Source organism: Phalacrocorax aristotelis, chromosome 4 (genome assembly GCF_949628215.1).
Source record: "Phalacrocorax aristotelis chromosome 4, bGulAri2.1, whole genome shotgun sequence".
NCBI classification, from domain to species: Eukaryota; Metazoa; Chordata; class Aves; order Suliformes; family Phalacrocoracidae; genus Phalacrocorax; species Phalacrocorax aristotelis.
Genome location: NC_134279.1, coordinates 772299 through 1058739, shown reverse-complemented (window position 1 = coordinate 1058739; position 286441 = coordinate 772299). Strand labels below are relative to the sequence as shown.

The 286441-nt window shown below is 44.3% G+C and overlaps 4 protein-coding genes and 4 long non-coding RNA genes across 25 annotated transcripts; 5 read left to right on the top strand and 3 right to left on the bottom strand.

Annotated features, from left to right (window-relative positions):
• Positions 1 to 23058: 23058 nt before the first annotated feature.
• Positions 23059 to 24844, top strand: LOC142055911 (uncharacterized). The gene is made up of 2 exons (XR_012660124.1): positions 23059 to 23159; positions 23264 to 24844. It is a non-coding gene; the product is annotated as an uncharacterized LOC142055911 (long non-coding RNA).
• A 325-nt stretch (positions 24845 to 25169) lies between these two features.
• On the bottom strand, positions 25170 to 61427 carry USO1 (USO1 vesicle transport factor). 14 transcript variants are annotated; one of them, XM_075089935.1, is made up of 26 exons: positions 61239 to 61427; positions 60606 to 60692; positions 60418 to 60482; positions 54152 to 54231; positions 51967 to 51978; positions 48465 to 48565; positions 46437 to 46539; positions 46227 to 46282; positions 45487 to 45607; positions 43935 to 44113; positions 43045 to 43185; positions 42140 to 42228; positions 41267 to 41421; positions 40810 to 41021; positions 39968 to 39988; positions 35892 to 36002; positions 35122 to 35240; positions 34564 to 34745; positions 33511 to 33632; positions 32437 to 32575; positions 31024 to 31187; positions 30402 to 30488; positions 29553 to 29642; positions 28062 to 28160; positions 27387 to 27602; positions 25170 to 26195 (listed from the first exon to the last, which is right to left on the bottom strand). In XM_075089935.1, exons 1-26 carry the CDS (start codon positions 61302 to 61304, stop codon positions 26118 to 26120), a joined length of 2895 nt encoding a protein of 964 aa, XP_074946036.1. In that variant the 5' UTR covers positions 61305 to 61427; the 3' UTR covers positions 25170 to 26117. The 14 variants fall into 14 exon arrangements, with proteins under 14 accessions (XP_074946036.1, XP_074946022.1, XP_074946023.1 ...); XM_075089921.1 differs by having other exon boundaries at positions 29553 to 29639; positions 61239 to 61417; XM_075089922.1 differs by having other exon boundaries at positions 40810 to 41015; positions 61239 to 61417.
• A 2389-nt stretch (positions 61428 to 63816) lies between these two features.
• G3BP2 (G3BP stress granule assembly factor 2) lies at positions 63817 to 92118 on the top strand. Of its 3 annotated transcripts, none has more exons than XM_075089917.1 (12): positions 63817 to 64012; positions 72550 to 72668; positions 77460 to 77541; positions 78583 to 78756; positions 79639 to 79729; positions 80669 to 80771; positions 82282 to 82462; positions 83434 to 83532; positions 87960 to 88062; positions 90134 to 90262; positions 90456 to 90574; positions 91349 to 92118. In XM_075089917.1, the coding sequence occupies exons 2-12, from the start codon at positions 72574 to 72576 to the stop codon at positions 91619 to 91621; spliced, it is 1449 nt and encodes a 482-aa protein (XP_074946018.1). In that variant the 5' UTR covers positions 63817 to 64012; positions 72550 to 72573; the 3' UTR covers positions 91622 to 92118. The 3 variants fall into 3 exon arrangements, with proteins under 3 accessions (XP_074946018.1, XP_074946019.1, XP_074946017.1); XM_075089916.1 differs by lacking the exon at positions 63817 to 64012 and adding an exon at positions 64512 to 64652; XM_075089918.1 differs by lacking the exons at positions 63817 to 64012; positions 83434 to 83532 and adding an exon at positions 64494 to 64652.
• Positions 92119 to 98761: 6643 nt separating this feature from the next.
• On the top strand, positions 98762 to 101932 carry LOC142055906 (uncharacterized). Its single transcript, XR_012660121.1, has 4 exons — positions 98762 to 98986; positions 99079 to 99313; positions 99838 to 100007; positions 101254 to 101932. It is a non-coding gene; the product is annotated as an uncharacterized LOC142055906 (long non-coding RNA).
• Positions 101933 to 131481: 29549 nt separating this feature from the next.
• On the bottom strand, positions 131482 to 165454 carry LOC142056891 (uncharacterized). Its single transcript, XR_012660455.1, has 3 exons — positions 164757 to 165454; positions 138369 to 138483; positions 131482 to 131688 (listed from the first exon to the last, which is right to left on the bottom strand). It is a non-coding gene; the product is annotated as an uncharacterized LOC142056891 (long non-coding RNA).
• Positions 165455 to 165681: 227 nt separating this feature from the next.
• Positions 165682 to 229347, top strand: BMP2K (BMP2 inducible kinase). Its single transcript, XM_075089910.1, has 16 exons — positions 165682 to 166027; positions 189364 to 189482; positions 190753 to 190858; positions 192540 to 192682; positions 192970 to 193091; positions 194103 to 194184; positions 194838 to 194970; positions 197533 to 197636; positions 199530 to 199609; positions 201258 to 201418; positions 202736 to 202914; positions 203916 to 204011; positions 204764 to 204951; positions 206972 to 207129; positions 213142 to 213255; positions 224185 to 229347. Exons 1-16 carry the CDS (start codon positions 165862 to 165864, stop codon positions 225627 to 225629), a joined length of 3396 nt encoding a protein of 1131 aa, XP_074946011.1. The 5' UTR covers positions 165682 to 165861; the 3' UTR covers positions 225630 to 229347.
• A 1542-nt stretch (positions 229348 to 230889) lies between these two features.
• On the bottom strand, positions 230890 to 238789 carry PAQR3 (progestin and adipoQ receptor family member 3). 3 transcript variants are annotated; one of them, XM_075089913.1, is made up of 7 exons: positions 238732 to 238789; positions 238132 to 238294; positions 236788 to 236943; positions 235838 to 236035; positions 234262 to 234352; positions 233790 to 233938; positions 230890 to 233392 (listed from the first exon to the last, which is right to left on the bottom strand). In XM_075089913.1, the coding sequence occupies exons 3-6, from the start codon at positions 236935 to 236937 to the stop codon at positions 233796 to 233798; spliced, it is 582 nt and encodes a 193-aa protein (XP_074946014.1). In that variant the 5' UTR covers positions 236938 to 236943; positions 238132 to 238294; positions 238732 to 238789; the 3' UTR covers positions 230890 to 233392; positions 233790 to 233795. The 3 variants fall into 3 exon arrangements, with proteins under 3 accessions (XP_074946014.1, XP_074946012.1, XP_074946013.1); XM_075089911.1 differs by lacking the exon at positions 238732 to 238789 and adding an exon at positions 238379 to 238654; XM_075089912.1 differs by lacking the exons at positions 233790 to 233938; positions 234262 to 234352; positions 238732 to 238789 and adding an exon at positions 238379 to 238657.
• A 38198-nt stretch (positions 238790 to 276987) lies between these two features.
• On the top strand, positions 276988 to 285568 carry LOC142055907 (uncharacterized). Its single transcript, XR_012660122.1, has 5 exons — positions 276988 to 277106; positions 277197 to 277296; positions 279737 to 279839; positions 283846 to 284030; positions 285113 to 285568. It is a non-coding gene; the product is annotated as an uncharacterized LOC142055907 (long non-coding RNA).
• The last annotated feature ends 873 nt before the right edge of the window (positions 285569 to 286441 follow it).

Sequence of the window (286441 nt, the reverse complement as noted above, 5' to 3'; positions counted from 1 at the left end):
CAAAACAATTACTGGCTGTTCCAGTTCTTTCCATATGGCAGTGCTATAAACAGCATTTAGTCTGCATGAAAGCAGACACCAACAAGAAACTCAGAGGTAACAATATCAATTAATTTCAAATAAGCTTTTCATTGTCCCCTCGAATAGTATGTCTCAAAGCTTAGTAAATGTGGTACTGATTTAGAGTTTTATGTACAAGGTAATGATCCATTTTTAATGGTGCAGTTCTCCTCTCTGGGCTTGATTTTCTAGCTATTTTACGTCTGTCTTCTGTGATGGACCCTAGCCCCTTTTGTTGGCAGATCACGAGCAATTTGTCTGTAAGCTGCTTGGTCCATGAAAAAAAAAAGGGACGTGAAATGCACTTTTTTATTATTATTTGGGAAGGTTTCTTTTTTTTTCCTTCTCTTTATGTACCACAACAAATGTTGTGGTTTGTCATTGTAGGATCTTGCTCTTTCTAACTACTCAAAGAAATGGTGATAACATCAGTGGACTGCTAGGGAACAACCTCATTTGATGTCTGCCACTGGGCTGGTTAGGGTGTAAGGGTACAGTCTAGCTCTCCTGAAGTCAGTACAGAAATTCCCACACACCTCTGGGAGGATCAGACCAGTATTGCTAAAGACAGGTTTTTGTGGTTTGGTTTTTTTAAAAGGCCAGGACCCAGGAGCATTTAATGTGAAGCACAATCAGTGCATGGGCAAGTCATTTGTTTGTGCACACAACTGCAAATGAGACATGTGATGGTTGTGGTAATTATGGGTTCAAATCCAGTTGCCATTAAAGTGGGCATTTTCCACTGAGCTTAAGGCTTCCCATGTGATCCAGTGTGAGTCCAGCAGACAGACTCCCATCCACAAGCCCATTTCATTCACCTCTCTGCCTTTTCTCATGTGTCACGAAGAAGCCAGGAGTAAACTACTGGGGCGATGCGTGTCTACCAAACAGCTGATTAACTTCTCTGGCACCTATGAACAGTAACACTTACTGCCAAAAGCTGTTAGCGCTGCCCCTGTGGGAAAAAGGACGTGCGCCTAGAAGGGCAATTCACCCGGTTGCTGGTACGGCGAGGAGCAAGGCAGAGACCCACGTGCCACCACTGAGAAAAGGGAGACCAGGAGGACTGAGGAGCATACTGTCACCCCGGCTGTGAGCTGGCACATCTCTCAGGGAGCTGACCTTAGCTGCCAAGGGCTCGAACTTGCCACAGGCCGCCATTGCCCGTGCCCTGAGACGAGAGGGGAAGAAGTAGAAGAGGAGAGGGAGAGGGAGAGTGAGAGGGAGAGGGAGAGGAGAAGGGGGGAGGCCTCTGCTTGTGCCAGGAGTGTGTCCCAAAACCTGCAGCTGACCCCAGTAACTTGTGGCTTCACTGGGTGTCAGACAGGCCCCGCTCTGATGAGGTTGGTGGGCACGCATCAGCCCTGCAGGGGTGGACGTAAAGCAAAAATCAGTGTGCAAGCCTGAGGATCAGGGCCATTTCCAGAGAAAAAAAAAAAAAGAATTCCTCTCCCAGTGCTACACCCTTCCTTTCCAACCTCTCCCCTAAATCCAGGTTACCCAATTCCAACATGATTTAGCTCACAGCTGCCACTTTGAATGGTTTCCTCCTGTCACCCTTGTCTGCCCTTCACTATTTCTTAACCACTCTGTCACATGCCTTGCACTGCATGACTTAATCGTTTGAGACTTTGGACTTGATTTACATATATAAACAAATATAACTTTGGCCAGCTGGCAACTGCCTGAGCAGTAGCTGCATTCCTGGATCATGACATTTAGCAGGGCAACAGATGAGACTTACACAAAGTGCTCCTCTTTGATAGCCATTGGCAGCAACCAGTGCCTTTGATCCCCTTGGTCATTCTCCCATGAAGATGAGGTACAGCGAGAGGAAAGCACCAAATCCAGCCATCTCTGCTCCTCTTTGTGCAAGCACCTTACATCTGCTCCAGCACATGGCCCAGGAAATTCAGCCAGTACTGCGGGAGCGGTTGGGATTCACCATGCAGGAATTGAGATGCAGCTGTATCCCAGTGGTACACACAGGAGCAAAGGCAGGGCATGTTACTGAAACCTCACTGTCTCCGTCTGATAGCTTGCAATGGGAAAGGGGAATTGGAAGGGTGGGATGAGAGAACTGACACACTGATGTCAAACTTTGACTTCCTTTAAACAATTAGCAAACCTCCCTTTGCCTTCCGTATATGGGCAAAAACCTCAGCTATGCTGTCTTTATAACCTGAGCCGAATAGGAGCTGTGGCCCAGGATACCCCCTTTGTCCCTACCTCATAAGCTGTTTGAGCATTTCATCTCAGCTGTAAGCTTATATACAGCTTGACAAATGCATGTTACCATCAAGGGTCACTCTCAAAGAGTTCTGATATTTAAGTTCAGCGTGCAAATGTCAAAGCTCAGCTCCTGTCTTGAAAATCTTGACAAAAATGGTTCCAGATATTACAGACGCCAACTGAATGTGGCTCAGAGGCAAACAAAAATCTGTGGATAGCTATTGCACTGACAAAATCCAGACATTTCTTCCAGCAAGACGTAAAAGAAAAGAAAGGTGTGGTTAAAGCCCAGCTTAGTTTCAAGGGCACATTAAGTGCTGAGCAATTTCTGATGAGGGATTTTGAGTATGACATGTGAGGCACTGGGCTTAATAAATGATCAAACATGTTTTTAACGGTTAACATTTCTTGGCATTGCGTGAAAAGCATTGGTATCTTCTGTGGCAGGAATGAGAGTGCCCACATGTTTTAAGTCAGGCATGTGCTTGAACACTTGAGTCAATTAAAACTCCAGGGCAGCGCAAGTTTCATTAATAATAATGCAGTGTTTCACCACAGGATACTCTTAATTGTTCCTCATCAGGAAGATGTGATCCCAGGGACAGGAAGATTAAGCTTTTAAGAAGCTCAAATGGTAACATTCAAAGCGCTACCCTAAGTGATAATGGATTACCTGTTTGTCTTGTAGACTTTGATGGTAGCAACCAGAACACATGCATGTTGGACAGCTGGTTTTGGGGACAGACTTCCCCTGGATTACAGCAAATCACCGGACAGCAACCTATCACGGTTTAAGGAGTCCAGTATGTCATGATACTTTGCTCTTCCAGTTCAATTTTCATAAGACCCTTGGGAGCTTTGCGACCTGGTAATTAAGCCTCTCTGTTGAGAAATAAGGATGTAGGAGCAACACGGCATCTCAGCTTAAGCAATGAAAAATCTAGACGATTGATGTGATTTGGGAAATCCCGTGTATAGATGGCATTGGTCCCTAGTCCCAGGTGGCAAGTCTAAACTTTACCCAACATGGTCATCGTTGCCACGTGGTAACTGTGCAGAAGGTACTGGCTTTGGAGATGCCTTTGGAATTAAAACAGCAAATGAAAGCAACAGAGATCACCAAGAGAGATCAAAACTGTCTCAGGGACATCTGGGGATGCTTTCTAACTCAGGATTCGTTCTCTCCACCTAACCCCTAGCCACCCTGGCCTTCTCTCCACACTCTGCTCCTTGTGACTCAAATACCTTTAGCCGGGAACTGTGCAGGAAAGATGTCTGGAGCCAGCATGCAACCAACCACACGTGAGACCAGTGTGTGGAGTGACTTCTCCCTCTTTGTTTCTCACACTTAGAAAACCTCTCCCTGCCTCATTTCCTCTAACCTCTGTTGGAGAACCAGCCATCCACTACAAGCTGCAGCATGAGGTGAGGCGAGTGAATATCCATGACACAAGCAACAAAGCAAATTGAACAATTGATCATCACGGTCTCTTCTCACCGTGGGCCTAGAAGGCATTTACTCCTGTTCCCTGCAGGGTAGATCAGACAAGTGGCATTTGGGACCCAGCCCCAGGTGGTCTGCCTCTGAGGGGACACGGGCAAGGACAGCTAAGCCTCTCATTAGCACTCTCAGCCAGCAAGTTACTCCTCTGGCAGGATTTTATCCTGTGTTGCGTTTTAAGCTAACACCAAGAATTCTGCTCCTCGTGTGCAGAGGGCTGTAGGCAAAAGCTGTGTTATAAAAAGAAAAGCATCATTCTGTTGCAATAGTGCAAGTGAAAGGAAACTGAAAGCAAGGCTGTGAAACTGCTGGGAACTAGACTGATGAACAGGAGAGCTGCCATAGATTCAAGGGCTTGGAAAGATCTCCCCAGGCATGTGTGGTGCTGTCCAGAATAGGTTGTGCAGAGAAGAGACGTACCGACGGAGCACTTACAGGTGGACGGTACAAAGAGAACACCTGGTGTGGGTAATGATCGGAGCTTAGCAAAGTAATTAGCTAACTAGAAAATAAAGGATAAACACATGATAGAAGCTGATAGGAGGATACGTGACAGAAAGAAGATGAAACAGTTTCAACCTAGATGAAGGGCGATCATGGGATATATTCAGAGGGCTGGGCTAATGGTACCCTCTCCACGTGCTGATCAGCCACCGGCTGTCACCTGCGTCACCCTGAATCAAGGAGCCTTCCTGTCAAACCCTCTTTGGAGTCCAGCCTTATGGCTGGGAAGGCCGGGAGAAGTTGGATCAGAAACTGTCTCTGGAGCACCTGGGCTATGGCCAGTGGAGGAGCAGCTGCCAGCTGGGGTGCTGATAATGGGAGGGGCAGACCCTGGAAGCAGCAACCACCAGCAGCACCGCGGCATGTCAGCACAAAGCACCCAGGCACCTGGCTCTGTTGACTCACTGTGACAGCAAACATGCCCTTCTGCACTGAGAAAAACTCTGGGGATCCGGTCCCAAAGACAAGGGCTGCTGTCCCCACGGCTGACACGCAGTCCAGCAGCAGCTGTACTGTGCACGGAGCAAGGAGGTGAGCGTGGAGGGAGCCAGGCAGCTCTTGGGGGTCTGTCCAGACCAGCGCTCCAGCAGTGGGAGCTGAGATGTTTTCCCAGGGCAGGTTAAAGCCGGACAGAAGTCATCATTAAAGACAGATCCAGAGATAAAAAAGCTCAGATTTACATAGATTTACTTTGCCACATCATTCACAAACACACTTTGATCTTGAGTCGTCTGTTGCTATAATTACTGAAAGATGGTGATGCAAGCACACTTCCCACTGTGGCTGGGTCACTGCAGCGGGGACTTGCTTGCTCTAGCACTGACCCAAGTCTGCGTTACCATTCCTTTCTCTGTTCAAAGGGCTTCATGCTGAGAGTTATCCGACAAGTAACTATCCTTTGGGTACCAAACCTTCCTGACTGGCAGTGGGTTAGCCCTTTACCATGTATGTGAAGCAATTGCTGTGGAAAGAGGCTCTGGTATAAGGGAGAGCTGTAGAGAGAGCTCATCATGGGCAGACAAACTACTGAGCCATGCCTGGGGGTAGCTCAGGATCAGACAGTTCGGGTGCTTATCTGCGGATGATCGCTGCACCTTTTGATGTTCCCCTGATGCTGTTAGGACAAGCCCATTCAGGAGCTGCTCCAGAAAAGCCACTCCGCTTTACGGTTTTAGCAGAGTAAGACAGGATCTGATCCTCAGTGTAAACACGCCTTCAATAAAACAGGTGCATTTTATCTTCTGCAGCTCCCTACCTCGCAGCCTCCCTCCGCTAGCGAGGTCAGTCCTCCATGCCTCCCGCTGCTGCCTCTGCCTGCGGACGCCATTCCTACGGGACAGGCCACAACTTGCCGTCATTTTCTTTGATGCTGCCTGCAGGCTGCAGAGGATATGCCAATGTGGGGAGGATATTGCTGCTTCGTGAAAAAGCGAGAAGGGAACTCATTGGGAATAAGGATGACAACAGAAGAAGCCTCTAACCTTTTGGGGACAAGAGAGAAAGGAGGTACTTTAGAAATGCTGTCTCCCTTGAGCTGCCATGCAACCGTTACTCCAGGGGCTGGAGTTTAGTCTTAATTAAAAACAATTTTGGACTCCAGAGCATCTTCATAGAGAAGCCAGCATGGTCAGGTTTTGTCTTGAAATATGGCTGGTGCAAAATGGGTACCAACACAGCCCTTGGAAACAGCCAGCGCTAGGAGAAATCATCTGCACAAGCACAGCAGCATGGTGTGCTGAGGGGCAGGCTCACACCTGTGGAGGGTCTGCAGGGCTGGTATTGAGACACAGGCCCATGTGTCCCTAAAGGCTGCCTGAAATAAGGATAGTGTTGCTCATTCCACAGGCGGGACCAGAACGACATGCAAATGTGTCTGGGCCCAGCAGGGAAGAGACAAAAGCCTGCGGACGCACCACTCACACATAGGGCCTTCCTTTAGTAACCACCTGAATGTTAAAATACTTCCAGCAAAATATTCTTCTCCGTCTCGGGCTGGACACCTCCCCATCTCGGTGCAAAGGTCTTTCACCTTCTACTAAGCACGAATAAGCCTCGCAGAGAGACTGCAGAGCACGGCAGCCACTTGTAGCCAGGATGGAAGAGGGGATTTGACTCCCATTATTTTCTGTGGGGAGGGAGGAGGAGTTTTAATGAGGAGGTGGTCAGGGAGACCGGAGGCCGCTGCCTTCCTAGAGTTTGTTTGGTGTGCGACATCCCACCCATTTAAAGTTAGAAATTGCCTTGGTCCTCTCCGAACTCACTGCTCTTTCTCTCTTTTTGTGCAAACAGCAGGAATGACGTCAGGGGCTCTGAGTCATGAGCAGATGTGCCCTAGACTCTGCCACGTTAGCCCAAACGCTGTGCCCTCTGGTCTTTTAAAAAAACACCTTCCTAAAGCATGTCTCCGTCACCCATATTAAAGGCAGGTGTACCAATGTAGTCCGCTGCCAATCAGGAAAGAAGAGGGTTTTTTATTGGTTTTATCAGTTTGCACTTTGCCGTATCAGTGGTTTCCGTTTCCACTTACTTGCCCATCTCGTCCATGCCGTTTCACTTGCTCCTAGGGCAGTTACAGTCAGATTATGTATGTTAGCTGTTGCCACATGGTGATTTGACTTAAACAAATAACGTTACAAGTAGCACACAGGAAATGAGACAGGAAAATATTTATGGGAAGTGCAATTTTGGAGAAACAGGCCACTTGGTGAAGTTTGTTTCAGATGCTCTGTTTGGAGGCTCTTCTGCTTATATGTCACATAATTTCTTAGAGGGGGGAAGGGGGAATTCCTCTGTATATGTAACCGTAAGTTTTTAATAACGAAACTACAGAAGAGGCTCAAATGGGAATACAAACTTTGAAAGGCCAGAATTTCACAAGCAGATGATCCATGCTGAAAGTTCCAGGTTAATCCTACTGTTGCAGTGGTGATACAGTCTCTAAGAAGAGGAGCCTTTTCTGGTTTTCCTTTGCCTTGGATCAAAATCTGACTAGCTTGTTTCAGTAAATCATGGTCCAGAAAGCCTGCAGCTTGTCCCAGGCCTCAATACATCTTTGACATCCTTGAACCTGGGCAGCAAAGCCTGGTGTACCCGTGATCTAGAGCTGGATGCGAGTTCCTCCCCTTCCACCCATGGCTTGAGGGTAAGGGCTCCCTAAATAGTTCTGGAGTTGCAGTCCAGCCAGGCCAGTGAGGAGGCCAAGGGAACTAAGGGTGGTTGTTCGCAGTCATCCCAAGTAAATCCACAGGGATATCAACTGAGCAACACCATTCACTGTTCCAGCTGCGAGAAACCTGGGTCGCACTTCGCTCCCACACCACCCAAGGCAGCTCTGCCTACTAGAAATCAAACCTGTTCCTGTAGAAAATGTCAGGAGTGAGGTCCTGAGGGAAGGACTCGACATAGCGCTGGCCCTTCATTGCTTCCTGCTCCTCTCCCGCTTCCTTCTGTAGATCTTCAGCTTCCTTAGGGCACCCTGAATCCCCTTCTGCCTGTTCTCCTGCTCCCGTTGTAACAAGACAAGAGGGATCTCTTACAGGCCCAACCTGCTCCTTCCCGAGACAGCCCTCCCAGGAGAGCAGTTCTCTAGTCCCGCCATTCCCTTGTCTCTCACCAGTTCTGTTGCCATGCACAGGAGTCAAGCCCATGCTCCCGGGCAGCCAGCTCTAGCTCTAGGCATTTTCTATTTCGGTCTTTGCCCCTTGAGATGCACAAACACTTCCTCAAGGCAAACTGCTTTCTTGGGGCAGGAAGTTGAGATGTAGGCTGCAGTCTGGGATCACGACTCGGTACGGGAGCATGCTCATCTTTCACGTCAAGGTGAATACATGCACCAGTGGTGACCAGGACAGATGCATCTGCTCATCATCCAGCTTCTGCGCTTCCCAACCACTCTCTTGTGCGGGGTATTCCTCCTCTTTCTTCTCTTCAGGTTTCCTTTTCATAGGGACTGCGCCCCATCCCTCATTCTACCTCCCAAGGCTGTAATTTTCATGGATTTGTTTGTGTTACACTTTGTTTTTCACAGTTATATCTAACACTGTCTCAGATCTTAAATGCACTATATCATTCCAACCTTTTGACAGACACATTTTTTCACCCCTGTCAAAACAGAGAGTTTATGTTCTTTAGGATTCTTGTTCTGTGGGAAATTGCCAGGTCTGGAATTTTGGTACTGTCTGACCATGGTGAATGCTACAAAGTCACTGCTGAATGAAGAGAGGCTCCACAGACTTAAACCCTCACATTTTTCAGACATCTTCAGTGCCTATTAACACAAATCATTGAATATGTATTACCTAGGTCCGTTCCAATTCAGCTGCAGGTTCTTTCTGGAAGGAAGGAACATCTGAGATCTCTCATAACTGAAAATAACTCACTTTGCATTAGCATCACCTAGCTGTTGAAGTATTCCAGGCCAAATCTGACCTGTGGCTTCGCAAAGATCGGCCTCACTAGAGCTCATATATGTTGTAACAGCCTGGTTACCAGCTCCCTGGTAGGAAAGCAAGTGGAAAAGTACTGCTGAGACGGACTTCCCTCACCTGCTCATCAAGGGCCGATGACACAACATAGCATGCTTGGCATCCTCCATTTCTCAAGCATCCTCTGTGCTAGGGAGGGACCTCTTCGAAGTCTGCAATAGATGGAGCTGATAAGGCGTGCCCACAGAAACTACGAGGAGCTGGTAGGTCACGTGAGGCATAGCTCGAGATGGCAGCATCAAGAATTATGTCACATTTGGTTGATCCACGTATCACCGCCTCGATTGCAGAAAGGATCAAAGCATCTATAAATAGTTTAAGTAACCTGTACCCTTGTGAAGGACTGTAAGGAATACTATGTTTTAGGTCACAAAACAGGCAATTATGTGCCAAGAGGAAATTGCCCAAATATTTGCAATGCGTTGTTGCTTTTCTTAATGTCACCTTCATGGTGTGTCAGTTCCAAAGGGTCAATTACGCTTCCAAAAGATACATGTTTCTGTAATTATACCAGGTCTAAGCTTAAACCGAGATGTGGCCTGCAATTTGACACCTGACTTTGGGAAATACTGTGGGTATGGGTAAGGCAGGCCAGGTAGCCCACGAGCATCCTCACGTAATGACTACCTGTCATTTCATCTAATCGCCGGTCTGCCTTGAGAAGCACAACGGCTTTCTCAGGCTGACAAAGAGCCAAGGTTTCTGCCTCTGCTCTGTGCCTTGATCGTTTCCCAAAGCCCATCAGGGACCCAGGTTTCTGGGGGTGTTGACAGGGGGTAGTAGAGAAACATCGTGGTGTTCTGAGCCAGGAGTGAATTTCACTGGGAGAAGAAGGGAGCACTTTAAATAACCGTGGTCCCAGAAAGATGGCAAATGGGATCTTATAACTGACACAAGGCATCTCACCTAAAGGTATAAAATTCCTTTATGTTTGATACTCAATTTTTAATTCACTGGATTTGAAATAGCTTGGGAAAATAAAGGCATGTGACGCAAAAGAAGGCTTGGCCCAAGATTCACACTGAAGGTTTTCCTGGCTCACCCTGCCAGCATTCGCAGAAAATAGCTGTCACATGGGAAACCGCAGGCCATGTTTTCCATCTTGTGTGTAGAAAGGGATGAGTGAAGGGTGGCATCTCCCTCCAATGTCAGCATCTGAGCAGCGAGGCGGTACTGAGCTACTGAGCTAGTGTCCAGGCAGCGGTGTGGGGCTGGCAGTACACGCCTCTCCCAGAGGCCAGAAAGGCAGTGGGGTGGTCGAGCAACCCACCCCACTTGTTTCCCTTTCCCACTTGTTTCTGCTCTGCCTATTTAGCCCGTATCCGGCCAGATGTGCATGTGATGCGCTGGCCTCATTGGATGTGAGTAGTCCTGCTTCAGAAACAAGTAATGCTAAGCGAGAGAGAGCTGATAAACAGCAGCCCACTCCGTGAAACTGTGTTTACTCATGGCACCGCTCTTGGGAATTGTGTAACTCTTCCAGCCTCTGCTTTGAGACCTGCTGCTCCAGCCTCTTCTTTCAATATTGGAGGGTTTTTTCTAGAGCTTTCTCGTGGCTCATGAGGCTATTCTACTAGGACACAAAGGCAGGAGAAGCCCACCCATGGGGAGAGCCTTGACGGCAGGAAGCAAGTGATTAGCAGGTGGCATTCAGATCTCCCACTGCTAGCCAGCCCTTCCCTACCGAACGGAAGCGCTCCTGCTTTGACGTTTATTTGGAAAGCTTTAAAAATACTTACTAATTGCGTTGCACAGACCCAGTGATATAGGAGGAACACTTTGCAGTGTAAATATGCTCCCTTGGTACACTCAGAATTAGATAACAAGACCAAGCTCGTACCTCTTGTAGGAACATAGCTCGTCACCACCGTAGCCTCTGTCTCCAGAGGCCTTGAGTTGTTCTTCCCTTTATTCTTAGCAAGTGGTTTCTGTGCCGAAAGTGTGACGTGTGAAAATGTGTACGCTTGGTGCCTCTCTGATCAGTTTTATGTCCCACTAGCCAGACATGTAGCACTAGCCAGAGAACTCAGAAATTCACCCAGCCCAGTCCATCTTTGTCAGCAGACAGTTAAAATGAGGTCCCATTTCCCAACAAAAGCATACCCAGAACACAAAAGGAGTAACTGGCCATTGTAGAGACACAGTCCTTCCCTGTTCCGTTGCAGGGCCTAACCTGTGGCTGTTGGTGCTGGTGCATGGAGCAGAAAGCCGTAGGAGAGTCTCCAGGAGGACGGGGGGGTCACGTAATACAACGAACTGTAATGGAGCCAGGTGCCAGATGGGAGAAGGTCCATAAACCAGAAAACATAAGTGATTGATTGTTTCTGCAAGATAAATACAGATAGTTAGCTGGAGCCAGTCTGAACTAACAAGGGCATGCCAGGGCAGGGGAGGTGTGTGAACAGGTAAATGAAAAATCGACTGCTAGTGAGAGTGGGTGGATTTCAGAAAAGATGTGTTACTCTAACGAAGATTCAGGCCAGGTGAAATGGGATGCCAGAGAGAAAAGAATGGGACTGGTGTTCCAGCCAGCTTCCGCCTTGTGAGCATTGGCCACGTTTATGACTGTTTTGCCTTATCCGTAAAATACACACCTCTGTCTGTTGCCCTGTAATCTTTGTCAGCTTTTGGATCTCTGTGAAGGAATAATAAAGATGGGAGCAAACCCATTTTATGCAAGCAGCAGTCCTTGAAATGTCGCAGCCTAGTTCTACCAAGAAATGTAGCCTTCCTTGCAGCTCATGGACATAATTCCCTTTCCTCATCCCTTAGCCAGCCCTGAATGCCCTGAGACTGTGAGCCAGCTGGAAAGAGATATACTGGCTGCAAAAGTGGTCCTTTGACACCTGCATCATGATGAAGTGCCATTGGCTCAAGGAGATCAGGGTCAGGTCTTGAGAGAGGAGAGAACCTACCAGTTAGAGGAAGCTGGTCAAGGTAGATAGCAAGGACTGATTCTTCACTCATTTGATAACATTACTGTAGAACTAAGGGAATGAACGTCACTCACATTCAGTCATTTGCAAATAATCAACCTAAAGTAAACCATCCTCAGTTACTTCTCCTTCAGATGTTGACAACTTCCAGGTCCCGGCTGGGTGGGGGATTTCCTGTCTGCGTTTAGTTTGTACCTCTTCCAAGGCTTGTGGTTTGCCGGGTGGTTCGTGCCTTCCTTTAACACCTGCTGGATGTTTAACTAATTTTTAATTTTACGACTGGGGGAATAAGTCCTGACTTCTGTAGCTGGCAGAATTCATCCCGGCAGCTGAGTCTGTGCCGCCTTCCTCTGCTGTGAGCCAGAGGGTTTGCGCGGTTTTGTTTCACGGAAAATTACCTGGATAGTATAGAAACGGAAACCAAATAGACTGAAAGAAAAGGAGCAATGCAGGAGCATAGCTTCCAGGTTATCTTTGTTCATTTGCCAACGGGCTATGCAAAGCCCTGCATTCTTTCTGTGGAGTCTAAAAAGCACCCTCCATCCTCCCAAATAGAAAGTAAAACTCATTAAATCTTCCCAGTCTACACATGAAGCTGCTTCAAATGAGGCCGGATCGTAGCACACTGGGAAAGCTTTTCCTGAGCACAGTGAAGGAACCAAAATCTTCCCTTTTCCTAAACCCCTGTGCGCTGCTAGGATTTATGACTTCACGTACTCAGTGTGTATTCTGAGCTAATAGGGAGCCAGCTTAACCCTCTTTTTACCCAACTCAAAGTCATACAAGATCAGCAAGATCGGCTACAGCTGCCTTCTCTTTGGAGCAAGCACGGCACAGAAACTCGCTGGCTTGCGGATGCGATCTGAGTGCTTCGTCTCAGTCCACTTTCGGTCAACCAGCATTTGCACCTCATAGTCTGGTGGAGCTGCAGCAGCTTGGAAGTGCTCCTTTTGTTTTCCAGTTTCTGCTTCACAACCTCACAGGCTGTGAATAGATATAGTTAAAATATGTCTGCTGTGAGTAGCTGTATTTAAACTGCTAGGTATTCTTGTTATGGTGGAACCAAAAAAAAAAAACATCCAAGAAAATACTGGCTTTCTCATCAGCCTGAAAGCACGTTTTCAACAGAGTGAAAGGAAGACTCATAACAACTTGTTTTGGTTTTGACCAAAACATTTTCTTTTTTCAGCATCTAATCCTAGCTATTTTCACCACAAACATATTTAAAAAGGAAACAATCCAAATGGTTTCCTTAAAAAGAGATTATATGGAAACAAAGTGAAATCAAAATGAAAAATGTCACCCCCTCCTAGTCCTTGGCTCAGCCAAACGTATTTGCCAAATCCAAGCTGTAGTCATTGTTTCCCGAAAAGGTATTTCTTTGAGTGTATAAACAATCCCCCAGATTAAAATAATATTATTGCATCCAGTGGTAGTATTTAAATATTTTCTTGCCATAGTGTCTTTTCAAGTTTCATGCCACAATAAAGATCTTTACGGTTTTGACAAATATTAAGCCACAGACTTCTCAGGTCCATGGAACTCTTCAACAGAAGCTGTGGGTTTAGCTGTGGCCCAGACATACTGATCCCCTGGGGATGTCCTGGGTACAGTTAACCCCAGCACGGCAGTATCTCTCTTTCCAGATAGATGCTGAAGAGCAGCCCGCTATCAGTACAGAGTTTCTGAAATAACAGGGAGGTGCCCCCCACCCTGCTGACGCTAGCTAAGATCTTAGCCTGGACAGGTCTGTGAGGCACTTGGAGGAATTTCATCTGACCTGCAGCCATGGCAATCAATTCTAGAGTCCTGGGTGGTTTAAAGGTACACTCACGGATGTATGTATCCATGGTCATGCAAAATCCATCTCTGAGGTGCAGCGTTTCCATCACATGCCATAAATCCATCTCCAGGGTGCATTTCAGTCCTGTATCATAAATATGGAGCTAAATCCAGAGCAGTCTCACTTTGACTAACGTGCGTCTTTTTAGCAGGATAAGCAAGTATGTGTGTATATATATCTATACACACACACACATATATATGTATTATAATATAATATATATGTAATTGGTTTTGTTGGTTTTTGGAAAACTGTGAAGTCAGGTTTGCGAAAATATATGCTCGTTCAAGCTTCCTCGCTGATACCAGGTATGACTCTCAAGTTCTGGCCTGTCAGTGTTAACAGCCCTCCCCGGAGCAGAGCACGGCCCAGGTACAACAAAACTACTTGGCATGAAGCCAGAAATCCCCGCAGACCGGAAGCACACCAGAGGTGCAGTTGCTCTGTATGCCTTTGTGGTCCCTAGAGCTGTCAGGTCTGCAACTCCCGGGAGTCTTAGTGCTTTGAGGAATACAAAAGCCATGATATAGGAAGGCAGAAGTGCTTCTTGTACTCTTGCTGTCTATTCTTTTGTCAGTGTGGGCTGTGCGAGATGTCAGTATGAAGCCATATTACATGTAAGTATCTATTCTGCAGTGGGTGGAAGTTTCTAAAGAAATCCTCCACCCTTTAGGGCTGGGGCAGTGGGAGCACAGTTGAGTCAAAGAGCAGCTCTCGGTGCTGGGGTGTGTGCGGCGTGTGAAGGATGTCTGGGTGGCTGTATGTGCTCAGCTCATGAAAAGGCAGTGGGAGGGCTGGGATCTGTCCGAGCAGCCCAGGGTTACCAAGTGCCTTTGTTCACACAAACCAAGCAGCTCCCCTCTGCTGATGGCGATGGGACAAAACCCAGCTCCAAACGGAACAAACACCACAGCGGAAGCTGTGATTTTACAGGATACCTCCCGCTGCCAAGATCTCACAGGAGATTGCTCACCATTTACTCAGTAGACAGAACTTGTCCTTGCCCGCTTGGTCTTCTGCCAGGCACTGGCTGCTGCCCCTTGCTCTGACATGCTGACTGTTCTCCAAGGTGTTATGGGAACCCAGCTTGCATGGGGCCAGCTCCTTGCTCCCTAATTTGCCTTCTGGTTTTATCCAGAAAACACTGAGCAGGACCTCTCCTGTTCACCTCTTTTCTGGCTGAGGTATTGGAGGAGCTGGGCAGCAGAGGGCTGTGCACAGCCCATGTGAATGACATTGTCTTTAGGCCAGAATTGCAAGGTGGTCCCTATTTCTCTCCCCACTAAGGTGGCTTTTCCATCACACCAGCAGCTCTCTCTCTCTCTCGCTATCTCTTGTTCTTTGGACAAAGAACGGAAACATGAGGGGTTGAAACTGTTTTGCTCTGCGCTTACCTGTGTCCGAGGGAACTAAACCTAAGGGGCTGCTGTGGAAAGCTTACATGTAGCACATGCATGGTTTGAGACCTTTTAAGAGAGAGGCCTTTTAAAGTGGCGCTCTTCCCAGTTCCCCCTCTGGTTCTTTCCTGAGGAGTCTAGGACTCGGGTGTTTCTTTGGGGCCTAGAAATCTGCCTGGAAAACCACAGACAGAGATGAAGGGAGAAACTGAGCGTGGGCTTGACACTGCAAGAGCACCCTTCCCTCCGAGCTTCCTCTTTCCTTCCAGGCAGCGTGACGGCCTCTCGCAGGTATGGGTTACGGGCACCATATGTGGGCAGACAGTTGAGGAAGACCCCCAGAGCTTCAGTCAGCTCATGCTCATTGCTGAATGCTGGGCGCAACAGGCGCTTAGAAGCACATCTTCGCCAGCATCCTCCAAGGGAAGCGGTACAGCTTTCCACTGCTGGCAGAGAGACTAGATGCAAGGAGTGGCTTTGGCAGAAAGCAGGGATCCTTTGTGCGGTTCCCAGTCTCATGCTGACTTATAGCTTCTGTCAGTCCTGTCATCTTCTCAGAGATGTAAGGATGTGCTACATCATCAGTCCTGTTGTCCTGACACTTCTTTTAGGAGCTTCTCCAGGGAAATACAGCAGCAAATCTGCAAGTAATAGATATTTGTAGATAGGTCATTCTGAAACAGTAGGTCCCTGGAAGCAACTGTTTTGACTAATGTCCTGTTGCATACCATGAAGCAACAGGGAAGGAAGAATAACAGTCATGTTATCTGCTCAATCAGAAGTGGACAGAAACCTCTGATGAGGGGCTGGGAGCGCCACCAGGAACATTCAAACAGGAGTTGAAGGCTGAAGAAAAATACTGTATAGCCAGCCCCATTGTAAAAGCTGCATTTCAAGGGTAAAAGCAGAAATGGGGGAGGAATTTCTCACTTGGTCTTTTCTGCTGTCTGCTGAGGTCAAAGCAGGAGGTTTCCAGAGCAAAGGGCAGACACGGCTGAAGCGTAAATGAAACTTCACCAGGAAATTGTCTCAGGTCCCACAGTAATCGTATCAGAACACTTCACCCGCAGCACTGGGCCCGGCTCAGACACTCGCACACTCTCTGTGTGCACAGGAGGAGAACACCTCTTCAGACGGCCAAGTCAGTGATTTGTACGGATGATGCAACCAGCCTAAGATTGCACATCTAGAGCATAGCTTTGGATAAAGGGCATCTTTTTGAAATTGTCAGGTGTCTGACATAGCTGCTGTAAGTCCAGATGCTTCTGTGGACTTGCAAAGCACAAAATAAACTTCAGTGCAAGTTGTGACACTTCTTTAGACGTGCACTCACATGTGGGAAATAGGCAGCCACACAGGCTGGAAATCCCAGAGATGCCTCTAGATCTGGTCTTGGATTAAGAATAATGTGTTGAAAATATCATGGGGAATGGAGGCATAATCCCCCTGCTGAAAGCTTCTACCCTCCAGATGGTTCTTGTAGCTTCTCGTACAACAGAGCAGAAAATGGGGGACAGAAGCAGCAGTTGCTCTAGGTCCATAGAGGTTGCAGGAGCAAGGCAGACCTGCTCAGCCTGCTGAGAAGGTGGCAAAACTCCCAGCAATTCAAGCGCCTCAGACCCCAGTCTGAGCCCCATTTTTCTGGCACGGCAGCCAGTCCTGTGGCCTGCAGGTACACATGTGTTTAGAAATACTTCGAAAAGCAGGCAGACTGGGCCGTGCCAGGAAGAGGAGTGAGTAATCGGCTACCTGCAGCTGAGGTTGCTCAGAGTGGAAGCCTTGTATCAGTTGCCCAACCATCACCCCCTTCCTTCCCATTGAAGTGCATAGCGTGCAAGATAAAATCAGCTCCAGACGGCTTATGACAAAAAGTTGAGTGTTGGTGTCTGAGAGATTTAAAAAAAAATAATAGAGAAAGTGTGTTCTTATCCAAGCGGATTTCCTGGAGTGATGAGTGAGCCTGGCATGTTTCTGCTCTACCTTTGGCACGTGCCTGTACATCTGGGCGGGCTGGCACAACCTCGGCCAGTTCTAACTGAGGAAAGAGCAGTTACCCTTACAAGTACTCTGTTAGAGCCTGCTCTGTCCTCGCCTCTGCTGCACCAGCTGCAGCACCAGCCCTTATGCACGTTCGCTGTGCACCCTCTGAGAGCAGGGGCGAACTAACCTGCATGAAAAGCATCTTGCTGCTGTCGCCCTGGGGTGCCATACCTGCTGTCTTTGCTTGCCCAGAGCAGGGCCAAAACCGATTGCTTTCCACCACAGACAGCTCCAGTAAACCAAACCCTCGGCAGCCTCCCATATTTCTGCACTCACTCGTGGTCATGACAGGCCAGAGAAGGCCTTTGCTCATTCACCAGGCATCGTCACAGATGCTTTCTTCTCTAGCCACCTGGGAAAACATTTTCCCACCAACTGAAGTTTAGGAAAACAGCTCCCCCGAAAAGAAACCTAAAAACAACCCTCCCAACAAGTAAATGACTTTCTGCATTTAGATCTTTCAGGCAGTCCATTCCAGTTCCTGGTGTTTGCGTGAGCAGAGAGAGACTTTGACACATTTTGCGTTGAAAAACGTGGGGCAGTTAGGATTCGTTTTATTTCCAGATCTTTTTTTTTCCATTTTGTGCTTTAAAACAGCTTAGAAACCTTTACGAGATGTCTCAATCACTTTCGCCTGCCACTCACGCCCTGGTGATCTCAAGCATGCCGTTATTTCCGGTCAGATAAAGCTTTTCATTCCACCTGGGTGATTTTTTACTAACTCCTTGATTTACTGAGACATAAGTAAACAAGCAGCCCTCCAGTCACCTTGCAGTGAACTCGGGAACACCAATTTAACAAAAAGGAGCCAGCAAGAGGGAAGAGGAGAGGATGGGAGCGCAGCACAATGCCTGAGCTTGTCCTTAGCCTGGTAACTAGCTGCTCCTGCCTTCTCGCCTGCATTTCCCCGGAGCCCCACAGCCACTGATGTTGGCTCCATGTCCACATACAGAGCCGCATACATCACTGAAGTTTGCAAAAGCCCAGGAGAGAAGGTTGTGTGGAGGTTGAGGCGAATCAAGCCACTCATCTGTGGAGGTCACACAGTGGATCATTGGCAAAACGGGTCTTCTAACTTGGTCCAGCACTCTCCTTAGACTCAGTTGCTTCTCCATCAAAGAGTGGAAAGATGGGCCTTCAGGTTTCCACGGGTGTCACCACAATGCTGAACAGGAGCTCGGAAGCTTTGAACCCGACTCAACACAGCACTGGCTTCAGCCTGATGCCTGGAGCATAAACAGGTTTTTTTCTGTTCCACCTAAGGCATAGGGACAAGGGGACTGACCACCTTGCAGCTGCCAGGCACATCTGCCTTTACTAGGGAATTCAGCAGAAGAGCCTTGTTTTCTGCTTAACAAGTACAGAACAGAAGCCCCAGGATTTCAGAGGTTACTGGCCGGGAGCACACTAACGGGGAAGTACTGTGGGCACACAAAGAGGATGCACTGGAGCATGGAGCCCGTGCTGGCCATTCTGTTCTGGGGGGTGCAGGCTCACCGTGTGCATCCCGGCAACCAGCACAGCTCTTCCCACGGAGCCCGGCCCTTGCTGCGGGAAGCCCAGCCTACAGCACTGTGTGTGCGGGCACAGGACGGCCCAGCTGGCTGCTCTGCAGCTGAAGTCCAAACCCAAGTTCCATTAGGAGTTCTTGTTTCAGATAAACTTAAGTCTGCAAACTGTGCTGGCTGCTAAAACTATTTCAGCTTGAGAATTATGAGACTTAGGTAGCAGGAGAGTAAGTTATATTATACCTGTTTGCCCTACAGCTCTGTTTAAAACCAAAAGCAACAGTCTAGTTAGCTTGGCAGTCCTTCCACTCACGTAACCTCTGTAGCTGCAACGCTTGGGTTCCCAGCCTGTAGCTCAGTGCTGCTCTGGCTGGGTTTCCATGCCGTGCGTGTGAACACCATGACCTCTGGTGGCCACGCTGGAGCTCGGCAAGCGTGAGGGCGTCTGGTAGCAAAGCGTTCCCCAGGATCGTTGTGGTAGGCCCAGATGGCTACAGAGACATGCCTAAGGATAAACAAGGTCTAGCTAATTACCTCGGCAGCTTTCTCCCTCCCAGCCACACGCATGCCCTCCCGAGCCACCGGGAGAAGGATGCAGCCTGCAGCAAACCCGCTGTCCCTTGCGTCATCATTTTGGGAGCTGAAAGCATGCAGATGAGAGTCTGGGGTCCACCGGGAGGGCAGGTGGAGACACAGCTTGTGACTTTGTGCTGTCATTACCCAACTTGCTTGTGTCGTGGGAGATGACATGAAGACTGTACTTTGGTCTCAGTTTAGACTGAATCTCATTGTCAGTGTTCAGCAGTGAGAATCTGTCACCAAATGAAGTGCAGAGAGACTGGAGCCAACAGCTTAAACCAATACATGTTCCTTCATTAGTGGGGAGTCCCCATTTCTCCTTTGCCTTTGGACCGTGTGTGTATCCAGGAGCTAAGCTTTTTACCCAGTGAAATTTCCAAATCTGTGATGGATTTACTGGTGTAAGTACACACCACAGAGGGAGCCTGTAGAGTTAGAGATGTGAGCGTGCACCAGCCTGGCCTTTCCTCCACTGAGGCAGCAGACAGCCTACCATTTTGCACCTGTTTCGTCGCTGAAGCTGCAAAGAGCAGCTATGCAGACCCTTTGTTCTGAAAGAGGAGGTTTGAATAGATAGGACAGGCTAAAACTTGGGGTAAGTCAGATACAGAATGAGTAAGAAAGGTCTTTCAGGTAACATCCCTGGAAAAACGTTATGTTACAGGCAACAAATCTGTCTGCAGGGGAGGATCAGGAAATGGGGCGTTCAAGAAGCAAATTTAGAGTCATTCAAGTACCGGCAAACCTCCTTAGACTCGCACGCTTCCGCAGGTTGGCTGGGGCCAGCATGATTGTGAAGCGCGTGAGCACCAGCTGTGTCTTTGGCCCCGGTATGGCCCAAACGGAGAGCCAGGAAGCTGAAGAGCAAGCTGTTTTCCTGTTGTGGAGGCAGAACTTGCCATCCTCGAGCTCACCATGTGGCTCCTTGGTGTAAGACAGGGTGTTTAGAAACCCCTGTGCTGCCAAGAGCCCTGGCTGCACCAGACAGCTCAGCAGCCATCAGGGAAGCTCTGGGAACCCCTCATTGGTGGTGAAACTTAGATGAGAGCCCTCTCGCTCTCTGGATGTGGGGTGTAATCCTCCCACACTGACTGTCTTAGATGAGGGAAGAGACTGCAGAGCCGGGCACATCTTCCACTGGTTTTATTGGCGATGCCTCCAAACACAGCCAGGGACTTGCAGAAAAGTCAGGCTGTTCTTCCCTCGCCTAAATGGAGGCGCTGCAGCAGAAGAGTCAGAAATGGTTCATTCCTGTAGCGTGGGCCTGATTTTGTGACCTGTGTGCTTGGTGTCAGCCCTGTGAGCTGGGAAGCACCTCTCTCACCCAGACTGTCACGTAGCCTCAACACCCTGGGTCAGTAAGGAGATACTGATCTGGCTGCAACGGCTGTGTCTGCTGACATGGCTGGGGGGTCTCAGCTGCCCTGCTCCTCAGCTCTCACTTGCGAGCAGGGTGAATTCATTTTTCTTGGTGCTGAGCTCATCTGTCGCTTGCTCTCACAGGGGTTGGTCTGAGGCCCCTCTGTAACACTAACCCCAGAGCACGTGCTTTCTCAAGGACCTTCCTGTGTGTAAATGCACCAACCTGCATGAGCAACGGCTCTTCTTGACTGGCACTAGTATCTCCCTCCAATCAAGCAGGCTGTCTGCCCTGTGATTTATTATACTGCTTCTAGTGAAACACGTGCTGCCCGCGAGCAACCGTTAATGACCGCTGACTCCCCTTTTTGCCCAGCAGTGAAATTTTCAGCTTCAAGGCACAACACTATGCACCAGTGGTATTTCCAGCCTTGGCCTGACCTTCACATAAGCCTCAGGATCCGAGTCCATTGCAGCACACTTGTCCTTCATCAAGAACAGTCCTGTAAGGTTAGGTAAGTGGTAGGAAGTCATCACAGGCTTATCCAGACCCATTTCTTGTTTCAAAAATCTCATTTCAAATAAATGTCTCATTTTCCACCTGCTTCATGGTGCAAAGGAGGCAGACATATACAGAAAAGCCTACAGCCTTCATGACAGGGCTATAAAATTAGCAAAGGACAGTTTGTCAGTACCACAACTACCTGTCTAGTGACATAGATTCACCACTTGCCTCCACAGAGAGGGCCTGTGGTTTTTTCAAAAATCAATTTAGTTGGATTGGCGTGCCAGGTGAGCTACACCACCTCGCATGGTGGGGACTCGAGCTGTAGATGTCAGTTCCCAACCCCCATTTCTGCAAAAGGGTCACCGATGAGGCTGTTTCATACAGACCGTATGCGACGCACAAAACAGTGTCATGCAGGTAGGAGGTATGATTTAGAAACGTGCCAAATGGTGTGACAGAGAGAAATAAGTAGCATGACAGAGTCCCACCTTAAATAGCAATTGAGAGGGATAGTGAGCAAATCAAAGATGTGTTTCACTTCTCTTTTCACAAGGGAGTTGTGCTACCGAAGAAAAGCACACAACTCGGCTAACAGGGCCGGCTGTCCTTTTGCTCATGAATGCACGAGGCCAGGGTAACCCAGTCAGCTATGTATTTAAAGCAGAGATGCTGTTTGGTAAACACTTGGGCACTCAGGAGGAAAAAGAGAAAAGGTTCTGGTTCTCCTCCAGTGTCTCTTGGGGGCTGAGGGAGGAATTACTTTGTGGAACAATAGCAAACCTTGCTCATGGGATGGGTTGGTTCAGTGAGCAAAGTGGCCCGGGGGGTGCAGAGTGGTTAAAAATCCTCTTGATGGAAAGGAGAACGATGCTGCAGGTGGTACGGGGGCACCCAACCCATCCCAAGAGGTGCCAGGTTTACCAGCATTAAGTCCTGCTCACACCACCGAACACCGACAGCTAGCTGAAGGACTTTAGCGAGCAGATGTGTTTCAGGGACACCCACACCCGCCTTACCTGAGCACCACACAAGCTGGGGATTCGATTGCTCAGCAACCAATTTCCCCCCTCAATCAGTCTCTACTCTTTCCTCCCTCAAACTTTCCCTTATTCCTACAATTAAAAGACAGGGAGGCATTCTTTCCACTAAAGCATTTACCAAAAAAAAAAAAAAAGTCCCTTTAGCCTGTATGTACTGCTGAACTCTTAGTTTCAATTTTATTTTCTAGGAAGAACCTCACACAAACTAAGAAGGTTTGGCAATTTTTGAACTTGCAGAAGACCAGCAGCAGGCAGAGGCTGCATAACACAGGCAAGGCCACCTTTGTTTTCCTGAAGTCCGTACTTTGCAAGCAACTGATCCAGAAAGTGGTGTAGCAGCCATCTTAATGAAATTACAGAGACTTCCCATGTTCATACCAGGCAGCATGGGACCCTTCCTGAAAACCCTTGCATGAAGGCTATGTTTGAAGGGACCAACACTTCCTGGTCTGGACATGGGGCGTAAGCGCCAGCTCTGGACTCCAAGCAGGTTATGGTGTTCTACTGTTAGCATACAGTAATCAGATGACTTGCTTCTGCTCTTCACTGCTGGCACTCTCTGCACCTCAGCACCTCTTGGCCTGTGTATCTGTATCAATGTCAGTATGTGCAACAAGCAAGCTGGAAATCCGTCATGTATTTACCTCCTCACTGTCATCAGTTGCTTGCTTTGAGAAAGAGACTATATGTGAAGGATCCAAATGCTGTGCAGAGCGAGGAAAAACACCCTGCATTCATGATGTCCCAGTCACAATGAGACGAGAAAAGATTCTAAATAATTAAGAATAAATCTAATTTTCATGACACAGCCAAGAATGCAGAGTCAAGTGAGTACCTTCAGGGCAAAGGCCACCCATTTGACAGTAATACAGTTATAATCCAGACACATCTACTACCAGCAGAAAGACAGACCACTAGGATGGTGCAATAAAATAATCAACAAAACAGGTTTTCAAATTGGGCTTCTTTAAAACCTGTTTGTAACCAGTTTGTCTGTCTCCTGCACTTCCTACCCCACCTAGTTATATCTTCCTTCACTTTTTGCATGTTTTTCAAACAATCTGAAGTTGCATCCAGAAGGAAGAACTTCCCAAGCATAGCACTGCAGAGAGTGGTAACAAAAGAATGTTGCGGCATACTGTCTTTCGTGAGTGGCACTGATGTCCAGGTAAGGTTGTCAGACTGACAGCTCCTGATCAAGTTTAGGCCAGACCATCAAGCACAAGCCTTGTGCTTTCACACACCGAGTCTGTGTTCATCCTTATTTTTCAGGTGATTCCATCTCATCAGTGGAAGGACAAGGTTTATTTTTTTCCCCTTCCCTCTAGAGATGCATGCTTGTCTCCTAGAGCGTGATCGTGTACTGAAGAACAAAATCCTCAAATATCCGTTTATTTCTGCCTACAGCATTTTTAGAGACCTCACAGAAAGGCACCCAGAAGACAGTAAAGACATGTAGGGCAATCTACAAGGTGCGTAGAATAGACAAAGAGCCTGCAAAGTCACAGATCACCTAGTGGGACATGGGGAGGGAAGAGCAGACTGCGCTGCTGGTCCAGCTCTACAGGCCACATCAGGTTGCCAGGCTCTCCATAGATGACAAAGCCAGGAGCCATCCCGACACCTGTCCTTCTCCATTGCCACCTCACTCTCTAATGAAGGATCCAACACTCCCAAAGAAAAGCACTGCTTCACAGGACAGCTGACAGTGATGAGGGAAAGGGTTCAAGCAGATTAGTAAGTAGGCCTGTCTTGTCTAAGTAGGATAGGACAAACTGTCACAATGGGGGGGCAGTACTGCTGACAGCAGCAAATGGCACTGCTAACACTCACAGGACACCTGGCTACTGAAGCTGTCCCCTCTACCAGGGTTCATAAAAAATGTGCTTTTAAAACTGACAGCCCAAGACATGCAGAAAGGAGCTCCCGCTCCTTCACGTGATAACACCGGTGACTGAATTACTCAGTGCAAATCTGAACTTCCTAAAAAGCAAGCATGCCCTTCCTTTCCACTTTTCTATTAAAGCGCCATTTGTAATGGTACATGGGTAGTTAGTTGCCTAGCAAGCCAAGTTGTAGCCCAGGTTACATCAAAGCACCTCTCACTGACCTACAGGAGCACACAAGATAGCAGTGAGTTTTATTCCAACCCAGAGCCTATTTGTTTCAGCACCATTTATGTAAAAAAAACCATTGAAACTAGCAGGACAGCTCCATCCCCAGCATGACTACCAGCTCATCTCATTGTATGGTTCAGCTACACTGGAATAAAGTCCAGCGGAAACAGTTAATAAGCCTTCTATCTGGTCAGGAGAGTCAGCACATGGTAGCAAGCAAATACAGCTGGAAATGAGACTAGAGCTATCTAATGCTTAAATACACAAGACAGCATGCCTGGTTTCCACTACACAGTAGTAGTTTAGTTTAAAGCTTGCTGAAGACATTGTGATGACAAAATTGAATTTAGGCAAACCCAACCTAACCTGAGTGTTAGAGGACCTGACAACAAATATGATCTACAGCGTTACATAAAACCTGTAGCATCAAGTCCACATTTAAATTCTTTTTCTTTAACAGACTATAGGCACCACGCTTAGACTCCCATTGCATTGTGCCTGAAACACCCTAGTCAAATAAAATTTAAGGGACAAGAAATAGGAGCTTGTATCCCTTCACACAGTGGGAGCTGCATACTAAAATTCTTCAGCTATTTGTAATAATCCCATCTTGTGACTGTAACACCTGTGAGTAAGGACACTATCATGACTTGTAATAAGTCCCAACCCAGGAAGCTTGGGCTAACTTTAAAACCCGCGTAGCATCGCCTCTTGTCCTTGCTCTTTCCTGCCCAAATCCAAAAAAAAAACCTGGCCAAGGACAGAATGCACTAGCAGAACACCATCCATTTCAATTTCCAACCATTTCACATTAAAACACACACTGTGTGTATGAGGTGGTCTTGAATTAGTCTTTTGGCCCTGCTCATCTTCCAATTACCAGTTAAGGTATGATTATATTTTTAGAAGAAACTCTGCATAAGTGAAGCAACTCGTGAAGTGTATGTTGTTGATAAATGCAAAACCTAAAGCAGCACACCTGTTTACCTATGTGATGAGAGCCCAACTATGTGGTACACTTACCTTCCTCTGCACCCTACACTGGTTTTAGACAGTTTGACTTGTGTGTACTAGTGTATTTTATTGAAAGAGGAAAAGAGAATTAAATGACTGGAATAAGGACATACCTGTTTTTATAACAAAAAAATTGAATTGATGCATTTACTGTTTTCAGTTTGTTCTTTTAAAATTTTATCTTTTATTCACTTGTCAAGAGCCAATAAGTTATACAAATCATAGTACTTTTCATTTCCTTACTGAAGTAGTCAACAGATTTTTAACTTGTTATGCTGACTCAGTAGCACATTAGATCTTCTGAAAGAGTGTATTGGTCTTTGTTTTTTTCCAGAGATTCTTCTTAAAAACACTACCTTTCGTGCACAGGTTTCCGTGAAACCTCTTCCACATTACTAGCATAGCGTTGCAGCTCCCCTGGGAGGTTCTGAATGCAGCCACATCAGGTGTCAAGGCACTCGACGCTGTGCAGGTCCATTTGTCCCTAGAGAACGAGCCCACAAGGCCAGCGGAGTGGGCACCACACACCGCAGCCATCCCAACCCATCCACCTTGCCACTGCTCTTTGAAGGAAGCCACAAATTACACTGAAGCTCCATGCTGAAGGCAGGGGCAGTGATTCCATTGACAGATACTTTTTGTATTTCATTATGTTAAGAGCTCCAGAAAGTTAAAAACTAGAGACAAATGCACAGAACTTCTGTCAATGACAACTAACTGAGGCAGCGTTGTCATCCCCATGCTTTAAACGATGTCTAAAGCAAATTTCTAAACAAGTACAATTTGGGATACTCATGTAGAACTTCAACAGTGATTTTTGTTTGCTTTACTTAGTATGCAGGGGTTTCAAACACTTCAGTAACTTACAACTAGTCCCACGGTCGCCATTCTCCAGTCTGCTTTTCGTAAGCAAATATTTTGCTTGGTATACCAATAATACCTTCCCCCCCCAATAACGACACAATCTAGTTGTCATGATAACACACAAAAGGATTCTAGTCTTGCTCCTCTTCATCCCCATCCTCATCTTCATCCGCTTGATCTCCAGATTCAATATCATCTTCATCTTCAACCTGCAATTAAGGAAGATACGCTGTGAGCACTAACATCCCTTACTCAGATCCAACCTTGTGAAAGCAAGACAAATGCTGAGGGAGTAAAAACAAGCTTAAAGCTAATGTAAAAACATCATGTTGTATCAATTAGCACTTAAAGGCAACTGTCATCTTCTAAGGTCACAGGGTTTCTACTTCTCTGCTAAGGATGGCCAACTACTGGGAACAAGAGCCTCTGTTCAGCACCATCAGTTCTGCTCTGTACATTCAAGGAAGCAACTTCACAGGCACTTCAGTTTCCCATGCAGTTGGGTGAACTAAAACCCACATATTCTTCACCGAATAGGCTGGAGGAGGAACACACGTCTGTCCAGTGCTTTGCAATACCACAAGTGAAGTTGCTCCTGTCTTCTAGGGTACCTTCTCCCTATTTAAGTAATTTAAACGTTAGACTCAACTACACTTACAGTATCAGCACTTGCTACAAATACTTTTCAATATGAATAATGCCTCCAGCCATCACAGACTCTTTAAAATCCTTCTCCTGCAGCTGAAGCTAAACCAGATGACTATTAACTACCAAAATATAATCCTTCCTTTAAGGATTGCATCAGTGACAGAATGCTTGCCTCCCAGTAGGAAACTCAGGCACTAGCCTGGTGTTCAAGCACATTAAGTGCAGCACAAGAGCTAGTTATGTCCACCTTAGTGTCACATATCCAGCTGCGAGCCACAGGGATTCTTGAAACAACTGCCCAAAGACAAGGCTCCCAGAAACTGCCCTGACACCTGCCACACTGCTGAAAGCAGCAGACTAAAGCTTCTGAGTTATTACCTTGTTTTATCTGTGGAACAATCCCTTAGTATTATAACACCACCATCACCTTCTATCTAGTAGGCAGCCAGGATAAGCTGCAGCAAGGCCAGGCACGTGGTCATCTACCATTCCAGACACATACATAAGTGCTTTTCCTCGCAGCAGTTTGGCAGGTACCGCTCAGCATACCTAGGCTGAATACTTCTTTCAAGAGGCAGCAGTCATCTTTTATTGGTGGCTGCCAATTTAGGTTCAAAAAGCAGCTTGGTAGATTCAACAGCCCTCTACTTATAGGAAGTCACCTCAGACTTACTGAATCAAGTATTGCCATAGTCAGACTGCTCAGACCTGCATTAGGCCTGAGAACTAACTTGACCCATTGTTTTGCTTACCGGTACACCAAGATCCTTCAATTTGATCTTGAGTGCAGATAGCTTCTGATCCTGGTCAGCCAGAAGCACCAGAAGATCATCCTGTTCTTTCTTGGATTCTGCAACTTCTTGTTGAAGTTTACTTTTCTCATCCTGCAAGATGGCAACTGTACTACTGGATGAATCCAGGTGCTGTTTTAGTGATTCTTTTTCTTCAGAAAGGGCTTTGACTTCACTCTGGCAACAGGAAAAATCCCACACGAAGTTACATCATAAGCGTAGGAACAGCTGAAGCCTTGTTTCCTACAAACACATTCCACGGACTACCTCTAACAGCTCCAACCCCACCAAGTGCCCTGTGGCCTTGCTTTCTTACCCAAACTCCCCTTACTACCAACCAGGAGTAAGGTACATTCAAGTTCTAACAGTGGCTACCTTCCTCCCAGACTGGATTGTCCATGTCAGAGTAAAGCTTACTTCCTAGACCGTCCATACCAACTCCTGAAAGGCAGACAGGGCCTACATTTCCCAACTGAAAAATGAAGGAGACACATCCAGCTTCCCCTACGTAGCCTGGAACACTGAAGACACTGAGGAAACAAGCCACTTCCACCCAAAGCTTTTCCTGTCATAGAAGTCCTCCAAACTGAAGGCTGGGTATTAAGTGACTTGGGTTGGTGTTCACCCACCACCAACCTTCAATTCTCTTATTTCTTGCTGAAGTCGTCCCTCCAATTCCGAGCTGTTTACTGCTGTTGCACCACTGCCTCCAGACACGGGATCTGCAGCTGTATTCTGTGAACAAGCAATTCAGCATCAGAGCACTGAATGCCTCACGTACAAAGGCAGCAAGCTAAGACATTATACAGTCAGTTGTAGAGTTGAAAAATGTATTTTCTTCCTACAGCATAGCCAAGATGTGGTAGTTATACACATCTGCTGCAAGGCATCATGAAACAGGTCTGTCCTTCCTGCGGTCTCAATGAACACACACAAGGAAGATAACACAAGGTACAGCCCTTATTTCACAGTCTTTGAAGTCTAAAGCATCTGTTAGGTTTTTTCCTAGGCACTGTCTACTACAGGCCACCAGCCTTCACTCAGATGCTTAAGTGCCTAGTATTTTACTTCAGCAAAAGAGCCACCTTTACTCAAAATAGCAATGGTTTCATCTCAGCCAGCCCTATACAAGGTTATTTCCAAAACGCAGCTGCTGTCTTTTAGTTAAAACTGCAATATGGCATGATATGAAGAGAATTGCTTTTCCAGTTATAGCACGTTTAAGCTGAATCTGTAAGGTAGGCAGTCTGCAGGAGAGCAATGAGGTGTCTACTGACAACTGGTGGCAGCACAGAGCACTTCAACGTGCCTCTGCCTCCTGACCACACATGGCCAAACATGCAACAGCATCTTCTATCAGAGCAGCTGAAACTTGACAATGCAAGCATTAAAAGCCTTCCTCAGATTATGTGTACAGTAAACACTTCACATGTTCCCTGCACAGGTCCTTTTTCTTGCAATACCCAATTTAGAACTCAGTGCACAAGTCAGAACAAACCAGGCAGAAGCAAAAGTTCATTCAAGTCCAGCTACTGCAGACCAGCTACCCTCTTCTTTATAGCCAAGTTGTCAAGCAGGGCACACAGGAGCTATGCTCATTCTGCTTGAGCACCAAGCATCACACATTGTCATTGTTTCAATTGTTTATGCGGCCCATGCTCCTGCAGCTTTAGCTGTTAGTGCTGCCGTTGAAACATCTATATTATTTTCATGAAACACTCCTCAGGTTCTCTAGCTCAACATGCACTTTTTAATGTCATTAGCTAGTTTTGAGGACACAATCGTGTTTATTAAGACTTTTTTAGGTAACATTTTCAATATACACCTAATATTAGCTCTGAAGCATTTGGAGGTCTGCACAGGCAGAGGCACCTACCATTTGGCCTTCAACTGTATGTGAAATTAGTATCCTCAACTGTTTAGAAGAACAATGAACCTGTAAGTCCCCTCATTCCCATGAAGGATTTGTCTAGGTACCATGGTAATTTAAAACACTGTTGGAATTACTTGCTGATACGTATCCTTAGAACAAACTTGGTTTAGGATGATAGCTACAGACAGCATAAGCAGTAAAGCAAAGACTTGAGGATTTAATCCCCAGAAAAAGTAAGCAACTTTCACTGATACCATTACTTGTAGCTTTTGATTCTCCATCTGAAGCTTAGAGATTTCTGCAGACTGTAGTTGTATCTGACTCCTGAGCATTTCCAGTTCCTTTGGGAAACAACGAGAAAAACATACCTTTAAGTTAATTTGATGAAGCAAAGTCGTTATTCACATTAAATTTTTCTCAAATTAAATGCCAACAGACTCATAGCAGCATACGAGAGGAAAGCTACATTTCTCAATGAGAACATAGCAACCATTTCTCTAAGACAAAACTAGTCCGCAACAACGCACCGTTTTTCTGCCCTACTTTTCCGAACACTTTCCTATGGAATGCCCAAGGCACCTGTCCGAGCCTCAGTTTTGTTTTAATAGGTGCTTCACACCACTAGCACTCCCTTTAGCATCCTCTACATGTTACTGTTCTTGGTGCCAAAACCCATTATGACTTACCAATCCAGACATTAGGTTTTTCTTCAGAGAAACCCTGCTAGTATTTTCTGAGCAACAGCTGCCTTAAATTACTCAATCTGCAGGTATTTTAGCATTTAATATATGTTGTATATCTAACACCTGAAAGCTTTCCTATCAACATTTCAATCTATGTTTGGCAACAGACAACCAGATAGGTGCACAGCTGAAGAGCTGAAGTGTCTTCTGGTGGCTCACACCTGCTTAGCAAAAACAACGGATGCATATTTAGGTGCATAATCTTGATGCTCCAACATTCAGACCATCCCTACATAGCAGTACACCATCGAACACAACATGCTCAGGAATCAATTCTCCTCCCTGAAATTTAAGAAAGCTCCCATCCCATCCCAAGCTACCACTGTTCACTGCAGCTTTGCTGAAATACCACAAGCTCACCTGTAGTTCACTATTGTGCTCCAAGCCACCAGATTTGCTGGTCTGTGAAGACTGCTCCGTCGTTCCCATTTCCAACTGTGAAGACTTCTGTAACAGCAATAGGAAAATCAGCCATAAAACTAGACAGACTAGATGTAGTCACTCTGTCAGAACACAAAGCTAAGCTGTGTGTTTGCATGATCAATGTTCCCAGCAGGGAAGGTGCAAACAGGCTATGAAATGCACAAAGCTCTTCAATTATTCCAGAGCAGCTGGATGGTCTCCTCTAAGGTAGATGCAAAAGCCTCTTTCACCAATTCAAGTGCTTAAGTCATGCACAAAATCAAAGCAGCAAGCGTCATCCTGCATTTTGACAAGCCGGCCACCAGAAGTCTGAGACATTATCCACACTAAGATCCTGGGGGACACCTACCATTTTTTCCCCCACCCAAAACACACTGAAACACTGATTCTACAGTTCAACAAGTCAGCTGCAGAAATTACTCTTGGGAATAGCGTGAAGCAGAAAGGCTCCTGTTCAAGCCATCTCCCACCATATTTCGTTTTACATCTTAAGGCAAATTACATTTAAGAACAGGAGTTAGAAGCTGCATCAAGTTCTGCTGAGACAGGTAGCGCTTACCAATTTCTCAATCATAGAATCCTTTTCCCTTAACTGCACTTGCAGCAATTCATGCTTGTTTTTCCATTCTTCCAACTCCTCTTTCAATTTGCTCACTTCTTCCACTTGAATGCCATTCATCTGAAATGTATCACTGTGTGAATTATGGTGCTGAGTGTCCTTTCCTAAAAGGAGTTTATAACAAAGGTCAAACATGAACATTATTTTCAAGTTACCTTCAAACACACCAGTTGAAGTATTTATCGTCTGCCCTCTTCCCACCCTGCAGGCCAATACAAGCCATTCTAACTCAAGAAGCAAAGCCGAATATGTAAGAATTCTCTATCAAAAGCTGAATCAAGAGCTCTACTTTGCCATTTCTCCAAGTACATATCTGTGGCTGTACCTGAATGCTGCTTCAGTCATTCAGTTCATCTAAAGTTCATAGATAAACCATTCTATAGAGTAACAATTGTTTCCTTATTTTTAGTCAATCATCCTGACAGCAGAATTACTTCTTTGCATTCATGTCATTCGGCTTGTCAGCCATCTTGATCTTGGAGTAATTTGAATATACTGTCCTGATTTAAGCATTTAGTTGACAGTCTCTCTAGTGACAGATGTAGGCCTCATCTTGCACATCTGCCATACCACAATTTTTCCCCAATTCATACTTCCATTCACAGACCCTATCTTCAGCACATACCATGGACCATCTTTGCATGTTTTAAGTCTGAACAGACAATGACTGCTTCGGACTAACTGAAGAAACAAAGGTGTAGCAAGGCTCAACCAGCAGCTCCCTGGTAGCCAACAGCTCCTCCAGCAAGCTTCCACACCCCTGCAGTGAAGTGGCTAGGGTAGCAAGGGAGGGATTTGCTTTTCACCATGGGCAAAGCGATACCAGGATCGGGTCAGAAGCTATCAATAATCCCAGTATTTCTGTGTGTCCAAGGGAACTGTGATCTACAGCCATCATCTTCAGGTGCTTCTTTTCCCCATGAGTAGGTTTACATGGCAGACAGGCCCTAGCTCAAGTGCTCAAATGCCTCTTGCTGAAAACAGCACTAGGACTTCAAGAGATCCAACACTTCAGCACAAAGCAAGAACAAATTATACCTCTTAGACATTTTCAAGCTGTCCTGAGTTACCACTATGCTTTATTCTGTAAGTTTGAAGGCACTTAAAGCAAAACCTAGTATTTAGATAATGAAGCAAACCTGATGCTTAAGGAAGACGGTTTGCAATGCTCAACATCAACTTGCAAGAAGTGTGTTTTATCCCCATGGGAACTTTTCATATGCTGCAGAACATACAACACCATGCCTGAAGTTATAGAAGGTTGTCTGCTGGAGCTGTTCCATAGCTTGCAAGAAATCACACAAGATCTTTGCACTACTGAGATTATTTTTCACTACTCTTTCTGAAGCCTACCTAGCTGTACTTTAAGAAGATTATATTGGTCCTTATGCTGTTGGATCTGTGACACTTGCTGTGTAACTGTTGCTTGGAGCTGTTCATTTTGAGATGTTAAGGTGTTAATTCGTTGTTTTAATTCTTCAAGCTCCTGGTCCTGTGAAAGGGAAAAAAGGCACTCAGTACTAACACTTTTACGTACAATACCATCAGGAAGGCAAACATGGGAAAACCTGAAGTCCGCCATCACACGCTACTAGTTAGTGACACTGTCAGAGCTACCTGTGACAGATGAGCAGAAAAGGGTCCTGGGAACCTAGGTAGCTGTTCTTAGGAAAAAAGCCTGGGAAAGACAGAAGCAGCCTGTCACAGCAGACCAATGCATTCCGCATCTTTTGGAGGAGACCTCCAGTATCCCTACATCAGGGACAGCATGTTAAAGAAAAAGTAGACAAAATATGACCAATTTTTCACCATCACACTGAAGTGTGTACCCATTTGGTCTATCTCACAAGTCTTTAAAGAAGCCATGGTAATTGCAGTCATCACACTTTTCATCAAGCCTCACTGGCAGTTGAGAAGTGCCTCTTAATTCCAGATGCCTGAACTAAATCCACCTGCTTCAGTTCCCCATTAGCTATATAAGGTCATTAACTCTGATCCTCTACTTCACAATCTAGGCTGCAGCAACAAGTGAACTACCATCGGACAATAATTTTTTCCAAGTCCAACTGCAGCAGGTATACCCAACTTCACTGACAAACTTCCTTTCTTCCTTCACCTGCATTTCAAAGGTGAGAGCACAGAACTAAGCCCTCTTTGCAAGGGGGTGCAAGTTCTCCAGTTAGTCATTTGCAAAGAAACACTTAAACACAGGGAAGACTAGACATACCCCAGGAAAAGCATTAAGCTTAACCAGGATTCTAAGCACTAACATCAGTTCAACCAGAACTTGGCTTACGTATTTCTAGAAGTGTTTCTGCATTGCTATATTCCTTGTTAGTTGTTTTGGAACATCTGGCTGTCGCAGTGCAGTTTGATACCCAAACAAACAACTTTGGGAGGCACACACACAGTGTAACTCCCTCTTACCTGCTCTCTGATAACTTTCTTGTAGTGAGTCACAATGTTGTCATGCTGTTCCAATGTCTTCTTGACCTCCTCCTCCTTTTTATCTTCCTCACTGGACTTGTAAATAGCTTTACTTATGACACCTGTCAGAAACGGTTTCTGTCAACTAAAGCCAGTTCGCATACCTTTTGTCCTCAAAACATTCTCACAACCTCACCCAGTTTAAGTGAGTTCATAGCATTAGGAAGGCAACCTGTGCTTCAAAAAAGCTATTGCCACAAACTGGTTTAAAGAAAATATGGATCAGCAACTGCTTTATAGCAAGGTTTCCATACTTCCTGCTTCAAGGTTTCAGGAAAGCAAATGGCTGTTTTGAGTCTTTCCTATCAGGAAAGGTGTGTATTACTTGGGTTACAGCTCCACTACAGCCATTGCTCAAGCAGTTGTGCAAATAAGTGAAAGACTTAGGACTGCAAGGGCAACATGGAGATGAAGCGTGACTGGGTAGAACTGTCTATGCAGTTGCTGCTTCAAGGTTTTTTCCTTCTATAGACTGATTTAACTTGGACAATATTTATCAACAGGATGTTAGATGTTAGGCACGATCACAACCTGTCTCTTGTGAAAGACAAAAATAGACATCCCTATCATTTTCTAACAAGCCAGGAAATTCAGCATTTATTTTTCTTACTGAATCATAGATACAGCTAATGTCTAGATTGCATAATTCCACAAACTGAGATTCTACAAGCATCACATGTGCTCAATACTGAAGTCTTTGCATGAGTACAGGTGAATACACCTCTTGGCCACACCATGGTAACTCTCAGCCCATATTAATAATAATTTCACATGAAAATATCCAGGGTTTTTTTTATTTACCTAAACTTTCACCTAAAGTTATCCAGTTAGGACAGGCCCCAATCACAGGCTTGTGCTGGGAGTATTTTTACCCAATACTTAAACTGTGAGCTTTATTATCACACTGCTTTTAAAGAGGATTACATTAAGCACATTAGATAGTTCAGTCATCGATTAATCACAGAACATATAGAAATGAGCATAACATCTCACCTTCCAATTCCTTCACAAGTTTGGTAAATTCATGATCAAACATCATGTGGTCTGGGCTAGAAAAACTAGGCTGTGGTTTCTGAGCAGCTCTGGAATACAGTTCATGTTTGCTAATGAAGCCAAGCTTCTCAATGAAGTTCTCCCTGCCAATCCTCTTCTCGATCAGCTGTTTCAGCTTCTCTCTGAAAGGAAGAGAAAAATCATACTGCAACACTTGAAAAAAGCAAACCCATCCTTCACTGAAGGTGGTTTTTGCAGTTACAACGCTATTTATCTGTCTCAACTCTTCACCACACTAGATGTTTTGCATTCAAGATGCCATTTTTCAGTTGCCACCAACATATGTGCTCAGCCCAAGAATACCCAGGTTAGGAGAATCTACGCAGAACAACTGTCTCTGCCTCACCAGAGGTGGGTCAGTTATTTTGCATCCCATAAGGAACATGCATAGAAAACAATCAAATATTCTCAACTGCAGCACCTCAGGTAAAGGGTTCCTAAGTGACTGCCTGCCATTCACAGAACCTTTCCCTGCCATTCTTTCTACATCATACTTACTTCCTATAATTTTCAAGGGAATTGTCATTGTAGTAGATGGAGATGCCAAGCAGAAGTGCACACAGGCCTTGGACGAGCTGCTCCTCTTCTCCAAGGTTTTCAGCTATCTGCCCTGTGAGCTAGAGCTCTTGTTAAGGATATCAGAGATAGTTTCTAAGCATAATACACATAACATACTTCTCCATGTATAAATTCCCCGTTTAAATTATCTTCAAACATAAAACCAAGCTTGATTAGGAAGCAAGCAAAAAAGCTAGTGAAACCTTCACAAAGCTAGGTCCTGTTTTGAAGAACTTGCATCATTACTGGCTTCCCTGAAATTTCTTTTCTCACTATCTGCTTAACAAAAGAGATTTAGTTGATCCAAACTAGACTTTCAGTTTAGATAAGCTGACAGTTGAGCCTTCAGGCAGATTTTTTCCTGAAAAGCAAGCAGAGAAATAAGCTTCACCAGAAGGAGAAAGGATTCTTCCTACCTCTTGGGTAGAAGTATAAGTCACTAAAAATATCAATGGGCTTGTCGTAACAAAAAATACACTTTGCTGGCAGAATGACATAGCTTTCTGCTGTACTTCAATTTGCATGCACGTCTTAGGTCAGCAGACAGAGCACTGTCAACAAAAGGCTGGTTACGTCTCTTGCCCCAGTGCATTTGCTTTGATGTCATGCAGCATCCCTGCAAAGTGATCTAAGTAGCCCTTTACCTCAAACATGAATAATCCAAGTAACTTCTAGGCAAGCGGTTCTACTTGGAAGCGTGTCAAGGATACAAAAGGTACATTGGCTGGATTGTGAAGGAAGTGGGTGACAGCAATCGAGCAGTTGCTTAGCCAAGTGCAAAGCAACATCAGTAGTCCAACCCTGGTCTGTACTTTGCTGCCCTGTAAAGAATAACGCCCCCATCATTATCTTTCCACAGTGGAGGAATAAAATACCAAAACATACCGATTTCGAACTCACCTGCTTTCACCTCATAATTTTAAAACAAGTAATGTCTTGCAAAATACCCATTCATTAGTTATGCTGAACACTGCTTTAGTGCTTCGGTGATAAGTATTAAACCATTCATATTTAATTGTTTTCAGAGCAAAATGACAAGCAACATCAATGTGTAATATGACAATGCAAATTAGCCCCAACAAAATCCTAACAAGTTAGTTCTGCATTGATGACTATCACTAGGGTGATACGAAAGAACATACACACAACCCCTGTAAAGGAGGAACAAGGTGTAAATTCAGTCAGGTAAGGATTCCCTGTAAGAGATGCGCCTTTAAGACTTGCCCTGCTGACTAAACGACGCCTTAATTTCCTAGTATTATTTTCCAAGTAAGGGAAGGTAACACCAGAGTGGCTTTTGGTTCAGTTAAAGTGCACATTAATCCAGCAAGAGGAATGCTAAGAGCAGCATTTGTTTTTGTTAACTAGGGAAAATTAGTTTTTATCTGCAAACTGACTGTCTTCTCAATTCTGTCCCCCTTGTCTTTGCTGCAGGTATTGTGGGCACAACAGTGTTAAGACAGGATACATCTCCTCCAGTAGTCAACATTCAGAAGGCAACCAAGATAACCGTTTCCTGCACGGAAAACTAAGCTTCACACAAGCACCTAATAAATTGGGAAGCTCAAGTCAAGTCTCAAAGTCAAGATGACAATATAGTCAAAAAGGGGCAAGAAAATGGGCTGGAACAAGTGGTCACAGCGATCAAGACAGTAGCAAGAGAGAACTATTTATCAAAAAGAGTCTGCACCTGAGTTACCTGTGCTTGAGTCACTGACCTTCCATTACATCCTTGCCTCAATAACCCCTATGCCTTAGAGCTGAAGGCAGTGGTTTTTTTAACTTCAGCTAAACATACTAAAAAAGCATATCTTTGAATGAAGAAGTTTACCCATAGAAACAGCCAGTAAGCAGCAGTCTGGCAAGCAGCTCTTCTGAGCAGGCTCCCCGCTACCAAACTGCCACTGTAGACCAGACGACAGAAATTGAGTCTAGCAACTCTGGGAGAAGAAAGACCACCTTGGAAGAGACTGCCTTGCAGGACTTAATTCTGAGGTGCTGCAATTTGCTGCAGGATATCACCTTCACTAAGACAAAATGATCTCCTCAAAGGAGAAGAACACAGATCATAGAGGCTCTGGCATCCATCCTTAACACTGGACACACAGGAGGGAGCGCCTGGCCCTTTTTCATCATCTGCCATTACTTCCAGAGACCCAAGTGAACAATGTCAGAACAGCAGGGAAGACAGCCGTCACCGCCAACTGCACAGCACCTGCCTGTTGTGTTTTATGGTGAGTACTACATGTCCTGCTCACAATCTTTGTTTGGCCTTTGCTATAGATTTGTTTGTAGCTTTGTCGTAACCCTGTCATGCTACTGTATTAATACACAGGTTATCTTCCTTGCTGCTGCTCTTTCAGCTGAATGTCAGAAGTGGTTTCCACTGACCTAGACCTCACTGCGAGTTGCCTAGTCCCCACCAAATACTGTTTTCCTTCTGCCTTTTCCTTTCCTCTGGACCTGTTAGTTCAGCTTTCCCCATCATCACTGTGCATTTCCCCTACCCACCTTGCACTTGGTACTAGCTAGCGACTTGCATGCAGCACAACACTGACAAATCCCTGCTCATGAGGTGACCTTTATTTCCAAGACAGTCTAATGACAAGACATGTTTAAGAGCTATTCAATACATCTAGCACACTTACCCACAAAAGCAAGACAGGATGCCCCAAGAACCATCTGACCACGTTTTATTACCCACTAGGTAATGCTAAGTGCTGTGTTCACACTCCAGTCTTCAGGTGATGCATGAATTAAGACACAAGGTGACTAATTTTGTGTCTTTCAAGGTCATACAGAAAATCATCTGCCACGCCACATTGCTATGGTGAACTGCAATACAATTGTCTTGCGAAGCAGCTTGGCTGAAGAACCTGCTGACCACACGAGTCCTTTTTAACTGAAGCATCTAGACAGGCTATTTGCTTCCTCATTGCCATCTCACAGAACTACAGGGCCACTTAGGTTAAAAAGGACCCTGAAAAATCACGTAGACTGTACGCTGCTTTAGCACAAGAGGGCAGCAAAAGCACCAGTTGTGCCAGAATTACTTCTGGATTAGATACAGTAACAGACTCATGACACTACCAACTGTGCAGCTTAACCTGTACCAGAAACCCCTTCGGTGAAACATGATCATAGCACAGCAGCCCTGAAGGACCCAGTGTCCTTGCATCCACCAGACAGATGAGGCATCTGGCCCTCCACACTTGCAAATTGTCCCCACCTGCAAGAACCATTATGCAACAGACCAGGAACTGCCCTTTTTCCCCCCCACTCATTGCTCCTCACACCTCAGGCTGCCTCAAAACTACCAGGAATACCATTTCCCCAGCCCTTCCACACTAGAGCAAGAGCTATGCCCCTCCTTGTGCTCACCCTTAAGGTCTCCAGCCAACCTGAGAACCAACCACTTCACTTGACCAGCTCCACCAAGCTCCTACTTCCACAAATGCTGAGTTTAACTGCACTTAACCAGTTTTATTGCTTACAATCGGCATTTACTCCTCCAATAACCACCCATACAACTCTGCTTTCACCCTCATGGGACAGACAAAGGTGACTTGGAGCAACCAGAATCAGTCCAAGGAAGCTGTGACACCCATCATACACCCTAAGGCGTCCATCATGCCAACTTACTGTTTGTCAAAGGATTGACCAAAAACCAAGCAGAACAAGCAACACTAGAAGCACTTTCCCCCACACTTATGTTTACAAGCACAGGCTCGTACTGTCCCAACACAATTAGCCTGTTGGTACGCACTGGGAATAATCACTAACTGGCAGTCCTGCCCTACAGCACAGTGGCACACCTCATGCTTCTTCTAACACTTATAGAACCATCGCTTATCTTGTCGGAAAGAAAGTTTTGCTTATGCGACCTGGCATTTACAGCATGCACCATGTGCTGGAAGCAGTCGCAAACCACATCAGTTCTCAAGCAGTACATGCTATTCTGTGGTCAAATTCACATGTTCTGTATAACAACTGCCACAGTCCATAACATCCTCTCCTAAAAAAGGGAAACCCCACACAGCTATTTTCTAGTCATACCATGGTAACACCTGCTGTGATACTGATCTCTATGGCTGCTGTTCCACAGTTCAGGGCTGGTAACACCACCCCCCCCCAGGAGAACTGTGATCAACGTGGTAAATAGAGCAGACAATTCCACAGCAGCCGTACTTCAGAACTGTTTTTTCCTGCTGCTGATACTTAAAGCACTGCTAAGTTACTTAACAGTCAAAAAACTCACTTCAGGAGTCATTTTATAGTAATGAGACCCCTGCTGTTCACAAGTGGTAGCTCCAAGGTTAAAACTTTTGCTGTTAATTAGGACACAAAGTAGCCAGAAGGCAGGTTAAACAGTTTTTCTTTCAGCATCCAGGAAATCATCAGCATGTTCCCACTTCAGATTGCACCAGCTGTTTTCTGCAGGCCAGTCGGAGTACACAGCATTTCTAATGGTTTTTATTTTTCTTACAAGAAAGCACATCTGTTAAGTGAACAGATGGTGAATGAGTCCGTCCCACCACAAAGAAAGCACCCCTGCTACCCAAGATCTTCACCCCATAGCTTTGTGGAGGACCCCCAGAGAATCCCCTGGAGACACAGAAAGAGCTGGTTATGCTAGGAGAACACCCCAAACCAACTGCAAAACAAAGCTGTAAGTGTAAACACATCAAAAAGCAGTTAGAGAAAACCTCCCCAGCAAAACCCAAGACAAGAGGAAAAGGCCTGCTTTTGGCAAGAAAATGCCAAAGCTGTGCCAAAAAATACATACCCGTCTGTCGATCTTATCACCCTGCAAGTTACACACACATTACTTGAGAACCTTGAAGTGGAACACATTTCAGAAACAACCCCCCAAAGTTTGAGTCCCTTGCCCCATTTAAGGCTGAAGAGCCACAAGCAGTTGTACTGACTCTGATTTACCTTAGACAAAAGCCCCAGGAAAAGGCTAAAAAGGAATACTGTCCATTTTCAGGTAAAGCAGATAAAGTCACATGAACCAATTGAAAACTCCAGCTTTCTGCTATTAGTCTGAATTGAAGGAAAGTCTTAATTGCTGCCCATTCACTAGCTAATTACAACCATTGGGAAGGGGAAGTATGCATAACAAGGAAGTGCGGGCTAGGAGGTAAAGTTAACTTGTCCTTTGCGAAGCCAGTGTTTATGTTAAAGTTCGAAAAAGCTTTTAGCTTTGAATAGCAAAACTAAGAACAAAACATGAGGCCCTGGTATTTTCAAGATGTTTCAAGTTAGCAGTTACAGGTTAAATACTAACCAGGCACGTTTCTGGGAACAAAACATGATTTGGGATCCTGCCAGTTGGCCTTGTCTTTTAAAGAAAGTCTAAGCTTTAGATGCTTTAGGACTCCCCCGCCTACTGAGAGTAGGCAACATCAAGCAGCAATCCCTGATGAAAAGGCAAGATTTGCTGCTTTTCTCCTCTCCCTGAAGCACAGAGTGCTTTAAGCAAAGCTCAAAAACAGCCTGCAGAAGGGAATCCTCCCCCTCATTAAGGAACACTCAACATCTTCCTGCAATGCACCTCCACAAGAGCAGCATCCTTCCTGGACACCCAGAGTTTTAACCCAAAGCAGGAGGCAGGCGTTGCCATACCTGCGAGAGGATGTTGGTGCACTGCTGCAGCAGTGACACTGGTGGGTTGCCGATGCTTGTCGCTAGCTGAACTCTCAGGAGCTGTTCTTTCAGAGTGGCATTTTCCTGTAACGCGTGGGCCAGGGCCACAGCAGCACACCAGTTTGAGAGAGAGTCCGTGGAAAAGAGGCCCCCGCACAGCAGCTGACCGGCTGAGACAGAGCTACCTGTAGCTACCAGAATGGCCGAGAGGTACAAGTGAGATTAAAACCAGTCACAAAATGAGCAAGATATTTAAGATATCAACATATAGTTAAAACCCAGAGAAATGAAACAAGTTTGAGAAATTACAACCCAAGCCATCTTGCTTGGATCAGACACTTAATGGCAAGTAAATATAATTTTACAAGACATCAGTCAATGCATTAAACATTTGTACTAGTTCACAACACACTGCAGAGACGTCAGCTTTGCGTACCGTCAATAGTAGATGGCAGAAGCGTTGAAACGATTTCTCCTTGTCCTTTTTGGTTTTTATATAAAAAGCACTGGAAACAATAGAGAACAGCACAACGTAGCACAAAAGGCTGCCTTTCGTTTACCATAGACATCAGAAGTACTACAATTGCAGGCCTGTTTGGAAAGGAAAGATAAACCTTTAGGACCAAGTTGTGAATCGAGACAACCACAGGTACCTGAAGGATACACTCCTAATTGTGTAAGGAGTGACACATTTGCCTACTCTGTCTATTACCATTTCAAACACTGGAGATAATCCTTTGATTTTACTGAAGTTTTTCAGCTAGTTAAAACACAAAACTGTAGATTTGTTATACATGACTGCAATGCGCTAGTGTTCTTCTGCAATACTTTCCCACGGAGTCCCCTGCTGCTCCCTGCTAGCTTCAGTAATGCTGTACAGGATGCCTCGTAAGGCCACTAGCGATTTTGTAACACAGAACACTACCTACCCTCACCCTCATATTCAAATGTTGAGATTCAGATCTCATTAAGCTAATGCTTGCTGTTCCCCAGTCTGAGTAAATATCAATTACCCATTTTCATAGCCTCTAAATCCTTTTGTAGACTGTCCTGTGGCTGACAGTGGCAGCCTGTCCCAATCTAAGAGTTTCTCAACTATTGCTTATTCCCTCTTCAGGTAACAAACAAAATCAGTTCTAGGCCTCACACCTGAAACCTTCATGCTGGATCTAATACACCCAATGTAAACTTGAAGCTGTAGCTCTTATTCATAATCCCAAACTCTAAATTCAAACAATCTTTTGGATTAGACTCCCATTGCCCATGCCAAAACATCATTGCCCAAAACAGTTAAACACTTCTCCCCTACCTTGGTGGATTAGAAGGTGCATTTACAGAGGCGAAGTAGTCTTGATTCATCTGGCATCCTCGAATGACCTCTGATACAGTATTAATGGTCTACAGAAAGGGTAGAAGTAGTTACATGGATAGTTAAATGTGAGCCATCATGTACTACCTAGATAACTCAAAGCTACAACATTACCCCTACACCTCAATATTGAAAAACACATACCATGTCTCATCATAGAGAGTTAATCAATAAAACCATTTCAAATGAACTGCTGACAGCTGTGAAGCATGCTGAGCAAAGGTTAAGGGGCAGAAAGCTCAGACAGCTCTGTCATCCCCAGTTACCTCCAACTTCATATTCTATGTCAGATCAGTTTTGCTATGACAGCCAGTTAAACTGGACATTTATAGGACGATGAAATGTGAAACCTTTTAAGAGATCAAATAATTGCAATGGAGGCTGCGCCAAAGGAACCAGCCTAACCTCAACCAAAGTACATCATTTTATCAAGGGAAAGAACACATCATCCTATACTGCTTACAGGGGTTTCCAGAATCAAGAAATCCCTCATCATTGGATATCTGCTGAGTCAGAACACTTCTACAATCTCTCAAAGATCAAAACCACCACCAAAAAACCCACCCTCAAAACAGAAAACATGTATCAATTCAGCCAAAGATATGCTGAAATACCACAGAAAAATAAGAGCAAATCCAAGTACCTTCTGGTTGTAGACTATCATTTAAAAGACTATCTTACATTTACATTGCCCACACAGGAAGCTGTCACCTCTGGCATCTGAAATACTTCCTTTGCAAATACTGTAGTTTCAGTTGGTCTCTGCAGCAACCAGTTACTCCTGTGGACTCCTGCTTTCACCCATTTAGTTGCCCCCAGCCCTACATCTATTTACTCCCTCTTACTTCTGTCAGTATGTCAGCAGGAACTCCAGTTGCCATCAGGATTGTGCAGAGCTGCTGTAACAACCCACAGTGAAACATTGCCTTCTGACAACTGCTGGTAGCACCAGGAGGATTTGTGGGAGACACGAGTACCCGCACAAGCTAGAGAACAAGAAACATTTCTATGTAACGATAGCCCGAGACCTTCTGAAATGTCAAAAGAAAATGAATTTACCCATTTCAAGTTTAGCCATGAAACAGAACTGCTCTTAAAAATGTAAGAATTAAACATGATTTTTATCTCTACACTATATATTCTGAGCTCAGTGAAGCCCTCTAAAATATTCAAATATCTGACTCCATCGCAACCATTGCAACTAAGTCATGAGATCAAGCTGTAACTGTTCTGTTATTTGGCTCACCATTTGTCAGAACTGCATTTCAGAGAGCAAGAATCTACATTCATCATTAACGTTCAGCTTCCACAAAGTGCCATGGAACAGGAAAACCTTATTTCATTTTTCCTGGTGGGGGGGAGCCAAGGGGAAGATGCCCAACAGTCAACACTGATCAACCCATAGTCAAGGCAGCTACCGGAACTTGGTTAATACACCACAGCCATACATTAATTCATACAGGATTCTTCATATAGAACATGCCTCATACTGCATTTAACTGAAACTGCTCTTACATCTTAAGTTACAGGAAATAGTGATATGCCAGCCATTACCAGTCATAATTTGGGAACAGTATTTGTGCTGAAAGCAGTAGATCGCATGAACATTAGTAGCTAATTCTGAGCTCAAAACAACACATGGATTTCACAGTTAACTGTTACATTACGCTCATTCTTTGCAAGAAAGCTAGAAACTGTTGACATCATTACTGAGGAGTTAGATGAAGTGTTTCACCTGCAGCATTAGGTGAAGGTTAGTTACTTTCTGTGCAGACCACCCACAGTTGTCATCTCCAACTTCAAACCAAGGCTTCATACGCTGAATGTATGAACCTTCTTTGAAGAAATTCTGATTGGAATTATTATTCTTCAACAGGTTTTGTAATAGGAGGAGACAGTCTTCCACTACTATTCCTGGTGAGACAAAAAACCGAAAGATTTGTCAAAAGATGACAGCTGGAAAAATAAGTAGCTTCTCCACACACTAAGTATGTTGTAGATGGAACAGAGCACACTACTGAATTCTTCCTTAATAAACATTAGATTTGGACCTAGAATTGTGAACCTTGCGCATGAAAAAAACAAAGGTCGCTGTAAATTGAATATATCTGTGTTGATCCAGTGTATTTCCAAGGAAACCATCATTACCTTTGTTCCCCATGTCTGAAGCAAAAACATTATTTCCAGAAAATATACAGTTAGAGATAACTGGGTAGGAATGGGAAGAACTTCAAACGAAGCCTCACAGCCACTGTGTCTGGAAGTACAGAAGCAGCCTGCTTCTGTACTACTCATATGCCTCCAAAACTGGAGTTGACAGTAAGGATCGAGTTTTTCCTTGCACTTCTGAAAACACACAGGCAGTGCCAGGCTTGGGAGTGGGAGAACAAAGAGCAGCTGCCACATTCCCTCCTTCCCACTCCTGCTGCAGAGCCACAGCTGGTCATCCAGCCCTCAGCAGGGCCACACACAGGAGGAATGGGCACGTAGGAGGGGAGAAGCAGCAAAGTCTTAGCACTTAGGAATTTACATACCAAGTGTCCTAAAATTATTAACTGCCTAAAAATAGCAGCTTTGAATCAAAGGTTTGCTTAATCCTTCCATGCCAACATAGCTGGAATAATTCGGCTGGGAGAGAAGCGTTAACTGCTTTTGCCACCCACAGGAAGGTCATGGAAGAGCAACCTGCCTTGTTACTGAAATAGATCCTGTAGCAAACTACAACTGGTGGTGACCTCATGTGTTGCCAAGAAAAATTTAGAACACCTAACTGCATCATTTTTCCTCTTTTTAATCCTTCTCTCCCCCTCTAACAGGTAAATGATTTGGGAAGGAGCTGACCAGAAAACAGGTTATTAGTGAGGCTGAAGAAACTCAGCAAGCTGTTACTGCCATGCACTCCAAGCATCCAAGGACCTTACAGGATGAATGCACACGCTTAACTCAGTAAGTGACAAATGCAGCATACACATATCTGGCACTTGCATTCAAAGCATATACATTCACAGAGCTCAGCCCAACAGGAACACACTAACTCATGTACACATGCTCAGAGAAACTGACTGATCTTTTATGTAACTATCAAAAGGCTTGTTTTGAGAATATACTGAAACCCTGCCTACTTGCTCAATCTGTTTTTGCTTCTTTTGTTGCAACCAGGCTGTAAATTTTGATCCTTATACCCACTGACCTAGCTCCAATGACATACTAACATCAGGCTGTAAACACTGTCACCTAATAGTTTGTGCAGAAGCACAAGACTACTAATGTCTTGGACTTATCTGTACCTCCATCGCTGTTCCCTTCTTCTGTTATGATATCCAGAAGTCTCTCAAAGGCATTTTCAAAGGCTACAATCTTCTGTATGGCTGCATTACTTTTTGTCAATTGCTGTAACAACAAGACTCCCTTGACAGATTGGGGAGAGAAGAAATTAAACTTAGTTGTACTAGAACTTCATTGTTTTTCACAAGTCACAGCTGTTAGAAGGATGCTCTATCAGGAGCATAATCCTTGGCCAGAATCACAGGACAGAAATGCATGTCCTGCAAGTCAGCACATCTAACAAAACCCACCATGCACACCACACAGCAGTTCCCTCATACCTCACTGCACTTGAAAATACAAGGCCAATACTTCTAAAAAGGATGCTAAGTGGCTATACGAAATAAAGAGGGAACTTGTAAAGCACCTCATCTCAGGGCATTTTGGCATCTGATAAGTAAAGAGGAAGAACTGAAACAAACCTCACAGAAGGCCAGGAGAAATATCAGCTAACTTACTAGGAAAACCCTACACAAGGGTCAACACTTGCATTCAATAAACAGTAACAGTTTGCCTTTCTTACACCAGTTGTGGTGAGACATCCAAAAGCCACCTAACACAACTGAGGAATGAAATACTCCCAATTTGCAACCATGATTTCTTCACATGCATTTGTTTAACTTAATCCAAATTCAGCACAAGTACTAAGCAATGCAATTGACAAGTTACTATTTAATAGGATAAGCTGCCGTTCTGTACTTACATCATTTCGTATAACCTCCCTAGAGTCTGCTAGTAAATCCATGAGTCTGGAAACACCTGCAAGAAACATTTAAAGAGAGCATAAAAAAGGTGCAGCTTTCTCATGCTGGAGGTCTTTCGAACACCTTGCTTGAGACTTCTCTAGCCCTCCACCATGAGGTTAGCTGAGCTTCCAGCTCCAAGTTTATCAGCAATAAACTCAACCACTTACCCATAGGGCTGACAAGAATTATTTGCTGCACTTGAGGTCCTTGCTGCTTTAGAAGAGATGTAAGTAGCTTGACTCCAGGCCAACGAACATGGAAATCGAATTCCTGCAAAGATGGGGAGGAGTACATTAAGTAGTGAATTCCTCAGTATTCAGCTTCCTCTTCTAGGTACCCATTATCAATAGACATGAAGCAGGTAAGGAGTTCTCTTGTCAGTTTTTCATCCATGCTATGACATCACATGATCAGCAAGTCACACTGTCCTGTTCCACAGTTCTTTCTATATTGTAACAAACATGAACACCCAGCAGCTTCCTTCCCTCTCCCCTCTGGGTGGCTTTCCTAGCTTGCTGTTCTTTCTAATAACCAGTCAGTCCGGTCCTCCAGGAATCAGCCCATATTCCCCAGAAATCCAAGAGGGAAAGAAAAGCTCTTTTGTATCTTCTTCCTATTCCCACTTAAAGTTGGGTCTAGTCCGCAAGAGAAAGCTCAAGAACTAGTGAGTCCACTGATAGACTTCAACAACCATAGCAAACATCTGGGCTCCCCAAGTCACCTCAAACTCATTCAGCAGCTAGTGACCAGAGCCACATCTCAACAGAGTCACCTCACAGAGCTTTCATTACTTCTAATCCTGCCAGTTTTAAAGCATCACCTTGATCTAAGCCAGTAGATCACTTATTTGGACAATTAATCTTATCTTAACACTGTTTCTAGTTACAAGTGTGAATAGAGTGCATGTCATCCTTTCCTCAGCACCCAGCCTACCTCAGGCACAGGCCAAGATTAACATCTCCGCTCTCCTTGCTGTAAGAGAGCAGCAGTAGCTCATCAGTTTTCTAACCATCTTGCCAAACAAGGTAGATGGTTTATAAAGCTTTTTCTAAAGCTGACTCGTACAGGACAAGTGCTGAACTGCATGACATGTCTAGCAAAGACAACATTGAACTAAGGCATCTGCAGAGAAAGAGACCATGTAACTAACATTGCAAGCTTCCAGTTCTGCATAATGCTGTATACGTTTTTATCAAATGCCAATTCTGTGTGAAATTGCACACCAAGCTACTTTCAACAGTCACATAGCCTCACATCTAAGTTTCAGCTGTCTTGAGGAAAGACACTTGCTGGCTTGAACTTGCAGATCTCAGATTTGGATCAACATTATCAACAGAACCCTGCCACAAAGTAAAGCCCTAGTCTAAATTTTAACAGATATATCCATCAAGTATATCCTGGATTTTCCTTAAATACATGTTGTATTTCTGCATCTCAGGAATATGTTTATAAGCCAACCTTTCATACTAAGTAGCTTCAAAGGACTGTCAGCCACAAACAGGTTTCAGAAAGATAATTTTACTGACTCCCTAACCATTGACTACAACGCTGTGCTCCTGATCTGCATTTCCATCTACTGAGGCCTAAATTCACCACTCAGTGATCAGCCCTCAGATATAGTGACAACATCTTAATACTGCTGAAAGCATGACCTAAGTTCCATATGGGAAGAGTAAAACATCTTTTTACTGAAGATTGACTACAAAGAAAAAAGTAGAGATACATGTGGCGCTCTCTTTCAAGCATAATCCTGTTCTTCGTTTGGAAACAAAATTTTTAACAGTTGTGGATGAATAGGCAGCCCTTGACAATAAAACCATTGGAAAATGAGTTAAACATATGATGTTGATAGAAAGCAATCACCCTTCTACTTGAACTGCATCTCAGACATTGATATGTTGCTATCAGTTAATGATCATCTGAAGAGTTATCCCTTGTGAGTGACGACAGTTGCTGTCTGTGGAGCAGTCTTTTTAGTCTATCTAATCCAGTATCTAAAAACTCTTTCAATGTTACCCTACTTTAAAGGCTGCACTAATGGCGTTCATCCAGGTCATAGTCTTCACTCACCTCCAACCCCACGTTGACTATGTCTAAAATACCTGACATACGACATAGGCTTCACTAGAAAGGCACAAGCCTCCCTATACAGTGCTACTTATCTGTCAGTAACCAGCCATAATACTGTTACTCACCTCCACAAGAGTCAACAGGAGCGTGACATTTTCTTGCTGTTTAATGAAAATCTCTGTGAACTGACTTCCCAAATTATCAACTTGCTTTGGTAAGTTTTCTTCTGTAACAGTAGAAAATAATGTATTACAACACATGATTAGAATAACTTCAGGTAGTTTGATTTGTATTCTTACTAGAATAGGCCCATGGTTGACAAAAAGGTTTAGAGTCACTGCTATAACATTAATTGAATTATTTTCAAAACAACCAGTGACTAAGCTTTGCACAAAGGAGAAGACCTACACTACTCTAAACGTAACTTTTATTGAGAGGTATTTTGTTTTCGAAGCAGGAGGGAACTAAGAATCTACTAGATTTGATTTCAGCATTCTAAGTATTATTTCCATTTATCATACCAAACCAGATCCACAGTTCTCACCCCCACTGTTGCCTGTTAGAGGCACAATCAAACACACCAAGTGAGCCAAGAATTCAGAGAGAAAAACAGAACCCTCCCAGCAGAGGAGGAGCAGAAAGCCTCAGAGTGGCTACTTACACATGCAGCTGAACTGATCCAGTAGAAAAGCTCCTCATAACAACTATTCACCAACATGCAAAAGCAAAGCACGTATCATACCAAGAGGCTTGAAGGAAGCAGTGGGGAATATAAGCTATCTGAAGATAAATGGCTCACACCTCTTTTTTTTTGCTTTAGCAATAGGAAAGACCTGAACATCAGGAAAAAAAGAGTAAGCTGGAAACAGATGAGCATCAAAACCTCTCAGTCCTGGAATCCGAATTAATTTCAATACAGGAATCAAGTGCCCATCTGATATTTACTCTTCAGTTCTATAGCACTGGGGTAGCATATGATTTATCTTACACCCTTGTTCCATGCATCATTGCTGCACAAACAAAAAACCAATGCACAAGTATACCAGAAAGTAGCAGAAAACATGCAAACGACATCTCTGCACCACTGCTGTTTTTCTAGGCTAAGTGACAATTTACAAAGCTGTTTCACAAAACGATCATAGGTAGGTACTAGTCGTTGGCATAGTTCAAGAATTGCAGTTGAAAAATTGAGGAGGAGCAATCCTAGTTCAAGGGGAATTTTTTATTATACTTCCATTTTGGACAGGAAAAGATGACATTTAAGTCCAGCCCAGGTTCCGAGACCTCAGCTTTGGAACTGCTTAGCAGCAGCTCAGATAGAGTCCCACTCTACAGGGGCTGGAATTCGGTTATACATTGCACCATTGGCATATGGAAGAAGTCTCACTGAGTTTAAAGAAGAGGTTGGTTCTTTGATTGTGCTCACATCCAACCCCAGCCAAGCACCCCTTTCCCTATGAAGCTTCCCCTGAACAACTTGTTACTTCGCTGCCTTCTCTCTCCATAAGCTCAAGCCCCTCCTGTCCCACAGGGCATACTGCCACCCTCCCTGCCTTTACTCTGTGTTCTCAGCAGTTCAGAAGGCCCAAGGCTTCACTGAAGAGCCACAAAGGCACTGCTGCTCATCATCTAAATCAGGTTGCCCTACAAACCATGCAGATGCACATTCAGCACTGTGACACCATCCCATGCCAGCTGATAAAACCACAGGCAGAGGAACAGCTTGAAGCATAAAGCACAGAAAATACGTGGTAAAGCTACTGAATTCCTGACCAAATCCAAAGGTCTGATTTGGTAAAGTAAAGGCAAAACAAGAATTTTTTCCTCCTCCTTCAACTGCAGGACTTATAGCCTTATCAAGGAGTCGCTTAGAAGCCATTAACAACAGAGCAGCTATAAAAAAAGGTCAAAGACCACACGTAATCTTCAAACTCTTTACACCTTGCTAGGGGTATGACAAAACAGAAATCAAAGGACTACCATAAAAATCCTGGGTTGGGTGCCAATAAAACAGTTTTAATTCAACCAACTCAATACCAACTGTTGGCGAGGGTGATACACTGAAAGCTATCGGTTCATAAAATCTAATTTAAGGATTTCCAATACAGAAAGGTGGTTTTTGTTCGGCCTTTCAGACATGAGACAGTAGCTGATCATTTCTCTAGTGTAGTATAGCTATAACCCTGTCCTTAAGCAGGCTTATCAGTAGGTAGCTTACAAGAGGGAGAGAGAAGCAGCAGCAGCCTGATATCAATTTTTAGCTGCAGAAGCTATGAAATACTAACAAGATAAAAGGGAGGACAGACTGTGTGCAAAACTAACTCTAGCCCAAGCATGTAGCATCTAGCAGAATAGAAGTCCAATAGTGAACCCTCTGAAGCTGAGGGGCTTATCAAGTCTGGGTCACTCTTGGTTTACATGAATTAACAAAAACCCAAACCAGGTGAGCCAACTCCACAAAATTACCATTGCTGCACTTGCTGCTGTAGAATAAAGGGCAACTCAACCAAGAATCACACACAGGTTGCACAGGCTGTAGCTTGCTGCAAACCAAGGAGAGCCTGTACACCTAAACTTCTGTGTCTTCTAAAGGACAGTTAAGTTGAAATATTTCGCTTTGAATTTCCCATTGGCTGTGAATGACTATCTTGTCTTTTACCCCAACTGAGCTACAAATATCAAGTGTCTGAGCTATGGATTCCTCCTAATCCCAACTCTTGTCCCTGGCTCAAGTTCTGGGTGCTAAGGCAAAACCTGAACAGTATACACAGCTTACATAGCCTCTCACATGTTTTTATTTATTCCAAAAGCTTCACTGTAGTTCAAGATATTTAGGATTCTTCTAATAAAGGGCTAATTTTAAGTTGTCTTTTTTCCCCCCGCTCTCAACTCTTCCTTTTTCCCATGAGTATTTCTTCTAAATTCTAAAAGAGAGATGAGCTGGAGAGGAAGAAAGGGGCAAAGCAAAACCACATCTTCTATTTATATGGATGCACCACAGACGCTGCAACCGGACTTCTACCCATAATTGCTCTTTCAATATACACATTCACAGGACTCAAAGCTAACTACTTCATCTATTAAGATAAGCTCTTAGTGATTCACTAACAAGCAGCACTGCAAACTAGAATTTCATCTTAAAGAGGTTAAGTGCATTTTGATAAAACCAGTTCACAAAAAGGAGAATATACAAAGTGTTAGTGGTAACTTATGGTAGAAGTGAACACTTTACATGCATTGCTTAACAGACACTGTGAAGGCTGCCTATGTGCAGCACGTTGTGTCAGAATTCAGGGCTTCTTGGAAACAGAAACTGCAAACTTTAGCCCATTAAAATGCTACCAGTTCTGGAGCTGCGCACTTCTGTGACATCCTAAACAAGAGTTTATCCTTACTACAATCTCTGTAGATCTGCTGGCATTTAACATGCTCAAATCCCATAAGATACTAAATTGGGAAGACACTTCAGCTCCAGAGAAAACTAAGATGACAAAGCAAAAAGCTTTCAGTAAGCTCCAATGCAAGTCTTCACAGTGTCCTTTTTCAACAGCAGCAAGTGTTATGGGTGTAAGTAGCAACTAAGCCTAAAACTAAGTGCCATATTTATATAAGTAAAGGTTCTTTTACCTTCAGAATCATCTGTCAATGCAGACAAAAGAAAAAAAACAAACAAGAGAAAGGTTTACAAGTTTACAAGTTGAATAGCACAACCAATAAGTTCAGAGTTTCAAAGCAGCCATCCTAGCTTTCTCCAGCAGCAATTACTCCTTCAGGTAATTCTTGTGGAAGAGGCCAAACTAAACAACCCCATACCCTTACAACACTGGCGATCACACATACGTAACTCAATTCATCAATTCTTTGCTCTTTGTAAGAGACTGCTAGTAACGTTCTTGTCAAGTACATAATCAAGGGCTCTACCACAAGCATGGATTCACCAGCACCATGAAACTCTGATCTTGTTCAAAACCTCTTTCAAGATGAGGCAGCTGGATGAACAAGGCAAAGAAGGGCAAGTAAGCAAAGCAACAATTTGAGAGATGGTTAGGAATAACAAATCAGAGAGGGATCTCAGCTTGCAAGTAAGTCTCTTGCAGCTACATAACATGATAGAGTTCATTGCAGAAGGCACTGTGAACTGACATAATGCACAACATAATGCCAACATACCGGCAAAACCACTTCACATTGGAGAGCCCTCACCTACTTCCCGTAAGATTATTTAATCACTTAAGGAACCTTTGAAGAAATACCATGGGGTAAATACTGCAGACAAGACTCAAACAGCAGTATCACCTCACATTTTGCCCATTCACAGGAGCAGTTGCACTGCACTACATGTTACAGAAACTGAAAAAATGAGATCAAAGTGCTCTCAAGGAGTACAAACACTCTTGAGGTCCATGGCAAATGCAGAACTTAATGAACCCACAGATATTCAGTCTTAAGTGTAGCCTTCTGCTCACTCCCAACTGTAAGTCTGACTGGGTTTTTTTTGACGATCTGGTATGATAGATTTGGATGTTCATTCACCAAAAGCAGAATGGATATCCTACAAGCCTTTTAATTTGCTCTTGTTTTCCTACTAAAACCTTTCAAGGCAAGTACACAGCCATTTGACTTAGATTACTCATTTAAACAGTGATCAAGCCAAGACCTGATTTGCCAATAGGAACAGAGTGGTTTTCAGAACACCTGCAACAAGGCACAGGTGGTACATCAGAAAGGTCAACTCAAGCCCCCACCTGGCTCTACTACACACCCTGGCTTCAGTTTAACAGCCAGTAACCCTTCTGGCAGAGTCACCTACTCAGCAGTTGCCTGCATGACTAACGAGTTCCTGGTCTCCATTCTCCCCAGTGACTGTGGTGAGAGCAAGGGCACACAGGCTCAGCATCTAACAGACATTGCTCTCAGGCTGAGGCCTCCTCCCAGGCTAGCACTTGCACAGCCCTCAGCCAGATCCCATCCCCATTGTTGAGACATCCTTCATATTAGGAACAGGCAAGCTTGGCCTGTCCTGCCCTCCACAAGCCTGCAACTGTTATAATCCACAGCTGTTTTACTTGTCAGAACCATCTGGGTCTTCAGTCTGGCAACTCACAGCTCCTTTTGATTCATTTAGTTTTAATAACATTCTCCCTGCCCGAGCCTCATTTGTGTTACTGCTGTCATTTTATTCAGATTACTGATGTTTCTGTGAAATGTGGGGTCATTTTTAAGAAAATGTAACCATTTCATTGGCTTTTGAGTCCAGTTTTGATGGCCTATCAAGCAGGCCTTCAAAAGTAAAGGCAGGAGGAACAGGGAGTTTCATAGCCTAGCAATATAATATCTACTTCTACATCTAACTGTCTTGGGAAGGACAGGCAGCGTCTTTCTAAAATGCCACAGCAGGGCTGGGAAATAAGGTTTTCAGACCTTCATGTAGCCACATTATCACAGACACCTGAAATAATCTCTCAATATTCTTATTACATCATCAGATAGTGTCTCATTTGACAGAGCCACAACTGTCCTTTCCCAATAGCAAAAAAATGACTTCATCTACAAACTAGAGAAATCACCAATGATTTATCCCATCCCAACCTGGCTGCTGTTCACAGAACCTTTTTTTAAAATAGTCCCAACAGATGCAGTATAACTTTAATGGAAACTGCAGACAACAATATTTTTAGCATTGTCATAACAGCTAAAAACAACAAAGCAATTCTCAGCATTAGTAAATCGTGCATTATGGTTTATCATTTCAACAACACCCCCAAGCAAAGGACCCCCACAGTTAATACAACTATTACTACCAAGCACTTACCTTGCTCCTCCTCTTCTAGGTCATTCGATATTACATTGTAGAGTGTGTCCAGGGCATAGCCAATTATTTCAGAATCTGAACTGCAAATGAAAGAACCACTTTTCTTTAATGACTTATTTCCAACTACTTATAACACTTTTTTCTGCACAGGCAGTTCCTTTTGCAGCGTTAAGTCAAGCGAGAGGACCAATATTGACAGACCTATTGTAAACAACATAACCATGAGCTGCCCATCCCCTGAATGGAGTGAAACTCCTTTTCCCAGTTCCATTCTCTCAGGTGGTCCCTTCCAGAAAGTCTGGTCACAAGATGACCACAGGAGGATTCACGGTAAGCGTGAATTCCATTTCCTGAGTCACTCCTCCCAACCTGCTTATGAAGTGTACAAGGGAAGATCTCTGGGAGGGATTCAGACCCCTTCATGGAAAGCCACCCAACAAAGCTGCAGACAAGCTTCAGCACCATTGCAAGGGAATACACTCCCCACTACCCCATCAGCAACAACCAGGAGCCAAACACTTGCACTCCACATGAATGCAATGACAACAGCTGTGGATTCTCCTCAACAGGCCAACCTCCCTGTCACCAACTCAGACTACACCCAGTTATTATGGGTTTTTCAACTCCAAGCTGCTGGGCAGCCAGTCGAACCCCAAAGCATTAGTTCACCTACTTCCACCAAGACTCTTCTCTTATTAAGCCCTGCTTTAGGAGACACATGTTTCTTCTACTTTATGAAGACCAAAAAATCTGTAAATCCTATGCTACAACAAAGACAGTGCCAGAGTATGCTGGGGGTATAAGTGTTTAAGTTTGTACTTATTCCAGTAAGTACATGTTTTTACTGCTTGATTTTTTTGCTCATAAACCAGAAAAGTATGAAAGCAGAGCTGATCAAAAAACCAAGGAAAATAAAAACTAACATCACAAAGGAAGGCACCTCAGAGTGCTTGAGGACACACCTCACAGCTATTTTCATGTCTAGCCCAAGCATCAGAAGAACAGTCAAAACAGACTTCTCATTCAAACCTCCAAGTATTCGCTTTCACTAATCCAAGGCACATGAAGTAAGGCCTCCACAGCAAAGAAATTTGCATTTTAAGAAGCTACTGGGCCTGTTCAGAGCAGAGGCTTAAAAACAACCTAACCAAGCCTGAAAGCCAAGCCTTAACTGAGGCCAGCTATCTCTAGTCAACCACTAAAGATGACAGACCTCTAGCAGTTGTTGCAACCAAGAAAACAAGAGGTGCCTCAAGGTGATCCACCAGCTTTGAGAATACAGAATGGAGCAATCCATACCTACATTTCTTGTATCACTACCACAAGGGCTTTAGCAAGCTGTAAAAGTGACACCTCACCTCCCTTTCTACAACTCTCACAGTAAATCAACAGCTAGAAATAATCAGAGATCTGTGCGATTTGTTCTTTCACATCACATTTACAACTGAATCCTTGTCCTGCCAATGTCCTCCCAGGACACATGTTTTTCCTGTGTGCCACTCAACTCATACCACCTGCTTTTAAGCTGGGCTGTAATGAAACAAAAGGGGAAGATTATCTCCTCCCTCTTCCAAACTGTTTATCAAAGTAAAGGAAGCTTTTAGTCCATGCAAACAGTCTCATCCAGCAGGTACACACAGATTTCCAGCCTGCTTATATTTGCCTTTTAAGATATTTTTATTTCTTCAACGCAACACTACCAAGCCTATGGTTTCCTTTTCATGTAACAAACAATTCTGCATCTGAAAAAACACATAGAAATTATTTCCTGGAGACTTAAAAAAAGCCACAAAGCTGCAGCCTTGCTTTTCCTTTACCTTGTTAGGGAAATAACAGCAGCTACAAAAGACTAAGCAAATTTTATGCACATGTGGGAAAAGCAGGCCTTGTTTCACTTGTCTAAAGAGGAACATACCACAAAATGAGGCCAGCAGCATCCTGTCTTTGCTGTTCACCATACGTTTTTATTCTAGTCAGACCGAAGCTGTGCAGCTTTTGCTCTGTTTTAGAAATCAGTCAAGAAATAAGACTAGTAAAAGATACATCCTTCACGCAATGTAACACTCCCACCTAAGCCACCTCAGGCATCTTCCCTCCTCCAGTTGTGCTTTTATGTGGCACCCGACCAAGACATCAGTGCAGCACTCCCCTGAGTTCACAAACAATGGCAGGGAAGGCACCGATGTATTGTTTTGTCCAGGCAGGGTGTCTCAACATTGCTTTTACCTTTTCTTCTCAAATTATGGCATTTCACTGTCAAAATAGAGGCAAGCATCATCTATATGGTCAAGACAAGCATGGAAAAGCAGAGTGCTTCTATCATGTCTTCAATCACAGCATGCCTAGAAAGGAAGGTGATTTGTACCCCGAAAAACTCAAGTCAGACAAGACTTGAGGGGTAATAAGATTTGTATTTCCTCTTACATAAGTTTTGAGAAGCATATTACAATTTGAAAATTTGGAGCTAATAGCAGATAAACAACTGAGGTTTGTGCCTTAATAAAGTAAGAATTCTCTTAAGTTCCTATTAGGTTTTCAACTATTACAATTGTCACACTGAAATGTAAAAAATCTTGTTATGTAAGTAGAACCAAAGCAATTAAGGATGAAGTTGACTTCACTCTAGTGTCTTCTCCAACACCAACAGTTAGTGGTACTGGCCTGTTCCACAGTCAACACCAATTTTTTTTCAAAATAATCCCTGGTAGGATGTGGCAACATCTAAGACAGCAAGTCAGGAAAAGTCCTCTAGTAGATCACATTTTCTGCTTCATATTACAAAATAAACAGATGGCATAAGAACACTGGAACATTTAGAGGCTGACTCAGGAGAGTTACAAGGCTCCAGGATGGCAGATGTGCAGAGCTCAAACACTAGTGAAAGAAGGCAGTTTTCTACAGAACAAGTCTTAAGTACTCGGGCAGGAGATAGAGCTTAAGACAATTTATAGTGGAATGCCATGTTCATTTAAGAGACAAAAGTGGTGTATTTCTGTTCCAGGATAAAGGCTGTAAATAATTCCAAGCAATGGTATAAGGTGCGAGGACAAGTTACAATGAGCCTCAGAAACGCTCACCATTTCAGCACAGCCACACAAACGAAGCCTTTTCCCTACTCAAGTTAGATGAAGATGTACATCCCTCTCACTTTGTGCTAACAGCTTCAGAATTAACTAAATATCAGCATGCCTTATAACAAACATAAATCAAGTGCAATTCACTACCAGGGAAGCAAGCAGATGATTAGCACAGCAACCAGGCTGCATATGCAAGGAAGAAAAAACTACTACAGAGCCAATACAGTACTTGTACTTATCACTTCAAATCATAAGAGAAAGAAGCAGTGAATCACCAAAATCAGGAGATGCACCAGATATCAGAGACAGCTACTTTTTTACTGAAGGGCTACATGAATAATAGCTAATAATTCTCAGAAAAGCTAGGAGTTGTGCTATCATACTTGGCTGAGAAGGTCTTAAAATCAAATTACTTTATTGGATACTGGTCTTACAATGAGCTTGTTTGCATTAGGAAATAATATCTCACCAGTAAAGTTACTTCAGTTTTTCATATTACTATTACATATTCCAGTAGGACAAATGCTGCTGAAGATCAAACAGTTGTGCATCTTTACCTATTCAATTCATTTTTGGTAAATATACAATAGGAAAGCATGTTTGTGCTTGTCACTGTTCTCACATTACGCTACTCTGTACAACAGCCATCCACTCAGGCTCTGAGAATTCAGAGAACCCTGCCTGCTGCTGGCTCCTCCCCCATAATTCTTTCCACCCAAACACCCCATCCCTGCAAAAAAAGGCTGAAGAGCAGTTTAAGCCTCACCTGACAGAGCCTAACCAAGCCCTGCTTCTACTCAACTGGGAACTAAGAGGGGAATCCCATGCATGATATTCACCATCTGATGCGCACAAAAACACAGCAACTATGGGTGTACATCTAAGCCAACAGGCAGATAGGTGTGTAACACCTCCTGTCAGTGAAATAACAGTCAGCAGCTTCATGGCCAAAAAGCTTCACGTCAGGACCTCAGTCACCCATCTTCAGGCCAACCTAATAATCACTGAAAAAGCATACTTCCCTAAAGCTAAGCTACAGAGGAAAATAGAAGTCACTATTTTGCCTTCAGCATACTCTTCTCCTGGTCCTTCTGTACTTCTAAATCAAATTCAACCTTCTGTAATGTTAACCACTACAGCACCACAGTCAAGGTACACGACCAACACATGCGAGTCACTCACATGACTACAGCAACATGTGAGAAGACAACTTGAGTCAATCTTTGACTTCCGTTTTCTCTGAAGTTGCATTGCTGCTTCTTAAAAATAATCTTCAACAGCTTCAACGGAAAATAAAGCAGAGAAGGGCAGGAGGAGCCAGTGAGTATTTTCCACTTCTGCAAGAAGCTTCAGGGCACCACCAGCAGACACTGGAAAGGCCCAAAGATCAGTCCCAGGGGCACACACTGAAACAGCCACGACAGCACAACAGCACTGTCCTCTGCCCAACAGCCATCCCTGCAGTTCAATACCCTAGTCACACCGGGGACAGCTGAGCCTGCAACTCATTTGTCAACCTGTTATTCAGATGAGCTGGCTTTCATTTCTATTCCCACAACTGAGTCCCCAAAGCCTCACCCCTACTGACACCAAATGGTGCACTCACACCACCTCTAACATATACCTGAACTTATCAGGCACAGGGGACTACAACTAGAGCCAGCTGATGTGCAGGTACACCATAAAGCCAGCAACAGGACATCAGTCTGTCTACATTTTGTATAAGACAGGATTTTTTCACCTGAAAACCCAAAAGCCAGAAAGATATTTTGAACCGCAGCCTGCGTCACAGGAGACATCTGCACAGAGGACCAGCACACAAATTCCAAAGGGACAACTGGAGCCTCAAAAGCTGAGAAGCTCTCCAGTTCCTGACCTGAAGGGTCCAGGCTGGCATCAAAAAGGGAAGGAGATCAGCAGAGTCCTGCATCCCTTCTCAAAGTTCAAATCTGGCCTCAAGAGCTGCTAAGTGGATGAAAGCAGGCTCCTTGACCTCATTTTTGAAGGGCTTCCCTCTGAAGTTAGTAACAGTTATTCCTATAACCTTCCCTCTTACTGTTTGCATCCTACAAGTTGCTCACAGGCCAGGCATGCATTTTTAACTACCCAGCCAACAGAATAGCAGTAACAGTAATGTAGACACCAGCCCTATACCTCCTTCCCAGGCAGCATAACTAGTCAGGCAAGAAGGCCACCAGCAGCCTTCGGTTCAGCACTGGAGAGTTTCTTGTCCTATATACATAAGCTGAGCAAGTAGCCTCTCCTTCTAGACACTGAACTGCTGCTTTCCTAGTTCTCCTTTGTCTTGACATTAGAAGCCACACTCCTGCTTCCTCTGTACGCACATAAGTATGCCACATATGCCCTTAAGACTGGGGGTTTTTATATATTATTTACAAGCTTTACATTCAAATCCAGGTGGAAAGACTGTCACAGTGCACATGCCTGCCCAGGCTCCAAGAAGAGGCACTATTTGAAGGTCAAAGCAGAGCACTGCAAACAGGTCCCAACTTACAACACGCAGGTACTACCAGGTACAGGAATGCCATCAATTGCAAAACAGGATGGATAGCAAAGATGTTTTAAATGCTGGATTGCACAAGTACTACATTCCAGTCCACAAAAAGTACTTAGAGTAGTGCTGTCTGTCTTAGCAGCCCCCACAAAGCCCAGCTCTCCTATTTACTTGAGCCCTTCAAGGCAAATGCCTGCATTACTCCCCGTGACAGAATTACTCTACCAATTCGTCTGATGACACACGTCTGAGAACACACACATTTGCTGACCTCATTCGTTTCTTCATATTTCTGTCTTATGCACCTTTTGCCCACAGTTGCATTTGGGCTGTTTCAAATACTCTATTTCATTAATATTGTCATTTCTGTTTTGCCTTTCCCCAGCAGTGGAAACTGACCACTGCAACACATCGAGGTACACTTTGGTACCACCGTTACTCTAGCACTGGTCTTTCTGTCCCTCTCATCCAACTTCCTGCAATTCGGAATTTCACCTCTGTATGATTAAGTCTGTCATCATAAAAAGCCACCATGACAGAAGGATTACTGGAAACCCAGGTGCCCTCCTGGCTTCACCAGTACAGAGAGCAAAGCCCATGTCTGTCAGTTTCAGCAGCAGAGAAGGGCCAGGTTATCAGCTGGAGGTGGCTGTAAAAGCCAGCACCACACTTACCGGTCTGTCTGAAGAACATGGATGAGATGCTCCATAGCCTGGATGCCCACCTCCAACCGGTACTTCTGTTTGGAGAAAGATGGAAAGATGGATAACTGTCAAACCCAAAGGCCAAAGAAAGCTTCTTAAGCAACACATTCCAAAACCATTACAAACTCACATGGCTCTTGAGGCAGTCCAGTACTTACCTTGGATAATGATTTGAGAGCACGTACAGCATCCCTTCGGTCATCCAGTAAAGTGGAAGAAGCTACTCGGTCACACAACTTCTGAATCTGGAAACGTGCAAGGCAGGTGTGATCAGAGATGACAGGCCACGACTACACGACAGAATCCAGAAACTCCGCACAGTCTGATTTCAGCAATGGCGGGGCAGAGCTGCGAGTTAGCCACCATCTAGCAACAACTTCACGTCTCGGAGCAGCGTAGGGCGCTGCGCCTCCCGGCCGCCAGAGCAGCCCCCGGGGCGCGGGGCTTCCCCAGGCTGCCCGGCCCCAGCGCGGAGCCGGCCCGGCCGCGGCTGACCTCAGGCGCAGGGGCTCGGGGAAGGGCACTGCCCGCCCCGGCCCCATCTGACAGCCGGCCGCCCGGCCTCGCTCCCGACGGCGCAGGCCGAGTTGTCACCGCCCGCTGCGGCGGGCACCGGGACCCGCACACCCACCGCCCCGCGGGGAGCGGCCCCCTCGGCAGCGCTGCGGGCCGTCCCGCCGGGAACAACCCGCGGGCAGGGCCGAGCCGTGGGGCGGCCCCGCTCCCCCCGGACACCCCGCCGCAGGCGGCAACAGCTAGGCCCCGCCGGGCTGCGGCCCAGCCCCGCTCACCGTCTCGGCGCCGGAGGGCTGCGGCCCGGCGCTGGGGCCGCCCATGACGCCCCGCAAGAAGTTCATGGCGGCGCGGCTGGGCTGGGCGCAGCCAGCGGAGCTCGCCCCGCGCCCCCGCACCGACCCGCCACGGACGCGACCCCGCGCCTGCGCCCCGACGTGGCGCCGACGTGGCCGCCGCCGGGCGGGGGGCGGGACCGGGAGCCACGCCCCAGGGCCACGCCTCCTCAGGCCTGCCCGCAACCAGCGCCCCCGGGCGGCCTGGCGGACCCCGCCGGCGGTTCCCAGGGGCGCGGCGCCCCACCCCGACCTACTCCTCCATCCCACCCCGCCCTCATCATCATCTTCAGCCTCACTTGGCTCCGAGGTGCGGCAGAGCACGGGGAGGGAGCTCAGGCTGCCCTCCCAGATCCGTCCCAGCTGATCACACTCTTGGCCATTACTGTTCACCACCCACATCTCCACCTCCACTTCTCACTGGAGGGAAACAAATAACAAACAGCTCTGAAAACCACATCCATTAGCAGCAGGTTTTGTTACATGTTTGCTCAAACCGAGCAGCAGATCCCCAGGGGCTGCAGACATTTTACCTGCCCAAAACCTCAGCCCAGCCCACCCCATAACCCAGATCCCCCTGCATCTCAGGGTTTGTGCATGCAGAACAACCCCAAGATTAACCCTGAGGCTCCAATTTCAGAAATGGCCTTTGCTTAGTATGGGAAAGACCAACGTGACACTAACTCCTCACTAGAAAAAAATTTATAGTATATTTTTGGAACACCACCAGCTCAGTGAGAAACAGCACCTTAGCCAGACACCCATGACAGTTCAGTGAAGGGAAGAGCACTAAGCACTTACATTTCTTGCAGATGCTGAGTCTCCCCTCGCTGGGTGCTGCTGCAGCGCTTCCTGCATTCCTGCTGAGGAACAACAGCCAAGAACCAGCACTCCAGACGCTTCGGGCACTGCATCTGCACCTCAGCTCCCAGCCTGACGCAGCCCTCCGGATGGTTTCCGCTGGGGTTTCTCATTTGGTATTACTTTACTTTTTCTGCATATCACATTACAGCAAGTTTTATAGCAACAATAGCAAATTAGCACAGAAAGGACCTGATCATGTTAATGGGGACTAAAACTAGGTGGGTTTTTTTTAGGCAGAAAACGCCTCTCACATCACAACTTTAAGGGCTTTGGAGATTTTATTTTCCCCATCAACTAAAGAATAAAATGACCATTAGCATTTAAGCAATGTAACTGAAGCTAAACATTTACTCTTCCTGTACTCTACAACCCACAGTTTCCTCCCCCATCAAAAGACACCAAAAATCACTGCATTTCTCTAAGAAGTTGCAATATCACTGCAGTCACTACTAAATAGGCGCTTTCATTCATTTCTAGCTGCAGTTCTTGTAGCATCAAAAATGAATTCCAGGGCACCTGCAGTCCTTAAGCAGCTACACAGGTTCTTGGATGCAGCAGACCCTTCAGCCTAATAGGAAGATGCAGAGCAATCTCATCTCACCTCTGCAATACTTATCACACCCACCCCCATAATTCATCTCACCTGCACCACATTCTCTCTGAGGGAAGCACCTTTTCAAAGCACCTGCTTTTTCCCCCACATGACCTTCCATAATGGGCAAGGACATGCAAACTTCCTCTGAAACCAGATTTCTCCAGTGCTCTGCTGTGCCACTGGGAACCAAACAAAACAACCTAGTTTTCATTTTTCCACCAACCCTGTTTTTCCCCCTGCACAAACACCACCTGGCTTGGAGAGCAGAGGACTTCTGCCTTGCTGGGCAGTAAGGAAAGCTCCCTGATAAAGAAAATAACCAAGTGCTTTACAGCAAACACAGCCATGTCAGCAGTTTCACGAGCTGCACAAGGACAAAGCCAGCCCGCAGTCACAGCTCACACCTAACCGTGCCTTCCCTCCACCCAAGGCAACACAGCAGGTTGCACCCTGAGGGTCTGTGCATCTCTGACACCCTTTACCCATTGCCCTTTTCCCACAGCAAATTGATCCAACAGAGCTGAGCTGGAGCCAGCTCACACACAGCTGTCCCAGCCTGCAGTTGCTAGATACCCTCTCACACCTCATTGCCCACTAGCAGAAAAACAGGGTTCTTCAGAAAAAAACAAATCTTGATCTTCAGTGAAACAGCTTTGGGTACCATAAAGGCTAAGAATCCCCCCTTCCCCATGAGGTGGTTCAAGTTATTTACCTTCCTGGGCCTGTGGCAGACACACACCAGAACCCACCAGAAACATGCAAGCCAGGCACAAGAAGACACCAGCCCTCACCAAAGAAAACATCTGAAACCAGGTTCTCCCACAAAACAAAGTTCTTTATTTCAAAGTCTTCCATCATTACACAGCCTTACAGAATTAGAGTTATTTTTTTCTGATGAAGATATTTGACATGCCCCGACTGCTGAAGGCATTTGCACCTCAGCAGTCCGACACCTTGCAGTCCGCGGGACAAGGCAGTCTTCTCAGAGACAGAGCCTGGGGACACAGCCCATTGCAGGGTCCCGCCTCGGTCGCTTCAGGAAGGAATTAGTTGACATGTGACACACGATCGTTATTTCAGATCCCACCATAACACCAGTATCTATTTCAGAGAGGAGCGCTGAACTCTTGAGTTACGAGTAGAGGGGAACCTCCGCGCGGAAACACCGCCGCAGACCCGCGCCCTGCAGGTCGCCGCAGCGCACCGTGCAGCGCGGGCCGCCGCGGGCGGTCCGAGGACGCCGACCCGCGGAAGTGAGGTGAGAGGAGCGGGACGCCCCGGTAACCCCAGGGAGCTCACTGCCCGCGGGCCCCGCCCGCCCTACCGGCACCCCTGCCCAGGCTGTGCCGCGGCCGGCGGCGCACACGTACCTCCGGCGGTACCGGGGGAGGGAGGACGCTCACGAAGGTCCTGCGATAGTTGCGGCACGGGCACCGGCACCTGAGACCCAGCAGAACGGTTACCTGCCGCCATTAAGAGCAGCTCGCCCCGCCCACCTTCTCCCGGCGGGAAGCGCGCGCTCCGGCTGGCGTCACCGCGGAAGCGCGGCGGCGATTGGCTGAGCGGGCACGGAGGGAGCCCCGCTCCGCCCTGCGCGAACAGACCGCAGACAATGGGGGCTGAGCACACGCGCCCGCCCCGCCCCCTCTCGCGGCCCCTCCCGCCCCGTCTCTCTGCGCAGGCGCGCAGGCACGCACGCACAGGCACGCGCGCACGGGCGCCCCGGCCGCCCCTCCCCCGCCCGGCCGTGACATCGCCGCCGCCGCCGCCGCGCCCCGGCCGCCCGCGCCGCCCCGCCCCCGCCGCGGGACACGCCGAGGGACACGCCCGCCGCTCCCGACGCCCAGCAGGCCCCGGGGGACGAGCCCCGGCCCCGCGCACCCGGACCTCTTCCCTAGGTGAGCGGTGAGGGATCGGGGATAGGCCCCACCGCCAGGGCGGGCGGGCGGCGGTTTAACGGTCGTGCGGCTGAGGGGAGCGGCGCGCGGCGGGCGGCAGCGCCCTACGGCCTGGTCCTGTCCTCTGTCGCCCGCCCCTGCCGGGCTGGGCCGCTGGGGCCCGGCCCGGCTCCGAGCCCGCTGCGAGGCGGCGGCGGCGGAGGCGGCGGCGGCGGCGGGGGGGGCTTTTGTTCGCCGTCACCTTGGCGGCACGGCGCAGCGCGGCGCCCGCCGGCCATCGCTCCATGCCTGGCGGCGGGGGGACGCTGCGGAGAAGCGCCCCCGGCCCTGCCCCGCTGGGCGCCGGCTGCGGCGCCGGGCCCCGCGCTCGCCTGTCCCCCGGCCGGCCTCACGCCTCGCCTCCCGGGGGCCCCCGGAGCCGTCCGGGTTTGCGCGCGGGCGGGATGCCGCTCCCTGGCCTGGCTTGCGCTGCAGAGCCGACCTCAGCTTCCCATCGCGGCCCGGCGACACCTCCTCTTCTTTTACCCGTCGGTACTGCGGTGGCATCGCTGGCTGCAAGATCTCTCCCAGCTCTGCGGACCTCGCCTTCTCTGCCGCCTCCTTCCCCAGCCGCAACCTGAGCTTCCCTGTTTTCACATGTAATATGGCTGAAGTTGTTGCGAGCACCTTTTATTCTGCAGATCTGGATGCCTCGAGTAGATTTTCTCCGGGCTTCCCTCACTTGTCTTCCAAGCTGAGCTCGATGTGCTCTCCTTAGCCTTGGAGGGCTAAAGCAGAGGTCATTGCAGTCCCAGCCTGAGCACACAGAAGCGTCCCCACCACAAAGCTCTTAAATCCCTTGGTTAGTGAGGTGACCCTGGATCTTGAGCTTCCTGCCAAGTACCGCTCTGTGAAAGAACTAACGCAGTAGAGAGTGACCAAATATGAGATTATTGTTTGGTTTCAACCAGAAAGACTTAGTCGGCCATATAGGTTTTGTTATTGTGGCCTTCCGTGTGGGTTTGGCAGTTCCCGAACCCTCTGTTGTATCCTAGGCATTTCAAGTGTTCTGCTTTGCTACAGAAAGAAGCGTAAAGATACCCAAGATATTTTTGAACTGCTAAGAAGTAGGGTAAGTTATTTTGCTCTGTGCTCAGTCCTTGTGCAGGTAGGCTACTTATACGCAACCTGTATGTATAAAGCCAGCGCAGTATTGTTTGGTCTGTAATGGAATAGAGGAATACGAGGGGAAAGATACCCTCTCTCAGTAAGCATTTATTTTTTGGTAGAAAGCACTCTCTGCTGTCTCAGATATCTCAGGTTTTTTTCTTCTTTTCTGTTACGGACACTTTTAATTAGGGACTAGTAGCAAAATGAAGATCAGTGACCGCCTTACAAGAAATGGTTGCTCTGCAGCAGAGGCCATGCCGTCCTGCTCAGTGCTGTGCGGCAGGCTTCACGTGAAGTAATATAGAGGAGGCGCTGCTATGTACACCCGAGTTCCTGAGGGTAGGATAGCTCTATTATCATAGCACCTAGGGGCTGTCAGCTTGCATTCTGAGCCGAGGTGTTGGTACTGACAAACTGGTATAGCTTCTGTTAATTCATCATTAACGAGGCGTTCTGTATTCATTGTGATTCTAAGTATGCCTACAGGGCCATACCTGCCCTAGGAAAGCCTTTTCATTCTTAAGGATTCCTTCTTGTTGTGGACTCTGGTAGCTTGGGTCTAAGAGACTAATCTTGGTTTACCATTTGAAATGCTCTTGTAATGTTCTAATTGGCAGATGCGGGCTCAACATGTGGGATTATGATCTGGATTTTATAATTTTTTCCATTAGCAGAATGTCTGTGATAGCCAGCTTAAGCTGAAGAGGAAACAGAAGGAGCTGACCATCCAGGCTACTTATCTGCTGGTGTCCTTATGAATAAAATGTTTTACTTTCTGGAACTGAAGTTTAAAAGGATACATCTATGGTCACACTTAAGGAATATTTTAGAGTGCTAAAAATATGCTGAGGAAATACAGCATCTTAATGCACAGTGTTGATTTTGAGTCTGCCTTCTTACTGGAGCAGTTGTGACACTGGATGTCATTTCTTTTGAGGCTATTTGACAAATGAAGAACTGCATTGCAACTCAAGGAACATGTGAAAAGATTAATATGTCAGAGTAGTAGGTATATCGGATGAGGTACCAGAAGAAAGGGACTGAACCTGGCTTTGGATGATGACGGAGGGATGGAGAGAGATGCAGTGGCTTCCCCAGAACAGGGGTGCCATTAGCCGCAGTTGCTATTGTTATTGCTATTTGGGTGGGCGTCATCTCTTTTGCATAGTGCAGCTTAACTGCCCAGAAGATGCTCCCCTATAGTGGTCATGCCCCTAAAATACAGGGTGCTACTAAGGTCCTCTCAAAAAAAAAAAAAAACCAAAACAAAAAAACAACACCCAAACAAAAAACTGCTTGCGTGCTGTGCCTTGGGGCTCAGCCAATTGCGTTTGTAGCAGATTAGGTAAAGGAGATCATAAAGTAAAGGGATTCTGGTAGATTATACAGGTTTGCTGGCCCTTACTGCAGATGGCGGATGATCTGAGTGCTTACCTCGCAAAGCACTCAAGAGAAAAGGTGGTTTCAGTACCGATCTGGGTTGTTTGGGACTTTCGATTGCTCTTTCAGTATTTTTTCACTTCAGTCGATGCTTATTTTACTTTACCATGGACTACTCGCCAGCCATTGCTGCAGGGCTGTATTACAGGTGCCCTGGCTTGTGCCACTGGACTGTGAGTTGCCATTCGGTTTTTTTAGCTTTATTCAAGGTGCAGGTGCTCACACAATGTGTTGCAGAGGCGGGATCTCGGAGTCAGCCTTATGGATCGCGGTAGCAGGCACCCTCCTGAAGGCGTTATTTGTTCGTCTACAATTGGAAATGCTGTTTAGAAGTGATAATCTGGATTTAGGAGAAACCTGTCCAAGATTGTGAAAGCTGCTTTCCCCTTCCCTTTTGTTCTCCCTCTGCTCCTGTGGTTTGGAAGAGGCACGGTGTCCCTCGTGGCTTTGCCTAGCGTGCTCCCTGTGTGGGGAGCATCCTTCTAAGTTGCAAGATCATTTTGCCCAATTTTGGTTTTGGTGTAAGTGGTATATTCAAATCTGATCAGCAGCTTGGGCACGAGTTGCCAACTTGTGGATTTAAGAACAAGCCACACTGTTGCAAATTTATGTAAAACTAGAGCTCGATGACTGTGCGCCTTTAGTCATGAACAAATTGTTCTGTGGAAGAATTGTGCAGAGGACGAAATTTGCTTATCAATAAAACAAAATATTTTACTTGCACATAATTTTTTAGGAGAACAAATGGTGAAGCCTGTGTCTCCCTCGCAGACCTTAAAAGTTTGTCTTGATGGAGGTTACCGTCACGTGCACAAGACACTTTCTCAAGCTCCTGTCAGAACTTAGTTAAGCTTTTTTTTTTTTTTTTTTTTTTTATTAAGTAAAATTGGTGAAGCAGCCACACAGCGTCACTGTCGTTGGTCTGTCTTGGAACAGGATGGAGGTGGCTTTGAACTGTCTCTTTTGGCAAAACCAGAGACTTTGTGCGAAAGGCCAAAGCATGTTCTCTGGATACCTGAATTTGAGCACGTACGCCACCGTTCTGCAGCTAAATCGTCACCTCAGGTAACTGAACGCCTTGCCACAGATGCCTAGTCACACTTCCTTTCTCTACAGGATAAGGGAAATAATAATGAGAAAGCTTACATATATTTTAGGGGAAAAAAGGCTTCTGTAATATAAGAGCTGCTTATTGAGCAAGGTGCATGCCAGTGAACATTTTGACTGGTCAGTGCACAGTGGCCTTCAGTACATCATCAGAAACAAATTGCTGCTGCCCTCCTGTGCAAAGTGATGGGTGAAAGGTTGGGTTTGTTTAGGTTAGGGGTTTTTTATATATATAGTTGAGAAAGTGACCAAAACAGTTTAATAAATACCATTTTATGTATGAAGATGATTACAGGCTGAGTGAATTTCCATGCTATTCATTCAGTGCGGACTTGAGAAATTATTATAGCAGTTGGTTCCCAAATAGTTCAGCATAACTGTCCTAACATGAGCTGTATCTCCTCCTTTTAGCCCTTAACAGTTTCATCTTCTTGCAGAGGCTAACTTCTTAGTTTATTTGTCGCGGCTGGCATTTGTTATCCTGGGCTATCGAAAGCTGGTTTTTGCAGAGCTGAGGAAAGCCTGTAACAATCTTGTACCACAATGGAACAGAATGTAGCTGGGATATTGTCACAAAGTGGAACGAATGTTACCATTTATTTCAGCACTGTCCTGCAGTTGTGCTTGATGTTGCTCTTCTGAGGAAAATAGCCTTTCTGCTTTTGTGCATTTGCTTATCTTTGCACGCAAATAACAAATAATTGCCTTCTGTGCTAACTCTCCCATTGTTTTTGTTTTATTGAAAGAAGTGACCGTGGAAATAACTCCAGATAGGAACGTGGTTGTTTGAGGTAACGGTGACAACCTTATCCACTCCCTCCTGTAGGTTTATGTTGTTTTTAAGTTGTTATGAACTTGAGTCACATTGATTACAGGTGCAAGAAGCCTTGGGCTGGCACCTGTGCGTCTTCTGTCTGTTTTGGAGTCTGGTCCCTTACCTCTGCGCCTTGCCTGCACAAGAAAGAGATGCCGTGCTTTGTTTAGTCCCCCAGCTTGCAAGTCTGTTATGAAATATATCACGTGGCTGCCGGTTCTCCTTGGTTCAAGAATGCGCTGCAAATCCAGCACCCCCTCTTCCTAGCAGAGGAATCAGAAGTACTGAATACGGTGGAAATGAATTCTTGTCAATTAATCGTTATGTCAGCTTGATGTAGGCAGAATTACCTGTGGATGAGTGGCGATTGCATGGGTATTCGTGTTACCCTCTCCGTGTAGCTTATGGCTTTTATCAGTGCACATAATGGAGGGGGGTTCTTCAGCGATACAGTGGCACCATAACAAAACTAGCAGATAAATTTATTTTACTTTTGCTGTTTGCCATCTCAGTTTCAGTTTTTCGTTCCTGGCTAGTATGTACATGAGTGCCTCGAGCGACAAGTTCTCATTAAGACACTTTCCCAATGGCTGCTCAGGCTGATCTGAGGATGTGGCTCATTTTATCCAAGTGAGGAGAGTGCTCGGATCCTTCTATCTTAGCTGTTATTCCTTGACTTTTGAGTATGTACCGACAAAAAACGGAAAAACAGCTTTTATAGAGCTTTTATATGTGGCTTCCAGTAGTGCCTGGTAAAATATGGAGAAACTGTTCTTTTTAAGTTTGGACTACTTAAATTGTTGACGTCAATGCGTTGGGTTTTGGCTTAAATTTCACTGGTGCCTTTACCTCCACACCCCTCGGGCCCAATAAGGCTCGGGTCCTTGACTTTTAAGGAGGTGCTGTACTAATTGGGACACATGGAGATTTTAATCTTTTTTAAACCTGGTTTCATGGCACCCATGTTGATAGCAAGTATACCTGCATTTTTATTTTACTGCCTTTTAATGACTCACATGCCCGAACAGTTCATTAAGCCTCTGCTACCCCTATTGAGATCTCTGAAGAAATAATGAAAGGAAACAATACTGAAACAGGTGAAGAATTGTACTGATACATCCTGTAAAATACTGTGATTCTGTGGTATAAATCAATAGTGCTGCCGCTTGAGATAGGGACAGAGGTGAACCGTGCTCATCTCTGAGCATGTAAACCGACCTCTCTTTCAAGTCGTTAGGGAAGAATTGGCTGTGCGTGATCATCGTGTACTTGCCTTTCTCAGATTTTCTGAAAGGTTTCGGCAGCCTTTCCTGAAATAGCACGGCTTCCAATGAAGAAAAGATCTAGTGTGATACAGATCTGATGTAGTGTAATGACTTGTCACAGATTATTATGTTTTGTACCCAGAGGCATTTTCAGTGTTCCTTGTGGTATGCCAGCAATTTGTTAACATACGTACTTTGCTTATTGCTATATTCATAAGAATATGTTCTGGCTATGATCTGCTTTTTAATAGGTTCTTTAAAAAAAAAAATTGTGATGAAGCTCTGTCCTTGTGTATTCTCACTAGTGCTTGCCGTGAGGATTGTATCGTCAATTTTGTGCTCCTCATCTGCTTGTGGGGCAGGGGAGCAAAAAAAGAGAATAGTCTCACCTGTAGAAGCTGAGGTCCTTGTTCTTTCAAGGTTGGTTTCTAAGTAAAGTTTGCATGTGTGTGCCATTGCTGTAGAATAAGTCATGTTAGGAAGATCCCCAAATCGTTCAGATTTGGTTTCTTTGGGGGTTCCCACTTTGAACATGCACAGGGCTCAGGCCTTTGATGTCCCATAGTATTCCCGACGTTTGGTTTGGGGTCTGGTTATCGAAATTACTTCCCCTGGTGCCTTCCCATGTGTCACAACTAATACTGTGTTTTGGACTCTTGGAAAGTTACAATAAAAATTTCAGATAATCCTACAATCAAATTTCTGATTTCTTATCTCCAAGTTGAAAACGTCTGGTTTTGGGCTTTGCCTGCTGCCTTGCCTGCAAGTTTTTGAGACCGTTGCTTCACATGTGATTCCTAGCTAACTGTATTTGGCAACAGTTCTTTGTACGGTCTTGTGGCTTGGATTGCTGGGTTGAGATTGTTTTGGCAGTCCCTTGAGCGTAAGTTATTTGAGCCAAGCACTTGAGCTTTTTTCTTCAGAGTTCCTGTTTGATGCAGGTTCTGACATGTTTGTGGCACCATCCCTGTGTACATTTTACTTTTATTACAGGCCTTTCTTGAGCCGAGGTTAATGCCCCAGTTTTACCTCATGTGCTTTATGTCCTGTCCAGCTGTAATTGCCAACAGCCCTTTGTATTGGCCCTTGGCTTGGATTGATGGGTCGCCATTATTTTGGTAAGAATACAAAAATCTTATCATAGGATTATCTCCCAAGTTGGAAACTTGGCATTTTGACTTGGTCTTCTTTGCCTGCTGCCTTGCCTACTCATTTGTTTTTTTGAGAAAGGAGATCAAGCTTTCTTTAGAGAACCGGAGGAAATCTCCTGATTGCAGACTCTGATATTAATGAGTGAGTTCAGTCTTCCTGACATGAGCTGGGAAAAGCGACATGTTGGGTGCTGGCAAGCCAGCAAAAAGGCTTCCAGAGCGCTGAAGGTCATTTTATAATACGATGATCTGCAAGACAGTATGGATGGGTAGGAGCATAACAAGTAAAGCTAAGAACTGTTGGAAGCAGGGGGAATTATAGGTTGGCTAGTTTCTCCTTGGTCCCCAGGAAGGCTTGTAAGGCAAGTCCTCCTCAGAGTTGCATTCAGATCCATGAAAGACAAGAAGTGTTTGGAAGAACGAGCATGGGTTTACCAAGGGTGAGTTATAACTGACCAACTATCTTGCCATCTGCGGTGACACAAATGGCTCAGTGGGTGAGGGAAGTGCAGTAGGTGTGGCTTCCGTAAGGCCTTGAGTTTATGTACTATCTTTGGAGCCAGACTGGACAGATAACCTATGAGGTGGCTGGGGAGCTGTCTGGACAGCCAGCATCAAAAGGTTGTGGTGAGCGATAGGAAGTCTAGCTGGTAGCTGGCTGCTTGCGGGGTTTCTTTGGGAGCAATACTGGGTTTTGGTGTTGGATCCTTGGGGCTTTTTTTAAGCACCTGTTCAGTAAGGGTCTTTGTTTCCATTGTTCCCTCTTCCTCAAAGTCACACATGAATTGACTGAAATCTTTGTACTCAGAGGAGTTGGGGGAGGGTGTCCTGAATTGGTGGAGTAGTTCTGTGTGAATTAAGTTCCTGTTCACATAATTGTTTCAATTCTAATCTCATTATGCTCATCTTTTTATGGGAAGTTGTGGTATATAGGGCTGTCTTCAAACTAACATGACTGTTTTTAATTACAGCGTTTGACACTGTGTACCAAAGAAATGGTGATGGAGAAGCCAAGTCCCCTGCTCGTAGGGCGGGAGTTCGTGAGACAGTACTACACTCTGCTAAATAAAGCTCCTGACTTCTTGCACAGGTAACACTTTCACCCACAATGTGACTAACGTTTTCGAACAGAAGTGTTCATTATAAATCAGATAAAGGTTAATTTCTGAGTGTGGGAGGAAATGGACGTGGCTAACTTTTGGGCTCCTGGAAAACTACTTCATCTTACTGAAAACTCCATAGGCTCTAGAACCAAGTGTGATCGTACAGAGGTATGGCATGCTATCAAGGTATTTCCTGTGTGGAAAAGCGAGCTGCTTCTCAGCTGATAAAACGGTTATGTGGACGTGTTCCAGAAACACTTTTCTAAAAAGGCAGAAAAGGAAAGGAAAGAAAATGGCAGAGGAAGCACTTGCATTTAGTACCTAAGTCAAGCATGTTTCAGCATACCATATTTTGCATTGCCTCTGAGAGGTTTTTATCCAGAATGTGATTGGAGATTTAAGTATAAATGTTATGGCCTGGGCAAGGTAGGTGGAAAATACAGTAGGGTTTTTTTTAACCTGTGCCCCCTATTTAGGTGGTACTCTGAATGCGTTTCTTCCTTCTTCCCCCCCTGCTTTTTTTTTTTCTTCCTTCTTTTTCTGGTTTTGAGTGCCTACATACAGCTAGTCGCTGAAGATTTTGCTTATCCGCATTTGGACTTAGAGCAGCATGGACTTGTAGTAGATAAAGGTGAAAGTAGCTTTGCCAGTGTACAAAACAGAAAAAAAGCAGTCACTGCTTGGGTTGGTCTTGTCTCAGAACTTGACCTAGGTTGATGGTGAAAGACCGGACTGTTTGATTGAGCACAAGTTAGCGCTCTCAGATGGCTTACTGAGGAATTCAGTCTTATGAATAATGCCTCTTTTCATCTGTAGCTTTGAGGTATGGAAAATGAATGGTATCATTTTTTACTTAAATCACCGAACTGCTCTGGAACCATGTTGTTTCTATGTTTAAATCTATTTTAAGGTGTCTGAGCAGTGTAATCCAGGCTTTCCTAGTCTATGTTTAGTAAACTAACAGAAGTTAACAGCAGGATTTTTAGCAACTGCAGAATTTTTACTTGCCCTCAAAACTTGAGCAAATGAGTCACATCAGATCAACAACTGGACGAGTATGTCCATGTAACACATCGATACCCTATACACAAACTGACAGCGCTCTCTGACCCGAGCGCTGCATTCCTTAGGCGCATATCATGCCTCGGTGTTTTCCCCTGGTGGTCTCAGAAGGGAGCCCTTGCCTTGGAGTCAGCTTCAGAGGCATGTCTAGGCGCGTCTGTCAGCACTTAGCATCTTGTTGGTATCCGTAACTATCCATTGCCTGTAAAGGTCAGGCAGTTGAAATTCTTTGATGAGACTTAGAAAAGGTGTGACTATATCAGTTTTGCAAGGCAACAGTTATGTTGTAAGCAATTGAAGCAATACAAATCCTGATATCGGAACAGCAGGGTCATTTTTGAATGATAGAAAAGGTCAAGTTAGTAAGACAAGTTTCTTGTGAAGCGTGCTGTCATTTTGCTCTGAAACCCAGAAATTCTTTGCATAGAGACAGGGAAGAGTTTATAAGGGACACAAAGGCCATGCCTCACAGCTTAATACCAAATGCAGGCGGAGGATTATATCTGTTCTACAGTGAGATTGCCTTTTCCTTTTGTAGTGTGTATTTTCAATGGCAGTTGAACTGTATATTGGGGTAAGTCACCCATGCCTCAAACTTGCGGTTGAAAATAGTCTTTGATTTTGCTCGTAAGAGCATTTGCCTGTAATGATAGTGACTGTAACCTTGGCAGGATTTGGAGCGGGGCAGGCGGGGGTGTATTTTGATTTAAGAAGCAAAATACTGTCAGTATGTTTTTCCTCCCTAACTTGTTCAGTCAAAGAAGAGCAGCCAGCTGTTCCAGGTCTGCCTTCCCTCCTGCTTTCCCTTAGTATGGCAACATTACTTCCATTGCATCAATAACAGCACGTGCTATGGGAGCATTATGGGGCTGGTGTTCTGGTACAAAACTGGTGTTTCCAGATTGGGATGATAGGAAATTGGCAGAAGTGTACATGTGAGGAAAAATGGCATCTGTGGAGACATTTAGCCTGTTGAAGACGACTTTGGTGCTTTATAGGACGTGCTGGATATTACTCCCACCCTTCTAAAAATCAGGCTTTACTCGAAAAACTCTGAAATGCAGCTTTCCAAATGATGCTGTATGCATGGTACGTTGAGTGGGAACAGGGAGTTGTCCATAGATTTTACCTTCTTGCAGGAACTGTGTTTCCATCAAGGACTCTAGTCCAAAGGCTAATGTTACAGATTTTTTCTTTTATGAAGCAGAGGGGCTGTTGATGCCTGGCCGGTTAACTGTCTCCTGGAACAGCCCTGCTCAGGTCGGGGGAGCTGGATAGACACTCACAAGGCAAGCTCCCCTGGTGCAGGTGATACTTTGTGCTCACGAATACTCTGTCCCCTTGAAAGGTGGCGCAAGTGTCCCTAGCAATAGCATCTGTGAAATTTCTCTTAAATACCTTTGCACAGCAGTGGCCTAGAGGTTTTGATCTGTTTTGGTTGAACCATAGCTGATTCTTGAGCTGCTTGTGTGAAGTGTCTTCTAGCCCGTTTTAGTCTCTGCCACCGCTGTCCCTATTTTGGGGCTGCAGAGGTGGCTATTTTTTTCTAGTCAGGCTCAGATGTGGAGGACATTTGCCTTTCTGTTCTTTGGCCCCACCTTGTTTATGAGTGACATTCTTCTGAGAGGGCGTCCCATCTTCCCTCTTGCTGTTAGTCTGAACGGCAGCTTGCACACTGCCACAGAAAGATTTCGGTTTTCGTGCCTGCCTGATACTTGATGTGCTCCTTCTTGCAGCAGTAAGGGAGTCTGGACAGCAAGTGTTAAAGTCATTGGTTTATCATACTAGAAGCTTGAGAAGAGCACTGAGTATCCTGTTGCTAGTCGTTATTCAAAGCTTATCCAGGAGCTATGGGTAAGCAGAGATCAGTTGACCCTCTAATGGATGTTACTCAGTGTAGTTTGCATGCGTGTTGCACTTCAGGTGCATTTGTATGGCGTTGCTGGCCCCTTAACTGAAAGTCTGTAATTCCACATAACTGGGGACTTAACGGTTACTCCTTTTCTAATCCGCAGTTCCCACTTGTTAGGTTTTCTGCGTACCAAAGAGGTTGAACAGTTCCTTAAAAGCAAGTTAAAACTCTTGGTCCCCCCATGAAAGCACTTCGTAAGATACGCTGACTTTGGAATTTAGAGAGTAGAAAGATGTTTTCTTGTCTGCTTGTGTGATGCTTCAGCTGAACTTCTGTTTTCCCTTGCTGTTAGGAAGTGCTGGACCACGCTCAAAAACATGGTTATGCAGTTGGTGCCAAAGAAAACAATCTAATATTTCCCGGGCTATTTTCTGGATGTAGTGACAGGAGTTAAAATCTTGGGTCGGTCTTTTCAGGAAAGTAGAACTGGAAAGAGTTTCTAGGTTTAGTAGGATAAACCAAGAAATGGCAAATGTGGAAGTTCTAGTGTTTAATTCTGTATCTTAATGCTGACCCTCTGCATGGGCTTGTTTAACTGGAGAGATACGTTCTGCCTCCTTGCTAATCTGCGTGCCAGTGAGTTGATAGAAGTACGTAATGAAAATTTTATTTTATATATACAGTACAAGGGTGGATAATAATGGTATCTTGTAGAAGTAGGGCAAGTGTTAGCACTCACACCTCATGGCAAGCACTCCCAAGGCAAAGCATGCTTCAAAGTAAGAAAAGGTGTGATATGATGGTTTTGTCTGATCTACTCATTTAAATGTACAGAAAATAATAAGCATTTGTCACATGCTTTATAAACTGGCAGAATGAAAGTGCAAAAAGAGCTCTGAAATGGGAGAAAAATAATGGAAGCGAGTGTACGTATATTACATTTTAAAAATTTGAGCTTTTGCAATCCAGTCCAGCAGCTGGATCAAGATAGGGTTTTCCTTGCAGCGGTCGAGAGGTTTGTGTTATCTACAAGACCAAAACCACAACTGCTACTTGTTGGGTCACATAAATATGGAATATTAGCTTTGTGTCAAAAGTTGTACAGTGGAGGCTACTATAAGGGGTGATACAATTATTGTACGCAATGATGCAAATAACACAAGTTAAATACTGTTCACTGCCTAACTGTAAGAAGCATAGAGAGAATGCTGCTTTTGGGCTACCTCTAGTCCTGGATCCATTCCTTGGCGTGGTAGCAGTAAGGTGCAGTTTTGTTGGGCCTTCTGTCATTTGCTTCTTTTTTTTACACTTTTCTATTACTTTGGAGCTTTGTAATGAGCTCGCTTCTGAGAAAGCTGAAGTGTGAAACAAGAGCCGTATGTAGCAGAGAGACAGGATGGGTGGGGAGGTGGGTTGGCTGGGGAGACGAGGTATCACCACAGTCTGAATCCAAGGCAGAATTGCTCACTGCTGCCTAAGGCTTTGAAGAGAACAAGGGTTCAAAGGAGAGGCAGGCATGTTGTTGCTCCCTAGGCTAACGCCTTGGCTGGGTAGCACAGCTTTAACACAGGCGATGATTTTGACGTTGGGCAACCTTCAAGCCAAAATGGCCGCGTTGCTGAAAGGAAGCAAGTGAAAGGTTGAGGTTGATCTAGGAGCTTGCTACATATCTTGGGCAAACTGGAATACTGATTATTAAGCTTGTTTGTTCCTTTTTGGAGCCTGGGAAGTGGAAAATATATCTCAAACTGCTGTTTGTGCTAAAATTCCTGGTGCATTGAGCTCTACAACTTTTGGGTAAACTACTTCTTGGTTTCAGTTCTCTTTTTTCACTGCTGTGACTTTTACGTGTGTTCAATTGCAGGTTTTATGGCAGGAATTCTTCTTACGTCCATGGAGGACTGGATGCCAGTGGGAAACCACAAGAAGCAGTGTATGGTCAAGCTGTACGTATCAAAATCAGCCCTGTACTTCTCATTAATGTTCAGAACTTACTGGTATAAATCAGTCTTTTTCTTTACCAATTACTTGGACTTTCTTATCTGGTAAATAACGTACTGTGATACTGCCTCCTGTTCAGAGGCAGATAGGAATTTATTGGCTTGAATTTTTTGGTTGGATTGTTGCTGCTTTTACTGTGGGTTGTGTGTGATTCGTCAGCTTTGCATCTGGACTGCAGAAAATATATTTAGGATGAGGAAAAAAACCAAGAGGACCTGTGACGCTTGTGCTATTGATTTTTGTTATTTCAGTTAGAAGTGGTTCCTTGGGAAGGGAACTTTGATCTTTGCGAGTTTCACGGAATTCTGTATGTTACAAATTCTTCTGTGAGTGGAGTTTTCTTAAAGTAGGAGATAACTTTTGAAGAAGTGAATTAAGTCCAGGAAACACAAGTTTTCACTTTGGTTGTAGCTCTTTATCAGAATAAGGTCTGACACCTAGGGGCATCTGTGCACGTGGTAGCCACATCTTTGAGCAGTGTGGCTTTTAGCCCAGGGCAGGTTTGGTTTCTTCTCCTTTCACTGGCAGAACCTGATCTGGCAGCACAAAAATCTTGGCAGTGCAGATGTTGCCCCCTCCTGAGATGTTTGGGTACTTTGTGGAGGTGTAGAAGGTTGGGGTTTTTTGTTTGGGGGGTGATGGGTTTTTTTAAACACAAGGTAAATCCTGTCCCTCCCACAGGCCGTTTAAAACTATGAGAGTCTCAAAATAGGTCATATGTTGTAACACAGCTGGAAAAATTGGATAGCAAGTTGTACGCTGTTTGACTACTCTGAGAAGTACTTCAATCCTGGTAGAAGACTTTGGAATAAAATTTAGATGAGCTTAGGTAGACTGTTCTCGGTGAAAGACGCTTCTTGGTTCCCATATTTACCTTTTGACCTTCAGTGGAGTGCTTTTTTGTGTTAGTTTGGTCTCAGGTATTTAAAAGGTGTAAAGCTCTGTACAAAACTCAGCGTAGCTGAAATTGAACTCTCTATTCCTAGGAGATACACAAGAAAGTGATGTCATTACAGTTCAGCGAATGCCACACCAAGATTCGTCATGTGGATGCTCATGCTACCCTGAGCGATGGGGTGGTTGTGCAAGTAATGGGAGAGCTGTCAAACAACGGGCAGCCCATGAGGAAGTTCATGCAGACTTTTGTGCTTGCTCCAGAAGTAAGTATATGTAAGATTGTGTTTAACTTCAAATAACGACCACAGAAACCTGACCTGTAGCTACAATTTGTCATACTGGGGAAAAAAATACGATCTGGCTTTTAGAGCTTGGCCTGGAGGCTATCATTTCATGTGCCACAGTATGTGAGTGTGGAGAAACAAGTGTATTGGACCCATCCTGAGCTGTTTAATTTTCTTAGACTTGAAGTACTGGAGCAATAATACAAAGCAAATTGGATCTTGCATTTGGGAGCTGCTATTGGCACTAATAAAAAAAAAATGTTCAGCTCTGCAGATCAAGTCTCTAGTGTAGTTCTGCACTTCCTTCAAGTCTGCTGGCAAATGTGAGCATGGATTGATGCTGCGCAAGTTACTGCTCGAGTTTAGCTCTTAGCAGGAGCAGAGCTTGTAAGGGTAAAGGGTGTCCTGTGTTCTTTCCAATTCTTTCCTCCCACTTCATCACAAACTATTGTGTGGTTGGTGATTAATGTTTTAGAGTCATGTAGAATTTCTTTGGTGTTTCCCTATGCAATGCTGTGAGCATACAGTCACCCCATGAAAGTTCATTCTGGTTTTTTACTGTAAAGTTTTTGTAATAGGGAAAATTCAAATTCCTTCATGAAGCTGAGGGACTTGGTGTTTAGTTAGAATCTGTGGTTGCAGTGGCTTAGCAAAATTGATTTTTTTCTGCTTGAAACTTCCTTTTTCAGTTGGGCGAAAGTTACCATCAGTTGTTTGCTTAGAGTAGACGTAGCACTTGGAAAGGGCTTCAGTGAAATAGTCCTATTCCACAATGTTTTTGTGTATCTATCTCTAATCCATCCTGGCTGTTGACTGCTAATACACCCTCTATGCAAATAAATGCATGTTGCTCTTTTACAGGGTTCTGTTCCAAACAAGTTCTATGTCCATAATGATATCTTCAGATATGAAGATGAAGTATTTGGGGATTCAGAAGGAGAACTTGACGAAGGTGAGAAGAACTGTACATGCAGAGTTTGTCTTGTTCTTGCTCCTGTACCCAGAGGAGGTGGAAAGACGCAAACTGTATCGCGTTCTCATGGAGCATAGTCATTTGGGAGGGGGCTGAGGCAGGGTGTATAGGCTATGTTGCTGAACTATCTGCTGGTCCAAAACATTCTGTAAAATGAAGGTTGTATAGTAGTACCTTATTCCTTGAAGGGCTGAGCTGGCACAGGATGGGTGAGGCTTGGCAGAGAAAGGAAATAATGAGCGTTCTTACTTTTGCTGCCACTAGTTTCATCAGGAAGACTTGATTTCTCTGAGCAGTCGAATCTTTAGGTGAAGTGATTGAAGAAAAAATCTAATCGGCTTTCAAATATGACATGTAGTTCACTTTATCATCATCACATTCAGTAATTCATTTCTGTTCAGGGGCTGAACTTGACCTGGGTATTTTTTTTTCCCCCTCTGTTCACCAAGGCAAAGCAAATCAGAGTACAGCCAGAATGTACGTCCGTGTGTTTGCTGGACAATTTCTGTGATTTTTTTCATCTCAGTTCTGTGGAACAAAGCATCTTAGGCAATCATCCTTGGTTTTGAGGTTAATCTTCTTAGTTTTCGGTACTGAGATTTATGAGCTAGTAGTGCAATCTTTCTCTTCTACTGCCTCCACATGAAAAGCATCTGCTGCTTTAAAAGACCCTCGAAGCCTCCTGCCAGAACTTCCTAGCAGCAGTATGTCTCTAGTTTCTCCTTTTTGTGAAAACGGCAAGAAACAAAGCCTCTTGAACAAGTGGAAGGATCTTCTGTCTTTACTGGCAGCTGATTTTGCCTTATTTTGTTGATGAAGCTTTGTTTTGATTACTACTAGTTTAATATGCTTTTATTTTAAGTGCTGCTTTGTGTAGGCTTGCAGAGATGTTGAAGGAAGTTTTTTGTTTTGTGTCAGAGTCTGAGGAAGAGGTGGAAGAGGAGCAGGAGGAAAGACAACCATCACCTGAACCCGTGCAAGAGAATGCAAGCAGTACTTACTATGAAAACCATCCTGTAACGTAAGAAGTCCATTTTATTATATGAAGGGTTTTTGGTTTTGTTTTTTTTTTTTTAATAGAAATAACAGAATTGCCATGGCTTTGGATTCTGGATGTGATTTAACAGGTAGTTCAGGAAAATACGGTTAACTTGATACGATCTCTGTTAGGCTGACGTTATCTTACTTTGAAACATGGCTTCTTGAATGGAGAGGAAGTAAGGGATGTTCTTACGTTTGTTAGTTACTTTCACTTCTGATTTCAAATGTGAGGTGAAAAGGTAGCAACCGTGTTTGTGTACAGACTCAATGGAGCCTTTGTTATATAAACGTGTAACAGCGAGTTGATACGTTGTAATTTATGTGAACAGATGGGTTAACAAAGGGGTGGTTAATGATGTTTTACTCCTCAAATTTGGATAGGGCTTGAAACTGAGAGGAAGGTCTACTTTTTGAGAAGTTGCTGTACAGCTGTATTGGAAGAATAGGTCTGTCCTGAGCATCCTGAAATCTAAACGAGATTCAAGAAAAAGGTTTCTTTACGTTTCTATAAGAAAAATACATTTTATTTGAAAGAACCAAACAAACCCCACACGCACACAGACAACACCCAAACCCTGTGGTTTTTTTGAAACATAGGAATGCCTTTTAAAGGGCCGGAACTGACTTTCTGGTTTCCTTGTTAAAAAACGAAAATAAAACCACCCCACATTTACAACATCACTAGATGATGTCTGTTAAGTGCGTCAGTGATAACGTTAAACCCTGGTCACATCATGCTTTTCATGAGAGGGGAGTCTGGTGAAATTCTGGCAGTGACTTGCTCAAGATAATGCAGGAAGTTTTTGACTCCTAAAAGCGTTATGTCAGGTCTTGTTTTGGGGTTTCTCTGCCAGTTGGAAAGAAGTTGTAAAGGCAGCATTCATCAGATAGTCACTTAGGCAGATGCTAACCTGTGGCAGGAGCTGCGCCGGCAGAAGTATTTGGATTTTGGTAAGCTTTTGGGGTGGCTGAAGAGAGAAGTGAAGAACTTCGGATCCCTTGCATTTCAAACACACAGGGTAGAGAAGAAGTTGCTGTGACTTTCAGTAAACAAGACTCACAGCTCCTTTGGTAACAAACTTGTATGGCATTTTTGTAAATAAGCTGCAAGTTTCATTCCAAAATTGGCTTCGTTTATGTGTATGGCCTAAACTTCCATTGGTCTCTGACTGTGCTTCTGTTCTTTTAGGAGCAGCAGTTCTTGGGTTTAGCACCTATTCCTTAAAGGTTTTACATGTCTGTGATTTTCAGATTCTCTGCAGAGAATTGTAAATTATGTCTTTGCTTCAGCAGGAGTAAAATCTGGCTTCGTATGCAACTACAGGGGTGCAGCACAACTTCTCACAGTATTATATATGTAGGTGCCATATGGTAGCAATTGGAAACAGAATGATCTTTTCAATACCAGCCATTACCGTAGCATAGCTTATAAAAAGTCATAAAATACAAAGCAATCGATAAACTGCTTAAAATGCATTTGATTATTGTAGCAATGGGATAGAGGAGGCGCTGGAAGAATCGTCTCATGAACCTGAGCCGGAATTGGAATCTGAAACAAAAACTGAGGAGCTGAAAGCTGAAGTAGAAGAAAAGACCCTTGAGGAGCTAGAAGAGAAGTCTCCATCTCCACCTCCTGTAGAACCTGTTTCACTACCACAAGAACCACCAAAGGTTAGTTAAAAGTCATATCTGTGCTTCTAGGCGCAGATGGTGAACCAGACGATTTGGTTTTAAACTTAGCCTTTTTGAGTGGTCAAGCCGGTACCTCTTTTCAGTGTCACACTGTATGAACGGCTAGACTTGAACCTTGACCTTGTAAAAACACAAAGTTTCACTAAAAAGGAAAGAATGTAATTTTTCAGTGCTGCTTAAGTCATCTATCATAAATTTAATGCTTTGCCCGTAAAGTGTGCGTGTGTGGTTTTATGCATGTGTAAACCTTTTTAAATGTGGAGTTAACATATGTTAAGAAAACATCTCAAGCTACCGTCAACAAAAACCTCATACAATGGGAACCACTGCTCTTCCTTGAAAAAAAACATAATGCATTGACACTTGCAAAATTGCTGGCACTAGAGGTTCAAAATCGATACAGGGGCACTGACTGTCTCCCTTAGAGGTAGGATGCCCGATCCTAAAAACCACCGTGCGCACCATGCGTCATCTGGTATGGTTACACTGAGGTAGTTTGAAAGAGATGGGAGGAACCAGTGAAAGCTGGAGAGAGGTCATTTTCTAGCTCCAGTGTCTCCCGTATTTTTTTTTCCAATCCCTTCTCTCTTTTCTGTTTTTACTTCTAACTTCTGGCATCACTTTCTTTCTTTGTGCAGAAGACACTTAACACTACAGGGTTTTCAGTCCTAGGTTTGGTTACATCACAGAAAGCAGTGATTGGGGGATGCTGAGGGAACTGGGCTCACTCGGGTAGTGATAGCGGGCACAGTACACACTTGCTCCACACCGTTGGAGTCCACAGACAGCTAGAACTGCAATTCCTTCTGTATCTTCGTTGTAATGCTTGCACAACAATTATTTAATAGTCAGATATGAACCGAAAGTGTATTTTCAGCAGACGAGTTTCCCTGTAGGAATGTCAGTGCTTTGCCATGATGAGTAGCCTAGGTTTGTTGCATTTCCTGCAGGCTTTCTCTTGGGCTTCAGTGACCAGTAAAAACCTGCCTCCTAGTGGTACTGTTTCTTCCTCTGGAATTCCACCCCATGTTAAAGCACCGGTCTCACAGGTAACCCATCTGTGAACACCTTGGATTGTCTCATTACTTCTGCAAACTGCTTCAGTTTTTAAAATTAACAGATCAATTTGTTTGACTGAAATTGCACAAATTAATTGTGTCTTAAATGTTAATGCACTCACCTTCTTGTCGCAAGCGCAGGCACGTACACGTAACAGGTGTAACTTTGGGTGATGGTGATGTTAAAATCTGTTCATGTGGAAAGAGGAAATCCCTACTGAATTTTCTTTGACGTATCTTAATGGGATATGCTTTGGTTTACAAGGGGGAAGAAAAAAAAAAAAACAAACATAAAACCAACTCACCACAAAGTGGTAGTTTTCTAAAGCATGTTTGAAAGGGGTATTTCATTGGCAGAAGTGCCCTGGCAGTAAAAAGGCATAGCACCATTTCTGAGAAGGTGCAAGACTGCCTTGTAAGGCTAATGTCTACAGAAGCGTGCTGGATTTCATTATCCGTTAATGATTAACTTGTCGCAGAACCCTGTACCAACTTATGACTGTGTGAGGAATGGAAGGATTCACATTTCCTTGCCGGGACAATGCCATCTTCCCATTCCTAGGCTGAACGGGTGAGGAGGGGAAAGAGGAAAAAAGTTCAAAAGTTCAACTGGGTGATAGCTCACATCCTGCACGTGCCAAGCTAGTGTCAGATAGTGTGAGGTGGTCTGAGACTCTCAATTCAGCTGCTTCCACGTGTATAAAAATCCCTAAAAATAGAAAACGTGTGCTTTAACCTTTTCTGCTGACACTGCGTACCAAAGCACTGTATGGTGTGGTAGCTCGTGTCCAACCTTTTCCAAAGACTGCACTTTTCAGCAGAGTGACCAGGTTATTGCAGCTGTTGGTTTTGCACGGGTTTCTTCATTTTTTACTGACAGAGAGACGCCTGTCTAGGATTGCCATTCAGCCAAATGCATGTTTAAAAAGAGAACAGGAAAAAAAAATGACAGAAGAACAACACCTTGTATGCTGTTGCTTCGGGTCTGACAGGGCTGTCATGAAAATCAGATAACAGCTATGTAATAAGTTGGGAAGCCTGTCTGTCTCCATCAGTTTCAACAGAGCTTTGAGCACTAGGTGGTACCTGAACTGTAAAAACTGTGTTTGTTCTAGTATGGAATAGATTTTCCTCATGCAAAACCAAGATTGACTTTGATTTATTTGTGGAAGAGAGGGTGGATTTTTGTAATACGACTGCAAAAATCATATAAAATTATCTGTACAAGAGAGCAGAATACAGCTTATAGATGTCCCCTTAAACTCTTTTGTGTTGCCTCTGCAGCTTGTCATGCTTTCTGTCTTTTAGATGACTTTTGCTGTGGTTTTGTCTTTAAGTTATTCTGTATGGAAGTTTCTCAACAATACAGAAGAGGCAAGAATTTCAACTCTCAGCTCTTCTGGAGACAGAATTAGTCAGTTCGTAGCTCCTTTTCTTGCACACTTTTCAGACATGGGATACAGAAAGCTGGTAGAAAAGGCACTTGAACAGTTTCTGCAAGGGGTTACAGATCAGTAGCAGCCTTTTCCTGTTCTTTTGGATCCAGTAATGGCAGATATTGTGCATGTAAACGAGGACAGTAGATTGCACTAGTGGGCGGGTGGCTCCTTTGGGATGCTGTTCTAGCCAGCATCAGCGATGTTACAAAGCAGCTGTGACTGGCCTTCTCATTCGTTTCTCGGCATCACTCCTGTTTTTCCCCCATCTTTTATCAAGTCAAAAATATAGCCTCTGTAGTATTAACTCAGAACCCCTCCAAGGACTGCACACGTACTGTTTTGGATATAAACCAGTTGCTGTTTGTTTACAGCTGTGGACTTAAACAAGTCAGCGTTTCTGGCTCTTTTTCTTCTTCTGGGTGATTAGAAATCAACCCGCCTACACTGATAAATCGGGCCTTCTCTTTGTAGCATGTTCGGATATTCTGACCTCCCGTTTGCATTAGCACATCAGCTGTTGCAGGGGTGCCAGAGGGGCGGAGGCAGGCAGGGTGCCCCCTGGCTTTGTCTTCCGGCTTGGAAGTAGGGGGTTTGGGGAACTCTCTCACCACCTTAAATCTGTTCAGACTCTGGATAGACAGTCTTCTATAACCTATGGCGCCTTTGCGGAAGTGATTGATGAGTGCCTTTAGTAAATTGTGTGGTGCACATTTACCTCAGAGACAGTGCGGTAGCTATCTGAGGTATGCATCTAGCCTAGCTACTGGAATTCAGGTGAGATATGTGGGGTTTCTTCTTTTGTTTCATGTGAAGTGTGGTTTCTTGTTTGCTTGCTTGGCTAGTTGATTGTTTGCATGCATGCATTTTGATTGTGGCAGGCATCTCACTCTAGGGAAACTTTTAAGCCTTGTAAGATATCAAAAATAGAGTTGTACCAGCCTTTGGAGCCATCTGTTGCCTTTTTCCTTCTCTCCCATCCTCCCCTATTTTGGGGGGTTGTTCAGTCCCAAAGTCGGTGAGTAAAGGCTGACTTGTGACTGGTTTTGCTGGCATTGCCAGTAACATTGCTGTAGCAGGGAGAGGTCCCTTTCCCTCCATGTGTGAGCTCCTGAAGAGAAGAGGCGTCACCTTTTCCTCAATTGTTCTCAAAGCTCCATTAGGCTGAGGTTTGTGGCATACTTTACTCCTGGGCCGAGAGGGCTCCTTTAGTCGTTGTCTTGCAATCTTTATTCTGTGCCTTTCAGTCCACTTTGTGTGCTCTCTGTGAAATGAGAGTTGCAATTAAGCTGCTGCTTGGGCTGTAAGTGGCTGCCCTTAATAGGCATCTTGTGATGCTGCCAATAATTGCAGTGATTTGGGGGAGCGCAGTTTTGCGCAAGCGCTTTCCTCCTCAGGCAGCTCTGTAAAAAGGGATGGTGCTGATTAAAAAGCTACTAATGAGATTGGTTGTTTGTTGTTTGGGTAGGCAGAGAGTAGTTGTGTCGTAGATGAGAAGTCCAGCGAAATGCAAAGCAAGCGGGTGAAAGGTAACTGTTAGTTGGAATTTAATAGGAGGACATCAGTGACTTAGCAAGTCTTTGCCAGGGTCGAGAGGAGTGTTTAAGCCTGATGGCCATAAGTATCGAAGAAATGGGGGTCTGAGGGTATTGAGTTTCACTTTTGAGGCATAATTTATAATGCAGTAAAGAGATGGCAGGGGAGCTCCAGTGACCCATGACGAGATATAATGAAAAGAGATTTAACAGGAAGGCTGATTTTTCTAGCTTATTTTTGGAATTGAAAAAACAATCCTAAGAGGCTTGGAAGGACAAGCTAATGCCTAGCTGGGTAAAGCACGAGTGACAGGAGGGCAGAAACGTTTATTTGGTGTGTAACACCTGCATGTTTGATGTAAAATACAGTCATTTTACCCCTGTGGGGACTCTCTGGCTGGAACCATCAGTAGTCTTGAGTCCTCAAAGGAAAGTAAGCAAGATGTTTAGTATGAACTACTTGTCCACAGCAGTGTGGGCCTATATCCGTTGTCCTTGTGTTAAATCTCCCTCAGAATTCCTTCTTAGTGTTCTTCTTTATGCTCCTATGGGTAATTTTGTTATTCTAAGATAAGAATGGAGCACAGCAGCAGCTGCTGGACTGTCGTACCAAAAACGGAATTTAAAAAATGTTGGAAATTGCTTCAGTCACCAACAGGCTGCATAGAAATATTTTTTTATTTTTCTGTCTTTTTGTCTCTATTTATCTTAAAAAGCACTATTTGCTTGCAAAAAAAGAAAATGGAGTAGGTGTTCTGGTTCCTGACAATATGAAAGCTGTACCTTGAGCATCACAGTCTTGACATCAGGAAAGCTGAAGAATATCCTCAGGGGGTAGTCTGTAGAAAATGTCATTTCAGGTGGCTTTATTGCATCAGCCATACTCATTACACTTCTGAGGGCTTTTGGTTTGTTCTCCTCTTTCTTTTTGGTAGCTTCCATATAGTTGTTCTGCACTCGAGGAAAAGAATCCCTCAGGGACTCAGAAACAAAATCTCATTTGTCCATCTCTTCACGTTCATGTCGGGCTGCCTCCTAATCTGTGAGGTCTGAGCTTCGCACGAGGATCTATAATCTATGTGGGGTTTTTAGCCAGGTCGAGGGATTCTTTAATAATGGAGCATTGGGGTCTCAATGCCTGGTCAGACATGGAAAATTCACCTTAGCCATGTTTTGGGAGACGCTCTGATTGAGAGATGTTTGCTTTGCACCTTTTAGCAGAGATAACTGAACACTGCAGTCCTGGATTGGTACAGAGGAATTATAGAGGTGAAAAAATGTATTCCCAAACACATTGAAATGGATGTATATCTTCTGGAGTTAGTTTTGCGCATGCCACTTATCTGTGTCTCGTGTTGTGGGTTTTTTTGTTTTGCTGAGTTCTGGGGTTTGTTTCTTCTTTTTTTTATTGGGCTGGTGTTTAATAATGCGTGTTCTCCTGTTTCAGCCGAGAGTTGAAACTAAACCCGAAGCTCAGTCTCAACCTCCCCGTGTACGTGAACAGCGGCCCAGGGAAAGACCGGGTTTTCCACCCCGAGGACCTCGACCAGGTAACGTGGATCAGCTTGTGTGTCTGCTTGGGACTATTTAATGAGAGGCGTCTCCTTGACGGGTCTTGTCTGTACCTGTATTGTGTTTGGCTGATGATGACCTGTCTGCTCCTGCTGCCTTCAACCAGAAATGGGGGGATACGATTTGGAGCCCAAGCTGGTGATGACTTGTTGCGAAGATCTGGCATTATTTCCAAGCTTCTGTTTTGTTGAAACATTTTTTAGCAGTCAAGCCACTTGCTTATACGCTTGAGTGCTTTTCGTGTGGCTTGATGCAGTTCTGAAAAGCTGGTAGGGAAATCTGATATTTTTTTTTTTTTCCCCATGTTCTCTAATTTTGCTGAACCTTGGAAGTGAGAGCTCTACATACCTGTTGTTGCTCTTTGTTTTGGAAGAAAACCTTCCCCCCGTGTCAGCCTCAGTCAGTTAATAATTTCATACATATGTTTCCATCTTGTGTAATTGTCTAAAATACCATTCTCAGTTTCGCTGCCTCATGTTTGTCTTCATTTAGGAGCAGCCAGCTCTCTGCGTTTTCTTACTCACACAGAGTATCCAAGCCTGTAGGATGGTCTGGCTAGAAAACATGCACATCACTTGACGGTTGTCAGGAGTGATGTTGAGAGCCGAAAGCCTTCTGAGCTGCTTTCATCAGTCCAGCGTGGTCGCTTGGCAAACCTCTGCGCGGCACTGGGCAAAAGCTAGTCAAAGGCCCAGAGTTACAGGACGTTGATCAGTTTGTCGTCTTCCCTAAGTCACGAGTTCTAAGGCGTGGGGTGGTATTTGCGATTATCCTGCAGTGGTAGTGTAAAGCTGGCAGGAGCTGGCAGAGCGCTGCCTGCAGAAGTGGTTAAGACTCAGCGGCTGTAAGCGTCTCCACCAACTCCAGCTAAAATTGGTTCTAATGAAGGTTTTCAGTAAGTGCCTGCCAAACGGTGGTACAGATTGGGCTTGAAAGTGCTGTCGGCTTTGATCGCTGCAAGTATATCTCCTCTCGGGGACAACACTGAAACTGAAAAGGATTTAAGGCAGCGAGAAAGAGCCATGATGTCTGTTACAGGCTAACATTTCTTGGTTTTATGACATGTCATCTGCAACAGGGAGCAAAAGCTGCAACTTGTGGCTTAAATCAAGTTGCAAGCCTGCATTTCTGCTACTCTTGGATGTAATGTGAGTCACGCAGAAAACGCGTAACAGAGCCCGAGTCTTTTAATTCTGCTCTTACACTGCGGGGTAGTAAAGGCAGGGGAGAAAAGGCTGAAATCTCAGTTGACCAAATGGTGGTCAGCCCTAACATCTTGTTTTCAAAGGAGGTCCATGGGCCCTTTTATGTGCTTAAGGAAACCTTTCAAAGGAGCTAGCAAGCTGGCTGTGAATGGGCTTGTAGGGGAAGCTGAGGAAGGGGTACATGCCTGCATAATACTTCAGGGACAAGAGGGATAGCGGTGTCTTGCTGTCACGCTGCACGTCAGGTAATGATTTAGTAGGGAGATACTGGGAAAGATTTTACCTTTCATGCTGCTAAGCATGCTAGTACTTTGGTCGATCGGGAGAGACCATGAGGAACTCTCACATGTATTTGGGACCAAATGGTGGAAGATGAAAGCCAGAAGAGGTCACTGACAAACATTGTTTTTAACATGAGTGCCACAGTAAGCATACCGTTGTTGTGCTAAGGAATTGATGAAGAGGGGACTTAAATCCAAATCTTTTTAAAAGAATGTTTTAATAGGTAAAGAGCTGCTCTTCAGTATAATGTTTTAAGATAAAAGAAGAACCTCTTAAACAAACTTGCCCAGTATGCCGGATGTTTTAGTTAGCATGGATTTACTTAACCCAACCAGGGAAACCAGACAAAAAGAAAACAAATAGCCTGTGGTATTATGCCGAAATTGTCAGGACTGTGTAAAGAGGAAGATAGTCTCCTCCCCGCTGTGTCACCCACTCAAGAGTTGAAGGTACAGAATTGTTTCAGTGAACGTGCTTGGTGCAGTTCGTGGTTGTGTTCATCTGAATCTACGCACGTCTTCTCACCTCAGTGGTTCTTCCTTCTTCTTTTTGTTGACAACAGGGAGAGGAGACATGGAACAGAATGAGTCAGATAATCGTCGAATAATTCGCTATCCAGACAGCCACCAGCTCTTCGTTGGGAACTTGCCACATGATATCGATGAGAGTGAACTGAAAGAGTTCTTCATGAGTAAGTAGCAATTTCAGCTGTAGAGACTAAGAAAAAAAACTGTGTGGAAAAGTCACGTACCGTTCACTTAGGGCCACACAGAGCAACTTTTACTTGCTGTAACGCTACAGGTGTTGTCTGGAGCAAGCGGAGGGGGGGGTAGAGCTGGCACTGGGGTTTTTGGTAACGTGGCTTTTCCCTTATGTTTTCCCAGGCTTCGGAAACGTGGTAGAACTTCGCATAAATACTAAAGGAGTGGGAGGAAAACTGCCTAATTTTGGTTTCGTGGTATTTGACGATTCTGAGCCGGTGCAGCGAATTTTAGTTGCAAAAGTAAGTATTGGCCTTGAGTAGCCTTCAAAGGAGGGATTGAATGCCTTAAACCCTAAGCAGTGTGGGCCATCCCGGTTTGCCATGCTGTTGTTTCCAGCGTTCATTCATAAACAACAGTTGTCAGAAAAACATAGTTTTGGCACGCTCATTCTGTCAGGAGTGTTCTGTAGCTTACAAAAGCTGTGCCAGTGTTCCTCAAACCACGTCATACCGAGTTCAGGTGTTTTTACCTCTGCACGTAGGCGCCACATGGAGCTCAGCACTTACTTTTAGAGATCCTTTTAAGCTGAAAGTCGAGGACGTAACCCTTTGAACAGCATCGCATGGATCTCTGAATTCTGCGACCTGGGGCTGAGGAAAAGGAGCAAGGTTATTTGTGGTTGTGACTTGAGGAATTTGAGAGGAGAAAGCAGCAGTTGCCATTTCTAGTGTGTGGGGGCGAGACCTGGTAGAGGAATTCTTCAGGAACTTTAGCCCTGAAGTGAAAAGGCTAAAAGCAGCAGCGAAGAGGCTAAAGACAACCCTGCCCTTACTTCAGAAAGACATTTTCATACCTTGCATGCCACGTGAATTTTAAAATGCTGTTCCATTTCCCGCAGACCTCTAGGGCTAAGGTTGTGTGCTGCAGGGAGCCGTTAACGGCTCATTTTTGTCTTTCGCATGAAGTGAAGGTAGGCTGAGGCAGGCGGCCAATGCAGTGTTTTCATATGCCTTGTATAAATGGACCTTGTGAAATGGTGACTAACGTGTGCCTTGAAAACTTTTCCCTATAAGCCTATAATGTTCCGGGGTGAGGTGCGCTTGAACGTAGAAGAGAAAAAAACAAGAGCCGCTCGTGAAAGAGAGACCCGAGGTGGAGGCGACGATCGTAGGGATATTCGTCGCAATGATAGAGGCCCCGGGGGTCCCCGTGGAATAGTGGGTGGTGGCATGATGCGAGACCGTGACGGAAGAGGACCCCCTCCGAGAGGTGGCATGGCACAGAAACTCGGCTCTGGACGAGGAACCGGGCAAATGGAAGGCCGTTTCACTGGACAGCGTCGCTGAAGTCTCCACTGTGGGCAGACAGTCTTGGCAGTGGTACATTATCCATCGTGTTTGCATTCTTGTTAATTTTTTTTGGCTTTGGAATGTGACACAGCCCTTCTGATCATTTCTTTGATGTGAAAGCATCCTTTGGTTTCCAGTTTAAATTGAGGTGGACGTTCTTTCCCCAGTTTCACAACAGGAGTCACACTGTTAATTTATAAATGTAGACTTGGAGAATTGAGGACTGAAAAAAAAAAAAAAAAAAAAAGAAAAAAAAGAAAAGAAAAAAAAAAAGACCGGTTAACTATCTGCAACAAAAGTGAACTAAAGGACATGCCCAATAGAATTCAGGTCCTTTCGGTCACAAACCCTCTGCTGCACATTTTGTGTAAGTGTTACTGTTTCTGCTTATTACTGTCGGAAACACAAATAGTGCAATCTGTCCAATTGGAGAAGCTTGCCTTTTTTTTTCCTTCTTAGAACACTCGGCTCCAAACAAACTCGTGTTTACGCACTCATCAAAATGCACTAATGGGTACTCTGAACTCATATTGACATCTGCAGGAGGCATCGGAGGAAAAAAAAGCCTTCATCCTCTTATTCAGACAGAATAGCTTGTGAAACGATGCGGGCATCTGATCTGCTTGCTGTGACCAACATATGTACACACACAAACCTTAATAAGACTACGAGTTTATTCCAGAAGGAATCCATTTAGCTGTAAAGTAAACAGAACCCAGAGTTTCAAAGTCGTAGCCCTGAGTACGCGACAAGTTTGATAGCTCATGTCAGATTTTTCTATCTGCCCCTCTTCAGTACAGGGATGGCTGCTCAACACACTCCTTCCTCTTTCCCCTTCGATAAGCATTGTACAGTGAAATTTGTCTTGACTGTATTTGAGTTCTCTGGTAATGTAATAAGCATGATGGTGCCTTCTATGAATACATCATTCCAGTCTTGCTGGTGATTTTGTACAGTATAGTGTATGATCTACTGTGCTGCAAAGCCAGTCGGCTGCAAAGCATTTAAAGGAAATCATTGAAAACTGTATTAAAAAAAATTGCAGTATCTTTCAAACAGTAAACGTTGCTAAAATTATCCACCTTGCTCTTGAATTAACAAGTTCGCCTGTTCTTTTGCAGAGGGGGGGAAGGGAGGAAGAAGGCATCCGAGTAGTCTCCAGGTTGTCTCTTCTCTTTAATCAAAGTTAAAGAAAACGGGGTTGAAATCTCCCTTGGGCATGAATTTCAGAAGTTAGTCAGGAACGGTGAACGCTTTTGGCCAGCTCGTGATCGGTAGAACTGAGCATCCTTTGTGAGGGTGAGCTTATCGAACGAGGATACTGCAATTTTCAGAGAACAAAGCAGCAGCTCTTAAGTCTTTGCATTTTCCAGTTGCGCTTTTTAAAAAACTCTTACTCATTTTGCACATAACTCTCGGCTGAAGTTGACGCTTATGTGGCTCCGGACTGAAGGACAGAAAGGAGACGTCCTCTGCTTCAGCTCGGCTGGCGGGTTTTCCCAGTGGAGAGGTCCGTTTCTGGATGACGTTCTGGAGCGCATTCCCGTAAGCTGCAGCTGCAGCAGAGAGTCCAGTTCGGCTCGATGCCGGGGCGTGCAGCAAGCGCCCGGCTCCGAGTGTCAGGAGTAACAGAGGGGGTGTGTCTGTGTGTGCGTCCGTGTGAAAGTGTGACCACTTAAAGCTGCTTCTGAGCGTGGAAGACCTCAAATACAATAACTGCAATTCCAAGCAAAAGCAGAATAGGGCATCAGAGCAGTCTGTCTCTGGGTTATGCAATCATCTGCTGTTTTGAGTAAGTTGGAAAATTTTGCACATACTTTTCTGATACGTTAGGCAAAGTGAAGTGGCATCTGTCTGTTTTCTCCCAGACTCAAGGTCTTCTGTGTTGGATGGTAAGTCTTGCACTATTTTCATACCCCTTTTTTTCCGGGGCACGTTTCTTCCGGTTGCCATTTCCATATTTCAGTTTTCCATTGAAGGTCTTGCATTTTCAGCTGTTACCTGGAAATCTGTAGTACTTGAACTGCTCGCCACACGACACCACTACTTAGGTTTGAAGCCTTCGGACAAATTGCTGTCATCGGTTAGCAGTTTGCCACCGGTGTGTTTTGTGTAGCCTTCCCCCAACACCCCCTTTTGTCGTGCTGTGGTGTTTCGCTGCCACCAAATCCATTTGTGTGGCAAATGGCACTGGGAATAATCTCGACAACAAAACACGGAGTATTAAAAAGAGCTACTGAGCCATTCTGCTTTCTGGCTTGCTTCTTGTTTAAGTGACACGAACAACCGTTGGAACATCATCCCGAGAAGTTTACATGGTGATAGCTCACCTGCCGTACTGTGGACTCTTACATGTTCTCGACCCTCTCGATAGTAAATGTACCTCTTAGAGCAAAGGAAGGGATTCACTGACCATTACTGTTAGTTGCTGATTTGTGGATGGTGGGAGTATTTTGTCATTACGGTTCTATTTCAACAAACTTGGCTGACCATCTTGGCTTTAGTAGGTATACAAGACAGTGGATTACCATCTTTATTGCTGTAACGTGTCAAGCATTATATGCTAGTAGATTCTAGTTTAATTGTTGCAGGTGGAAAGTATTTTTACTTTTAAGTTTCCATTCTGAATGTGTTTTGACTAAACATACCAATAAACTACTGATGTCTGCAGCATTTATCCATGTCCCTAATTCTCGTGAATGCAGGTCGCTGTAGAGCACTCTCATCCCTTGCTATCCAGAAGACGCTTTTTTAAGAACATTGTTGCTGGCTTGTCAGGCGGCGGCGGGAAGCCGTGGTGACGCAGCGTCACGTACTTCAGGTGAAGTGTTTGACTTGAGTAGAGTCGATAAGCTCTGGTTTGCCGTGGCTGTATAAACTCTTCTCCTGGGACGCTGGCATAAGAAGGCGCAAGGGTCAGAAACCCTGCCAGTGCCACTGCGAACCCGTGCCTGGTCGCCTCATGGTTTGCCAGGGCTCCTGGCTTGGGTCGCCGGGCCTCCAGAGCTGAAAGGCAAGGAAGTCGGACATGGTCTGTTCACGTCGCAGGTGGCCGGCAAGGTGTTGCCCTCGGCGCGGCTCAGCCCCCTCGGTCTGGCGGCTCCTCTGGCCGTGGCGTGCGCGTGGGCCAGGGAGGACACGAGCTCCTCTCAGTCGTGTCCCAGGTAGGATTCCTCCGGACCATGGGGGCCGCGGCATCTGGCTTCAGGGGTACGGCTTGAGCGGACGCTGCGATGGTGCTGGGAGGAGCGTGAGCTGACAAATCCGGAGTTGCTTGCTCTCCATTTCAGTGTCGCTTACTCTTGATACTGTGGAACTGATTGTCGTGCTGCACGGTAATCGGGTCTTTCCCTTCTTGTGTCTGGTGGCATTGCCAGTGCCAGCATTTACCCAAAAAGGTTGGGAGAAGGGTTATTCTTAGGCTGCTTGTAGATAAATTGCATCTCTGCGGAGCTGGCTTGCTCTGGGCGAAGTTCCTGGTAGCTGCACTCTGGTGCATCTTGAAGTCCCCTGCAGAGTGTGTGTCTTGGCTGTAATATTTTCTGCTAAGTGACAGTTGGGAAGCGTCTGGGAAGTTGCACGGTTGTGTGAGTTGAAATACTGGAATGAAAAAACGAGATCCTGTAAAAGACCCTGAAGCCCAGGTCACCAAAACCTCCTGTGGGGAGCAGCCTCGACAGCCATGAGATCTGCTGGAGCCAAAGGTCCCCGAAGAAACGTGATATCCCCCCCCGCCACGCTGTCCCCTGAGGGCCTGCAGCATCAGAGCTTCCTATCGCTTTATGAGATAACTAGGAGTTTGCAGGGCTCCACAGTTTATGTGGGGCTGGGGAGGAGGGGAGGAAACGGCAGAGATAACGGTATCTGAAACCGAACAAGGTCAGCCAGGACCTAGTTTTACTTGGGCCATGAAGTCTTATGTATTTAAAGTTCTTCAAAAACACATTTTAACAGCACGTGAGCTGATGTTTAGGCTTCGTGAATGACTGTGCCTATGATCAGCATGTATGGTTTTTTTCTTCTTATCTGGCTGAAATGGAGCAAGGTAACAGTAAACCCATGTGCATACCGTAGTGCTAGCTGGGGGCAGCTGAAGGGTGGCCTCGCGGGTTCCTTTGGTGGCAACTGCGTGCCGACACAGCCCGCACTAAGGTGCCATTATATGTTTATGGTTTTGTGGACGTGATTTTAGGAAGGCCTTTGCAGCCACAGCGGCTGCTGGGGCTTTGCCTTTCATGTGGAGAGGCACAGCTTGGAAAAGTGGATTTATTGAACGTGATGGAAGAAGAGAGCAGGCTGCCTGATAGTCCTTGGCAAAGCTCCTCCGAGTGTCCCTGCTTAAAGTTTGGCCTCTTGCAAGGGGAAGAAAACCAGCCGGAGACGTGAGTGTACCTTTTGCTCAGGTTCTGAGTGGTGCCTCCTGGGCTTGAGCTGAAATGAGACTCTCAGTAATGGCGCCTCTGAGGCTGGCTCTGCAACACTTGCTGTTCCCGCTGACAAGTGGGAAGGGCGTCAAGCTGTGTGTGTGTGTGTACGTGTACGCTCTGTGAACTACTCTCTGTGTGTTTGTGTACTCAGTGTGTGTATGTTTGCACTCTGCGTGTGTGTGTGTGTACTCTGTCATACGTGTGTGCACTGGGTGTGTTTGTGCACTGGGTGTTTGTACTCTGTGTGTGCGCTCTGTGCACTCTACTGTGTGGTTGTTCACTCTACTCTGTGTGTACTCTGTGTGTGTAGTGTCTGTGTGTACTCTGCGCACTCTGTGTGTGTGCACTCTGCGTGCACTCTGTGTGTGCGTGTACTGTGTGGCTGTACTCTGGGGTGCACGCACTCTGTGTTCTTGTGTACTCTCTGTGTACTCTGTGTGTGTGCTCTGTACTCTGTGTTTGCCTGCGCTCTGTCTGTGTGCACTCCGTGTGCGTGCACGCTGTTTGTGTGTGTACTCTGTGTGCGTGTGTAATGTGTGTGCGTGGCTGTACTCTTCGTGCTCTGCGTGTGCGCACACCGTGTGGGTGTGTTTGTGTACTCTGCGTGTGCGCTCTGTGTGTACTCGGGGGGGGGGGGGGTGTACTGTGTGCATGTGCGCTCTGTGTGTGCAGGAGTACTCTGTGTGCACTCTTTTGGTATACTCTGTGTATTTTTGTGGGTGTATTCTCGTGGGTGTATTCTGTACTGTGCAGTCTGTGTGTGCGCTCTGTTTTTACTCTTTGTGTGTACTGCAGTGTGTACTTTGTATGGGTGTACTGCATGTGTACTCTGTGAGTGTGCACTCTCTGTGTGTACTCTGTGTGTCCTCTGCACTCTGTGTTTGTCTGTACTCTCTGTGTGTGTGCACCCTCTGCGTTTGTGTACTCTGTGTATTCTTCTGTGTGTGTACTCTGTGCTGTGGTGTGTACTCCGGGTGTAGTGTGTTTATGCTCTCTGTGTGTAGTCTTTGTGTGCACTCTGTGTGTTTACTTAGTACTCTGTGTGTGTACTCTGTGTACTCTGTGTGTGCACTTTGTGTGTACTCTGTGGGTGTGTGCTCTGAGTTTGGACTCTGTGTGGGTGTACTGTGGGTGTGCGTACACTCTGTGTTTGTGTGTATGTGCACTCTGTACCTGTGCTCTCTGTGTGTGTGTGCACACTGTGTACTGTGTGTGTACTCTGTGGGTGTACTCTGGGTGTACTCGGGGTGTGTACGTGCGCTCTGTGTGTCTATGTACTCTGTGTGTACTCTGCACTCTCTGTCTGTACTGGGTGTGGGTGTACTCTGTGTGTGTGCACACTCTGTGTGTGTGTGTGCTGTGTGTGTACTCTGTGTTCTCCGTGTGTGTGTACATCTACTCTGTATGTGTATGTACTGAGTGTCTGTGCACACCGTGCGTGTATTTTTGTCTACTCTGTGTGTATTTTTGCATGTGTATGAATTGAAGTTGTGAGCAGCTTTTGCAGATGCTGACACGATGCTCTTCTAGGCTGCCTTATATCAGTGAAGTTTAATTGCAGACCTTTCGGTGGCCTTGAAATCCTTGAGTCCCCTGAGGGGTGCAGGACGGGCATTAACCACAGAGGCGGTAAAACAAGTTATGAGCTACTCGTGGTTTTCGTGCCCCCTTTGAGACCTTACCCACCCTGCTGGGCCCTGCAGCATTCTGGAGGTGCAGCTGCTGCAGTCCTGCTCCGGGCAACGTGTTGTCACCGGTTTGTCCCGGTGGGCGGAGTACACAAAGGGGCAGGAGCTGTTGTGTCAGCGCTCGGCCCCTGGGACCTGGCAGTGCCGGGGGAGTCGGTGGCGCTGCCAGGGCTGCACAGGAGTGAGGGGGCAAGTCGTGGGGGACTGTTCGGGATGTGGAGTAGGTGATGAGTGGGGTGACCCCGCAGGACCCAGTCCCGTCCCCCAGTGGACTCCTCTCCGCCGCAGAGAAGAAACCAGAGGCTGCGCGGGAGGCCCCTTTGCAGCAGGCGACAGCTCTGCCATGGGCAGCGGGTTCCCTATAGCAAGTGCGGGCGCGGGTGGATCGCAGCCCAGCCCAGCCCCCGCCCCCCAGGTCGGTCCCCCGCGGCAGGGGTGCCCGTTACCGCGGCGGGGAAAGGGAGCCGGGGTCGTTTCTATCCGCCTGGAACAAGTGCCAAACACGGACGCTCCTGGTGGTGGGCGGGGACGCGTGCGGCCTGGTGGCAGCGGGCAGGGGCCCGCTGGGGCAGTGGGGGAGGCTGCCGTGTCGAGAGACAGGGGCCCGGGCGCGGGCTCGGGCATCCTCTCGCCGGGGCCTGGGCCGTGCCGCGGGGAGGTGCGACTCGCCGGGCGCCTGACGGTGGCCGTGGGCGCGGCCCCGGCGCCACCGGCAGGTGCGGAGCGCTGCAGCGCCGCCCGCAGCCAGCAGGGGACGCTGGGAGACGAGGGCGCCCGAAGCGTCCGGTGGTGCGCTCTGACCGCCAGGGGGCGCCGCCACGGGGAGGGGGCGGTACCGGCACCTGCGGTACCGCGTGCCGCCCGCCAGGGGGCGCGGCCGCGCCAGAGGCGCGTTGTGCCGCGGTGCCTCCGCTAGGGGGCGCCGTCACGGCGGGGGGCGCGCGCTCTTCCCAGCTCCGAGCATGACCGCCAGGGGTCGCTGCCGTGATGTGTGGCAGCCGCCAGAGGGCGCTACTCTCGGAGCGGCGCGCACGGCGTGCGGCGGGGCCGAAGCGGGTTGTGGGCCCCCCCGCCCCCGGGCTGTGCCCGGTGAGCGCCGGGGCGGGGGCCCTCGGGGGCGGGGCTCCTCGGGGGCGGGGCTGCGTGGCTGGGGCGGTGTAACCGCCGCCAGGCTCGGGGCGGGCGCGGACTGGGGCCATCAGGCGCCTGCGGGGGACAGAGCGGCCTGTAGGCAGCCGGGCCCAGCGGTGAGTACGGGCGCTGCCCACGCGTGGGGGTACCTCAGCCAGCGGCTCTCGGGCTGGGCTGGGTTTTTCCAAGCCTGTTTCTGTTTGCCTAGAGCATCTCGGGAGAAGCTGCGCAGAGGGCTGCCAGCCCGGGCCTCGGTGAGGACCGGCCCCCCTGCCGCACCCATAATTGGGAGAACCTGGGAGAAGGCTACCTTATTATTGCCCTCTCCAAGCGAGCATGACAGAGGGCTGAGCCTCGTTACCGGACGGCCTCACCTGCGCAGTCCTGCCCCGCGCCCACCACAGGGAACCGGAGCCGCTGCGGGAGCACCGGGAGAGCGGCAGGTAGGGCTGGGAAGAGGCTGGGGGCGGGCGAGGAGCTGGCGGGGGGCCTGCAGCCGGGGAAAAGAGGAAGGAAGGAGGCTAAGTCTCTACTCTAGCCCGGTGCCCCGCCCGGCCAGGGGGAGCCTCCCGAGGAAGGCCTGAGGGTTCCCCTTTGCCCAGAAAGCTGCAGCTACCAGGCGTTTAGGAGTGCAGGCCTGGCCCCTACTGCAGGGAAAATGACGGTTTTGCTGCCTGCAGGGAGCTAACGTGGGAGGAGCGAGGGAATCCCAGTTGCTGGCAACAGCTTCTGTGTAGCTGCGGTTGGGTATGGCTGGGTGAGCAGAGTGGGGTGTCCTGGGTGGGTCCTCCAACACCCCCGGGGTCTCGGGGAGGGGCATTCCCACCGGGCACCAGGGCAAACTAGGAGGCACACTGCCTCTTGGTTGGCTGTGGTGTGGGCTGGAGCTCTTGCTCGAGCAAGACCTTTGTCCTCCCAGCTGCGATGCTGCAGCTGCTTCTCCTTGTGACAAGATTTTATTTTTCAGCGCAGGGGAGTAGCCGAGTAGCAGACAGGCTCAGGGTGAGCCGGGGCAAGGAGCATGGCCCCCACATGGGCCATGCCAGAGGACACCAACACAGAAAGATGAGCCTGGGTGAGGAGCACAGCCCCAACACAGGCAGCGCTGGGGGACACCAACATGGGAGGAAATGTCTGGTGAGTGCTCTGAAGTGGGTGGGCGGTTTCTGGTGCTGGTCTTGTTGCGGGGTGGTTTGGGACTGCAGCAGGGTCAGGGTTAGGTTGGGGCTGCACCTTGTATCTCTGTTGTGCCTGGCTATTGCTTGGGAGGAAAACATTCCTGCTTGTGGCTTCTGGCTGTGTTGTGTGTCCCGCTGCAGAGCAGTTTGGGGCTGTGCCCCATGGTGCGGGGGGAGGTGAGGGAAGCTCTGGAGCCAGAGCTGCCCCAGGGCGGTGTCTCCCCACACTGTCTGTGACTCTCCAGCCTGCACACAGCAAGTGTTAGCACTGGTGTGGCTCTGGCCGGGCTGGGGACTGTTTGACTACATATAATCCCTATTCACATAAACCGTTGACCAAGTCTGAGACTAAGATTGGACCTAGCCGCACCTAGACTTCTTTCTGAAAGGAGTTTAGAAAGCAAGGGGGTCTATTCTGAACCTCGTGACTCAACGGGAGGGTCCTCCTTATCACCTGCATCCACGATCCCTCTGAAACAGAGGTATGGAGTCACCATCCCTAGAGGTGTTCAAAAACCATCTAGATGTGGCACTTCAGGGCATGGTTTAGGAGACATGGTGGTGTTGGGTTGGCAGTTGGACTTGATGATCCTGGAGATCTTTTCCAACCTTAATGATTCTATGACAGCCCCATCCTGTTCCCCTGTGGGGCTCCTGGTTGTTCTGGGTCCCTCCTGAAACCCACTTGGTTTGGTTCAGCTTTATTTGATGTTTAGCATTGGGCTCACCTCAGCTCAACTGTATTTGTTGTTTAGCACTTTGGTTGGTGCAGTTTTAGTTCATGTTTAGCACTGGGTTTGGTAATGATGTTTAGCAGAGGCCAAGCACATCCTGTGGCTGCCCCGGTCCTGCTCCTGGGCAGGGTCAGGGTGAGGGTGGTGGCCGGAGGGGTGAGTGCTGTGCCAGGCTGAGCACTGGATGGGAACAGTCCATCCTTGGCCCCAGGGTTACTCAGTGTTTTGTGCCTGAAATGCTCTTCTCTGAGCAAAGGTTTTCAGAAAGGTGTGCGTTCTCACCTGCCCTTCTGGGGAGGAATGTGTTTTTTCAGGCGGAGGGCCAAGCTCTCCCCTCCCTCTCACGCATGTGTGGTGCTGGGCAGCCTCTGCTGAAAGCAAGGGGCAGGTGGGAGGGGGACAAGCAACTCCCATGGGTTGTGCGGTGCACCCCAGGAGTGCTGACTAACCGGTTTTCCTCCCTTTTTGCAGGTACCGAGGAGACACTGATGCTACCTTGCCTGTGTCCACCTGCCCCGAAGATCTGGGGGGACCCCACCTCACTGCTGCCCTTCGGAATGGGACTGGGAGAGACGCTCTGTGCAGAGAGAGGCATTTGGCATGTATTTAACCCCTGATGGAAGAGGCAGGCTCCCTGCTGCGATCAGGCCTGCCTGTGCCTGCTGCTGGGCACCCTGCCTTGTGACAGCTCCCGCTGTGAGAAGTTCCTGCTAATAGTCACTCCTTCCTGTTACTGGTGCAGGTAAGCACCTTAACAGAGGCTACACGTTCGCCAGTTCTATGGTGCTGAGAGTGCAGCCCTCGCACACAGATGTCACAGCTCCAGTTGTATTCCAGTTTTGGATAAGAGATGCTCCTGCTGACAGACTCTCCAGTGTTTTACTGACCAGGGCTTTGAAGCGCACAACAACTTCACTTCCTGCTCATTGTTTCAAGTAATTTCAGTTCTACCTCTTGGACTCCCCAGTTTGTTGAAGTGATGATTCCTCTTCTTACCTGCCCTGGCTTAAAATATGCTATTGCTTCTTGCAAGCCAATTCAAGTTTGGCTTTTTGCAAAGTTGTAAATAAATCACTGTCATAACGGTACACAACTATCCTTAAGCATACCTTGAATAAAGAGAAAAAAAAAAGTCTCTGGGCAAAACAGCACTTTTCAGGCCATCTCATGCGTTTAATTTTGCCAGGTGCATGCTGGTGTCCCTAAGTTTGGGGAACAACACGACTAGGCCCCCACCTCTGGTGAGGGCCCACACACCTGCCCTCCCACACACACACACCCCCATTCCAACCCCCACCTTCCCCTGCCTCCCACCCACCCAAAGCTCCCACCTCCCAAAGGCTCACTTTTGGGGACTGAAAACAGTGATCTAAACCTCTGTTTCCAACTCCCAAAAACAGAGCACTTAACATAATTTCTGAGTCCCAGAAACACAGGACTTAAGCTGCATTTTCATGCCCTGAAAATGCATGACTTACTCTTTTTCTGAGCTTCAGAAATCCAGGGCTTTGCAAACCCAGACTTCATTTTCAATACATGAAAATGTAGTACTTAACCTCTCTTTTTAGTCCCAACACCCTAGGACTTATTCTCCATTTTGTAGTACTGAAAATAGATGACTTCTAGTCCATTTCTACACCCCAAAGCCAACCCCCTGAGCCTGCTTCCAAGACCCCAAAACAGAGCACTTAGTCTCCATTATGCAGGTTGAAACCCAGCACTGAATTTCTGTTTTGTGACCCCCATGTGTGATGTGATGGGGGGAGGGGTGTAACCCACCCACAGCCCAGGGGCCCCACATCTCACTTTAGGGAATGCTTGGGCACTGGGTTAGAGGCACCCACCCTAAAGGGGGGTCCTCTGTAGGGCAACAGCAGCAGATGTAGGGTATCACTTTATTCAGTTTTATTTCACCAGCACACCAGCCCCAGGATATAGCCTCTGCAGCCTGCCCACCCCATCCCCCCACACACTAAGTCTTGCCCAGGCACACCAGAAGCACAGCCTAGCCCAGCAAAAAAGGCTCCTTCCACAGGCACTCCCTCCAGGGAGAACCTTCCCCCACAACGAAAACGTCCTGAAAAAGCTTACCCCATTAAAAAAAAAACAACCCTCCACTAAGAACCTTGCCCCCACCTGCCCTGCAAGAAAAAAATAACCCTCCATGAAAAGCGTTGTACCCTTCCCCCCCCCCCACCCCCACCCCCCCAAGAAAAAATAACCCTCCAGGAAAAGCCTCATACCCTCCCCCCCGCCCGCAAGGAAAAATAACCCTCCAGGAAAAGCCTTATACCCCCCAAGAAAAAAAATAACCCTCCAGGCAAAGCCTTATACCACCCCCGCCAAGAAAAAACCCTCCACGGAGAGCCTTGCCGCCCCCCCCCCAAAAAAAAATATAATCCTGCAGTGACACCCTTGCCGCCCCCCAAAAAAAATAAGCAACACAAAACCAAAAAGTAACCCTCCAGGGAGACCGTCTCACCCTACACCCCCAAGTCCCCTCCAGCAATCCCCGGCGGCAGAAGTCGAGGCCCTTCCACGCATCCGCGGGCACCAGGACCCGCCCGGCGCCGTAGGAGCCCACTGGGCCCCCGCCCGACCCAGGCAGCCGCGGGTGGGATGACAGGGCTGCCCTCACTCCTCCCGTGCCTGGCATCGCCTGGCCGCCCCGAGGCAGCGCCCGGCCCGGGGCCGCCTCTGTGCCCACTGGCCTAGGGAACGCAGAGCCCAGCCTGCCCGCGGCAGCTCCATCCCGGTAACGCGCCGGGCCCTGCAACCCCTCACCTCCTCCGGCGGGGCTCCACCCCCCAACTCCGCCACCTCCAGAGCGGAGAAACGCAGAGCACACAAAAACACCCGACCCCGGCGGCTGCTGCGGCTTTTCTGGCCGCGCGCAGGCGCCTCCGCCCCGCCCCGGTACCGGCCCTGCCCCGGCGCCTGCCCCGCCCCGCGCGGTACCTGCCCCGCCCCTCCCGGGCCTGGCCCGGCAGCCGCCCCCGCGCCCACCCAACGCGGGTCGCTGCCCGCGGCCGGGTCCTGCCCCCCGGGAAGGGTGGGAGCCGCGCTCCCGCCGCGCACCGCCCGAGCCCCTCGATGCGGCTGGGCTGTCACCGCTGCCGGCTGCCCGGCGTCCCACCCCGGGAAGGGGGCAGCCCAGAGCCCCACCACCTCACCCCCGCCAGTGCACACCCCTTTCGGCGGCCGAAGAGAAGGGTCCCGCCAGCCCGGCGCGTCAACCTCTTCCTCCTCGGCTCTGTCTCGGTCAGGGGACATCCAGCCTTGCGGGGAGCCGGGGGCCTCTGGTGGCAGCCCCGCCCCTGTGTCCTCAAACAGCCGCAGCCGCTGCCCACCAATGCATGTGCGCAACACCACCTCCAGCGGCTCAGTGGAACGCCTTGGTGGGGGGGAACAAAGCGCAATAAGTCATTGGTTAAGTGTTTCGAGCAAGACTGGCACTCACACTTTGTAAGGCCAGAAATTACCCGAGCAAAGCCTCCCCTCTGCAACCCGGAGCGAGGGAGCCTGAGCACAGAACATCTGGGGACACGGGTGGTCCTCAGCGTGTAAAGGCCTGAAACGGGGAACCCCTGGAGACCTGCACTGCAGAAACTGCAACAGAAACCAAAGCAATCTCAAGCTAACCATAACAAAACAAGAAATACAACCAAACAGACAAACCCAAACCAAAATAAACAAAGGCTAGATGAAAAAACAAATCTCCCTGGGCAGGCATTTGTCCTAGAAGGTCACCAGCCACTCACCAGCTGCCTGAGCGCACACACCGGTCTGACAGACAGCATGCCATCCAGCACAGCAGAAATTAAGTCAGCATGGTCAGTACTGGGGGGATGTAGCTGGATCGCCACAGTCTGGAGAGAAATCAGAAACAGAGCAGACCATATCACAATTCTGGCTCTTCAAAACAGAGGGAAAACTCTGGCATGTGATTAGTGGGACAGCCAGTTAGTCCTGGAGGGTGCAACTGCTTTAAAGTCTAGCTGTGTATGTAGGGTTTTTGGTATTCTGTGTAGTTGAGAGATCTGGATGTGTCTCCCCAGCTCAGTCCCAGACCCCAGCTGGAAGCAGGGCCACAGTAGCAAGGACCTGCCACAGCCCTCCCACAGGCCCTTTGGCAAGGGCTGACACATCAGCCTCCTCACCGATATGAAGGTAAAAGCCACCCTTTTGCTATCAGCTGCCGCTGTGGAGAAGCCTGGGCTGATGGACGTGGTACTCAGGGATATTATGAGCTTGTTGACAAGAAGTTGATGATGATGTGTAAAAAAAAAAAGCAACCCTTGGATATGCAATTGGACATGGTGACTTGAAACCAGGGTGATTTTATTGTCTGGCCAAGACGGTGCAGTGCACCCAGTCACAGGAAATCTCTGTTTCTCTGACCGTCCTCTGAAACAGCAGGCCCCTAAAAATCTTTGACCTTGCTACTGCCAAGCTTGAAGCTCTCCCTGTCACCTATTTACCACAAGCTACCATCTAACTCATCTGCAATGCTGTGTGATGGCCCAAAGCAGAGAAACAGATCAAAATTGTTTACTCAATTTCCGCTCTCTCTCATGGAGCTCAGTGGATGAGCTTCCACTGTAGAAAGGTCACAAAACAAGGGTCTGTAGGAAACCACCAGAGAAATTAAAAAATTGCTAGCAAAAAGCTAGCAGTCTCAGAGGCTAAGGTAAGCTCCTGCAGTGCCAGAAACCATGGGCTGGAGGGAGCTGCCCGGGCCCAGCAACTGTGCATGGTGTCTGACACCCATCTCTCACAGCCCTGTGAAGATGCACAGCAGGGACAGGCCCCAGCAGCATTTCAGTGCCAAGGCAAACGCTGGGGATCAGGGACACCTGGGGCACATGGCAGCTTTGGGGATCTCTGATGCTGATGCATGCTCATTCAGGGACTGCCTGCAGCCCAAAGGAGCTTTTTCTGCAGACCACGTAACAAACAGGAGTCAGGTACTGTAAGAAGCCAGAACTGCTGCAGGATCCTAGGATAATTCAGGTCATAAGAGAAAGTGGGAGGTCTCTAGTCCAAACTCCCGCTCCGACCAGCGTCAGCTATGGGAGCAGACTGCACTGCTCAGGAATGTATTCAGTCAGATTTTGAAAACCTCCAAGGATGGGGATGCCACAATCTCCCCAGGCAACCCGTTCCAGTGACTGACTGTCCTCCTGATAAAAACACTTTACCCTTACATGCAGTTGGACGCAAGAGCTGCTGGCAGAAGCAGAAACTTGCTGTTGTGTAATTCACAAGCAGCCCAAAGACACCCTGCAGCAGGAGTCAGTAGGGATGCCTGGGGACCTCACTTATCAGGGCTCCTGGATTTTATGAGCTGGTCCCTTTCCCCCTCACTGCCAAGTAGTTGTGTAAATGGTGCAGCTGATGAGCTGTGTCTGTGAGATACCCACAGCCAGGCTTTCAAGCTGGAAAGCAGTTAAAGAAAAGGCTGGTCAAGCACCACAAGCTGGGCTGCCTTTCTGTCACTGCCTTTTCCCCACAGCCTCACTGAGCGTCTCTGTCTCCACCGTGAGGTTGGGAACACACTGGTACTGGTGTGTGAACAAGGAAACTTCAGCGGCTGTGCAGCAAAGGCCGTAAGCCAGCATTCACTGAGACAGCCACGTCTGCTTTCTCTTTCTCCCTGCCTCTTTGCCCATGCCTACCCAGCACGAGCAACAAAAGCATTTTTGAGTCCTCACGGCAAACTGGATCAGAGAGCCGACTGTCTTACAAAGGACCCAGCTCCTTCCCCTTTGCTGATGTAGCTCTGTGCCCTCTAGTTCCCCAGGGGGTGTCACCAAAAGGCTGCACCAATGCTGGCACTGGGGCAAGATGAGGAACAGAGGGCTGGGGAAGGGATATCTGACTGGCTCAAGGAACTCAAATGCTGCACACTTAGCACTAGAGGACATGGTCTAATGGGGGCTGTGGTAGATGTGCTTTGATCTCCTTGGGATTTCTCTTTGCCATTCAAATATTTCTGAAAACTTGCTATCTCAGCTTCACTTGATCTCAAGTACTTCTGCATCACATCTTGCATTGCCCTGCAGAGCAGAGAGGACAAGAGAAAGAAGCAATGCTGATCACATTTGGCACAAAGATCAAGGTCTCTTTGGAGCTAAAGTTACTCTTGCCTGAAGGCCAAGTTCAAGTTCTCACAGTTTGCTCTGCCTTCTACCTGCCCCCACTGCACTTTTGTGGGACCAGCAAAAGGTGGTTTGCATGAAGTGGCTGTGCAGCAAAGCTAGAAACAGGCAGGTCCTCTGCCAATGGCCATACAGTGCCCAGGCAGGTCAGCAGTGGTAGGAAAAACTTCTGGGAATATGCTTTCTAGGAGTGTCTTTCATTGCTTCTACTGTTTCCCCTGGATCAAACCCATGCAGAGGAGCAGAGGGGACAGCAGCACAGAAACAGGAGAATGCGTATTTGCTGCGTTGTTAAACTGAGCAACTAAGTCAACATTCCTGACAGACTGAGCTCATGCCCTGTCTGGGATTTGCTTCCCCACCCCTGGGCATCCCTCTGGTTTTCTGTTTCAATTGTCTGAATGCTATCGGGAGAAAATGAGGTAAGATGATACTTATGGATTTCTCTCTCTTTTCCCCTCCCATATATAGCTGTCAATAAGTGTCTGGTTTTCCTCCTGAGTGTTCACTAACATTGCTTTACAGCAAAGCCCCAGTGAGAAGAACTGCAGTCCTTTCTCTGTGTGTGGGACAGAGAGATGGGTGAGAGGAGGAGGAAGGAAACCCATTCTTTCTTGCAGGCCAATGATTAATTGTGAGTGAATGAAAAGTAACTCTGGTACCAAATCCACCTCCTACTTCTTGCCACAGGTTCATCTGAGAGACTTGTCAGCTAAATATCTGCTATTTTTATGAGCATCAAAATAGTGTTCAGTATCCTCCTCATAGCCCATTAATCCCTATATGTGTCTTCCCCTCCCAGTGTGCTGAAGAGCTGAAAAACGTCATCTGGCAGAGCATGATGTAACTCCTTGGTCAGCCAGATCTGCATCAGCTCCGCCAAGCTTTGAAAATACGGCGCGTGTAACCAAAGCTACTTGACTGACATGTTCCAGGTCTTTATTTTTGTATGTGTAGTACAGCAGGACTTAGCTGCTGCCTGGCAGCATCACCCATATGCACGCCACAGCTAGGGAGTCCCTCTCCTGAGCACCCCCATCTCCCCAGCCAAACCAGGGTGTGGACAAGAGAGCGGTGCTGTTTCCACAGGCCTTGCTTCTCTGCCAAAGGACGCGAGTCTGTCACCTTGCCAGCATTTGTTTCTTGCTTGCTTCCTTCTGCCCACACATGGTGGGTTACTTCTCGGGTCCATTGTGCAAACACCGGAGCTGTGTGGGAAGGGGGTGTTGCAGGAACAGAAGAAATGGGTAGCCCAGGGCCAGGGGTACAGAGACACCGCTTGTTTGCACCGGCTGCAGCTCCCGGACAGACAGACTCGGTACCCCGTCTGGCGGCCACCTGCCCAAGCTGCCTTCCACTGCCGAACTACACCCCGGAGACCAGGCCTTCCTGACACCCTAAGCGCATCTCACCAGCAAGCACCGCGCCTGAAAAAGTGCCTTGCCTCTGTTAAAGTCTCGGCCTCAGGTGAAGTTACAGACGGAGCAAACCGGCCCTCTGTGCCACAAGCAAGAGTTTCGGGATGCTTTTATCTCCCTTTCCCCCAAACTGTGCAAATTCTGCCTTTCTTAGTTGGGTTTCCCTGTTATTAAAACAAGTTTTGCTACCACTTCATCTTTGTGATGTTTGGTTTCGTTGATTGAAGCCAGTTTGCCACTTATGAAATAATAACAACTGCCACGTTTCCCCCCCCCCCCGAAATTCTTGGCCACCTTTGCAATGTCTATCAGGAACGTTGACTTAGTTGCTCAGTTTAACTACCCAGCAAACATGCGTTCTCCCATTTCTGTGCTCCTAATCACTCCTCTGTAATGTCTGCAGAGAGAGACCTCAAATAAAACAGGCATGAAGATTAAACATCTGTGCCATTACAGTAAGAAATGGCATCTGCATTAGGACCAGAGTTTAGGCAAAGGAGGGAAAAGCTGTGCTGCTGTCTGCACCTCCTCTCTGACTAAGCAGAGCATTTAGATATCCAAAGCTGTCAAACAATAATAAAAGTCCCACTGCCTGTGCTAGAAATCTTTCAGTGCTAAATGCATGCTAAATCAGCCTACTTGTCATCTTTCTTCTAATGAAGAATTAGCATTAGTGTCAAAGCTTTTTAATGCGATATAAAAATCATTCTGTGAATGTATATGTTACGAGCTCAATTTTGCAATGTTGCTATACTGAATAATGTAGGAGGAAAGAGTGACTTTCAGTTGTCCTTACGCTACTATGAAACATAGTCACTGCAGTGTCTTGATTGCCTACATATCTAGAACTCTGGAGGGGAAGACAGAATATTTAAAATAATGAAATCTTGGCATCACAATTATTATTTCTAAGTATGTATTTCTTACTGATACCCTTGGTTGAAGTAATTACTCTGGATAGTAATTTCTACCTCAGGCAGCAACCTGCACATATCAGCTTCCTCGTGAGCACGTATCAGCACGTTCCTAAAAGGAGCACGTTAGCTTCTGTTAAACATGCCATGGAGGGAGAGCAGAAGTGGTGCTTATGCAGTAATATGATCACATGACTCTCTGCCAAGCCGTAGTCATGACGTGCCAAACACCGGCACAGAAACTTGCGGCTTTAGCTTTCAAGCACCTTCAGATCTGACTCCAAATGAACGCTGACTTTTCTTGTCTTTGAATGTGTACCTATACCCAGCATTAACAGCAGCATTTGATCATCCAGAAAAATGGCCAGGACAGATCTTTCAAAACGAGCTAATAGCTCGGTGCCCCGCACTCCAACAGACATGTGGCATCAGTGTCACCACCGCCCTGCCAGGGAGCGGGCTGGTGCAGGGAGCACTCGTAGCGTGGGCAGGGCACGCAGATGCACTTTTCTGTTCATGCCACCCCTCCAGCAGTCCTTCTGCCTGGAGTCCCAGTCAGGCACAGGTGGATACTGGCAGGACTGGGTGCTCAGAGAGCAAAGAGCAGCTGCGGTTCCCACCAAGGCTGTCTGGACCTATAGCTGCTCACTATTACTTTAAAACATCCAGCCTGTGACAACCTACGTAGGCTGCCCAAAACTCAGATACAGCCAAAAGTAGGTGCCACACTTGTTTCTGTAGTTGACTCTGGCGCTACCCATATTGACTCACATCCTTTTTGCCACATATCTTTCCACTGATGATCACCCATATGACTTTGTCTAGCCAGGAAACTTGCTCTACTTGCCTCTCTATGTAAGAAGTATTTGAACTGGACTCAACCATGTAGAAACTTTTTTCTTATAACATTGATACTGAGCGTTAGATCCACATGGCCCCAAACTGTGTTCGCTAACCACTGCTATATCAAATGGCTTTTCCTTTTTACCTGCTGCACCCCATTGTGCTTGCTTTCAGGTAACCATTCACCCGTCCCTGCAGATTACTGAACTATGGGGAGATCAGTTAAGTCACAGCTAGCATAAAACCATTCTCTTTTACCATCAGCTGATCTCTTTTAGTTCTTTGAGATTTTGTACGCCAGCTACGCGCAGAGTCTTCATTTCGGCTAAATAAGACTCAAGAATTATAGACTCATTGAGGTTGGGAAGGACCTTGCAGATCATTGAGTCCAACCTCTAACCTAGCACTGCCAAGCCCACCACTGAACCATGTCCCTAAGCACCACAACCTCATGTCTTTTAAATACCTCCAGGGATGGTGACTCAACCACTGTCCTGGGCAGCCTGTTCAAGGGAAGAACCTGAAGGTTCATTTTGGTTTTCACAGCACAAACCTTCTACAGTGATCTTTTCCCTCTATGTCAGGACCAAATCAAAATAGTTTTCCTTCAGTCTAAAACAGAAAGTAGTAGTCTGAGACAAACCTTAAAAGAGAGAAGGGAATGCCATTTCCCCATGTTTAGAACATGAAGAGGTTTTTTAAAAAATCCAAAGCCTGTAAAAACTAAATATGTCCTGGCCCCCACAAATGAATTCTGCATTTTATAATGACTTGTACCAGCGAAGAAAAAAAAAAACAACAAACCATGAAGGTTGAAGTTCAACTACTAAAGCAGCAGCAACAATGCAGAGCTATAGAAACCCCCATATTGAAGGTTCTTCTCCTAGCTTTCAGAAGAGAAAGAATTTGGAGGCTGGTTTGTGGTAGATCAGATCTAACTTTGGAGCAGGGGAACAGGGGGTACAATGCAGTGACAATGTTCTTGTTCCTTTTCCCTCTGAAAAATTCTCTACGATGCTGATGAGAAGTGGGTTACAGATGAGAGTACACTCACCACAGTTCTGTGCTTTAGGAGCAAACCTCAACTGAAACCAATCACACAATTTAATTGAGACTGGTTCGTGACGTTTTTATTGAGATTATAATTTCTGCAGACCATCTTGTGGCATGCTGAATCTAGGCATGAGCTGATAAAGGCAGTAACAATGTTCTGTCATCACTGTCTTAGATTTCAAAACCCTTAGTGTTTAGCCCTTAAAATTTCTAACATTACTTACGAAGATGGACCACATTGCATCAATTTGTTTAAAGAAGCCTTTAATGAGACTGCAAAGTGAAACAATTGTTCTAGAGCATCGTTTGCCTAGCTGAGTACTCCTGAATTCAGAATCATTATGCCCTCACAGAGCTGAATAAGTATCTTCTCCACCTTTACTGAGGAAAGACAGGAGACCTGGTCTTAAATCCTGCAGCAAACGTCATTTTCCCTGTTCTCTCAAAGACAGCCTGGATCATGGCACAGTTCTAACACAGTAGTGTCAACATAAATACAGCATACAGACCAGATACTGACAAAACCTCTGGCTAGGCGACTGCATTTCTGCTGGGCACCACCATGGCTCATGGAACATACTGTGCAAAACATGCGCTCTGTCCAAAAGATGCCTGTAATTACAAAACCTTCACTGGAAAAAACTCTTCCCTTCAGGAGGACTCAAGTGCTATTGCTGGGCGTCATGGTTACAGCTATCTCGCTACTTGCATTCTCTCAAGAGGTGCTAACTTGCAGTGTTAAAGATACAGCAAGATCAGGGAGCTGTTATGGTCCGACACTCCACAACAACTTCTGACAAGTGTCCCATGACAACTCTTGGCTGTGTCCTACACCTGAGTCCTTTTCATGTTCACATTAGATGGTAACTGTGCAGGTTTCTAGTCTGGGCTCACTGACTGGTGTAATCAGTGACAGAGTGAGCCAGTTTGTGAGGAACATCAAGTAAGCACAGATGCTGCAGACCCACTTCAGAGACTAAGTACCCTTTGGGATCTTCCAAATCTCCTTCCCCCTTCAAGAGTTTGGCATCATTGCATTTAATCCATCTGCTGTACTGTCACACTAGGATTTATCTGGAAATTCTACATATATGTGATGCACCTACACCTATACAGAGCTTTGATGTTACCTACATATATTCTCCAGTGGAACTCTCCATCATACCATCAGATCTTCTTAAGCTGGCTGTGCTAAATAATGAAGCTAAACTCAGGTGACCTAGGGCAAACCCTTCTGCACATACTTGTTTTCATTTCTGCAGTTTAAATGAGAATCTTTTCAAGGTAATCTAAAATATCCCTGGACCTAAATTCCTTAGAAAAGAAATTGCAGCTGGATATCTTAATGAACTTCGCAAACAAAGCCTTCATTTAAACTTAAAAGCATCAGCTACAATTAAAGCACTGCTTTGTTTTGATAGGATCTGTTTAAACCACTGCCAGTCAAATCATAACAGGGGCCACCAACCTTCCATTCCTAACAAGCAATTAACTCTAACAAGCTTTCTAAAAAATGTAGTCCTTCAGTAAATCGGGGGGGGGGGGGAGGGGGGAAGAAAACATCCAATAGGCAAGTCTGACCAGTTTTATTTCTTTAGAGGATCATTTTTGAGTTGTGAATTCCATTGAAATAATTACAAACATCCACCCATCCCCCGCCAAACATCTACCCAAACCCAAGAACTTAGCAGTTGATTTTTAAAGGAGAATCAAATATCTATACCTCCACACATCAGCATTTAGGGCAAAAATCCAAGAAGCAGGTGAACACAGGCTAACAATAGCAGAAACTGATTTTCGGAAAAATAGCTGGTTTTCCAATACCAGCTAGAAATTCCCCACAAGTGTTACTATGTTGTGGTTCAGTTTGTTTTGTCTTTTGGGCAGTCTCGCATTACTGAAGTCTGCATGGCCCCACTGCTGACCATCTGTAGAGGAGGTAACTGAAGATAAACTCTAAATGAACACAATACTATTAAATTTCTCCTGTTTACTGTCATTTACTCCACAAAGCTCTTAAATGTTTAAGTGTAAAATTGCAACACAGTAACTGCTTTCTCATTAAGCATCAGAATAAACAGATGCTTATTTTAACACGTTTCTTCAGGCACTGCCTGATCGTTATCTTGCCACATGCTGTGGTCTGGGTAAACTGTGCTTAAAAATCATCAGAGGCTGATTCTGCCAAGTACAAAGACTGCGGCTGCCTGCAAGGTAAAAGCGTGTTTGAAAGTACTAACAGCCCTTCAGCAGCTGTTACAGCATTAAGAAAATGGGGCAGTGGAAACAAACTTCCTCCAATCCAAATTTTCTAGCTGAGTTTTGTCAGCTAACTGCCTAAACCCTGGATTCTTTCCCAATAAATCCACTAAAATTTGAGTATGACATTCTGTGTTGGATACCACCTCCGTGCTGGTAAGCAGAAGTCACTTATTTCACTAGCCGTGGAGAAAGTACGTAGGAGATTTAGAAGTTTCAGGATTGTCCCAATACCTACTATCATAGCAAAAAGAGATGGTGGTTATTGCAAAGAGATTTTGGCTGCAGTTTTGAAACTGAAGGCGTAAGCGAAAACAGATAGGCAAGCGCACGGAAATGTATTGCTCTGGCCAGCGTAAACCAAAGGATATGGAGGTTAGGTAAAATTGGACGGCAGTTCTGCCCCTCCAAAAGAGAACAGCAGTTAGCTGATGATGCAAGAGGGTTATTTTTCTCACATGCGGGCCAAATTGCAAGAACCAGTCTTCTCATGGCTGCAGTTTCTGCACGGTCAATTCCACTTCAGTACATGTATGTCTGCTCACAAAAATTATCCAGAAACAATAATCCTTCTGGGAGCTTCTTTGTTGTCTGTTTTTTCTTATTGCACGAGTGTCTGTTTCTGATCTCATTCTGACCTCTCATTTCAGTTTCTGTTTATCTGATCGTTACCTTGGGCAGGCTGTAAAGGAGCTGTTCTCACCAGCCCATACTAGAAGCCCCCTAAATCTAACAGCCTATCACAGAAGGGAAATAACTGTTACTGTGGTAGGAAAAGTCATGCTGGTCTTTTTTTCTTTTTAACTATCACAGCTGTAATACAAAGTCAGGAAGGCTTCCACACCTTTGCATTTTCTCCCATTATTTTACATCTCTGCAGGAGGGTTTGGACACTGAGTTGTCTCCTACTTGCTGGCAATCTTATGACCTTCTACAAAATACTACCACAGGAGCAGACAAGATGAGTACTTGCTTTTTAATCTCCCAGTTGCCAACTCCAGTCAGGATTTCATGAAGACATTCAGCACATCTATTTAAATCTATACCCTGTGTGCAACCTTGCCACCAAGATGTGGGAATACATTTAAGGAAAAACTAAGTCTGTGATGCCTTGTCTGAATTTCCCTGTCTGAGCTTTAGCACACTGTCAGCATGAACTCTTACAGGTGGCTGTGGCAGCCAGGGAGAGCCAGAGGCAGCTTTGCAGGCTGGCAGCAGGTGGTGTCACCTCACTAGAAGAAACATGCTGGAGATGGGACATAAGGTTATGCATGAAACTGGGAGAAACAGCCATCTGGCGAGCTCCACAATACTCCTAGATCCAGGCTCCAGTTTCTCTTCTAAGAGAACTGCTACCAAGAACATGTGCACATCCTTGACTCCAGAAAGGCAGTTACAGAGCTTATGCATGTCACACTTCAGGTAAGTAAAGGAATCAGCACTGCTGTCACTCCTATACTGTCAGGAAAAAACCCCAAAGCAATTACTTAGAAACCAGGGCAGGAGAAGCTTATGTTGCCATTATCTCAACAAAAAACTGCTTAAGGAGCTTCTGTCATCTCAAGTAAAACAAGAACTAGTTTGACTAGTAAACTTATTTCTGTAACAGGAGGAACCAAACCTACAGCAGTACAGTTCATATCTGCCTTTGCTACTTCCTTAACCCTTATGTTGACAAAGTTTCTTGGGGCAACAAGCTGTTTTTCAGGAAGCCAGGAAGTGATTTTCTACTTCTCCAGCTAGTCCACTGTGACCTGTGGAAGGCACCACACTGCTCAGCACATTGTACCCATTAACATGCTTTGCTGGCACTGACTATGCTCCTGAGTTGCCAGTGTGCAGTAAGTCACTCTGGATTTTCCTGTACCCTCACTCAGTAGCTATACCAGTAGCAGAGACCCCCTGAAGACTGCCTGCCCCCCTGCAGGCAAGCCAGGCCTCTCTCCAGCTCTGCTTCAGCAGTACAATTTTTCCTGGTTCCCATGGTCTGGCAGCAGAGCGGGTTACTCAGTCCAGCATTGCACACAGCCTGCTGCAGAAGCACACCCTGCCATGTCCACGGACTACTGCTGTCAACTCCTGTAAGCACCTCTTGAACGTAGTAGGAGAGTACAGCAAGGCACTACCCGGCCATATGTCTCACCCAGTTTCAGACACATCAGAGTACCACACAGGGCTTACACGGGCAGGCCTGGCTGCAGGCACACAGCGTGGAAGTCCCTCACAGCATTCAAGAAAACATTCTCAGCAGGAACACGGAAAGACTAGCTAGTGCGGGCACCCATTTAGAAATCCTCAACTGCTTTGGTGCCAGAAAGCTGCATTAGATGGAACATATTTTCATGGCCGTACTTGAAGGTGCAGGGCTTAATCCACAGCTTCCTGTTCTAGCATGTTCCTTGCTGATTGTGGTGGCCTTTGAATTAAATCACACAATCACTGCAGCTGCTTTTTAATCAAAGTCATCTCCACTAAATTCCCTGTAGATCAGCTTTGTAAAACAATTACTTTCCTTTGTACCAAGGGGTGCCGTGTTTATTTCAGCACGAGATGTAATAAAACAAAATAAACCACTTCAAAAATCAGCAACAGGTTTCTCTTCATGGGGCTGGCTTCCACCTTGACAAAAATCCTTGCAGGGAATAGAATAAAAGAAACAGCTGACTAGAAATTGGCTGAAGTCTCTGGATAGGTTAACACTCCACTTGCGTTTTCCTGCTGCAACTTAAGGGTTGTACTTAACAGAAATGTCCTCCCCATGACTTGAGTGTGATTTGTGTTTCTTCCTACAGGCACTCCCTCTTGGGGCAACAGCTCTGGCTATCAGTATTGTCAGTTAACTTGAACTTGCAGAACCCAACACGCTCAAAGAGCCAGGAAGGGGAGATTTGCACTAAACTGCACAGAAAACAAGAGGTTATTTAAAGACTCTACAGAAAGTTTCAGACTACTTTAAAGATTTTCCACTCCTGCTTCTTCATCTCCTATTCCCTCACATGTTCATTAACAAGTGTAGCAATATTTTTCCAGCAACACATGTAGCTATACTTGCACATTTTCTACAGCAAACTCCACTTTCAACCAGTTGCAAAGCAATATCAAGGGAGCAGTTACCTGAATTATCAGGGCAACAGGATACAGCTCCCAGTTCCATTCCTGATTTGACTAAAGTGTTACAGCACTTCACAACTGTGAAAGGATCACCAGAGTGCACCCACGGAATGACCTCGAACAAAAGTAAAATTCTGTAGGGAGCTTACAGGTGCAAAATCATGTTAGCTAGTGAACTTCTGGGAGAAAGGAGCTTTCCTTACCAATTAGATCTGAAACTCTCAAAATAAATAAATCCCAAAGCTCCCCCTGCCACTTAAGCACTCGGCTGCTGACAGACTACATGACATTTCATAGTAAATGACCCCAACTCGCATCCTGCTTAGTGAATACACCAGATTGCAGGAAACTTTCATCTGTAAGGTAAAATGAGTCTCAATTCCCCCTTTCCCACACCATGAATACTTGGCAAAAACAAAGCTTGATGTCATTGTTGGGTGAGTGTCAGCAACTTGTTTAAGCAAGCCATTTGATAACATGTAGAGCTTCCTGCAATGCTGCTACTGTTGGGAGTAGTGCATTCCTTTCTCGGAAGATGGGGATCTGGTGAATTTATCACTGAGAAAAACAGGGAATTAATCTGCCTAGTAAATGCTTTTGCTCTTTGTAGGTCAACATCTGGATTGAGTTATCACTTAAGTGAAACAACTTCACAGGTTCTGCCTAGAACAACATCAAGGACTTAAGGCCCATGTGTTTTACAGCTCATGTGAACTTCAGAATTTTTGCTGATTAACTTCTGTAAATATTATAGTAACCTTACATAGCTAATTAGTTATCTCTCAAAATTTCTTTTGTTTAGTCATCTGTTTTTTATACCTCATAAGGAAAATATAGCCTGTCAATAAATGGAACAACCTATCAGCCCATATCTAATTTCTCTGATTCTCACCATGTTTCTCAAACAGATGACTCAACTAAGCTCACCTATACAGCCCTTAAATGAAATAAACCAAGAGACTAGCTAAAAAAATATTTTATTGCACCAACCAAACCCATAAATCATACAACTCTTAACATATGAACAGTAATGGGATAACAAAGCTCTCTAAAGTGGTTATTGAGTCCTGTTGGATATACCAACCAATAAAACGTGATGACAACTTACAGAGAAATCAAATCTTCATTTACTACTACACTTAAGCTTAAAGTATGTTTGAAAACACAGTGGTACCTTACACTTCACAGCTGATTTTAAAAGCTGTGTTAAAAGCGCTGATTTTTTTCTTAGACATTTTATTTAAGCCCTTTCTTTGTTACCTACTGCCAGTGATGGGTCATACATAGAAGCTTAGCATACCTATACAAAGGAGCAGCAAAAGCAGGCTACTTGAAAAAAGCAAAGCAGGATTTTTGGCTAATTGTTAGCAGATAAGTCCATGTCCTCAGCAACATGCAGCACAATCCCATAGTACTTAAGTAAAGCAGCAAGAACAAGTCTAACAAAGGCAATCGCAGCAAGTCACAATCTAAAGTGACCACCCCCATAAAAACAAATAAAACCTGAAACAGATTAAAAGGAGCATGACAGCAAAACACAGACAAAAAAAAAAACAAACCCAAAATCAAACTAAAGAATCAGCAGCACACCAGAAAGCAAACAGGTGTCTGAGCCGAAGCTTAAATAAGGCTGCTGGGCTAATGGGCAGAGGGTGTGTCATAGAGGCAACAGGTGTAGTTAGTCAGGACAACTAGGGCCAGCTGGTGCCCTCAGCGCTCTGATGCCTTTCCTGTCAGGTGTCTAGAACAAATTCTTATATGCAGGAATGGAAATACGGAGGTATGACCTTGAACCAAGCCACCTGACCTGTATGAACACCTCCTGTATCTGCAGTCACCATGATCCAAGCAGCATGTTGCAAACTGCTGATGTGCTGTTTTCTATGTTGCCTGTAGAAAGGCAGCCCCAAAATGCAGCAGATGATGCAGCCCTAGCCATATAATTTAGCCATACCTCGGGAAAGAAACAAGAGGTCTACTAACTGGACTGTAGTCCAGGAGAATGGAGTAAGACTTGCCTCTGTGGGGATTAGTGATATTCGTTAATGCCTGTCAAGTTTCCACTGTGCTGAAGTGACCCTTGATTTTTCAGAAAAAAAGATGAAAATGTCTTTATGTATCTTTAGATCTTCATTAAGCTGCTACGTTTAGCAAGAGATTTTGCCAAAGCGCCTCAGAGGATTGGGACATTCAATTTCTCTTGGTTTAATTGAGTAGTCAAACCCCCAGCCACCTTTGAAAATTGTGTCTTTAAAGCTTTGCTCATGCATAGGTGACTCGCAGCTACAAAAATGGTAACACTGTCTCAATTTATGAAAAGAAGTGACTCTATTCAAAACTCACAAGCAATCCCCTGGGGTGGGAGAGGAAGCACAACCTTGTGCAAGTATGAAAAGGGAAAAAGTCTATGTAAAGGCTAGCAAAAGCTGCATCAGAGCACAGTGCCTATGGATTTCTGTTTAAAGTCTGCAAGTGTAACATGTTTCCATAAAACTGAGATTTTGTTCACGAACACGCTTTTCCAGTGGACCGATTCTGTCACTAAAACAGAGCAAAACCATTTATGGAGCTTCTCTTTATCTTCTTGCCTTCGATATGCAGAGGGTGGTTTTGCTCTTTCATCAGAGAAAGGAAGGTTTGCCTAAAATCCCAAAGCAAAAATAGGATAATAGCATCAACAAATAAATAAAACAGACATATTACGTTCTGTTCCAAGATTTACAGGTGCTTTGAAAGGAACGTGTCTGTCTTAAAAGCAGCGCGAAAGTGATGGGCGGGCAAGATTCCTCTGTAGGTGAGACAAAGTGCCAGAAAGTTTCTCTAGCTGAAAAGCAAATTTATAGAGATTTGAACCATTTGACTTTTCACACTACGAGATCTCTACCCTCAGAAGCAGCTGGCATGGCACGGATGGGTGTCTGTTTAACTCCTTGGCTTATCTGCCTATAGCACATGTCATGACCTCAGGCTTAACTCATTCTGACTTAGTTGTAAGGAATGGGAATGTCTCCTTGAGCATGGGAACACCTTGCAGGGAGCTCAAGAAACTGCCCACGGGGTCCCCCCAAGGCAGAGCAGGGTGTTGTGCACTGGGGCACTAGGCTGACTGGGGACACCTCTCTTTTTGGTTCAGCAGTTTATAGCCTGTTGACAAGCAGCAGCCATAACCAAGGTTGCTCTGATGTGCAAAGTCATCTCTTTTAAACACAAGCTGGGCACACTCAGGTAATTCTGTTCCCTGGTGAAAATTACTACTTACAGGCTTCCTCAAGGCCTTGTTGAGATGCAGTCCCTCTCCAGAAGCTAATAGCTATCTGAAGGTTAAAGTGCCCTGGACCGGTGCCAATGGACAGATTAACAAGCCAGTTTTGTACTTTCTGGTGTCACTGGCTCCCAGAAATCCCCCTTCAGCTCTCTTTTTACATGGGGAAAGTTTTCTGTGACTCATAGAATGTTCTTTCATTTCCTTTTTTTAGAAGGAAAATCCTTACTGTCAGTATTTCAGCAGTTTGGTAGTGCCCTGTTTTGCTCAGGAGGGCTGACAACTTCGCAACAGAGTGTTTTATTCATTGGAAAACTCAGCTAAATGGAATTAAAACTTTCTGCATTTCTATGATGGGAGGAAGAATTCGCTCTTCACTGGAAGAAAATGTTTTGGTCTCATGTATGGGAACGCTTCTGTCCCTTCTTTCATCACAAATGAGAGGGTACTAACAAAGTAGAACCTGGACAGGATATTTCCGTGTGAGCAAAACATGGTGTTTTAGCGGTCCCCAAAGTGCTTTTTACCTCCTGCCCTAAGGCAGTCTCTAAAGAAGACAGTTGCATACTAACTGGTCTGCCAACTTGACTGCCTATCCCTGCACAGTGTGAATACCCTTTCCTCATTATCTCTGTGCTTTCTTCCAAGTGACAGACAAAAGTAAAGACGTGCATCCAGTCACTTGGCTGCACGCTTAATTGCTCTAAAGTAGGAGACAAGTCCCTTTATCTGAATGTATCACTTCCTCTTCTCCAAAACTAATTTTTACAGGGAAACAAGCAAACAAAAAACCACAGGGAGCACAAATGCAATAAAGCCTCATCCACCAATTTACTGTGGCTTGCTTGGCTCTGTAGAGTCTGCCTGTGTCTCATCTGGTTGCATTTGGTGCCATTTGGGGCTAATTTCTCCAGGACAGTGTTTTTTCCAATGTCAAATAACTGCCCCCGAGCTTTATAAGATAGTTCTGTTTTTCAGAGGATGTGAGTTTTCCTGCATTGGCAGTTATTTCAGCCTTCCTAAAGGCTAAGAAGATGTTAGCAATGTAGCACACGGGAAGAATTTTTTGCAGTGAATCCTGTTCTGCCGGTGCAGAGTCACTTGTCAAGGACAATAGCTGTTGGCCGAGCATTAATATGACAGAAATGGGCATGCTGCCAAGGAAAGCAAACTCTTTTGTGGTTTATGCAATGTTTCGCTGGCCTGTCAGTTTGAGATCACTGTTGATGGTGAACTGAAAGCTGCCTTTCACCATTAGTAGGAAAAAAAAAAAAGACTACTCAGCAACATGGATAACAGACTTTGCTGAACCTCCACAGCAACAAAAGCCGGTTGGGTAGATCATGCACGCATCTGTCTGCATGTGTGTTTGGGTTTGTCTTTCTTACAACAACTACTCTCCGTCTTGGAGGAGCCCCACACATTAGGCGAAAAAGATTTACCCTCTACAAAATGGAGGTTGGAGTGAGGTCCCCTTTACATTGGCTTCTGAGAAAACTCAGAGGTTATGTTGACTGCATGAAACAAACAGTCTTTCAACTTTGGAGATGTTGACTACAGGGCCACCTTTGTACTTGGAAATTCTGCCTGTTTGTTGTTCCAGCTATCATGGGATTATCTAAATTGTCTTTAAGGAGCTGACTTGCTTTTGCACAAGACATCTCCTGGCATTTAACAAACTAAATGGACAGATGGAAAGTTGCAACTGAGGTGCATGAAGTTTCCATTATTTCATGAGATGTCTGAGTTAGGAAGAATAGTGCTTATTGATCCTCATCCTGTCATTCATTCACGGGAAGTACCCATGAACGCTTGGAGAAAGGCTGTGTCTGAAAAGGCTAAATGTCTGTAAGGATTTTAATTCACAGCAGGAAAGAGCTGCGTGGCTGCCACCATGCCAAGGCATTAGTGATATCTGTGAGGTATCTCATTTCACATAACAACCTGATAGACAAGGGTTGCTCTTATCTGTACACACTAGACACTTCTGACCTTTCTTTATTGCTCACACTTTTAGTCTCCTAACCCTTAAAAGGGAGTCTGCTTCCTCTCTACATACACATGCACCAAAACAAGGTAACACAAATAAATGGTACTTTATTTCTAAATGGGAATGTCCAAACTGGTTCATTGTGATCCCATTGGTTCACTGTGATCCAATTAATCCATTTTATTTTAGCTCATCTATGTCACAAGACTCTTTCTGAGTGTCCTGGGGAAACCCATCTGAAGTGAAGTGTCAGCTGAGGCTTTTGAGGCGGCCGCTGTACAGCAAGCCCCCGAATAGTATCCTAACAGCCAAACAGAGATTGAAAGTGATGCTGCATGATGTAGCCTATCTTATTGGACAAGCTGCTTCCAAATACGTGGAAGAGCATATGCTACTGAAGGATTATGACCAAGCCCCATCTCTTTCTAGCCACAACCTGAAATGACACATGCAGAGTGCACACATTAAATGAAAGTGTGCGTGCTCAGGGCTTGCTGTCAGGAGGCTGGTTCCTCACTCCAGCTCCTTGTACAGCAGTAGTGCAAGCTGCTGTAGGCTGTGCCCCTCTTTTTGGGAAAGGTGCAGTAGTCCATATGCTGCAGAACATGAGCTTTAGGTTGCTGAATCAGCAGAAAGCTGGCTTACTTTCACCTCTCTCTAGCTGCCTGGGGTTTCATAGAAAACTGTTTTTAAGAGAGCACTGAAGCATTTCCTCTTCAGCCAGAGCTTCCTGTTTTGCCTACGTGGTCTGCCTCCATGCTTCGCACTGCCCCCCCCCTTCCCTTCCCTGTCTGGAATGGCTCTTGCTTTTTGCACCTCTAGTGTCAGTGTGCTCACTGCATGAAGAGAATTGCAACACCCTTTCCATCACCCAAAAAATAACCATCTCAAACACTGAATTCTCTGCATTGTTGAATATCAAGGTGGTTTCAAAGCATGAAAATAAAAATCTTCTGTGGCTTTGAGTAGATTTTATCGTTTCATTGCCAAGCCATTTTTTCCAGATATGTCATTTGATAAGGGAAATGTATTGTTATAAAGAAGACTTGCTGGGACAAGCAGGTGTTTGTGTCTGTTGGGTGCAGGTATACAAAGAGACTCTGAGTTCACAAAGCATGAAACACTCTTTGCCCTCGATTAAGGCATTGTTCTTAATTGGGTGACTTTACTTTTAGAATAATAAAGTTTACACACCACGGGATGACACATAACGTGCTAACCTGTGTGAGCAAGAGACTGCCACCAGCTCTGCCATCTGAGGTTGTGCAGATCACTTTGTTTAGCCACGTCCTGTCTAGAAAGCGTAACAAAACAGTATCTTACAGTTGCAAAATGACTCTGCTGCTCTGCTTGACTCTATGGCTCAAGGATGGTGGTTACCTGCAGGATGGAGCCCCAACTCTGCTGAGGGATGGCTTAACTTTGGCTACAGCTGCATGTGATTTAGCCCAAGCACCCTGCCAAAGACTTTTGTGATGGTTTTGGCTGGGATAGAGTCAATTTTCTTCACTGTAGCAGGTAAAGTGCCAATGGTACATTGATGCTTTAGTTGCTATTAAGTAGCGGCTAAGTGCCGCTAAGTAGCCCCTATACTAGGCATGGACTTGCCCAGCTACCCAGGCTCTGCCACCTGGGTAAGAGGCTGGGAGGGGCGGGGCCACAGCCAGGACAGCTGACCCCAACTGGCCAATGGGATGTTCATTCCATATCATGTGATGCCATGGCCAGTATATTAACTGGGGCAGTTGAGACATGGGCTTGTTGTGGTTTAGGGAGTGGTTGTCTTGTGTGATGAGTAGTTGGGGTTTTTGTGGTGTTTGTCTTGATTGTTCTTTCATCCTTGCCCTGGGGTTTGTTTCTTTCTCTTTATTTTCTTTTTTCATTGCATTGTTATTGGTTTTTTTTTTTTATTATTAAACTGTTTTTATCTCAAGCCATGAGCTTTCTCACTTACCATCAGTTTCTCTCTCTTACTTCACTGGTTGGGGAGTGAGTGAATGGCTGTTTGGGGCTGAGTTGCTGGCTAAACAACAACAAATTTCTAATGTGTATGAAATAGCACATGGGACATCAAACAAGCTGGTATAAAGGGAGGAATGAAAGGGATTTTGTGCTAAGGGCTGAGAGCCTCAGGAACAAGAGAAGGTGTGACTAGGAATTACAGGTGTGCTGCACTACCACTGATCAGTGATGCAGTCCAGTTCAGATCCACTTTGCATTAGCGAAGAAAGCTTTTCACCATAGATGGAGTCTGTGAGGAACAGACTATGGAAGTGACACTGTTTGGTTTTAACATCCAAATGGGATGTGTAAAGGTTTCTACTCCTTTACATCTGGCATGCCAAACAAGCAGCCAACATTACTGTAACTCTCAGTATAATTGTGTGAGTACCTCTTCAAATGCCTGTTTTCCTCCAGAGCAAGGATCAGTCAGGACCCTAGATCTGACCCATGAACGACATAAAGGGGCAAAGGAAAGTGAGCAGTTTTCCTACTCTTTACTTTGTTTGTGGTGAGTTTGCTCATGGGACATCATGTCTGTGACTTGACTCTCTTCTCCTGCAAGGTATCTGTGTAACCTCTTCTTGTATGTAGATCTAAGCTTGTGCAATGCCTTCAGACTGCATTGTAGCACTGATGCCTAGTGCAGTTGGTTCTGAACTAGTATGTTTGCTGGCCTGTATTTTGGTTATATTTCTAACTGAAAATTGCTCCATTAAAACCTTAAGTTGTGTAAGCAAGGGTATCTCATTACTATAACCCTAAGGATCCTGTGTTCATTTTAGGGGCAAATCTAATTAGGGCTACCAGTTTCATTACTGATGGTAGCTGCTACCTGCTATCCCTTTAGCAGAACCTGCAGAAGGCATCTGGGTTTGTTCCTGAACTGAGGAGATTTTGTTTAACTGACTGGTGCTGAGTGCTTGGGAGCTGCTGGACTTGGCACTAAAGCAGCTGAAGGTTGTTTGTGTCTAGCGTTCTGTTCTTCGTGAAGGGATGAGGAAGGTGGCCTTCAGCAGAGGTAATAAAAAACCGTAATGAATAGAAAACCCTAGAGAACATAAGTACTAACACAGATATTGGCTCAGGCTTTACTATGGCCCTGATTTAGACAGTCAATCTATTGGAAGGAGCATTGCACCAAGAGATTAGTGAGGTGACACCCAAGCCACGGGGTGACTTGTGTCTCAGAGCAGGGAGGTTGTTAATGCTGATAAATGATTATGGCATGCTGTTTTCTCCAGTACTCCAGGTAGGGCTTGTGCTGTAACTTATCTCCGGCATAGGGAGAGCTAGACTGTACTTAACAAGGTAGAGATTTCCCTGAAGGACTTATGTAAATAGGGAGCAAATGACTTGTACTTCAAAGTAACAGTGCTGCAGGGACAGAGTTAAAGGAGCACAGAGAGGCAATCGGGGAGTTAGTAACACCTTTGATGTGTCCTTATCTTATCAGGATATGCAGATATAAGGCCTCTGTAGAGGCTGGCCAAGTGCAAGTTGTTGGTTGTGTAAAGACTGAGTTGCTGGGCCTTGCTTCCTTAAAGTGAGCAAGTCCTGGAGGACTTTAATCCTAGAGCATTAGAAAAATACTATGACCTTGCAAACTATGAACTGTAACTCTCCCCCATAAAGCAGCAGATGTAAGAAGATGGGGCAAAGGCCTGGGCTGGGATACATGCAGCATGTTGCACCCTTAGGGATATTTCAAGTCCTCCTGGCTTCTGAGGTTTGAGGTCACCATCCCCAAATTCAGATGGGCACTATTTGTAAACAAGATCACAATCTACTTCCTTCAGTTATTACACAAGAGCCAGCTCTGGCTGCCTGCCAGCCAAGAGCCTGGCTTATACTATGCTGGAATAGAGCAAACCACTTTAATTTTCAGTAAAGGGAGACTGGGCTTCTGGCTTCGTGAAGCACTTGCCCTTGAATCTGTTTGCTTGTTTCAGCCCTCCAGAGGAGAAGTGGTTAATGGGGGGATAATCACTGGAAGGCTTGAAGGCTTTACTGTTTTTTCTTTTTTTGTTGTTCTACATTTTGTGCTTAGCAGCTGAACCAAGAAGGTTCTGTCTACCTTTGTAGTTTTGTGATGCTGCCACCCTTAACATGTTAGAGGCTATATCCATGCTGCTCCTGGGGATGGCTCTTTTACTGGAAGACAAAATGGGTCTTGGAGCAGCATCACTTGTAGACATGTGTTACGGTGCTCTTCCTTAAGTATCCTAAGATTGCGGTGGATTCTTTCGATGATGTCAGGGAGAGAACATTACCTCTGAGAAAACAGGTCTCCTGTTCTTTGGCTTGTTAAATCCTTTGCAGTGCTTCTGATATGCAAGTGACACTAGGCATGCTGTGCACTGATGACAAGTGTCTGCTTGGATGCACTGGGCATGTGCAAAGGTCTGTTGCAAGGCTGAGCCTCTGTGTGTGTACAGCAGTTTGCAGAGGTCAAGCAGTCTGCCCAGCACTAGTGCTCTGACCAGAGAATCTGCAAATCTGATCCAAAATGTAGTGGGAAGTGATAGGGGCCACTGGCTCTTGCCTTCCTCTGTGCTAGGGTCTCTTCACAGCAGCAATTTCTTGTCTTTTTTTTTAATTTTCATTGCTACGGGCTCTGGATGAGCAGACTCTTCAGTAGCTAAGCTCAGCAGGCATTGCTTTATACCAGAATGGAAGTGATATTTTTTCAGGGACTGTCTCATTAGGTTTGTTAAAGGTCTGTTGTTTCTTCATGTATGGATGATCAATATTCTAGTGTCAAACTTGCACTATAATATCAAAAATTACTTTGGGAGTGACAATCAACCAAGAAAGGCAAGTATCTTACTAGTTCTCTATTGAATTATTTTCTGAAGGAATATCAGTGGGATCTTGCCTTCATGACCAAGGAAAGGTAATGTGTTGTTGAAATGAGTATTACTCAACTCACATAATCAAGGCAAATTCTCAGAGAAATACGTAAAGTCGTCCTTTTCCCTTCAAAAAGGGAAAAGGCCACAGAAAGGTGCCTCATCTAGGTTAAGACATTATCCAGGAAGAGACATGGCATACATCTGAAGCTACCATCTGGGCAGGTGACTCTGAGCATAGGGATTGTGTGCTTCATTGCCATAGTTGTATAACTAAGACAAATAACATTCAGGACGTGGCAGCCTAATATGGGAGGTGCCATCATTTTCCCTCAGACCTCCTACTTGAGCAAAAAAGGATGTTTGAAAAGAGAATGTCCTGGTTATCTATGTTCTTTGAGATGAGCTTATCTTTTCAAGTGCCCTCCAAAGATAGCCCAAGTGACTCTTGAAACAATTGTGTGATTGACTCTTGAGCATACAGTGCTTTCTCTAGCTGCCTTGACCTTTGACAGCTGAACTGGACTGGCAGCTATCAGTTCTCTTGGGCATTGTGTTCTGGGCTAATCACTAAGCACAAGCAGCCAAGGTTATTTGGATAATCAAGAGCAGAGGGAAAGGCTGGATACCTGCTGCAGTGCAAGGTACAGAATCTCTGCCTCAGAACCTCTAATTAAAAAGCTTCTAATATTTGACAGCCCAGGCTATGAAAGAGCTTCCATAGTTTACTTTTCCCCTTTCATTTGTAAGGGGAAAGACCTTCCCTTCCAGTTTGCTGAAGCAGTGAGTCCAGTACTGTATGAATTAGTGGCAAGGTGCTCGAGTGGTTAACAGTCTTGTTTTCCCATCTGCATGGGAAAATGACTGTTCCTCTGAAGCTATTACTCTGTGCAATAGGCTGCTGTCCTTCCTGACTCTCTGCATCTGGCAGTAACTTCCTCCCTTCAGATAAAGTGAAGTTTAACTATAGAATTCTTAGTAACTGGGGGAGCAAGCGAGAGGGGCAGTCATGAGACCTGCTGGTACGAGCTAACCTCACAAAACTGAAGCTCAGCATGCCTTCCTTCACCAGTGCCCACAAGGAAAATGTCTGGGTCACCCAGCTCTGAGTTCTTGCACACAAGGTTGTCATGCTAAAAAGTTTAAAGCAGCATGTTAAATGCAACACAGTAGAACTGTTAACACTGCTGTCTCAGACTTGGTTTGTTTACTGATGGTGGGGTTAATAAAGGAAGAATGTTGGGCCTCATGTTCTGCTTCTTATATTTGGATTTTGTGATGTGTTCTATAGTCCTTAAAATGCATTGCTTGAACCACATATGTAAGCACAAATTATATGGATGTGAACTGTGCACCTAGCTTCTAGTCCTACTGTTTGGTCAGGAGTCAAAGGTCAGGGTTCTGGATGATGTTACAAGTTCAGCTTAAAATTATGCTTTGTGTTTTTGGCTATTTGGAGGCATTTCAGCACTAGGTAAAGAACAGGAGGGAAAAAACTGAAAAAGTAAACAGTTTCAAAATGCTCTATAGCACAGATAAGATTAGGTGGAAAATTAGAGTTGCTTTGCTCTGGTAGTGGCACGGGCTGTCTGAACCCTCAGGACTCTGGATCTGCCTTTGGTCACCCAGATAGCTGGAACTGATTGCCGTACCGTTGTGCTTAGGTCTCCACCTCCCATATAGAAGAAAGAAATAATTGTCTCTAGTCATGTTCCATGTCCTCACACTTTCCCCAATACTCTTGTTTTTGGCTGCTATTACAGGGCCCAAGTCCCATGGTGGGCAACAGGAAGAAGAGTGTTGCTTAGTGTACTTTGGATCACAGTTGCGGTTTGCCTGGGTGAACTCTGTCCTTGCTGCAGTCCCATTATCTACAGATGCTAGTGGCAGCTGATGGTTGAATTCAGAGCCCTCAAAGGAGAATACACTGTCATTCATAGGAAGGATGCCCAAGGTGGAGAAAGGGCTGTGACAACACCTTCTTGACAGAACAGTGAGGCTAACAGGCATCTGTTTGGATGGACTTCACGTGATACCGATGTCTTGAGGAACAAGGAATTTATTTGGTTCTGTATTCCTAGGACCATTGGATTCTCTTTGCAGATCTATAACAGATCGTATGTCACTTAACACGGGTCTGATTCTGCCACTTCTTCTCTGTGAAGGCTAGCAGCTCCTTGAGACAGGTGTTTCTTCTGCTGTGATACAGCCTTAATGTCATTCTGAAGAAGCAAGTTGTCTTAAAAGAAGTAATGTCATTTATTCGATGTAAAGAGGTTCTAAGACAAACACTCAGTGGCATTCTGGTATTACTTCTCTGTGTGTGTTCTAATTGAAAATGAGTGGCTTTGTTCTGGCGATAGAACGCTTGTACTCATTTTCTGAGACTGGCGTTAAGAGTTTGTGCGTGGCATTTTGTGTTGTACAGTGGATGATCAGTACCTGCTGCAGCCGGTGCTATAGAAGGCAAAAAAATAATTACATAGTAAATAGCTCTGAGGTTCCTGTGGCTGTGCTCCAACACTCTCAAATGTCCTTTGTTCTCCAGTGTCTGACAAGCTGAGAACACTTCAGTGGGGTCTATGGAATGGTCTCTCTCTTGACTGCTCCTGATGTTAACAAACATGAAGAACCTTAACATCTTAGAGATGCCTGTCAAGTGTCAGTTCACCTTTCAAGCCATGCTTCAGAAGGATGTCATCCCTGCTGGCAGTCGAGGTAGGGACTTTGGTTAGGTCAGTGTCAACTGAAAGTGTGAAGGAAGCCAATGGGCAGCTTTTACTTTTTGTTTTTGTCCCTGCATAAGCTGGATTGGTAAGTTACTGAAAAGGGAAGGGGAGGAGGTAAGTAATGAAAACAGCTCTAACCAGCTGGAACTAGATCTCTCCTAGCTGGACAGTTACAATTTGTCAGACAGAAACAATGCCTAACTGTTTGCCTTGCGAGTAAACATGACTGGAACAAAGCCTCAGCTGTGTGTGTGTGTGCTTGTGAACCTCCTTGCACTTACTTTACTGGCTGTCCATGTGCTGGTCAGTGTGTGGCTTGTATCTTTAATCAATGACAAAAGGAGAGGGATGGGCAGGCAGTGACAGGCAAACATAACCCTTCCATGCACTGGAAGACCTGCAGGTTGTCTGTGCTGAGGCTATGGTATGGCTCTGGTGGGTCTGAGAGACTTCAGTATGTAGCTCCACATATTAGAAAGAGTGGAGCTGGCAAACAACTTCAGATGAGTTGGGACCAGCTACAATAACCTCATAGAGCTCTACCAACAAAACAGCTATCCTAGTGAGGCTTATGAGCATAGCTAATTGGGTTACTAATGCAGTCATGAGGACTGGGTGGTGAGAGAGGGTGTGATTAGCAGCTTGGTGCTACCCATGCTCCTTCATTCTACATGCACTGCAGCACTGTTCTGCTGCCCACTGTCTCGTCTAGCATGTTGGGCAGTTACTTTGCTGCCTGAGTAGTCTGAAATTCCCCTTTGATTTTGCATAAGGGAACATCGAGAGCATTTATCTTCAGCTAGTAAGGCACAGAGCCGAGGTTGCTGATAGAAAACCCATTCCTGTGCCTCATCGCTCTTGGCTCACAACACAGCTACTCTGTTCTGATTGTGAAAGCTGGAAGCAGTGAGGTTGATGCTGTATTTTCCAATGTCGGTTTCAACTGTGGAGTCTAAAAACAGTAACAATGTGTAAGTCGTTTGCCACTGCTCCTAGCCATGGGAGGGAAGAACGAGGGGAATGTGTCCCATGGTGCCAGAGTGAATTGAAAACAGAGCAGTGAAATTCTGGTTAAATGAAATAAATCAGTGTAATTAGCTTGTACACTTAATTAAAACTATTTTCTTTGTATTGGTTTGTCCAGGTTGAGTGACATGAAGGGGGAAGAGCTGGTGAGTGTCTAGGAGCATCTGGAAAACTATGACGCAAGGGGGGGGAAAGAGTTGGTCAGGGAGTAGTGAAGTGTAGGACAGGGAGCAGGGATGCTGGAATGAGAAAAAGAACTATTGGGGGTGATGGAGACTGGATGCTCAATTTAGTTTAATCGCAGACAATGAGGGGCTTCTCTTCCAGGGGAAGACCAGATGACTTGATCCCTCAATCTGGACACAGCACTGAGAATAACATGTAAAGGAATTGCCCTCCCCATATGTGCAGGGACAGGCTGTGTGGTTAAGTCCCTGCAAACGGAGCATTAAAATCCTCGCTCATTCTCTGTGTGCTTTCCAAGATCCTGGAGAAAGCTGAAGCACTCTGTTCTCTAGTCATGCCTCAGCTGCACTATTTTCTTAGAGCCTTTCAGTGCTGAGGTATCTGCTACAACAGTGGTCTCCTCCTCAGCTGCCACCTTTCAGTTTGTTTGGACCATGGAAGATGATGCCAAGTGGCAGCATAAAACTGATCTTTGGCTCACCGTACTTGGCACACCAACCCTGGAACTGATTAGCCTTTAACTTCACTTATCTGCTTAACAGCCCAGCTTTCAGAAGTAAAAGATGGGCACTGGCGCCAGCAGACTTGGGAAGGTGACACTGTATTGGCTCATACTGAGCCTATATCCAACAAGTTTCCTTTAGGGGTATAAGAAAAGCACTTCATGAAGGCTGAAGAATGAATGGCGTATTTTGTGTTGTGCATGGGACTAAGCTTGCCAATATCCAAAGGCAAGTGAGGTTTTTGAAGCTCTATGTGATGAAACAAAAGCCTAGGAGCGTTTAAATAACCAAGGGTATGCTTTAATGGATTATAAAAAGTTCCCAGCACAAATGAGGCCCACGTAGCTTGTTGCATTAACCAGGCGCCCAGGCTTGAAGTCTCAGACTTCAGGAGATGCAGACACAGTGCTCAGGCAGCGAACGAGTAATCTTTGATCCGTCTGACACAGGTCCTTCACAGTGTACTTCACTAATTTCCCTTTAGGTCAGCCCGATCCTTTAAGGTACTCACATCCCTTTTCCAGCCTGTATGTTGCGAGTCTGCAGTTGTGCGGTTTGGGAATTTTGTTCGGTTGATCATTGTAGAAAAAGCAATAACCTTTTGAAAAATTACAAAATAAGAGGTAATTGTGTCAGAACTGAGAAACAGGGCATTGCCAGGCGCTTGTCATTGAGGGGAGAAAGAGCAGGACAAGGAGGGGGGGGACACAGAGAGCGAGCACAATGGCGGTTAGTGGCGAGTCCTCGTGTGGAGCAAGGCTGTCTCCTGGCAACGTGTGGCAATCAGTGGATTGAGCAAAAGGAGCCTGAATGAGGCACCAGGCTCCATGCTCCATTTCAAGTATTTTGGAGAAATTTGCTGTTCACTTATTGCAGACCTGCCTAGTTTATTAATAACGCTTCCTTCTGATGTAATACTCGCTGCTACAGAAGCTCTGACAAGAATTGTATGTAGGACACAGACCTGGCTCTGGAAGAGTTGGGCAGTGCTTTTGCTTGGCCCTCTTCTGGTCTTGTTCCTTGGCCGTAACGTTTTGTTGCCAAGCATTTGGTTGCCATGCCAACTTTTCAGCATTAAATCATAATCTAAGCACATCAGGAGGCCAAAAACCTTTTCAGGCCTAGCTCCTGTTCTCTCCCTGTTGATCATAGAACTGGTTGTGTGAGCAGGATTGGCTGGATGCTTAGATGGCTTGTCAGCAATACCCCACATGAAAACTCACCAGCAGGGAAATGACAGTTCCCTTTGGAAATGGGTGCAGAAGTTAATGGGAGTTATGCCTGGAAGATTTCTGGCTTCCCACCTCTGCCACCTGTCTGAAATCAAGCCCTCTGTCATTCAGCCTGCAGTGCTGCACTGACGTGAGCTGCTGTACAGTGCCAGGGGAGTACTTGCTCAAAGCATGTTTGGGTGCTGGTGAGCTAGGAAAGGCTTTCATTTTCCAGTATCGCCGTGGTCATTAATGCGTGTTTAGCATTAAGCTACTGCATAGATCTTCACACAGTAAGACTGTTTCTGGACTGTTGAAGACATGCTTCAGGTTGTGAGGATCAAAACAAGAAATAATCTGTTGATAATGATGTGTATTAGATCATTGGAATGCTGAAATATGTTGAGAGCACAGTTCACCTATATTTTCCTTCCATAATGGGGCAATGAAGAGGCACATAGTTAATAACGCCGAAATGGCTCAAAGTGAAGAATCTGCTTGGGAGTGAAAGAAATGACAGGATGGTTAAACCCATGAGCTCTGTTTTAGTCAGACAGGATCTCATGTAATATGTATTGTGTGAAGGTAACTGAACATATATCTTAATATAACTCTGAGCTTGAAAGAATGGGCAGCTGAATAAATGAGGGCTAAACCAGTGAGTGGAATCAGAGCAGTTCTGATGAAAAAGCACTTGGTTAAAAGTAAGGCTGTGTTTTGCAGAGAAGAGATGTGACCCCAGCTTTCCCTCCCAACCTCTTAAACCGCTTTGCAGCAGAAATATTTTTGTTTATGCCTTAATGAAACTGAATACCTGCAGCTTGGAAATGATCAGTTGCGTCACAACACAGGTCAAAAAACAGGAAAGGCTTTTTAGACAAAATTTGTCAGAAGAAACAATTTGACTAGCCCTGTCCTAAGCCTTAGTATTTCTACCGGGGGTGTCAGGCATCCCTGGGAAGCACTGCATAAAAAGTTTGTCCTTTTTAAATACTTCAAAGCTCTCCCTTAATTTTGGTGGGACGTTTTTGCATTCCTAAAGTGAATGGAAGATTTAGCTTTGCCTCCCTCTGGTATCACAAGATAGGTTTGAAGATCATCGCAACAATACAATTGCATTAGGTTTTAAATTTTGCCGTAGAGATTCCCATTAGTCAAAAATTACTTGGGCTGTCTTTTACATGCAGCATAGGGTGAAAGAAAAGCAGCTCTGCTTCCTCTTTGCCTGCTTACTGTTATGTTGTTCAATAATGATCAACACGATCTCCATGTCAATCTGGCCTAGATTTTATCTGATTTTCCACTTAAATTACTTAGCTAAAACTGCATTTGGAACTAAAGACAGTAATGTCTGTGCAAGAAAGAGCAACTCCTGTCTTGGCATTCAAGACTTTATTCTCTGTTGCAAGGGAGATGAGCTGAGGGTAGCTGAGGGAGTCTGCTAATGCTGTTGAAACAAACAGGAAAAGGTGATGCAGTGTGTAAGTCAGTGAAAGATTGAGGGGAAAACTGGAAAACTGTGTCCCATAGATCAGAGGTCCTGAGTAAGTTTTTCTGTGCTGAGTTTTTTTATTGTTTGACATTCAGAGAGCATGTTTCTTGCAGTCCAGTCAATGGTATTAGTTTCTCGCTTAAGGATTATGTACCACAAGCCTGACCTTCCACTAGACCTTGTGCTGTAATTTCCACCAGCTCAAAGAGGGGGCACAAAGCACTTGGGCTGCTTTGTGCTCCTCTGGTGTTACAGTAAAGCCAAATGACTTCCACGGCACAATTAAGTATGGTGGAAAGCAATGGAGAATCTGGCGCTTCTGCTGCAGAGAATAATGATCTTTTCACTTGCTCTCTTGTCTGAAATGTCATCTTATATGTAAATTGAGAAAGAGAGAAAGAAAAGGACTGATGAATATGTAGGACAGAAGGGTTAAGTGAGTGCGTGTGAGATGTTACCACTCTAGTGCAGATGAATTTTCATGTTTCTCTGCGCTGGTACAAATGACTACACAAAGAATAAGATATACAAGCAGGGGACAAACCTGTTAAATACAGATACTCATGGAAGCCTAATATTCAAGATGAAATGCAAGATGATAACTTTTGGACCTGGCCTGCTGCCTTGGGTCAATGAATTCACGCCATGTTTACAATGAACACCGTACTTCACTTGCTCTCACTCTCCAATTCTGTTAAAGAAGATGCTAGCAACTGCTTGCATTGAAATACTGAACTGTACTGCAGGCATCAAGTGAAAGGGAGCCTAAGACTGCATCCCTTCTACACAGCACCTTTTATCTAAAGTATCAGTAAAAGAAAGGGCTCTGTTTGTCCCTAAGAAGGAAATAATCACGAATCATGCAAAAGGCAAGATCCTCTAAAGGACACTATTCCCATTCTGGTATATGACACTGGGTGAGTTTTTTCTTAAAAAACAAATAACTGTGGCAGTTTACAGGAGCTCTGGTTGTGAACAAAGACCCATTGCACTGGCTGCTGTACCAACACAGAATAAAGACAGTGCTTTGAGTGTCCAAATTGTTTTTGAAGCTAAAAATACCTATTCAGAGGTTCCAAAGATGCTCCCACTTAAAAGTACATGTTCTTAGAGAAAGTACTAATTATGTGGTGGATGTTAACTGTAAAGGCACATGTTGGGAAGCTCTGATTTCATGCTCTCTAGATAAGTATGGTTCAGTAGCTTGGACATGGTTTGTTCCTTTCAAAAACAGAAACAATCTAGTGAAGCATAAGGAGTAAAAGGATTTGATAGTTTGATCATAACTGCAAGTGAAAGCTTGCATGCTAGTTGTACGTATATTTTTATCTCACTCAGCTTTCATCTATGATGTACAAAGGGTCCCAAGCAAAATCACCATTTCTGTTTGACTCTATTCTGCTTGTACTCTTATATGGTTAATCTTGACATATTTCAATGGATAGGGAATTATTAATGTATTGGATATACTTTAATGAAGTACACTGAGTTTTCTATTACACGAATTAAGGGTGACTTTGACTTAAAATGCTTTAAGTCATAATTGCCAGCATATCATTGTGTAGTCCTCCAGTGCTTGGTTCTTTTCTTATAGAGTAACCTTCTGTGTTAATACACTGATAGGAAAAATCATAGTTACCTTATTAAAAAGAACAAGGCAAAAATATTCAGAACTGTGGCTGACGCTTACCTTCAGGGCTCAGAAATCAGAAGAGTACTAGAGGGGGAAACCTCCTCAATTTCTATTTATGTTGTTTGACTGATATCTTCGATGACTGCACTCTGAAAGGCTGATACTGGCAGTACATGAATGTGAGCCCCTAGAAGACACTTCCTGGACTTTTGCCACAGCTTTTGGCATAAGAGTCAGGTCTTGGCAATGGCTGACTCTTCAGGACAAAATTTCCTACTTGACTTTGTTAATCACTCTTCAGCTGTTGTGCAACATAATACTGTACTGAAAATACAGTGAGAAATCAGAGGAAATACCTGTAACATGGCATGGAGTAACTGCTGTCTGGACTGGTCCGTGTACACTGGAGATCACGTATCACAGCTTACCTGCATTCTTCATTTTTGTGGCCTACAGGAGATGGCTTGTGCAGTCCCTAAAGCCAGAGAGCAGTCTGGGTTAGTCAACCCTGATTTGCTTCAGGGGACCATTTATACGCGATGTGCTAGGCAAATATGCAGTAGCCAGTTGTGATTCTGTACAGCTCCAGGTCTACAGCAGCACAAGGGAAATGCACAGTCACGCAGTTTCGTGACTGCTCAGAGGCATGGCTGGCAGTGTGAGGGTCTCCTCACCTGCAGACCGGTGTCCTGTCTCCTACTCAGGGCTACTTCCTTGAGTCAGGCTTCCCATAAGCTTAAACAGAAACGCTGCAATGAAGAGAGGGAGGTGTGGGGGTTTTCTTACTGTATAAAAAGAAATGTCACCCAGCAAAAATTCTATCAGAGGAAAAAAGGAAGTGAGAAGGAGATTGCCTTTATGCAGCAGCTCTGTTCTGTTTTGCAAAGATGTTGGCATGATTACAGAAGTGTAAGGAGGATCAAAGAGGCAGTCTTGCAGATGACAGCAGCTCTTGCCAAATCCTACTTCTTTATAGCCTTTGCTTCAGGGATCTCTGACAGCAGTGCTAAAGCTCTCTACTTATCAGGTGGTATGTTAAAGGAAAACTTGTCTTGCAGGCTTCACTCTGTAAATGCAAGTGCTTTTTTTTTTTTTTGCCTGTGGAGCGTGGTGTCTGCCTTAAAGCTTATGTGCTTTTATACACCTGACTACAGGGACAACTTCGATAAATTTTCCTGGAGGGTTAGGGCTCCTGGGCACGGGACCTTCAGGAGAAACTGGATGACAAGCAAGAGGCTACAGGAGGCAGAACTATCCTGTAGGACTGGGCTGTTTGAATGGCTGGTCATTGGTAATCCATCACTAAAGGTAGCTTCAAGACAAACTCCCATATCTTGTGGGGGCCAAGCCAGGCAAACTACCACAAGCTTTAGCTAGAAGAAGTTATAATCCTTGGTGTGTAAATTGAAGTGTGAACAGAAATGCCATGTCAGTAAGGAATCATGGCTAACCTGGATGTCATTTAGTATCTTTGTGGGTGGAGGAGGTGACAGCAGCTGATTAGCCCATCCTGAAATGGGTGGGAAGGCCTTAATCAGACAGACCCTAGGAGTTAGCAGCAGTGCTGTACCTTACATCACTAAGAGGTGGTCCACTACCAGTTGGAGGGAGGGGCTTTTGGCTGCAGTGTCATCTCTTATGAAACAGTTGAGCTACATGGAGATGGGTTCACTTTAGTTTTGTCACGCAGCATGGATGAAAAAGGACTGTCTCTATCTGGGTACGAAGTGCTCCCTGTATGTGAAGCTCTAGAAGGCTTTTTTGGAAAGCAGCTGTTGGAAATGTGAGCCCATTTCATTCATATGTGCTACTCACTGTCTTTGTAGCAGCTGTCTGTAAAGGTGTAAGCAGGCACCAGGCACAGCCTGACCACAGAACACTCAAGAGGGGCAACTTCCAGGGCAGGAACAGAAACATTGAAAACCACCAACGGATTCTCAGTGATAGTTACTTATCAAAGAGGAAGCATCTTTGGGCATGGCTCTGTCAGCCAAGCCAGGAAGCAAGTCTGGTTTTCTGCCCTTGCAAAATGCTGTGTGGGGCTTGACCTGATCGATTTGCGTGGGAGTGGGAGGACAGCAAGGAGATCTGGTAGTGTTGCTGGTCTAGGTTGTAGCTGAGGCACATGATGTGGAGTAGGTTACATCTTTATTATGTAAACCACATCAGTGGACAGATACCAATGGTAAGGCACACAAGGCTTTATTCCAGTCTGATGCAGAAGCAGGAAACTGCAAAACCAAACAAGTTACCAAGGGGTGTATGGGATATGTAACCGGTCAGACCCTCAGAAGTTAGGTGGTGCTTGCAGGATCGGTGGGGTGATGAAAAAGTAGTTAAATTCTTAGGGAAGGAGCAAGGCAGCGCTGGGAAAAGGCACTGCCTGGAGAATGTAAAATAACTTAAAACTAATACGCTTGCTCCTGAGCTAGGGAAAAGGAGGAAGAAGGGGGAGGTTGGACTAGCTATGTAAAGGTGGGGTATGGGGCTGGTCAAAAACTGTATCTGAAAAACATACTTGCACCCTTGTTTACACTTGTAGAAGAAAGAAGGAATTGAAGCTGCTCACCATTCTCTGTCTCCTCTAGACTACAAGATAAGTCTCGAAGGGATCTCACAGGCTCATCCTGTTTCTCCGACCCCAGTGCAGAATTAACTACACCTAGTTGTCTAACCTGTTATGACAACCTCCCTGTGCTGGAAATATCACAATCTCCCCAGGCAACTCACTCAATACTTAATTATTCTTGCAGCTACGAAATTTGTCCATGATGTTTAATCTAAATTGCATTTGGTATAATTTAGGTACGCCTTCATCTGCCCTGATTATAGGGAGCACAGACTGTCCCCTTCCCATTTGCTGTTTTCATAAATAGACTTTGTAGTGACTCTGTCTTCTCTTTTCTGGACTAAACCACCCTTTTCACTTAATATTTACTTACAGGCCATGTGGTTTCCAGACTTCTGATGGTTCTCACTGACATCCTCTGGAGTTGATCCTGCTTGTCCACACCTTGTTTTGAAGCACAATATGCTACTTGGACACAACACTTACTCCTAGAATAGAATAGAAGGGAAGGGTTACTTCACACCTTTTGCATCCTTTGTTCTTGTTTAACATAGCCTTACTTAGTGGCTGACCCTTGGCAAAACCACATGGTACAGCTGACTTGGGTCCAGCCTATGATCTGCTGTAACCCCTTGAGGCCTCCCGGCAGAACTGCAGAGTGACTGGTCCCCTCTCTTCCCCTGTTCCAGTGCAGTGAACACTTTACTCTGCTGCACTCTTGTTTTTTAAGTCACACTTAAATCTTGTTCTAGTTGTCTGTGGTATGTGCAAGCCTCCTGGCTCAGCGACAGGCTTTAAGGCATGATGTCTCTCTTTTTTTTTTTTTATTAAAAGTATCACACAGAATTTCTGTGGAAATACTTAACAGTACTGGGGTAGAGAAATACCCCCCTGGAAACTTGCAAAGTACATTTTTCATTCTGAAGAGTGGACTATTAGGAGTTTTCTAGCAGTTTTTGCACTTCCATGACAATTTTTTCCTGTATAATGTTCCTTTTGCTTGTTCAGAGTATGAGACAGGCAGATACCAGGCCAGAAAGGGAATGCTGCCCTGTCCTCACTTATCTGTACCCTCTCTATGGAGTTCCCAGGATACGATTCATAGGAGCTGCTGCTCTCCCAGCCGCACTGTCCTGACTGACCCTCACATGCCTACAGACTTTGATCCATCATGACTTTCCCGAGGTGCAAAAGCAGGAAAACAGTTGTTTGTGGAGTTGTGGATCTCTTAACTATTCATATCCCAACTAAACCTGATGGGATTTTTGGGGGGGATAAGAGAAGGTACTTCTTGGGCCACAGGGCACATACCCAGACAAACATTGGGAAATGCTATTGTGCAATGTAAGGCCTTCTTTAAAGGTTCATTTGTTACAATGCAGTGTACCAGGTCAGCCTGCTCTTCCTTCTTTAGACATGTGAGTTAGTACAGATGTTGTAGCACTTTTGCTAGAATATGATACTAGTATTGTTATTTCTTCTAAGCTTAAAGCAAAAACACTGTGTAAGAACCCAAACTAAATAAGATGTCACTTCGCAGCATTTCTCAGCAGCTGGATCCGAGACCAGTCTCTTCTTGTGGTTGCTGTGTAATGGGTTCAGGTTTTCACACAATCCTTGGAGTTGTCCTTAGCTAGTGTCTCTAAAGAAACTAGTTTCGCCCTCCTAGCAGTCTGTGAATGAGGAAGACGACCACATGTGACTGTTGAAGTGGAGTCCCATGCCAGTCCCCATTGTCACTGGAGTGGCTCTGGGTAAGAAAAGAGAACTTTTTGCTTCCATAAGAAATCCACTGCCTTGGACAGATCATTTATCACAGAAAGCTGTATCACCAGGGCCAAAGCCTGTCTATTTAGCATGTCTGTGTGGGGAAGGAGTTAGATTTTCTACCCTCTACCCATGCCCATGGAGCAGTAAGAAGGGATTTTAGGCTTGTTTTGTCTTGTGTAGTAGGAGTGATATTTACACCTGCAGCTACAAACTGACTGGCACTAGGCTCATGGCTGGGAGGCAACCCTCTTCCAGAGCTTTCCAAGGCTTTGGTTGTGGGTGCTTAGGGTTAGGTGGGGGGAATGTGTAATAAAAATAATCTGTAGTGATAGATTAATCTGCTGCTTCTGACGCAAGGGCTCTGTTGTCCTGGGTTCCCCTTCTCTCGCTTCCCTTAATGCTGATGCAGAGGTGTGGTATAGGACTGGATTGCAGCCACTTGCCAGTTCTTGCCATATGTTGCTGGTGTGACAGGCAGCTCTAGCCTGTGCGGAATCCTAAGACTCTTTCCAGGTCCAGGAGAGTTAAAAGGTGGTCATGGACTTGACTAGTGTTCTTAGAGGGGAATATTTTTTTAAAATTCTCTTGTAGGCATCACATATGTGTCCTTCAGCTTTATTTCAGGAACACATTTTCTATGCCTTTTCAGAGAAGCAGCGCTAGGGTTTCCAGAAGAGACTGCCCTAGCTGTGTTTAGCAAGCTTAGGGAATATAACAGCTGGACTTTCCCTCTGTGTGCTTCACGGTGCTAGGAACCCTTGTTCAACCTAATGCTGAATGCATGGTAGGTCAGCCCTATATAAGTGAATGTGGGAGGTGTGTGATGCAAGCAGTGCTAAATCTGAATGTGCATTAAAAAAGCAGCAAAACTGAGACCTGACTGCTGAGGGGGATGCTTTTGACCTCCCTCTGTAATACGCTGGGGAGAAGATGTCTGCTCAGGAGCTCTGGAGCACAGGGGGCAGGGTGTATGCTCCTTCTTCCCTCCTCTAATGTGCATGCTTGTCTGGTCAAATGAAATCTGAGATGAGCCATAAAGAAGGGAAGATATCTATGAGCTCCTGGCCTTTTGTACCCCACCCAGTTCTTGCCCTGTTTGTTTTCGTTCATTTCCAACTCCAGTGACTAAGTCTATGGTTGACCTTAAACCTCCTAAGAATTAGGGCTGTGGTTTGGAAACTGCTTTAGCACCTTCTAAAGTACAGAACCCGAAATCTAAAATAAAACAGATATTTCTACAGCAACATCTTACAGTCCTGTAAAGTGGTGATTTGTTATGCCTCTATTCTGTCTTTTCTTTATGTGACAGTCTTGGAACTTTCTACCTGTAAGGCTTATAATTGATGGTTGCCTGCACACACCCAAGGTTATACACAAGGGAGGCTACTAGATGATTTCCATGTCCAAGATAAAAGGTATCTGCCTCCCAGGGAATGGTCCTTTAATTGGAAGGCAGTCAGCTGTGTTACCTAGAGTGAGTGATACTGCCTTCTCTTTCTGACAGTAGATGATCTCATGCAGCTTTCACTTCAATTTCTGGAGGATTTTATGCTTTACAGAGGAAAAAAATACCCTTTGTAATGTCAGTTAAAGAATTTGAAGCTACTGAGAGGCATGGCAGGTTGCTATTATTTATTCTATCACTGTAAACCACATCTCATGTGAGTTGTTCCTTGTTTGAAATAGCAGCTCTGGAAATCTTATGGTTAAAGGAGAGTTTTCTGGGGAATTTTAGATAGGCCTCTTTCATGATGGTGAAGAGAAGCTGAAAAAGTGACTCCTAGAAGCACAAAATCCAGTAAGATAAGAAATATTTCTGCTTTGAAAAAGAAAAAACACTGATTTAGTGGGATTTGGGATTCCCTGCCTTAACCATTACTTGAATACACGGTCTGCCTACTTAAGGCACATTTGAGTCATTAATGTGAGGATGTGGGCAACTCGGGATGGGAGGAATAGCCTAACGGTGTAATGCTAAGTCCTCTCATATGATCTGCCACTTGCCCTCAGATCGGTCCCTTGGTGTGCAGTCCAGCCAAGAGAGCACACCTAACTTATTATATTCAAGGGTCATGGCCTTGAGAACAGTCAGAGAGCTGAAAAAAAATCTTTTTTGCCAAGAGTCACTTCTAGTATGTAGCAGTGAGGATATAGGAATCTGCTCTTTAAAGCAGAGAGCTAACAAACTAGCTAAGATAGTAAAATCAAGGCTTTTAATGTAGGGTAAAAGATTTCTTGAGTATTTATTTTCAATTAAAAGAGGTTGCTCCTGAAGTCTTTATATAACCCTCACTTAAGAAGTCACCAGAATATAGTGAATTTAACCATCTGTTGGTTGTAACATTTCTGCTCTGCTACAGCCATCGATGCAGAAAGTGTTGTCCGTCCCTTAGGAACGCTTGAGCATCCTGAATTACTTTGCTGAGGCTGGGCTCAGAACTGAGTTATTGCTCTGTGACAGTGCTCGTCTCTCTCCCACAGTTGCTTCCAGCTGTCCCTTGAAGAGAAGGATTTTGATGCTATTTCCAAGCTGACGGGCAGCTGTGGTGGCCAGAGAATGTCTCTGCCAAAAGAAGCCTAAGACCCTATCATGTTCATTTTCTTATTCACAGCGGGAGTTTTGCACTGTGCTTGATGGAACAGTTTCTCAAAAAGCCTATTTTTAGTCTGGCACTTGTGTTAGAAGATTTTGAAATGCAGTCCTAGTTCTAAAAATGACTGGTGTTTTTTTGTTACAAAAAGGCGTGGGACAACCCGTGTGGGCTCGAAGTGTCCGGCAGTTCCCTGTGTCTCCCTCAAGCAAATCCCAGCGGCTGACAAGCAGAAAATTTTCTTTTGTTTTTTTTAACTGTCAATGTTGAAATGTGGAAGCTGACATTTCAGCTAGGTTTTCCCACATACATCCTGAAAAGAAAAAAATCTTTCCGAATTAATTAGCATCTCTCTCAGGTGAGATGACAGTGGAATAAAATTCTGCATGCTGTGAATAACAGTACTGCAACCCATTCCTTGACAATGTGAGAGGAAAGAAGTTTCCCTCCTGTTATTATGTTTGCTCTTCAGCTCCAAGAGGAGTAGAGAAGTAGGAGACCAGTTTGGATTAGTGAGTGTCTCTGGATGCTCACAGGAAAGAAACAAATAAACAGGTAACTCATCACACTCATAAACTCTCTCTGCAGGGTGAAGCTTACACTCAAAATTGTGTAGGGAACTTATGCAATGGTTTTGTACAGAAGCAGGTGTTAGACCAAGGTGTTAGACTGAAGTCAGTGACCTAAATAGTTTTTTAACAAGATATGCACATTACAACATGACACGAACGGCTGATGTATTTCTAACTGGAACTGAACACTTTTGCATCCCATGTGTTGTAGTTCTAGCAGTTATTTCTGATAAAGTAGTCGCTCTAACTTAAAACCTGCTTCCTAAACAGCAAGCCATGTGCAAAATGCTTTAAGATGTGAATCTGACTGTCCACTATGGAGTTGACGTAAAATAAAATTTCCCCATGGAAGTGGTGTTTATTTCATGTTAATGCTTTTATTTTTGCCAGTGTGGACTTTTTTAACGATAGAGGTGAACTGTATTAAGTGTTTACAGACATGTTTGTTTCTGACCGATCACTAGAAATAGCCTCAAAGGAAATTAATCTGGCCCTACTTCTTTCAATGCCTTTAACCTGAGGCAGGAAGCAAATATTTTTTTTCTTGTGAAAAGCTATGAAACAATTGTGAATCCTTGCAGGGGATCAAACACTGGAACTAGACCGTACTTGGCAAAAGAGACTTTAATTGCATGTCATCAGTTTGTCTTTGCAGCCCTGCTCTAACTGAGCTTTAGTTTATCTTCTGTCCAAATGCGACTCATTGATGTGTCCTGCTTGGCTGCACATTTATATTTGCATGCGTTCTATAGCTATTAGCTGTTTTGCTCTTTTCTCTCTCCCTTCCCCCTTTCTTTCCTTTCTATGTTTAAGCTTCTCGAGTCATCTGCTTCCTGTCCAAAACTTACCAAGTAAATTTTTGCAAAGCACTGCAATAGGAAGAGGTATCTAAAAATGCGGTGGGTCTGCTACCTTCCCAACTGTTGCAGCGCGGAGTGCACAAAACTTCCAAATGAGCTGGTCAGAGGGCGCATTGCTACTTTTCGACTGTTTTTGCTGTGTGTCAAGCCTTGACACTGAGCCAGTCTGAACTGGCAGCAGAACTCTGGAATAAGCCATAGGGAAAGCAGCAAAACACAGTCATTTATCTTTGAAACAAAAGCACTGAAGATGGAATGTCTGATCCTTGTCTCGTTTAGACTGGTGTAAAGCAGGCACAACTCTGAAATTGAGAACAGAACTGCAGGAGGAAAGAACTAAGCTCTTGCGCTGTATGCTTTGGCAAAAGCAAAACGGCTATTTTGCATGATAGGGAAAGATCCACTATTACACTGGGTGGGAGGGGTGAATGAAGCAAAAAAAACCCAACATCCCTTAAAGCTTTTTTAAGATTTATTTGGGTTTTTTTAAGGTGTATGCTCCCTACACTGCTGGTGTAAGTCCATGATTGGTGAGAGCTTATCTAGGTTTCTGATGGTGACACTGACAGATTTAGTTAATGCTATTGAATTCTCTTGATAGCAGGATTTCCTGTCTTAAAAGTGATAGACTTTGATAACTTAAAGAATGTTGTTCATACTTCTTGTGAATGAGTTTGGATTGGCTTTTCACACCTTCCATCCTAATAGAAATCCAGAGTAACGATTGACTTAGTGATGTTTTGCTGGCTCAGTGCTGCTGTGAGATCAGACCCGGTGCTTAAAACCTTCCTGTGTTCAGAAGGGTGCTATTTTGAAACAATCCGATCATGACTGCCAGTACGGGACAATGCAGAAGTGAGAAAATGCTGAGGAAGTAAAATAAGCTGTTGAGTGACACAGATCTCATCAGATCTTAAAGGGAAACTCCAAGGTTTCAAAAGAGCTCTTCTGAGCAGCTGATGGCTCAGAGTAACACCTGTGAAACACAAGTCAAATACAGGGATGGATCCTATACTTGTTCAACCTGTTATCAAGCGCAACTCCTACAGAAGTCAGTAAATGGGACTTGAAATATGTATTACTTTCATTTTACAAAGAGGTAGTCAGCGTCTTTGCAAGACAGGGTTTTTTTTTCCGACGTCATCCAGTGAATTAGTAGCAGGGACCAGTAAACTGAGTCCTGTGTCTCAGTAACGTGAGTACAGCACAGGCTGCTCGCAGATTTTCACACCATAGCCTGAGTCTGAGCACATGATGTCGTGTGGTTTGCAGTATTAGTTTGTTTCAGCCTTTGTAGTCACCTTGTTATGTAAGAAATGTAGCTTTTCTGTGTGTGTTTATATACACCCAAGTAAACTGAGTACCCAAGGAAAGGAAAAACCCTGAAGGCAATTCAAAACAAATTAAAGCATAACTGAATTTTTAGGTCAAATATGCCATATATGTTAGGTGAAATGTATCAAATATTAATAAAACATCTTAAAGCAGCTCTTGACTTTTGGGGGGCTTTAATGTTGTTCTTCTGGCTAGAATTAAGTGATATGGGTGATAGAACTCATTTAAAAGGAGAAGAGCATAAAAATATATATTTGCATCTTATAGGGAACTGAGCCATGTTTATAGTTTGTTCCAAGGTGCTGTCAACGTGCTAAAGCCTGGACTGTACAACCAGATCATAATTTTCAGCGTGCTTGCTTTGTCAAGTAGGCAGGAACCAGTATGACACAAAGATGAACCATCAACAGGCAAGCTATGCTTTCCAGTGGATAATTGTTTTGCTCATCTCCAGCATGAAAAAACCGGGGGGTTTTCCTCTTCTTAATTGCCTGTTTTACAAAAATACAACTATGCCAACTATGAAATGGGCCCTGTACTAAGCACTGTACAAAGAAATTGAGAGCTTTGCCCTGAAGAAAACCTACTGTGAGGCAGGCACAGGGAGAACCAGGGGTTTTAAAATACAAATTAAGCCAGGAATGTATCAGCAACACAGTTGTTGTTATGCTCTAGTTAAGTTTTCTTTAACTTTGCAGTCATGTGGGAGATGGCTTGATTGAGACGAGGCTCTGCTACAGGGGAAGTCAAGTGATGTAAGCTGAAGGGAAGCAAGTAGGACAAAAAAGGCAGATGAGAAGGAAGTTGTAGATTATGTTGTGCATAGCTGTCAGGTTATTTACATTTGGGGATAAGAGAAATGGGTTATTTAAAAAAATATATTTCTAAGATGATTTTCTTCTTTCACAGCATTTCCAGTATAATTCTGCAGAAAATGTGGCTTGTCTACCAAATTAGGAAGCCTCGAGGTTCTGAGATCAGACAATACGCATAGTGAGAATTAGAAAAGGAATAAGAAGAAAGATATGTGCTTTAGACCTTACGTTTCAGACAAACAGATGTATACGAGTTGAGGTATATTTATTTAAGTGAATAACATTCTCTTGTTTTTGGCTTTTGGGGAGGCGAGGAGGGGACGCTCTTTCCCTGAGGAACTGTCTGTGGCTTTTTGCATTTTTCAGTCTTGAACAAATTTATTATTTACAATATAAAAATGATAACTAAGCTGCACATTTTTCATTTTGACATGTGAAGGCAAAAGTAATTGTGCTTCGCATTAGTAGGCCAAGCAGGTAATATACTTCTGTTGCCTGGGTTCATTATTAGTTCAGGTTAGAGAAATTCCTTTGTACTGTGCTGGGTGGGTTCAAAAGCAATATTACAGACTTATCTCTGTTCCCATGACAGTGTCAGTAAAGGCTGAGAGTAACTTTGGCCATGTCTAGACAGTGGTGTAAGACATAATGTTGGCATGTGCCATGACAACCTTCCATTTAAAAATGAGGTCAGTGAGTGCTTCTGGCATTGCTACAGATAATTATCTATCTGAAAGTTGATAGCAATATCAACAGACAAAAATTTTTATAGGTAGTGCATTCAAGATGAATATGTAATTTAACCAGCTATTTGTTTTACTTGGTACCCCTTCCAGGGAAAAAATGCAAAGATGTTTTTCTTACTCTGCAGTGTGACTAGAACAGAATTGGCATGCCAGTAGGGCAAATGATGACACCACAGACAAGAGAAAATAGAGTATGTTTCCTTTAAGAAATATTTGGCATGTAAAACAAAAGTCTCTTTGAAAATCTGGCAGCTCACCTTAAACCATCTTAAAACATGCGAGCAAGCACATCACCAACTTCCTGTTGCTGGCAGTGCTGTTTAAGTGTACCCTCACAGTATGGAGAGGTAATGCAAAGCCCATCTGGAAAGCATGCAGCAGCCTCTTCAGAAAGCACTTTGCCTTGGAACAAATCACATCCTATTGCTCTCAAAAAGCAGAGGACTATGAGAGCAATTTGTCTTCAGAGATTCTGTTCCTGTGGCAAGAGACAGGAGATGATCTTCTACTAAAAACACATGACTCTTCTTGATATTTGCAGATTTCATGGTAATGAAGTAAATTGATGCATGAAGTACTTTTTTTTGGCATAGGCAGCCGGATCACAGACTTGTTAGCTTCATGTCACTGCAGGTTGTCTGCAGAAGCAGGAAGAGCACCTGGGTGTCCTCACCGTGAGTCCCATGTATGGTTTGCTACACTATGCACTTCTCTACCTTAAATTTCCTGTGAACTGCAAAGTGAACTGCAAGAAATTATATAAGTCTGGTCTCTGCAGCCTGTATTTTTCACAGAACAGAAGTCTAGCAATCGCGAGCATGAAAAGCGTATAGCATGAAACAAGCTTGCAAATAACATTTTTTTCCATTGTGGTCCTGTCAGAGAACTTGTGATCAAGGGAGGAACCGAAAGCAGCACTCCCTGAAGGGATAGAAATGCTGTGACGTCTGAAAGATCCTTTCAGGAACAGTTATCGCATTGTAGATGTGCAGAACAGCATTGCCTACATGTGACAGCTACTCTGCAACTATAGCCCTACCAAAAGACTAACTTTTTCTGGTAACTTAATTATCAGAATAAAATGTTTGGTTTAGGCATGACTGCTGCTTCTTTGGTCGTTCCTGTTGAGACCAAATTCTGAGTTACTTTCAGGGAAGCAACAAGCGAACATGATGAACATGAGGGCTGAGCCTCAGTCAAGCTTCCTTTCTGAGGTCAGTTATGCTGCTGCAGTTCTGCAAGACAGCATTCATGCTGATTAGAACCTTGTGGGATAAATTTCATTGGCCGGGGGAGTCACCAACCCATGGCAAATATAAAAAAGGCACCATGTTTGACCGACCCCTGTTAACAGATGAAGCCTTTATAGCATCCCTCTTAGCACTGCTGTGGGATCTGATACTGTGGAAAATCATTGTCCAAGCCCTGTGGCTTCAGCTTCTAAGATGCACCTCAATTTGCTGTTGCTGCTGCCATCTGTGACACGAATCCCTCAGAACAGAGGAGTTATGAGGCGTTAAAGGGGAACTGCAGATTAAGACCAGAGAAGCAAAAGCAAGAGTCAGGAAGAAGGGGTGGAAGCAGAAGGCAAAGTGCAAAATCTAGGAGAGCGCTAAGGAAGAAGAGTAACATGCAGACAACTGAAGAGAAGGATGACGTAGAGAAGGCTTGGAACAAGTGTAACATTCAAGAAGGTACAGCTGAGAAAGAACAATGGAGCAGGAGGGAGTGATAACTGATGGGTTTTTCTCCTTGGAACAGCTTCTGAGATGAGTTACACTAAGTCTCCTCTTAAGGGAGGCAGGAAGGGAATGAGATGCAGTGGTTTCCTTAGGAAGATGGGAGGTTCCCTTTGCTGTCCCCTCTATGCACTTCTGACCTCCCATCTCTTCCCCACTCCCCATTATAAATGTCCTAATTATTATCAAACTGATTGCCCTACCCATTGAGAGATTTCACCCCTCCTCCTTAATGCCACAAGGCATTTTCCCCTTCTAGGCAAAACCATCCTGTCTGTGCTTGTAATTGTGTCTGTGTTGTTATGGACAAGGGTCTTTTCATTCCAAGACTCAGTGAGCTATTTTGGCCAAGCACACTGAATGAAGCATTTATTGCTATCCCTCTAATGGCAGTTTCCTTTAACAGGACAGTCCATTTTTAAAAAGCTGAGATAAAATAGCCCAGGAAATGTTCGACCAAAATACAACAGCAGAGATTGCTTCTCCTAGCATATAAAATGTTCCATGATGCTGTCCCGTAGCGACACTGATACTCTTGCTGAGTCTGAGGCAGATGAGGTTCAAGAGACATACATGTTAAAACACACCACTTAAAACAAATGTGTTTAGATGAAAAGGCAGCAGGGAAGGAATCCGGTTCTGGAAGGGACTTTAGAGTGCAGAGAAGGGTTTGGTTCCTCTCTTTGGGAATAAACAACTTCTAAGTCTGCATTTTTTTAAAAACCTTTTCAATCAGGTTATTTTGGGAAATATCTATTTAAAGAGATCTGTGTAGGCTAAGTAAACTCACTTCTTAATAATTTTCTAATACCCTCACTGGGACTAGATCTTGTGGTGCAAAATACATGCCTTCTGCATGCTAAGTTTCTAAAGAAACAGAGGCACTGGAAATGCGCAAGGCAACATAACTCACTGGAAGTTACAGATGAAACTGGAGAGTTGTGGTCTTCTGTCTCCTCCTGGCTTGCATTATGTCCAGTTGGAATATGTCATCTGTATAGGGAGTGAGCCAGTTATCGGCTCTGTCCCTTTTTATGTGCCCTGCTGAAAGCTTACTGCATTTCAGTGCTGTGGGATCGTCCAGAGGCACCCGTACCAGCATGCTTTTGTGCTCAGTGGGTTGTCACAGGCTCGAAGGGAGTTAGTTTGGAACCTGCTATTGCTGTACCGTCAACTTTTTTTAAGAAAACTGTGTTATGTGAAGATCAACATACTTAAAGATTTTATCTCTGGGCATGTTTTGTAACATGGTTACTCCCTCTCCGCCCAACCTCAGTCTAGGGTATCATGTTCAGGCTTGCACCAGCATGCAGGGTGTCTCAGAAGTACAGCTACAGCATTGGTTTCCCAGATGGAGTTCCTGCCAAGTCAGGCAGAAATACGTGCCTTAAGAGTCAGAACTGGAAGCAAGATTTGTATGTTAATATCAGATTTGGAAATAACCAGGTAGACACACTGCTGGTGCAAACGTACATAGCCATATTCTATGGCACTGTGTGGATTTAATTAGCTTCATTAGAGATGGGTGGGAAATGCCTGTAAAACCCTTGCCAGTAGTGCTGAGGTCTGCAGTAACAGCATGCCATCATCAGGATGGAAGAGACCTGCTGCAGGGAAGGTACTTGGATTTTATCTCTGGCTGTTTCAATACCGTTCTCCCAGGAGGAGGTCAACCGGACTCGCTCCTTCTGTCAAAAAGCAGTATCAAAGTCTGAAGTAGGACCTAAGCCTCAGGCTCACATAGCAGTATGTTTTGGCTGGGAGGTGGCTCCTCTGTCTGTCTGTGGTGCTTCCAGCGCTCTCAGATGCACAGGGAGTGCTCTTCCCTATCTTCCCTGACTGCTGGTTCCTGCAAAGCACTGCAAAGCTGGACAGCAGCTGTGTTGTCCCTCTGAGACAGTGCAGCATGAGCACCCTTCCACTGCTTGTTTCCTTGTCTTATCCCACATTTTTAGTGCAAGTAACTTGGACTGAATTCTTAGAAAAACTGATTAAGTTGTCAAATTGTTAGTTCTGATAACCCCATGATCATCTTTACTTTCAAAGGCGCGACTGCTGTCTTCCTACATTCATTTACAGAATGACTCAAGGAGCTATGTGCTTTCTCAATATGAGAAATTACGCTCCTTCACAAGAGTTCACCAAAGAAGGGGAAATGTTGCAAGATGGAAGTTGGAGGAGAGGGAAAACTAAACAGAGGATTTTGGACAAGTTAACAGCAAACCGGACTCTGCCTCTAAGACTGATGTGAATATAGAAATGGTAGGGATCTTATATTCTAATATAGAGTATTTCATTCCCCTTTATTTGTTAAAGGAACTCCTCCTACTTGAATGACTTAGAGCTGATGTAATATTTGTGAAAACCTGAGCGTTGTGTATTTCCTACATTTGGGGAATGAGGAGAGAAAGGGCATTTAATTTTTTCAACCTCAATGTTTCTCTTAGGGAGTCTAATATTTTCTTTGCCATTTACTTTGTGGAGATAAATTGTTTTTGAAGATACTAAGAATCCTTAAGTCTGCAAATAGTAACGAGTCTCCATATATATATAGCATCTGTACAAAATTAATTTCTGCAAATTGAAAGCATGAACTTATAAAACCAGAAACGTCACAGCAGCATGAAAGGCAAATAAGGCCTTACATTTTAAATGGGAAACAAATGAAGAAAATCTTTGCCGACTTTAGTCAGCTCTGCCCAATTGGTAGGCACTAACAAAGGTTTACTTTTCTTTTGGGCAGAGATGCTTGCTGGGGAATGAAGAAAAACACTGTGCTGTGGGAAGGATGAACCAAGACAGCTGTTTAAATTGCCTACTGTAGTATTAAGCTGTTCTTTGTACTTTTGTTTTATTGTTTGTGCATTTTTTTTCCTTTAGTTGCCTAACGTTGACTGGTGTATGAGAATAAAAAACAAATGGCTGGAATTATATTTGTGAACATGGCTTAATTCTCCACTTGAGCAGGCAGCAGCAGAAGAGAAGTTTGAGATGCACTGCCTGGTTTTACCATTGTAAGCTTGGCTGGGCAAAGGGAGCTTTGCTTGTTACTAGGCTAGCAATAATGGAAACAAAAAACAGCGTAACAGAAGCTAGCTTGTGTGTTGATACTAGCCGAGAGAGACACCAGAGACATCAATCTTCATTGTTCAAAGTATAAATGGTTCACAGGAGGTCAAGGACTAATTTCTCCCCTAAAATAATGTTGTACATTTACCTGCCTTATGCAGACTTGAATCCTTCTTCTAACTTTCTATCAATTAAAAGCAGACACTTAGACAAACTATCTTTGAGCTAAATGATAGAATAACAGTCATTGACTTTCAGGGTAAGGATGAGTCAAGCTCAACTTCTCTTGAAAAACAAACAAAAAAAATTGATTCATTACAGATATTTACTCTGGGAATGACAATAGTCCACAGTGAAATTCCCACAGTGATAATGTAATTATATATGCCACCTGGGGAGGGAAAGCCTAAGAAATGATAATGCCAATTTCAGTCTGCCACCTTAAGCCTGTTCTTTTGTGCATTAATGTGTCTTTAATAACGTGACATTGTTTCTCATCTTGAATATAGTGGGCAATTTATTCTACACTCTTAGATATGCTGTATGTTCTGTACTTCAAAGAACATCAAGCCGTTCTTTATCTACTTCATCAATGACAGGCAAGCTTGTATCCTGCTTTTAATGATGCCGCACGTGCATTTTTCCAGAGACAAAGCATGTTTGGGGAAGAACTCCAGAGCACAGCGCAGCCGAAGTTTCATGCTCCCATCAGATTAGGGTATTGTGGTCGTGGTTTATCAGGCTAGTACCCTTCGTAGCACAATTTATACCTTCTCATAGGCTTTAGCTGTAGGATGCTAATATAAAGACCATATGCAGCTAACTCTATGTTTGATGCTGAGTTCTCCCTCTTCTGTCCCAGGGGCGCGGGGGGAGTGGGATGACCGTGTGCCATCTGCCTCGCTGGGATGGATGGGTGTAGTATGTGCTCTGGCCCTCGGGGTGGGGAGGGCCCCCACCATTGCATTTGTTTCTCAGTCATCACTGTGCTTCTGACTCCTTTGGCACCTTTCAGAACACCCAGGCTTGGCATTTGCGTGTTGGAATATTTCAACACCTGCAGATGTATGTCATCATCAGAGCTGATGAGACACACCAGAGCATAAGCTGCACCCCTGAAGGGGTATAAGGTGACACTGAAGGATACACTTGCTCTCCTTTCTGTGCCTAAATGATGCTGATGAATACAAACACCATCTTGGTGCTGTGGGAAGAGGCTACAATGAAACTTGTGGGCAAACACTTCTTTCTGTCCTTTTGCAGAAAACAGCGCAACCCTCTCAGTCTGGTGTCATTGGTTAGCAGCATTAGTGTTTGCGAATAGCAAAACCACATTTATGGGTTCGTGTGTTTCCAAATTATGCAACCTGCCTCATTTCACATGAACAATGATTTCATTTGATAACGGAATATAGCTTTGAACCTCAGCCGTGGTTGCAGAGAAGAAGAAAACGTGTGCTGCAGTTAACTGTCCTCAGTTGTTTTCTGTTGTGCATGTATTGACGTCTGTCCTGTCCTGAACATGTCCACGTGTTCACCGTGGATATGGAAATGTTTCAGTTGATGCCTTGTGTTACGTTCTTCCCTTTCTCAAAAAGCCGAGTTGGTATCATTGCACAAGTGGCGTGTTAGCTCCTCACACCTTATTTTCTTTTTTACATGAGTTACGTAGCACTAAAACAAAGAATGCACCACTTCTTCTCTGGAAAAAGTGGCAACTTGCAAATCTCTGTATCAAAATCTAAAACATCCAAAACGTCCAACTTTATTCATTTAGCCTTCATGGCAGGAATAAAGGCCTGGATCCCATTTTTGTAGACTACTCAGAAGTCGTACCATGAAGCTGTGACTTTTGCCACACAGTTGTTAAAAAAAGTGCATCATAATGAGTTTTTCTGGTAGACATAGGTGCCTTCAGAGGCAAGCCTCTGCTAAGACAATCTAGGGTGTATATTCTTCCATGTCCTGAAGCATTTTATGTATGAAAGCATAGCTTTCACAAATGCAAGCAGAAGTTTTCTTCTCATCAGCAGCTAAGGTTGATTTCCGTACCTTACCTGAAGAATAATATATTCCCAGAATAATATACATTAGAAAAAGGGAACTTTTGCAATGCCATGTACCAAACGCTACATCTGAGTGCCTAGTGTTACTCCTGGTTCAAACAAGTAAATGAAGAACTGAAGATGATGGTAGCAATAGTGATTCCCTAGACTGTTGCCTGCACTTACAAGCCATGTGATTGCATGTGCTTCATGCAGAAAGACCGCTACAGCTGAACCACATTAGCAGACTCAGAAAGAACCATGATTAAGGCTGAAAAGTTGTTCTTATCTAAGCTCTGGACAGTTGTCCACTTTAATAAAGGAGGTGTCAAAGGCACAGGAGGGAAAATGTGCTGAGCTGCCCATTGTGCTTCGGCAACGTCTCCCTTACAATCTTTAACTATTAAACTTTTCCCAGCTTCTGATCGTTTAGAGACTAGTGCGGTTTCTCGAGCTGTTTGGTGGATCTAGACCATAACAGGCAGCATCAGCAGGCACTGTAACCATAAGCTTCTCGCAGCCCACATTGTACATAAGTCCAGATCTGATCCTGTGCAAGGCTGCCGTTGCCTTCTTTTGTAATGTTATTTCACCAGCGATATTTAAGCATAGATGCAGCTGTCAATAAGCACTTCTTGGTGACGGAGGAAAGCAGGAGGATATGTAGGAAGGTTTTGCTTTCCTAGGTCACAGCCAGCGTTTTTAATTTCTGGATAACTCAGAGTTACTAACAGAAAACTGAAGTGTCTTGTTTCATAAGGACAGCGGTGCTTGAAAACGCCTTTGGAAATTACGCTTACTAAATCAATGAATCCAAACTAAACGAAGCATAACTGTGACATTTTTTTCTCATTTCTCAAATTGCATCTAATGTAGGAAAGCTAAGAAAATGATAACACTTTTTCCTTCAATAGAAGACAAATCCCCCCAACAGGTTTTGTTTTTAAACGAATGGACCATTTTTAGGAAGAAATTTTTACATCTTGTTACTGTTTAAAAGTTCTAGCGCACACACAGATGTGTGTTCTGCAGATAGAAGAGCTGTTTAAGTAAATTGGAATATTTATACAGCAATATTAAAACATATTGTTGTATGAAGTATAATTTGGTAACTGACACTGACTCATGTAGACTTTGAAAGTAAACCATACCGGATGCTAAAAAGGAGAAAGTAAACAATATATCTGGAAATAATGAAGATGGTTTGCCCGTATCTGGAATGAAGCATTAAAGTTAATATTGCTCATTAATGATTGAATCGTTTATTGAGCTGCTTGAGGTAATTGTGACTCTTCTCATTATCAAAATAGATGTCTCCTTTGCATGTACCTAAGCTCTTAATCTCCATAACCTGAGTGGCAAAGAGTTCTGCAGGTTGGTCCAGTATTATATACATACATAATATCGTTTCTACGTATATTTATGTATATCTGTTGTTTTACATTTATATTCTTTTGCCAGAAGCAGTTTAACCTGTCTGCTTTTGGGCTTTATTACCTACCTTATTTTCAGAATATAAATACAGAGCATGCTAAATAAATATTCTTATATTATTCATTGTTTTATAAACCAGTACCAGGGTCATAGCCTTATCAACTTTGCCCAGTCCGATCTTTACTAACTTTCCTCACATGATCTTTTCCTGGGGTTTCGTAGAGTAATGCTAACAGATACTAGCTATGGCCATAGCTGCCTTAGATTTCGATGCGGCACTTCGCTGATTTATTTCCCAGACATTTGAGTTTGATACAGGGCAAGATAGCAACAAATACACCCGATTGCCATGCTACTCTCTGGGTATACCCGCTGCTCACAGGGAACGGGGGGGGGGGGGGGGGGGGGGGGGAGAGGGAGTGATCTCTTTGATCACAGATGAAGTACTTGAGCGAGACTTTGAATAAAGACCTTGCCTTGATTGATTTAATTAAATCAGTTTAGAAACTGCTTGAGTGGTGTGCACACTGCAGTGATTTAATTAAGCTCACATCTAGACCAGTGCTGCTACACTGGAGTGAATGTGAGCCCCCAGAATCCAATCATGCTAGGCAGCAGCCAATGTTTGAAATAACAGCTAATGTATAATGTGCTTTAATCATTGCTGAATGTTGCTGTCAACGCTGGACTTGGCACAGTGCATAGTTGCGCTGTCCCTACAATTAAAATGAAAGACCAAGCAGAAGTTCAGAGATTCCCCTTGCTCCCATAGGCTAAACAGCTGTGCCAGGCTTTGATCCTTTCTCTCCTAGTCGCCTCTCCATGTTGCTGCTTCTCTGATGGTGCACATGTGTAGCAGCATAGCTGACACCGAATCATCTCCATTTTCCTGTGCACCAGCTCCCCATTCATGTTGATGAGAAGAAGAGTTGTAGCCCAATGGAAGCTGCTTTTGCTACTAGGATTACTAAACTCAGGGTGGAGGATACAGCATTCCCTTTATGTCCTAGCTGGAGCATAAAATCACAGGTGATAATTGCGACTAACATCCTGGGCTAGCTGGCATTTTCTTGTCTGATCCTGTGTATTCACAAATGGTCAGAATTTCACAGCCTTTTAACTGCAGACAAAATGAACTAAAGATGATGCAGCATCTTCAAGAGGCAAGAGGTCCGGAATAGTGATATCACAGAAACTGTCATAATGCTTAGCAGCTTTTGACAATTCTGCTTGTAAGCTTTAGGGGGCAAAAAAAAGGTATGTAGAATTTAAATGCTAAAAACCTGTGCCTGGTCTGTTTGAAGGTCTACAGGCGAGCAGGAATCGCTCATGAACGATGAATCACTCGCTGCTGGAGAGCCTGGCTCTGGTAGTTGCAGTCTAAAATGCCCACGACTTTTTGTTTCTTTCTGCTCTTGTCAGCAATAACCGTGTTGATGTGGGCAGTGCCCAGGTTTTGTTCACGGCTCGTTGGATTGCTTTTATTCACCTCAAGGACACTGCAAGTCTTAATTCATAACCCTTCGGAAAGATTAAAAGCATTACTATTATCTGGTGACACTCCAATTAAACAATAATGACTAGGTGTAGGCATTTCCTAGAGACTAATAAAAGATTGGAAGGAAGTGATGGGCCAAGATCCTGCAGAGAAATTGTTATTGCAACTGTGAGCTTAGAAAAAACAAGGGAAAAAATGCTGAAAGGATTTTTTTAACGGATTACACAATTTTATTGGCATTGGAAAGCCAATGCATGCTCTGAAAAGAATGTATGTCATGAAAGCTTGTCAGACTGTTTCAATCATCTTTCAACTTCCTAGCCAGTTGAAAAAGTGAACTTGAAAAACATTTTATGCTTTTGCGCGTTTTAGCTCGCAGTCCCTCCTTCCAAGCATATCCTGTCACAAACCTTTATTTACGGGCCTCTGCTGGTATTTCTGCCGCAGGAGTTGTTTTTCCTTCTACTGTTAAAGCTAGTTTTCATGTGTTTTGAATACTAACCTATACTACTTCACTGACTTTTCAATAAAAATTGGAATAATTTCCTCAGTAAAGGCAACATTACCGCAGTTTGAATGCCCATTCCAACCAAGCATAAAGGAACACGAGAGTGAATGAAAGCAGCCAGCACATTGCAGGCTGGGACCATTGATTCTTAATTCTGTGACATCTTTGTTACGTGTCACAATAAATTGGACTGAGTGTTTCCTTGTCCTGAATGCATACGTAGAAATACAGTTGAGAAGAATCTACTCAGCTCTTCTGTCACCATGCTCTAAGGAATATCATGCGTATCTACAAGTCAACTTTAATCTTTTCTGAACTGACAGTTGCCTACTTGCCCTTTAAAAGAAAAACAAATGAAATGTTTAAAAGTTGAAAGCTTCTACAATCTAGAGGTTTTAGAGGTATCTACAGATGGAGGTACTGTGTTTAATGAGTTTTCTTCTATTGTGCCCTTACCCTAATTATAGCAAAGGTTTTCCCACACTCTAGTTTAAATTTTCTCTCCTGTAAATTAAGACTAATTTTTCTTGTCCTCCTAGTAGTAAGTAGTGAGAAACATTGATCAATTTCTTGTATTTAACAGCCCTCCCATCACAGAAAATTAACTCATTCTTTTCTCCTCTTCTCCAGAAGAATATGACTTGTTTAACCTTTCTTCAGAGAACATATTTTCTAAACTTTTTCGTATTTGGTGCATATCTCTGAACTAATGGATGTAAAATAACTTCTCTTCATGTGGGATACCCAAAATGGGATGCGGTGCTTCAGTCGAAGCCTCAGCAGATTAATTACCTTCGTGTCCTACAGATGCCATTTCTTTCAGTATGTGCTGGACTGAATTTTGCCTCTGTTCCTCTGTTGCAGATTTCTGCTCACGCTGTGAGCCGCTGTAGCCCTCAGACCATTTTTGATAGACCTGCTGCTTTGTCAGACACTCAAGAATTTTTATTCCTCTTGTCCTTAGCTACTGCATTTGTATTTGTTGAATCTTACCGGGATATTTTCAGACCATTTCTCCATTTCTAGAGGTCCCTCTGATTCTGGATTCTCCCATCCAGATTATTTTCAGCTCCTCTCAGTTATTGAGTCATCAAAACATTTTGGAAGTGTATGTTCTTCCACAACCCAGGCTATCCAGTAATCTCAAATAAGATCCATTCCAGAGGAGACTACTGCAGTGCCCCAGTTCACAGTCAAACAGGCAACGGTAGCCCTAACCTGAGTTCTTCCACATATTTATATAATCCTTTAAAATGCTTCCATCTCAGTTTTTTATATCGTTCCATTCCACTGCATCATAAATTTTGCTGCTAAGTCTGTTGTGTACCTTTCAGAAGTCACCAGGTGTCCTGCATTCCTTTTTTCCTTGGCTTGCTATTCCAAGGTCCCATCCGTAAGTATTGTGATACTTAACAAAGTTTTCTGAAGTCCCTCCCCTGTGCTTTGCCACTACTACTCCTTTCTTTGCATGGTGAACTTAATTGTTTTGTGATCACTTTCATTTGATGCACTTCACTCTTTCAGATTTACAACTACTTTCAACACATTATTCAAAACCAGATCCAATATAGTTCTTCCCCTAATAATCTTCTCTGCTTTCCAGAACACAAAGTTATTTCCACCTCGTGCAAAAGACTTATCTATCCTATTTAATATGCTCATGGGCTGCAGAGCATGAAATGACACTCATTAGCATATGTTCTGTCTCCGTCTTTTTGCATAGCGGAACAACGGACTGCCTATTTCGGGAAGGGCTATTGCAAAATTATGAACAACTACAACAAAATTTCTGAACCTAGTTAGATCTGGCATAAACTTGCAGTGATTCTCTTTTCTCCGTCTTTCCCACTGCTTCTGTTGTGGCGGGTAACTTCAGCTACGCTGTGGCACATAAAATTCTTCCCTTTCCTTAGCCTGGACGCAAATGCTATTGGCTAAACAACTTGCAAAAGTCTTAGTGATTTTTCTAATCAAACAAAACTAAAACTAGACTTCACACCTCCATAGTATTTGAAATGTACTTTCAGCTAACAGCTTGTGAGTGGAAATAACCTGTTTGCAAAATTAAACAGTTTAAAAGCAACGTAACTGTGTTTATAAGAGGGCTTTTAAAGGTACGAGTCAGCCAGCAATGACATCTGTAATCATTGTAGCTATACCACCTCAATGTTTTAGTATGCATCAGCACAGAGACTATTCAGTTGTGACCCAAAAGACATTCTTTCTTCCCAGGCTCTCAGTTCCAAGGATTTTTTCCCCTCCTTTCAAGCTTGTAAGACTATATAAAGAAGTAAATATTTTTAGCATAAGGAGTGATGACCAGGGATATTTTTGCATTTCTCTAAGACTCAAAAAATACACAGGGGAAAAAAGGTCCATTGCTCATTTTATGGAACAACTGTAACAGGAAAACCTATCTCTGCAAGTAGGATAAAAACAAGAATGTTGGAAATAAGATTATTTCTTGTAACTCAAGGGCTGTGGCTTTTCCATGACTTTTTAGTGCTACAAGTAATTTTGGGGCACACCAATGCCTCTGGGGGTTTTCGGTGACACTTGGATTTTTTTTTTTGCGCTATAAAATAATGTACTTACATCTCAAAAGTACTTAAATGAAGGATGCTATATTCTAATTTGTTTGCCACTGAAACTAAGATACCATTCAGACTTGCCATTTGTGCTTGACCTTCACCTTCTGTCCTTTTTATCTCGGTAGCTCTTGTGCAAGCAGGAGAGTAGTATTAGTGTTGGATGTTGGGTATTTTAGTTTTCTTGTAACAGAATTCAGCTTTCGGGAAGGGGAACGTTGTGCCACTAGCCAGATCTCTGTGGACTATCAGCAGTCCCTTTATAAACTGTGTATCATGGTTTGAGAAGTCCTGAGAAAGGCCACATGCTTTAGACACACGCATATCTTTTTCAAGGAAGAAAGTCAGTGTCTAAGACTTATTTATTCTATAAGTTAGGATGGTGGCCTTCCTTCAAAAGGCTGCACAGAGCACACTTCATTCCTATTAGAGAAATTTAGGTATCTTTAGGACTGCAAAAGTTAGTTGTTAAGGCAAGGATGAAATCAGGTTTTGTTTATAAGAGAGAATGAAATCAACCAGACTGCTGGCGTGCTGGGAACAACGAGAAACCTGGGCAACAGAAGGCAGGGAAGAGTTCAACTTCAAGAGGTCAAATATGGATCTAAGAACACTCTTACAAAGCAAGCAGGAATATGTCACCCTATGAAACGAAACAAGAGGCCCGGTCATCAGAACAAACGTAGGAGCCTGTTTTTCTCCAGAAAGGAAACAGATCACTATTAATGTGAAGCAGTTTACCAGGTCAAGATGCAAACAATTCTGAACCCATTCCTATTCCTTCCTCTAGGATTTCTACCCAGGACTCCCACAAACACATCCGCCTTTACGTTTTGCCCACTTCCCATTGCTGTTTTGAACCAGCCAAGGGTTGTCGTATCAAGCAGCAATTTATATTTCGTTCGGTCCCAACGCTGGCTGTAGTACAAATGGCCAAATATCGTGTTGCAGTGAAAGACTCTTGACCTCAGTGTTGATGAGAGTTGCGCCGGGTGTCACCAAAGCTCACGTCAGCTATTTATACCTTAAATATTTTCACCAGCTCGCTCCTCAGTTTGTTTCCATTTTAATGTCAGAAATCAGTGACTTAGTTGTTTTCCACAGCTCCTTTTGTTTCTTTCCTGATTAGAATAGCTGATAAAAACTGAAACAAATTAAAATTTGTCTCTGTTCACAAGGTCAGTACAAAGCCTCTACCGCTGCTTAGATCTTCAAACCTGGAGGAGACGTCAGAGAACGCACTTGATTTCTAGCTGATTTGGGACATCCCTCTGCACCAAGTGATTTCAGTCTTTTTTTTGGTTGTTTTTTTTTTTCCCCCACGTCAACATATTTTCCATGCCAACATGTTTCACAACATACCAAAATCTTTCTGCTATTTTGTATATATAATTAAGCAAACAAAAAAAGCCTTTCATTACTACTACTGCCTCTGAGATGCGGAGCTGGGATATGAATTGATGCTAGAAAAAAGCAAAAGCAAACCCAAACCAGTTGTCTCCTGAGGTTTTCTTAGCTTTTAGCTCATCATAAACATTTTGTCTGGTTTTAGTAACTGTGTCTAAAACAGACTCCACCAGGGTCAGTAGTACAAAACTAAGAAACAGTAGTTACTAAGATAGGAAGATTGTATAGCTGCTTCTCTGTGTAAAATGATGTTTCTCACGGCTCCCAGGGGACCAGAAGGAAAACAAACATGCAACAATGAGGCGATAAGAGGGGAAAAAGAATTAAAAGTGCTTATTGGGGAAACCTTCTCTCTGGCAGTGCTTTGTTCACAGTGACTGAATTATTGCAAAACAGAAAATAACCCTCACGTACTGAAAAAGGACAAAAAAAATTTTACTGTAGGAATCGCTGAACGCTTGAAAGCTTGTATTACAAAGACACAGATCCATGTGTTTTAAATGAAGTGATGCTTTAAAAAAAAGTTTTAACATGTAAAGAACATATTTCTAGAAAATTATAAATTTTTTTTGTTTCTAACACTCAACTTGGGTAATTAGAATTAAAAGAGTTTGTCCAGAAATAGCAAGAGACATTAGCAAAACAACACTCATGCAAAAGAAGGTATCTACTTCTATTTTGCCTTAATAATTACTCTCTGTAAGGGATGTGTAACATTTCTGCAGGAAGCTGTTTTATTCTCACGGATTGATTTAAAACCAATTTATGTATTATACAGAGGAAAGAGTTATGAATAGGAAGAAACGTAAGGAGAAAAATGCTTAAGAGTATTCAAAGTAAAGGCATTTGACCTAGTCAGCGGCTTAAAGAGGATTAAACCATCACGTTCCAAACTCCAAGCACATGTGAAATGTCTGATGTTTCATTTTCAGGTAGTGCTCTCACCTAGCCCTTTTCTCCACAAATCCTCAAAGTATTTTACGATGAAGTAAATAATCACTACACAAATTTTATAGATGGGAAAATTATTCTTATATGGAGGTGAAGCAGCATACTTAAAGCTGCCTTATCCTGATTTCATAGATGGGAAACTTTACTGTATACTGAGGCGAAGCAGCGTGCTTAAGGCTGTCTAGCAGCCAAGGGTCAGGAAGGGGACCCAGATTTCAAGCACTCTAAAATAAAGTAACGGATACATTATCTGGCACAAGCTCTGACTCTCGCTATCTTGACAGTGAGAATAGAGTTACTGTTGTATTAAAAAAAGAAAAATTCTGGATGTTTGCGTTTTCAAAAGTAACTGTGAGAGAAGTTTCAAGATGCATATTATGTGCTGAATAAAGACAATAAGTGGGATAATTTATATGCCATTACAGATCTGCCATTACACAATTATTAAAAAAGGAATAACGTATCAGCATTTTAGACCCCAGGCAATAAAAGAAAGGAAGAAGCAAGATGTACCAATATTGCCACGGAGTCATACATGGCATGTGACCGGGACTTTTTTGTTTTCTCTCCTGTTTTCATGCAGTGAAAGTTCACTGTTGACTCCACAGTTGTAAAAAGCAGAAGCTGACCTGTATTGCTCTTTTATTCTTTTGATAAGGAAAGCTGAATATCTCCTATGATTTCATGATTCATCAAGTTGAAGGTTTAAGAAAAAAACATTATATAGCACCCCCCACCCCCCCACCCCCAGTAACGATAACTGATATCCCGGCTTCAGTGCAGCCTCTGCATTAAGATCCCCCATCTTCTCCACCTTTGTAGCTGATCTCTCCTCAGTTTAGGATTCATACTTCTGACTTTCTGGTTTTTGTCACTGGATTTTTCTTCAGACCATCTACTGTTTCGCATCAACCAGAAAATAACCGTGCTTGCAGGTACTTTCAAAGTTTGTTTTCTCTTTTTTTTTTTTTTAAACAGCACAAAGGCCTTTCTGATCTGTTTGTCACACTGTCAAGCATGCGTGGCATTAAATAGGTTGGCTCCACTGCAGGTATCCCAGATGCAGAAGACCCAAGCATCGCTGCTGAACCAAATGAGAGGCTTCATTTCATTTAAGGGGGAGCAAAGTTTACTTTGGGTTTCACACCCTGAGTGGAAAAAGCCTCGCAACTCTTCCTTTCTGGAAATTAGTATGTCTTATAGAAACATCGAAATGTCGTTCCGCTCAGGTGAGGAATTAAATCAAAGTCAGTGGCCCTATTCACATATTCAAAATTATCACTCATGTTCCTGCTTGGAGTATCGGGCCCATATTTTTAAGTGGTCTGTCAAAATCATCTCTGTTATTCAACTTCATTGGCCTACACTTAATAAAAGCAAACCCTTAACACGAAACCTCCTCACAACATGCTGGCTTCTTACCGAAAACGACCATTTGGGTGCCAAGCCTGCGATTAAATGGGCTGCGGAGCATCACAGGGTAGCTGTGGCGCAGCTCTTTGAGATTACTCACGAGAGACTAGCCAGTTTTGCGGCCATCTACGTGCTCACGACCACAACTCAGTGTGCAATACTGATACGCTCGTTTGCGGGCAATGCCTAGCAGTTGACCTCTATGTCCTCTGGTATGCCAAGACAGAGATTAGTAGTGCTAATCCCAGGATAACAAGAGTGCTCATTTTGTCCGGACTATAAATAACGCAAGCAATAATTCAATCTCTTTAAAAAGAACAAATATACATGGGTGGGGATATGGACCCAAAACAAATAAAAACTAACCAGGCTAACCTAAAAGCTAATCCTACCTTCTCGCAGTGACTTTTAGAAGAATATACTATTTTTACTGAGGACGAGCAGAATTGTATTACTCAGTGGCAGTAAACTTATGTGCTTTTAACCTAGCCGTACTTTTTCTCAAAGACATAATTAAAAGCTTATATCTAAGGAGCGCAGGCGTATAGCACTGTAAGAATGCCCTCATTAACGCAATGCTGCTGATCATGCCATTCCTCTCACAGTACTCTGTTCCTTTCATCTGCAGTCAAAATACCTTTCTCTTCTAAAGAAAACTGTGAATTAGAGGATCTATATGCTGCTGAAAAATTGATCTCCCGCTTCTGAAAGGATGGCAACAACTACAGAAAGGGGACTGCTAATGCAAATATGCATCAGTGCGTTCAATATGACAAGTTGTCACTTCAATAGAGAAATATCGTAATTTTCTTACCAACTCAAGAGTATGACAATATGATTAAGTCTAAACTAATTTGATTATTGAAATGCTAACCCAAAGATTTAAGATTCTGACTCCTGCAGAGGTTTTACTGAACTGATGGCTGCAATCGATATCCATCCAGGGCATAACTGTTGGGCATGAAAGGCTGTGCTGTTAAATTCCCTCTATTGATGCCAAGAATGCAGCTTCGTTTGTTCGTGTGAGAGATTGACAGGAGATCCCATATCAATTTTGTTTTTATTGTATGATTTCATTTGGTAAGGGGAACAAAAAACGCACGAGTACCTCATTTGTATTTGCACGGGGGGGACTACCCAAAAAGAATGGGATTGGAATGAAGTTACCTTTTCAGTTACTCTGATCTCTCACCATTTTTGGGTGACGAGGATCACTGTTTAAGTACAAAAACTGGATGCCTTTGGCATTTCGGACAGTTTGAGATTTGGTTTCAGTCTTAGTGTGAATTTGAGCTGGAAAGTTGAGATAAATGTTTGGGAAGTGTAGGGTGTTTCCCAAGTGCTGTTTCTAGGGATCTGTGACAAATATTGCCTTAAGCAGCCACGCTTGCCATGAAGCAGCACGGTCATAACAACGTACCTTGCAGTCAGCGGCTCCCTGGCTGCTGCGGCTTAGTGCCTTTCCAGTTGAGCTGACAGACTTAAGCGAGACACTGTGGGACGGAGGGCTTCTTGCGGTTCAGAAGCCGTTTTCCAAATACAATTGCGATTTTCCTGAAAATTTCACAGGTGAAACGAAGCTTGTGTTGGAAAATTCCCGGGGGTTGCTTTGTCAGTTTCTATAGGGAGGACGCCCACGACGGTACATTTCACAGTGGGCAGCTTAGAGCTGATGTTTTCCTGTCCAGGTCCACCCGTTACCGCTTCTTTTCAGTCAGGTAACGCCCGACCTCTGCTCAGTGCACGCGCGGGGACCCGCCGCTGGGACTTCACGCCTGTCGCCAACGGTGTTGACAGTTATTTCCCCTACTGGAAGCACCCCCCGGCTCCGTCCCGCCCCGCAGCGGCTGGCTCAGCGAGGCGATACCGGCGCCGTGGGGGCGGCGGGTCCCCTCTGCCTCACGCGCGTTCCCCTCAGCAGGGGCGCGAGGCCGCCGCAGCCATTCGAGCCCCTAACGGTCGCCGCGCGCGCAGGGGCGCGAGGGGCCGCGCGCGGGGAGAGGGGGAGCTGAGTCGCGCGAGGCGCCTCGCTTCCCCCTCCTCCCGCTCCACGTGCTCGCTCGCGGCTGACAACCTCACTTCCGGCCAGGCGGCAGTGGCGGTGCCAGTGGCGGACTGTGTGTGTGAGGGAGCCGCGGATACGCATGCGCAGTGTGGTCCCCCGCTCCCTTCCTACTCGCCTACCCTCCTCCCCTCCTCCCCCGTCCCGGCCGCCGCGGGGCTGTACCGGGGTTGCGCCCGCCCCTTTCCTCCCCTCCTCCCCCTCCTCCTTCTCCTCCTCCGCCTCCGCCTCCCACCACCCCCGGGGCGGGCGCCGCTGTGAGCGCCGGAGGAGAAGCGGGTGAGGAGGAGCGGGGCGGGTAGCGCGGCCGGCATGTGAGCGCGGGCAGCCGCCCCTCCCGCTCCGGCAGCCCCTGGGCAGCGCCCGCCCGTGCCCGCCGGGCTCCTTCCTCGGCCGCCCTGCGCGGCGCGGCGGGGCCGGGCAGCCGCCCCCCCCTCCCCCGCCTGGCGGGGCCCCCTTCGCCATGAAGAAGTTTTCTCGGATGCCCAAGTCGGAGGGGAGCGGCGGCGGCGGCGGGACGGCGTGTGTCGGCTCCGGCGGTGGGGGCGGCGGCGGGAGCGGCGTCGCCTTGGGCAAGGTGTTCGCCGTCGGGCGCTATCAGGTCATCCCGGAGGAGCTGCTGGCGGAAGGTACCGGGGTGGGGGCGACAGGGGGACACCCGTGCGCACCCGGGGCCGTGCGGGGGGGCGGCGGGGCCGGGCGAGGCGGGGGGCCGGGCGCCCCACTGCCCCCTCAGGGGCTGCTCGCCCGCTGTGAGGCGGTTCGCGGGTCTGGGGCTGGGTTTTAGTCCGTGTCGGCTGCCGGGGCTCGCCGAGCGACTTAGGGCTCCGCGGCGTGTGGCCGTGAGGGACGCGGGCTGAGGCGCCCGGGGGAGCGGCGGGGCTGGCGGTCCGCTGGGTCGGATCCGCCGCGCCTCACGGCAGGGCGGTGTAATCCTCTGGTAGGCTTTTGCCGGCTAATGTAAAAAAAAAAAAAAAAAAGAAAAACACCAAACCAAAACCCAACAGCCAAACCCCAAAATAAAAGCCTGTGATCACCCTTGTTGGAATGCAGTCGATTTCTGGCCGGGTCACGAGTCAAGTTGCAGCGTTAGCAACTTCTCCTGTGCGGAATCGCCGTCCTCCCCTTGTTGCGGGGTGCCTGACTTCTCATTCTCGTCCATAACTTGCGCTTTAGGTCGTTGGACCTCCGCTGGCTCTCAGTGAAGAGTCGCGTGTGTTAGGAGAGTCGTGGATTTGGCTGGACTTCGTTAGTTTTGCGACTTGAACGGACACTGGCATGGGCTATCATCTAAACAGCCATATTTGAGTTTTACTCTGTGTGTGTTGGGGGGAAACAGTGCAGTATTCATCTCTCATAGTTGGTGGCAGCCGATGTTGTAATCTGTAAAGTATAATTCACTTCCTAGGTCACCGAGCACAGGTCTGGCCCGGTATACTTGGTAGCTGCTGAATTTCACAGCACTACAGCATGATGCTTTGGATGTTCTAGGTAAAATACTTACACCTTTGTAATTTCTATGTCTGTGTATTGCTTAGGCTGGCTTAGGCATAAAAGTCGCAGTAAACTTACATTGCTTGTGTGCATTTCTTGATGAAGATTTAAAATGCGGTTTTAACAAGACCATGCAGATACTATTAATTTTTAAAAATGAAACGTAAAGGTGGTACTTAAATGTTCATTGCTATCTAGAAAAATTTTATTAGAATAGTGGAGTTGGTAATTAATATTTAGAAAGCAATATTTTGTGTTTGGCTTATGAAAATGAAGTTGGGGCTTAGCCAACTGCATACCTGGCTGCTTAAAACCTGAGTGGTCCTTGCTGAGAGCTCCATCAAAGTCACTGTAGTCTGACAGAAGGTCATTTCTCTGCAGGGCTGGCTGCAGGATAGAGACTGCTTAAAAAATTATGGAAATAGTCTCCTGAACAAATTGAGGAGGAGACACAAACCTACCATATATATAGTGGAAAGGAGAATTGCATGGTGCTTGGTTCAGTTTAGTGTATTATGAAAAGTTTTCTCTTAATGTGTTGTTTTAAGAGACACTGTAGATCGCTATTTTTTCTGCTTTCTGCAGCTTGCAGGAACAATTTTGCCGTTCTTAAGGGCTTGGAGGCAGGGGGAACATGAATTTGAACGTCAAATGTTGTGCAAATTGGCTTCCTTACTTATGAGACTAAAATAGAAAGTTCTCTACAGATCTTACGTGGCATCTGAAATACAGATGCCTAGGATTAGAACCGATAAGAATTGGAGCAGTGTAAACCTGCAGTATCTTGGGGAAAGTCTTCGAAGCCAACACCAGAGCTTTTCCCTAGGGAGGATCAAAAATGCTGAGAGGAGAAGAAAATAACAGGTGGCATAACTGCATGGTTGAGGTGGTGGGGAGGTGAAGGAGCTGGGGAAATGATACTCTTGCAATGCCTCTGACTGCCGGGAAGCAGCTGGGTTAACAGTGTGTGTGTGTGGGTGCGGATGTGTGCCCTGTGGTGCCTGGTGAGAAGGTTGCTGTGACTAAGTGCTCATGTGGCACTCGGGCGCTCCAAACTGACCACGAGAAATGAATGAATGTATGAATGAATAAGTTGCTTTTTATCTAGGAGTTGCTTCTTGATAGTCAGGTTTTCCCATGACTTTGTAACAATTAAAGGTAAGTGATTGTATGTTACTGATGTTATATTAGTACTATTGCAATCTATCAACAATACTTAACACTTGATAAATCCTCTGCTTAATAATCCTCCTCCTTCGGGTCAAAGGGGAACAAATGTTTTTGGCTTTGGTTTGTGTTTTTTTTTTTTTCCTCCTAGTCTCTTTGCATAAGGCATTTATTCTTTCATTTTCTGAAACCCAGTTATACTGAGGGTCTTAGGTTTGTCAGGTAGTTCCTGTTATTATCCTGTTATTCAGTGCTGATGGAATACAATTTACAAGGTACTCTGAGGCTCATAACAACGCTTTGAGACATAAACTAAAACTCTGATAACAAGTTAATGAATATAATAAACATAACAAGCTTATTTCAGAATGGGTATATAATGTTCTGTTAGCAGTGGTGTGGTGTGGGTAGGCTTTTTCGCTAGCAATTAGAATTAATAACGCTACATGCCTGTCAGATTGAAACTGTTTAACCACCACTACCACAGTATTGTCTTATTGCAGTGTTTTAAAGGTAAAATATATAGCATTATAAACTAGTTATTTTTGTGGTGCGGGACATCCTTGGGGTCAGCTGTCCTGGCTGTGTCCCCTCCCAGCTCCTTGCGCACCCCCAGCCCCCTTGCTGGTGGGGTGAGGAGCAGCGAAGGCCTTGGCTCTGTGCAAACCCTGCTCAGCAGTAACAAAAACATCCCTGGGTTATCAACACTTGTTTTCAGTACAAATCCAAAACACAGCCCCATACCAGCTACTGCGGAGAAAATTAACTCTATCCCAGCAAAAACAGCACAAATGTCTAATGGTATCTAAAGCCGGTGCGTCCTTCTGAGGTAAAGTAGGTATAAAGGTTGAAGCGCTCTAGTTACTAGGCTGTTAGACAGTTTCTTTCGTTTTAAACACATTTCTCATCTGGTGGCTTATTAGCCTTTATAACCCAATGGTCACTATGTTGTTGGGTGGAGGTATTTGTTTTTAAGGTTTATTTCTCAGAGATGGGGGAAAAAGCAACCAATGTGGATTAAGGTTTGATGTACAAAATTAGTTCTTGTCCATTTTGAGGGGATCTAGAAGTGTGTGGAATAAATGGCTGACGCAGGCAGAGTGAAGGCCTTTTCATTATATCTATTTGTTGTATGTGCCATGCAGTGCAAGTTTGGAAAACAAAATTGCATGAAAATATACAGAATTCTCTGTTTGAAGGTACTGATAGTGCACAGGAACCTTTATGGTGACTCCCACATCGAAAAAACACTTTATAGTTCAGAAATTGTAGCAAGCTGGATGTGACCAAGTATGAAATATCCTTTTAAACTGATCTCACATGTCAATGCGAAGAGTGAAAAGAAAAAAACCCCCAAAATTAGCAACTTCCCCAAACCTGTGAGCTTTATATAAGGAGGAGGTCAAAAGTTGTGGTTTGAGATGAGGATAATACTACTTAATTGCTTGCATTGACTTAAACAGAAGGGAGTTATTGAAGTGGAAGAACTGCAGCAGAAGTAATTTTTCTGGAGACTATAAGGGTAGGCATTGGAAGATACTCAGTTGTCTTATTGTCTTGCTGCTTGGCAGGACTTGGGGGTGTTTAAACTGAGTAAATAAAGACTTTTCCAGGTTTGAAGTTGTTCTTGTACCATGAGCACACCAAAGTGGGCATGTGATGTGTTGTGTTGAAATTCAATATGTGGGTATGTTTTAAGTGAGTGGGGATAGAGCAAGCAGAGACAGTATCGATTTTTTAAAAAAAGAAACTGTACATGAAACATGCAGTGGACTTTCAAGCTTTAGTCTCAAATGTGACTGAGCTAATGAACTGCCATCCAGTGTCCTGCATGTCTTGATCTGGTGTTTAAAGTACTGCAGTTTCAAGGGGTTCTTCAGGCTGCTTGTTCTCCTGTTGTCAAGACCAATTAGTACTGTGTCTGAATGCTCCCTGATTTCTTAATGAGACTGTTTTTAGTCCATTGGAGAGATGGGGTAACTCCATGTCAGGCAGTAGTCCCCTGTTGTTTGTCCCTGTCAAGACCCACCCCCCACCTCGCTTTAAGGCAACAGCCTATAGAGACACCGAACTTTGGTCTGGTTGGAAGTATTCTACCAGAGGGGCAGAAATCCATACCTCTCCTTGTTCATTCAGCTTGAAGTGCTTCAAAAAAGTGAGCTGGGACTTGGTCCGCTAGTAGAAGAAGGGCGATGATTGAACGCAAAGCTTTGGCCATCTGGGATTTACACTTTTCAGAGAAGGTAACAGGGTTCAAGCTTGTATGTTCTGATGGGGTGGTACTTTTTTTATTTGTTTCATGATAAAAGCATTATGTGGCTAGCCTGCAGCTGGAAGTTTATACTGTGCTGGTGCTCCTGGACTTGGACTCATATTCAGCAGAGAACCTTGAAGTGAAAGAAGTAGCATCCTAGAAACAAGGATGAGGGGTTTTTTGTTTTTCTGTTTTGGGTTTTTTGGCACGTACTGGGAACGCTAATCTGGCTGTGGGTGAGCTTTACCGAACTGGATTTCACAGCATTATCCAATAATTACTGTTTGCCTGTGATATAGATGTTAATCCTAGCTATGGATGAGGAATGGCCTAGTGTGCTGTGGGTATAGCACAAGAGGGTGATGAACTTGCTCCTGAAAACCTTGTTTTTTTGGGAAGGACTAGACTGAGTCTTTGGAGGAAGCAAAACACTCTTGTCACTATTTCAGTACAGTTTTCCTCCATTTTAAACCTCCCACCAGCAACTGCATTGCTTAAAAGAGCGGAGGTGAGATACTAGAGACTGCCATGGAAGAAACTGGGTAATACCCTGTGCAACTTGTTCCCAGAAGTCCCCAAAGTGGATGTAAAGTAGTGGTAGGTAGTGTTGCTGTGTTTAGAAAACACAACAGTAGGCTCCTCTTCAACTTTTCTGTGTCTCAAAACTGTGGATGGGGGGGTTGAACAGGGCACATTACTGTTTGTGCTGTAATGTTCTGTCTTTCCTTTGCCCTAGTATTTGTGGAAAGAACATGTGTGATAGTGGTTATACAGTTATTTTTATCTTTCCAGTTGATAAAATGTTGAATTTGGAGCTGTGTGGTCTTGAGCCTGCTGGTGCTATATCTTAGGAAGCTGTTGTTTTTTTCTAAGTGACCTTATGTCTAGGACTAGAGAGGCAGGGGAAGAAGCCACTCAAGTGGTGATTGCTTTTAAGTTTAATTATTTAATGTTTGTATAACACAGAACACTTGCTTCATTTATTTAATATGATGGTTAAAGCGTAGTTTTCTGTGAGGAGGGACCTCTCAATAGGGAGGATGAGTGAAGACCTCAAATCTTCCCTTCCTAAAATTGGAAATTTATTCCCCCCTTTTTTTATAATCCATTTCACACTGCAACCTCTTGGAGTCGTGACTGGTAAACTAGTGAATGAATGAGCTTCTTTTTCATACTGTTCCAATTGAGGCCTAAGACGACTAGCACCGTAATGGAGAGGAATCCAAGTCCTGATTGGTGAGATCTTGTGGTATGTGTTCTTAGCTTGTCATGCTGTTTAATTTTAGCACAGGTGTGTCTTCCTGGAGGTTTTTCTTCAATTAATTGTCTAAGGGAAGAAGGGGAGTCTTCAAATTGGATCAACATCACAGCTGTGGTAAACGCTTTGTCCAGAAAGGAGGCATGTTAAGTTTTTCAAAATCGATCTTAAAATTAGGATAGTCTTCAAAGCTTAGTTGTGGATGGCTTTTGCCTACCTTGTGTGTCTTAGCAATAGCAGTTCGATTAGTAGTCCAAATAGATGAACTTGTTGATGTGCATAGGGTTATTCTTGCCCTTCTAGGATGCCTTTGTTAAGCCCCATTTCAGTTAACCTTTCATACCCTGACTTTTCGGTCTTTAGAGTAAGTTATCCTGGGGATTTGCAACTCTGGCAGCTGCTATAAATTCTGAATTGTGCTCCTGTACAGCATATGCTACTTTCTTGTGTGAAGATGTGGCTCGTTTGTTGTGTTTTGTTCTGAAGAGGCAAATGAAGTGCCATCATAACAGATCTGTTAACTTGAGTACTTCAAAGCCTTTAAACGTGGTGTGAACTGACTTCTTAACTTTGAGATTCTGATTGTATGGTAGGAGAGCTTACTTATGTGGCAGGTGTTATGAATATAGCTGGTGCAGGGTCACTTATGTCATGACAATGTGGCATGGCAGACTCCTCATGCGTAGCAAGCTGACATTTTCCTTAGAGGTTTTCTTCATTTATTTAGTGGTTATATAGTATGTGACTTGCCGCTCTTTGCAGTAGCTACTGTTATAATTTCAGTTTGAATATAGTTCAGTTTTTCAAGTGGATTGTGAGCTGGAAGCTTGTCTGGAAAGCTGATTTGTGGAATTTGAGTTGGGATTGGTCACGTTGATTGCCCCTCCCCCCCTTGAGTGTAACATTACTGAATTTATGTTCACATGTGCCTGTAAAGGCCAAGCCTGTTACTGTCTCAAACAGTTTTGCTTTGCTAATATTTGAGTAGCAGAAATGGTTTGTTGGAGTTCAAAAGAGGGAGGAAAAAAGCAGTGTGAGTACTCAAAACTTAGTGATTTTTATTTTGGTTAAAAACATAAGACATGCAAAGCTCTTGTGCAGCTCCAGTGGTATGCATTGTGGCCTTATTTCAAGTGTAGTTTCAGATTGGGAGGTGGTGAGATAGTCAATGAACTTTCAGCCTCTGGGCAATGAAAGATAGGACGCCTGTGCTGTAGTGCTTGGGACTTATCTTTGGGCTTTTCAAGCCTAACAAAGGCAGCTAGCAACTTGAAACAAGAGCATTGTTTTGTTTATTACAGGATGTAGCTGTTTTCTCTGTAAAGAAAACAAACCAGGAAGCAGTTTGGGTATTTGCATGTCATCCTAGTCTTACATGGATATGCAGGTAAACATACCTTTTCAGGTAACACAGCGCACAAAATAAATGTTTTAACTTTTGTTTTATTAGTCAGATGACTAATGCACTGACTGAACTTTGGTGGTACTTCGGGAGAACCGTCATTCTCACGGCACTGTCCAGAGCCGTCGTGTGCCTCTTTTACATAGATGGAGAAAATAGCAGGTTAGGAAACATCTGTAGGCTGACAGAGGTATCTATTGTACAGCTTAGACCAAGTTCAGCTCTTAAGGAGTCGTGGTCTAATGCTCTTCAATTGTCAAGTTATTAGTCTTGGCATCCCCTAGGGACACTCCTTTCTGCATTGCAGTGTACGTGAACATGTAATATTATGCCTCCTTTAACTGCACATAATTGTTCCGTTCTTTTTCAAGAACATTATCAATTTAACTTTTGTGTGCCCAGAAGTAGTTAAATACTGAGCGAATACTTGGGAACCTAGTAATTCTGAGCTAAGTTTTTGGGATAGTGGCCAAGAATTAAATGGCTTTATAGGAGAAACAACTTGATTTGTAGCAGTATCATGTTAATATGATGCGCAAACTCAAGCCATGTTCCGTTTGCCAAATTTTGATGAAAGACAGATGTATCAAAGAGATGTGCCATCTACTTGTTTTTTTTCCTGTGGATGTGTTTTGATGAAGTACACTAATGTTACAGTAGTCATAAAAGGGGGTGTATGCTTGCAGGTGTTTTTACTACAAAATCCTGGACACCCTGAAAGGGTAAGGCAGCATGTAAAAATGGAGGATATATTAGCTTTCTCTGTGAAAGACATGGCCTGGCTCTAAAAGAAGCTCTGCAGGATCTCATTTCGAACATGTGTGTTTTGTTGGTTCAACTGAAAGGTGTTTTTTTTTTTTTTTTTTTTACTAAACCTCAGTATTTTGCATATCAGCATAGGCAAGAAACTTTGTTAGGTAATACAAGTAGAATTCATTTTCAGACAGGTGTTAAGTAGAAACCAGTGGGTCTGGGAAGTGTGTTATTTCTCTGGGCTTTTGTTAGGGTAATATCAGAGCTGTCAGTCATTAACTAGCGTGTTACCCATATGGAAGTATTTGTACAGTTACTCTGTGCATGGAGAACTGAAGTTAATGCCAGAGATGGGACTCGGTCTCTATGGAGCAGCATAATTACAGGCTTATTTTCCTTCCACATCTGGCAAGAATGAGCATGCTTTATTATATACACGGTAACTGTGTGCACTTAGATGTCTTTCTAGCTGTAGACGTTTTTCTGATTTTAGCTGCAAATGTGTGCACACATGCTGTCTGATGAATGTATCACTTTTGCCAAATAGATTTCACCTTGGGTTCAGAGGAAGTGTGTCTGAGGTAATCAGGTTGTGCTTCTTGAGTCTGCTGTTTTAGTTTACAGTGTTCGTCAAGTCTTCATTGTCGAAACTGTTCCATTTGTTAACCTTGGACTGTGTTGTACTTGCTGTGGCTATTTTTTTGCTTCCATAATAGCCTAGATAAGTAGGTTACCGCGGTTGAATGAGTTGCTGTTTGTAAGCAGAGCTGTGTTAACTGACACTATGAATGCTCTATGCCTGCCAGAATGTGGAGTGTAAGTGTGTCAGGTAACAGGTGGTTCTAGTAAATAAACTCTATTCTGCATTTGGGACTGACAGGGCACACAGACATGCTCAGTCACCTAATGGTAATGGTATTGGTTGAGATGCTGTCCTTTCCCTAAGAAACGGTTAGACTTGCAGGCATCTGATTTGGAACGGAAGTTTGTCCTCATGTGTTTTCATAGGCTTAGCTTAAAAGCTGTTAATATACTGGATGAACAGCTGCTTCCTCAACTGTTGGGAATATCTGCTGGTTTCTGATCCTTTAAGCTGAAAGTCTGAAGCTAGTTTGCAGATCCCGTTGCTGCTAAGCAGCAGTACACTGATGCAGGTCACGTCGTCTCGTCTGTCATTCTGCTGCGGTAGAGATTGCTTGTCCTGTATTCTCCTCTCCAGCCGAAGAAGGTAGGCAGTTCATGTGAAGCCCTTCTTCCCTTGAAAGACTAGGTTTTGTTTTTGATCTTCATTGTTGTCTAGCTGCTGACAAGGAAGGAAGACGAATTCCTCATCTCCTGCTTTCCCAGTTGTCTTGGGAATGGATTTCAGTCTCTTGAATGTTTGTCTACTAGTTAAAAAGGTAGGAACGTTTCCCTTCCTGTCCTCTGATGGACGTGTTCCTTGCCTATGCTTGTCAGGGTTAGTTACTTTTTACAGGTAGCGGTGGGATGTCTTGGGTATGGGTGGGGTCAGTTGTGAAACTGGGTCTCTGACAGAAGCAGGGTGGAGGAAAATGCACACAAAAGTACAGGTTAACAACTGGAAATAGAAAACATTTACTTGATCCTCGGGGTGTGTCTTAATTAAGTGGGGAATATTTCCTTTGGTTTGAATAGCAAAAGACATGCTGCTTTGTTCTTGAGCAACATGAATGCAGGTGTTACAAAATATTAAGTCTGTGTTGTGGAACTGAAAACTAGGTAACTTGGGGTTTACTCACCGTAAAGGTATGATGGTCTTTCCTTAGCCTTGATTCTCCTTACCTTTGCCTTCCTACTACTTGTGATGCAAATGGTGGAAATACTAAAGAAATTATGTAGGCTCATGTGAGAGTGAACACCTCTTAGCACTTTTTTTTGTCTTGCCCTTCAAGAGGGGCCAAAGCTGGTATTGATCTGAAGAACATCCCACTCCCTTAGGGAGAGTCATTATTCCTCAGATGGAGAAACAAAGGAAGATGAAGGGATTTGCCCCAAGTTATACAACAAGTCTGTACAAGAGATGCGCTAGAGTTTGGAATATCCTGGCTCTGTGATGGTTTCTTCCTCATCGCTTCTGTAATATGCTATACCTTGACTGCCATATGCAAAACTGTGAAAGGAATTTTGATATTCTAGGACTTCATGAGAGTATATTTGGAACAATCTATGTGTGGGGCTTCCTTCCAAACTTGCACATTATTTTAATGGATTAATTTGTTCCTGTGGCACCCTGAAATTCGAATGTGCAGGTCTCTAAGAGTTAAGTACTAATGTATAGGAATGGTCCAATTCTTGGTTTAATTCCTGTTCTCTTGTACTGACTCATTTTACTTGTCATTCTTCAAATTCATTATTTGACTGTGATTTCTATCTGTGCGCTTTTCTCTCAGTAGCGGTTCTAATGAGCTACGACGACAGCATTTTGCCACTTTTCTGATAAAACAAAGAGTAGTTTTAGAACTTGGTGATTAATACAAGATATTCTTATGTTGTTTTGCAATTCCTGTAGGTTGAAAAACTGCGCTTTTATTTAAATGGTTGCTAAACAATTTTTTTCCTTGTTTTGGATAATTACTGGATTACTTGCATGAAACTCTATGAAAGCGGTGTTTCGCTGTAGAGATGAGCTGTGGAGGAACAAAACATGGAGCTAATCTTCATCTAACTGCTAAATGTGCATGGGCTTGGACTGTGCTGTTTAAGAGCTGTGACAGAGCCAAGTGCTTTTTCTGGATTGCAGCGGTGTGAACACAGAAGGTGATTCCTCTTAGTACTTTGGTATTTTGGTCTCTTGTTGTTCATATACCAGATAGGTCTGTATCTGTTCCATCGCTATGCTCAGAGTTTAAACATGTACAAGTGTTTGCAGGCAGCTAAAGATGATGACGTGAGATAATGGAAGTCCTTACACTGATAGCCTCAGATATACATGTCAGCTATTCTTAACAAATAATTCCAGCCAGTTAATCTGGTTTTGATCATGTCCACGTGTGAAAGATGGTCAGTAAGTTCACTTAGATGTAAACATGTGAGTGAGACTACGTAGACTCCTTTGAGCAGTGGAGAGATGTGTGTTTCCTCTTGCTATTTTAGTATGTGTATGATGCCTTTGAAAAATAGTCAACTAGAGAATCTTCCTATGACATCTGCCTTAGTCTGAAATGCTTCTAGCATTATGAATCGCTTGTTTTATCTCTGCATGGCCTGATGACTCTTTTGTTTCTGTTGCAACGAAAGGTGGCACTTCTCCAAGATCCTGTAGAACCAGCCATTTTGCTGAAGCTGCGAACGTTATGCTTTGCCTTGTTCCAACGCCGTGGTAGCATTGTGGTATTCAGTGGGTGAGTTATTCATGTGTGAGGTTGTAGGCCCATTCCCTGACTTTCTCTACTTTGTATTCTCACCCTTGCACATTGAAATCAGAATTAAAATGGTGATTTCAAGGAAAATTGATGACAAACTGCAGAGCAAATAGAGTTAGCTCAGGAAAAGATGTTTGCTTTTTTTGTAATTGGGTGGTAAGCACTCAGTACAAAAATGGAGCCCAGTTCCGAAAAAGCTGTAGCGATTGCCTATTAGGTACATAATGTACCTGTACCCACTGATTTAACAATTCTGTATGTGTTTTATTTTGACTCATTTTGATTACATGGGAGTTAAAATGAAGTTTTTGACAAAAGTACGGTGTTACGTACGTTGAAGCTGCTTAGCAAATGATATTGGAAATCATACTCTACAATGAATTGAAATAATGGGTTCTATTGACCATAGTCTCAGTGCTGTAGAATGAGTAACTTCAGTTCCCTCTCTAGTATGTATTGACAGATGATGTCATAGCTGTGCTTTTCGAACTCCCTATGTTTTCAGTTCAGGGTAAACTATAGATGGAGCTGAATTCAGTCAAGAAACAAAGCTGGGAACAACGGGGGGGGGGGGGGGGGGGGGCGGGGAAATCCTTTCCACATGTTGAGGATAGAACTACTGTTCACAGTGTGTTGGTGGTTTTTAAAATCTGTTGTAGTGGATGCTCGTTATAGCTGTCTTACTAATGTCTTGGACTAGTTGAGAAGCTTTCTCATGATAAGTTGGGCAGGAAGCACATCATGCCTAAAGGCATCACCTTGGTTACATCTTCAGTAACACGATATGTCCAGTGTACTACAGTTTGAGAGACTCGAGGTTTAATGGCACAGTGAAATTGAATTAACTATTCTGGCATAGATTACATAGCTTAGTCCCTTATATAAATGTTTAATCAACAGTGTTGAATTTGACAAAGAAAAAATACAGCTTTCAGGTTGGTTGGTAGGCCTCTGTTGTATGGATTTCTACTTGTTCTTGAAGCTTACTGTTTGGAAAGGGAATCATCAGGGATGTGAAGCTCTGTCTCTTGAAGAAAAATCTTGTTTCCTCCTGCAAACAGCTGTAACAGTTGACAAGTGTTTCCTGGCTTCAGAAATGTGGGCTGTGTTTCTCGAACTTCTTTTTTTGTTTAATTCCAGAACTGGTTTATGCCAGCTAGAGATTCTAAAAATGCTAAGGTAGTAAGGGATGCCATTATGAGTATTATAATGCGTTGTGGATGGGAACCTTGACAGCAATACCTGACAGGACTTTGTACGCCTGTGCAAAGGAAGCTCACTAGAAGAATGCTAACCTGCTCTATGAAGAGAAGGCGCATTTATTTAAGTGTACTGGGATGTGCCAGAAGAAAATTTGTAAAGGAAGAAAGAGGTTAAAGAAAATAAAAGGGTTGGTTGCTCTACCATACATCTCAAAAGTAAAAATCACTTGAAGATCCTTGCATTGCTGGAATATAGTCTTGTTCCCAGGCTGGAAGATGGTTCCATGAGCACTGAACTAGAAGATTCAAACTGACTACCGTTTCGCTATTGTTCCTGATGTGCCTGTAAACTTTGTGCTGTCTTTGTACAGTAAACTGCCTAAGATTACTCTGATAACTTTGTATGATGCCGAAGTGCTTCCCGGCTCCCACCAGTGCTGGGAGCAGGCTGGATTAGTCTCTTCAAACATAAATACTTGTACTATTTTGGGAGAGTGGGGGGGGAAGCTCTCATTCTTTCTGTTAGGAGAAAACTACAGTACTCTTCCCTCTGTGTTACCTGTAACTTCCTGCATTTAATAACTCAAGCAGCAAGTGTCTGCATGACAGTGTAGCCCTGGAGCTTTAAGAGCTGACTTTCTGAATGAAGCATAGTGGATTGTGACTTGTTGCCAAATTTTGCCATGATTTCTTACTTCTGGTTTCTATTAGTATAGATAATGGACCTATTTCATACTATCAAGTAACTTCTGTTAAAATGTGATTTTAGAATCTATAGGTGAAAAGAGGTTAATGTGTTGATCCTCACAATCAATGAAGTGAACCGTTTATGATTTGCTAGTCATGTTCTCTGCTCGCTTCATTATTGAGAGAAGGAAAGTATTAGTTGATGTAAACACGGTTGTAGAGATAAATGCACTAGATATATTTTTTCCAGTGAATAGCAAGAGGATGTGATAATATATGTGAAAGTAGTACAGTGGTTATGACTAATTCTCAGGCAGCTTGATTCGAGATGGAAATACAGAGAGGTTTTTAATGTTTATTCAAACAAGGATCAGTTTTACCCTAAGAAATACTGCTTTATCTTGGGTGCATAAGATGTACTACTTACAGGTTCTATCAAATGCTTGCTTCTTTTTCTCTCTCTCTCTCTCGTTTTTGTTTTTTTTTTTAGAAAATGTATTAAATCACCTACTCAGTCTACGTGGCTTCATCTTCCTTAAACTTACAGAATGTTGCAGGAATTGCAAGCTCTCATATTTTGGTAGCTGCATTCTAATAGTTTGCACATTGATTAGGAAATTGCGATGGCTGTTTTCTTGTTTCTCTGGAAGCAAAATAGCTGAGGCACACATGTAAGGTGGCACAGAAGCTATGTTGTCATTATAGTAGTCAGCTGTGGGTACCAAGTCACCTGGATACTCGGAGAAGCATGTAGGGCGAGCAGCATGATTGTCTTCAGTGCAGGACCCTGAGCTCTGTTCCTTTTTGGTGTTGGCTAGATCAAACCTCGAGCGTCTCGGTCAGCCAACTGTCAGACAAAATTTGCTTAAATGTAGAACCACAATGTTAGCACTGGAGTTTGGAAATTGCCTGTAGTAGATGGAGCTGGCGATCCAGCATAGTGCCGTAGGGCTTTAGCTGAGTAGAACACGTTTGCTCCGGACAGAAAAAGAATGTTCTGAAGTCTGTATTACCTCGTTACATTACAGTTTCTTTAGAAATGCACTTAATACTGTCTTGGCACAATAGATGTCTGTATAAAGTCTTTTTGTGCATGGGGGGGCTTCAACTGAGCTTCTTCCAGGGCCATTCTCACAGAAGTCACGCTGCCAACTGCAGCAAGAAAAATGACATCTTCTGGAGTCTGTGGAGGCTTGCCTGTCAAAAGGCCATCGAGTGCTATCTTAGTTTGTTGCGCTCTCACACAAACATGCGCTTACATTAGGCCTGTTTGTCTTAAATATTTTTTCCTTGAGTGACAGGGATGTTGCCTGATGGACGGGAGGAGAGCAGAGGCTTTACAGAGGATAGAATTTTCAAAATTTAGAGGACTTGACCCAAACAGCTGAAATGCCTATCCATTGACTATTTCAGGCTTCTTTGTTGGCCCTTAGGGGCCTGGAGGGAATGACAGCATTGTCAGAGGTGATGGCTAAAAATCCCTTTTATGGCTTTTTGATGAATAGCAACTTCACCACTGTGATGAGGAATTGTTGAGGTCAAAGCCATAAGAACACTATGTGGGATTTAAAAGAAGAGGAAGGTGCCAGTTTGGGACTGATATTTTTGATGTTTGTGTGTTTTCCACCCCCTGGTCTGTCTTACCTATTGCCTGCCCTGATGTGAGGGGGTTTCCTGTGTTGTCTGGGCAGTTTCCTGGAGAGTGCTGTGTAGCACATCAGTTTGCATACAGTTAGTTTATGTCACTGTAACAAGCTTTTGGGATCTTGGGTGTTAAGAGAAAGTACAGTTGACATTTTGAAGTCTCTGAGTATGTGAACTTCGCTGGGGTTAAAGCTTTACTGTTGTTTCGTGATAAAAATGCGAGTTCCTATTGGCATCACTGGTGTCTGTGGGTTTTGGTTATGACTGCACACTGTATCAATGTATCTAATGATTTTTCAATGGCTAAAAAATTTATTTGTGCGTTTGACATTTGTATGCTCTCCTTGGCCACATAACTGTTTCTCTCTTTCCTGGTTAGAATACCAGATAATTTTTTTCAGTTTGGCACATGGGCGTGTCTGGTGTGTAGGTGTTAATAAATGAGAGAACTTTTCACGAAAACATGTAGCAGACCTTGATTAATATTTCCTGGAGCACCTAAGGAAATCCAAGTGTTCTGGATGCCCCAGGTGGTCTCAGGTGCTTTTGTCAAAGCTTCTTGCAAAGTTGGGTTGCAGTTGGTGCTATGAGAAAAGAAATGTGAGAGTGCCTGCTCATCAGCAGGGCTAACGGTCCAATTAGCAGGTAGAAATGTGCATTGCAGACCTGCTTTTCATGGGGTGTACTGTTTGTATGCGATTCACACCAGCTATTTTTGCAGCGCTGTCTTAAGAGCAGATACAGGTTTAGAGGAAGCAGCACTTCTTGTCTAAACTAGCCCTGATATTCAGATTGTTACACAGTGGGAATTTGTGTGGGCAGTGGGAAAAGCAACAGTGGTATGTCCCTTGGAATGCATTGTCTGCACACTTAAAGTGGAGAAATGTTCAACTCCAGAATGCGTGTGTGTAGAAATGGATTACTTTAAAAGTAAGGAGCTATTTCTGCTCTTGGTTTTGGGAATGCCGAGCTCTTGAGATTGCAGGCAACATCTGTCAACTGCTTTTCTGGATGGGGCTCTGTCTGAGCGCCTTGTGTTCATGACTGAGGCTTGCAGAATATGCATTACTAAAAATATATGCACATGTGTGTACACACAGAAGAGCATACATAAGTGTATATGTAAATGTGTATATATGTGACTGATGTCTTTGAATACTGCCTTTATTCAGCGGGAAGGCCACTTTACAGTGCTTTCCATCCAGTGAGCACGCAGAGGTGTTATGGATTTGATCGGCAGCCGTACAGCCAGGGTGGTGGGACAGTCGATGTATGGCACCTTCCTGGGTAGCTGGAATGCTCTCGCTGAACTGGGGGCTAGCAGTGACTGGTGCAATGAGGTGGCACCATAGGAGTGAATGAAGTGGTGGCAGCCTACTGGCATGATAAAAACCAGATGACTTAAAACTCACACTCTGGAAGCCTAGCGTGCAACATGAGGTGTACACCAGCTGCTGCAGGAATTCTTGTTGTGTTGCTGGGAGACGGATACCTTTATTAATGGGGTTTCACATCATCATCTCATGCAGAGGTGCTTCAGGAAAGGAGAGGCAGAATCATGGCCAGTGGCTTCCTTGTCTTGTGGAGGTTTTGCCAGAATCTGAGTGCTTGAGCAAAAATTCTTCATAAGGCTTGAACTGCATTATAAGTGGTGTTAAAATGTAGCCTCAACAATGACGTGGTGTTTGGAGACTGATTAAAAATTTCCAAATGGTTGAGTTCTGTGCTTATTTTAAAGGTTTATCCTTTAAAGGTTTAAATACTGTTAGCTTGAAGAACTAAATAGCATTCTCTACGCAAAACTCAAGTACTGTGTATGCTTTTAGTCTGTTGTTCCCATAAACGTGCCTGCGATACATCATCTGTACTGATGAACAGAAGACAGTGCCTCTGTGGAGGAAGGACTTCCTTTGTTGCGGGAAGGAGGGAGTTTCTGATAACTTGAAGATGTGCCCTGTAATTTCCGTAACAGGGTGCCAATGAAAGTACAGAGTTACGGGCACTGCAGCAGTATACCACAAGGGAAGAAATTGAGAAAGGTGGAAGAAGGGGCTGTGTGCCACTGATAGCAGTGTATCAGGATCACAAAAGCACCCTCTGAGCTCCAAGAATATGCTGTGTTCACTATATGAAGATGTCATCAAAGCTGAGCTGCCAGAAATAGCACTTGACATGGGTTGATCTGCAACTCTGGCAGAAAGGAATTTATTCAAAAATCCTGGTAAAATACCACCTCAATATGCTGCTTAACACATGTTGAAAGAGGGCCTTTCCTTGTGCTCGATATGGAAGTGCGTGTGGGTATTAAGAGCTGTTTTTTACTGAAGTCATGCTTTGCTTGTGGAGAAGGACTACTTCTTCCCTGATTGTCTTAAGAAGTGTCCTGTTCCTTTGGACACTGGCTTCTTTAGGTTTATCAGGTGGCAAGACACCATAGAGGTGAGAGTTCTTTTGTTTGGAGTTGCTTTAGGCAAAGAGCATGTGCTTGAAATGGTTAATGAGGCCTTAACTGCTTTCCTTCATTAGGGACTTAGAAGAACGTTTTTGTCTCTTCATATTGCTTGGAGCCTATGTGCAGGGACTAGTCTTAGTCTGTATTTTGAGTGGATTCATAGTCCATAAAATGGTTCACACTCATACGTTGGGTTTGCAAACTATAGTGTTCAACTATAGTGTTCAGAAGGCTGTGCAATTTCAGGAGGAGTGTAACTTCTGAGGGAGGGTGGCTTTTGGCTGCAGGTCAGCCTGATTTTGCAAGATACTTGATATCTGAATGACTTTTGGCTTTAGAATTAATAGAGAGCAGATGTGTACAAAGTGATTCAGGTCTCAAGTGATGCCGAGCAAGGTAGCAGTGAAAGTATTGCTCAAGGCAGAAGTTAATTCAGAACACAGATGAACATCCCTCAAGTGCTGTTGTATGTCAGATTATCTGAAATGCAAAAAAAACCAGATGTGGTATTTTGAAACATACTAGCATGTGGGACACATGGCTATCTTATTGCAAAGGAGGCAGGAGAAGAAGGTTAGCAGAGAATATGTGTAGGTAGATGGGTGACTGGAAAATACTTTGCACTTCAACCTGTTTATCCAGCTTTGTGGAGAGAGGGATGCAAGGCCATCTCGCTGGCCAAGGTCATATGAGGCTGGCAGCTGAACTTGTGAACTGGCTTCAGATTAGAAATAAAATATCCTTCAGGTTGTTCAGCTTTCTTTAGAACAACTTCACTTAATGACTGTAAAAGCAGTTCTGGATCTCTGCTGTAATGGAGACAATCATGTTGGCCTTAAAGCCCCTTGTAGGGCTCACAGCTCTGAAGATTAGCTTACTCAAAAACTGTCCTTTTTTTTTGTTTAACTCAAGACTATATTTAGTTGTTGGGGAAGTTAGTAAATATCCAGCTGTCCAGATCATGTAGGTATGTAACAAAAACTAGGATCTGTTGCCTCCTGCATTTATTTGTTAATTCATTTCAGGTTTTTGAAATGTAAGGAAAACTGGATCTAAATAACCTATCTGAAAATACACTTTTATATAACTATTACCTTTATAAAAACTTACTTTTGAGTCTTCCTTTGTGTCTAAATGGAAATGGATGTTAAAATTCGGCCACGTCTCCATAACAGCCAGGTATTAATGCATTTATAGGGAAGCGGTTATTCTTTGCTGGTTGTTGTGAGAGTGACTGTAGTAGCTACTGTTGCTGGATCCACATTTACAGGTGTGGGTAGTGGTTATTGCATGTTACTGTACAGGAAAAAATTCTTCCCATCGTGAAGTTCCGTTCTGTTTGTCTGAGAATTGAGTATGTAGTCGAGCAGCTCACCAGTTACAAGAAAAAAATTTGGTAATTCTATATGTCTTAATGGTATATTAAAAAAAATGTTACTGCCTGTATATCCAAAACAGGTATAACTTTGTTCAGTCTGATAGATCAGCAGTCTGATAGATGGTAAAGGTACTGCAAGATTCTTCAGCCTTATGTTGTTCTACCTGAGTAAGCAAATAGGATACTTTGAATTCTGACAGCCACACTGTTTCCTGGGTGGAGTTTCAGGAACTTAATGTAGTAAAGCATAAATAGAACGGTAAAGCCTGTCAAGTTTCCCAAGGCTAACCTTAAACACACGTAAGAAAAAAAAACAAAACAAACAACAGACTAGGAAAGTTGGCTGATATAGAACAACAAAACCCCAAAACATTGGTAGTTAGCTTGTAAATAAGATTGCCAGAGGTACGTGGTTAAGGTGAAAGAAATGACTGTTCAAGGCAAAACAGAGGTGTGAATTTCAACTTTCTGAGCTTTGTAATGATTTCATCTCATAAAGCTTCAGGGTTTCTATTCTGCTAGAGTATCTACTGACTTAAATAACCGTAGATTCTATAGACAGGCTTTTTAGAAAGTATTTTGAGGAAAAGTGACTTGTATAACCTGACGGTCCTGTGTAACTTCTGAGTATTTAAGTCTCAGATGAGTTTAATGGAGATGAAAAATTGTAAGAGATAGAGCTCCTGCAAGTCTTTTGTGGCTTGACCCCAGCCAGCAACTAAGTTAAGCAGAGCTGCTCCTTCACTCCCCACCTCCCACCTTGGTGGGGTGGGGGAGAGCATCAGAATGGTGAAACTGAGAAACTTGTGGGTTGAGATACAGATAGTTTAATAGGTAAAGATAACTTTAAATATCTTTATTTATTAGGTTTGATACCTAAAGATAAATAAAGTAAAAGCTGTGCTTGCAAGCAAAGCAAAATAGGGAATTAATTTGATACTTCCCATGGGTAGGCAGGTGTTCTGCCATCTCCAGGAGAATACGGCTCTGTCATGTGTAACAGTTACATGGGAAGACAAACACCATAACTCTGGATGTCCCACCCCTTCCTTCTTCTTAACCCAGCTTTTATTGCCAAACATGATGATGTATGGTGTGCAATATCCCTTGGTCAGTTTGGGTCAGCTGTCCCAGCCACGTCCCCTCTCAGCTTTCTGTGCGCCCCCAGCCACTTGCTGGCGGGGCACAGTGAGGGGCAGGAAAGGCCTTGACCCTGGGTAAGAGCTGCTCAGCCGTAACTAAAAGACCTGTGTGTTGCCAACGCTATTTCCAGTCCAAATCTAAAATAAAGCGCCATACGAACTACTATGAAGAAATGCAATGCCGTTCCAGCCAAAACCGGTACAAAGTCTCAAATCTGGGGAAGGAGATATAGAGATCATTTGGTTCTAATGGTATGGTACAGAATGAAAAGGATGCGTGTATTTGGAGTGGAAAATAGCGCCTCGGTAGCAGTTTGTGGCAAGGTCTGAGCGTGGCAGAGATGAGTCCTGGTTGTGAGGCACCCCCAGATTGTGGTGCCTCATTGATTCACACTTAGCAGGAAGCCTGTGGGATGTTCTTTCAAAGGTAATGTGGGCAAATACAGGTTGGCTAAATGCAGTGCTGCTGTCATCATGCAAAATTATATTTCTTTTGCTTTGCATACGAGTTTCTTTAGAACTGCAGTTGCTCTCATATTCAGGTCTTGAATGCCAGCTGTGCTACCAGCCCTATAGTTACCTTAGTCGCTTTTACTGTGACCTCTCAATTTATGCTTGAGTTGATTCTTGAGGATATGGAACAAAGGAGAAAAAATGGGATTGTGGCATTATGCTGTCTGCCTGTGCCTGGTAGTCTTATGTACTGTTGCCTTAAATATGTTAGTGGCAAGTTTTAGGTGGTATCTAAAATTATGTACTGACAAGTAAGCTAAAGGGCTTGCTACACTGAAATACTGAAATGATGAAGGGTGGCGAGGTTCGCGTAATTGTGTTGCCAAACCTGTTGATGGCCTGAGCACGTGAGCTATTTGCTAGGTTATTGCGTCTGGTCACGTTGCCCTTTCTGTCCGTTTTTAAACAAAGGAATTGCAAATTTCGTTGCTCTCACACTTAAGACCACCTGAAGTTATGTTGCTTTTTGATGGAAAGGCCTCAAAGTCAGCAAAGCTCTTGCCTGTTGCCAGTAGGTCAATATGCACTAGTCAGTTAGTGCCTGCATGCCTGTCTTGGGCCCAGCTGCAGCATGTTGTGGTATTTCTTGTGCATGGGAAGATGGGGATGCTGTGGGGAAGCTGTGACTAGACTATATTAGGCATTTGATATGGCAACCAGAATTGCCACGATGGGTGGGAAAGAAGAGAAGGGTGTGGAGAAGACAGTGGCTTAACATCTGCAACTTCTTTGTCATCTCTTCATGTGCCATAGCTTATGATAGTACTGTTTTAAGCTTTCTTGGATGTGTTGTGTTATGGAAAAGTGAGTGTATTTTTGGTCTTCACTGATATAACATAATGGAATTTTTTTTGTTTCTGGAAATGTGGGTGAAATGCCAGCTCCTATGCTGACAGGCATTGGAAGTGTAGTTCTTTCTGTACAGTCTGCAGTCTCGAGTCTCTGGCAGAGCAACTACTCCCTATTTCTGGTTGCGTTTGTGTATAGGAGAAGGCCACGTTTATACCCAGCAACATTTGCCCCGGATAGCAATGTTGAATAAGGTTTTTCCTATGTGTTTACTGAACTGACGATTGCTTGCTTTGGTGCATTCAGTGTGAAGCTTAACATGAGAAATCACTTGAAAAGCTAAAAGCGTAATGGTTCAGGGTTTTGTTGGATAAAGATTCCCAGAACATTAGTAGCTATTAATTTTCCTATTAAAAAATAATGTACTTCTCAAGCTTCATTCAGAGCTATGCCACTTGGCTCCGATGAAAGGACTTCTATAGTAGCAATATTTACTAATAGAAAAGCAATCAAGGTCACATATCTACCCCTTGGCAAGATGGGCAATAGGTCTGCTTTTATGGCTCTTAACAGGTTTCAAGTGTTAGTTCATATTGCCACCTAATGGCAAGAAGAGCAGTTGTCAGTATATTTAGGTTATTTTCACTACTTCGTACTGATGGCTTTTACCCAGTCATGTCTACTCTGGTTACATAAAAACAATTGTCAGGGAAACTTGAAATCTGGCATTTGGTTCTTATCCTCCTGCTAGTCGTAGAAGATTTTAATGCTGGTTAAGACGACAAGAAGTGATTTTTGGTTTCTAATCGTTACTTTTGTGCTTTACCTGAGTAGTGCTGTGTATTTTTGGTCAAGTATTGGTGCTTAAAAAAGAAGCCTCTTCCCATCAAGGGGATACTACAAAAAATCTTACACTAACAAAGGTCTGCACATGGTTCTTAACATGATCCCCCAGGCTGGTATTAGGGGAGCCCTATAGGATCAGTTTTAGAAGGTGAGTAACTTCAGAGCAGGTGTCCTGTTAATGTTTTGGGAAGGCCCTAAGTCAACTCAGTTAAGGATTATAATTTTGCAGAACTTAGGCTGTTGTACTAAAATTGGAACTAATGCTGTTTTGACCACGTAGCATCTCATTTGGCCAAACGTGCAGTTAAGGTAAAAAATAATCGATGTTAAATCTTCAAGATAATTTCCTAATAAAACCTAAGTTCTTGAGTTGCGGATTATTACGTGCACATTTGTTCAAGCACATGAGACTTGTTTCAAGTGAGGTGCATGATAAGATCTGCAAGCAGTGTTTAAGTATAATGAGGCACGGAACGTGTGCGTTTCAGTTGGCTGCCTAATTATCAGAGCAGTTAAGGGTTTCCATTTACGTATTTCGGTCCTGATTGTATACCTGAGTCTTTGCACTAGATTAAAGCTCCCATGGTGATAGTTGGCTTACCATCAGACAGCAGTTAATTAAGGAAGGCATGATTGACACGGGCTCTTCTCTGAGGCAGATTCCCAAAACTGTGGGAAAGCTGTGCATGTGAACCTTGAGGTGATGCTAATGTAAGCTGCTTGAGGCCTCGAGCAGTGGTGAAGAGTAACAGAGGACAGACAAAACAGGGGAGTTCTGTTTTTCCCTTGGTTTGCCTGAGCATTTGGAGGTACTTCCTGTGGAGGCTACTTCACTTTGTACAATACCTGTTTGCGTCATCTTCTCTACCAGTTAAGAGGAAAAGATCATCCTTATACTGGGAAGGTGGGAGGCAGGCTTGAGTATATGGCTCACAGTTGATGCTGCTGTTGGACCCAGAATGCTCTTGATGGGGCTTATTGTGGGAAAATGTTTAATTCTTACCTGTGTATTTCATATGGGTTTAAATAAAAACATTACTTGAGACTTCATTAATTGCACTGTCTGTGATCACAGGGAAGGCCTACCTGTCTTTAGGCTATGCTGAAAAGTTATGTGACTTGTTCAGTATCTCTCAAGGCTTCCTCTTTTCTTAGTGTGTTAATTTTTATATTTTGAAATGTATGTTTAGGGAGTTTAATATTAACCTTTATCAAGTGTTGAGGGGTTTAGAAATTGTGATGATCTGGAGAATACCTTCACGTTGTTCAGGTTTCTGGATGACTCTAAGTACTTCAGGGTTGATAACTGAATACACAGAGTTTGCACTAGGCTTTGTAAATTTATTTGTATGTGAAAATACTTTTCATATATTTGGGTTTAATGAATGTAGTAACAAAGTAATAAGATCCTAATATTTTTGTTAAGAATATTTCATCTATGTGAAATGGATTGAGGTAGCAAACCCTTGTAAGTTTTTAAATGTTTAAATACTCCATGAGTGATGTAGACTTTGTTACTTGTTTCTAAGCATGTATCAATGTTGGCTAGAGGAATAACAAAAACTTAAGTAGCTTAATTTGCTTGTAATTGTTTTTTCCAGGTGGCTTCTCAACTGTGTTTCTGGTACGTACCCATGGCGGGATACGTTGTGCACTGAAACGAATGTATGTTAATAATGTGCCAGACCTCAACATATGCAAGAGAGAAATTACAATTATGGTAAGAAGCCCATTTTTGTAACTGGAGAATGTATTAATTTGTAATATGCGTACACAAAGTGCCTCTTCAATGACAGCTGCTTTTAGATCGCTTTTCTTTTGACATTACCCTCCTATTTTGCACAGTTAGTTTCAGAAACTAATGCTGAATTTAGGGTTGGTGCATGATTAACTTGCGAAGCAATTACAAAAAAAATGTATTTGATGCTACAGTCAGGTTGGTCGGCGCATCTGCTTCCCAGGTAACAGTAAATTCTACCAGTTCTGCAGTCATTACTCAAATTCTCAAGGCCTCTGTGCCACAGATCTGTGAGCCAAATCATGCTGCTGGTGACTTCCACAAGTGTTTTCTTCAATAGGCATAAGTGTATTCTTGAAGTTGCAGTCCAATGCGGAGGTAACGGATAGAAGTGCAGCTCAACTTCCCTGTGTCATCAGAGTTTGGTTTTCAGCAGATGATTACTAAATAAGGAGAAACTGGAATGTTTTCTCAGGCATTCTTGGGTTTATGCTTACTTGACAGGTAAAATAAAAATTTAAGGGGGGAAAAAAAACCCATTAGTTGTTGGCTGGCAAGAGGAAATCTATTATATTGCCCCTCAGCAGATACTAGAAAGGCTATTTATCTCCATCTCCATACAATTCTACTTTACACCTGTTCTAATCTCAGCAGTGCCTATTTAATTATCTAAGAGGTACTTTTATGTTGGCCTTAACATATAGGCAGCAAGTCAGTAGTACAGATGACACCACTTGTATAGTCAGATGTGAAATAAGCATTGCTTAATTCTGTATGTAAAATAGCTCTTAAGAGTTAGGTTTTTCCCCCCATCGGACACCTGCAGTTGCTTGTTTGTAATAACTTCGTAATAGCTCAGATTGCAACACTTGTGTCTTGTTTCCAGCTACCTTTTTTAATAACTGAGAGACTGTTTTTCAGTTTAGCTTAGGACAGGCACGAGTAGCTTGATTCTTCTATTGCCTACACATCAAGGCTCTAGCTATTACTACTTAACAAGGTTGTTTTAGAATGCAATAGTTGGATGTGTTTGCACTGTCCAAAAAGTAGCACGTAAATTTCTGTTCTGAGTAGTAATTGCATTGTCTTTGTAGTGGTCGCTCTGACATGGGTGGCGGCAATGAGCTTACGTTCTGTGGATGTGGGAGGGGGTTAACTTAGCTTGAAATGATGAATGGTTGTCTGAAGACTTGTATTGTCTTTTTACTTAAATTTTTCTGTGCTGAATTGTAATGTGCATCTTCCTTTTCAGAAAGAGTTGTCTGGGCACAAGAATATTGTGAGCTATTTGGATTGCGCTGTGAACTCTATAAGTGATAATGTTTGGGAGGTACTTATTCTCATGGAGTACTGTCGAGGTAAGAGGCAACTCCTAGGTTTTCAGAGCAAATGCAGAGAAAAAGTTTGTATTAGTCACAGGGGATTTTTACTTAAAATTGTTCCCTTAATGTAAAAGGTAAACCTTGATATCTTGTGCTGGAAACCAGTTAGTTCTTTTTGCTTTTCTGTTTGCGTTGCTGCTCTTGAACACTGGGAAAATATTAAAGTCAGTTTCACACAGCTTTGCCATTAAGTATGGTTAGAAAAAGGGAAATTACCACAAACAGCAGTTTCATGCTTCATACTTACACGAATAATCAACGTGTAGCTAGAACATAATTTGATAGGAAATATTGGCAAGCTTTTCAGTGCTTTCCTCTCTTTGGTATTTTTGTTTTAGATAACAATATCTAAGATGCTTTACTCTTATGTGACAGGTCATGTGTTATAAATGACCATAGCATAGTTACCATTGATAATGCTGGCCAAATAAAATAATAGTCCTGTGGTCCCACTTTATAATGTAACTTTGCTCGATAGAATATATAATGACAGGCAGTTGATAGATTTGTTTGTTTTGTTTTCCCATCCCCACCTCACATATGCGTTGGAATCAACTTGCCATTGAGTTGAACTTCTGAAGTTGACGTGAAATTTACTTGGCACCGACCTCATTAAAAGAGATGGTGGTTAAACCAAATAGATGATCCTATTAGAACAAGTGCTACGAGTACAAAGTCAATATTTCTAGACTAGAAAGAAAACTCACTGCATGTTTTGCAGTGCCTGAAGAATACTTTCAGTTGAGATTTACATGGGTTTTATTTGCAGTAGAAGTGGCAAACGCTACAGCTTGTGCAATCTTTACCATAAGGTGCCAAAGACTATCCTGACGTACGGTTTGGGGAGGGGAATAAGGAGACAAGTTGAAAACTAACGGCCACAGTTTCAACCCTCAATCCTCTTGGTGAACTTCTGTACCCTTGCAGGACCTCGCTTCTGACTGCCTGTTGATAGCACTCTTCGCTAAACTATGATGGTAAACAGCCACGTGGATGTCAAGTGTCAGATGACTTGACAGTGTTTGGCTTTACTCTTTTCAAAGCATACTTGCTTCACGGAATGCTCACCAAGGCCCTCCAGATATTGAGTCTTACTTCATCTGTTGGTGTTGAGTGAACATGGTGGTAGTAAAAGCATAGTAGTATCCAGTAAGATTACTTCAAGAAACAGGGAAATAATGATTCCCGATATTAGAAAGAAACATATGAAGAGGTTTAGTGAGGTCTTCCTCAAAGAGTGGACTTAGGGCTCTTTTTTTTTTTTTTTTCTTATCTCCCAGAAAGACACAGAGTGCCTAGAATATGAGTAAAAGTGAACTTGTTCGGTCACAGTGTTCTGGCTATGGATCTAAATGCAAGAGACACTTTTGACGTAACATCTTTATGTGATGGAAGCTGCTTTGTATTTACAACAATTCATCCCGAACGGGTTTCAGTCATAGGGACTTCCTTTTTTTTTCTTTTATTCACTTGAGACAGAAAACTTACTGTCTAGGATGGTACAAGAGTGCGTATTTGGAAAATGAGGTTTGTTTAATTTAAATTAAGAGACTGGAAATCTGCCTTGCGTCTTATTTGTGGACTTTTTGCATATAAGTAAGTCTTTATTTCTCTCCATGATAGTAATTACTAAAAAAGCAATTTGTTGTTTCTTTAGCTGGGCAAGTTGTGAATCAGATGAATCAGCGTCTTCAGACAGGCTTTACTGAGTCAGAAGTAATGAGAATATTTTGTGATACCTGTGAAGCTGTTGCCCGGTTACATCAGTGCAAAACACCTATAGTTCACCGGGATTTAAAGGTATGAACTTCATAAAAGGAACACCTAGGTTAAAATTAATGATCTTCTGGAAAAAGAATTGAGAATATATGAGGTATTTCACTAAGACTGACTTCTAGTTAGGTAAGCACTTGCTGTTGGTGGAGCTGTAAACAGAGGGACTAAACCGTAAGACATTACTTAGTGCTAATGCCAGGCCTATCAATTGATTTTTCTGAAAACTTTCCAACTTGTTTGTGAGAACACGTTACCTTGGAAATTAATACTGTTACTTTCATCTAATGTTTGCGTGTTCATTTCCTTTCAAGGTGGAGAATATATTGTTAAATGATAGCGGGAACTATGTTCTCTGTGATTTTGGCAGTGCCACTAGCAAATACCTTAATCCTCAAAAAGATGGTGTTAATGTGGTTGAAGAAGAAATAAAGAAGTAAGTTCACTTTTAAGTGGCCTATCATAAGCAATGGTTGTGCTTCTAGGAAACTCAAATGTGTTATTGCGCAGTGTGTACATATCTTATTAATATCAACCGAACTTAATGGTTCAACTTGAACTAGTGTTGACATAAGTACAGTAAACCAGTGGAACTATTTGCTAACATAAATTTGTTTCATTTATTCACAGATTATTTTCGTAAAACTGAGACTCCTAAGGAAAAAAAAAACTGTTAGAGAAAAGCATGCTGTTTTGAAATTAGAGGGTTGACATAAATTTATGTCTGGCTACTGGCCATTTTAGGAGTTTGATACTTGAAATGTGGGCTATTGTAATACAGCTAACAGTATGAGAGAATTATGTAAATAACCATTGGAATGGATTTACGTAATGATTTATTTGAAGCGTTAAGTCCACGGTCATTCTCCTAAGACTGATCAGAAAAACTTTTTGACTTTGATTACAGGGGCACTCTTGAAATAATATATTAATTTGGTTTTGCCCCTTCAGGCTAACTGCTGCAGAGGAATAAGTACAGGCTACTTGTTCTCAAGCTATAAGGTGATACAGGTTTTTTTCCCCTGGCTCTGAAAAATACTTTGACTACCAGTTTAGTAAATACTTGGAGATGTTAGTTTCTTGAAGTCCACATTCTGTGTGTTTCAGTAGGCGATAGGGAGTACTCTTGTATGACTCTGACATTACCTCTTTGAAATAACTGAGAATTGCAGTATTTAAGCTAATTGACTCTTGCAGAAGTACATGTGCTGGGGAAATAACGTTAGAAGCAAATTTTAGCTGATTTAAAATTATAATACACAAGAACAAATATTATGTTGCTACTTGAAATATTCTCTGTGATCTTGCAAATGCAGTAAACGACTTGAGTTGCGTAAGACAACGCCAGGTGCGTGCCTGAAACTTGGGTGTGAATGGTGTGCGTGTGGCAGATGCTTTCAGTTCTGAGGACTCTTTTCATCTATGGTCTCTTCTAATGATGTGCTAGGTATACAACACTATCGTACAGAGCTCCCGAAATGATCAATCTTTACGGAGGAAAACCAATTACTACGAAGGCAGATATCTGGGTAAGCAAAATATGAAGTATTAAGTAATAGGGAACTAATGGATAGGTGTGTGTGGGAAGTTAAAAGCAGCATTGACTTAACTGAAAAACTAACCCTTGGAAAGTGAAATACATCATGCAACTATACAATGCAGAGAACAGTAGAGGCATCTTTGGTAGTTTTGTCTTCTGTAAATAAAATGAAAGCCATGTGTGGTGATCATTTTGAGTTAAGGGGGACATGATTTGGAATTTCCTTTGTTTCTGTTCATTCAGGTTGCTGTTTGATAGTCACCAGTGATTTCTATTGGAAACCTGGTGGCAGCAAAATAAGGAAAGGTGCTTTAATTAGGTGATGTGCAGTGAAGTAAATGAAAACTAAATTCAGCTGAAACGCTAGTGGTATCTCTGGGTGATATGACAGTGTGAATGCAGGGTATGCTCTTATTTTGGTAGCTCGTTGTCTAACATAGGAGTCAGTGGGAAAGAAAGCCTTTTTAGAGCTGCTTTATATATAAGCTTGTCACATCGACAAAGTGTTTAGTAATGCGGCTTCTACAGAACAGTGTAAGCATCAGCTGTAGCTCAGATGCAATTTGTTTCTCGTTGGTGCTGCTTTATTGTGTAAAAGGCTTATTCTCATCCCTTTACAGTGCCTGTATTGGTTTTTTACAGGCACTTGGCTGCTTGCTGTATAAACTTTGTTTCTTTTCACTTCCCTTTGGAGAAAGTCAAGTTGCTATTTGTGATGGAAGCTTTACCATTCCGGACAATTCCCGATACTCCCATAGTATACACTGTTTGATAAGTAAGTATCTGGGCAGTGCTGCAGTTATTTTGCCTCATAAATCAAATAAAACCCAGAAGAGCCCACTAATGTAAACGACTGACTTGGATGGGTGCAGACTGGCTGGGTTCTTGAGTGAACAGTGGGAGTTGCTTCTGGCTGCCATCTGTCTTGCAACTCCTGCACTCGCCCTTGAAAGGAGGCTTGCTTATCTCTTCGCTCAACGGAGGACTGTGCCACAGGGTGCGGAACTGAGGTGCTGGCCTAGAAAGGAATTTCAGAAACCTAGAGCAATCTTCTTTCCAGTAGTGCTAAAGGTGAGCCACGTGAGTGAAGTACAAGCGAGTCGTTCTCCTGGATGGGTGACGTTAAAAATCAGCTAATGTATTCTGGGCATTTAATGGGTGAGTTGATAACTTCAGAATTGAAACAGAGTAAAATGGGCCAAAGACCTGCCAGATGAAACTGCACCTCTCAACTCGGAAGAGCTTTGCTGGAGTCAAAAGAGATTTTTGGTTTCTTTGGTAGGCATGGGTGATATTTTTTTTTCCTTAGGCGGCCACAAACCACAAAGGGGAATGAAAAAGGTACCTCAGAATTTATTCACAGTTCCTTTTTGCTGTTAAGTTTGTATTTTCTATGGAGTGTCAGGTCGTTAACAGTATTTACTATCCCAGTTGGATAGTTGTGCTTGAACAAATTTCAAGTGCAAGTTTAGTTTAGAAATGTGAAGGTACTGAGATGAATAGCCCCGGGGGAATTTTGTAGTAGTTCCGTGGTTTATAACAAAATAAGTCTGATGAAGTTCGTGCAACCGGAAGTCTCTGACACAAACTCTTGCAGAAGATTGAAAGCACAAAGAGCGTGAAGGAAGACTTGGGACAACAACAAGTTCTGAGGCTAGTGGTTAGTCTATTATCCAAGTACAGAGATAGAGGATCTAATATTTACAGCAATAATGAGTCTTTTTAGTTGTTTTTTTTGGCAACCCTGAGTAGGTTAACCTGACGGAACGCAGAAAATACAGAAAGATTGAAGAGGAGCTCGTAGTTACTTTGAAGTTCTGAATGTGTTGACCCCATAGTTGATGCTTTTGTATATAGGACATACCGAATAGAAATCATTTTTTTGAGCACTCATTCGTAATGGAGAAACAGCAGTTGCCATGGCAAGCATTTGACTTCTGCAAATACTTAAATGATGAAATGAGATGAATTTTTGAGTGATTAAGTCCTTTTCTCTATGTCACAATGCTACTTTTAGAAGAATACAGGTTTTAATCCTGTCTCCTTAGAAGTATGAATGCTGATTTATTAAGATTCAGTGAACTGCCCTGCCAAGATTAGCATTACTGGCATGGAATATATGTGGGTGGGGAAGAACCGTGTAACGTAAATTTCCCTTCTTCCCATTTGGAATTAAACCCAAAAAAAAGCTGCTGTTGGTCATGAAAAGTATTCTAGGGACTTTGGGCTTCACCTCACCTCTCTTACAAGGTGGGGGGTGGAAGGCATGTGTGACAAGCTGAATGTTGGCCACCTCAGAAATCTAATATTTCAGAACCAAGTAGCAGGAGTCACTTTGAAAGTGTTCTGTTGCCACTTAATGGTGCTGTCACTGTGAATTGAAGTCTCCTTTATTTTTTGAAATCCCATTAAAAATAAAACATGCTGTCAACTGTATTGGCCATGAAATAATGGCTTGGAGTAAAATTGTAAGAGGTATCTAAAATTATATTGATATTAAAAAGTCTTCAATATTTTTTACTAGATCTTGTTTAATGTGGGCTGTACTACTGAACAGTTTTGTAAATGTAGCTTAATTTTCTCATCAAAACTGAGAACTTAAATTTTCATAGGTTGTTAATTCTCTGTGTAGCTGAACATATTCTTAGAAGCTTAGCTTTTTTTTTTTTTTTAGAAAAAACCAAAGTCTTTAGCTGTTTAGGTTCTTCAGTCATTCAGGCAAGATTTTCTGATTATATACTCTGTATCATACTGTAAACAATATAAAGTAACTCTAACTTGCTTGAAAAACACCAGAGCTTTGAGTTTGGGAAGCTAGTGCTTGACAGGGACATCAGAAATTGTGTCTCATCAGGAGTAAGTCTTTTCATCCATGGAAGTACGTACTTATTTTAAATACGCCAAAGTGTGCATAGCCAACTAAACCTGCAAGACAAATAAGATCATGTAGAACCTTAGCCTGATGCAGTTAGATATATTTGTGAATCTTGTGTTAGCTAAATTGGATTTGTATTAACCCTAGAAAAATCTAGTACTCTGAGTTGGTGTTATGTTGCTCCTGAAGTTATTAATTACTACTTCTACTTAGCTACCCTTTCCACAACTGAGTATCAAAATATCAAACAGCATACATCATCTCCAATAATATTTGACCCTAGAAGCTATTTGACTTCACTAAAAGTATATTAAAAAATTTGACATCATAACAACAAAAATTCTTCTTTCTGGGGTAAACTCATTTGGCAGAGCTACTGAATTTCTTCTTGCGGGTAGCACCCTGTCTCAACAGGGGTTTTGATAAACAACAGTGATAACCTGGTCTTATCAATTTTGGCAGGATACATGCTTGAACCTGATCAAGAGCAGAGACCCGATATCTTTCAAGTATCTTACTTTGCCTTTAAACTTGCCAAAAAGGATTGTCCAGTGTCTAATATTAATGTAAGTAGTCTTTAATTTTCTTCTGTGTTTTTAGTTTACTTTCTAGGTAGCACTGACAAAAGTATCGTCAAATCAACTGAGGAAGATTATTTCAGTGTCTTTATAAACCTCGTTCCTGAATTGAAAGCATAGAGCGGAGTATGCTTCAAGTTGCTATTGTGTACATGTAACACAAGCGCTATAAAAAAAATACTTTTATTATTTTTGAGAGCATAGCTCCATGAATTATAGTTATGCTGCACCATTATCTGACCGCCAGTTTTAACCATTTCTAATATCTTGTGTCTAATAAAATTAATATGAAATACACTACTGAGCTTAAACTTCTTGACAGTAAGTTGAATGGTGTAACTATAGTGTCAGGGGCATTTATGCTTGTTTTAGAGAAATACTTTTCCTTAATCGTCCTTAAGAGTTATGTTAATCCATGGGAAGGACGTACAGGGAACTGGAAGGCAAACAGAATAGTGCCTTCATTAGCCTATATTCCTACCCTTATTTTCCACATGAGTTGGAACTTTGTTTGAAAGTCTGAACTCTCTCTCAGTGATCATATCATTCACAGATCTAATGACTGTGCAATGGAATTTGAGGGCACGTCAATCATGTTCGGTATTGTAAAGTGATTCTCAAGATAGGCACCAGGAAAAATCTGTCTCAAAATTGATGTTGGAACTCATGTCAGTTATAGAAAACTGCTTTCAGAGGCAGACGGTTGAACTTAGTGAGATCCCTTTGAATTCCTTTGTCATTGATTGTTGGAGAAGAAGGTGCTCAGTAAATTGGGGTGTTGCTTTTTGGAAGCTTAGCTTAAAAAAAAATCAGAAAACCTTGAAGTACTTACTGTTTGTAGGTAAAGGCTGAATTTCAAGTGGTTTGAATGGTTTTTCATTATGCTGTTGCGATGTGTGATTAGGAGGAGCAATTTCCCTTGAATACTTCATCCTGAAATACGAGCAAGTATATAACTTTATCTTGACATAACATAATTTGGGAATTTATAATGTCACTCACTGGAGGAGTAGTATCACCTCGCTCAGGTGACTTGAGAATATTTTCATTGGTTTTTCTATTTTTCCCCTGCAGATAGGAATTGCCTGCTTAGCTGGCCCTTTGCCCTATGACAGACATTAAAAAGTGAAAGTGCTTGGAGTATTCTTACAAAGTGAGGCTGTTGTGTGTGTTGGTGTTTTCCCTTTTTTTTTTTTTTTTTTCCCCCGCTGAAGTGTTAAAACAGAACTAGGAGCAGTAGTCTAGGCACTGGTTTCTCTTGCTGATAATTTTCTCCGGTAGTGCTTGCCCCTCTAGCCCCCATGTCTGCCTTTAAAAGAGAAGCAGTAGTGAATTGTGCGCGTGGACACTCCTGACCTTCTCTCTCAAAGTTCAGTGAGATAACCTTCCTTCTCCCTCCCGCAGAATTGCCGTTTTACTTAGTTACATGAATTTGACTGAGATGGGACTAAGTTGAAAGGCCATAGAAGTTTAGGTGCTGCCCGGTTTTCTGGAACTAGTGTAGCGGTGGACTAAATCTACTGTTTGATCCAAAGGTTAGGTGTTGTTTTAGTTCCTAAGCTTGAGGCTAAAACGAGTTTCTTCTGCGCAGTTACAAGAAAATATTTTGCGAAAAGGTTTGATGTTAATATTGGTAGTTGATAGTGTGTATATGAGGTGAAGTAGTTGACAAAACACAGCAATGTTTGTTTTCTCTGTGCAACAGACAGGAGGACATAGACATACTGTTAAATTAAAACACTTTTCATTTATAGCCATGTGAGTTCTGCAAGAAGCCTTGTGAAATAAGAAGCTTGAACCCAAGTATTCCTCTTGAATACATAATGATTTTTTTCTTTCAGGATTTTGTTTTTTAATTTATTCAAATTTATTTTTCCCAAGAATTCTCCTGTCCCTTCAACTCTTCCTGAACCCATGACAGCTAGCGAGGCAGCTGCTAGAAAAAGCCAAATAAAAGCAAGGTGAGCAGCAGACGTGGCTTTACCTTTTTTTTTTGCTAATATTGTTAAGCTACCTGTTTATCTGAAACCTGTTTTCATATGCCTGTTAATTAAAGAAAAATTATCTTATTAGTAGAGGTGATCAGAATAGATAAACTGTAATTCTAAGAGCTCAAGTCTCTGCATTCCACTCCATTCCTTTTTTCATTGTATTGAGAATCCACAGACAGAAACTGAGAGCCGGTTTTGTGGTGGAATGAGTAAGTGCTAGCAGTCTGCTTCTCATCTCTTTCATTTTCTCCTAGTACAAAAAGTAAATTTTGAAGTGAAACATTTTAGTGGCACGTGAGGACAATATGGCACAGGTAAATTGTTCTTAGGACTATGTTATAAATGTGCAAATCAGAGCGAACTGATGAAGGTAAGTGGATTTTTTTCTTGGAAAAATGCTGATTTTTATTCCAGAACATGCATTTTTCTGTACTTGTTAACAGAAATAAAACCAAAACCTTGTGAATTCCTATTCATGCTTTTTACTTCTGCTGCGGTATATGGTGTATGCTTAATGCTAATGCTGGAAGAATCCTTCACACTTATATTCCTTGTCAGTCGAAGTTGTTTGGGTTTTGAATGTACCAACATGTGTGACTTAGGCACTGTTATATTCAGCTATAATTATCGGCTCTATTTCAACTCTGACTTGATTAGCCTATTGTGCATGAGAAGCAAATGAATGGGCTCATCTAAGCCATGTTTGAGCTGTGTAGACATGTCTGTGCCACGTTAAGGTAATGTCATCATCTGATGTGGTTGGTTTTGCTGGCTCTGCTCTCAGTTGATTATGTGTAGTGGAGGGCAGGCGTAGGGTGTCTATGGAATAATGTATTGAGCTCCAACTAAAGCTACAAGACGAGAGTAGGAAGATGCGTGGTTCTTTGTAAATCATGTTCTCCTGACAGCCCTAAGTTACAGCCGGTTAAGGCAGATGGTGTCTTGATACAATACGGTAGGAACTAATACAGGGTGTTAGGTACTGGAGCTTAGATAGTGAATTAGCGTTTTCCAGCAGTTGGACGGTTATAAAAAGGCATTACTATAACGTGATAACAGGATTAAAGCTCAAACGTACTTGGATTTTCAACATCTTAATTACTCCAGCAGACTATTGCACAGCTCTGAAATACTGCAGGGGAGACGCAAATATTTTGTGCAGCTCATGGTTGTTACAAATGTTAGAGGCTAAATCTCTAACAATAAGCAGAAATGAGTTGATTTAATAGGTAAGATTTTTCTCAATCTCATTTCCTGTATGTTGAACAGCAATCGTCTCTACTTGTAGGATGGCCGAGTCAAGCGCTGCACATAAATTTCACTCGCTACTGTGAACTGAGGAAAGCTTCTAAAGAGAGAAAATTCATCTAGTGCCATGGTCTCCTTGGGAATAAGGCTGTTGTACAGCTCCTTGTTAATGGTGTTCTGCAGCAGCCATTTATCCTATGGCTGGGGAGTGGAATTTTAGGAAGCAAATTTTGAGTTAATAAAACCCAGTTCAGAAGTAAAGCAGCACATGATTAAGACATAATTGAGCTATTAAGAGAGAAATCGTGTTTAACTTCAAGAGGGTCTTTTTTTTAATGAAGTCTTTACTGTGGAAAACTTGCCATTTCAGAATAACAGATACTGTTGGACCAACAGAAACCTCAATTGCACCGCGACAGAGACCAAAGGCCAATTCAAGCACTGCCACTTCTAGTGTGCTGACAATCCAGAGCTCAGCAACTCCAGTCAAAGTACAAGTTCCTGGTGACTTAGGTAATCGTGGGCAGAAAGGTAACTTGAAAAAAATCTAAGGATGGATTAAAATAAGTGAAGAACAAATTTTATGTTCCTTTTCCTTCTTGCTCTAGTAGGGGTGACGTTTAAAACTCTGTTTACCCTGGTTTTATTATATGCCAAAACCCAGATCTTGATCCTTTCAAAAAGACTCTAATGTGCAAGTAATAAGTTTGACTAGGTGCCGCAAAAACCTAAATGCATTGTTGAGAAATGGACGTATTTTTGCACTTAACACTGATTTTTTTGAACTAACTTGCCCACTGTGGACTGTGAGAGAAGTTTATGCTATGTTTTGACTTTCAGGTAATTCACTACAAGTACTGAGCTCTTCCGTAACAAACTCCATTTATTCTAGTAGGAAAAATAGTTTCCCAGTACATCAATAGGTCATGAGACATCAATAGTATGTTGGTGGTATTTGTAGGCTGGAACCATGTAAAAGCTGCACTACTCTGATGATTGACCGATGCATTTCACATTGTCCTGGGGGGGCAATAGAGGAGTAACTGGGGGAGACACAGCTGAGGGAAACAGGTTTTGAAAAGTTCCTTTGATATATTCTTTACCTTATGCAAAAAGAGCTATGGGTCTGATAAGTATTCACTTAAATGGTTTTCATTTATATCATTAATAATTTCCTAGCTGCACTTTGTGGTGTTATGTCTGTTACAGTACAGGAAGAGTAGCCTCAGGGAAGTTATGGGGGAAAGCCCCCATTCAGAAGCCCGTGGAGAATGTTTGTGTCCAGGTGTAAACAACTTCAACTAGATGGGATCCAAATAACATCAAACTTGAAGCACTGCCTGTTATGACAAGGAACAGGTGGTTCCTGGGCACTTCAGAGTATAAATACAGCGTGCAAGAGAGAATGATCTCTGTTGGCAACTGCTTACTTATAAGGCTGCAAAAACAATTGAATGGCAAAATTAATCAGGTGTTCTGTTTATAAGGGAATTTAACAAGTGAGCCAATAGTTCCCTTAAAAAAAAAAAAATAAAAAATTGTATTCTTTGAGGATTGTAGGGCTTGAGATACTAGAAGGTAGTAAAGCAGGAGCCTTGAACCCAACTTGCTCTTTGTGAGACCAAAGGAAGCTTCCCACATCTTGTAAGTAGAAGTCATGCATTGACAGGCCTGGAAGTGTTTTCAGAGAACTGAACTCAGTAACCACCAGCTGTACTAGTTGTCAGACTGGGAAGGGAAGTTAAACTGTTTCCCCTTGAGGTGTTAAATAAAAAGGCTAACTGCCAGGGAGCTCTCTAGCTAAACTGTAGAGATCAGTATGTCAATAGTGTTGCCTGAATATCACAGGAACCGCACGCCTAGGGAATGGACAAGAAATCTTACAGTCCCAAGGGACCAACCAGCACCCGCCGCAGCAGAACAGGGTTCTCCAGCAGCTGCAGCAGGGGGACTGGAGACTACAGCAGCTACACCATTTACATCACCAGCAGCAGCAGCCTACCATTCAGGATGCCTATATTCAGCAGGTACAAATCAAATCTGTGGACAAGTTTCCAAGAGACATGCGTTACGCTTGTCAGTAATGCCTGCAATCATGTGCTACTTCAACTTTTCTGGAGTTGCTGCCTGGTTTTTCCTCGTGAGAGAGAGAAAAGGGATCATGGCTCCTCCACTTTTTTTTACCACTGATGAGTCTCTACATAGGTGTTGTAATGCTTATCCTAAAAACTAGCTTTCTTTGTGCTGTCTTGTTTATGGTTTGACCCTGAATCCCAGCTTGCTTTGTATCACTGCTGTGTGGTCCCAATAAAGGCTTTGTGTATGTGTAAATGTGCTTGAGATAATTCCTAACGTTTATCTAGGACGATGCTATGCTTGCAGTAGATGGCTGAGCATGCAGCATCTGAATGGTATTTTTGCAGTTCTTGCTTTTTTCAGTTTTTCTTGGTCAGTGAAGAGTGTCCTCTTTGTAGCTGTTCTGTCTGCCCAGATTTTTCAGTGATACCACATATTCTAGCACTAACCATATTGCATACTGTCAAGTAAAACTGCTTTACTTGTGTAGCATAAGTAACTCTACAGTTAATAGAAGAGTGCCTAGGTCAGACAAGAGCTTTTGGATCTTGTCCAAGACACCTATTTCTATTACTTTTTCTTTTCATCCTGTTTTGAGACATGTTATTCTCTAAAGCACAGCCAATGTATTTTCCAAGGGGGCTCAGCACTGGTGAAAATTACAGAAGTTGGAATGTTATTTGGCCTGCCTTAGAAAAGGCAGTGCTGAATATGTAGTCTAATTTTTTGTTAAACAGGCTGGTATCCGGACGGGGGGGAGGAAAAGCTTCCAAACACAGAGACAGTAAAACATGACAACTGAATTGCAAGCTGATTCTTGGTTACGTCTTAACTGAAAAAAAGCTGTTGAGTCACAGAATTGATATTTTAATTGATGTTTCTTGTAAATATCTGGACATTTAAAAAGGGGAGTCATGACTTGTTAAAGCTCTTTTCTTCTTTTCAACTACAGTATCAACAAGCAATGCACCAGCAGATGGTCCAACAGCAGCTGTTGATGCAGTCGGTGTACCAGCAGCAACCTTCCCAGTCTCAGTATCCCGCTATGGTATGTCAAGAATGGAATGTAGGTGGTACAATCTTAAAATACGTGCTGTGTATGTAAGTCTATTTTAAAGATGCAGTAGGAGAAGTTTGTGAGTAGTTGTAATGAGCTGTAGATGTGATGAATAGTGTCATGTTCAGCATCTAAAATGATATTCATTTGGGGGGAAAAAAAAAGGTTAATCCTAACTTGGTTGTGAAAGCTTTTCTGGAGTTGCAGTTCTATATTAATTGGATGGAATAGATCACAAACTTAAAATTAAGTAAGTATATATTAAGTTGAAACATACTTGGTGCTTAGGGTTGCCAGTAGTGACCACAAGCACAAATGTATGTTATGCTATGAAGTGATAGCAGACATGGTGGCATCAAATTCCCACTTGAAAAGCAAGAAAGCTAACTGGCGTAATCTGTTTTTCAAGTCAGGAGAAACTGTCCTGAAATTTTAATTATAAATTTTTAAGAACAGGGTATGATGAAAATTAACTCCTTAGTGCTGCAGTAGCATATACTTTGGTTGCAATAATTACTAAAAGCTAAGTGGCAATGTGTTGTAAGAGAAAAATGGTATGTCTGACCTGTTAGGGCAGTTGGTTTTCACCTGTGTAATGGACAGGTGTGTTCACCGCTGAAGCTACCAAGCTCTTCTGGAGTGTGGCGCTTGTTAGTGCGTTTGCAAGGCAGGCACCGTTACTTAACAGCATAGATTCACCCTGCCCATGTGAATTTTAGTAACGTGATCATTATCCTCCGTAGGTGCAGCAATATCAGCAGGCTCTCCTACAGCAGCAGATGCTTGCTCAGCAGCAACAGCGGTCACAACAGGCACATTCTCCTGAATATATCACTTCTCCACAAGACTTCTCACCAGCCTTAATTTCCTACCCTGGGTCACTTCCAGTGCATGCTGGAACAGTGGCAGATTCTCCATACTCTGCAAGCAGGCAAGTATTCTGACAGATGTACCCAAGGGTCACTTACTGTGAGCACGGCCAACTCCTTTTGTCAGAAATTACTTGTTTCGATAGTAAGGTATTGTTTAAAGCAGTTGGTTAGTTGCCGTTCAGTGGTAACGGATATTTTGGAAGCGAAGTTGGGCACTTGTTAACAGGTGAGCCTTGTACAACTTCTTAAAGAACCCGTCTTCCACTTCTTTACTGTTTATAGACTTATTCCAGAAACTGACTGATTACCACTTAGCTTAGGAAGATCAGCAGCTTGTGTTGACTGAGGTTATGGGTGTGTGAAAGTCACCTCAAACACTTCTATAGAGGCTTTATTGTTGGTGTTCCTATGCATTTGTCTGTTGATCAGAGGTCTGACTTGTGTACTCCATTGTATTAATACTTGTCATTAGCGATATGTTCCCTTTGCAGGGGCTAGTGGACTTGGCCTTGCTTAATAAAGTAAAGTAAATAATGACTTTCCCATGAATTCTTATGAAAAACAGTGTGAGGGATAAAACCCCCTTCCTTTAATGATTTAAAAATAATATTTTAAAAAATCACAGATTGGTCCAGTTTCACTAATATTATGAACTAGGTTATAAATTTACATGGGTGCCTAGTACACTATGTTGAAAGAGAAGCCCTTTGCATTTGTGGGAATGCTGCAGTCTTCGGTGCAGACAGCCATGACACACAGGCTTGCAGTTAATAGTGTGGCTTAGGTGTTTCAGGTGCTGCTGTCATTCGTAACCTCTTCTAGGTTAGAGTGTGTTGAAAGAGTAAAAGGCGAAATATTTCCCTGCTGTAGGCTGCACTGATATCACATCTCACTGTGACCAGTTTGGCTGTATCTCGGGAATTAGGTAGTGCTATCCCTAGCAGAGAATCTGGTTTTGCGCTTCTGTGCCAATATCTGAGACTTAACAGCTGTACTTGAGTCAGGTCTGTTGCTAGACTATTTTTGTCACAAGTAATTTCTGACAGGAATCATTCCAGTCAGGAAGTAAATACGTATATTTCCAGCTTCTCTTCTGTGTTTGGCTGAAGATACTAATCCTGCTGTTTAGCTGCACGTCAATGACTGAATTAGCAATGGTTTGCAGTGTGTAAAATGGTTGTTATTAACAAAAATCAGGAATTCTTGTACTCACAGGGAATAGGCTGTGAGTTTTTTTTCCCTTCACATACTAAAAGCATTGCATTGTGTTGCATGTTGTCCTTCTCTCAGAAAGAGCCAATAGTCTTGTGGGACAGCAGCACCCAGCTGGCAGGAAGAGCCCCTTCCCCTTTTTCTTGTCCTGAAGACATGGTACCATGTTGAGCTGGGCTGCAGGTGTGACCCACAGAGCCTGGTGAAGCGCAAAGCGAAGAGCAGTTAGCATGCAGTAACTTGCTGATTGCTGCTTTTCTAGCCTGCTTCAGACAGAAGTGGTAGGCATTGTTTGCTACAACGTGACTGAAAGGAAAACCACATCTGGTCAAAGGTTTCCTTAGCTGTGTAGGTAAGACTAATACAAGTAGAAGCTGTGATATCGACTGATCAAGTTAATTGTATCAGTTGGATGGGTGTAGGATTCAAAGACACTTTGTGTCTGCCAAGGAAGATTTTGAAAGTAAAGAGAACGGATGAAAAATTCAAATATATTTAGTAGGATTTTTTTTTTTGAGGAAGACAAGGCAGTCTCCTATGGCAATATAGAAATGATCGCAGGTGAAATGAAGTTTTTGCCCTTGCGTGTCACCTTAACGAAGGATTCTGTTCCTTGGCTACGGCTAATGAACTGAAAAATAAAATTCCAAGGATTGCGTACAGAAATGATGCAATCAAACCGCCTATTTCAAGTGATCCATTTTCCCTTGAATTAGCCTTTGGATACCGTTGGGATAAACCAACAATGCATGTGTTAATTTGAGTGTTTTGTAGTGTTTTGGCATAATGAAGCATGTAATTAACTTTCCCCTGATAAACAGTCCAGTAATGTTTCTCTTTATTTGCTTCTGTGAACCGACTGTACAGGTCAGGTATTCCTGATGCTGAAGCGATTGCCAGTTACCCAAAGCAGAGCATCAATAACCCACCTGATATGTCAGGCTGGAACCCATTTGGAGAGGACAATTTTTCCAAGTTGACAGAGGAGGAGCTGCTGGACAGAGAATTTGACCTGCTAAGATCAAGTAAGGGACGCTTGAAGGCTTATTTTACTTCGCAGTAATAAGGGCTCTGTGGTTGCTCAGCAGTTCCAACACCTGTCTGTGGAAGGGCCATGCAGCCTGTGTATAGGAAATTCTTTCTGAGCATTTGAGGGCAGAGTGGGGCTGTCTTCTTTCTTTCCTTTCAGTTTTTGCAAATGTGCACAATACGGACTCACTGTTCAAAATTGGTAGTTACTGGCTCAAACACTGCAGAAATGGTAATATCTTAGCTCTTAACTACTGCTTGTATCACCTTTATTGTCAAGAAGCTCTGAACAGCAGAGGTATGTTGTCAGATAGGAAGATAAGTTTGGCCGCTTGCTTCATTCCTTTCCAGCTTTTCCTGCACACCAGAGCAGAAGATTATGTGGGTCTAGTATGTCCTTTGAAAATGCCTGAAAGAAAATTTATCTCTTACATTATGTTAATGTATTGTAATGTCCTTTTTGATGAGTGGCTACGTGTAAGGGCTGCTTTATTGTTCTGATATGGCAATAGTTGAATAAACTTTTTTCCTCTTGAAGCCAGTTATCTCAATGGTTTTTACTTGGAATTACTTCCTTTTCCTAATTGCTTTAACATATGCTCATTAGATGCTCTTCCTGAAACTGGTTTGGTCAAGATCAGATTTATTAGTGACACTTGTAAGATGTGACCGTGTCAAAAGCCAGATTGCATGTACTTGGCTGACGATCAGCAAGTTCCTTGCAATTAAAAACGCAGTAAAATTGCCTGTGAAGTATTGGGGAAAAAAAACCCAAACCCCTGTGCTTTCAGCTGAGTCTGTCTTCTTCGATTTCTGTGTCCTTAAATGTAGCTGAATAAGATGGGTGCATTACCTGTTAATCCATAAGGAGAGTGACTGTTGATTTTCTGTGAAATCCCACCGGGTGGTTTTCATTTAAATTCTGTGTTCATCGAGTAAGATTCCTGTTTTTGAGATGTGATGTAGCCTGCTTGCATATTAGAGTAAAATGACTTACTGCTAGCTGGGGTAAATGGCTAATGTACAAGCTGAAATGTAAACATTCTTTCTGAATTCAAGTTTAGAATCTGTAATTATGTAGTAGTAGAATTAAATATCTTAAGGCATGCTGCTTCCAAATGATGCCTTAAAAGCCTTTTTAAATAACACACTCTTGAACCTGGAGGAGGTTAGCTTGAACCAAAAGGTTACCACAGCGTTCCCCATTTCTGGAATCTTTAGCTGACTGTTGGGCTGCTGACTGTAGTTATGGTAAGTTTTATGAGATTGATTTGGGTAAGCCACATGTTTTGAAGAAATAAAAGTACCGATGAAGATATTAACCAAGGACATAGTTCAAGGGGCTTTACAAAAAAGCTGGAAAATGGTGTAGAAGAGATACGTTTACCTGGAGTAGCTCAATAGGCTGGTTATAGTAAGCTGGGGAAATAGAAGATCATGGAATCATTTAGCTTAGAAAAGACCCTTAACGTGGAGTCCAACTGTTAAGGTATCGCCACGAAGCCCGTCGCTAAACCCCAAGCACCACATCTACATGTCTTTCAACTACCTCCAGGGATGGTGACTCAAATCACTTCCCTGGGCAGCCTGTTCCAGTGCTTGATAACCCTTTTGGTCAAAATGCTGAATTGCATGGAAACAGTGAGACTTAAAGGTTAGAATAACTTGGAGGTAAATGCTGCTAACTGCTGTCTCTAAATCTCTAGCAGAATTAACATTTAACTACTAGTATAATTCCATTATTGGCTTTGGCACTACATTTGTGAAAATAGTCTGAAGCTTTTAAAGATAAAATCTGCCTAGGCATGTTTTTGGCTTACATCTTAGTAAAGATCATGCAATGCACAGGAGAGTGGCATGTGGTAATAAGCTTCATATGCTGTATCTGAAAAGTAAGCATAACAGCATAGTTTTGCTTACTAGTAACCAGCATTAGGGTTTTTTAGTCACTTGAATACAGAAAACATACAATTAAATATGAAAATACTCACTTGACCAGTAGTACACTAGATGGCAGGCTTGGTTATACATAACATGAGATGGAGTTACAGCTTTTCTTAGGCCTTTTGGCTTGATTTCTCTTAGAGGCCCCATGGAGGTGGAGCATTGTTAGTTTTAATCTCAGTGTATGTGTGTTTTGTGTGTACACATAGATACATTCATCAAAGACTTCAGAGAGCTTTTAAATTTGCTTTTTGATATTAGGTATGTTGTTCCAAAAATGTTATGAACTTACCTTGAGGTGTTGGTGCCTTTACTGCAGTCAAAGCAGAAATTCTGGTACTTAATATTGTCTGCTGGAACTTTCTCAAACTTAGATGCATTAATGAGAAACTGGGAGATTTGTTGTACAATTAAGCCTCATATCTATAAAATGGTCAACAACTGCATAATACTTCCTGATTATACCTTAAGGATACAGGCTTATGTAGGTTATCGCTTACGAGAGCACTGCTGTTTTACTACTATAGTAATTTTTTTGCTCAACGTTTGAGTTGACGGGTAATCATTTAGCCATCTAGAGGAAGGAGAATTGAAGATACAGGTTTGATAAATTGTTATATTTATTGTAACAAAACCTGGTTGCTGTCCCATAGTCTAGAGTTCATGTACAGTGTTACATAAGTTGGTCTTTTTGCGACGTTACAGGCTGCTGAATAGCATTGAAAACATGAATCCTTTCTTTTCACTTCCAAAAGCCTGGTTTCTGTTGTTGAGCTTACGCTTTATACATAAACTGAAGATATTATAAAAACTGTCAAATACATTTAAATCTGTGTTCATGACAGTAATACATGACTAAATATACACAAGCTTTATTAGAGGATCAAGATGCCGTCGTAATTTGTCAGGGTAACATTACCATTTGGTTTACGCTTTTAGTAGCTTAACGTCAGTGTGTATAGTGATGGGTATTGCTGTGATGGTTAATCACCTGCTCTTTAACAAGGGAGCAAACTGATAGAACAGAGTACCTTGCTTACACTTCGGGAAAGTTTCCATAGTGAAAACATGACAGTTGAAGTAAAATGTAATGTGCAATTGAATGAAAAGTTCTCAGCTGAGCACCTTTGTGGAGAGCTTTATGGAGTTACAGGGTGGAGTTCCTGGTTCTTGTGTACGCTGTTGTTCCTCTGTTGTAATCATCGCTATTAATGATGGTCCCAAAGCAGTACCGTGATGCTGGGATTGTGACAACATTGTGAAGAAATGGATTTCTTAAGAAGAGCTCCTGCAACCACTTCGCAATCTGTGCAGAACTGGGAGTCAAGGAAATGAGTCATCTTTCTCACCAGGAGAAAAATAGCAACACAGCCTTCACAGTGAATTGCACAAAGAGTCTTACTAGGCCCCGAATCATCTTGGTGCTTCAGCAGACTCACCTGTGCGTGCAGAGCCTACAAAGCTCGGTGCCCATCTCCTCTGCAGTACGTACAGTACGAAGGAGCTACCTAGGCCATCTGTCCAGAAAAGAGCTGTGGTTCTCAGCAGGCTTTCCTTGTGCACTGTGTTTCAGCAAGTCCTGAGGGAGCTGTGTCCTGAGGAATCCTGGGCGTGTCACCTGAACAGAAATGGCTGGATTCCTTGTTCGTGGTTTTAAATAACTTCACTTCTCTATGCAAGGGTCTGGCATGCCACATGGCACATGATGGTGTCTGTGGCAGCAGTGGGGGCTGCATTCGTATGATTATTCACTGAGGGGGGAAAAAAAAACTTGGATCTTTATTTTAAGGAAGTTGCATCTTAAGCACAACGAAGTCCAATACTGACAGTCCCACTGGATTTACTTATGCTTGTGTGAAGCTGGACAAAGCATCACTGTCTCTTTTCTCTCAAATGCTCTCTAATAAGGAGAAGTGGTTCTTACTACAAGGTGGACAAATGACACTTGTGCTTCAGAATACTGGAAAAATGGCTCGTCCTTTTCCAATAGCCTTAGATTTGATGAATTGACAAATTGTCAACTTGATTTTCCAGAGAAATGTATCCCAGTATGTGTGTGTCTAGGTGCCACGGAGGAGTTGCAGCCTTGTAGTTACTCAATTTACCTTGTTTTTCTTGCATGGTTAGCATTTCCATCCATTTTGTTTTCCACTATCTCTAGCCCTGCTGCTGAAGCTGGGAGATGTGATGATTGTCTGGGGCCTTGAACATGCATAGTCTTGCATGCCAGCATTTGTAGGGACTGTCCAAAGGTAGCTCAAGTTGGTTGCACCCTTAAAAGTTACTCTAGAGTTCGGTTGTCTGCAAGCTGTGCAGCAGTCAACTGGTTTTCCTCTGGAGGCAAGACACTATGACTAATAGAACAAAAGCATCCCTCGCTCAGTCTGTGTTTGTAAAGATGGAAGTTGAAGGTCACATCCATGTCTTAGAAGACAAAACTCAAAAAAACCCCCAAAACCAACAGAAAAAAGAACCCAGCAAAGCAAAACACCTCCCCCCCTCCCCCCCACCTCCCCCAAAAATACCCCACCAAACCAACCCAAAATACCCAGTTTTACACAGATGGTATAAAACATATAGCTGCTAGTCTTTTGTGCATCTCTGCTAGTGTTCTCTTCTGCGTGCCTCTGTCACTGTGCGATAATATTGTTTGGGTCCATCAGTCCCAGCCGGTTTCGGTATGTGCATGTTGAGGGGAGAGAAACTACTTAACGTCCTGCACTAGGAGCCCCCAGCTGGGATTATATTTTCAGAAGGGTTGCCTGTAATGGAGCAACTCCTACCTGTATGCATTTGGAGAGTCTTAACAGTAGGTGAGAGTAAGACCATTGGCATTACAGGCACTTGAAGACAAACAACACTTGTCTGTCAAAAATGGTGTGTAATTTCAATAGTCTTGTGCTTTGTGTGCAGGGTTACAGGTGTATGTCTGAAGTACACGAGCTTGCTCTCTAGTCCCTGATGGTTGTCCTAGTAAAGCTTCGTGGTTGCTGTATTGAAGGACTGAATAGAAAATATGCAGGTAGTTTGGTATGTAATTAGGGCACAGTTGAGCTGCATCTCTGCAGTGGTAAATGGTCAAGAAGCTTGTGCTGCAAATGGTTTGGAAGGTCAGCTGCTTGCTGTGAAAAAGGGGGGAAGCTAAATGCTGTGTTTTCTGCATGGGGGGTGTAAGATACTAGCTGATGGTGGAATAGCTTGTCACAGTGGTATTGTTAAGTGCCTGATGGGCTTTGCTCAACCTTCCTGAGTAACAATGTGGTGGTTGTGCCAGATGGTCTGGATCTTAAGTTGCCAGCAATGTTAGAATAAGAATTTAGACAGAAAAACTTGTATTCACCATTTCTAGTCACTCAAATTTTGGACTGCATTAAAAACCTTTCATTTGTTTCTTTATAAGAAGGGAAAAAAATGATACAAACCAAGCAAACCAAACTCTGCACAATATAACCCCAAACGCCACCAAATCCAGTCTCCTAAGGGTTGAAGACCAGTCAAAACAGACACTACACTAATGTTATCTGATACTAAAAACTGAGTAACTAACATGTTACAAGTTTAATAAAAAGTACTTCCAGTTATTTTACTGTGACTGTGAAATCTACTCTTTTGTGCCAAAGGCTGGCCTAAACTTATATGAAATGAATGATTTCATGTTTTAGATAAGCATAGTGATCCTGACTTCAGGACGTCAAGAGCACAGAGGGTTAGTACTTCCTATTACAGGGTGCATAGGCTGCTTATTTAAAGTGGGTGAGAGCCTCATTTAAAGCATCCCGTCACCAAATACATGCTCCTTTTGGTGGGACAGCGTAATTTAACGATAGGAGAATTTTCCTGAATGACCCAGAGCTCCTTTTGGTGGGACAGTGTGATTTAACGCTAGGAGAATTTTCCTGAATGACTGAGAGCTGTGAATTCAAGATGTAGGATATTTTGAGAAAATGCCTCATCAGGAGTAGATTCTCCCCTCACCCTGTACAGTAGATAACTCTGCATAGGTGTAAGACCTGCCATTTTTATTTTATTTTATTTTTTGTTCTGTTTCATTTTCTTTTTTACAGACAGGCTGGTGGACAGGAGAGCATCTTCAGATAAGAACGTGGAGCCACGTTCTGCTCCACAGAAAATTCCTCCTGAAGATCCCTTTGGTTCTGTTCCTTTCATTTCACACCCAGGCAAGTTACATCTGTAACATCACTACCTCATATATATATATGTGTGTGTACACATAGACATATATATTTATGTGTCTGTTGAAGTATGTACATCCGGTTCAAAGACCAAAGAATGATAAAGGTGTTGGCTGTCTCCTGATAGCAGATGGGTCGAAGGCATTTTGTTAGTATGTTGGTTATCTCCAATAAAAACTATTTCTGTATCCAATTCCTGGTACTTGTACAGCGTACAGACTCTGTAGTCTTCGCAGTGCAATTACATTGGACTAGTGCAGCGTGAATTGCTTGTACAGAACCAACAGTGCTTTTGCTAAAGGCAAATTACTTGCTAAGGCCAAATTTTGCTGCTTACGTGTAGTCTGCTTCCAACTCATGCTGTTTCTTTAGTTCGGTTATCCAGCCAAGTTGAGACTGTAAGCTTTTGCTGCATTTAATGCATAGTTTCAGTACAAACCGAGTTAAAACAAGCAAAATAGCTTATGTTATCTGTACATTTGAAGGGGGGGGGATTCATTATTGTGTTTCAGTTCAGCTTTGGTTATTTTTACCTTTGATGGAAGTGAAAATAGCATCATATGTAAACACTGACTGACTGTGAAAGTGAAACTGCATCATCCTGCAACTTAATTGCCAGTTGTAACACTAGCTTGATCAGCACTTTAAGGTTTTTTTGTACCTGTGGCAAAGTAAAGCCTGCGTAACAGTTAGATGGTAGAAAGAGCTTTAATTACTTGTGGAGTCACTTAGGTGCCTACCTAAGTGTGATAACTGTGCTTTAACATGACTTTTAAAAATTATTCTTATACAAGTTCAAAAAGTCAGATAACATGCCTTAAAATAAACCACTTGGGGTCAACCTAAGTTAGCATCCCTGTTTCCTTCTGCTTCCATCTTGCATTCTGAAGATTGTCTGCTAGGGCTGCTTGATGCTCACTAGTGCTCCTGTACGATATGTGGAGAAGAGTGACCAAAAAAATGCTGTTGTAGTCTGCAGGGCAATTTGTAAAAATACCTCTGCATCTGTATCCTCTCCGGGTGTTAAAGACTTGAATTAATTCTCCTTGATCTATTACTGTGTCCGTAGTTCCCTTCCCCCCCCCCACCCCGGTCATTCAGAAAGGCCAACTTTACCTTCTGTTACCTTACCAATATTCAGTAGTTCGAGACAGTGTGAAAGCAATTCTTAAGTGAAGGAATGTTTGCTCTGTAGGTGGCAGATTAGAAGGATTTACCCTAGAGTCTTCATTCAAGAGGTTGCTTTGTTTTATATGTGAGCTTAAACACACATGCAAAATGGACAGTAATAGTTACACTTGATCCGACACGGTGACCATCAGGCGCTTAGTCTCTTCTTTTCAGTGTTCATAACCATGTGTCTAGAGGTTGTTTTCTTTTTTTCCTTTCCTCACCTGAGGTCTTAATGTATTTGCCGATGGCTGTTTTTCAGATAGCTATAATATAGCTTAGATTGTAATGAATGGCTTCGCTTTATTATGTCATGTTTTACTTCTGTTACTTTGAATCCAAGCTTCGATTCTTGACATACTAAAAAACAAGGAGAGGTATCTTGTCTTAAGGGGAAAAAATAAATATCAAGACAATCAATTTCAGTCACAGCTGAAAAACCAAACTTCATGAGAAATGTTGATTGTGAATTGTGTTACTTTTTCTGCTGGAAAAGAAATTCTTCAGTAGTCTTTTTTCTTTTCTAATTACTCGTAACTGGAATTGAAACAAGTGTACATACTGGCTTGATTTCAAGTAAGGTATTCGTCACTTTTGTTAACAGTGTGTTACACTTATGAAACAAATGTGATATGGCTGATCTTTAGATCTGGAGATATCTTTTCGAAGTGGGTTTGTTTTTCCCATGGAATTGTTCTTGGAGATGTCTTGAAATGAGGTGTTCTAAGACAAGAAAAGGAGAATGCTGTTGACTTAGACATGTCTCATCTCTAGTTGAGGGCTCTCTAGGACAAACTTGGCTAATGTCCCTAATATTTTGATTTCCTTTTGTGGAAAACATTTCTGTATAATATGTTCTCTCTGATTTGTTCCTTGGGACTGTAAAAGATTTAATGGTGAAATAAACGATGTGCCTACCTTACTCAGGGCATCAAAGGGAAGAGGACTGAGTAAAAAGTGTAACAGAGGTTTAATACCTTGAGCTCAATTCCAGCTTTCAGGTGAGAGACTGTCCTTAGTTGGAGCCGAAGTTTCACTTCGTTACTGTAGCATGTCTACGCTGCCAACATGGAGTGTTATCACTATTCACCCCGGCTTCCGACTACTGAATTTTGACTTCTTGGATTATGATGAGATGAAATGTTAATGTTATCAATACAGAATATTTGAAATAAATAAAAAAATTTACTTCCTTACTAAGTGATAGTTCCTATTGAAGATGTGTTCTACTGTGTTAACGATCTTTTTCTGCTTTTGTACTTTCTTTTCCTGTGTGACATAGGTCTCAGGTGCATAAATATTGTTGTATATGGACTGTAGCTGAGTAGAGTCGCCCGGAGTATTTCTTTTGTTTTGGAGGCTTAAGGCTTCTCTGCGGAAAGCAACACTTGACTAAATACTTAACTAATTTGTCTAGTACAAGGTTGCAATAACAGCAAGAAGGTGACGATCATGTATCATCTTTTGACTAAACAACTTAACATAACGTGCTGGTAGTCCAGCAAAATAAGTGCCATCAGGTACCTTTACATGTGTTTGGGAAGGTGATGGAAGGACAAGGGAGATGCAGAGGTTGAATTCTGAAGCCTTTTATCATGGCTGGAAAGGACCATGGGATGCAGAGAGTTGTGACCGCTTGGGATTTTCCCTCTGGAACTGAGTGTGTTTCAGGCCGCTGCTGCTGCAAGGATCGCTGGAAAAGAGAACCTGGAGCTGGATGGACTAAGGCTGCTTATCTGACAGAGCTTCTGTGCTTATTCTTTGCAGGTGGGAATGGAGAGCCAGTAACAGCATGCATGTCACTTGACGTGCTCTGCAGAGGGCAAATAGCTGCGTGAAACCAAGTAACCTATTATTGGGTTCCTCTTACTGTAATTGATAGGAAACACTGTACAAGCACTTAATGTTACTCACGCTGTGTGTATCATATTAAAAGTGTGATCTCGTGTACTACATGTGAACTTCCTATACACACTATTTTATGCCTAAATGTTTGTGGAAGATAGAAATGGCTTAGAACTTGAAACAGCTGGAAAAATAAATTAGCCTGAGAAAGAATTACAATGCCCGATCTGATCGAAACAAAACTAACATAGCAAGCTTCTTAGGAAGAAGAGAGAAGAAAGCACAGTTAATAGCCACTAGTGGGGCATTTCGGACACACACCTAACATGTTGAGACCAGATTCTGGTTCTTGAGTGCCTGAAACACTAGATGGTGACAGCGGAACAATTGGCTCCTGCGGTCAGCATTTCAGAACAGAAGCTTTAGATTCAAGCGTGTGTTAACCTGCTGCTGTTCTAACATAGGTTGTTAACATCAAGTTGAGTGTTTCAGAAACTTCAGAGAGATATTCTGCTATATCTGAATTACAAGAAGGAAATGTCATGAATATACTACAGTTTGCTGTTAAGTTGTACTCACTGGCCTTTTGCCATCTTATGTTTGTTTACTGTAATTTCTTCTGGGATTAAACTGGCCTAGATTGCCTTATGCTTCCCGCTGCTTAATACTGAAAATCAGAGAAGTAATAAAAGATTTAAGGTAACTCTCAAAGTAATACAGATGGATTGTGTGAGAAGTGGAGATGTTGGCAAACTTTGACTGCAATTTCTTCGCAAGTGCTGACTTGAAGCTGTCTGCTAGGCGTTGTCTTCCTGCGGAGAATCTCAGTGAGCTGTTGTATTATTGGGATCAAGCTCTAGTTCAGGTCATCTGTTTAACTTGGTACTGAATGCTTGTAATGCTTGTCTTCTGTACTGTAGGCATAGTGCTTCTACATGAAGTCACTGCTTTTCCTAACATATGTAGGTAACCCCTTCCCAGTCACTGCGTGCGTGTTGACTGCGCGGAGACTGGTGATGAAATAAACTTCAGTTCTGTAGTGGCTTCCTCTTGACTTCCAGACTTCCTGTGCTTGAAAACTCGGTGGTATCTTTAAATGGTCATTACAGGTATCTGTCTTAGAATAAGAACAATTTTGTGATGTGGTATGTAACTCACTAATCACAGCTGTGCAGATCTGGCAGAAAACCAGCGAGCTGTGTGCCACACAGCAGTACAATGGAAACCGGCTCGTGACTTGGACACAGTACATCCCTGAAAGGACGCTGCTGCAATAGCTGATTATTAGCATTCACGGTGTTAGAGTGGAAAAGTGTGGTGTTCGGGCATGAAGAAACATGAGTGATGACTATGCATTTTGTTAATTTTCGGTATACTGCTTCTAACAAGGTTTCAAACCACTGCAAGCTTTCTTACCATGATTTTGGAGCCCTTGCATCACTCTGCAGTCTCGTGCGTTAAATGTAACACAGCTCCCTATAATTTCAAAAGAAACCACAAACGTAAGCACAGGAGAGATGAAAAGACCTGAGCCAACTTACTCTACCACACTAAAACAGCTCATGCCATCAGCTCACGTTTCTTTGGCAATTGATGTTCTTCAATTTTTAACTAAAAGATCCTCAGACCTACAACTTGATGTGCCTGTTGTACAGTGTTCTAGATTTAGTTAACTTGACAATTAAAATAAGTTGGATCGATATGTGTTCTCACTGAAAATACTGCTTATGTTACTGACTAACCTCTCTTTGGGAATGGCTTCAGGTATTCATACTACTTGCTGAATGCAGGTTCAGGATCTTTCCCTGTATCAAGATAATCTTTAGGCTTCAGCTTTTCTAGATACACTTCCAAAGTAACTTGAACTTATTCACACATCACAAGAATAAATTATATATGTGCACTGTGCCAGGGAGGTGCTTTTTCTCTCCAAAATCAGTCAGTTATTTTCTAAATTTTTTTCAAATATTAGAGCAAGCAGGGTCACCTTTCCCCTTTTCTATAACATGCTTCATCCTGTAGACTAATCACTTGAATATCTAAGCCATGCATACTAGGCACAACTGTTTTGTTCTCCCACTTTTGTCCTTGAAAATAAAGGTGGTAAGTAGTGTAAATACATTACAATATTCAGCAGCTGCTGCTCTGGCTGTTGTCAAAGAAATAGTGCAGATTTAGTTGCAGCGTGCTGGTAATCCTTGGGCCTGACATGTGGCAAATTGTTCTGAAATGATGGTGGCAGTATGTTACCAATTCAAAGAAAGCTTAAGGCCCTTCTGCCCCACTCTTCCACGACCCCCGCAATACCCTAAAATGATGAACCAGCAGCAGGCATGTAATTACTGCAGTTGTTAGAGGGAATTCATCCTCTTATAATCGGATGTCTTGAAAAAGAACATCAGCACAGAAAATTTCCTTGAAGATTGGGATCCTCTTATACGATTAAAGATGTTCCACCTGGCTTGCATTTGAGGGAAGAACAATTGTCTCCTACAAGATGCAAACATGATTAGAAGAGTAGTAATCTGAACAGTACATTACAAACAGATGTTACTCAACGTTTTGCAGAATTTTGTTATAAATAGATATCTGAAGAGTCTCTGCAGCAGTTCAGGCTGAGGAGATGGCGTGAAATCAACGTGACAGAACACTTCATTTTTGAAATCTATTGCCCCGAGCATTAAATTGTCATAAACCAGGGAATTTTCCCATTGGGGGCGTTTTTCCTAGTTGTTGTGCTGACTTCTAGAGTAGTGTGGGATGGGGAGCTGGAGTGTAGAAAACCAGAAAATATTCCTGCTGTGGGTTTAAAACTGATAGCTCGATGGAGGATCTTTCTGACTCTTTGGTTTGGCTTTGACACCTATCTGCTGCAGTTTTCTTCTCAGGGACTAAACCAAAGATGCTGCAGATGAGAAGGTGTGTGCAGAGATGGCCTCTTCCATGAGGCTTGGCTATGTCAGACTGTAAAGCGTTTAAGACTAATGTCTGCTGGGAGCAGATGGCTCTGTTTGTTTATGACGTCTCAACACAAACTGAAGAATTAAGCAACGTGCTTTCTCTTTAGTGAAAGATACAAATGGGGGAGCAGTTAGGTCACCACTCTTGAAATACTTGAGGAATAAAATTGCTTTCTTCAAAACTATGTAGCAGGAGTAGTTGCTGATTGCAGTGTCATCTGATGTGTGCCTCTTGCTTTCCCGTTGAAGTTCTGCATGTAGGGTCATACATGGTGGTTCTGATATTTTAATGATATTGAGCTGTTACTGCAGCTTGTGAGTTTCTGATCACTGTGAAATTCATTCTCTTATCAATAAGTCTGTGTCCATAGACAATAAAGTAACATGAATTTTTTGCTGTGATAAAGAAGTAATGTTCATAACTCTGGCAAGGAGATTCTGGGTGAGGCGGAATGTCAGGGCTGAAGAGCTAGAAATTCAGAAATGATTTGTGGTGAAAGGAGGGGTTTGAAGCTGTTCAGCTCATAGGCAGTTAACGGCCTGGTGCTGTGATGTTACAGCTGGAAAAATAAATGTGCTTGCAATATCTTTGAGTTGCCTCAGAATGGGGGTATTTCAGAAAATGTTTTCCTCATGTGCAGGGACAGACACTTCCATATACAGAGGCTCAAGCTTACTTTTCCTGTGTGCTTCTTGGTTCTTGCCATCAAAAAGGGTGTTGTGTGGTATATTCGGTGTGTGATGCCTTGTATCCCATGCCCTTAGTAGCACCAGAGGCCTCAGAACTGACTGGTGCCAAGACAGATTGCTGCATGGAATGTATTGTTAAAATGAACGAGTACTTCAACTTGTCAATACTCTTGCTAGCTATTCAAGCTCCTTCTGTGTCTCTGCCTGTCAGTGAGTCATGCACTTGGCATTTCCTTGAAGGGCGTTCAGAGCTCCATATATTTGAACAAAACAGTTTCATAAGTAGCAAGAACACAGTCTCTGTATTTACCATAGAACGCGAATCTCCAGCAAGTGGGGTTGCTCGAGGATTTGTTCTTGACTTCATGCCGCTTTCTCTAGAGATGGTAGTTGCTACACTTGAGATGGGAAAATTAGGATGCTAATACAGATTCCTCAGAATGCGATTGTTTGGTTGAGAGTTTCCCAAAATCACTTGCTGCATATTGTCAGCAAGAATAACAGTTATGGGTGCATCTATTAAGAGATGCTGGAATGGCTTGTGTGCTGGTATTAATACGTTAAGTACGGCTTGGGAAACTGCTTTAAGTGTTTTGCCGTGTATTGTCAAGTTCTGTTTGATGTATGTTCTGTCCAGAGGGGTCTGCCATGAAGAGCTAAACATGGCGTGGCTTAGGTTGCTTGTTCAGCAAGTCGGCGGCTGTTGGTACAGGTTGGGTGGTTTTTTGTCTTGTCGGTGTCCTTAGCAGTTTGTTTTCCAGTGAATGTGACTGTGGCAGCAATTAACAAATAATATTTCGACCTTCTAGGAAGTCAGGTATATTAGATCTACTGTGGTTCAGCTCATCTTTTAAAAAAAATTACTTTCTCAATCGTTCTCTGCATGTGTATCGGAAATCATGTACGTCGGTATGACAACTCCTTGGGAGTGTCAACTCATGTGGATATTGACATACATAAAAAGTCTGGGTGTTTTGTTGTGTAAGCGATGTTAACATCTAACCTAGAAATATGTCCTTTTGCTTCTCCGTTTAAATCTAATTGCGTTTATATTAACAATAGTGTTTCAGTAAATATTGGAAACAGCAGGATTTTGAAGATAGGGGCTTATATAGTGCAATGTGAAGGCTGTACCTTTGGGAAATCTGAAGAGAGGCCAAATAATCCAGATTTTAATTTAGTGGGTAAAACAAATATGTAGTATTTAAAATTACAGTAGATAAGAAGCAATCTGACACCAGAAACAGCCCAAAGCCCTAATCACCTGATGTTTTAAGTCATTCTGGTCATCTTGTTTTTAAATCCATACAAAAAATTGCTGCAGAATTTCTAGAGTTATTTGCAGTGTAATTGTGAAAGGGCAAAATTGCTACTGGTTGAAGAAATTGACTATTAGTTTCTTGTAAAAAAGGAAGAAAGTGTTTTTGTAAAACAATATTCTGATTTAAACTGCAGCACAGACAGAAAATTTTTACTTGGCCTGGAAGTTTCACACCAATTTCCTTGTGAAAGAAGAAATTACCTGAGAAATTATTTTGTATATTACAAGAACAAGGGAATTAAGAGCTGGATTCTGGTTGAAGATTTTCTTTTTCCAGAGAAATAATTGACATACACATCCATCCCCAGCATTTCCAGTCCTGTGAGCACATGGACCTGATTAAATCTGAGCAATTGTTTAACAAAGCTGTAAATGGAAGGTGTTAATTTTGGTTAGGTGAGAGGGTCAGCAATCTAGCGCAGCGCCGTGACCAGAGCTTGTTAATAATGGCTCTAACGAGGAGCAGCCCATGTCCCCAGCTTTGTGTCAGATACTGGAAGTGGCAGAAATGGGCACCCAGCACTCAGGCTGTACCGTGTTTGTTGCAGCGTCTCGCTAGCGAAGGTGGCGAAGCGGGGTACGGGGGTGTTCCTAGCCGGGTAAAAGTGTACTTGGTATGGCTGTTAGGGAAGCACAAACTGCCCATCAGTCCAAGTCCTCACTGGTGCAAGCAGAAACACAGTTGGTTTTGCCATTGTTCTGGCCCATCTGAAGGCTGGTGCCCATGTAATATTCAGCCGGGAGTGTAATATAGCTTGACTTGTAGGTATTGCGCACACATTTTCGGTAGTTGCACTGTGTTTGCAAAGAGGTGAACTGTCATTGCTGTAACTAGTGTTACACGTTAAATTATACGTTCTTAAAGCAGCGTGGCTGCGGTGTGATCTGTGTCCTGGGGAAAAGGACATTTCAAGAGCAAATACGCTTTCCCTAGCTGAGACCAAGTGTTTTGCTTTTCCTCCTACTCATTCTCTTGAAATAGAAATCTGACAGTCAGTCAGCTACGCTCTAGGGAAGATATCTGTACAGCAGCGAGGCTCCGACACAGGGAGACACTCGCTTTGTGTAAGTGAGCGCCACAGCAGTGGCGCTGTGCAGGCTTATCTGGTCTGTGTGCTCTTGCCATCTGTTTTGTTTACTGACGCAGAGTTTTTACTGTTCCCGGTACTTGTAAGCCAACCACCCCATGAAAGAGTCGTCACTGAATTGTTCTCTTAGCTCTAGTTGTCAGGTAGTAAATAGCGGGGATGAAGGTACTGAAGTAAAATGAATAGATAAATTTCTTTCCCATAGAGAAACTGAGCTGACAGATACTATTTAGAAACAAACAAGAAAGCACTGCTCTCAAACTTAAGTTAAAGCAATAGCTTTTTTTTGCTGGAATTGCTACACAAGAAGTTAGAAGGGGCTGAAAGCGGAGCTTCAGTGTTGCTTGAGAAAAAGACTTTCTCTAAGCGTAAGTTTGACAAGCCAAGGCAAGAATTGCTTTCCAAAAAAAGAAAAAAAGAAAAAAAGTAAAAGCTCTCCTGTGTTGCTGTCTCAGTGTGTGCTGTGGTGGCATTATTTGTGGGGAAGGCCCTGATGGAAAGAGGATGTTTTCTGCTGAAACGAAGGGGGAACACTTGGGGACACCTTTTCTGATGCCCAAATGGCAGTGACCATCAAGCTTAATTCTCCCTGGGATTTATGAGTCAAAGTTAGTTTTGGTCCTGACTTCAGGGAGGGAGTATTTCAAACTAAGACCTGTGCTGGAAAACATCCTTGTCCCTGCATCTCTATTTCCATACAGTTATGTTAGCCGATTACCTAGCGATCTCCCCGTAGGGATTGTTGTCTTGACTTTTTCCCTTTGTATGCCTCAAAAGACACTAATGAGGCAAAACCCCCCAAACTCTGTCGGCAGGCTCCAAGTCCCACTTGTTCAGCTCATGTAAGGAGTCCGTGGCCTCGAGGGCAGGACAGAGATGGTGACCTCATGTAACTTTCCCTGCACTTTGCATGTGAACAACTCCTCTCTCACCCAGTTCCTAATTTTCCTAGACCGTAGAAGAACCTAATTATCTTGGAGATGTTGTGTAGGATTCTGTCATGCTATGAAAGCTTGGGAGAGGAAAGACTGGGGACTAACAGGGTGTCGTGCACTTGTTTGCTTTTTGAAACTACATTGAATATGTCAGTATTGCCACATGTATGCGATGGCATGGTAAAAGCTTAGTAGAGTGGGTCAGTCTCAGAGAACCCCTTCAAAAGGCAGCCTTAAGGGATGTGTTTGTCAACAAGGTGCATTTGTGTTCAGGTATACCAGAACTGGGCCGCAGACTGGTTGGTAGGCCAGCAGAGCCGAGGCCTCTGAGGTCTGTTGTTGCAGTTGAATGGTACCCGAGATCGCAAGTGAGTTATGTGAAATGGCTAAAAATTTTTCTTTTGCCTATGCTGGCTGTTTCATGGCGAGAGCAATAACCTTGTCAGAGCAGACTATCAAAACAGAAGCATTTCAAGAAATAGGTAGTCTGCTTTAAATAACAAACCAAACAAAAATCCAAGCCAAAACAAAAAACCCCTTCAAATCTTTCAAGCACACTGGCTCCTGTTTCCCTGGAGAGAAGCGTGTATGTAATGATTGTGTTTACAAAGTTAGCTCTAGGGACCTCCTGTGTCCATAGGTCCCTCCATCATGCCCCCAAAAATACTAGTATTATATTTGTAGATGTCTTGTGCTTGAGGATTAAAGCTAGACAGTCTGGCTATTGGTCAATTTATGAACGTTGTTTGAAATATTAGATGTGATTTTACCTCACTTCCCGCAGTAAGTACAGAACAATCTTTTGCATCAACTCTTGGTATGTGTGTCTATGGCGTGTGTGGAATAAGTGCTGACTTTAAGAGTGTATTTCAAGTTCTGTTTTGCATTTTTCTTCGGACCTGCAGGTTCCCCTGGAAAACAAGGAGATAACTCAGCCAGCAATCAAGGAAATAACTTAGGGACCCCAACCAGGGCTGGAAAACTGAGCCATGCTTTTAGAGATCCCCGGCCAGGAAGGAAAACTGCAGACGGACAAGTGACAAAAGGTGGTGATGATTCAGAGAGTGATTTTGAATCGGATCCTCCTTCTCCCAAGAGCAGTGAGGAAGAAGAAGAAGAACAGGAGGATGAAGAAGGCTTGCAAGGAGAGAATGGAGACTTCAATGATGACAATGATACAGAACCAGAGAATTTAGGCCATCGACCTCTTCTCATGGACTCTGAGGAAGAGGTGGAGGAAGAGGAGGAAGAGAAGCAAAGTTCTGACTCTGATTCTGACCGTAACAAGCAAAAATCTGTGGAAGGGCTCCTGAGCAGTAGGTTCAGAGATGCTGTGGGCAGTGGTGAGATCAAAGAACCCAGTTCAATGCATACGTCCTTGTCTGAGGTGCCAAGTATGGTAAGCGAGGTGAACCCTGGCCAAGAATTTGATGTGTTTGGGGCAGTGCCCTTTTTCACTCTGCAGCCTCAGGCAAGACAGAAGATGGACAAAGACGTCTCTTCTCAGGTGGCTTTTCCCAGCCTGAACCAAGACCAGGATGACTTTGATGTTTTCACAAAAGCCCCCTTCAGCAAAAAGGTGTCTCAGCCAGACAGCCAGGTGGTGGGAACTGAGCCTCTGCTCTCCCCCACCTCTCCACGGAGCGTTGATATTTTTGGCTGCACCCCATTTCAGCCTTCCCTTCTCCCCAAGATCAGTGGGAGTAAAGAGGACCTGTTTGGGCTGGTTCCTTTTGAAGAGATCACAGGGAGCCAGCAGCAGCAGCAGAAGGTGAAGCAGCAGCAGCGTAACCTGCAGAAACTTTCTTCCCGCCAAAGGCGCATGAAACAGGAGGTCTCCAAGAACAACGGAAAGCGCCACCACGGCACCCCAACCACCACGAAGAAGGCATTGAAACCGAGCTACCGCACCCCTGAGAGAGCCCGCAGGCACAAGAAAGCAGGCCGCAGGGACTCACAGAGCAGCAACGAGTTCCTGACGATCTCGGACTCCAAAGAGAATATAAGTGTCGCGTTGACTGACAGCAAAGATCGAACCAATCCTCTACAGGCAGATGAGAGTCTGCTGGATCCTTTCGGAGCCAAACCCTTTCACCCACCGGACTTGATACGGCATCCCCAGCATCAAGGGTTTGGTGACAACCGCGGGGATCACGGTGCGGTAGTAGTGGCTGGTAGACCTAGGCAGAGCTCCTTGCACGGAGCCATTCATGGTGGTGACGGGCTGAAAATAGATGACTTTGGTGCAGTACCCTTCACAGAACTGGTTGTGCAGAGCACGCAGAGCCAGCAGCAACAGGCGCTGGAGTTGGATCCCTTTGGAGCAGCTCCATTTCCTTCCAAACAGTAAATGCTTCCAGTGGGTTCCCCCGCTCCACCTCTCCGAGTTACTTGTTACAGGTTTTAGTTAGTGGAGTAATTTATCTGGTTGAATTGAGAGGGACATGGGTGGTACAGTTTGTTCAAGTTCAAGAAGACATGACCAACTTGCATGATGAAATTTAGAATGATGGCAAATTTGGGTTTTTTTGGTTTTGGGCCTGTTTGGTTTTGTTTTGTTTTGTTGTTTTGAGAAAAATAGAAGAAAAAACGGGGAGCACAATTTTGTTATGACAGATGGCTCCCAGAACGAGAAGAGACATCAGATATGAATCATTGTCTGTCACTGACTTGGGGCCCTGGGACATATTGTGATTCTGCACTTTTGCGTTGCCTTTTCAGTCCTCTGTGATGTGCTCAGATGGAGGGAGGGGGACAGGCGGAGATCACACGAAAAACGTTATCCATACGTACAGGTAGGCTAACGGAACTGTGGTGGTTCTTTGCGTCTCAGTCGCAGTAGACTTAAGAACCCAAATGTACTAATATCCATATTGATCTCCTGGAAATAGGTGAGTCCCTGCTTCCTAGGTGAAAACTACCTTTATTAATCAGAAAAATAAAGAAGCTGAGTCCTCAAGGGGCTGTGGCCCAGAATTCCAGAGCACGGCTATGGCTTGGGGCCTGGTGGACATCTATGCAGCTGCAGAGATGAAAGGCAGATTATTTTTTGTGTGCCTAAACGTTCAAATTCTTTTTCCTTAATTATTTTTTACAGTAAGTGCCATTAATGTAAAATAGCCAACTGGAAGTTTAGAGTTAAAACTAAAGATACAGAGAATATAATGGTTTCCGAGTGAAAAAGCCTGAATGTAGGGAAGTAAACCAGCACGGATGTAGCCAGTGTTTGCAGCACTTTGAAGACTACTCAGTACGCTGGGAGGAGAGGCTGGTTTACGTGAAGAAATCATTTGGCACATACGGAGTATTTCAGATGACTTGTACAGTTGACTGTGAGATGCAGCCATCAGATTTATTTGGTTACAAACTGGGATTTGTGTCTGAAAATACCTTTTCTTTTCCTCTTGGATTTTTATTGCAAAGAAAACTTGTATTCTTTCAAACCTGTTGTTTTTTTAAAAAATAATAATTTTATGAAATGACTGTAACCTAATGTTCTTTGAAGTTGTCATGAATCTATTATTGTACTTAAGTGTATTTTATAAGCAAGTTTTGCTAAATGCACTGTGCTCTGAAGAAACCTGGATTTGTTTCAGAGTAGAAGCACTAAGCAGCAGTAGCTTGCAGAAGCTGATCACTACTGTACCAGCAAACTGCATTTCACACCACGAAGCCTTACAGGCAGGACTCCGGTCCTGCCGCGCAGTACCTCTGAGACATAAGGTGCACGAGACGTGGCTAAAGGCTTGGGAGCGCGCGGTGTCATAGGTGACGGGAAGGTGATGGGAGCAGATTCGTCGAGGACAAGATTTTGTTACTGTGTTGTAGAATTGTGCTGTGTGTAGGCGGGACAGCTTCTCTGCTGCCTTGCAGCTTGTGCCAAGCCATGCACACCGTCTGCGGAGCCAGCATGGCTCAGGATGGTCCAATTTGTCTGCCTTTTTTCCGCGGCAGTCCTAAAGAGGAAGGAGGTAGTTCCTCTGCTTATCTCAACTTCATATCCTGCTCTGCTGAATACTGACAGCTAGCTAATTGGGTGTTTATATGTGGAGGACGTTAGCATTCATGGTTGTGTGTCCCCATGTCCCCACGCCTTCCACAGGTGGTGAAGTGAAATACTGAGGGTTGTGCATTTTTGTTCCAAGTCTCCCACTGGTTATACAGTCGTCCTGAGACCTGGGAGGGTGGGGGGGTGGATCCCCTACAATATTTGTTGAAAACAACACATGAAAAATAAGCCTCTTGACTCTTTTGGGGGTTGGTCTGATAAAACACTCCCTCGGATATATGTGAGATTTGCTTCCCCTAGTCCTGGACTATGAAAGTAGCTCATACATATCTGTACACCTTCATTGCCTTTATCTTCCTTGTTTTTGTTTTTCTCACAGGGTGAAAGTGAAATACTAGAGCTGTGCTTGATTAAGTATGCCTTTTTCAGGCTTAGAAATTAAGCTCTTAGGAGGTTATGAGTAGAAATGTTTCAACTCTTATTTGCACAGGAGTTTCTTAGGCTTTATTACTACTGTTCTCACCTGGGTTTTTTGTACCAAAGCCTCTAAGAAGTGCATGCCAAGTCTGTAGCATTTTCTGATACTCAGGTTAACTGTTTTGGTGGGTTTTGTTGGTTTCTTTTTTTTTTTTTTTGATCCCCCCTCTGCACGTGCTTATGAGCTGCCTTCCTACCATTTCCTCCTAAACTGTTACTTACTGGCCTGAAGAGCTGTTGGAACAGAATGCTGTGACAAATGGGGCGGGTGGGTGGAAACAAAATGAGAATAAAAAACCAGGCAACTGACCCGTGGTCTTAAAAGCGGCCAGTCCTCACCGAAGCCACGCAGCCGCTGCTTCCCCTGTTGGAAAAGCAACTTGAGGGCTTGCTCAGCCGTCTGGTGCCAGAGGAAAGGGTTAACACCACGCATGGGACTGGGGCTTAGCTCCACTGCCTGAAGGAGAGATGGCTTGCTGTTGGACATGGAGGGAAAAGGCTGCGCACGGGCAGACTTGGTGTGGGCGAAGTTGACTTTGCGTCAGCTATACACAACTAAACCCCGGTTTGGGTTTAACTTCAGCTTTTGCTTTGATTTGGTGTGTGCGCGTGCTCACGTGTGTGCTTGCCATGGCGTATATCGTGACCTTACCTGAAATACGGAAAGACCTTGCTGCGTGAGACATGTACCCTACTGTCTGTGAAGATGATAAAGGCAAGGTAAGGAACCGAGACTTCCCTTCCAACAGAAAACTGATTTGTACAGCTTCTCTTTCAGCATGTGGAATGAGCGAACCACAGGCCTTGCAGAATCAGCTGCTTGAGAGAGAGATTCTGTCAAAAGGTACTAAGACGCCCTTAATGGTCGTGATTATGGAACGAAAAATAAGATAGTCGTATTTCTCTGCAGACTCTCAAATGGCCTTGAGACGTGGGCGACAGCTTCGGCTGACGTGCGTAACGTGGGACCCGCGAACACCAGCTTTGGAGGAAATAACTTTTAATCATTCGGGGCGTCCCAGTCAGTAAAACCAAGTACTGTGAAAATAAGTTGATATATTTGCTACTGTGAGAATAAGAGTTTATCTGGAGTTTTTTTATACTGTATTGTGTATTTTTATATATGAAAAGTATATATAAAATATACACATGCTTGCACACATCATATATCTTGGAGTTGCTGCTTTTAGTAACGCAGCAGCCACAATCACTTCCGTGTGACTTGAGGGAGTGAACATAAGTGAAAGCTGCAAAAGGAAAAAAAAAAGGTGCCAAGGGTGGCTGCTGCGTTATTTTTCTATAGTGCTTATTTCGAAAGGAAAATCAAGAAAAACATGTGTATAGCTAAATCTATGACTAAGGCATCACTTAATATTGAAGAGCATAAAACCCCATTTTAAAATCGCTGGCATTCAGCTTTTAAGTGCACTTTCCTGAACTACACTTCAAGTTCTTGTTACACTTCAAGTTTCTAAAGCTTTTTTGTGTACCACTAAACAGAGAAATTTAACTTTTTTTTGTGAAACTGATGTACATCATAAAATACTTGCAGTTGTTAAATAAACAAACGTCGTAACAGTGACTTTGCAGATCTCCTTAAACATTGCATTATCAAGTATTCACGTTTAGGCTTTAACTGACTCAGTATGAGCAATGCTGCTTCTGCTGACGGCTTTTTGTGGCTGCAGGCTCCAGTCACTCCCTTAAAAATGTTTTATAATATTTGTATTTGCTGCCCAATCACCTGTCTTTGACCAACCCGTTAAAAACCTGTTGATCATGTACTATTTTAAATTCCTTAGGTTCAGTATTACTCCTTAAGCCTTCCTGCAGAGCAGTTGGGAAAGGATGCGCTCTGATTCCTAGGTGGTAACCAAAGCTTGGTCCTTTTTCTAGAGCCAGAACGTTCAGTACAGTTCCCAGTGCTATCTTTGTGGGCTTACCTAATGTTCTAGACATAATTTTAATGTGATTTGACCCCCTTCTACCAATTATGGATGCAGCTTGTACCGATTTTACTCTTACGTGAACCAAAGCAAGAATGAAAATGGTCCAGAGAAGATGGAGCAGTGGCAGGACTGTTGCTAAATAGTAGCTCTTGTCCTGGCTGTTGTGTTTTGCTTATTTCCTATTTCAGTCTAATTTTGTTGCAAGCAAATCCACAAGGAAAAAGGAATAGGAAATAACTGGAGCCTTCAGCTTAAATGAAAATGAACAACCATGGCTGTTCAATTCTTGCTTTAAACTTAGTTTTTCATGGATAACGAGGTCTTTTCAATGTGCGCGCTGCCCGCGGTTTAAAGGCCTAGCAGAGAGGGACAGGGAGAGCGCTTGGGCCAGTCCCGAGGGTTACTGGTGATAAACATTCTGTGAGCGCTAGCCACGTGCTGCAGGGCAGGGTGAGATCGGGCGCTGGTACAGAGGGTGCTAACTCCTCCCTGCTGGCTGGGGCAGCTGCCTGCCACAGGCAGGTTACGCATACGGTCACAGTGGTTCTGCCTGTGCCATCTCTGATCGAGGGGTTGTTTTGTTTTCAGCCCCCGCAGTTAGAAAAGCACTTAAAAAAAAAAAAGTGTTCTGCCTACTTTTCCTGGTTTGTTTTTGCAGCGTAACTCCTAGTGCTTGATTTCTCATTGCTGGCGTTTGCATGCAGTTGAACTACTTCTGTTAGGGCAAAAGCACGTTCACAAGGTTGAGGTGGGGAAGAGTGCTGTTGTTTTAGTTGAAGCAGAGCCAGGAGCAGCCTTTGTTCTTTTAGTTAGGACACAGTGACAGAAATGGCCGGAGCTCTTCAGGTATGAACAAGGCCCTGCTTGGAAATCATCTAGATCTAAAGGCGGTAGGTTGCAAAGACAAGCTCATCAGCAGATGCATCGAGAGATGCTTCTCCAAAAAAAAAACCATTTAGAACAAAGTACGGCCAGTAGAATAAACCGCACACAATCCTGGAATGGTGCAGTTCAAACACCTGTCCTGCCCATCCATGCTGTGCCTCGATAATACCAGCTACAGTCTCCTTGTCTATTTAAAATCCAGGGGATGTGACAGAAGGTGCGTGGCTGAGCAATTCACATCTGTTGTTGGACCACGTGAGAGCCAGGAGTGGTGTTGCTGCAAGTAAACGTCCGATGAACTAAAATTTATTTACGGGTTCAGTATGTACATAAACAACCATCATGCAGCTTGATAAATTTTGTCAGGGTAATAAAAATGTACAGCTTCGCAGTCAGTTTCCTTATCCAGTGAAAACTGCTACAGTAGTTAGAGTTTACATTAAAAAAAATACATTAGCAAACTATTAAGTCAGTATGCTTTCAATACACAAACACACATTCTTCAAATATTACTGTTCACATAATACTGGACACAAGCTTTTATACTTGCAGGTTCCTCGTCAGGCTTCAGTAGTAGTAATGAGTGCACTTGGAACTTGCCTGGCTGTCAAGTTTTTAAAAAAAGAAAAAAAAAAAACAACACAAAACCCACCCACACAACTGAAGAAAGCCCTAATCAGTGTTTAAACTGAAAGGGGCAAAGATCTGGGAGTTAAATCTTAAATACAGAGTCAGTTCTTGCTACTACGTGCCTCTGGAGTTGAAAAAAATGCAAAACCACCCACTGAGCTTAAGGAACAGTTCGCGTTACTCCCCAGCATAGCGGCAGGGAAGTACCCTGCCTTCTCCATCCCCCAGGAGCCTTTCAGGTTCCTGACAGTACGCGTCCATCGCTATTCCACATCTCCTTGGCACGTCCCTGATGAGAAAGGCTGAGCGAGCTGGGCACATTTAGCCCAGGGAGGAGGCAGCATTGCGGGGACCGGACAGCAGCCTGTCCACCCCAAGGAGGGCACCGCAGGAAGCCAGCATCTCCCCCCTCTCCATAAGCTAAAACCCATCAAGGGAAAGCCCCCCACAAGAGGAAAGAGGCAAGAGCCTAGTATTGACCAGGCCAACAGATCAGGAAGGGTTGTTCATGTGTTACACAGCTTTTAGCAGGGTTGCTTAAGGCTTCCCTGGCCTGCTGCAGGGCAGCGCTGTCTCTTCCTTGGCCTCAGGGATAAGAAAACTGGCTTGAAATCTTACAAGGCCCCTGTCAGTGTGTATTAAGCTGGCTGCTGGCAGATGATTACAAAATATGAGAGAAGATACTGAGACGCGATCGAAGGCCACGCTGCAGGTAACGGGGGAGTCAGAGTAAGGTCAGCTAGGACAGTTTATAATCCCACGACAGAATGTTTCTAGCTGTAGTTCCAGCAGGAACAGTTAGGGCACCTCCCGCTTCCTAACAGCGGCCATGCCGATGCCATCGTGTCCTTCAGCAGCTCTGGTCCCAAACTTGAACCACTTGGGATCAAGTTGTGACAGCATCTTGAGGCAGAGTAATCTCCACCTGGCTAACGCTAACACCAGATCACCCAAAGCAGCAGCATTTGCTCCTGCTGCCCAAGTGAACTGTTAACACAGGCACAGGTGCTATACAGAAGCCTCTTGAAATTGATTCTAACCCAAAAATCCACATAATTCCAATTCTGTGTGAAAAATTGGCACCAAGTGAGCCTAAGGATACTAAGCTACAGCTATCTAATGACCTGTATATCTCAAGTCTCCCCCATGTTCAGTTTGTAAGAGACGGTTTCATGACAGATTCTAAAACCCAAGGCAACCTTTTCACTGTGGCAAGCTTACGGCGATAAGTCATTTTCAGTATTAAAGTCTGCAAGTACAGTACAACATGTCGCAGGTTAAAAGGCCAAAGTTCACTGATTTGAATCCAGAGCAGGTTCACTACTCAGGGTGTGTTATTTCATCTTGTTAAACAAGAGTAACTTAAAAAAATTCTTAGCAACTCTACTGACTGCAAGATAGTAACGAACATAAATCCGCAGGCTTAGAGTAACTCCAGAAATATTTCAGAACACTAATTCCAAATTAGCGACGGGATCTAGAGAAATTTCTTCAAGTAACGGCACTACCCACCTTGGGGGAGGCGATTTTTAAGATCTGAAAGGAAGATATAGCTATGGTGGATGTCATGTGATCTTATCTTCCAGAAAAAGGAAGGGTTTGTCCAGAAAAGTACAGGAGCCCACTGAATTCAGTTTGATATGTTACGGTACTGACGCTGAAGCGTAAGCACGTCATTCAGACAAAGACTCTGAAGGATGCAACACACTGTTCTGCTACGATTTAGATCCAAGACCAGGTCCCACAGTTACCATGGCTTTACAAGCACGCGGTCGGGAGCGGTTTCTTAATTTTGCACTTGAACAAAACCTGAAAACCTGGTATATGGGTCCATTAGCTCAGCAAGGGACCTTACTACTATTGTTCATGTTTACCAAGCAAGGTAAAAATACTGCTGTGATCCGAATGCGGAGTTTTACAGCCCACCTTTGCCTTGTCCCACGCCAGGAAGACCTGTTTTGTACTTCATTGTATAACAGGAAAGGGATGTCAGATCCTGGGCAACACTGTTGGTTTTTTTCAAAACTCCTGATAATATACTGTCCCAACAAGTAGATAACAGTCCAGAAGTCAGAAAAGGAATGGCCTCAGTGCTTAACTTCATAACTCAGCTTATTAGGTAAGGTCCAGGCCCTCAAAGTCAGGTATTTCCTTGCAGTGCCTCTGAAATACAGTGGTGAAACACATTTAGTCACTTACTATGCGTATGAGATTATCAACTCTTACCTGATTTCCAAAAAATCCAGATGGATGCTTAGTAGGCTGAAAACCTGACAAAAGCCTGAAGAAAATGCTACTTAGGAACAAATACTAATGACTAATCGAGGCTTTCAAAATTCTGAAACAGAGCCTCGTGCAGCCCAGCGGTGTAGGTGAGCAGAGTGCCTCCCACCCACATCACTACCTTCTTATTTACAAGTAAGTATTACACCGATCAGCATCATCTTTGGGGAAGCTAACTGGGGAGGTTGACTGAAACTTGTGACAAGTTAAACCCAGGATTATTTAATCCTCTACTTGTTAGAACATCCTATTCCCATGAGTACAAAAACTGCTCTACCTTCACTCACAGGCCTGCGCTATACTCAGGACAGGGCTTGCTGTGTCGGTATTGCATGATGTACACTGTGGATTGGTGCCACCAATACAGCATCACCACTGCAAGGATATGCCATACTTGGTGACTCGAGCCGAGGTAGTTCAACTGTCCTGTGGGGAAGAAAAAGGGCAGCTGGTTAAGCTGTTAAATTCAGCACTAACTCATGCAATGCAATTAACAATCAGTATCCTCCAAAGCTCAACCATACGCTCCACTTGCTGGGAGGCGGTGCAAGTTCTTTAACGAACTTGATCAGATGCTGTCCGCCTTCTTTTGAAACAAATACACTCTATGTTTTATTCTATAAGTGAGAATGCTTCATGTAGAACATGGTCAACCTGTTCTGTCACAGGACATTCAGGACTCACAGCAAGGACTGTGACACTGCAGGATGCCTAACTGCAGAAAAAACAGCCAGAAGAGAATTTCCTACCTGGGAAGTATCTTTCTGGAACTTTGGAAATATAGAAGAGAAAAGCTACAGCAGCGATGAAGTACATGACAACTACACGCGGAGTGAACTCCTGCAAAAGAAAAGGAAGCTCTCCTATTCTGTTAGAGGGTAAAAATAGCAAAAACAAACAAAAAAAAAAGTCCTTGAAAATAAAAAAGAAAAAGGCATGACAAAGCTCAGTCTTACTTCACTGTCTATGTTATCTATGGCCAAAATCCAACGGGGAAGCAAATGCCAAAGTTCAGGAAAACCTGAATAGGAAGAAACTTTTTGTATCGTGACCTCTCTGCCAATACACAAGCTACTTAGTGTTTCTGTGCAGCCTGCAGCAGACAAGAAAGTTATCAGTAAAAGGACATCTTCCGGTACACTGATCCTACACGGAAGGGCCAGGATAAACGAGAAGGATGACTTCAGTGCAAAATCGCGTTCACTGGTTGGGATTGTAGTCGCTAGAACCCAAGGCCACCCGAGTACTACTCACTGCATAGTAAATAAGCAAGCAACATGTTCACAAGTTGCTTTTTGTTTACTTTAACAAAGTTTTATTACCAGAAACGGAGCATTTTTCTCAAGTATGGAAACCAAACGTGTACCATACCTACCACTGTGCTGTACCAGGAGAAACTAACTGGGGGAAGACGTGGAGGAACAACTACTGTTTATCTGATTTTTAGAAGGCCAGTGTTAACTGCCCTGTCTAAAGACTACGTATATTCGTAAGCGTTGCTCTTCTATAATCACCAGCAGCTCTGGACTGGGCTAAACCACCACCCCAGGTGACAGTCCTCCAGCAGGGCCAGTCTAAGAATGGGCACAGTTACTGCTTCCTACAAAAAGGAAACGTTTGCTTCAGCACCCTTAGGTCCCTGGGTAATTATAATGATTTCTGGGGTTCTTATATTGCAGCATGTTTTACTGTCTTTAGCTTTACTGTGCTGCTTGTTTATCAGAGCATACTTCTAAGCAGTAAAACAAGAATGGGAAAACAGTTCAGTAACTTCACAGTGATGTGAAATGAGGGCTGCTTAAGAGACAGAGGGCAGAGTAGGCAAGCACTGATTTTTGCTGTCAACCCAGGAACAGAAGAGGAAGCAAATAATCATCCATCCCATCAGCGTCTTGTGGTTCCCCTCTCCCACGCTGTGGAGGCAGACAGCCCACAGCACTCAGGCAGCCTGACAGACCGCTTCCCACGTGGCAGCTGACTCAGCTCTTAGCTCCTGACCCTCGCCCTGGGGTAAGCGAGGGCGCGGTCCGTCTACCCACACAGGCGCTCTTCTGCCCCTCGGGCAGATACGATCCATCACATTTCTATCCGGTTTTCCTTCTCATGGTACCATTTTAAATCAGTAAAGCAGATTTAATCTACTCAACCTGTTCGCTGCTTCTCAATAAAATTTTAAGTGTTTGCTTTTGAATCCTATCGTCCAAAAGAATTCTGTGCTTCGTTACTGCTGGTTCTCCCCCCTTATTTCATGAACTGTAAGAGAACTGAAGGAAGAGAGCAAGTGAAAAGCAGAAGAGAATCTTATTTCCTTATTTTTTCTTTTACCTGTACAATAGATGCACCAATGCCGCCATTGAGCCAAACCCAGTGGATGGTGGGGATAATTCCATATCCAGACACTGAGCAAAAGATGATGGAGCGCAGTCTGTGCCACTGTTGTGTGAGGTAACTGGGATGAATCTGAGCAAAAAATACTGCCAAGATCATTGCCAGCACAGTGATTAAATATACCTGACGCCAGTACTGAGAAAAAAAAGAAACAAAAGCAAGTTTGTGGGAGTTCTCATCACACGTAAAAATAAACTCTGGGTAGAAAGTTTACACTACTAAATGCGATGATGTATCAACTCTCCCGTCACTGCTGCGAGCACAAATGATGGGGTTTGAATGAATGGATGTGTATTTATCAACTGACAGCGAGGGGAAGGGACTCTACTGCTCGCATACACCTGGTAGATCATTTATTCCAAGCAGTGCCTTCACCAAAACATTTTAAATACACCTCTGCCTAAGCAGACTCGTTCAGCTACCCGATCACTGCATCCATTGAAGACACAGATGTAGCCTAGGCCTTTGAAGGAAACTAATTTTGTGTGTCCTCTTTTAGATGAACAGAAAAGAAGGTTGTTTGTGCCTCATGTAAACCACCTCGAGGGAAATGATGTTTGAATTACTTGTGGTGGAGACACATCCCATAATCAGCCTCATGCATTTGACAACAGTAGGACCTGTGAAGTTTGCCCTGCCTTCATACAAATTTAAATATTTCCTTAGGCTTGTCAAGACTGGCAGCTTGAAAGGAAAATCTCAATTTGCCTATCACTTCAGCAAGCAAAGTTCTGCTCGTGTCAGAACGAACTTGTTTCAGTTTCCATCTCTGTCCCCTGGCTAATACCCTATTTGGACACCCTGCCATGAACCCCCTTCGGATGGCGTGGCAAGTACAACGAGACAGCCAGAACTAAACATTACACAAAAAAGTGCTTGAAACTTACGTTATTACAATAAAATGCATAAAACACGCCTGACACATAGCAGCCCAGGATACCGATGGAAATTCCTGCATAATCTAACGCCATCCATCGTCGGCTGGTCTTCTCTGAGCGGTGACAACAGAAAAGATGATATCCTACTGAGCAAAGCATACAGACCTACACAAATATTCAAACAAGAATGCATTAATCTCTTAAAAGTTAACAGGGAGCATAGCAAGCTTAAACTCTGAAGCTTAGAATGTGCAGTTGACCCATTGCATGTTTTGCAGCACAACTCCCTGTGGGCGATTACGATTTCTGCAAGTCATCAACAGAAACTAACGTAAGTTTCTCTGATAGATTGAAGAAGAAACAGGAAGCTTTGCAGGACTCGATAACCCCAAGGTGCACAGCTACGAAAACTGGGCTACTGAGGCCTAGGCCATGAGGCCAAACAAAAAGCCAGTACACAAGGGAGCAGGGCCACGTCTGCACGAGTGCAGCGGGACGATGAATTCTGCTGGGCCAAACTGCCACAAGCAGAAACCAAAGCCCAAACATGCCCTGACTGCCTGGCACCCAAGTTACTTCTTGGAGGAAACACACAAGAAATTAAGCTCCTACCCACTGGCTGCTTATTTGCTTCTACGCCGGCATAAAATTTTTTCCCTGAGAGATGTTGTGTTTCTCTGCAACCCTCAACAGGAGTCAGGAGAAGCACAACAGTAGAGCTTGCCAAGCCAGCAAGGGAGGTTTCCTTGCTTCCAGCTATGCACTCTTTGAGGAATATATACAGCACTCTCTGGCTCTTCACGCTTTTTTAGGGACAGCAGACTTAACAGGAGCTTCACTGATCAACTGCTAACACACTTGAAGTCTGCTGTTGAGAACAGATTTCATCTGACACAGACGGTAAGAAGTTAGAATGCAGGCCCTACTCCCATTCCAGAGCAGCATCAGGCTATGGCTAAGTTCACGTTCTGGTGGGTGATGCCTTCCAGCAGCAACTGATGCCATCTGGAAGCCACATTGGACACAACTGAACCCCAATCCCCAGCTGAACCTGTGGCCTTGGGCAATTTAGTTGGTTTCCACAGACTCTCTCCTGCGCCAGCTACACTCAGTCGTGCCTGGACTTTATTCCATATATTGAACAGGTCAAAATCAACCCAACCAGCGAGATGGCCTGTGACCTTCCAAAGCAACAATATTTAAAACACACTTTCCCAGGCCCAACCCGAGCCCCTCCTGCTCCGCCGCCCTACATGCACACCGAGCGGGCGAGCACCCTCAGCGGGACCTCGGGCTCTCCTTGCCCAGGCAGCTGCTCCCTGGCCCGTCCCCCGGCGGGGAGCCGGCCCCTACCTGGAAGCAGAAGAGGCAGACAGAGCAGATGACAAAGTCCTCCCGGGAGGCGCCGGCGGCCGGCAGGACGGCCGTCAGGTCGTAGATGCCCAGCGTGAAGAAGAGGACGAAGCCGATGAGGTGGCTCCAGATGTTGACGGTCTCGTTGGAGAGGATGAAGAGGCTGCGGGGAGACACAGGGGGCGGGGAAGGGAGGGCGTGAGTCGGGGCTCGGCCTGAGGCAGCGGGCGGCGGGGGCTGCTCTCACCTCTTGAGGCAGAGACGGGAGGGTAGGTAGGCCCGGTAGCCGTCGGTGATGTAGGGGTTGTCCTTCAGGAAGACGGGGATCTGCTCGTAGGTGTACAGGCGGATGCCGCGGGGCACCAGCACGGGCCAGTACTGGTAGCTGCCCAGCTCGATGTAGTGCGCGCTCCGCAGCAGCTTCTGGTGCATCCTGCCCGCCCCGCCGCCGCAGCGCCCCGCCGCCGCCCCGCCGCCGCATCTGACCGCGCCGCGCCGCCCCGCCCCGCGCCGCCGCCCTCGTCACGGGCCGCCGCCCGCGGGGAGCGTCCGCATGGCCCGTGGGGTGCCCGCGGGTCCCCGCACCGCGCCGTACCGCACCGCACCGCGCCGCCGGGGCCGTGGGCCGTGGGCCGAGCGCTGCGCGCTGCCGCAGGGGGACCGGCGGCGTCGGCTGGTGATGGCGTCATAGCGCGGTGGCGGCGCCTGCGCCCTCGGTAGCACGTGGCGCCGGCTGCGGGCGCGCGGGGGCGCTCTTCCCGCCGCGGGCGCGCGAGCGGCCGCCCTGTTCGTTCCTGTGTTTGTGTGAGCGAGTGTTGAGTGAGTGAGTGGGTGGGTGTTGAGTAAGAGTGTGCGGGCGGCCGCTTTGTGTGTCAGTGAGTGTATGTCTGTCTGTCTGTCTGTGAGCCTGTGTGAGGGGCAGTTCTGTGTGTCGGTGAGTGTGTGTCTGTGTGTGGCCACCCGGTGTGTGCGTTTGTGTGAGGGGGCGCCATGTGCATGTGAGTGAGGGGCTCCCTTGTATGCGTGTCTGTGTGTCTGTCCGTGAGGGGCTGCCGTCTGTGCACGTGTGAGATGCCGTGTGTGTGCCTGTGTGAGGGGCTGCCATTTGCGTGTGCATGTGAGGGCTGCTGTGTATGTGTGTGTCTGTGTGTGTGGGCCCGTTGTGTGTGTCTGTGTGCGTGTGAGGGGCCGCCGTGTGTGCGTTCGCGTGTGCGGGGCTGCCGTGCCACACGTGTGAACGGCTGCCGTGCGGTGTGTGTGGGATCCAGGGTGAAGTGTTGGGCTATGCTGGCAGGTTTTTTTCTCAAAGACTTTGGAAGGAAACGGGTCTCAAAAAGTGGAGGTTCCACCTTGGGGCGCAAGGCTGCTGCGTGGTGTCCGTGCAGGCCCCAGACTGGCTGGAAGTGGTGCAAAATGCAGCGCGGTTATGCAGTCACCAGTGTGTATATAAGTAAGTTTCCAGTTATAGCTCTCGTAACATAAGACATACGGTGTTACATTACTGTTGTGGCAGAGAATTTTGCCTGAAAGGAAATGGTGCATATCTCTGAGAAGCTTTTGGGGAAAGGTGTTTCCTTGGGAACATCAGCCATTTCCTTCCAGTAGACCCGAACGGTGCAAACCTTTCGAAAACAGAGGCCAGAAACAGACATGTCAAGTTAAAAAGCACTGAGGACTGTCATGGCATGTGGGAATTGTACTTGTACCTTGCAAGAGCAACCTCTGCTTAACTGAGATAATTATTAGGATTTTCTTTTTTTTTTTTCCTCTATGTGCTCCACAAAGTACCTAAAATAAAAAATAATCTCAGTAGTGAAGAAGGCTCTTCCAAAGGATATGCTTTGCCTAAATAAGAAAATTATGGGTTGTTTTCCAGTTGCTTTTTTTTTTAATTTAAAAAAAGTAAAGGAGAAAGACGTCACTCACTAGGTATCATCTGGCTCTTGTTTTCAAAGTTGAAATGACGGTAATGCTGAATGGTAATCCTCAGTGACCTGCCCCTCCCCTCCAGTAATGTGCCATGCAAAATTCTTGGAAGGTCTTTTGTCTTATTAAACAAAATGTGAAAGCATTTCTCCAGGATGGTGTGACAAGTATGAAAGATTTACCCACGGCAGAGATATTTGTATTGTGAAGTAAAAGACGTGGAGTGATGGACGTTTGAAATCAAGAATGACAGTAAAGGCCAGGTGTTGAAATCCTACACGTAGCAATAGAGGCAGCTGTGCCACATCTCCCCTGAATTTCCGTGTTACACCATTTGGTTACCCACATAAAGTTGGTTTTGGTTAATAGCAGCTCTTGATTATTTCTACTAATCATCGACTGTGATTTCTTAATGTCAGTGCTCTGAAAACTGTATTCCTCCTGCCTCTGCAAACCTGCTGACAGTTCCTCATGCCTTCTCCCTCTTTCTCAGCTGTTCTGTGTGCTGGGTTCATTTTTCTCCTGCATGTACTGCAGGACTTTGGAGAGTTAGTTACCCAGAGGAATAATAGTAGTATCATAGTAATCACAGTGATAATTCAGCAGGTTTAGCTTTAAGGAACTACTTGATGGTCTCACCTTTCTGGGATGTATCTAAAGCATGTCTCTGAATGGTTCATTCCTATTTGTCATGGTTTAACCCCAGCTGGCAGCTCAGCCCCACACAGTCTCTCGCTTGCTTCCCACCTTGGTGGGACGGGGGAGAGAATCGGAAGGGTAAAAGTGAGAAAAACTCCTGGGTTGAGGTGAAGACAGCTCAACAGGTAAAGCAAAAGCTGCCCATGCAAGCAAAGCAAAACAAGGAATTCCCTCAGTCTTTGCTATGGGCAGACGGGTGTCCAGCCATCCCCAGGAAAGCAGGGCTCCATCACGCCTAACGGTGACTTGGGAAAACAAAACAGCGTAAGTCTGAACATTCTGCCTTTCTTTCTTCTTCCCCCAGCTTTACAGGCTGAGCATGATGTCATATGGTGTGGGACATCCCTGGGGTCAGGTGGTGTCACTGTCCCAACCGTGTCCCCTCCCAGCATCTTGTGCACCCCCAGCCCCCTCGCTGGTGGGGTGAGGAGCAGCGAAGGCCTTGGCTCTGTGCAAACCCTGCTCAGTAATTTCAAGAATACCCCTCTATTATCAACACTGGTTTCAGCACAAATTCAGGTGACAACCCCGTACGAGCGACTCTGAAGAAAATTAACTCTATCCTAGCCAAACTCAGCACACTATTTTATTTAGTTTCTGTCTTCCTTTCCACATGGCTTTTCTGTTTCTATTTTTTCCCTTCACTCAAGCTTGCTCTTAATGAAATTAATAAGAATAATTGAGGAAAGATACACAGAAAAAATGCATTCTGAAAGAAGATCTGTAGACATAGTTCTTTTGACAGGAGGGGAGAGACCCTGGTCGTGGTGCTGGCTATATTTAAGATGGAGCACAGGTACACAGGGAAGCAGGGTGCAATAAAACACCTTGCGGGCAGTGCAGGGCTGAGAAGATCTAAGTTGTCTGATACTCGGGAGATGGCTCAGAGAGTCTTACATGTAACAGGGTCACAGGACTGAGAATTCAGATAGCAGAGTTTCCGGGAAGCAAACTCTTAGGGGGCCGCAAAGGTGTTACCTGGTAGCTTGCTCAAAAGGCAAATAATTCATAGGCTGTCGGTGTTCCTGTTCTGTGGTAGAAGACCAGTTCGATTTCCAGCTGACCTGTTTCAGATGTGCTAAAAATAGGAAACTATCCTGTTTTGGTCAGCGTAGTGCACTTGGAAGCTAAAATGCCTGAACTAGACTAGGAGAACCAGCTAACAAGAAGGGCACCTACATGCTGGCAACTTTTTTCCTAACAAGTGCTGCACTGGCTTTTCTCTTTGCAGTGCTCACTTGGAGAGTGAGCGAGATAATATATGTTTCTGCAGACATTTGCGTGTACAGGAATAAGAATAGACCTGCCACGTTAATTCAGGTGAGAGAGCTCTGACTGTCCCAAGGAGCCTCTCACTGCTGCTGTGAAACTGAGACCGGGGGAGTCGCAGTCCTGCCAGCTCCCGCTGACAAATGAGGAGATTCATTGTTCGCTCGAGTGGTGGCTCACTTTCGTCAAGCCAAATACTGCTTAGAAAGTTGCTTAATTAGTCTTAATTGTCCATTGAATCATTAGCTCACTGAGAACATTATACCTGGAAAAAACACTTTGTTTCTAAGCCCTGTGCAATTTAAATGAAATCCCAAGTGCTTCAAAGAGTTCAGTCAGAAAGAATTGGAGCTGACAGCACTTTTTTTTAATAAAAGAAGCTTTAATTGGCTGTTAACTTAAAGCTTTGAAGCTTTGATAGGAGAAGTGTTATAGGTTAAATTAATAGGGAAAATTGAGAAACAATTAGGGCAGCTTTAAATTAATTACTTACACTATTTATTTTGAGCTTATTGAACAATTGTGTTGAATCCGTAAGTGATTGAAATTAGCCATCTGTGCAAGATAGCTTTGACCTGAATTGACCTTCTTGGGTAAGTAAGTAGCTTGCCCTAATTCCTGTACTGTATCCCTAATTTTATTGGCAGATGAGCTTAATTGGGAGCAAAGATGAATGTGCCTGAGAAGTTCCATAGTTTTCTGTTGGAACTAAAATCACCTGTGCAGACAAGGTAGGGAAGGCTTGCAAAGAGATGGCACAGGAGGTGGCAAATGACCTAAACTATGTCTTGTTAACCCTAGCTGTGCCATGCTGAGTTCCATTCTCCTGCCGTCAGCAGCATGCAAGTACAACGTGCTATTTAGGTGCGGGAAGCATAACCCTGTACCTGCTGTTTAGCCTGCTATTTGGGGAAAACCTAGGAGAGGACAGCAGGTTTATTTGTACTCTGGTAATTTGCTCTGTGGTACCGACAGGATCTTTTTATGCACGGCTCCATTCTGTTGTGTTTTTTCAGGGAGCGACAGTGGGGCAAATTGTGTGGAAGAAGCAATATCCAAACAAAATATCTCAAATGATCTTGACAACATGGGAGGGAAAAAAATTTTTTTTTAATTTTGAAACTGAAAGGCTGAAAATATTCTTGGTGCTGGGTTTTGAGGCATCAAAACTTTTCCCACCCTGCCCAGGTTCCCTGTTTCTGGCAGGCCCATCACAGAGCTGCTCCAGCTGGGCAAGGGGAGCCTCCCTACAGCCGGTGGGCGATAAGAGGATCGGAGGCAGAGAGCGGGGTAGGTGAGGTCCGAAGGCCGAGCATGCCTCTCCCGTGCCGGCATCCCTTCGCCGAGCTCATGCGTGGCTCTCCCTCCAGGTGTCAGCCTGGCTCTGTGCATGGCCCCTCCGCCTAGGAGCCGGGCCCCGCGTCCCCCGGCTAATGAACAACGGGCAGGCGCCAGCGCCTGGGCTCTTGTCCCGGCGGTTTCTGGCACACCTGTAGCCCTGCATGTCGGGTCAGGGCCAGTAAGTATTCCCGAAGTAGCTGTGGCTCGGTGTTTGGTCCTCTTCTTCTGAAGTGCCCGGCAGAACACCTCCTTCTAGTTTTTGTTCGTGGGGTTCTAGCTTGTCAGAGGTTTGTTGTAGGCAAAGGAGATGCCCTGGGACTCCTTTTCCCGCTGTTGGAATCTGCTGCCGTGGGAGAATTCAGCTCTCGGTTTCCCAGAAAAGGCAGTTTAGTGCCCAGAAATGAAATCTGTCATCAGTCTGACCTTAGCTGAGAAAGTATGTTTGGGAACATTGGGCAAATGTATCATGTGTCTTCCTTTGCATCGTGCTTACAGCTGTGTCAGTGTATAGCTTTGTTTGCCTGTGTATAGAATCGGGTGTGTTTTCCCTGGGGATGAGAAGAAGGAGGTGTGTTTCAGAATACGGTGCTCAGGCGCATGTTTCAATGCAGTGCCTGTGAATAAGATGCAGGCACTGGATTATGACCACAGAGACCGGGTATTTATTCGTGTGCATAAAGCACTTTTGGTTCTGTGTCAGTGTGCAAAGAAAGCTTGCAAAGGGCCGTGTATAGAATACATGTTAGTTACTAATGGTTACATCAGGAGATAGAGATATTTAAAGGCCCTTGTCATGTAAACCAGATAGATCCTGTCTCTTCCTTCCTTGGAAGTAGCCAAAGCATCTGTGAAATTAACTACTGCATGTTGGTATGTGGTAGAGTTGCATGTAAGAAAGTAAGCTTCGTAGCTTTGTGGAAGTCAAAGAGTCTTTGAAAGACATGTGAGGGTGAAAGAATAGAAATGCTAGGACACTCCTGATTCAAAAACTCCCTTCATGAGAGAGCAATAGGAATGCAAGTACCTTGTGTTTGATAATTAGAGTGACCTTAATACTAAGAAAGCTTGATATCAAGGCCCTCTTCCCTGAAGATACATCCTTCGCCCTCGCACAGTCCCTGCTAGGATTTTTGTGGTGAAGCTCTCTGTGGTTTCCTGTAGCACGTTCCTCAGCACAGAGCCTGAGCGGCTTCCAGGAGTGCCCGAAACAGAACGGCTGACATCTGCCGTGGGGGGTTCAGGCTCTCTCTCCTCTCTCCGCGGAGAGATGCATGTGCGTTGTGTGCAGTGAAGTGACTTGCTTTGGTAGGGCTCTTCCTTCTCTTTTTTTGCTTTTTTTTTTTTTTGCGTTTTTGTTTTCTGACTCAATCCCTTTGGCTTTCAGCTCCGGCTTCTGAATTTCAGCATCTGTCAGTGGTGTGATAAATTCTCTTTGGTGATAAGAGAACAGCTGCCAATAGCGAGAGCAAGGATGGCATTTGGGCTTTTTCCTGCCGTGCGAGAGCTTACAGTCAGCAAAAATGCGCTGTGTACACAATGGAAGACAGCACCTCTTCTGCCCAGCCTACTGGTTTTTTTATCTTTTCCCAATTTAGCAGCATCTTTTTGCTCTGTATTAAAGCAGATGCGCATGAGCAATTGTGCAGCGTACTAGAGTCCTGAACCTAAAGAACTGGAATTAACTGACAAATGGCTTTTTTTCTGGAGAGGTTCTGAAGGTGAAAGCGGTGAGGGGACAATAAAGGAATTTATTTTTTTTTTTAGAAATTAGGGGATTTTGAGGGAAAGAAAGAAGCTGTTTGGGAAGCTGCTTAATCATATGGGATGGTGTTTCCTAGCACAACAACCTGCTCCCAGTGAAATTGGTAGGGAAAAAACAGAACTTGTTTCTGTGGAGTCCTGAATTTAGGAGCATAGGGTTTGGGTTTTTTGGGGTTGGGTTTTGATTTTTTTTCTTATTTAAAGGTCTCTCTAACTCCTGCTTGCCTATAAAATTTTATCACAGCTGGAATTCATGCCATGACAGAATGCATTTCGAGACAAGCTGTTGTGACCACAGAGGTTTTGTTTCTCTAGTTGTGGTGAGTTTAGCTGATTTATTTATAATGAGGGTGAAACTCCAGGAATTGTGGACATCTTTGGTCGATATGGTAATTTCATTTTTGGACAACCATGTGGGTTTCTGACTTCGCTAATGTAAGAACTAGACCATTCCTGTGGAAGTCTAGGTCTCCCCTCCCCGGTCAGAGTCTGACAGCAAACTTCCCAAAAGGGGATCATCTCTAAGATGCCATTAAAAGTCAAAATAGCCTTTCTGTAAAGTAGTCCTATAGTTGTGTTTTACAAGATTGTAATTTCTTGAGTACGTTCTCAATAGACCATGAGAGAGAAGAGGGGCTGGATTTTCAGGGATGTTTGAGCATGTTCTGAGCTGTGCAGACCCTCAGAATGATTTCTCGGTGTCAGGGGGATTAGGTGCCCTTTCCAGCAATTTTGTTGTAAATCCATACTGTTGCTGACTGACCTCTGTAGGTATTGGAATGTTGTTGCAAACGTGACAGGAAACACATGTTCTCATTTGGATCTGATGAGGATTTGTGTGCCTAAATCAGTCTGACCTTTTCCATAATCCTTTCCAAACTTTTAATGTGCTCTTCAATTCAATCTGGGAAGTGCCATTTTAATCCCAAAAAAGGCCTGAGTACCTGGTGTTTGGGATCATCTCACTGCACTTAATGATGTCTTGTTTTTTCTTCATCTGCCAAGATGAGCACATGCAAATCACGATTTTTCTCCTGACTGTGCTGCTAAATGCCAAATCTCTGCTAAGTAGCAGTGGTACGGTTTGAAAATTGGCCTTGTCAAAATGAAGGTTTGCGTTGCCTCCACAAGTGCTTTGGGACGGAAGGATCTGGGAAGCGGGGAGGAAACGCTTGTCTCGTTTTGCTGTCTGCACTGCGGATATTGTTGCCTATCTGCCAGGACTGGGTTTTTCCCCTTGCTAGTTAGTTTGCCCATACCATACACAATTCATCTTTCCTCTCTTGTCCTCGTTGTCTGTCCAGCTTCTTGAAGTCACTGAGACCTTTAAGTGCAAAGATGTATGGAGGAGAGAGTGTTTTAGGAAGTGCCGGGAAGTCAGTGAAAAATGAAGCACAATACAACTAGCAAACTCCTGCAGTTGGTTTTAACGTACTATTTTGCAATGTCTTTTGTTTGTCTACTTCTTATGCTAGTAGATGCCCCAGTCCCATCGCGATGTGAGGCTGGGAGCCCTAGAATGCTCCTTTCAGCAGTTACTTGGACTAAAAATTCTCTGCGGAGGAGGGAGGGAAGGGGGGGGGTCAGTAGCCTGCTTTCCTGACTAATTTTCCCCTTTTTTCATCAAATTATTTGACGGTTTCATCAGTTAATTACACATATTTAAGCTGAAGTGTTGATTTTTTTTTTCTGGGGGGTGGGTGTTATCAAACATTAAGCAAGGCACATACAAGATCATTTCACAATCTTAGATGCATTTGTTAGAATTTTTCTCTGTTTTTCTCCAGTTGCATCTTCCATGCCATTTCCTTTGGTTCACAAACCATGCTTCGTACCGTATCTCGTCAGTCATAGAACACTCATCACCATATCCCAAAACTGGTTGCAGAGCACTTGAAATTGACCAGCCTTGAGAATTCCTTCATGCTTCTGCTCCTTTTCCTGTAACCCTGGAATAAAGATAACACAGTCTTTTCTTGCGATGCTGTGCCTGGGTAAATAAGGTAGTGATTTAACTCTCTGTTCGTGCTGTATGCATTAAGCCACAGTGAGTTAGAGTTCTGTTACTCTCTCCCAAAGCCCGTCTCTATTCTGTTTCATGTTTTCATACAGTCTTCAAAACTGATGGATGCCTTCTGACAGTATTCCTGCCTTCCGAGTGACTGGTGGATTGAAACCTTTTTTACTCCGCAACAGGCAAATCACTAGAGCTACTATTTTGTCAGCTTCTGCTGCGTCACTAGGAAGTAATCTTAAAAACGTCTGAAGTGTGCCTCTTCCCCTTGTAACATCTTTTGGTTCTTATAGACACGCCGAGTGATACGACTGAGTTAAGAAAGCTTACAGCTAAGCTGCTGATCTGTGCTGCTAGGGAGGGATTTTGAGTCGTAATTGGAGTGCAGCATCGATATTCTGTAGCAATAGGAAGTGAGCAGAGCTCAACAGCTCTCTTGCTTGTCCTGAGGCCATGTGTCATGGAGAACAATCGGGCTTGGCTATTATGGGTATTTCTGGCAAGCCAGGATTTTTTTCGGCAGCCTTGCAAGGAGTCAAACAGCCACAGATGCTTACTCCTGACTGGAACTGGAGGTTTGAAGGGCAGCTGAATTTGCTAATGTTCGTGCTTTGATACAGAGTGTGAGAAATGTTGATGAGGCATGAGGCAGAACAGCTTGCTCTATTGCTGCTGTATTGGCTCTGCAGAGTTGACCGTAGTTAAAAAAATGGCTTTTGTACATAAGCGTAGTTAATATATAGAACTTGGAAGACAGCTAGGAATAGCTATGGGCAATGACCACGGTCTCTCTCTGTCTCTGTCTTTCTAACAGAGTTGCTTCCCTGCCCAGAACTGCACTTTAATTTTCAATCACTTCAGTATCATTAGGAAAGGCTGACGTTTTGGGAACATTTGTACATTTTAACTATGAACAACAGTATCCATGCTTTGTCGTACAAGGGGATACGCAATGAGGTCAGGGTTATTCTCCCAGTTGTTAGCAATGGTGACGTTTTTGTTTCAAGCATAAAACATGGTGTTCGTTTTGCCGAAGAGTTAGTCCAAAGCAAAGGCTCAGCGGGGCTATTTTAAAACCAAAGACCTACTGGATGGGATGCACTTTCTTGGGTCCCCTGGGCAACATATTTGTATGCAACCCCCCTTGAACTTCCCTGAGGAAACCTCTGCTGCAGCAGGAGAGCCATTTGAACAGTTGCTGAGTGAGTTCTGTCTGTTCTGTGCTTGGCTCTCTCTTCTGCGTATCGAGGAGGAAGAGCAGATAACTCTACTAACAGTGAGGCATCTGGCTGGGCATCACAGAGCAAAGACCAAACAGAACACGGTTGCCACCTCTGATCTGGGGACCCGCCACCCTCCTTGTATTCAGGTAGTCCGGGCTGCACTCATTCTCACACCCCTGAGCTCCCCTTTGGTATCCAGAGGCCATGTCAGGGAGCGAGACCTCTCAGCTCCTACCCAGCCTCATTGGCCATGCTGCTGCAGCAGGAAAAGCCTGGCTGAAGCAGTGCCTGCCTGCAGCTGTGAATGGCTGTGGTGTTTCTCAGCTCATGGAGAGACCTGCTGCATCCAGCCAGAGTGAGAGGCAGCTGCAGGACGAGCAGCAAACAACCTGGGAGAATAGATGACTTTGCACATCCTTCTTTCTGCGTCCAAGTCGTTTCAACTTTATGTCAGAGTTTTTCCAGGTAAGTTTCTCAATCAGGGATTGCAGACACAGTAGCTGTTTCTAAGGTGGGATCAGAGGGCGAACGCTGTTGCTCGCGTTAGTGATCGGTCATTGCCTTGGTAATCCCACTGACTGCGGTGGGAGTAGCTTGTGAGAGAGCGCTTCACCCATCAAAACTGGGAAAACTGGGATCTTTCCTGTGGAGCACCAAAGGCTGTTCTCACACAATGCAGATGGGTGAATGGCAGAAGAGGCAGTAATTTTGATTGTTTTTTTGTTTTGTAGTGGTTTGGGTTTTTTTTGTTTGGTCTCGTAGTTTTCATCTTTGTGTTCTCAAAGTTAAGACATGCATCAGCTCAGGGAGGCAGATGCTAAATACCTGTGCAATTGCTGAAAGAATATTTATCAGCTTTCCTTTATCTACCATGTTTCAAAAAAAATCCCAAACACCTCCAAACACCAAAACAGAAAGAGACCCACAGCCTCATTATTATTTCAGTGTAACTTCTGACATGAAGAGATCAAGGAATTATCTGCTTTTTGAATGTCAGTCCCTGACTGTCGTGAAGAGACCAACTGTGGCTGCATGTGAGAGCAAGTTTCTGGGCATGCTACATGAGGGGCACTGGTGAGTTTCTTTCAGGCTGCTGAAATCCTTGGGTTTTTTCTTCTTTTTTTTTTTTTTTTCTTCTTTTTTTGATGGACTAGTACATTATTAGGATGTGGACTTGTCAAACAGGCTTGCCAGGTTTTCATCAGTCATCCCAAGCGGACTGCCTAAAAAAGGGCTGGCACTGCATCACATGGAATGACCGATGATATGTCATATATTTTTAATGGGCAAAATGTTTTAATAAACATTCTCCCTCCTAAAACACTGGATTTTAAAATAGGTTTTAGCCTTGAGCCATGTAGCTACCCAGCTGTGAATTTTATAAGGCAACAATCTCCACATCATTAGATGTTATGACTGATACACCAGCGATTGCAAGAGTAAGTATTTCCGCAAATTAAAAAGTTTCCGATAACAGTTAAAGGAAGTGTGGCTCTACTTGGAAGATTTTCTCAGCTGAAAATTAAAGCAATTTTCTAAAATTATGAAGACAGGCACGTACTGGCTTCTAGTGAACTGCAAGTATCTGTTTATTCAAGCCATGCTGATTTTTGCGCCTGACAGCTTTAATCACATTGCCTGACACTTTTGAAAATGAAAACTATTTTTATTCTCATGCGATTTCTGCATCTTTGGCCAATCGAAATTCAGCTGAAATGTTGAACAATGAGGCAGGTTAGACCCCAGCTGGATCTACCATAGTTGTATCGGTTCATAGGAAATGCCTGCTTGGTTTATCTTTTTTCTGGGTTAAAACAGTTATCTTGTTTTATTTAGAAGCATGTGGGACGAAATCTAGAGTTGAAAGATGATCCGGTGACCCCTCTTTGGGCAACCCAAGTCCTTCTTATACAATGGCTTCTGTGCAGTGGTCACTAAGTCACGTAGCCTTTCTGAGATCTCTTCTTCTCAGCCTAAAACTACTACCAGGTTAAACACTCTGTCCCTCTCAAAAATGGCGTACCTCTTACAATGTCTTACGTGTTGCTAAACTGCAGAGAGTGGAATCATAGTGTCTATGTGTCCGAAAGATGGAGTTGGTAGAGGTGAGGCTCTGCTTTATCTTATACTTTCTTGCATCTTCTTTGGACTGTAACAATCCTTTAAGCACGAGCTGAGAGTTTAAATAGTTGAAGTGTTGTTGTTTCTGACCTTTTTGCTCTTTGTGGTGGGATAGAACAGATGTATTTTCTGTGATTATTTTTAAGTAATTATTTAAGTTCACCACTGGGGCATTTATTTGCTTTATATAAAAATCACCTTTTTTCAAACAGAAGGCATTCCTATAATTCTTGCAATTAATTTCAAGTTTCTGTAGGACAGGAGGAGAAGCAAAAACGTTGCTTGAAAAATCTGAGTAGATTTAATTTCAGAGCAGTGTTAATCTTTTACAGCGTGCATAGTTTCATTCAACATCAGTCCTGTCAGCTAACTAATGAACTGGAGATATAGCTATATTGAACACTATAATTGTGTAGTTGGGTAACGTCAGGTTTTTCTTCTGGTGTCAGTCAGAGGTACTTGCATTTCTAGCAATGCGGGAAGAAACTTTTCATTACTGGTCATGCGGTGATTTGTTTTACTAGTGATTAGGTATCCCAGACAGAGTTTTCTCTTCAGATTTGGCATGTCTCTATTTTTGGTACTAGACTGAATAAAGAGATCTTATTTCCACAGTACAAATGTTTGCGCTGCAAGTATCAGTTCTTCGAGAACAAGTTGGCTGTCATGAAGACTCGTACTGCTCTGTCGTTCCCCTATGAATGGGGCAACTTCTGGCGGCACATCGTGCTGTGTCTGAGGGGTTCAAATATAATGGCGCTGAATAACAGCTTTGGGCAATGGGGTCCTAGAGCGAGCACCGTGGCCAGTCTCTGTTTTAGCAGTTGCTTGATACAATCATGTTCTTTTGAAGAAACTGACCCTTAGGTCCATGTCGCAAAAGAATTTTGAAAGAAGCTAAACCAGGAGAGCCTTGAAACGAAGTCTGAAAACTTGTGCAGATTGACATCTTTCTTGTGTTTAGATGGGTAGTGGCCTCCCTTCCGGAGGTGAATGAGTTGCTGTTACTCCATAGTTTTGGCGTTTTCCATTTCAGTGATGACCAGACAGAAGAAAAACCAGGGATCCTGAGTGCTAGTTCCTGCAAGGGCAGATGGCAACCAGCAGCCTCTGTTCCACTGGCCTTTCAGTGCAAAAGACCTGCCACAACAAGAGCATTAGAAGAACCCCATTAAATAACATGAGACTAAGTCACTGAGTTGGGTCCCTGCTTGGAGAAGACTGTTCAGTTCACCCGATTGTCTTCTGCTGCCCTGAACAACGGAGTGAAAATAACTATGCCTTACACTGTGGTACAGGGGAAGACATTGGAAAAGCATGTCCAGATGTGCCTGTTGGTTTCCTTTTGTTTTTTTACAGGTAATTCCTGTTATGTTGTGTTTCAGAGCTAGTGACAGCACAGCCACAGACCTAAAGCACTGTGGTCTCTAAAGCTGTCCCAGGGATTCGTGCAGCTGTGCCACCTTAAATCATGGGCAGGCTTAGCACTCTATAGGACTGGATTCGGCACTGACCTGTATAAAGCCTTCCTGCAGGTTCTCTCCTATGATGGGATCTTATTTCTTGCCTCTAGCCAGGTTTCACTCAGTCCCACATCGTTGCTCTCCCCGTCCCTCACGTGATGTCTGTAAGGAGCGGTTAATTAAATGGCAAATAAATCTGATCCCTTTTAGATGAAAAAATGACTCGGGTAAGTTGCTGTTTGTTTTTGCTTTGATGGCTGCATCTATTAGGTAGTTATTTCTGGCACTTTCTCCTTGCTGCTGTTACCCCCCATAAACCCCATTCCCAGGGGCCTGACAAAGTTGTGGGGCACTCGAGAGCAGTGTGGCCTCTGCCGCAGGAGGATATTCCTGAACCGGCTGCCTCACCTCACGATGTGTCCCCCCCCTGGAGGTTTGGGCCTGGGGAAGAGCTGAGGAGCTGGTTGCTCTGCTCTGGCATTGCATCGAGGGCTAGAGCAGCTGGTGGGGGAGTGCGGGATCCCAGGGGGGGAGCAAGCGGGCAGTGATGGGGAGGAGAGGCTGTGCTTTTGATTCTGCTGCCCTAATGTTGAAACCAGCTTGGGAGTGGAGAGGGAAGGGGCAACGTGGCAGGCAAGACAAACAGTGACCTCCCCCCATGGTTCCGTGTGTGGTCACACATCCCTACGGGTTGAGGAGAGCCATTTGATCTTGAAGTCAAGGGCAGAGGGGACCCCAAGGTTTGGGAAGTGTTCATAAGCAACCGTCTCTTCCTCTCTAGCACATAAAGTAGGGATGGGTGATTTCCCTTCCTCCCCTGAGGAAGAGGAGCGGTGCAAGCACCTCCTTTACCTGCCATTTTATGGCACGCGAATACCCAACTTCTAGGTGGAACCAGGGTGGCATATGCTTCCTCGCGCACTGTTTTGATACCGGGGGAGAGCCCTGCAAACCGTAGCACAACATTTGCACAACCTGCGCGTGGATTCAGTTAAGTCTTGAAAGACTTTGTGGGTTATGACATTCTCCTAAATGTGCTGAGCTTTCTTTAACCTTTCATAAAACATTGTGATCTTTATGGACTGTATCATATTGTGCAGTAATGTGCTTTATTGTCCACAGAATAAGCTTTTCTTAAAGATAATTGGAAAGCTGGAAATGGCTGCCATCGGCTGATTTTTTTTTTAATACATTATTTCTGAAATGGGCCTGGTGTAATAATGACCCTATCTGTTCAAGATTTAAGATTTGTCTTGGCAGAGAAAATTGATCCATTTCACCTTTGTCTAATGGAAATTTTTATCTGGGATTATCTGTTTATGTAAATGAATGTTCCTCTGAAAAGAGAACTTGAGGGGGCTGTAAATCTCAGTGACACTTTGGTTTCATGGGGGGAAAATTGGAAAGGATTCTAGTATTTATCTGACTGAAATTGGTTATAAAAACAAAATTATCTTCATGTACCTGCTGCATCTGATGTTTCCTGGAATTTCATTACCTTTTTGAATAATGCAACGTTACCCTATATACAGGATTCTCTGTGATTAGCCCCGAAATTGTTGGGGGCTCGCTTCCCAGTGCTGTAATTATCAGGAGAAGGCAGCTTATTTGGGGCAGTGGGATTCTGATTCAGTGCCCTAATGGGTACCAATTAGCACAGCCACATTATTCATAGCGATCTGTGTAGAGCAATGACAATAAACCACAGGACTTTTTTTCTTTACTAGGTTCGGTGGGGTTTGTGTGGTTTTTTTTTTGTTTGTTTTTTTTTTTTTTTAAACTGAGGAATGAATCTAATTACAGGGGGAAATGTCTTTGGCTAATCAGCTTTTGTTTACAGTTTGCAGGGCAGGACTGTGAATGTAGCATTTAAACTGATAGTTTAAACATCTTTCTAAGCAGTTTCACTGTTCAAGGGACAGACTAGGTTCTTTGCCAAGTTTCCTCCTGAGATCTAGATGACACAGAACTGACCAGGCTAGGTCCTTGCTGGAGCAGCCGTGACGAAACATGAAATTTGGCTTGTGCATGCTAGCAGTGAACATGGTTGTCTAACATAGCTGCTGTAAATGCTCCCTCTTTGCTGGCGTTCGGTGGCACTGACAAAGAACAGAGAGCTGAGTTGATATTGTAGCGATTATTGTATTAAAAAAGGCGCTATACAAGAAGATGCAACATTTTGATTATTTCTGAATTTAACAAGATGGGAACCCCATGTGTTTTCACATGAAGCACAGCTACTTTGTAGGTATCCAGTCCTTGCCATCTTTGCCAAGCCAAAAAGGGTTTTGATGCTATAAGGGCGTGGAACTGTCAACTGTATGTGCCCAGAGGGAGCAGAAGAACACAGGCTAGACATAAACATGCATTTAACATATGAAACTTCTGGTTGCTATCGCTCGCAATCAAATTGCTGCTTTCCTGGAGCAGAGGAAAAGCAGTTTGTATCTTCGAGCCATGAAAGAAATGATGTGTACTTCAGAGTACACTTCAAGGTATAAAATGATGCCCCGTATTTTTACATCTAATTAAGTGGCCTAATTTTCAAGCATCTTTCAGAGTTGCTGGTTGCTCAGAGCCTTCAAAAATCAACCTGCTTGCCTAGCTGGCCAAGCAAAAGGTAGGAGTCTAGCTTTGGAGCCTCAGCACCCGAGTCTTCCCGGGCTGAGCTGGGCCAAAGGCTTTCATGAAGAGGGGATTTCCCCTCTGCTATTAGAAATCATAGCTGTAACTGATGCTGTACTGAGGCACCTCAAGACTTCTTCAACGGTCTAGCATAGCATAGCATAGCAATTAGTACTAAAAATAAAAGAAAAAGTGTTAAAAAAGGCAAAATGGCAATTGACCGTGGCTTTCACTCTGATATCTGGCAGATTTTTCTTGAATCTTCCAGGTCTTAATGTTGCTTAATTTTATTTCCATAAAACTTCAGGCAGCAATGTTCACTCCCCAGGTTCTTCACTTTTGTGACTTTCTGCTCCACATTTCAGGCAGTCATTTCAGCTGGAAATATACATTATTACCAGCTCATTAAATCCAAAATAAATGAAGTGGAAAATTACAGAACTCCATGGATTACAGTGCACCCAACTCAACATAGAAGAGTGTGATTAAAAACAAAGTGGTCTGCATTTTAAAAATGGATTAATAGTTTTGGGCCCAGCTGGTGAAATATCATATGAAATGTGTTTTTAGAGTTGGACTAATGTAAATTAAATCTCACTAAGGGTGCTCGCGGTGGGCCTCTACAAGTGCAGATCTTCCCAGTATACATTCTCAAAGAAAAAAGAAAGAAAATAAAGGATGAAGGAAAAGAAGGAAAAGATATATTTGTAGCATAAAGGAACGAAACACGCGAGAACCGTTTGAAAAGTGTAGCTCAGTAATGACGGTGGTAGGCTGCAATAAGAGGTATCCAAGGAGATCACTGCAAATTCAGCCTGCTCCGGAGCGAAAGAGGAGCAAGCACGTAGCAACGCAGGGTGGTCCTGGAAAATCCAACTGCTGTGAACCAGAATACGTGACATAGGCTTATCTGCTAAGCTGGAAAGTGATCGGGTAGTGTGTGTAACTCAGAAGGTCTTACAAAAGCTGTTGTGGACCCCCACATGGCTAGCTGGGGTCAGGACTGCAGGGGCTGCTTCCCTCCTGAAGCGTGACCCTCCACTGAGCTTGGTGCCTCTGAGCAGAGACTCAGCACATGGAATCGGTTTGTATGGAAAAAAGCATGCCATGCCTGGTGCTGCTTCCCTGACACTGAAGCATTTAGGTACTGCAGTCTCAAGAATTGTAGAAAAATCTTAACAAGTCCAGAGGTCAGGATCTTCTGTAGATCTGGTCACACGCTTGGTGTTATACAGGGGCGGGTGTTTAAAGCTAATACAGGAGCCCAGCTCAAAGCTGAGGGTGGAGAAGACTGTCTTTTGCCTTGGTTCAGATGTAAACGCATGTCTAGTTCTTTGCCCAACGGGAGCTTTGTTAGGCTCTGAATCCTTATTTGTTTTCTTAGAAGTTAACTAAAATAATAACAATGAAAAATTACAACAAATAGATTATTAGGCAAAAGCCCTGCATCTTGAGAATAGTTTGGTTGCCTAACTAACAGCCCAGCATTAAATGCTAACATACAGGTAAATTAACTCCTCCTTTCAGAAGAAGCAGTTTGAAGGAAGCGGTGTATGTGCGAGTGTATGCAGGAAAGGTTTCTTTGATCCTCTCTATTTAATTTGTTTCCCCTGGTTTTGGTCCAGTTTCACTACGGCTTAAACAAAATGAAACTGGATGAGTGGCAAAATGATTTTTTTTCCATCTTCTCTGTGTCACTGTTTAATAGTGAAGGAGAAAATGGAGAGTTAAGGATGGGGAAATGTGACAAGACGGGTAGAGATTTTACAGCACAAATAAAACTCCAGGCTTCCTCAAGTGTTCCCAGGTTTGGGTAAATCTTATAATTCCTCATGAGATACAGAAAAAGAGAATAGTTTTACTAAGTCTGGAATAAAGTATATTAAACACTAAAGAAAAATAAAGTTCATATCATTACAAACTCCTCAGGATCTTTTTCCTGGTTTGTCCTACAACAAACGTACGTCAGCATTTAAATGCTGCTGTTAGGTTGTGCTTTGTGTGTGAGCTTGAACTGAGAAACAGGGTTTTGACAGCGCAGAGCGGACAGTATTGCACACTCAGAATTTGGGGTTTCCTTACTTCTGTTGAATTGAATGTCTGCCTGGCTTCTCTAGCAGATACCGTAAACCCGCATCCCTGCAGCTCTTTTCTGCAACCTCGAAGAGCTGTTACGTACAGTGGAGAAGGGAAGGGGGGGGAGCGGACCATCTGTGGATGCAGATGGGGATTTGTGGACGGTGTACAAGTTGCAGTCACTGACTAAGCAGAGATGCCCAAAATGTGTCATCCAAATTGACCAGTCAGGCTGGTAAGGGGAGCATTAGCCTGTTTGGATGCGTGGTCTTACAGGCCCACCCCAGCAACTGTGCAGCTTGCGCAGGCAGTGGAGCACTCCAGCAGCGCGCTGTTCCCGCTGCTGCTCAGCAGCAGGAAATCGGAGCGGCTTTCACCTGTCATCTTAGCTCAAACCTCCTCAGACTATCAAGCTTCATTTTGTTTTTTTCAGAACGTGTTGCAAGAAATCTCTTTTCCTTTTTATTTGTGTTGGTTTTTTTAAAGGGATGATGCAAGAGATTTGCAATATTTGTATTCTCTGAGATGTAGTTTGATTACCAAGTGTTGTGATGCTGCAGTTAGTGAATGAAGTGTGTTTTGTTTGGCCAAGTGACAGCTAGGTTTGCTTCAATTGCTTAGATCTCTTTTCTAAAAGATGACAAAACCCCCACAACCTTGTGTTTGTTGGGGAAATTAATTCTGATGGGAAAAGATAGTCTGTTTCTGTCCTATTCTTGGGGAAAGACCATCTTAGGTTGGAAGATGTAAGTGTTCTTGTACGCCAAATCTGTTGAATATTCTGACCTCATTGATTGCCAGTTAACCTTTTCTTGCTTTCACTTCAAAAAGAGCTCTTCAAACCCAGACTGTTTTCCGTAGAATGTTTTTATTTCTGTTGAGTGTTCCTGGTACGTGTTGTCCTGCTTGAGGAGAGGGAAGAACCTTACACAGCTCTTCACTGCTGGGAGGTGGTGGTTTGGCAATGCTTTCTCTCAAAACACGTTTGACCAGCGCTGAAGGGACAGGTCGCTTTGCTGCTTGCTGATGGGCTAGTACGGGTAGGTAGAAATTGGGCTAGAGGAAGAGTTAACTGCTCGAGCGTGCGCGTTCCCTATGTGAGGGGAACCTCAGTGAGGGCGATGAGCTCATGGAGTAGTCCCTCGGGTGGAAACTTTGCTACCAGGATCTTCTAAAACCTGGGTAGTACTCCAGTGATCCCATGAGGATCATGCCAGGCTGGCAAGAGGACGGACATTCATCCTTTAGCACGTCTTTCATGCTGTTACGCTTGCAATGGCTTACGCTCATGTAAAAAAAAGGCAAGCTGCCTTCACTCGTAGGATATTCTGCGGAAGCTGTGGAGTGTTAAACATGCAGGACAGAAGGTAGGACACAGCTTGTAATGTGTGAAGAGCACTGTCCAGGGATGTTAGTCACTGTATTAAAGTATGTGTCAGTTAGTCAACTATAGCTAAACCTGATCACAGACCCGGCAGCTCTGCGGTGGGGTATCTAAATCTACTTGAATGGGTTAGCTCTAGACTTAAATCAGCATAAATGAGATCACAGTTTTTCTAAGCAGACCATAAAATGCAGTGAGTTGTACAGCTAGTCCAATACATTGTTCGTTGCAAAGTCCCTGAGTGGTTTTTTTTGGGTGTCTGTGTATGTGATATCTTTCCTAGAGAGCTCCTGAGATCAGTAAAAGAAATAGTGTGGAGAGGAGAGTAGAAGGGCAGGAGAGGGGGGAGCAGTGCGACTGCCTTTGCTGGTTTTCCTCAGAAGTGGTGGGCAGACACTTGGCAAATGCAGCTGTGAAGAAGCAGCGAGGGGAGGTTTGGCCACAGGCTTGGGTTCCCTCAGAACAACTTGTCTTCAGACCGGGGTTGAGATTCAAAGACCTGTGACTGCTGTTGAAGGTCCATTTGGATTTTTAGATGTCAACTAACAGAAATCACAGCTCAGGTGCTTACATGGCATGTCGAGACTGTGCTTAGGCATACTGCATTTGTTTGCCCAAGTGTCCAAAGCCAGTTTTTATTTCCGAGAAGGCAGTTGTGATGGTGGCAGTTCAGCCTTGCAAGCATTTCCTCCATGTGTATTTCATGCCACTTTTTTCTTTTAAATGGGCCTGGTGTTTTGTGAACTGTAAAGAGGCTCCAAGCCTGCTTATGCAGGACTGCAGAGCAACAAGCCTCCTTGTAATGCCTTTCAGGATGGCTCCATTTATATTAATCGTGTCACTAAAAATATTCCCGTTTACTTAGGGGAGCACAGTCTGTCTCACAAATCATCCAGAGAAGAACTGTATCTACAGTGAGTCGCATTTTTTTTAAGGTGTGGAATTTTCCTCTGTCAGCTTTAAAATAACACCCCCTCTGCACTCTCTTGCAGGAGCTGGTACAGAAAGCTGGTGCATGTTACTGGCAGGCTCCCGTGTTTGACAGCAGAAGTGGCTGCGTTTCTGCGGTTAGAAACAAAACTGTGAGTGTGGCCCAGAGTCATTCAAAGCTCTTTGCATAAGTAATATAATAGCAGTGAAAAGAGAAACTCGGGTGCCACTGTGCTTGGCGAAATATGCGCCGATGAAAGTGCAGTAGTTATGTTTGTGTTACTTATTGTCTGTTAAGTAAGAACACTGACAATGCAAGGGCTGTGACTGAAAAGTGTATTGGGGTTGTCAGGCAGCTTTTGTCTCAGCTTAGTGTGAGTTTTGCATGTCAGACGTCGGTGGTTGATAGCTGTGGGAAGGTGCCGTCTGGATCGGCAGCACCCCGGACCGCCCAGCCTCCCTGTAGGGAAGGGGAGGCAGCGAGGCCAGGGGACTGACAGAGGGTGCACAGTGAGAGCTGGTGGCAGAGCTGTCCTTGACCCCTGGGGCTGCCAGTTCACAGCAGCAGCTTTTTGCTTTCCTGGAGATTTGTCTCTCTTCATGGGGCCTGTGATTGCCGAGCGAGCCAGCACACGGCCACCAAGCTGTCTGCCTGGCCACCTGGATTGCGCTTTGACCACCCAGCTGTGGTTTGGCCGTGCTGTCTGTTCTTCTCCCACTGACTCAAGGCGGATTTCTTCCTCCCAGCCTTGCTCTGATTTGTGTTCCTCGCAGTCAGCATGTGTCTCCACCACTCCCTCCAACCTTTGGCTTTGGGCCCTGATCTGCATTTGGTGAAAGCCTGTAGAACAGTACCAATGCCAACAGGCTGCATCAGCTTCTGGGTGTTGCTCTTCCCTCCCACTCTTTCCTTCTTTGGTACTCAGTCCACCTTCCCTGACTCTGTGCTTTCCCCCTACCTCCTCTGAATCCCTTCTCCTCTTCCTCCCCCTGCCCCTCCCTCACCCAACAAAGTCTTAGGTTCTTCCTGCTTGTAATTTGTCGCTAATCAGCTGTCAGTGTTGGAGCAATGATGAGAGGTTCATCTCTTGCTGAGGGTAATGGCCTTAAAAGTCACAGAGTCAATGTCAATGGGATCGCTCCAATTCAATCAGAGACCTGAATGAGAAATGGCCCCCGCTGACATTAGCACTCATTTTGAGCCCAAGCATCTGGGCCCTAGTAAATAACCATCAGTGGGTGGGTCCGGGGGACAGGTCATTAGCCCCACGAAAAATAAATATCGTTTCCCTTGATGGCTGCGAGTAATTTAGCTCAGACGAGGAAATTTCACCCTAGATTAAGTATGATGAGCCAATATCAGTCAGAGGAGGCCAAACAGTGAGAGCTTGATGAGATAGAGGGAAATTTATATGCAGCTGGCTGAATGCAAGATGAGTTTAAAGAAATGATGTTCTCTTCCACTCTTTAGCCATGTGCAATGCCAGGCACTGTGTTTCCTGCAACTGACACCCCCTCCCCGCACTCCTGGGGGCTTCCCCAGCCCATGGGCATGCATTTGTGCGCTGCACGGCCCATCCACTGCCATCCCCACCCCCTCCACCGGCACCAGCCTCTGCGTTCAAACAAGCGTTCTCAGGCTGACAGCTTTCGCATGCGATGCTTTGGAGTCAGAGCAGCGGCAGCAGCGGCGAGCAGCTTCCGGAGAGGAGCTTGCCATGTCCACGGGCTTGCACATGAGTCACAGCCGCGGCCAGCCCTGCCTATCCAAAAACAGCGAGGGGGCTTAATTGCTCTAGAGCCCCTCAAGGCCCATCGCCTGCTCCCTTTCTCTTATGCGAGTAACGTAATAAGCCTCCCTCTGTATGTTTGCTCTGCATGCTGCTTTTTTTAAAATTTTTTTTTGTTACTTATTTAACCCATCAATCTAGTACACGATATGCTCGATGGCTATTAATTCCACCCCACCAGCCCCTCTTTATTGTGAGCCCACATTGGGAATCCTGTTTTATGTTTGCTGGAAACAGTAAGCAGGCAGCTTCTCTCTTCCTCATTGGCCCAGCTTTATATCCTAAAGCTGTGGCTGGAGGCTGGGGTCTGTCCCCTAGTTGTGCTCTGAATACAGATCAGGCACAGTGTAGTAACCAGTTCAGCTCTGCCTCTTTGTCAGGTCTTTCAGGCGGACCCCGATGGGTGACTGGGACAGGAGCATGGGATGAACCCGATGAGCTGGGACAACAGAGTAAAACTGGAGGAAGCTAAGAGCAGGCAGAAATCAACAGAAGCCACATGGAGAAGTAGGTTATTTTAGCATAGACATGAAGGAGGGAACTGTGGATAAAAGGAAGGAAGAAGCCTTGCTTACAGCTAGTGCATGCTTTGTCTATCTCTGAGGAGGCCAGTTTCTTGGTGTTTGAGCTCAGTAGTTGTGTCAATAACAGAAGTCGGACTAGTTATGTGGCAGAGCCGGGTGGCTTTGACCTTTATTTCTACCTACCTGGTGCATTGTCTTGTACCTGAATATTTGTCTCACTTCGCTTACATTCCCTGTTGCCTCAGTAAAATATGTCAGCCACGAAAGACCAAGCAGTTAGCAGGTTTGACAGAAGTTAAAAAAAACAAAACAAAAACAAAAAAACCCAAACAGGTGGAAATCTGCTGCGAGTGCAGTTGTTCTTTTACAGAATGCTCCTATTAGAAGCTAGTGATTTCCTTCTACCAGCTCACCAGTTTGCACACTGTACTCCCAAGTAATGACAAAGCACGGTCACCCCATATCTCTGGGAACCTATTCTGTCACTGTGCTTGAGTTAACTACAGGCAGCTTCTAGTGGGTCACTTAGTGATCAGCAGCAGATGCGTATCACTTACGGCAATTTTTTTTTTTTTTTTTAAGAAACATTGCTAACGGTTCATATATGTCAGCCTTCTTTGTTTATGCCCAACTGAGCAGAAGCAAAAATATCTTCGTAAATATTCTGCCCTCCCTTGCAAAATCTCTGTTGAAGGCTGCGTCCTGCCATTGTCCAGAAGGGCTACCCAAACTAGCCAGAGCAGGAGATTGAAGTGCCAGAATAACTACGTTAGGCATTTGATGTTTCCTCTGGCCTGATAATGTCTGATCAGCATCTCAGAAGTATTCCTTCTCTGCAGTAAATCCTGTGCAGGTATGGTCAGGGGAATTACGACAATTTCTTCAGAACGAAGGTCTGGCAGGACAGAGGGTCTGACCCCAAGAAAAAAGTGAAAGGCAAAGCCTGTACACAGATGCACCCCACTTCCAGCCAGCCTGGTTTTGAATGGTCTCTGCATTGCATCCCCGATGCACAGGAGCTGCGGCAAGCATAGCCAAAGTATGGGGCTGCTGAGCCCTCAGGACCGGCTGCTTGCTCAGCTTTCCTGTGAAACAGCACTGTTCAGCAGGAGCTGACAGTATCTCCTGCTTTGGAGTGTGTTCCCCTCCTGAGCTCACCTCTCCCCTTGACTTGAGCATCACTGCTTAGGCTTTTCTTGGCACCTGAAGGTTTTCTTGCAGTTTGCAGGGGGACAGGAGGCTGGTTCCCCTCCTCCGGGATAATGGCGAGAGAGTGCTTAATCACTCTTAGTGATCTCTGAGTTAGAGGTGCAATTGCTGAGGCTGTACCAGAAAGCTGTGTAAAAGGAAAGAGGATGTGTTTGACCTTTGGTTGGTTTTACAACTGAGAACATTTTGGCTGGTGTACGGTTTAAAACGTCTTAGCCCCTCAGACAATGCTCAACAGAAATGGGGGCTGGACTGAGAATGCCGCAGGATTTCTGTCATGTCATTTACAACTCACAGGGTTTCAACGCTCAGTGTCTGAGGCTGAGAAACCCCTTATAGGACTGTCAGACATATTCATACAATGCACTTTGTGCAGAGGAGTATCAAAGCAAGTTTTATCGTAGCTGGCTCAATCTCCCATTCTTATCTCTTCTGCTTCCCCCAGGTCGCTCTTGTGGAGGAACATCCCAGCTCACACAGCAGAGCTGTGGTGCATTTTTAAGGTGGTTTAGATGTGTGCATGGTCTCGTTAGGGCTGGCATAAAGTCACATTCTTAACAATGGAAGGAGTCTCTGTCTGACTCATGGCAGCTTCTGTGGGGAGCAACTGAAACGTGTTCAGTTTGTGAGTTTATTCCGTGGTTTACGAGAAGTTACTTTTTGATAAAAAAAATGGAATCAAGTATTTTGTTCTGGAAAATGTTCTGAGATCTTAGCTTTTTATCTCAAAACAAGGTTAAAAACACTGTCTATTTATCTATCTGTGTGGCTGTTCATAAATATATATTTTTCAAATATTGGAAATTCCTGAGGCATGAAAGTTCTAATTTTTCACTTTTTCCCCTACGTTCCTGGTGATATGATGTAGTTAGCTGAAGAGAGAGGCTGCTTATAGTGCAAGGAGTGGAGCTCGTTTTTTCCTCCAGGTGAAGCTGTATAGCCAATAGAAATAAATGCGGTGACTGACCTGGGACCTGTTTTTAAAGGTGTAGAAATCTTTGTATGCTCTACCAGCAAAGGGAGCTGACAAGTCAGCCCCAGAACATAGCGATGTGATTGTAACATACAGAGGTTCTTGCTGATGAAGTGAACGCGAGCCTCTCTTCTCTCTAATGTTTGCTTTGCACGTTCTTTGCCCTGTCTCTTGAACTTGGCCAGGTCTTCATGTAGCAGAGTTGCAGGTTCTGTTGCTATCACAATAAAAACAAAACAAAACAAAAAAACCCACCCCACCCACCCACACACAAGAAAAGGCAATAATAATTGTACATGTGGTTCACACACAATAGCTTTTCCCTCTCTCCTCCCTGCTCTGAAAAAATCAGTTGGCAGGACTTCTTGGGCCTGAGCGTGGATCCCTTTGGAGGGTGATGGTCTGTGTTTGGAACTATGGACAATAACTGTATTTGTCTCTGAGAATCAGTGCCTGGGATGGCTCATAGTTACTTGGCCTGTCCAGCAGTCAGGGGCAGTGCAGCAGAGGGAGAGACATGTGTCTGTTGGCTCATAACCTGGCCAAAATTGTACTTTCTGTGCAGTAGGATATATGTAGCAGAATCGTGAGTTCTTTGCTGCATTTTCATGCAACAAACGGACTTTTCCTTGTTACCTTTTGCTGGGGTGTTTCAGTCTTAAATTTTTTTTTTCTCGTGCATTAAGCTACAGCATACCCTCGTGGGGTAGTAAGGGCTAAATTCTGGCCTATCACAGCAGGAGTTATAGCTGCTTAGGCTAAACCTGACTTTGGCCCTGCGCCTTCCCTGCTCCCTTGCCAAAGCTGAAATTGCCAGTCCTGGTTTTTTTTTTTTTACCTTTTTTTTTCCCCCCCTGTGGTCTGTAATCATTCTCTGTGATACGGTATCTGTTTCCTGATCACTTGTGTTGGTACACAAGCAGATTGATGAGCAAACCATTGACAAAGTCCTGATGGTAGAGGGGGTGATGATGAATTGAGGGCCATTATAGCAGGTATTGTGCGCGTTCTACCAGCTGACACCGAACTTCCCTTGTAATGCCAGTTGCCTTCTATCATCTGGTAAACGGATTGGATGCAGGCTTCTCCCAATTAAAGCCAGTGAGGTCATATACTTCCTAATTACAGGCTAGCCCATTGTGTCTAAATGTGACAGACATGTGCTTGGAAAATTGCTTTTAATGCCTAAATAAACATGATGAACTAAATGGCAGATTTGAATTGTAATTGAAAGTGCTCAGCCTCTTGAATTTTGCACTGACTTTCTGATAGCCACTTGTACTGCCGACCACCCCCATTTGGGGATGCTTTATTCTTGGCATAGGAATGCTGTTACGTCGCATGTGGGCCCTAACCCTTTCCCTTTCTCTGGGACATAAGTCTTTTACAAACATATGCAGCAGGTTTGCACAATGGAGAGTAATACAGCCCTCCTGGAAAAGAGGGAAGGATTGCGTAAAAGGAGAAAAACAGAGTTTACACCAACAGCTAGAGTGGGTGAGCGAGGAGGTCTAGGGGAATGCAAGTATTACAGTACAACGCAGGATGGTTAAACAGAGAGACTCTGAGTATTCCTACGAAATCCCAAGTGACTGCCGTCACCATCCAGGCTGGGACATGTCTCCACATGGGCAAGTTCTGCTCCCAGGTACTTGGTGAGAAATCTGGACTGTTTCCAGACAAGCAAAACCAGTCGCTCTTAATTCAGACCTCAAGCATAATGTTGCCGTCTTGTGCTAAAACCTTGACCAAGAGAGGATGAGATCTGCGTAGATGTTCAGGAACCATCTTTTTGGGATATATGTATGTTAAATAATACACTTAATGCTGGACCAAAGGCAATTTAAGTGTTGCATTTTGTCTGAAACTGAAGGCAAAATGCTCAGTTTCCCAGGCAGCTTGCTATTGCTTGCATATCTATTAGTTTCTACTGGTAGTATTCCCCGCAGGATTATCTAAACTGGCTAAAGCCTCGCTTGCTATTTTCCTGTGTTTTATAATGGTTGTCAATATTCAGTGCTCACTAAGTCACAAATGCCTGCTGTGCCTGGCTTTGCTCTGCTTCTGCTCCCTTCGTTCCCTAGGGCTAAGTCTGTGTCTGAAGGTTTTAGTCTGAGTCAGGCAACTGGGATTATCTGTGAAACTGAATAACCCTCCCAGCAGCGTCCAGCGTAGATGGTGCCATTGCGGAATGAATGTGGAGAAGGTGTGACAATGGTCAGAACTTGTTCTCCAGCTCTTGTGGTCTCAGGTCACGATTCAGCCAGCCGCTTAGATGCGTGCCAGGCTTTAGTGTGATGGCTAATGTGCTTGAGGCTGGGCCTGTGATGCTGTGCTGTGCTAACGAGCAACCTGAATTCTTTGAACCAGTTTAGACTGACATCCCACAAAGCCCTGAAGCTTTAACTTGAAGAAGGCATGCGGTCTTGTTGTTGGCACCCTCCAAACCCAGCGATCCCCAAGTCCTTCCTGGCTGCCAGACACAGGCAAGCTGTCTGTCCAGGTACATGTTGGAAGGGGAGCTGAATGTACCTTTGTCTCCAGCCCTGTTTTTCCAGCAATGTCTGTCACTTGGCATGCAAATGCCACCAGTGACCTCAGTAGAATCATGTAGGTACCTTGAGTTAAACCTGAGCAGAAGGGTTTTGTCACAGAAGGATGGTGGAAAAGCATTGGGGTTTTAGAGCAAGGAATAGCTGAAAGCCAAGGTTTCTGTCAGGTCAAAGCCCCATTAAAAAATCAGGACTTTATGTAAGGAGTGAATTATTTTTATCTTCCCTTTCAAGCAACGCTAAGATCAGAAAAGGCTTGGATCAGCAGAGCATGTACTGACCGTGGCTTGTATCGCTCATTTTCGATGTGTGATTGTCACGTGAGCCTTCAGTACTGTACCCGATCAGATGGGTGCATATATTTGCTGGCTTTAAAATAATACATAATCTAATCAAGCCTTCTGTTGTTCAGAAGTAAGCAGCCTTCCCATTAGGAGTGGGAGGCCATGTTTTTAAATCAGTGGCATTGGTTTGAAATGCTGCGGCAAGGTGGCGTCTTGTAGATCCTGTTTTAGCATGCCCTCGTATATGGATACAGCATAAGTATGTGCATAACTTTAAGATTGCAAGCAGCTCTCTCCAAATCAGTGCTTGAGGTTATATGCCAGCATTAGCACCCAGCTGGACTGAGACTTACACCGACAGGTATTTTCCTGTAGAAAAATCAGCATATTTGCCTCGTGCTTCATTGCCTGGATCCTTTAATGCTGCCTGAACAGAGAGCACTGTCTTCCTGCCCCATGGCAGGGACGAGCTCTCTGAGGCAGGGCTGAAATGATTCCCTTTGCAAGCCGTATTTTATCTCTTGAACTGATGGATGTCAAACTTACGATGGTGTCAAGATAGATGTGAAGTGCTTGGGGCTTGCAGTGATGTATCGTGCCCTGTTGTTTTATGTTGGTAGCACACTGGTACAATTTACATCAGCTATTCTGTCTTACCTTGAACTGTAAGGTACAGCAGCTGTTTACTTGATATTTACAGCACTGTAAGTATTTAGGCTATGCTTTTGACCAGAGCGCACACATTTCATGGTGCTTTGCATCCTCTTGGACTCTGGTAGACCAATCGCACGAGACGCTCAGCAAGGAACAGCTAGCTTGAGTCAGTCAGAGAAGGGGTCAGCTCTGAAGATGTGGTATAAACTGCTGTTGAAGTTAAATGTTTGTTCTCTCCAACCAGCCCTCTATTTTCATGACACTTGCAGGAGGTTAACTGTCTTAAAGAGTGTCAGTGCTCTTTCAGATTTGGTTACAGTAGACTAGTATACACAAAAGTTACCGGAGAAGTGGAAGGTACAGAGTCCGGATGGTTTTTTGTTTTCTTTTTCCCACAGGAAACTGGGTTAAAAGTTTTAAAATGTGAATAAAAAATGGGGGTACTGATAGCGAAGCTAGGTGGGAGCTGTTGTTGAATCCGAACTTTTGTTGAATACATTGCTGAATCTGAGCCTTAGATCAGGTGTGCTGAAGCATGAAATGAAGGCTTTATTACCCCAAGTTGTGTGCTACGTACTGGCATGGGAGAAGGGCTGTTAGCTGCAGCTCTGCAGAGGATTTCTGTCCTTTGCAAATGATGTGACATCAACCCTGTTTGTTTGGCACAAGGTAAGGACATTAAAGGAAAAAACAAGTGTCTTGCCAGTAAGGGCTTCATTCCTAGGGTGTAGATTTAATCAACCAATCCGTTTTAAATGACCTGGCTGCTGGGAGAGGAAGAATGCTCAGGCAGCCAAAATAACAGCTTCGATCTCCCTCTCTGTAACTTTTTGTAAGGCTAGGTAAAATCTATGCAAATGCAGGATGCTCCTGTCCTTGGTGGGTGTATTTGTCTTAGTGTGAATGAAAGTAAGATTTCCCTGAGAACACTGGAGGCAAGTCTCCTGCTCTGCTGCAGACTCTTCGTTTGAGCTTGGCTTAGTCCCTTAGGTCAAAATCCTCAGACGTATTTGCACATTGACTTCCACATGATTTTTTGTGGGATATAGAGGGTGAAGTGGCTTTGCCAGTCCGGGTCCTGCTCTCTTTGGCTTCACCGATGCTATTTTGCCTGCTGTACTTGAAATGTACCCAGGCGAACCTGCCCCTTGTCTGGGAGAGTTGTTTTTTCCTCCCTCGTCAGGGTGTTGTGACGATAAACACAGCAAAGATTGCAAAGTGCTTACTTGATAATAGGAGCCATATAACTACCTGACATGGATAAGCTGCTCTTTTGTGCATGTGTCTGGTAAGAAAAAGTGTTATTTATCCTTGCAGCATCCTCTGAGAATCGAGAGCTCCCTCTGGGTTTCACCTGATGCCTTTAGGCTGATTACTGCTGCAGCCATCCTCTACCTTATTCCCACGCACTATAATCCACCCATTAGCTCTTTTCCTCACTAGAATTTATTTACAGTGACCACCACCTCTTCTGCTGCATCGTGTGTAGGGCCTTTCTTTCTATCTCTGCAGAGTCCCATTGTACAGAAGCAAGTTTATGGCTGGAATTTGCTGTTCCTTTTCTTTCCAGATGGTTGCTCGGAGCCCTGCTTGACCTCTCAAGTACAGGCTCTGGACTCAAAAGCAGGAATTAGCAGGCTTCGTCTTCTCCTTCACAACAAACTGTGAAGAACTTCAGCAGGAGTTTGGCTTCAGGGAGAGGCAATGTATCGGAACACATTGCAAAAGACACTTCGTGCAAGAAAACATGGGTAAGTAAATGAATTATTGTTTTTCTTCCTGTAGCTGGAACTTGCTTTCCAGCAGGGTTGGAAGGTCCAAAGACCCCTGCTGAAAAGAGAACTCCCTCGGGTGTCTCATGCAAATGATCTCATTCGCAGGGGTCCCTTTCTGCTTGAGTGGGCGATGTGGCACTCTTCAATCCTTTCCACTCTGCCCTGCATGCCCCTTTTGAGTCTGTCTCTGAGAGACCTTACCTGCAGTAGGTGGAAAAGTGGATGCCGCCTGTCGTGGCTCTTCTGTTCATGCCAACGTGAATGTTGGCGTTGGACATGGTGGTGATGAAATGCTGATGGAAAGGGCAGCATTTGCACCTCTGGACTAGACGATGAAAGCAAGCCGCTACATTTTTAGCAATAGAGGCACAACTTAGCCTGTGTGTAAGAGCAGACACTTGTGCAGGGAGATGAGGTGAGTTGCCTGTAAGTGCTTCCAGCACTGTATGAGTTTGAGACTGGACTCAACAGCTTGGAGCATACCTGTGCAGTGGCAGATAAAAGTCATTATTGGCGCCACCATCGGTATGTGGATGCTGGAAGAGGGTCAATCTGATATTAATTCTACCTGATTAGTGTAGGGCTACATTATGGTTTGGTAACTCATCTGTTTTGTTTCTGTATATTCTCCTATAATGGATCTTTCTGTCCTAAATGCTTTCACATCCTGGAGTAAATAAATTTGTCTTATATGTATTACCCTGTGCACATGTGTATGTGTGGTGTTTGTTCTATTACGTGTTTTGGGCTCCCTACAGAACATGGTAAGTTTACTCTCTCCTTCCAGAGAATTGATTTCTAAGAGCCAGTACAAAGTTCAAGTACACGCTTCTAAACATCAGAGACACTTTAGGCATCTGGAAAACTAGGACAAATTTAACAAGTGTAAGAAGTCTTCAGGTAGCCTAAGAATGCGTGGCCACTTGATATTCCTTGTTGCTTCTTGTTCTATTTGACTCCTTTCAAGTAACTTTTTTTTTTGTGCAGAAGGCAGCATTTTAAAAAGATGATCTCCTGGGTGGTGTTGTACAAATAGTCTTTATGGTGACCATTATACATTTCAGCCCTGGTTGTGTGCTGGTGGAAACGGTTGGGAGTCAATTTCTGTTTGCTCCGTTTGTTTGTTTATCTTCTATAATCATAGCACAGTTTTGGATCCTGCAATATCTGCTTTTCCTCCTCTTGCTTGATCAAGCAAGATGAAGCAAATCTTCATCAGCTCAAAGTTTTGAAAATAATGGGTCAGAGCCTGCTGTCAGTTTTAGGGCATATAGTTCCAGTGAGAACTTTATGGCTTGTCACTGGAAACAGAAAGGTTTCCAATAGGTGTGGGTATAAACCCCAAATTTGATCAGTTTCCCTCTAAACTTCCAGGATGGATTGTGGAATCAGATACAAACTTTTTGCTAAAACTGTACTCACCTTTGTCCCCAGGCCAAGTTTTTATCTAAGCAGGTACTACGTAAAATCTGAGGATTTCAACGCTTGGCTCTACAGCGAGCAGATTTCTCAAAATGCAGGTTATCAAACATAGAAGCCAGCAGCCAGTACAGAGAGAAGCATACTGCGGAAGTCAAAAGGTTTTGGATAAGACATTCTGAAATTTCAAGTGTCGCTATCGGCAAGATAGTATGGTAGTGCTGTCTGTGTGTGTCAGCTTTAGGTGGAGCATGCCTGTCTCCTGAATCGCTGTCCAATGTAACAGCAAGATCATCCTGTTTTTGAAATGATGGCATTTTAATCAATTGGAAAAAGCAGCTTGAGCTGGCAAAGTTCCTCCTCTTTCTCCCCCCCTTTTTTTCCCTCCCCTTTCCAGCACTCATTCCATGCAGCTAAACTGTGGCCAGAAAGATTTTGCAGAGAGCAGTTCCAACAATATTCTCTCCAGAACCAAGACACCCTCCGCTCCTTATTTCTGCCAGCAGCAAATTTTTAGGAGTGATTTATAAAGTCCCAGGCCTGGGGGCTTTGTAATGGAAATGCTGACAGACCCTTAACTGTAGCATTGTGAAATGCAATGCCGTAATACAATGAATAATATTCATGAATCTGCCATAATGCTGGATATTATCACTCATTACCATTGTAAGAAAGGGGTGATTAAACTAATAGTTACTGAGAGACATTTCTGGTGACAGGAGGCAATGATTAGAATGAACTGACTTCAATATACATTTAGAACTGGGAATAATGGGATGTGGCAGGAAGCCAATAAGTGAACACGGCCCACAGCTCTGATCAATGAATTACTTTTTTTCCGCTTTACAGCAGTACATGGTGTTTAATGAAAAATCAATAGCCCCCTGTAATTCAAAACTGTAATCAATCGTTTGACCTGAAGCTTTCCCTTTTTTTTTCTTTTTTCCTTTCCCTGCCTCCCCTACCAGAGAAGGTGTCTTTGGCTGACGACATAGCTCAATTGCAAGGTGCAGTACCTCGCGAGGCTCGCAGAAGGAACCTGACACGGGTCTACTGCAATTTATACCAGCTGCAATGTATGTATTTATACGGAAAATCTGGAGATGGACTCAGTCAGATGTTGATGCAGCCTCGCCATCCTTCTGCCACAGCACAGATCGGAATGTGAAGTGAGAACTCTCTGCTCCTGCGTTACCCTCTCTTCACTAGCTGCAAGGAGTTTTATGGCCATTGGTCCCATGTGAATCTGGCATGAAGGCATCCATGGCCCGAGGCAAGTTGAGAAGGGTTGGCCCCTTTCTTTAGGCTGCAGCCACTTGTTCGACCCAGAGTCAAGAAACACTGCTGCTGCCCCAGGCAGCTGCCTTCCCTGTCTGTGTGAGAGAGAGCCTGTGTCTGCCCCTGCCTTTCACCGCAGCTGGGCAGAACTCTCTAGTTAGTAAAGCAGCCCTCTGGAGAGCTCTTTTGGGATGTCCCCTAAGTCCTTTCAAAACTGCAGATGATGGCGCATAGGAGTTGAGTGATGCTGCAAGCGTTGTACTGTTTCTCAAAGGAAAGGCCTTCCCACCAGGAAATACTTGGGCAAAGCAGGTCCCTCAGATTCAGCAGAGCTCTGTCAGTTGACACCATTAGATCTGACTTGTTAAACCTCTGCTTTATGTAGGTGTGAATTAATTCAGCTTTGTTTTGAGCACAGCAACAGAGGCACAAGTGAGAGAAAAATAATGCAGTTGAGTGTCTTGCTGTCAGAAAAGTCAGAGCCATGCTTTTGGCAAGTAGGTAGGTCATGTCATCGGTGCCTTAGGCCTCCTGTGCCTGTCAAGGCTGTCAGAGGGGTTTATTTTAAAGATCAGGGAAGGGAGGAACTCAGCGTTGGGAATAGGTGGGAAATCCACTGGGGCCATTAGTGCCCATTGACTTAGGAAGAAAGATGCATAACCCTGGGTGTTCGGGCAGGTTGTGTTATGGATTACAGGAAAAAGATTTCTGTCTGAATTTTGCTGTGAAGTTGAAGATGCGTTGCTGGTAAGGCTGGCTATCCAGGGTTTTACTGGGCTAAGCTGACAGCAGGTGTGATGTTGGGCTCATGTGCAGTTGCTCCTGATCTGCATCAGTGAGAATAGGAAGAAAAATAAGACTGGTGTGTCTCAGCAGCACCTTGTTAAAAAGGTTAGTGAAGCTGATGAGCAGCATTTCCAGCCCAGGGATAACCTATTTGTATGAACCAATAATAAAACCCTACTCTCAGCAAGTTTCCAGAAAGGACAGGTTTTGGAAAGCTAAGGTTTTATTCGATAGCTGATTGCGTGGGGTTTTTTTTCTTCTTTTTTTTGGTTGTTTTTTTTTGTTGGTTGGTTCTTTGTTTGTTTGTTTGTCTTTCCTCGCCCTTGCTGGCTTCTTGCTGTAGTCTTGTCACCAGAATCAGACAGAATCAAACATAATCTCCAGCTACCAGAATCAAACATAATCTCCAAGGGTAGAAATGAAGCATCGACAATGGTAAAGACTTGCCTATTGCAGGATTTTTCCTAACAGCCTGTTCCTGGCAGTTTTACTCAGCCTACTTCTAAATGATTCAGTGACAAAATTACACCCTTTTCCAAGACAGCTCATAAATGGAAAGAGTTTTGCTCATAACCTAAGCTCTAAGATACCGTCTCAGTATTCTGGTTTTGGTCCCTCTTTAGCCACAGACTAAGCAGTTTTCTTCCTTGAAGCATTAGAAAGAAACATAAATGGGTTAAGCTAAAATTTACAGCGTCTCTCTGGTTCCTCGCTCCCCACACCCATCCCTACCCCCCTGCTATTTGTTGTAGCGCATGAGGAGAAGAGAGCAAGCATGTCTCTTGGGTTTGACGGCTCCCTTCTGCTTCTCCGTCTTCTGTGGCCGCTGCTTTGCCTGTTAACTGAATGGCTGATTTCCTGGCACAGAGACAATGCCGGTCCCTTGGCGGGAAGCTGAGCACACGCAATAATGCCAAGCAACACTTTCCCATGGATTGTGTGTGCCACAATTCTTGCTTGGTGTCATGTGCTGCTGTCTTCTGATTTTTCTTCCATCCGGCAAGAATACATATGCCTCAGGACGGGTGAGTGAGTGGGTAGAAACTGGATCTTAGTGGGCTGGAGCAAACGCTAGGGTGGAGGGGCCAGGTTTCCTTAGGGGAACAGCTGTAGTCAGAAAAACGTGTATTTTGGTCTGTTTCAGAGCTTTGGATGGAAGCTGGACTGCAAAATAATATTCCATGTCGTATCTGCACACACGCCTGTACGCTGCTCTCACGAGAGGGTCGATCGCTTCCCTGTCCACTGACATGCTGGGCTGGCATCTGTCATTGCACTCTGCGGACTGTGGCCAGGCGTGGCAGGTGTGGCCCAGGAGGCAGGCTCACCTCAGGTGAAAGCAGAGTGCTTTGAGCAGGTCTTCCACATCACTGATTTAGGTTCCTGCTCCTTCTCCTTCATTCTCTCAATAGCGCTTTAACTTACATCACTGGCATTCCCTGTGTAACGTCTTACTGACCTTGTGTTTTGCTTTGCAGAAAAGCTCCTTGTATTTATAGACTGCCCTTGAGAGGTATTGGTGGGGGGAGAAGGAGTTTGTTGGAAGGCGGGGAAATTGAGGTGGTCTTTGCAGGACTGCACAGCAAACAAGCTGCACGAGGCAGAAGAGAAGATCCCCTTTGTTGAGTATTTACCAGTGGCCTGTGCATTTCTGATTTGTTGTGTTCTCATATGGAAAATACATCCCATCCTGTAACAGCTTCTTTGGTGTTAGGCCTTACTCTCTACTTGGAATACAGGAGTTATATTGCAGGTGTACATGCTGATATAACCACAGGGTTACTATGCTGCGCAGCAATGAGTTTGGATCCTGGGCTTCTCTGATCCAAAGGGGCTGAAAAGATGATTCCTTGCCCTGTCATAAAGCTATTGAGACTTGCAAAAACAGGAGTGGATTTCACCCAGAAAGAACATGTCCTGGGACAGCTGAGCAGCAGTAATTGTGGGGTAGCTCCTGAAACTGTTCACAAACTGGGAGAGAGAACTGAATGCAGCACTTAAAACACCTACACTAGTTTTAAATGTCCTGTTTGGTTCTGAAGAAACACTTATGCCTTTTATTCCTCTTTGATTCCAGTAGGCTGAGTAGTGACACTGTTGTACTGCTTGGGTGCAAGCCAAGCAGTCTCTGCTGCGGCTCCTTTTCTGTCCTGTAGTTCCCAGTCATTTGCTGCTGTTTTCTCTGAAGAGGACTGGACAAGGGCTTTGGGATTTGGCTTCAGCAGACATGAGGCCTTAAACGTGAGGAAAATGGGAAGAGTGAAACCATCTTTCCTTGAGAGCTCGCTGCCCACTGCCACAGCCAGGCCTGCCTCCAGAGCCACATCCATGGCTCTAAACTGTCCACCTGGTTACCAGAGCAGCGGGTACCAGGTACCACCTCAGACACAGCAGGGAAACAATAACGCTGCTACTAACGATGTTGTGAGTCAGAGAGGCAATGAAGCTCTCAATCTGGATGTTGCAACCCTCATCCCGCCAACAGAGTGAGTGAATTTGCAATAACACTGCGACTGCTGCAATGGCAGCTTGTCAGGCGGCTACTGGAGCAACGAGAAGCTCTCAAGCTGTGGTAAATACACTCTGGATCGCATTTATGTAACAGACCACGTCCTATCCCGAGCTCGTTTGCTAAACAAAAAGGGCCAGCTCCTCCACTGGTGTAAACTGGGGGAGCGCTGCTGACTTGGGTGAACGATGGCTTAACCCTGGGACGATTCTCTGAAGTCTCGCTATCAATCTCTTCATCTAATCCCGTGCCATTGAGAGATGAACCTGTATTTTTACCTTCTGCTGCATGACTTAATTGATTTCTATTTTTTTTTAAATACTATTTGTTAATTCACATTGTGTATTTGGCCGAGCAATTATATGCATGGCCATATTGTGTGACTGCAGCAGTCTGGTGCAGTGCAAGGAATGCCACATCATGTGAGACGTTTCATCTCCATGAGTAACCTAGTCACTGTGGTAAATGAATACATGAATACAGTACATCCAGGAGAGATTAAACGTATTGACCGGTGCCTCTAGTCACCATACAAATGTCATTGTTTTTTAATTTCCCCCCTACCCCCCCTTCTTGTTTTCCCGACACATTTTGGTCCCCTTTTCGATTCTCCCCTTTTCCCTTAAGTAGAGATGACACAGATCAATACCTTTGATGGAAAGTAATAATCAGGCCTATTAAGTGACAAAGGTTTACTCTGTAACAGCTGTGCTGGCGGGAGAGGAGAGCTTGTCTGACTAATGAATCATGAAACAATCAGGCAGTAGCCATTTGTGTTTAGATCTGTAAATATGGTGTGGTTCAAGTGCCAGACCATCTCCAGCACTCCAGCTGGGGGCACAGATGGTCCACATTCAGAACAGCACAAGTGTAAAGAAAAGCTTCCCCCCCTCCCCCCTCTCCTCCGCTGTCCCATACTGCCCCTCTCAAAGGAAGAGATCAGCTAGCTTGAGGATTAACTTGTGTTGCAGGCAGGAGTCGTAGCAGCGGCCTTTCAGACGAAGCAGCCCCCAGCAAAATGTGTGCTCCCTTGCTTGTCCAAGGGGGAAAAGCTAAAGCCAGGAAACCCCTCAAATTCTGTATGCTGTATAAGGGACTGCTATGTTTTGGACTAACAATTGGGTTTTGTTCCTTGCTTTCTACCCCTTTGATTTCTTCTTCGTGCTCTACTGACAGATTTCCTTCTGAAAGACATGATGATGTCAACTTGTTAGCTCCTAAAGGGCAAGCGAGTGGCACATAAGGCATTCAAAGCTAAAGGAGCACCGGCCCAGCGAGAGAGGGAGAGAAATGAAGTTGTCAGGGAGTTGAAGCTGTTTCCACTCCCCTGACTTCAGCTGAGAGTCCTGCCTCCAGTGCTGGTGGTTGATGCGGCTTTTCCCTTCGCCTCCTACAGAAGGCCAGTGATCCTAGCTAACACAGAAGATGCTTCTGATTGTTCCCCCCTCCCCACCCCAAGAGCTGGTACCATGATCATAAATATGTGCTGAGGGCTCTCTCACCTGCCACAAAAACAGCAAGTCGTGTAGCCCTGTTTATATAAAATATAAGTTCAATCTTGACAAGTTGCACTGTTTAAATATGGACTTTAATGCAGTGAATTGAAGAGACCTGCTTCTCTGCTATCTTTTACACTGATAGAACTCCAGAGAATCCAAACAACGGGAGAAAGTATAATACAGTAATAATAACAATTTCAGGCCACAAAGATCTCCCTTTAATTTGTATGTGCTGTTGGATGCTTAATTGCCCATTGCAAGTAAGCTTACTACTCTGGAACATTTATTTTCTTTCACAGCATGTATATGCGTCTGCATGTACATGTGTATGTTCACAAATCTATGCGATACATTTGCTTTCTGTAAGCTCTTGAATCCGAGCTCTTTGGAGCTGTACCTCAGTTTGGCTTAGTGATAAGAGGCTATTGCTGCAGCAGGGCAGTTGCAATTGCAAATATATGTTCTTCGGACACGCTTCCGATTTCTTCTGTTGCAAATGGGTAATATAGCAGAAGACGAAACAAAGAAATAGCCTTATGTGTGGCACACCAAAATTCACTTGCTGGCTGAAGCGTGGAAGTGACAAAGGCAGAAACAGCTGAGTGTGCAGCTAACGGATTGCCTGGGATTAGTGCTTTTTGGAGTAGCGAGGCTGTGTTGCTGAGACTATGTTTGCATAAATATATGTCTGTCTCTATGCTGCTAGAATTACGGGCCATGCTTGAAGGCATTTAAGAAGTGTTTTCATTGTCTTTTTTTGGTCTTCCTACAGGGGAGGTGGTGGTGGGATACCATTGTCCCGCTCGGTCACTGGGAGAAAACGATGAATTAGCATAACTGTGATCTGCTCTTCAAACCTCTCTGAAGAAGGCAGTACTGGCAGAAGTGAGGGTATGACTTGCCCTTCTTTCTTTAGTATTTATTTAGCTGAGGAGTATCAAGTTAGCTACCATCTCTGCTCCTTGTTCATTTCTTTTACAGATTGCCAGTCCCTCAGTAGCTTCCTGGCTGCTGCGGGGAACCATTACCTTTGAGGAAATGTCTTTCCAGCAGGTCTTGCCTGAGGCTCCAGCTCTGCCTGGTAACTTCTGTATGCTTTTGCTCTTGCTCTGTACTGCATCTTCTGTGATTATTCCTGCTCAGACAGCAAAGCATTGCAAACGAGAGTCAGTGAAGGCATTTCACCTGTTGGTAGTTTATGCTCATTTCATTCTTGCAGTATAAATAACTCTACAGGGCACAAGCCAGTGAAAAGACACACGTGAGAAAGAGGTCAGTTTCTGTGCGTGCGTTCTAGCTGCTTCTGACTCTCTGGCAGCCGATGAGGGCGCGAAACGTATAAAACCATGGGGTGTCCAAAACCTCCCGGGTAGGTCACCCCCATCAGCTGCTTGAAGGTTGAAACATGTGCAAAGAATGGAGCCAACTGCAGGCACTTGGCCTGTAGAGTTTGCTTTCTGCTATACAGTAGGAAGAAAACCTGAGGTGCCTTGGTGAGTGGATCTCTGCTGGCAGGCCAAGAAGTTGAAACTGGTCTCATGAGGAACAGATCTCATGAGGAGCGCTCCCTGCTCAGTACAGATAACCTAAGATGTCGTGGGATTCGATCACCTGCATTTCAGACTGTATGAAGCGCCCTCTGTGAATTTATTTATGCTACAGGACTCTACAGACCTGTTTGAATTGCAGAAAGGTCAACAAGAGAGCATGATGGTTGGCTTGGCTGGAGATGGTTTTTCATCACTCGGTGTCCTAGCGGAAGGCTGGTTTTGACTCTGATCCTCTCTCTTCCTGCTGGGTGAAAAGGGCTCCGGGGCTGAGGTTACTACAGACCAGCGCATCTCGGTGCAATCCGTTCACAGAAAGAAAATTCCTGAACCTAGAAGGAAATATCTAATTTCTATGTCTTAACTGAGTCGAAGGGGAGTGTATGGCACTGGGAAAAATCGTTCAATTCAGATGACTTAAAAACCAAAGCCATTTAAAGTGTAAAACGAGGCCAAAGTAGGCAAAAAGCACTGAAGAGACACAGGAAGACTGCCTAACGCTTGCCACAGGACAGTCCTGCTGCTGCTGGAGGTTGCTGGGTAGCCTGCCCGATGTACAGGCAATAGGTTTGGCTTCTTGTCCGATGAGGGCTCGGCCCACAATGTTTATCCTTGCAGGGCTTTTTCACTAGTGTTTAAAAGTCCCTCAGCCTTGATAACTCAGGATGACACAGTCTGAAATAGGGATAGAGGGCAAAAGGGGAGAGGGAGTGGACTTTTTTCTTTTTCCTTTCTTTTTTTACCCATTATTTTGTGTGGACAAAGGAGCAAGTTTGCCAAAACCCTAAGAAATACAGATTTTTTGGACTTCAACAATAGTACCATTCTTTCCAAAAATCACATTATGTCCCACCTCATTTGAGCTGTTGAATGGTTATGTCATGCAAAAAGGTAGATGAGAGAGGAAAGCCCCAAAGCTCTTTCAGCTCGATCAGTCCAATCAATAAAGCTCACAAAGGTGATTATTCTCTGATTTAAGACCTGCTCTTCTGTTTGCAGTATTATTTGCTTGTGCTGACCAAAATGCTTTTGGGAGCAAAAAGAAGTTTGAACTCACATAAAAATAATTTCTCCAGGAAGTGGTTTTCATCCTTCTCTTGTCCAATAATGCTTTCCTTCCTTCTTCTTCTCCTTTTTGGGGAGGGGAATAGTTTCTTTTTTTTCTCATAAGCAAGGCTTAATTTTGCTTTTTGAAGGCATCTTCTTAGAAAAAGCAACTGGGGCCGTGCACAGCTGGCTTTTGGAAATTGAGTTTCTACTGAAACTTCCCTGCTATTATCTTGACAATCTTATTATTATCAAAGCATGCAAATATTAGGTATGACAATGAATGCTCACGGCAGGGAGGAACATAGCTTGGCCATCAGAGGAAGGGGGCCGCTAACAATTGTGCCCCCTGTTGCAAAAGCCATAATAATTTAATATTCTCATACGGGGAGTCTCCATTTTCTTTGGCCTGCATAGAGCTGCTGCGTGTGTTGTTTCCTTTGGCCAAATCACAAGGGCCGTTCCTTGAACATTTTGCAAGACTTCAAATAGAGGATCATGCTGATAATGACTTCAGGGCAGGATTTTTTTTTTATTTTTTTTTTTTTGCCTACGAATAAATGATTTAACTATTAAACTGAGTCAGGCTTCTAGCTTTTGAATGTAATTTATTTCAAGGTTGTGTTAAGCTTGTTAGTAAGATCAACCATTTTTCTTCTTTTGCCAACCTGCTTAGCAAAAAATAGGGAAGACAGATCAGTTAAATGTCATCGACTCGGTATATTTGAAGTGTCACATATTGTAATCGTTAACTACCAGCTGCATTATCTGGATATGGATTTTATTTTTTAGGACTGTGTTTATTCTCTGCTACTAAAATTCATCAGCATATAGCAAGACATGTTAAGTGCCTCATTTTAAAGACAAATAACTTGGCAAATTGGTCAATTAGGTGATTTTAATGGATGTTCTCGCTTCTTTGCACAGATCTGCTAGCTCATATAGAAGTCAGACATCAGGACTTCTGTCTTCCTGGAAGACTGGCCCTTCGAAAGCAATTTGTCCTGTATCCACTTTGAGTCCTGTTGTGGTGAGTAGAGGAAGAACTGTATAGAGAGTGAGCTAAGCCTGGCAAAGCTGACTACAGAAGATGAATTCTCTGTAGCACGTGAATCAACTACTCAGTCGCTCCGAGCCATCAGGAACCACTTTCCTATTTTCAGGCCGAATACCTAGGAGCCGGAGCCGTGGGCCAAAACTGGTGTCTTCAGCAGGGCATAGATTTACCTGTTTATAGTATGAGGAGGCTCAGTAGCAAATTTTTATTTATCAACCGAACTAAAGGAGCAGGGGCAATAAAAGAAAAACTGCAGGCAGTAGCTGCCACTAACTGGTCATTTGAAAGCTGTTATGAGGAGTTATCTCTTTGTCTTCCTCACCTTATGCTTGTGTGCGTGTCTGCGTGTATACAGAGCGCATAAAATTTTGCAAGTAGATACGCACCTGAAGAATGTTAAAGATGGCTTAGGCAAAGTTCACCAATAAATATAGTGTTACAGTTTTAAACACATGCTGGAGATTCCCATGACCACAGGGGTCCTGCCTCTTGTTTAACAGCCTGGTGGTCTGAAACATCAAGGTCAGAGTGCATCTATTGGTCTGTGTGTCTATTGTCTGCACTTCCAACTTAGGCTGGTGAAAAGGATAATCATGTCTGAGCCAACCTCCACTTCCAAGCCTGCACCGTTGGAAGCCTGTTCATGAATTATTATGGGGAGATACTTATGCTGGGTGGCCATTTAGAGACAAGGAAGAGAGGCCTCTTTCTCCAAATGTGGGTATCAGGAACAAGGTTTGGGTTAAGTTAGCTGGGGCATCGGGGTTAACACCCTTGATCTTCCTTTGTTGAAAGTTGTGGGATTTCTGGCACGCAGAAAGCTAGGGTAGGGAATTCCTGCATTTCCCTGGGGCTTACCAGTGTCCTGGCAGCAGAGACGCACTCCTCCGTGTACGCAAGGTTGCCGTTTGTATTTGTCGAGAAGGTAGGACTCTTCTGCTGCTGCAGGTATCTATCACATGGACTTGCAGGACACAGGGAGGTGGAGAGCATATGGAGAAGCCCTCTGAGAGTTATGTCTTTTTGATATGCCCGTTGTCGCAGAGACTTGGGAACATTTTCTTTCTTATTCTTGTGAGCTGCCGCATTCATCCGTCCCCATTTGCCTTTGGAAGCCACTGAAGCTACAGCTGGGTACAACTGGAGAGAAGGAAAGAGCATGGGTTGTTGCTGCCAAATAAGGGACACTTGAGGAAATTGAAAAGCAATGTATTGCTTACAGGAAGAGATATTATGCACTTTTATACTGCTGATCTCAAGCCCCTTGTTGAAGTCTGTAACTGAAAATGGGGATTCAGGGAGAAAGTAGGTTTTTAGTTATGAATATTTAATGTAGCTCCAGGGAAGTCACTGTGACTGCGGTATCCCCACACTGCCCACTTCTGCAGTCAATAGAGGGTTGTTTGGGTTTTTTTGTTTGGGTTTTTTTTTACTGTATGCAGGCTGTTTACAACTCAATGGGGATAGGAGAGACGCTCCTCTTAGGGACAGGTTTCTGTTGCAAACCGTCGCAAAGGATACCTGTACCTTCTGAACCTGTTGTTTCTCGCTGCTGTGGTTGGCACAACCAGAGGCCAAAAGGACCTCTGCTCAGCACCAAGTCGCCAATTCCCAAATCCTCACAGCCTGGAACAGCAGGTTGACTTATATTAAACTTCCCACGGAAACTGTCAGAGTTGCCCTCAAAATGAGAGTTGCCGAAGTACGTTGGAGGTTAGTTGCATTCCCGTTACTGCCTTTGCAGATCCTGGTCTGTGAAGGCTTAGCAGCTGTGAACAGGGTGTGCCCTTTGATGTTCTCTGTGGCTTTATGCCTTGCCAGTGCTTTCTCTGGGCCGGTGTTGGATGCCACCCATGAGAACAGGATGACCTCGCGTTTGGTGAATACCCATTGCAAGACACACCTAAATACCATTAGCAAAACGGTCTCTGTAAGAGGGTGTAGGTCCTTATAGGATCCTTTATGTGAATACTCACAGAGCTGCTAGTGCCTTTCTTCTTTTTAAGTTTAAGGGTGTAGGTGTCTCCAAGAGCAACAGTGTCCTGGGATAACTTTAAGATGCCAACTTCTGCAAATGGCTGCTGTGGTGTCTTAATTAAAACTGACGACATACGTATGCTTCTCTACTCCCAAGGGAGTTATACTGGCTCCTTGCTCTGGTTTTGGCTCATTTTCATAACTTGTCTGGGAACCTATGGCGCAAGATCTGTGGTTTGCTTGGAAGGATAAGCTGGGCCCAAGCGCAGTCTTTAACTCAGTGTGTACTGGCGGATGGGCAGAGGTTGGATTTTGTCTGTGGGTTGGATTTGCCCCGTGGTTGGCCTATGGGGTAATGGGCCTCTGATTCAAGGCCCAGGTGATATGTAGGTATTGGTCCACAGGAAGGAAAGCGTGGGTGGGTCCACTTCAAATAAGCAGCATGGTGTCATGGCCTGATGGTGCGTTACCGACTGGACTTCGGAGCTGCAATGACTCTACACTGACAGGGCACGAGACTATGTTAAATCAGTACCTTGTACCAATGGCAGGATGCAGATCGGGGAACAATTTGATGTGTTGGGTCAGGGGACCAGCGGTTTGATCCCGTAGTAGTGAAAATGATGCTGGTTGATCGTACTGCAGAGTAGTGGCCCTATGGTGCATGGGAAGAGGAGCCCAAGAAGGCATACAGAGGGCTTTCTGTTCGACTTATCCCCCCAACCTCCTCTGAGGTAATGCTGGACAACAGCAAGTTTGAAAAATATTTCACATTCTCAGATGCTATAGTGATGAATCTGGTGTAAGTGTGAATGGAGAACAACAGGCAGAGGATGAAGAAAGGCACCCTGGGCTTAGATGCAGCTCGCTCATATAAAGCTGAAAGAAAGTCTGTCCTAGTGGTTGAAGCATAGACCTGGTGGGAGGGAGGTGAGAATTGCAACAAGTCTGACATAGGTGCCTGACTGTAAATATTTCCCAGTGCTTTGCTGAGTATCGCTGGGGTGTGGAATACGTGCTGCTCTGCCACGAGCATGTGAGAGTGGAGGAAAATGCTTTCAATGCTCCTCAATCTGCAGATTGAGTCTGCCTCGTAAATCGTGGGAATTGTTTAAAAATCCCGAGCAGGTGCCTAACGCACTGCTGGTATGGTAAGGGTTAACTGGGACATCGCCTCCTGGTCCCACTAATTGGACTCATTTGCCATCGCGTGGCTTCCCACACCATTTCAGAAACTCAAGGGTGTGAAAAAGATGGAGCAAAACCAATGCAAAGTGGGCTTAAAGTGACTGCTGTACTAAATGTCAATGGCACAACTAAATATAACCCTGAAAGTAGAATTTATGCTTTGCATTCCTTCGCTTTTTTATTGTGGTGAGAAAAAAGCCAGGAACTCAACGGGCTGTAACTTTAATAGGTCATTCCAGCCAGTGCTTACCTTTACAAAATCCTGATAATACCGAGAAGACAATACAATGATCAAAAGCAGTGATGAGATTTTTTAGCAGCATTAACCGTCATGACCTAGCAAAATGAAAGAAAATGGTTTAACAGAACTGTCAGATCCAATATAGCTAATAAAGGCATGGATAAATGTTTATTACATACCGGAGACAGATCATTTCTGTACAGAAATTGAGGATGACCTTTACTGATAACTCTTATCTGCCTGATATCCTGAATAAGAAAAAGAGAGGGGGAGAGAGGGCTGCACTACTGCTGATGTTTATGAAAGGTGGAGAAAAATTACAATTTGCAGATGATTGTTCTTAGACAAGGGCTCTTGGGAAAATAAAGACACGGAACTGTTCGTTCTGTGCATGAGATTCCAGGCTCTAACTTGGCTGTGTCAAACGTAACAAGTGTGTCCAGCCAGGGGACTTTTTGGGAGACGTGATTTTTGTACATTTTTTAATATATATTTTTTGTGTGTGTGTTTGCATATGCGTCTGTGTTCGAGGGAGTAACAGTTGAATTCATGCAGATTTTCCTCTCTGTTTAGGAAGTTCCAAAGTTACTTGAGTAATGCTGTCACAAGTAATCTTCCTGCCAGCCAGGTTTCTAGGCTGAGCACCCATAGTTGAAAGCAGACTTCCAAGAGAAGCCAGCTCCCGTCAAGACTCAATGATCAGACCTACGGAAGAAGATTGGAATTTCGAGCTGTTGATTTTGGACTGCAAATGTGATGTAAGCTTTCTGAGGAAATCTGTCCGCTCTGTTCCAGTTTCATATGAAGCAGCACAAGTATTTGAAACACGGGTAATGCCAGTGCTGAACCTGTCGCATGAGGCTGCAGTAAGGCCACCCTACTTGACAGCCACATGAATATGGGAGTCAAAAGACACACGAGTCGCCGGGCTGCCTGAAGCACTGGGGCAGGCAGCGGCCCGGTGGGTTGGGCTAGTAGAGTTCTGCTGACGGGGGAATCAAAGAACAAGTTAAATGCAGGCTTCTTTTCCACTTGGCCTCGATTTCAAGCACCAAAGGCCTGACCTCCCCGATGTTCTCAGTATGATGTAGAACTTCATATGTCGAAAACACAGCTGTACCCGTGAGGGCTGGCCTCTTCGAGTAGCTGGACACACAGGAAACGTCACAAGCTACCTGTCAGAAAACTGACTGGAATGAGACGCGAGTAAAATCAGAATCAGGCCTACTACATGCAGTTAATCATAAAAAATGCTGTCTTGGTAACGGTTGCAATTAGTTATGAACTTCAATGATTTCTAACGTTTCCATGTTGGCCAATTACGCTGCAGAAATTATCAAGTAACCCATAGCACATTAGCTTTCTGTAAGGCCATTGTTTGGACGTGCTCAGATCCTCTCCAGGATGAATTAGCATAGCTCTCCAAAGTACAATGGTGCTGTGCTGATTTACATTGGCTCAAAAGCTGTCCCTTTGTCTGCTGGAGTCGTAGCAGGAGCAAGTTTAAATCACGGCTTTGCAGCAGACACTCTTATGACCCAGCCTTATAGAAATAACGGTATGTATGTTTTCCCTCTCGGCTGTGCAGATGACTTATTAGATGCCAACAGTAATTCTTTGGTCTGGTGGTAGTTTCAACAACATGCTGAAATAGTACTTTAATGGTGCAATTTGAAGCTGGGAAAAGGACCACGTAATTAGTGAGCTCATCTGACTTGTTAAAAAGAGAAGCCCATCAGACGAGGAAATTCCTTAAACTAGTGCTATGATGAATGGCTTAAAAGTTCCTCATGCACTTGCCCTACAGCTTATTAGGATGCCTTTTTCTTTTATTTTACAGGACTGAAGAGGTGTGTTAGGACTGCTGTTTTCTGGTGGTGGGTATGCTTATTTTACTGCGGAATACTCACTTTGTTGTAAGCCTCAGCAAAACGAAGCAGTACGATTCGTTACTGTTGTTACAGTCCCACCCCTGAATGCTCTGTGTCTGTTGCCTGATTTCTTCAGAGAACAACTGACTTTCCTGTTTATGTGAACTTTAGTTTGTCAAGTTATATGGCAAGTAAGATTCTTGAATCCTAAAAGGCTGCGTCGGTAACCTTAAAATCCACGGTAGCTGAAGTGCTTGAATACTCAGAAGCTTCCAGGCCAGGCCCACAGACACACCATGTTATTTTGGGGCAAGAACAGCGCTTGTAACGCTCTTTTTGATGAGATCTCAAGCTCTGTATTTGTTAGTCGTCGTAAGGTAGTCTGACTTCCTGCTTCCCTGACAATAAAATGAGTCGGCAGCCGCAGTGCTTTTGCCTTGCACATGGATCCCGCGCCTGTAGTTTGAAGATTGTGTAGCTGGTTCTGGGCTGTGTGGTTTCAGGGAGAATTATTTTAAAGGAAAAAATCTTGGGGAAATTAGTTGCAGTTTTAAAACAGAATATTTTGTCAAAATCAAATTTATTTCAATGAGGAACAATCACTCTAATGGCTGAGAAGAATGCAAAGATTAAATGAGGTATGAATAGCTGTAAGATGGTACAATTACCACCTCAGAAACAATATATTTGTAAAGTTAATTCCTCTTGAACATGAACAATCTCCTTACACTTGACCCCTCTCTATCGCCTCTTCCATGCTTGAACTCTCCTTGAACTTTGAAGATCCATCTTGAGAGTATGATATGGCCATCTCTTTTGCATCTGGTTATTTTAGCTCCAATTTGCAGCCCTAAAATGGCAATTATGGTGATATATTGCTCAAGTCACCCGACATGGATTAGTATCGGGATCAGCGCGTTTATGCACAGGAGTAGTGAATGGAGACTACAGCTATGATTTTAAATGACTTGATTAATTCTGAAACAACACTTCAGAGTCCATTACATCCAGCAGGTGTTGGGGTTCAGGCTGCACTTCCCTTAAACAGCACAAGCATGTCATATTTATTGCCTTTTTTATTTTTTCTTTTTTTTTTTTTTTGGTGTCCAGCATTCCTTTCCTCCCCCTTGCCCCTCCTTCCTGTAAAAGTACAGCGGCCTTGGAGGCAACCTGGACAATGCTCTCTTTTCATAAATCACACAGTGGGATTCAGATTGCCAAACTGTAATACGTTTCTTTATAAAAACCTCTGGGGACACAGCCTGACCAGTACTGGAGTGAGGACTGTGACTTGTTGG

Excerpts from the sequence above, each read along its gene's own strand:
- USO1 (XM_075089935.1), bottom strand. The coding sequence starts at position 61,304 with ATGAACTTCTTGCGGGGCGTCATGGGCGGCCCCAGCGCCGGGCCGCAG. Across the intron at positions 60,693-61,238 it reads AGCCCTCCGGCGCCGAGACG|ATTCAGAAGTTGTGTGACCG; the intron begins GTGAGCGGGGCT and ends GCACGTTTCCAG. Across the intron at positions 28,161-29,552 it reads ATCAAAAGCTACAAGTAATG|AATACAGCTGCAGATCCCGT; the intron begins GTATCAGTGAAA and ends GCTTGTTCACAG.
- G3BP2 (XM_075089917.1), top strand. The coding sequence starts at position 72,574 with ATGGTGATGGAGAAGCCAAGTCCCCTGCTCGTAGGGCGGGAGTTCGTG. Across the intron at positions 77,542-78,582 it reads AAGCAGTGTATGGTCAAGCT|GAGATACACAAGAAAGTGAT; the intron begins GTACGTATCAAA and ends CTCTATTCCTAG. Across the intron at positions 88,063-90,133 it reads ACCCCGAGGACCTCGACCAG|GGAGAGGAGACATGGAACAG; the intron begins GTAACGTGGATC and ends TGTTGACAACAG.
- BMP2K (XM_075089910.1), top strand. The coding sequence starts at position 165,862 with ATGAAGAAGTTTTCTCGGATGCCCAAGTCGGAGGGGAGCGGCGGCGGC. Across the intron at positions 192,683-192,969 it reads TAGTTCACCGGGATTTAAAG|GTGGAGAATATATTGTTAAA; the intron begins GTATGAACTTCA and ends TTTCCTTTCAAG. Across the intron at positions 197,637-199,529 it reads GTCCAGTGTCTAATATTAAT|AATTCTCCTGTCCCTTCAAC; the intron begins GTAAGTAGTCTT and ends ATTTTTCCCAAG.
- PAQR3 (XM_075089911.1), bottom strand. The coding sequence starts at position 238,563 with ATGCACCAGAAGCTGCTGCGGAGCGCGCACTACATCGAGCTGGGCAGC. Across the intron at positions 236,944-238,131 it reads TCTGCCTCTTCTGCTTCCAG|GTCTGTATGCTTTGCTCAGT; the intron begins GTAGGGGCCGGC and ends ATATTTGTGTAG. Across the intron at positions 234,353-235,837 it reads TTGGTGCATCTATTGTACAG|GAGTTCACTCCGCGTGTAGT; the intron begins GTAAAAGAAAAA and ends TTTCTTTTGCAG.